The sequence below is a fragment of the Microcaecilia unicolor genome, chromosome 4, assembly GCF_901765095.1.
Source record: "Microcaecilia unicolor chromosome 4, aMicUni1.1, whole genome shotgun sequence".
In the NCBI taxonomy this organism is placed as follows: Eukaryota; Metazoa; Chordata; class Amphibia; order Gymnophiona; family Siphonopidae; genus Microcaecilia; species Microcaecilia unicolor.
The window spans coordinates 177,352,524-177,623,813 of NC_044034.1; the positions used below are offsets into that span (position 1 = coordinate 177,352,524).

A 271,290-nucleotide genomic window follows, 5' to 3' on the forward strand; every position below is an offset into this window, starting at 1 on the left:
TTGTAGTTCCAACCAGGGAGCTTCCTTCCAGCTGAGTTTGGATGACACAAGAGTCTAGGGTGTTTATGTTTCAACTTTTCAGAGTGGAAACCTTGCAGTGGGTAATAGTTCAGTCTGGTGGGGAGAGTTCTAGCCTCCATGGACCTCAAGGAAACATACTTTCATATTCCCAGTGCTCCTTCCCACAGAGGGACATTAGCGATTTATGACCATGTCATTCTGCCTTTCCATGTTACCAAAAACATTTTTCCAAGGTCATGGTGATAGTGGCAGCTTTCCTTCGTGAGGATGGATTGCAGGTTCATCCATACCTCATGACTGGCTGATCTCTATTAAGAGACTCTGCAAATGTCATCCAAGATACCTACCCTTCTTCAGTCCTTAGGATTGGTAATTAACGTTGCCAAGAGTCAGTTGTTTCCAGGACAAATCTTGGCTTAGCAGGGAGTGATGTTCCATATAGGCTTGGGAAGTCCTTTCTTCCTTTTTTCTTCTCAGCATCAGGTGCCAACCCAAGTCAGGTTCTACTTTCCCTACCAGGTCCATGGATATGGGAATAGGTTCAAGTTATGGGCACAAGGGTCTCTTTCTTGGACATTGCCTCATGGGCCTGATTCCATATCAGACCACTTCAGGGGTGCCTTTCTCTGCTTTGGTCCCCATCTCTATAGTTCCCTTCACGCCAACTTAGTCTCACTGGGTGATTTCAACACAGCCTTCCGCTGACATTTCAGAAGTTCACTCTCTCTGGAGGTGGCTATCTGCAGTTTGTAGGCTGCTAGGGTGTGCCGTAGCTGGCTGCAACAGATTTCAGATCCCTTCCAGAAAGCAGACGACAGTTGACCGCCTCCTCACTTGCCAGAGTTCAGGCCGGCTTGACAGTTTTCTTCTATTTGTTTGGGCATCGAATAAGCAGATGTTTTGGTGGTCACAGCCTGTCGTTTAATGTGGTTGCACTGCTGGGTGGCAGATGCAGCTTCTAACAGTGGCTGGTTCAACTCCCTTTTCAGGGCAAGTTATTGTTTGAGGACTTAGTGAAGTTGGCAGAAGATCTGGGTGATTCAGACTCAGCGTCTTCCTGAGGACATGGCTACACGTTCTCTTCGGTCGGGTCAGGCTTGCCCTTATCTTTATAACACTAGGGCTATCATCCGCGGCAACCTAGTCTTCTTCAGCAAACCAGTCCAGGCAGGGTCTCAGAACTCCCAACTTCATCCGTTTGAGATCCTCCTGAAGGGGTGATGGGATGCACAGTCCTGTCTTTTCTGCATACAGTGGTTTCTGCCTTCCATCCCATTCCATCTTTGTCTCTTCCCGCTTCTTGGATGTTCACCATGTACTCCTATACTATTTAGAAGTGACCAGTGAGTTCAGTTAGTCAAATCTTTGCTTCATGCAGTTTGGAAAGCCAAGCCATTTTTAGATTGATAAATGCGGGCATAGCGGTTTTGATGTCAAGGGGAGCAGACCTTTTGTAAAATAGGCATCAGTGTGAAGCTGAAAGGCTGATCTGCATAGGCACCATGCTATTCAAAATCCATTTAGGGGAGCAGCCACTCCCCTTGCACCTCACCTAGCTACGCCTCTGTTTAGTGGGGCAATGTCTGGGGTGACCACTGAGCAGAAGTGACTTCCTACATAGCCTCATGCACTGCTAAAGACTGAAGCAGTCTTCTAGTGCTAGCCGTTTTAAGATTAGCAGATGCAGCGGTGGCAGGATCAGAAGCAGACATATTCAGAACCTGGAGAGCCTTAGGTATATAGGAAGGAGACTCCTCCTTACGAAACACCCACACTGCATGGGATCATCAGATTCCTGACCTCCTGAGCAGAAATGCATCCCAGCATAGCATCATGCTGTCCTCTGGCTGGTCACAAAAAAAGGGATCTGGTTTCGAGAGCCGTGGTGCCTCAGTTTCATCCGATTCCTTCATTTGATTTTGGCTAAAAAAAAAAAAAAAAACCCAAACAGGAAATCTTCCGTTACCCTCTCACAGGAGCAGTTGAGCTTACATGGGTTTTATGCAGGCAGGAGAGGACTTACTGTTATCCTCTTCCTCCTTCCACTGCTTTGGTATCGACAATACTGAAGTTAAGATGGCTGCACTTGACCACATATAGTAAACCTCTGAAGTTCTCTCTAGCTCCACCTGCTGGTAGAGGGACATAACCCACAAATCTCTGGATTGATCTGTTGGGACTAATGGAAAGAAAATTATCAGGTAAGGACTAATTTTACCTTAATTTATCAGGTACCCAAACGCCCAAGGGGAAAGCAAACATACTGCACATTACCCATTTTTTTTTTAGGAGGGGTGTGTTATAGGCAGAGAATGGGCATTCCTGTGTTATCCAGCTAGCATATCAGGATAAGTATGCACTAACTGGATAACACAGGGTTAATGTGGGAGCACTTAGCTCCTCCTGAACAGGAGGCAGTATAAGTGCTCCCATGTTAATTTTTTGCAGGTACCATGCGCTAATGGGAACATTAACACAACTAGCAAAAAAAGAGAAAAAGCTGTTCAAAAGTGCCATGTTAAATCCAGGCTTAGTATGCAGATCTGCACTTTAGTAAAAGGGCCACAAAGTTTTAGATATACACCAGTACCAGAAGAGCAAAAATAATGGCAGTATGTCTGACATTTATGACGTGTTATGACACTGACCAGATTGGTATGCCAATATTTTATAGTGAACTTTGAATACATAAAGGAAATGCAGTTTCTATATCAATGAAATTCTTTGAATGAGGATAACTATCAAAGTTATGATGTAAGGTTTCCTCACAGAGTCTACTGTGCTTCTGTCAAACAGCCACTGCAGTAGACCCATACATCCTAGATCCAACCATACGGCAGAGGAACCAGAAAAAAGTGAAAGACCAGTGGTGAAAGTGAAGTAGAGATGTCCTGCAGTCAGCATTCATAGGGTAGCCAAAACTAGCTAGCAATTTGGAAAATTATTCACATCCCTGGATACCTGTAGTAAAAGGCAGGACATTAGTTTATGAATACTTGTTTTCATATCTATTACAGGAGCCGAAAGACAACGATTTAAAAGTATGGTTGCATTTTTATTTAATAATTAGCAATTCCATGCTCAGCAGAATGACCTACTAGTAAACAATTCCAAGAAAATAGATTATATGCTTATTCTCCCACATTTTTTAAATTGTTCTCTCAGAAATAGGCATTTCAACAATTTAAAAGTTAACAGAAAATTTTTTTTAAAACATTGCATACTGATAAGATTTATCTGTAAGTACATATCAATGGTATCACCACAAAAGATTGCTGAATTGGGGCATTTCAATGCAGACCAGATGAAATAGCAAAAAAACTTTTTTTTTTTTTTTTGCTGAAGACCAACCAAGCTACTGAACTGCCCCCAAATGTCTCGGTATCCCTGGTTCCTCTTTCTTGCAGCTACCTTGCTCATACAGTGGGATGCATAGTCCCTGTATTCTGCTGGGGCATTTTATTCTGAGCATAAAACATTTATAGAATTGGTATACAGTGCACAGCTGTTGTGTGCTTAATAGGTATAGTGTAAAATGTTTACTGTATAAATTAGTGCATACTTTAAAGTAATTCACAAGTCAAAACAAAACCAGTGTAATAAAAGCAAGTGAACTATATGTACACAAATTAAAGCAGCCACCTCTTCCTCTCAAAATATTTTTTTTACATTAGGAGACTGACAAGCAGATGGAAACTGAAAACATTTCTCCATGGTTTTGGGGGGGATACTTCTAGAACAGACTAAATGTAACCATATTTAACTTCAAACAAGTAAGGGGTTTAAAAGCCCAAGTCTTGCCTGCTCTCTCTGCTTCTCTTCTGAATACTGCAGTGAGGTAGAAAGCAGACTTGAGGACCTGAAGATGCCATAGGCCAGAGCCTAATGCAGCTCACCTGTTAGTGGCACTAGGCTACTATTAAAAATGCAGTACAGAAGAAACATTTTTACCTCCCACACCTATTGTTGTAGAAGGGAAGTCGGTGGCCCGACTAGTTTAACAGCAGACTCAGTTCCTGTTTACTTATCAGTTCGTTCTACTGTTTCCTGTAGCCTCGAGTTCCTTAATACATGAAATACTTTTTCCCATAGCCACACACTCCATTTAAAAATTATCTTCAAGTCCAGCTCCAGCATTTATGCTGTATTAATACAATATAGGATCCTGAATGGGGTCAGCACAGCATCATCTCAATTTAAACACTAAGCTCAGGTATAAAAAGGAGGCGGGGATTAAACTTGGTTTCAGCTGCCAAATGAATTTGATTTAGCCATATTTAAATAATCAAATGTATGTGATACCAATCATATTCCTTCATATATTTAAGACTGATACCCTTGAAAAATGAGAAAATTCAGTAATAGTTCTCTCACACTTTAGAAGACAAGCCCAATGTGAGCTGCCCATTATGGCCGATTATAGCTAGCTAGGTCTGTATGGTCTCAGGAGGTGCAATGTGTCCTCTACACAATGCGGGCACTGAAGAATCAAATGTGCTTTTGTGAACAAGATGTTGCAATGACCTAATAAGAGACTAATCACCTGTCTGGCACTGGGAATGGTGAACCATTCAAGAAATCAACCGCTCTCATAAAGGAGTCCGAGTTAGCCCAATTACGATCTTTTTAATAGATTGCATATATAGATGTTTCATCCACACACTTCAATCAACTCTTTAAGAGCAGAACTTCATGTCCAATTTTACATGCTTCAGAGAAGAAAACTAGTTTTATCTCAGTGCGTACAATGCATTTTTGTATCCAAATTTCAACTTGTACATAGAGAGCTTTAAGGAAAAAAAAAAAAAAAAAAAAAAGACACAGAGGGTGTTGCCATTTGTAGCAGCAATGGAATATCATCAACCCTTTTTTTTTTTTTTTTTACATAACCGAATTCAAGTCACAACCAGAGGTGACTGCACCACTAAGTCACCAGGTACAAAACTGCAAATTCATTTTAAATTAACTTGAAATTATTCCCTCCCATTAAATCCCTGTCTTTTTTTGCTTATAAACAGCAATCGGTTTGCTATTTTGTACATAGGCTAGCAGGCTTGTTACAATATAAAAGTGCTAGAACATTTACAGACTTCTCAGTTATCCTGTAGTGCTACAGTCAAGTGTCCAAAAATCTACATATGAACAATCCATTTGATAACAAACATTGAAGTTAAGTTAAGCCATCAGATTACCTTAGCTTATTTACATTAAAATGATGGACACCTAACTGGGCAGAAAAGGGCCAGAAAATGCTAATGCACTGCTACAAGTAAATATATTTAAGTTGGTTTTCTTGTTTGCCCTGTACATGAGACATTTGATAGTCCTGCAGCCCATGCTTTGTCCTTGGAAAAAGAAAAACTGCCTCCATGGCATCCCCCTCTTGGTTTCAGCTTTCCATGGGATGTTAGTTTTGAAGTTTGGAAGTCCAGATCTTATTAATCTTCAAAACAAAACCTCTGTTTGCTGTCCCAGTGCCAGGTTGCATGATCAGTTCCCCCCACATACCAGGCTGTACTGTCCAATCTCAATGTTCTAATTAGGTTAGAGTGACTTTTAGGGGACATGAACCGGTTCTGGTACCACTACTGGGAGGAACACAAGCTCTTCACTACAATCAGTCCACAACAGTAGCAAGAAAGGAAGAGAGAATTCAATTCATTCCTGGGGCAGGGCCTCCAAAATTAAATGAAGTTGGCACAACTGGTGCACTGAATTTGTATCCTCCATGCTTCTCAATCATTTTAGATTCTAGAAGATAAAAATAAAAAAAAGGTTAGACATCCAAGAAAAACATTTAAATGTGCAATCACACATTTATTACACTGTCAATAAACCAGAAATTTTAGGACTCATATTAAAAAGATGAGTTTAGTGGACTACTGTAATGCCCTGTATCACTGGTCAAACCAAAGTCTGCACCAACTCTAATTCAGAATGCTGCAGCACAACTGATAAGAATGCTGCACGTTGCATGGCCACATCACACGCTTCCTGCAAAAACTACACTGGCTATCAGTACCTTATGGGGCCAAATTTAAAACTCAAACTCAGTTCCAGAGGAGCTATACTGAACTCATGATTACCTCTACTTCAGGAAGCAAGCTTCTCTTAGCCTTTAATACATGTGGTGACTATCCACTCACTCTGCATCTGGACTAGCTTGCTGCACACCCTGTAACTTTGACCAGGTCCTCATATCTTATTCAACTGTACATATAATCGCCTTCACTTTAGCCTCACATCTGTTTATGTCTCAACTGCACTTGCCCCCTCGGTTGCCTATTAAGATGTTTCATTGTATTTTACAAACAGCATGGTGCATCATATCTATGTTTAATCATGTTTATTACGGTGTTTCATTTATATTATGCAACATCATGAGTATCATATCTGTATGAATGTTCTTCCATGCTGCCCATTATGGTATAATTCATATTTTGCTGACATTTATTTCCACTTGAGTGGAGGAGTAGCCTTATTAATGCAGCAGACTTTGATCCTGGTGACCTGGGTTTGATTCCCACTGCAGCTCCTTGTGATCTTGGGCAAGTCACTTAACCTAAATAGAACAAAACAGGGTCCACAAATAATCCAAGCAACAAAAATGGGGGTGGAGGGAGACCTGAGCAGCTTTGAACTTTCTCCTTCCACCCCCTTTTTTGTTGCTCCAAGTCACTTAACCTTCCATTGCTCCGGATACAAAAACTTAGATTGTGAGCTCTCTAGGGACAGAGAAAGTATCTATGTACAATGTGTACAGTGATGCATATGTCTAATAGAGCTACAGAAATGATTACTAGTAGTAGATATACTGCCATATGGCCTGTACTAGGCTTCAAAGTGGTTTACAATGTAATAAAAGAAAGGGGGAGAAATGGAGAAGACAAAGGAAAAAAACAAACCAAAGACATACAACTAGTTGCTATCTGGACCAAAAACTTGAACTGATCAGATTTGAGCAATTTCTTAAATGCCGAGAGTTGATTGGTTCCTGATAGTGAAGTGGGACATTGTTCCACAGTTTGGCCAAATAAGTGGGAAGATGGTAGAGATAAGATGAAGTTCTGAGGGGTGACAGCAACTGCAGAGATTGTGATCAGTGGAACAGAGGAACAGGAGAGGAGTGTAGAGGATGAGAAGTTTGAGATAAGCAGGAGCAGAGGGTGAGTGCAATTTGTAAACCAAAGTAAGAAGTTTAAAAGTGACATGTGCAGTAACAAAGCCAGTGTTCAAGCTTAAGCAGAGGGATAACATGGTCAAAATGGTGTGCATTGTAGAGCATCTTGACTGATGTAGATTGAAGAGGGATGCTGGCATGAAGAGAGTGGAGTACAAACACAAAGAGATTTGCAAATCCAAACAGCCTTTATTAATCAGACCAGACACGGTCACTGTGCTTCAGCTAGGCTATGAAGCCTGTGTCATGAGTCAAAATTTTAGGCTAATATAAAAGAATGTTCAGATATATACTGGAAACAAAATAAACCACCAGAGCTGCCAAAAGAATTGGCTCACAATATGGTAAAGTAATAAAAAGGAATAATTACGTGTCATATGGCACTCCACTTTAACCTGCCCCTAGTGCCTTCTGAATACCCCAAACCTGTTTCTGTGATTTCTGAATTCTCCCAACCCATTCCCACTCTCCAGTATCTCTCCTGTAGGCTTCACCCAGCCATCCCCTAAATACTCTCGCCTTCCCAGAGTCACTGCTAGTACAGCCACTTCTGTTAACCAGACTGCACAGGGCAAAGCCCTATTAAAAAAAAGACGTGGCACTGAGACAAGTTAGATGTAGCATCCATAGAACTACAAGGGGTGAAAGAGTAAGAGAAGGGTGGGGGAGGCAGAAGAGTTTAGAGAAGAAAGAGCAAGGAGACTGGAGGACAGACACAGATCAACAAAGGCTTAACAGGGGTGGTGAAGGAGAACAGCATGCACTCTATAGGAGACCATTCAGAGAAAGTGACATACTGATGAGGTTTGTGTGAGTGCAGGATACAGGAGGAGAAAACGAACAGAGAAGGGAGTCATAGAACCCAGGGAGTCCTCTCTACCTCTTCCTCCTATACCACAAAAGTTGACCTTCTTAGTTTAGGACTAGAGAGTTACCAATGTGGTCACTCTTCGGGCTATCTAGACATATACCTATTATAATCTACTTGCCACTCCCCTTTACCTTTCTGTATCACAGAAGCAGCAGTGCAGTGAGTAATACTGGACACTGCACCATAAGAGTGAATTTTGCTCTTTAATTCTCTGAAATTGCTTGAACCAAGAACAATGATAAACCTCTTTATATATTTATTTTACTAGGATTTATTTACTGCCTTTTTGAATGATTTCATTCAAGATGGTGTATAGCAAGAATAAGTAAAACATAAGCAGTAGACAATTACAGCAGTAAAAATATTCAAACAACAATTCAAAGTATGGCATAGTATAATACTTACAATGTCAACACCATACATAAAGCGAAGTTTCTTACCTGAAGCAGGTATTCTCCGAGGACAGCAGGCTGGATATTCTCATGTGTGGGTGACGTCACGTCAGCCCCCCCCCCCCTTCCCCCCCGGAGGATTTTCAGTAAAAATCTGCAAAAGTCTCTTCTGGAGCGTTCCACCGCGCGTGGCGTTCATATTGCGCAAGCGCGCACGTAGTTTCCCGCCAGTCGTGCGGTCACTCTCCTCAGTTGAATCCAATCGTTAAAAAGAAAGACAACTCCAAAGGGGAGGTGGGAGGGTTTGTGAGAATATCCAGCCTGCTGTCCTCAGGGAATACCTGCTTCAGGTAAGAAACTTCTCTTTCTCCGAGGACAAGCAGGCTGATATTCTCACGTGTGGGGTATCCCTAGCCCCCATGCTCACTCAAAACAATAACCATTGGTCGATTGGACCTCGCAACGGCGAGGACATAACAGAGATTGACCTGAAACAAGAAAGCAGCTAACAGAGTGCAGCCTGGAACAGAATAAAAATGGGCCTAGGAGGGTTGGAGTTGGATTCTAAACCCCAAACAGATTCTGCAGCACCGACTGCCCAAACCGACTGTTGCATCGACTGTCCTGCTGAAGGCAGTAGTGAGATGTGAATGTGTGGACTGATGACCATGTCGCAGCCTTGCAAATCTCTTCAATAGTGGCTGACCTCAGATGAGTCACTGACGCAGCCATGGCTCTAACATTATGAGCCGTGACATGGCCCTCCAGAGTCAGCCCAGCTTGGGCATAAGTAAAGGAAATGCAATCTGCTAGCCAATTAGATATGGTGCGCTTCCCGACAGCAACTCCCCTCTTGTTGGGATTAAAAGAAATAAACAACTGGGCGGACTGTCTGTGGGGGCTTATCAGCTCCATGTAAAAGACCAATGCTCTTTTGCAGTCCAAAGTGTGCAGCTTGCTTTCGCCAGGACGGATAAGAGGACGGGGAAAGAATGTTGGCAAGACAATCGACTGGTTCAGATGGAAGTCCGACACCACCTTCGGCAGGAACTTAGGGTGCGTGCGGAGGACTAGTCTGTTATGATGAAATTTAAGATAAGGAGCATGAACCACTAGAGCCTGAAGATCACTGACCCTATGAGCTGAAGTAACAGCCACCAAGAAAATGACCTTCCAGATCAAGTACTTCAGATGGCAGGAATTCAGTGGCTTGAAAGGGGGTTTCATCAGCTGGGTGAGAACGACATTGAGATCCCATGACACTGGAGAAGGCTTGACAGGGGGCTTTGACAAAAGCAAACCTCTCATGAAGTGAACAACTAAAGGCTGTCCAGAGATAGGCTGACCTTCTACACGTTGATGATAAGCACTAATCGCACTAAGGTGAATTCTTACTGAGTTGGTCTTGAGACCAGACTCTGATAAGTGTAGAAGGTATTCAAGCTGTGTTGGACAAGAAAAGGGATCTAGGGCCCTGCTGTCACACCAGATGGCAAACCTCTTCCATTTAAAGGAGTAACACCTTTTAGTGGACTCTTTCCTGGAAGCAAGCAAGACACGGGAGACACCCTCAGAAAGACCCAAGGAGGCGAATTCTAAGCTCCCAACATCCAGGCTGTGAGAGCCAGAGACTGGAGGTTGGGATGTAGAAGCGCCCCCTCGTTCTGAGTAATGAGGGTTGGAAAACACTCCAATCTCCACGGTTCTTTGGAAGATAACTCCAGAAGAAGAGGGAACCAGATCTGACGGGGCCAAAACGGCGCTATCAGAATCATGGTCCCTCGGTCTTGCTTGAGTTTCAACTGAGAAGTGGGCGGGAAACTACGTGTGCGCATGCGCAGTACGAACGCCACGTGCGGTGGAACGCTCCAGAAGAGACTTTTGCATATTTTTTTTTGTTTTTTTTAAATATCTGTTTATTGAATTTCAAAAATGTATAACATCAACTGGCTACAAGCCAACACTAAGCATATTACATCAAAATAGAAACATCAAATCGCTCGATTGTTGTTTACATCTTGTATTCTTCTCCTTTCCTCCCCCCCCTTATCCCATCTCCCTCCCTCCCACCTCAGATATATGTTATCCTGCCTCCTTACAATCCTTTCCACTTTTCATAGTATTCCCATATGTTTTGAAACTTTTGCATCTGCCCCTTTCGCAAAGCTGTCAATTTCGACATTTGGCACAGGTAATGTAATCTACTCTCCACCACCTGCATAGAGGGGGTCTCCTTCTGTTTCCATGCCCTTGCCAACGCCAATTTCGCTGCGCCAAAGACATGGATGACCAACTTATGACAGTGTATGGGGCTCATTCGAAGCCATATATGTAGTAAACAGTTTTCAGCCCGTCTTGGATAGGTGATATCAGTCATGTCCCTCACCCTGCCCAGAACCTCCATCCAATACGCTTGTACCTTTGGGCACTCCCACCAAATATGCCAGAATGTTCCTCTCCATCCACATTCCCTCCAACAATCTGCTGATAATTGCGGGCAAAACTTCTGTAGACGAACCGGGGTATAATACCACCAGTAGAAGATCTTATAACCATTTTCAACTAGTGGCTGGGTAATGGAGCGCTTCAATAAGTGCCTATGGCTGCTTGCCCACCAGTCTTCTACATATTTGGTCTGTAACTCTGTCTCCCAATTTCCGGTATAAAAATCCTATGGGGAGGACAGCAGTAACAGTGCTCTATATAGCTGAGTTATGCCACCTCTTCCCCCTCCCTGTCCCATAGCTCTTTCCAATTGAGTTTCGGCCAACTCCAGTTCATCCCTCGCTCGTCTCAGTATATAATTCCTAAGGCAGTTATAGTAGACCAAGTCTCTCTCTTCCAGTCCATATTCATCTTGCAACTCTTCAAAAGCCCGAATTTTCCCATTGTCCCAAATCTGGCCCAGTTTGTGTAGGCCTCTCTTAGTCCAAATCTGGAATATCTTTTCCTCTCTCCCCAAAGGGAACCCTGGTGCCCCCTGAATAGCCATCTGCAGGAAATAATTTCTGTCTGGGAAAACCCGCTTCCTTAACTGGAGCCAAGTCTATAATATGTGACTAAGACCCACCGGGACCCTCTCTATCATTTCCAATATTTCCCTTCCTGGCTTCCATAATATGTCCCCTATATATCGGGTTCCCATCCAGGCACGTTACCAATGCAACCATTTTTTAGTATTAGCCGGATTCCACTCAGTAAGAACCCTCAGCTGTGCTGCCTGATAGTAGAGGTAAAAATTTGGGACCCCCATGCTGCCTTTGTTTGGTCTTTGATACATCACGCTTCTGCGCACTCTGGGTGGCCGCTTCCTCCAGATATATGCAAATACTTTTTTGCTTAACTGTTGAAAAAATGCCCGGGGGATTGGGATTGAAAGAGCCATAAATAGATACAGCAATTTTGGTAAAAGCATCATTTTTACAGCTTGGATTCTGCCTAGCCATGATATCGTGAGCCCCTCCCATCTGTCCAATTCTCCAAAGAGCTCTCTGACTTTCTTAGGGAAGTTTTCCTGATATATTTGCTCTAGTCTTGGGGTGATCATTACCCCAAGGTATCTAATTGCTTTAGGTGCCCATTTAAATGGGTAGATATTCTGCAATTCCTGGACCACGTTCTGGGGTATATTGAGGTTCAATAGCTCTAACTTGGTTGCATTGATTTTAAAGCCCGATAGCTCCCCATATTGTGATATCACCTCCATAGCCTGCTGTAATGATTGTTTGGGTTGGGCTAATGTCAACAGCACATCATCGGCAAAGAGCATGATCTTATGCTCCCGTCTGCCTCTGATCACTCCCCATATGCTCCCATGGTCTCTAATTTTTTGTGCTAATGGTTCAATGCACAGTGCAAACAACAGGGGCGACACCGCGCACCCCTGTCTCGTCCCCCTACCCAGACCTATCGGTTCTGTGCAGGACCCATTTATTTTTAGTATAGCCAGGGGGTTAGTATAGAGCAAGTGGAACCAGTTCAAAATTCTCCCGTCTAATCCTATCTGTTTCAAAACCTCAAAAAGAAAAGGCCACTCTACCCGATCAAAAGTTTTTTCAGCATCCACCGAGAAAAGCAGTACCGGTTCTGATTAGTCGTTAGCTTGCTGAACTACATGGAGCAGGGATCTTATATTGTCAAACGTCTGTCTGCCCTCTATAAAACCCGCTGGGTCGTCATGATTCACTCTTGGAAGTACCTTTTGTAGTCTTGTTGCCAGAATTTTGGTAAAGATTTTATAATCGATGTTTAAAAGTGATATAGGTCTGTAGGATCCACAGTACAATGGGCCCTTATCCGGCTTCTGTATCAGAACTACTTCAGCCACCCTCCAAGAGTAAGGCATTTCTCCTATAGTGTCAAAGGAGGTGAGCACTTTCAGCAGTAGCGGTGCTAACCATTTGGTAAATAATTTATAGAAACGTGCGGAGAAGCCGTCTGGCCCGGGTGCCTTATTAGTAGGCAAATTTGCAATCGTCTTCTCTACCTCCTCCAGCGATATAGGGGAGGACAGATACTCTACTTCCTCCTCCGAGAGGCCTGGGAGTTTCACCTCCTGCAAATATTGGGCAATGTCCTCCCGCGTCCCCTTCTGTTCCGATTTATATAGGTGAGCATAGTAATCCCTGAATACTTTCTGTACCTCTTCTGTTTGACTCACTAACTAGCCTGTTGCATTATATACCCCCGGGATATAGTTTCTCTGGGTCTGCTTTTTCAATTTATTTGCCAAAAGTCTACTGGCTCTGTTACCAAATTCAAAATATTCTTGTTGCGCTCGCTGTAGCTGCACTGCTCTCTCTGTCATCTGTATATCATTAAGCTGCGCTCTAGATTTCTGTAAGTCTTGCAATTTCTGCGTGTCTGTCGGGTCCGCTTTATGATCTCTCTCACTGGCCTCCAATTTAGTTCTAATTTCATCTTCCTTACCTTTCTGAACCTTAATGAGGTGGGCCTGCAAAGCAATAATTTGACCTCTTAACACCGCTTTCATTCCCTCCCAGACACTTGCCGGATGCGTTTCCCCATTATCATTGATATCAATATATTCCCTTATGTACTTCTCAAGCTCTCCTAGAAGGAGAGCATCACCCTGGTGAAGTAGGAAGTACTCCTGTAGCCAGGACCTGCCCACCAGGGGATGTACTATCCTCTCGCACCGAGGATATGTCTCCAAGTGCTGCCCGGGAGGGAAAGGTTAGGACAGCTGTTGTAGTTAGTGATTCGATCATTAGGCATATAGATAGCTGGGTGGCTGGTGGACGTGAGGATCGCCTGGTGACTTACCTGCCTGGTGTGAAGGTGGCGGACCTCACACATCACCTAGATAGGATTCTAGATAGTGCTGGGGAGGAGTCCGCTGTCTTGGTACATGCGGGTACCAATGACATAGGAAAATGTGGGAGAGAAGTCCTGGAAGCCAAATTTAGGCTCTTAGGTAGAAAGCTCAAATCCAGATCCTCTAGGGTAGCATTTTCTGAAATGCTACCTGTTCCACGCGCAGGGCCCAAGAGACAGGCAGAGCTCCTGAGTCTCAATGCGTGGATGAGACGATGGTGCAGGGAGGAGGGTTTTAGATTTGTTAGGAACTGGGCAACATTCTGGGGAAGGGGGAGCCTATTCCGAAAGGATGGGCTCCACCTTAACCAGGGTGGGACCAGGCTGCTGGCGTCGGCATTTAAAAAAGGAGATAGAGCAGCTTTTAAACTAGAAATGGGGGGGAAGGCCGACAGTCGCTCAAAAGCGCATGGTTCGGGAAAAGGTATCTTGCAAAGATACCTCACAAACAGGGAAGATAGGGTTTCTGGATAGTGAGGTTGCACAACAGACCGTAGGCCAGGTGCCCTTAAATACAACTAAAGATCAGACAAAAGATGGCAAATCAATAGTGTCAGGTACTAAGCATCATGCAAATAGGAACAACAAACATACTCTGAAATGTCTATATGCAAATGCTAGGAGTCTAAGAAATAAGATGGGAGAGTTGGAATATATTGCACTAAATGAAAAATTGGATATAATAGGCATTACTGAGACCTGGTGGAAGGAGGATAACCAGTGGGACACTGTCATACCGGGGTACAATATCGTAGTGATAGGGTGGACCGGACTGGTGGAGGAGTAGCATTGTATATTAATGAGAGCCTTGACTCAGATTACAAATTCAGCAGGACACAAGTCACACCTTTGAATCATTGTGGGTTGAAATTCCATGTATAAAAGGGAAAAAAAATGGTGATAGGAGTGTACTACCGTCCGCCTCGCCAGGACAAGCAGGAAGACGCAGAAATGATAAAAGAAATCAGAGACGCGAACAAAATGGGCAATGTGATAATAATGGGTGACTTCAATTATCCAAATATAGACTGGGTAAATGTAACATCGGGACACGCTACAGAGGTACAATTCCTTGATGAAATCAAGGACAGCTTTATGGAGCAGCTGGTGCAGGAGCCGACGAGAGAAGGAAAAATTCTAGACTTGGTCCTTAGTGGAGCGCATGATCTGGTGAGGGACGTTATGGTACAGGGGCCGCTTGATAACAGTGATCATAATATGATCAATTTTGATATCGACCTTCAAGTAACTGTACACAGAAAGTCAAATACGTTAGCGTTTAACTTTAAAAAAGGAGATTATGATAAAATGAGAAGAACGGTAAAAAAAAAAAAAAACTTAGGGGGGCAACTGAGAGAGTAAAAACTGTACAACAGGTGTGGACGCTGTTCAAAAATACCATCCTGGAGGCCCAGGCCATACATATTCCGCGAATTAGAAAAGAAAGACGGAAGTCCAAAAGACAGCCGGGCCTGGTTGAAAAGTGAGGTGAAGGAAGCCATTAGGGCTAAAAGAAACGCCTTCAGAAAATGGAAGAAGGAACCGTCTGAAAATAACAAGAAGCAGCATAAGGAGTGTCAATGCAAATGCAAGGCGCAGATAAAGAAGGCCAAGAGGGATTACGAAAAAAAGATAGCATTAGAGGCAAAAAAACATAGCAAAATTTTTTTCGGTATATTAAAAGCAGGAAGCCGGCAAAAGGATCAGTTGGGCAGCTGGATGACCGAGGGGTAAAAGGGGCGATCAAGGAAGACAAAGACGTAGCGGAGAGACTGAATGAATTCTTTGCTTCGGTCTTCACCGAGGAAGATTTGGGTGGGATACCGGTGTCGGAAATGGTATTTCAAGCAGACGAGTCGGAGAAACTTACTGACTTCACAGTAAACCTGGAGGACGAAATGGGGCAGTTCAGCAAACTGAAGAGTAGCAAATCTCCTGGACCGGATGGTATTCTTCCTAGAGTACTGATAAAACTGAAAATGAGCTTGCAGAGCTACTGCTAGTGATATGCAACTTATCCTTAAAATCGAGCGTGGTACCGGAAGATTGGAGGGTGGCCAATGTAACACCGATTTTTTAAAAAGGCTCCAGGGGAGATCCAGGAAATTATAGACCGGTGAGTCTGACGTCGGTGCTGGGGAAAATGGTACAGGCTATTATTAAAAACAAAATTACAGAGCACATCCGAGGACATGGATTACTGAGACCGAGTCAGCACGGCTTTTGTGTGGGGAAATCTTGCCTGACCAATTTACTTCAATTCTTTGAAGGAGTAAACAAACATGTGGACAAAGGGGAACCGGTTGATATTGTGTATCTGGATTTCCAAAAGGCATTTGACAAGGTACCTCATGAAAGGCTACAGAGGAAATTGGAGGGTCATGGGTTAGAAGGAAATGTCCTATTGTGGATTAAAAACTGGTTGAAGGATAGGAAACAGAGAGTGGGATTAAATGGGCAGTATTCACAATGGAGAAGGGTAGTTAGTGGGGTTCCTCAGGGGTCTGTGCTAGGACCGCTGCTTTTTAATATATTTATAAATGATTTAGAGATGGGAGTAACTAGCGAAGTAATTAAATTTGCTGATGACACAAAGTTATTCAAAGTTGTTAAATCGCGACAGGATTGTGAAAAATTACAAGAGGACCTTACGAGACTGGGAGACTGGGCGGCTAAATGGCAGATGACGTTTAATGCGAGCAAGTGCAAGGTGATGCATGTGGGAAAAAAGAACCCGAATTATAGCTACGTCATGCAAGGTTCCACGTTAGGAGTTACGGACCAAGAAAGGGATCTGGGTGTCGTCGTCGATAATACACTGAAACCTTCTGCTCAGTGTGCTGCTGCGGCTAGGAAAGCGAATAGAATGTTGGGTATTATTAGGAAAGGTATGGAAACAGGTGCGAGGATGTTATAATGCCGTTGTATCGCTCCATGGTGCGACCGCACCTTGAGTATTGTGTTCAATTCTGGTCGCCGCATCTCAAGAAAGATATAGTAGAATTGGAAAAGGTGCAGAGAAGGGCGACTAAAATGATAGCGGGGATGGGATGACTTCCCTATGAAGAAAGATTAAGGAGGCTAGGGCTATTCAGCTTGGAGAAGAGACAGCTGAGGGGAGACATGATAGAGGTATATAAAATAATGAGTGGAGTGGAACAGGTGGATGCGAAGCGTCTGTTCACGCTTTCCAAAAATACTAGGACTAGGGGGCATGCGATGAAACTACAGTGTAGTAAATTTAAAACAAATCGGAGAAAAAGTTTTCTTCACCCAACGTATAATTAAACTCTGGAATTCGTTGCCGGAGAAAGTGGTGAAGGCGGTTAGCTCAGCAGAGTTTAAAAAGGGGTTGGACGGTTTCCTAAAGGACAAGTCCATAAACCACTACTAAATGGACTTGGGAAAAATCCACAATTCCAGGAATAACCTGTATAGAATGTTTGTACGTTTGGGAAGCTTGCCAGGTGCCCTTGGCCTGGATTGGCCGCTGTCGTGGACAGGATGCTGGGCTCGATGGACCCTTGGTCTTTTCCCAGTATGGCATTACTTATGTAGCTATATTCTGTGGGTCTAAAAACAATGCCTCATTTAGCTTCCAATGTGTTCGCCCTTTGGGTCTCGCTCCCGTCTGCAGAGATAGCACCGCTAAAGAGTGGTCCGACCAGCTGCAAGATATGATGTATACCTCCCCCACTTGGCTCCTCACCATCACATCGCCCAGCCAGTAATCAATTCTCGAGTATGTTTTGTGTGAAGGGGCATAGTGAGTAAAATCTTTTTCGACTCCATGTTTATCCCTCCACAGGTCAGTCAGGCCCCATCTTGCCAGCCAGGACTTAAAAGGCCGCTCTGTCTCCCTGGGCATACCGTGCCATACCTCCCGAGTTGTCTAGATTTGGATCCACTGTCAGGTTCATATCGCCCCCTATCAGTAATTGCCCTTTAACATGCTTTTGCAAAATCCGTTCCAGTTCCTGCATAAATACCTTTTGACCCTCATTGGGTGCATAAACACATATCATAGTATAATACACTTTGTACAGGGAGACCACCAATAGTAGGTATCTGCCCGCTTTATCCTCGATCGTTGTATTAACTTGCCAGGGCATGGACCGGGACAGTGCAATCAAAACTCCCCTCTTTTTTTGAACCTCTGTGGCCGAGGCACACCATATAAACGGGTATTGCTTATGTCTTATTAAGTATTCATGGGCCTTTTTGAGATGAGTCTCTTGGAGAAACATCACATCTGCCTTTTGGCGCAGCATTTCTCTAAATACCTGTTTTCTTTTCTGCGGGGTGTTCAACCCACGCACATTTATAGTCACACAGTTAAGCATTGTAAAGGTATAAAATATAGTCTGTTTCTAGCATCACTATAACATACATTGAGGCACTCCTCCCAACCCTCCAACCCACCTCCCCTGCCCCCCCCTGCATGTTTGATCCCCTCCCCAACCCTTCCCAAACACCAAAGCACCTGCGCCAGAACCTGGACGGTGCGTCAAGGGAGGAATGTGACCCGCTAATACCCATTCATACCTTTTAATTTTTAGTGCCTTTAACAATTAACATTCCAACATTTATGACATTGCTCTATATTTCCCTTCTTCATATTCTAACCAACATTAACCACCAACAGATACAACTTTGTTACTTCCATACCCAGCGCTCCTGGTATCCCTGGTATCCCCGGAACCCAGGTAGTCTCATCCACTCACAAGGGGTCTCACCCCCCGCTGTCACAGAATGATGTCAAGTGAGACGTCCAGCTGACTTCTGGCGCTGAAGGCGTCTGTGACCAACTCTTTGCCACTTTGGGTGGGTCCTGGAGTCTGTTGTCAATGGTGGTCGTTCTGCTGCAGAGGGTGTGGCAATCTGGTACTCCTCCTATAGTATCTTCTGTGCTTATGCCAGCGTTTTGATTAGGTGCTGTTTTCCGTCCTTATAAAATGCCAGCCCAAACGGATATCTCCAACGATAGCGGATCTCCATTTCTCTTAACTTGGCCGTTACCAGTTTTAAATCAGCCCTTCTCTTCAAAGTGGCAGCTGCAAGGTCCTGATATACTTCCACCGAGTTTGCTTGCCTTGCTGCTGCCGTAACTCCTTCTTTCAATTTAAAATCTTGGAAGCAAGCTATTATATCTTTGGGTAAGTTCTTCCTATTGGTCCCCAGGGACCGATGAGCTCTGTCCAATATTATTTTTTCCGGTGAAACCGGCTCCTCCGTGGTCGCTAGCAGAGCACTGGCTATTTGTTGAATCACTTGCTCGCTATTCTGATACGTTGGGGTCTCAGGCAGACCGCGAAAACGAAGATTGTGGCGCCTGCTTCTATTTTCCAGGTCTTCCAACTTTTCAGACAGTATCTGCTGGCCTAATCGCTCATCTGCTATCTGCTGCTCCAGGGAGCCCAGGGACTCCGAGTGTTTGTCAATTCGGCCTTTCCACCTCTTCTACTCGGTGTCCCAGCTCTGCTATCTCGCCTCTCGGATTGGCCCCCAGAGTCGCCAGCTCTGATCTCATTGCCTTTAAATCCGAACGGATTTCTTGAATCCAGGCGCAGAGCTCCGGTAGTCCGGCCACCTCAGCGTCTCCCTGGGCCTGCGTTACAAACATATCTCCTGAGGGCTGCAGTTCCGCCCCGGCCTGTTCCGCCGCATCTTCGAACGCTTCAGCCGCCATGTTTTTTTTTCATCGCGCTTTGCTTATACGCGAACTTAGACAGGTTGGGCGGCACCGTTCACTTTTGCATTGACGTCTCAGACCCGCTCCACTCTGGTTCAGCAACTAACGGGGTTTTTTTTCCATGTATCGCTCTCTGGTAGGACCGGGGAATAGCTATTTTCGCTGTGGGTATTCGGGAGCACGGAGTTTAAGCGACCATGCTCGCTGATGACGTCACTTCCTTTTTTCGACTTTTGCAGATTTTTACTGAAAATCCTCTGGGGGGCCGACGTGACGTCACCCACACATGAGAATATCCAGCCTGCTTGTCCTCGGAGAATAAAACATTTTAATATACAGCATAGGGTGTAAGCAAAGATCTTGTTACAAATCCTTGTGGAAAGAGTTTGTAATTAATCCATTCCCCTCTTCTGTTACTATGAGGAATATGTCTTGGTCTCAAGATAATGGACATTACAGATATTTTCAAAATTATACAACTATCTGTCCAAAATTATTTTTAAAAAGCCCCTAACATACCATGCGCTGCTCTTCTCTGATCTGCTAAGGTTGCTATGTCCTGTAACTGTTTTCCTTGCTCTTCATTCAGACCATGTGTCAGAGCCTGGTACCAAGCTGGATCTCGATTCTGAAGATCTAATGAACAGAACAGCAAATATTACTCCATCATTCCAAAGAATCTCCTCTACACATTGTTCTTAAATGCATCCTCACCCAGGCTCTCTAGTTTGGTATCCCTTGAGTAAAAGCTAGGGTTAAATAACATAGAATCTTGCTAAGTTTTGGGACTCTACCAGGTGCCTGTGACCTAGACTAGCCACTGCTGGAAACAGGATTCTGGACTAGAAGAGCCTGGTCTGATGTGGTAGGGTTTTGTTTTTTTTTAACAATTAAAAGGCAAACTATTACAGAAAAGGAGATAACTTGAAAAATACTTAACTTTAAAGGTATCCTTATCATTGTGTGGGTACTTCCCATCCTGAAGCACTGTTTTTAGGTTTTCATAGAGCTCATCTTGTTGAGCATGTTATATCATTAACAGCATTATACAACTAGTGAGAACTAAACCTTTTTAAGACACTCAATAAGACAAATCTAGAGCTGCAAAAACAAACTGAATTTTCAGAAGGGCTCCAACTGGCAGCCATCCTATGTTGAATTTGTCATAGCAAATTGCGTATTACATGCAAGCACCATCTCCTAGAACACAGATACGTATATGTTTAAATACATTGAATCATTAAAATAAAAAAGTGACAGCTTTTATCAAGTGATCCTTTTTTTTTTTTTTTTTTTTAATGAAGACAATCTATATAAATAATTCTCACCTCCAGCGTTCTGAAGCTCACTCAGCACCACTCACCCTGACTCATACACTCACCCTCAACCACACCCCATCTGGACATAAAACGCACCTCCAACATTCGAATGAAGACTCAAGCCGGAAACTTGACACACTCTGACTCCAATAGAAAAAAAAAAAAATGCTCAAACAACAAATGTATTCACTTGAATAGGAAGGGAGCGAAAAAAGGGAGGGAGAGGGAAACCCCTGCAACTGAGAGGGGGGGGGGGGGAAGCCTGTAACTGTGACACAGACCGGGGGGGGGGAATACCCTGGCAATGGGAGGGAGGGGGGACCCTGGCACATACTTTCATTCTCACACACACACTCGCACCCACTCTCACTCTCTCTGTCACACACACACTCACACATTCACTCTCTCTCACACAGTCACTCTCACACACACTCTCTCAAACATACACACTCCAAGGAGAACCTTGCTAGCGCCCGTTTCACTGCGGTCAGAAACGGGCCTTTTTTACTAGTATTATAGAAACCTTTTCAGTCACAGACAATTTAGGAGCAAAGACATACCAATATCCTGTTTTGCTTACTTTGAAAGAGAATTTTAAATATCTGATATTCATCCACAAGGTTGTCTTCATCATCAATAACTGTAGAGTAGCCCTCCAGAGCTGTCTCTTCAGCATCATCTTCTTCCCAGTCTTGATCGTCCCCATCTTCTCCAGCTTGTTTTGCCAAAATCTCAAGGTACTCTTGTCCATCTTCATCAATGTCATCTTCATCGCTGCCCAGCTCTAAATGAGAAGAACTTGTTACAGGTTGTAACAGTAAGATTGCACCCTATCAAGTACTTGCTCATTTCCTGGAGCTCTTGTCGGAATTTTTTCAAGTGATCACTTGCTACGTACAGACATCACAGTTCCCCATTTAAAATGCCCTCAACCAATGGTTTTAAAATCAATTTCTAGGGGGGGGAGGGGGGTATAGGAGTGGGAAGGGTAATGTTCAATGCATAATAGAGGGACATGTGTATTATTAGATAGAACAATCCTTTGAAGGAGCACATTAAGAGGACCCACCAGTAAATACTGTTGGGATAATACACTGAGTAAAACATGAGTTATAAATATTGGAGTTTCATATAAAAGTTTATTGTTAATAGTTATGCAACTGCACAGTAATTATACATGTACACATTATAAATATAGGAGAAGACAAGAAGGAAGGGATAGGGGAGAAAAGTTTGGAAAACATTGATGATGGTCGTTTCAGGTTTAGTAATGTGTACTAGACTTCGCTGTTATACGATTTATATTGACTGAGATGGAATTGTATACCATGTGACCTCATCAATAAAAAATTGTTGAAACATAAAATCAATTTCTAACTGAATAATAAATCCTTATCATGCTTTTAAAGTGTTTTCAAATGCATTTTGGGGGGGGGGGGGGGGGGGAGAAGTGACATGGGGACTACACTATGTTAATTTATTTAACATTCGGATTTGCATAGCACTGTAAAATGTACACAAAGAAAAGCCAATACAAAGAAATGGAAACTAGGCATCACACAAGCTACACACCTAAAGACATTCATTCTCTGTGCTAAAGAACTTAGTTTAGTCTGACTGAGGAGTAAGCAGTTGGAATAGAGTGCAATCATGGAAATGTTTCAGCAACAAATGTGGCGATGAGGATATATCAAAATGTTCAAGGGGTGGGAGGGGGAGAGTTAGGGCAAATCTGGTAGAATCTAATGAAATGTCTCCTTGAGTGATACTCCAAGCAGGAGTTCAAAAGCCAAGATGAGGGTGACGTGTAAGAAAAGGAGAACATGGAGGAATGAGATGTAAACAGTTAAAAGGGTAAGAGGAGTAATTGTTTATAGCCAGAGATAATACTTCAGCCCAACAAGACAACTAAATAAATCAAACAACCAAACAAATCTAATGTGTAAGTGTACTGGGAAATGTGTAGGGTAAAGAATGTCCGTCAATATTATATACATTTCTTCTCAGGATGCTAAACATTTACACCTTAACACAGTACAGATGCCATTGTCTGACCAAATGTGCAAGATTCACATACAGCAGTAAAACACCTCTGACCCAGAAGTCTCTCCTGCTCAAAATGGTACCAGGATGGGATCTGACAAGTCTTTATTCTCACTACTTTGGATTTTCCCTCTATTTTATATTCTGCTACACTGTGGTTCCCTGCCGCCCCCCCATTAAAAAAAAAGTTGGGTCACCTTTGCAACCATCATATAGACTGGCTCCCTTTGAAAACTTACAACCATGAGCCTTAATGCCAACCATCTAGGTGTCACTCTCATGGAATGGTCACATCTCCTGTAGTGGGGGATGGGGAGGTAGCTATAAATCTGCTTTCATAGCATCCCCAGCCCATGCAGGAAGCAGAGGTCCCAACTGGGGGATTAAACTGGGCACTTTCTGCCCCAGCAGAACTTTGATATATTTAACTTTAGAGTTCAGAATATTGCTGAAATTTTTGGTGCTGCCAATAACCATGCTCCCATCAATCTATTCAAGAGGGTTGAAATAGCCATTTAGATCGGACCCCAAATCCAACCCAGAATATGCTCACCGGTTTCTTCTTCATCTTCGCCTTCATCATCCTCATCGCTGTCATTTTCGTGCTCTGCATGGCAGGCATAGGCTCTTTTTAGTCCATTAAATAAAAGAAGAAAGGCTGGCAAGATCTGAGCTGAAATCTGATTCAACACTTGTGGCCTTTGCTCCAGCTCAATAAGGGCACACAGGCCCAGCACACACATTTTCCTATCATGCAGTCTAGAGCAAAAAAAAAAAAAGATGAAGGGGACAGCCATAGTACATCACCTTTTACAACCACCACCACCACAATCACAGGAAATACAATATTAACTCCTCCTCATGGAAGACTACCACTAGAGTTTGGTCGAACCGAATGCAACCAAACCTGGCTGCTCGGTTTTGGACAAAACTGAAAATGGGCTCCTTCAACACTCCCAGTGATAGCCCTCCTCCAACAACCCCCCACCTCCTCCCCACACACCTGTGGCAGCAGTCCTGGAAGGCATTTTGACTCCGGAGCCAGTCGGGGACACAGTAGGCCCAGGCAGGGACTGCTTTTTTTTTTTTTTGGGGGGGGGGGGGGGGGGGGTATCATGAAGGGAGCTCTTTTTGGTCAGGGGGAGGAGGGAGGGAATGGTAGCTCCACACAATTTCAGTTCCAGCCAAAAATGAACAGGCATTTTCAGCCACAACTGAAACAAGGCTGAACACTGATTTCGGGCCTGTTTTGGCACCAAAACAGAAACTGAAATTCAGTCAGCCTCTACCACGCAGGATTGCCCTACATAAAGTCCACTACAAAGATCTCAGCACTTTAGAACCCTAGGACAGCACAGGGGGAGGAAAAGCAGAATCACTTCTGTCCATCCCAGATTGCACTGTTGGCCATCTTTGGTCCCACAGATAAGACCTGCCTTGGGGACTACATTGATATTGAAAATCATCCATTAAAAGTGGCAGTTTCTGAACTGCCAGGACTTACCCTAAAAAACAGTCTACATCATTGAGCCACTGTGTAATGAAGTGATTGGTAACAGATTCCACATTGTTGGGAAAGCGAAGGTTTTCTAGCGTGTTGACTAATAAGCGAGGGTTGTAGTACAAGGCAGCAATGGCAACCTGCAGGCACATTGTTCTGAGTTCACTGGTTTTCACTTCTCTCGTTAATCTCTCCAATGCAGCCTCCACAAATAAGGGTATGCACTAAGAAATATTAAAATCATAACAGTAAACTAGATTGTATAATAACCCAGCACTTAATATTTCTCTTCTCTTTGCTGGCACTACATTAAAGCTTATGGAGAACAAAATACCAAGGTGTGATTTCTCCGACTAGAGAGATTTCAATTTACACAGACACAGTTTCTTCTGCACTATAACTGCAGAGAGTTCTTTATTTTTAGCCATTGGTTTAATCCAACAACTTGTTTCTGAAAATATCTTCAACTGGTGATTTTCTCTGCCCAGACAGAGAGCCAGCCAAGCAACATTATTCTTTTTGGTAAAGCCCTTTACACTCCCTTCCACTGTTTTCTTTTGAGCATCTATACACACAGATCTCTTTTCACAGATTATTGTGCAACAGAAAAAAGTGCTGCACGAGAATCAATTACAACCAACAGTACCATTTCTGCAGCCCAATGGTTTCTTTAAGGCATATGAGTCCTTTTTACAACAGTAGACACCAGAATTTAAGTCATTTTCATAGGGGTAGTAATGGATCTTATCTGGGGGCAAAAGGTCAAGGCTAGATCACCTCCCCAATCCTTTCTGTATTTAAGTATTATTATTATTAAAATTTGTATGGTCTAAGGTCCTTGGCTGCTAACCTAGCACAATAAGCAAGCAGCAGACCTAACAGTGGCAAAAGATTTTTTTTTTTTTTTTTTTTTTTTTTTTGCAAGGGAGAACATGTGGCTAGAGTCCTGAACTAGGAATCATGGGAATTTCATTTGAGCTGTTTCTGCCCAGACACTTACTATGATCATGGGAAAGTCACTACTGCTTCAAGTACCTATTCCATCCCTTCCTCGGGGGAGCAATTTGCTTTATCTGTAAGGTTATCAATAGAAATCAAACAAAATAAAACATGGAAAAGAAAATAAGATGATACATTTTTTATTGGACATAACTTAATACATTTCTTGATTAGCTTTCAAAGGTTGCCCTTCTTCCTCAGATCGGAAATAAGCAAATGAGGTAGCAGATAGTATATATGAGAGAAACATCATACAGATAGTAAGAAAGTAATGCTTTGATGTTTCTCTTATATATACTATCTGCTACCTCATTTGCTTATTTCCGATCTGAGGAAGAAGGACAACCTTCAAAAGCTAATCAAGAAATGTATTAAGTTATGTCCAATAAAAAAGGTATCTTATTTTCTTTTCCATGTTTTATTTTGTTTGATTTCTATTGATAACCTTTAAGAGTTGACTAACACGGCTACCACACCTCTCTACTTTATCTGTAAGCAATTTGATTACAGAAGTCTGGTTTAGGGTGCCAAATATAAGTCACTATGAAGTACATTTCTGTTTGTTTCACCGTGTTAAAGCACCAACTTGGAGAATGTAATAGGACATCTGTTATTTACTCTACATTTGGAGCTAGACTGTGATTCAAGTAACAAAGAGACCATCCAGTACCAACGGGACCATTATTTAAAAAACAATATGAATACGTTTCAAAAAGAAAAATCTCTTTAAAAACACTGATCACTTACCTGATCGATTCCACGACCTTTACACTGCAGGATAACCACCTCTAACAGTTTGGCAGCATGACATTCTGCATCCTCTCCCGCTGCTCCTGTAAGAACCTGGAGAAAAATACATAAGACAACTTTTCTATCAACTGACTGCATATTTCTGGGAAAGCATCAAGCCCTTGTATGTTCAGCATCATCTCTCAAGTAAGGCAGGTTAAAAGAAGATGCAAATATTGCAAAACCTTCTTCAGTGCTGTGAATACCTCAGTGTCATCAACAGCAACACTTTTTCAGGTGATTAATTCACAGAATCTGCAGAAATCATGAACACACAGATGCTTTCTAGAAATCATTACAGAAAAGTACAGGAAGGCATGCATTTAAAATGCTAGAAAAGCAGAGAGACTAAAATTCCACTTAAAGTATTCAGTCTACCACATTTGTCAGGAAAGCGAGGTTACTAACCTGTAGCAGGTATTCTCCGAGGACAGCAGGCTGATTGTTCTCACAATTGGGTGACGTCTACGGCAGCCCCAGGATCGGAAGATCTTCCTAGCAACAGAAGTTTGCTAGCTCTCGCGTGTCCCGCGCGAATCGCGCATGTGCGACTGTCTTCCCGCCCATAGCGCGAGCGTGCTCCTCAGTCAAGTAGAAAGCAAAGACAAGGGAAGACAACTCCAAAGGGGATGTGGGCGGGTGTGTGAGAACAATCAGCCTGCTGTCCTCAGAGAATACCTGCTACAGGTTAGTAACCTCGCTTTCTACGAGGACAAGCAGGCTGCTTGTTCTCACGATTGGGGTATCCCCAGCCCCCAGGCTCACTCAAAACAACAAACATTGGTCAACTGGGCCTCGCAATGGCGAGGACATAACTGAGACTGTCCTAAACAACTACAACTAAGTGAGAGTGCAGCCTGGAACAGAATAAAAATGGGCCTAGGGGGGTGGAGTTGGATTCTAAACCCTGAACAGATTCTGCAGCACCGACTGCCCGAACCAACTGTCGCATCGGGTATCCTGCTGGAGGCAGTAATGAGATGTGAATGTGTGGACAGATGACCACGTCGCAGCCTTGCAAATCTCTTCAATAGTGGCTGACTTCAAGTCAGCCACTGACGCTGCCATGGCTTTAACACTATGAGCTGTGACATGGCCTTCAAGAGTCAGCCCAGCATGGGCATAAGTGAAGCAAATGCAATCTGCTAGCCAATTCGAGATGGTGCGTTTCCCGACAGCCACTCCCCTTCTATTGGGGTCAAAAGAAACAAACAATTGGGCGGACTGTCTGTGTGAGCTTGTCTGCTCCAGATAGAAGGCCAATGCTCTCTTGCAGTCCAATGTGTGCAACTGACGGTCAGCAGGGCGGGTATGAGGACGGGGAAAGAATGTTGGCAAGAAAACTGACTGGTTCAGATGGAACTCCGACACCACCTTTGGCAAGAACTTAGGGTGAGTGCGAAGGACTACTCTGTTATGATAAAATTTGGTATAAGGAGCATGAGCTACCAAAGCTTGAAGCTCACTGACTGTACGAGCTGAAGTGACTGCCACCAAGAAAATGGCCTTCCAGGTCAAGTACTTCAGATGGCAAGAATTCAGTGGCTCGAAAGGAGGTTTCATCAGCTGGGTGAGAACGACACTGAGATCCCATGACACTGTAGGAGGCTTGATAGGGGCTTTGACAAAAGCAAACCTCTCATGAAGCGAACAACTAAAGGCTGTCCAGAGATAGGCTTACCCTCTACACAATAATGAAAAGCACTAATTGCGCTAAGATGAACTCTTACAGAGTTGGTCTTAAGACCAGCCTCAGACAAGTGCAGAAGGTATTCAAGCAGGGTCTGTGTAGGACAAGAACGAGGATCTTGGGCCTGGCTGTCACACCAGACGGCAAACCTCTTCCATTTGAAAGCATAACACCTCTTTGTGGAATCTTTTCTGGAAGCAAGCAAGACTCGGGAGACACCCTCAGAAAGACCCAAGGAGGCAAAGTCTACCCTCTCAACATCCAGGCCGTGAGATCCAGGGACCGGAGGTTGGGATGCAGAAGCGCCCCCTCGTTCTGAGTGATGAGGGTTGGAAAACACTCCAATCTCCACGGTTCTTCGGAGGACAACTCGAGAAGAAGAGGGAACCAGATCTGGCGCGGCCAGAATGGAGCGATCAGAATCATGGTTCCACGGTCTTGCTTGAGTTTCAGCAAAGTCTTCCCTACCAAGGGTATGGGAGGATACGCATACAGGAGGCCGTTCCCCCAATGTAGGAGAAGAGCATCCGACGCTAGTCTGCCGTGGGCCTGAAGTCTGGAACAGAACTGAGGGACCTTGTGATTGGTCTGGGTGGCAAAAAGATCTACCAAGGGGGTGCCCCACGCTTGGAAAATCTTGCGGACAACTCTCGAGTTGAGGGACCACTCGTGAGGTTGCATTACCCTGTTCAACCTGTCGGCCAGACTGTTGTTTACGCCTGCCAGATACATGGCTTGGAGAAACATGCCATGACGGCGAGCCCAAAGCCACATCCCGACGGCTTCCTGACACAGGGGGCGAGATCTGGTGCCCCCTGCTTGTTGATGTAATACATGGCAACCTGATTGTCTGTCTGAATTTGGATAATTTGGTTGGATAGCCGATCTCTGAAAGCCTTTAGCGCGTTCCAAACCGCTCGCAACTCCAGGAGGTTGATCTGAAAACCTGTCTCCTGGAGGGACCAACATCTCTGGGTGTGAAGCCCATCGACAAGAGCTCCCCACCCCAGGAGAGACGCATCCGTGGTCAGCACTTTTTGTGGCTGGGGAATTTGAAAAGGACGTCTCAAGGTCAAATTGGAGCGAATTGTCCACCAATGTAGGAATCTGAGAAAAACTGTGGACAACTGGATCACGTCTTCCAGATCCCCCGCAGCTTGATACCACTGGGAAGCTAGGGTCCATTGAGCTGATCTCATGTGGAGAAGGGCCATGGGAGTCATGTGAACTGTGGAGGCCATGTGGCCGAGCAATCTCAACATCTGCCGAGCTATGATCCGCTGAGAATTGTCTGTCCTGGCCTCGGGGAGGTAGGCATGAGCAGTCTGGGAGTCCTTTGAATTCTAGTCGTTGAACTGGAAGAAGGTGGGACTTTGGATAATTTATCACAAACCCTAGTAGCTCCAGGAGTTGAATAGTCACCTGCATGGACTGTAGAGCTCCTGCCTCCGAGGTGTTCTTTACCAGCCAATCGTCGAGATAAGGGAACACATGCACTCCCAGTCTGCGTACAGATGCCGCCAGGCATTTCGTGAACACTCTGGGTGCAGAGGCGAGACTAAAGGGTAGCATACAGTACTGAAAATGTCGTGTTCCCAGACGGAATCGAAGATACTGCCTGTGAGCTGGCCGTATCGGGATGCGAGTATAAGCATCCGTTAAGTCCAGAGAGCGTAGTCAATCGTTTTTCTGAATCATGGGAAGAAGGGTGCCCAGGGAAACCATCCTGGACTTTTCTTGGACCAGATATTTGTTCAGGGCCCTTAGGTCTAGGATGGGACGCATCCCCCCTGTTTTCTTTTCCACAAGAAAGTACCTGGAATAGAATCCCAGCCCTTCCTGCCCCGGTGGCACGGCCTCGACCGCACTGGCGCTGAAAAGAGCAGAGAGTTCCTCTGCAAGTACCTGCTTGTGCTGGAAGCTGAAAGACTGAGCTCCCGGAGGGCAATTTGGAGGTGTTGAAATCAAATTGAGGGCGTACCCTAGCCAGACTATTTGAAGAACCCAACGGTCGGAGGTTACGAGAGGCCACCTTTGGTGAAAAAACTTTAACCTCCCCCCGACCGGCAGATCGTCCAGCACAGACACTTTTATATCGGCTGTGCTCGCCCGGAGCCAGTCAAAAGCTCGTCCCTTGCTTTTGCTGGGGAGCTGCAGGGGCCTGAGGAGGCGCATGCTGTTGACGTGAACGAGCACGCTGGGGCTTAGCCTGAGCAGGCTGGCGGGCAGGTGGATTGTACCTACGCTTATTATAAGCGTTAGAAGCATTCCTCCTTCCCCCATAAAAACGTCTACCTGTTGAGGTAGATGCTGAAGGCGTCCGGTGGGAGAGCTTGTCGAATGCGGTGTCCCGCTGGTGGAGCTGTTCTACCACCTGTTCGACCCGCTCACCAAAAATGTTATCCCCCCCGGCAAGGAGCATCCGCAATCCGCTGCTGGACTCTATTCTCCAGGTCAGAGGCACGCAGCCATGAGAGTCTGCGCATCACTATACCTTGAGCAGCGGCCCTGGACGCAACATCAAAAGTGTCGTAAATACCCCTGGACAGGAATTTACGACACGCCTTCAGCTGCCTGACCACCTCCTGAAAAGGCTTGGCTTGCTCCAACAGGAGCTTATCGACCAAGTCCGTCAGCTGCCGCACATTGTTCCGCATGTGGATGCTCGTGTAGAGCTAGTAGAATTGTATCTTGGACAAGAGCATAGCAGAATGGTAGGCCTTCCTCCCAAAAGAGTCCAGAGTCCTAGACTCCCGCCCCGGGGGCGCCGAGGCGTAATCCCTAGTACTCTTGACCTTCTTGAGAGGCAGATCCTCAACTCCAGAGTCATGAGGCAACTGGGTCTTCATCAACTCCGGGTCTCCGGGACTCAATCTTTTTGGGAATCGTGGGATTACTTAACGGTTTCGTCCAGTTCGCCATCAATGTCTGTTTCAGGACATTATGAAGGGGAACTGTGGATGACTCCTTAGGTGGCAAAGCATAGTCCAGGACCTCGAACATCTCAGCCCTGGGCTCATCCTCAGTAACGACTGGGAAGGGAATGGCCGTAGACATTTCCTGGACAAATGACGAGAAAGACAGACTCTGCGGGGGAGAAAGCTTTCTCCCTGGCGAAGGAGTGGGATCAGAAGGAAGACCACAAGACTCTTCGTCAGAGAAATATCTGGGGTCTTCCTCTGCCTCCCACGAGGCCTCACCTTCGGTATCTGACACAAGTTCATGAACTTCAGTCCGAAGCCGAACCCGTCTCGACACCGAGGAACTAGGTCCTCGATGGCGGTGCCAAGAAGAAGACTCCTGTGCCGCTGGCGACAAAGCTTCCTCCAGCAACGTCAACGGGGAGTCAACCTAGGTGGCAGCAGAGGCCGATGCCGCAAGCAGTACCGACGTCGCTGTCCTCACCACGGGCCAACTGCCGCAGGCACCGACGGTACCGGAGCAGATGAACGCAGCAGCCTTTCCAGGATCCCTGGAAGAATGGCCTCGAGGCGCTCATCTAGGGTGGCCGTCGAGCAAGGCAGTGGGGCCAATACCGGCGATGAAGTCAGAACCTGTCTGGGGCGCGGAGGTGGTACCGGGCTGTCCGGAGCAGAGCGCATCGACACCTCCAGTATGGAGGGCGAGCGGTCCTCCCAGTGTCGATGCTTCGCGGGTACCAAATCCCTCGGTGTCCCGGAGCTTTCGGTACTGTGTCGGGAAGGTGACCGATGGCGATGCTTCTTCACCTTCGCTTGAAGCACGCCAGCGGTATCTCCTGGTACCGAAGAGGAAGACGTATAATCCAAACGTCTCCTCTGGGCCGGGTCCGAAGGTGGTCGGTCCCGGGGCGGCCTGCACAGCAGGAGCCCTCGAGGCAGGTGGAGACCCACTCGATGGTTCACTGCTACCAGCTTAGGATCTCTGGACAGCTGTCACCTGCGCTCCAGACGTCGATGTACCCTCCGATGCCGACATCGATACCGGCGATGACCTCGGTACCGCTGGCTCAGTCGACGTCGAAGGACCGGACGAGGCTCCGAACAGAATGTTCCACTGCGCCAATCTCGTCGCCTGGGTCCTCTTCTTGAGTTGGAGGCACAAAGTACAGGCGTTAGGGCGACGACCAGCCCCTAAACACTGAAGACACGAAACGTGCCTATCAGTGAGCGAGATCGTCCGGTTGCACCGCATGCACTTCTTGAAGCCGCTGGCAGGCTTCAAGGACATGGACGGAAAAATCGCGCCGGCGAGGTCAAACGCGATGATGCCGGAAAAAAGACACCAAAAGAGGGAAAAAACCTGTACGGGCGGCGAAAAAGGCCGCTCACGCCAAGAAAGGAAACTTATGGGGAAACTTCTACAAAGTAACGGAAAACAACTTTTTTTTTTTTTTTTAAAGAAACACACGAGGATTGAAGAAACAAGCCGAAAAGGTGAAAAACGCGGCGAAGAACGCAGCGAGGGCCTCTCTGGGGCAGAGAACTAACGATACACGGGCGTTCTGAACCGCGGAAAAAGAGACTGAGGAGCACGCTCGCACTATGGGCGGAAAGACGGTTGCGCATGCGCGATTTGCGCAGGACACGCGAGAGCTAGCAAACTTCTGTTGCTAGGAAGATCTTCCGATCCTGGGGCTGCCATGGACGTCACCCAATCGTGAGAACAAGCAGCCCGCTTGTCCTTGGAAAACAAATGTTTCTCACTAACATACCTTTTTGCACATGCTGTAGATCATTTCCAAATACTTTGTATCTGACAGAAGAGTGTCTGTGTCAACGGTTACGTAATTATGCAAGAGAGGCATCATATCTGCACCAAAGAAATCACAGATCAGTCTGGTCACGTACTCAGCTCTTTTAAAAATAGTTTCATATAAAACTGAAATCAGTTTTTTTCCCCATGCATGTATTTCATTTTATTATAGAAAAATACAATGAAAACAAAAATACACAAAATCCCCCAAGTCCCAACATTACAAAAAGAAAACATACTGTAAATCTCCGTATGTGGCAATATGGTAAGCCAGAAAGAACAACCAACTCCCCCCTCCCCTCCTGAAATCTGGTTTTTACATCATACTTTAACCTTTGTTTTCTACTAAAGGAAAACAGCAGATGCATGTTTTCTTCCAACTAATTCTCTTCTGTAGCAAGGAACAAATACTAAAATTTCAAAAAATATATTCATATTTCTCCCTACCAAGATCAACATGTTGGCATCATTGCATGGGATATCTGTCCCAAGTGTCATTCTGGAGGAGCGACTTTGGGACATATGCTCTGGCACTGCCCAAAGCCAACACAATTTTGGCAACAGATTCTAGTTGCCACTGGAAACTTTGGACCTGTGAGGAATATTATGACCCATTGTTGCTATTTGGATGCTACATCCCAAGTGTTCCAGTGCCTAAATATTTTTTTTTAACTTTATTTATAAATGGTCACAGGGGTACAGCAACATACCACACAAGAAAACAAAAGACATTATGAACACAAATCATCCCCGAATGACCATATAACATTTTACAACACATGAAAGTTAAAACCACAACCCCCCACCATCTACCAAGATAACCAACATGCAAGCCAATAGCATATCAACCATTCAAAAAATTCTACTGCGAATGGCCGATGTTAAAGTGTCCCAGAAGGGTGACAAGCACCCAAGGAAGCGGTCCCCCTTTCGGGAGGCCAAATCCTGAATGCCCTTACGTTCTAAAGCACTTAATCAGATCATGAGGGACCGCCAATGCTGAATCGAGGGGTGGTCTGACTGCAACCATGTATTAAGTATAGTTTTCTTCCCACTATCACTGGCCATCTTAAAAACTGGTCCCCGAGTATGAAAGGAATCAAACAGCAAAGCAGGTGTAGGCCGCCACGTGATCCTCCATACTCGGGACACATAAGTGCATAAAGTAGTCCAAATGTCCAGGACCGGGGGACAAAGCCAAAACATATGGCCCAAACGAGCCCCCGTCCCCGCACACCTCGGACATTCATCATTAGGGCGCAAAGTAGCTTTAAAAGCTCTATGTGTGAAGATAAGTCACATAATAAATTTATATTGTAATTCCCAAAAATCGGTACTCCCCAATATTTTGTAAGAACTTAACAAACAGGTCTGGAGCTGCATGTCCCAGATCGGAAGCCACAACTCCAGAGACCACCTCTGTGCCAGCGGCCCTTACACCACTGATGGCGTGGCTTCCCTCAGCTGGATGTGATAGAACTTAAGCAGGACCAACAATTGGGCTTCCAAGACATAAATTTCCACTAATCGTTCCCATACCCTCAAAGACAAAGAGGCCCAGGGCAGAGATGCAATGCAATGATTTAACCGATAATAAGAAAGAAAATCTTGAGCCATTAACAAACGCATGGCCCGCAGGTCTGAAAATGATTTAAGCAATCTATCCTCCTTTATTAACTGAAAAAGAAAAATAGTGCCCTCTCTTTTCCAGTGACAAAAGACCTCTGAATTCCCTGAAATTGTTAACAATGGAGATACAGGGGAATTTAATTTATAAAACTTACAAATCCACCACCATGACTTCCGCCAACTATAAACAGAGAGGGGTAAAATGGGCATTTGCCCGCAGCATGCCCGGTGGAGCATGTAACCAGTAAGTAAAATAATTAGTCAACACTGCACATTCAGCACGAGGAAAAGAGAAGAATGTCGTTCCCCTAACCAATCTGTCAGGTGGAGCATACAGCTAGCTACCGAAACCCTTTTAATACTGAGAGCCCCAAGGCCACCTTTACACCAAGGTAGATATGTTTGCGCCAGAGGAACCCTGGCACGATGGCCATTACATAAAACTTTCATCAGCACACGATGTAAATTCAACTCGTCCCTATGCAAGAGAAAAAGGGATAGCACCTGAAGCACGTATGTCCACTTAGGTACCAAAATCATATTGTATAATGCAGGGGTAGGCAACTCCGGTCCTCGAGAGCTGCAGGCAGGTCAGGTTTTCAGGATATCCACAATGAATATGCAGGAGATAGATTTGCAAGCACTGCCTCCATGGTATGCAAATCTATCTCCTGCATATTCATTATGGATATCCTGAAAACCTGACCTGCCTGCAGTTCTCGAGGACCGGAGTTGCCTACCCCTGGTATAGTGCAACCCTATCCCATAGTGAAAGTGGAAGACTTTGCCACATCCCCAGAGATGCTCGCGTTGCACTCCATAAAGAGGTACGGTTAGAAGTATAGCTCTGTCTCAACTCCGCTGTGATATAAAAGCCAAGATATTTAATTTGATTATCCTCCCAACAAAGTGGGAACGTACCAACCCAACCCTTCTGAATCTCAGGTTGACTCAGCAGAGCAACTGATTTCAAGAGGTTGAGCCTAAAACCTGAATAGTAGCCAAATTCCCCAATATCATCTAATAAGTGAGACAGGGAATGGGGAGGGTTCGTGAGAGTCAGAAGGATATCATCCGCATAAGCCAATACCTTGATCGAAAGATGAGGAAGGGAAATGTCCAAAATTTTCGGGGTCTTTTGCAATAGTACACAAGAGAGGTTCCAGATTTAACAACAACAACAATGGAGATAGAGGGCATCCTGTCTAGTGCCCCTGCCCACTGAAAAGGCAGGAGACTGCAGACCATTAACTAACGCTCTGGCAGAGGGCTCCGAATAGAACGCAGAAACCGCTTGAAGGAACCACCCCTCCAGTCCCACATAACGAAGTAACAGGTAATCCCAACGAACCTGATCGAAGGCCTTTTCTGCATCCAGGCTAACCAACAACTGTGTTTGAGAGGCCCGACTCTGTGCTATAGCCAAAAGCGCTCTGCGAACATGCAACCCCGGATGACGTCCTTTAACAAAGCCTACCTTGTGGCCGCCCACCAGACTGGGCATATACTTGGACAGCCTATCCGCTAAAATCCTCGCCAACACCTTAATGTCCACATTAAGCAGAGAGATGGGACGAAATGCATCAGGAGAATCAGGATATTTCCCGGGTTTTGGTAGAAGTGTTATAAGAGCTTCATTAGCCTGACATGAAAAAGCTCCCTGAGAGATCGCAGTTTCATAATACTGTATGAGCGGAACACTCACATGATTTACAATCATCTTATAATACTCCGGAGAGAACCCATCCAAACCTAGTGACATGCCTGACGAGAGATATTTAATGGCCAGCTGAACCTCCCGTGCTCGCAAAGGGGCACTTAATTGCGTACTTGCCTCCGGGGATAGCATCAAAAGGCCTGAACCCGCAAGATAATCTGACACCGACAAACCCGTCCGCTGCGGTTCCGCCCAGTAAATTTGGGAGAAATAGTCATAAAAGATTTGCATAATAGCAGTAGGACAAGACTTTCGTGTACAAAAATCGAGCTGTCCTAGTAGGAATAAACGTTCTAGGGGACCATGCTTTCGCCACCCTGGAGAGCAATTTGCCTGCTCGATTACCAAATTTATAGTATTGAAAATGGCGAAAGCATAGACATTTCTTGGTACATTCGTGGATCAATGAGTTCAAAGCAGCCAAGGTAGCCATCTTGGTCTCATAGTTAGTCCTCGATGGTTTTTTTATGTGGGCCTATTTAGCCTGTCGATAACGATGCTCTAACGATAAGATCCCTTGGATCAATCTCTTGTGGCGCGCACTCATGTAGCTAATTATTTCCCCCCTCCCAGAATAGTATAGGTGTATCCTGATGACCACTATTTGTCTCCGAGTATGCAGCTCATTTCTGGGTTAGAAAATCTCAAAAATCCAAGCCTGACAAATAAGGGAATCTCCATGAGCCTGCAGCCCCTACCGATGTGCCCAAGACTAAATCTGTCCAAATTAATGTATGATCAGATACTACCATCAGACCAAATGTTGCTGTGCTGACCCTGGAAAAAAACAGAGGTCGAGACCAAAATGTAATCACTATGGGACCATGTTTGATGTACTCTAGATAGACAGGTATAATCACGTTGTATTGGGTAAAGTAATCGCCAAGGGTCTACTAAATCAAGTACTTTACAAAGATTAAGGTAAACATTTTCCTTTACCTAAAGCACTGCATGCACTGGGGGACGACCGATCTAGGGATGGCTCAAAAACCTGATTAAAGTCTCCCACCATAATCCACACAGCTGTATCATATTTAAGACCCAATTTCACTAGGGCATGGAAAAAACCAGCGTCATAATTATTAGGCCCATAAACAGCACAAATATAGTACTCTTGACCCATTTGAGCCTGCCATGAGTGGGAAAGCGCGGGGTACAAATGTAACAAAAATAAATAAATAAAAATATAGTTTAAACGTATTAGGACATATCTACTCTCAGTGTCTTTCTCCACCACCCTAGATGTACAAGGAAGGACCCGCTTAATAAGTACGGCCCAGTGGCAAATTAGAGCGGCCTCCGCAGCCAGTGCTCTGCACTGAGTGCCGCCTTGTTGATTTATGTAGGCCATTGCTGTCGTGTTGTCCGACAGAACTCTGACAGCCAGTCCCTCCAAGGTTTTGTGAAAGGCCAGAAGCGCCTGAAATATCGCTCTCAGTTCTAAGCGAGTGACGGAACCCCGTTTCCTCAGGTGTCCATAGACCCTGGGCATAGCTTCCCTGGCAATGTGCTCCCCAGCCCTTCAGGCTGGCATCCGTTACCACCAGGCACCAATCGAGAAGCGCTAGCGGCATTCCTCGCCGCAGCATGCTATCTGAGAGCCACCACTCCATACTGAGTCGGGCCGCAGGGAGCCACGTGAGTCTGCGTTGATAATCCTGGGATATCGGAGACCATCGTTGAAGCAGGGCAACCTACAGAGGTCTCACTTCGAAGGTGGCCGTCATTGACCCCAACAGCTGGACAATGTCCCAAGCTCGCAGGCGAGGCATCCTCAGGAGCAGACAGACCTGATTCTGAAGCTTGCACTGCCTTTGGTTGGGTAGATAAACCGCCCTATTAAGGGCCTAGTGGAGGAGTGGCCTAGTGGTTAGGGTGGTGGACTTTGGTTCTGGGGAACTGAGGAACTGAGTTCGATTCCCACTTCAGGCACAGGCAGCTCCTTGTGACTCTGGGCAAGTCACTTAACCCTCCATTGCCCCATGTAAGCCGCATTGAGCCTGCCATGAGTGGGAAAGCGCGGGGTACAAATGTGTAAATAAAAACCCCAAGGCCTTGTCGAACCGGACCCCCAAATATTCTACAGATTGAGAGGGGGTCAGGTGACTTTTGGGTATACTGACGACCCAGCCCAGAGATTGCAATACTGAGACCACTCTGGCTGTGACATGATGACTCTCTTTTGCCGAGTCCGCTCTGATGAGCCAGTCGTCTAGGTACGGGTGAACCCGGATACCCTCTCGCCTGAGAAAGGCAGCTACTACCACCATTACCTTTGAAAAGGTTCAGGGAGCTGTGGCGAGGCCAAAAGGCAAGGTCCGAAACTGGAAATGTTTTCCCAACACTGCAAATTGGAGGAACCGTTGGTGCGGGGGCCAAATAGGTATGTGCAAGTAAGCTTCTTTTAGGTCCAGAGACGTGAGGTACTCTCCTGGCTGTACCGCCGCAATGACGGAGCAAAGGTTTTCCATGTGAAAATGCTGCACGCTCAGAGACTTGCTGACTTCCTTCAAGTCGAGAATGGGCCGAAAAGACCCACCTTTTCGCGGCACCACAAAGTAAATGGAGTAACGACCGCAGCCGTGTTTGGCGGGAGGCACAGAGATCAGAACCCCAAGGTGCAACAAGACTTGTAGGGTCTCCTCTACCGCCGCCCGTTTGACGGCAGTACTGCATCAGGACTCCAAAAACACGTCTCTCACTGGGGCATTGAATTCCAATCGATAACCTTCTCTGATCAGGTCCAGGACCCACTGATCCGAGGTAATCTTGGTCCACTCCTCTAGAAAGAGAGAAAGGCGTCCTCCTACATCTGTAAAGGAGGAGTGGACCGGCGCACCATCATTGAGAGGGTCGCCCTTGAACTCCAGATCTAGCAGTGGCCGCTGCGGATCACTTGTCTGAGAGAAAGGAGCTCCTCTGCTGAAAACGGGCACGTTGAGTAAACCCAGCAGAGCACCCCGGGCAATACCTTCTAGCTTCACGGAAGCGAGGTCTAGAGGAGGAGGGAACCACCTGACCCGTGGAAGAAGGCCGCGGCCTATCCTCAGGTAACCGCAGGGGTTTAGAATTCCCCAGGTCTTTAACAATCCTCTCCAAATAACAGAAGTCCCCGAAAGGGCAACTTCACCAGCCTTGCTTAGAGGCCATGTCAGCTGCCCAATGCCGTAGCCATAGAAGGTGGCGGGCGGACATCGCCACAGACATCTGTTTAGCCGAAGCTCTGACCAGATCATAGAGGGCGTTAGCTAAAAATGACAAGGCCGACTCCATGCGCGGTGCAACCTCAGTGAGGGACTCCGCGCCATCCACGGGCTGTTCCACTGCCTGTTGTAACCAAAAAAGGCAGGCTCGAGCAGCATAAGAACTGCAAACACACACCCTTAAGGCCAGGTCCGAAATCTCAAAGGACTGTTTTAGCGTTGATTAGGCGCCAGTCCTGAATGTCCTTCAGGGCGACCCCTCCCTCTACTGGGAGGGTGGTCTTTTTTTCTCACAGCCGTGACTAAGGCATCCACTTTACGCATCCCAAAACGGGCCAAGTGCTCCTCACTCAGAGGGTAAAGATGCCCCATTGCCCTGGCCACTTTCAAGGGCCCCTCTGGGTCAGCCCATTGAGCAGAAATAAGCTCTTGGATGGAGTCATGCAAAGGAAAGGCTCGAGCAGGCTTCTTAGTACTCGCCATCCTCGGATTACCAGAGGAGGCCTCGCCTTGAACAGGATCATCAATAGAGAGGGGGCCTGTAAGGCATCAGAGATAAGCGCTGGCAGCTCATCGCGGTGGAAAATCCGAACCGCAGTGGTATCATCCAGATCCAGTGGCAAACCAGCACCTTCCTCTGGCTCCTCAGACCACGAAGGCCTGCCAGATCCCTCAGAGTCCCCACAGCCTGACCACGGGGGGGGGGGGGGGGGGGGGGGGGGGGGGGGGGGGGGGGGTGCGCCACTCTCCGACGGGGAATTTATCCATCTATGTTAAGCGTGCATCCAACGCTCAGGGGCATCCACTTCTGACATCTGCCCTGGGCCATCATCAGTCAGAGGGAGACCAGGTAGCAACGCAGTGTCAGACACCTGCGACAGAGCTCTTTTCAGCATGAAGGCTTTACGTAAAATAAGCTCAAACTCAGGGGAGAAAAACTCAGCTTGACCTCCCGTCTCCGAATTAGGAGCTACAGGAAACAGAGCTCCTCTGGTAGCCTTGGCCCGAGGCGCTCCTCTGCTCACAGACTCCTCCGCAACCGCGGGGGTCGAGCCATGCGGCGCTTCCACGATGGCGCCCGCTGTCAACTCCACTGAGGGAAGACTCATCACTCACCATGCTCGTACTGGCTCTACCGTCTATACAGCACGTTTTACAGAGCCCCGCTGCTGATCTGCGCTTGCCACAACAGGAAAAGCGCTTTACTCCCTCAGCAGCCATCGCCGAAAAACAGCGGAATAAAATACAAAATCGGAACGCCGTCCGCGGGCCCTCCCCGAAGGAGCTGAGTACCACTCTTATCTCAAAGGACCGAGTCCACCGAGCTCCGGTCACGCTGCACGTCAATAAAAGCCTCAAAATAGCAGCACATAAAAAGCGAGTTGTTTTTTTTTTTTACGCTGTGAGGAAAGTTGGAGGCGAACAGCTACAGAGGTACTCCGGAGTCAGTAGAGGGTGGGAAAGGCAGGGACAGGGCGAACCTATATGCCTACATCCACAAGGGGGAAGTGGGAAAGGCAGGGAAAGTGCGAACCTATGTGCCTGCATCCACAGTGGGAAAGGCAGAGAAAGGGCGAACCTATGTGCCTGCATCTACAATGGGTAAGGCAGGGAAAGGGCGAATCTATGTGCCTTTAAAGTGGGCACCACCAGCCACAACACCCCAGCTCAACAGGCCAAGCACAGGAGCCTCCCCAGGCAGAAATTTTCAAGGAGCTGAACAAGCTGCATCCTACCCTGCTGGGAGATAGAGAAATACTGAGAGGCAGATGGAGCTAGCCGTTCTAGAGGCACTATGGTTTTCAGTGTTCTCTATCTCCCCCTGCTGGTAGGTGGACACAACTCATTCGTAATGGATTCATCTGCTGATGACAAGGAAAACCGAAATCTTTAAAATCCCCATAAGTAAGAATGCAATACAAATACACTCTATTACACACCCTCATATACATCCATAACAACTAGAAGTTTAAAAACTAGGTTAATGGAGCATCGGTCCTGCTTGAAACTTTTAAAGAGGGAGGCTCCGTTGGTGATTCTTTGCGAGACTCAACATCACCAGTTTGATGATGTAGTGAGCACAATATTGGTACAGATTAAACCGTCCCAAAGACGAGGTGATCTAAGTAGAGCATTACACCAAAGAGAACAGAAACGGATTTTTTTCTTTAATTCCATTGAACCAGAAGGATTGAATGTTCTTGTAGAGTGGTCGGCGTTTTTCTAATTAATCCCTGAGAGATGACTGACTGAATTGATTGAGAAGGGGAATTGGAGCGCATGACAGAACGATGACACAGCTGGTGGATATGACAGACTGGTTGAGGAAACCGGAAAGGGAGGAGTATAATCCCCTTTATTAACGTGGCATCGGTATCCTGGGGTTTGTTACCTGCTTGCTTTTGGGTTTTGGATACAGCAGAGTAAACACAGGATCAAATATTTGGATACATCTGGATACAACTGTAAAACCCCTGATGCAACATTGAAACGGGGGCTCCTTGTTGGGTTGATCAGCTGGTGGTACCGATGAGAACAGAACACTACAGCGTTTGGATTAAGAGCTAAGTGATTTCTGGCGGGAACACCGGGGCCGAGAAGAAGGATGTTCTATACATAAGGATTGTATCAGTAAGACATTTAATCAGTAAAATAATTGATCTATAGAAGTTTTGACACACACGACTGATACTGGAGGAATTGTGCAGAGTTAGAGATTCCATATTCATTATACAGAGAAGTAACCTTAATGATAGTAGATGGAGTTTTTTTCTAAGCCAAATGATGGTGCACCGGGCCTATGCCTTATAGTCCGCAGTGTTGGGCTGGCTGGGTGGCATTACTGAGGTTTTTTTTCTCCATCATTATATGGGAGATAAGTCAGTAACAGTGCGAGTGTTAAATAGCATATGAGTCATTCCGTGTCAAGTGGACCAGGGGTCCCCACCTCACCATCTCAGATTTTGATGAAATTTGGTACATAGTTTCTTTATGATAAAAAACTAAGCTGTGCAAAATTTTAGTTCAAAAGACTAAAAATTGGAGGTTCTAGGGGACCTCAAGTAAAGGGTTGCAAAATGTCGCCTGAGCAAAAATGACATTTTGGGCCAACTTCCAGAAGCTGTAAAACTGGAAGTTTTAGTAGTACAAGGGGGATATTTGGAGAACCTGCACTACTTTTAGGGCTTAATGAACTGGCAAAACCCCATGTTCCTAGTCCTCTTACTTTTTGAATGGTTTAGGCTCAAACTTTGCCAAAAAAACGGCAAAAATCAATTTACAGCGATGTTGAGGCTGCTGTAGTTTCTAAACTAGTTGGCCTTTCAGGTTGATTTTTGGTAGGTGTAGTAAATGCACGGCTGTAATGAGGCATTCCAATTTGCAGCACTTTCCTTCAAGTGGTTGAAAAATTATAAGCGTTCAAAGTTGGTATAAAAAGCATTTTTGCCCATTTTGGGCTATCTTTGATGCCCTTGATCTCCAGTGGGACAGCTTCAATATTCTTTCTTTTAGCACTATTAGAAAGAGCAGATTTCCTTCTATCAGAATATGTAGTTTTCATTTTGGAGTGTCTTCATATAAGGATTGCAAAAATGTCCTCAAATGTTTGCGGGCAGCAGCCTGTGATTTCTTCACTACACCCTTGATACAAGTGTAGTAAAAGTGATTCTTCTTTCAAAAAGCACCAATTTTTTAAAATAAAGAACACATTATGTTATAAAACTGTATTCAAGAAAACTAAAAAACAGGAATGTTTTTTTAGGATGTGGAAGGATGAGGCCAGGTTTCATAACAGGTTTAAAGAAAACTGCAGTTAGGATGACCAACTTGGCCAATTATGATTGGTGGACCCTGTTGCAAGGCGTCTGAGTGTCTGTTGCTGGTGTTTCTTCACCCTTGCTACAGTTTGACCTCTTAGTGAACTGTAGGCATCAAAGTAAGCCTAGCAACAGACACTCAGGAGCCAGGAGGTACCAGAAGCATACAATTGGGCAATGAAACAAACAATTCTGCCTTGCAACAGGGTTCACCAATCATAATTGGCCAAGTCTAACTGGCTAAAGAAGTTTTCTTTAAACATTATGTTATAAAACTGTGTTCAAGTAAACTAAAAAACAGGGTGGAAACCATTGTATACATACTTCTTGTTGAAGAAACTCGCACCTGCACAGACAGGCTCATTTATATTGAATTAAATGCCACAAATGAAGATATTAATCACTTTAGACTGAAGTAAAATTTTACCCATTGAAAACCTGATTGCAAGAATAAATGCGTTTGTTGAACTGATGCTAATGGTCATCAATGGATCCAGAAAGATCAGATGAATTTCCACTTTGCTCAGTTGGCTGTTCAAGTACATCAGAGTGTCATTTACTGACATACAATAAAAATAAAGGTTTGAAATTAATTGAAGAGCTTCTGCCTGATCAACAGAAGTTGTTACAAGAGCGTTCTGGTCAACTTTTCGATGCTGGATCAACTATTTGCCTTCATCATGAATCCTTACTGTTGAAAAAGTTTGAATTTTTGCAAAGAACCTGCTGTAACCCATTTTCCAAAGGTGGTCATAATGCAAAAAGGGGCTTAAGAGTGCTGGATGACACACTAGCAGCCCAGCTAAAGGCCTTAACAAGCAAAATATTTGTGCCGGGTCAGAAACTATGTCCATCTTGTCGAAAAGACGTCAGTAACAGAGCTGCTGATTCTTTATCATCATCAACAACAGCAGATGATGAACACAGTGACATTTCTGGCAAGTTGAACACAAGTTTGACATCTCTTGGTATTTCTCCATTAAAGTTCAAAAAAGTCAGCAAGCGTGATGTACGAGGCTACACCAAGCGCAAAATCAGGCGAGTGCAAAATACTTTGAGTCATCATCTTGCAGTTGCTGGTGGCTTAGACCTAAATGAGTTTGAAACTCAACCTTCTACCAGTCAGAAATGTGACAAATGTTCTGATTATGATGACCTGCTAAACTAGTTGAAAAACAAAGTCCAAGTTTCAGCAAATCATGCAGAAAAACTGCAAATACTAACTTTAGCACCAAACAGCTGGTCTATTGAAAGAACTGCCTCAGAATTCATGGTTTCAACTAGAATGGTTAAAAAAGCAAGAAATCTGAAATCAGTTTGTGGAATTCTGGCAAAACCAGACAAGAAGAAAGGTAAAGTTTTACCAGAAGAAACAGAAAAAAAAATTCTTGGCTTTTTTGAAGATGATGAATTCAGTAGACTGTGCCCAGGGAAAAAAAATTTTGTCTCTGTCAGAACTGGCACTGAAAAAATTCAAATGCAAAAGTGCTTGCTGCTTAACAATCTAAAAGAAATGTATGTTGCATATCATACTCGAAATGGGCCAGAAGTGGGTTTTTCCAAATTTTGTGAGCTAAGGCCAAAATGGTGTGTCACTGTTGGCTCATCTGGTATGCATTCAGTGTGCATCAAAATGTGAAGCTTATGCTTGCTGGAAGCCATCTGCTGAACGAAGATTACAAAGCACTGTGATGGCTAAAACTGTGTGCAATTTGGAATGCAAAGAATGCATGCTTCACAGGTGTGAAATATGTCCAGGTAAAGATGTGCTTGAAAATTACCTGACAGAAGTGTTCAGTGATGATGACCCAGGTGAAACAATCGAGTTTAAGCAGTGGGTTCATACAGATCGCACCACACTGGAGACCAAACAGATGTATGTTGATGATTTTGTATCTGAGCTTGCATTGAAAGTTTCAAACCTGTCAATTCACCATTACATTTCCAAACATCAGACACAATACTTAAAAACTGTTAAAGAAAACCTAAATCCTTGTGAAATTGTTGTTCTCTTGGACTTTGCTGAAAACTACTCCTTTATTGTCCAAGATGCTGTTCAAGGTTTCCACTGGGAAAACAGTCAAGCTACACTGCATCCATTTGTTGTGTACTTCCGTGATGCTTCAAGTGAAATTCAGTGCATAAGTGTTTGCATAATAAGTGACAGCTTGAGGCATGATGCAGTTGCTGTACATGCATTCTTGGAAAAATTAATCGCGTTCTTGAAAAGCAAAATTGGAGAAATAAAATATGTAACATACTTTAGTGATGGCTCAGCTGCACAATACAAGAACTTCAAAAACTTTGCCAACTCGTGCTATCATCAAACAGAATTTGGAATAAGTGCACAGTGGAATTTCTTTGACACAAGCCATGGCAAGTCACCATGTGATGCCATAGGTGGTACAACAAAGCGACTAGCTGCTCAGGCTAGTTTGCAACGACCTAAAAATAGCCAAATTCTCACAGCACAAGGCTTGTTTGAATTTTGTGATCAAAAAATAAATAAAATCAAGTTCATTTTTGTTTCCAAGGATGAAATTGAATCTTCAAGATCTGCACAAGAGGAAAGATTCAGTAAAGCTTCCACAGTTGCTGGAACTCGTGAAAATCACCAGCTTAATCCCATTGACTTGAACCAAATTTCAGTCAGTAGAGTGTCAAATGATTCCTCCTCATTTGTTGTCAAACTTTGTCAGTCAGATGACCCAGTGAGTGTACCTGGCATAAATGTGTCTCAACTTCAGCCTGGGCAGTATGTTGCCTGTGTTTATGACAACAAATGGTGGATTGGCAATGTCTGTGACACATCATTTGAAGAACATGATGCCTTGGTCAACTTTATGCATCCATGCGGGCCTGCACGATCATTTCATTGGCCTAGCAGAAGAGATTCTTGTTGGATTTCTGAACAGCATATTCTAGCAGTTCTTCCAGTACCAGCAACTACAGCACTTGGACGACAGTATACATTTCCAGAAACAGCAGTGAAACTTATCAGTGAAAAATTCTTGTCACTTCAGCACTGAGGTTTTACTTGGGAACCATTAAGTCACCCCCATTAGGCTTGAGAAACTAGGCAAAGACAACCAAATGAGGCTTGGGAACCTCAAGTAAGATGCCCACCTTCAGGCTTGGGAACCTGTGCCAAGTGGCTGGACTTGCCTGGCTAGCGGGCGTGACCTCTTGGCGATGAGGTTGCCACTTCCTATTGAATTGGTAGTGACGTAGCCACCACGGACCAACGCATGCTAAAAGCAACTGAGTGACTTATACAGCAATTAGAAACATCGATGGGCCCTATATCCGTTTCATCTATCATTCAACAATACTGGGCAAAAAACACTTTTTTTGCAATCCTTATATGGAGAGACTCCAAATTGAAAACTACATATTCTGATAGAAGGAAATCTGCTCTTTCTAATGGTGCTAAAAGAAAGAATATTGAAGCTGTCCCACTGGAGATCAAGGGCATCAAAGATAGCCCAAAATGGGCAAAAATGCTTTTTATACCAACTTTGAACGCTTATAAATTTTCAACCACTTGAAGGAAAGTGCTGCAAATTGGAATGCCTCATTACAGCCATGCATTTAGTACACCTACCAAAAATCAACCTGAAAGGCCAACTAGTTTAGAAACTACAGCAGCCTCAACATCGCTGTAAATTGATTTTTGCCGTTTTTTTTGGCAAAGTTTGAGCCTAAACCATTCAAAAGGTAAGAGGACTAGGAACATGGGGTTTTGCCAGTTCATTAAGCCCTAAAAGTAGTGCAGGTTCTCCAAATATCCCCCTTGTACTACTAAAACTTCCAGTTTTACAGCTTCTGGAAGTTGGCCCAAAATGTCATTTTTGCTCAGGCGACATTTTGCAACCCTTTACTTGAGGTCCCCTAGAACCTCCAATTTTTAGTCTTTTGAACTAAAATTTTGCACAGCTTAGTTTTTTATCATAAAGAAACTATGTACCAAATTTCATCAAAATCTGAGATGGTGAGGTGTGGACGACCTTTAAAATTGGTCCACTTGACACGGAATGACTCATATATATACATAGCCAGTGTGAGGCTGTGTTTAGATTTTCAGTTAAAATTTAATGCCAAGAAGTGCAGAGTGATGCATCTGGGGTGTAGAAACTCAAAACAGAGATACCAAATAGGAGGGGAGAGATTAGTAAGCTTGACTCAGGAGAGAGACCTTGGGGTGTTGGTGTCGGAGGATATGAAGGTGAAGAAACAATGTGACAAGGCGACAGCCATGGCCATAAGGATGCTAGGCTGCATAGAGAGGGGTATAACCAGTAGAAGAATGGAGGTGTTGATGCCCCTCTACAAGTCGTTGGTGAGGCCCCACTTGGAGTATTGTGTTCAGTTTTGGAGGCCGTATTTTGCTAAAAGATGTAAAAAGACTGGAAGCGGTGCAAAGAAAAGCTACAAAAATGGTATGGGATTTGCATTGCAAACCGTACAAGGAGATACTTGCCGACCTGAACATGTATACCATGGAGGAAAGGAGAAACAGGGGTGACATGATACAGACGTTCAAATATTTGAAAAGTATTAATCCGCAAACAAACCTGTTCCGGAGACGGGAAGGTCGTAGAACTAGAGGACATGAATTAAGGTTGAAGAGGGGCAGACTCAGGAGTAATGTCAGAAGTATTTTTTTCACGGAGAGGGTGGTAGATACGTGGAATGCCCTCCTGTGGGAGGTGGTGGAGATGAAAACGGTAATGGAATTCAAACACGTATGAGATAAACACAAAGGAATCCTGGTCAGAAGGAATGGGATCTATGGAATCTTAGCGGAGATTGGGTGGCAACGCCAGTATTTGGAGAATAAAACCGGTGCAAGGCAGACTTCTACGGTCTGTGCCCTGATCGTGACTGAATAGATATGGATGGGCTGGAGTGTAAATTTTAAGGGGCTTCAACGTTAGCTTCAGAACTTTCAGTACAGGAACAGTGCTGGGCAGACTTTTATGGTCTGTGCCCTGAGATAGGCAGGAACAAATCAAACTCGGGTATACATATAAAGTATTACATACCATGTAAAATGAGTTTATTTTGTTGGGCAGACTGGATGGGCCCATTCAGGTCTTTATCTGCCGTCATTTACTATGTTACTATGTAAATTTTAAAAAGGGGGCAGGGAAGGAGACATTGCTATGCTTTTACTGTAATCTGCTCTGTACTATCTTTAAAAGGGCAGAATATAAGAACTGAAAAAAATACATACCACTTCAAAGAAGCTTGTTCTTATATATGCTTTTTAAACTATGTCCCATGAGTAAGATGATGATAAACTTTTTTAAATATGTTTATTAAAGTTTTAACCACTTACAAACCATTGATATCATTTATACACTTATTGCAAGTTTTTCAGAAACAACCGATAATAAACTTTTAATGCAATTTATTACACCTCATCCTGCAGTAAATTAAACAGTGGAATAACGCAAGTCAACATGATATATACTATGGACAAACATACCAGTGAAGTAATCAAAGCCATCCTGCTGGAAGACTTCAAACACCAATGGCAGAAGCTGCCACATCTGAGGAGAAACTTGCTGGCAGGTCAGACTATGAGCCAAGGAAAAGATCTCCTCATAGAACTCTGAAACACAAGCAGTTAGGTGTTAGCCCTCTGCCAGTTTTCATAGACACTTTAAACGTCTAGTATACAAGAGTACAAAAGAAAAGGAGCCATACCTAGAACATGCTGCTGTAAAACTGTCCCAATCACCTGCAAACAGATTCCTTCCAGCTGCTGGGTAATCTGTAGATAGAATATTTAAAGTTGTTGGGTATAATAGATGTTACACTGGCAGACAAGTTTCTGCAGAAAAGTGATACCTTTTCAAAAAAGGAGATAGTAAAGACAATATTGGCATTCTCAGTTTTGAGCAGAGGGGAGGATTAAGCAGACTGCTGAACATCCACATATCTCACTACAGTCACAATTTCCTGCTAGACTTGGAGCCAGATGCACTAAACCCCCCGCAAAAAGCTCTTACCTTAGCGATCCTCGTTGCTGCAAACCGATTCTGAGGAAGCCGGGCATGCATGAAGGAAATCGCATGCAAATGAGCTGCTCGCTGTTAGCTCATTTGAATGCGATTTCCTTCTTTGGGGAGGAATCCAGTCCGTCAGCTGAGTATGCACAGATCAGCCAATTGCTAAGCGCAGCTGATTTGTGCATGCTCAGAGCAGCTTTCATACACGCACAGAAGCTGCGTATATGAAAGCCGTATAAAACTTCTTTTTTCCTTGAAAATTGTTCTTGTAAACTGCTGAGCAGGGTTGCCAGGTAGAAATTTTTTTTCCAGCCCAATCCAGGCCAGAAACCAGCCCAAAACCCGCCCAAACACAAACCCCACCCCTGACACCCCCACCCCCGCGTCACCGGCCCCGCCCCCGCCGTCACCGGCCCCGCCTCCCACGTCATCAGCCCCGCCTCCCCATCATCGGCCCCGCCTCCCACGTCATCGGCCCCGCCCAAAACGTCACTAACCCCGCCCAAAAACGTCACTAACCCCGCCCCCCGCGGCCGAAAAAAATCAAAAAGCCGCCCAAAAAGCCGCCCGAAAGCCCAAAAAACCGCCCAAAAAACCGCAACCCGCCGCGGGCAAAAATTTCCCGTGGCGGGTCGCGGAAAACCGCCCAATTGGGCGGTAAAACCGCCCACCTGGCAACACTGCTGCTGAGCAGCATACAGCACTGGGGAACTGTTGTGCTGTAAACAGACGAGGCAGCAAATCACTCCTCCAGTTTATGAGAAGTTCCTCCTGCCAGCCAATCACAGCGAGTTTAGCTAACAGCAGAGAAGCTAAACGCCCTGTGACTGGCTGCTGGAATACGAGGAGGCGGCACCAGCAGGAGAGCTCCACAGTGGGAGGATTTGTAGCATTTGTAGCTCAACTCACTGTGATTGGCTGCTGGAACAAGAGGAGGCGGAACAAGCAGGAGAGCTCCGGAGTGGGGGATTTGTAGCATTTGTAGCTGAGCCGTGCAAAACCTTTTTTTTTTTTTTTTACTGCTGTGTTTGAGGGGTAGCAAGCAGTCCAGGCTCCAAACACTTCACTGCCTTCCCTGCTCCGTCGTGTCTCCTCTCTCCAGTGTCGTCCTCCTCCTGCAAAATGGCAAAGGTGGCTGTGGAACTGTCAGGACCGATAGCTCCAAACCTCACGTTAAGATTTCAGCACTGAAGGTAGGGTTTGCTTCTGTGCATCCAGTTGGAAAATGGCTGTGCTGTGCATTGCCTTGCTAGCACATTTGTATAGTAATTAGCTCATTATAATAGCTTTGCATTCCGTTTTCGTTAGCTACTACCGTGATAGGAAAATAGCTCAGAGAGCCCTTTTGTGCATGCCACGTTTTAACCCTTGCTCGCTAAACCGGCTAGAACTAGTTTAAAAACCATGTTGCTGGCTCGTTAGATTTAGTGTATCTGGCCCTTGGTCATTTGTGCCCACAGAATACTGCAGTATGTTAACAGAACGGATGGGAAGCTTTACCTCCATTAATTTGGACTTTAATTAGCATAGCTATGCTCTATTTCAATTCCAGAGTTAGTTGAAATTGGTCAAGGTAACTTGATTTGTTCAGTCTATGTTTCTCCATATTGTGTCATCATATTAAATACAAATTTATATAGGACTGCTACTTATCCATCACTGGGAACAGAGCAGTGTACAAGAGTGTGTATACATTTCACTACATAAAATAACCAATAGATATATTAAATAGCTTCAATAACACAAGAAAAAAAAATCACTAAATTAAGACAGCTACAAAATAAACAAGCTACATAATCTTTCACAGATACATTAGAAATATAAATAAAACTAAATCAGTGAAATTAAAATATCCTGGTTAATAAGCTTCACATTATATCAGTTGTTCCCAAACCTGATTCCTGGAGGCACTCCAGCCAATCAGGTGTTCAGGATATCCAGAATGAATATTCATGAGAGAGCTTTGCATACACTGTCTCAATTGAATGCAAATCTCTCTCATGAAAACTCATTGTTGGTACCCTGAAAACCTTAATGGCTGGGGTGCCTCCAGGACCAGGTCTGGGGACCACTGCATTATATTATTAAAGAATCTTTTTACTGAAAATAAAGCCATGAATACACATAAAAGAGTATCACTAAAAAAAAAAAAAAGGCCATTAACAATCTACAACTATATCATTACCATCCCTCCACTCATAGCCAACCCCCCAACTAAAGTAACATTAGAAATATCATTGTAGCCCAAGGTCTTGATTCTGATGACTCCAGACCATCAATACAACAAGATCCAAATCTTAACTCCCCACTAACCTACCCACCCCCCATACCCAGAAGTAAACTTCACATTTTAATTGATCTATTAATTTCACGAACAGCCATGTTATTTTCCAGAAGACCAGATAAGGCTGACTTTGAACCTGATATACTAAGAATTAATCAGAACTGGGTCTGCAACCTCCCAAGGATTTTCCCCATATTTCATATCCCCAATAGATTTAGTTCAATCACTTCAGCAATAGCTCTTGGCTGGGGATGACAAACCAGGTCTCCTTATAGGATCCTGCAAATCATGTTGCTAAACCCAACCAGTATGCATCACCACTGTACAATGCCTGAAACGACTTTCCTCCTCTGCCCTCCCCCAAATGGCTGTGAATGGTGTTTCCATAGCAAACCGCAAGCTCAGCCATGACCAACACAAGCAGCAGCATCCTGGTTCAAATAGTGCTTCTATATAAGTCTGTAGTGAGAGCTTAGAGTACTTTGTACAATTAAGCGAATCCGTAGCACTTTTTGTGGCTGAGGAATTTGGAAAGGGCGTCCCAGAGTCAAATTGGACCAAATCATCCACCAATACAGGGATTTGAGAAAACTCGTGGACAGGTGGATCACGTCTTCTAGATCCCCAGCAGCCTGAAACCACTGGGAAGCTAGGGTCCATTGAGCAGATCGCATGTGAAGGCGGGCCATGGGAGTCACATGAACTGTGGGGAGGCCATGTGGCCCAACAATCTCAACATCTGCCAAGCTGAGATCTGCTGGGACGCTCGCACCCTCGAGACGAGGGACAACAAGTTGTTGGCTCTCGTCTCTGGGAGATAAGCAACGAGCCGTCCGAGAATCCAGCAGAGCTCCTATGAATTCTAGTCTCTGTACTGGGAGAAGATGGGACTTTGGGTAATTTATCACAAACCCCAGTAGCTCCAGGAGGCGAATAGTCATCTGCATGGACTGCAGAGCTCCTGCCTCGGATGTGTTCTTCACCAGCCAATCGTCGAGATATGGGAACACGTGCACCCCCAGCCTGCGAAGTGCCGCTGCTACTAGAGCCAAGCACTTTGTGAACACCCTGGGCGCAGAGGCGAGCCCAAAGGGTAGCACACAGTACTGGAAGTGACGTGTGCCCAGCTGAAATCGCAGATACTGTCTGTGAGCTGGCAGTATCGGGATGTGCGTGTAAGCGTCCTTCAAGTCCAGAGAGCATAGCCAATCGTTTTCCTGAATCATGGGGAGAAGGGTGCCCAGGGAAAGCATCCTGAACTTTTCCTTGACCAGATATTTGTTCAGGGCCCTTAGGTCTAGGATGGGACGCATCCCCCCCGTTTTCTTTTCCACAAGGAAGTACCTGGAATAGAATCCCAGCCCTTCTTGCCCGGATGGCACGGGCTCGACCGCATTGGCGCTGAGAAGGGCGGAGAGTTCCTCTGCAAGTACCTGCTTGTGTTGGAAGCTGTAAGCTCCCGGTGGACAATTTGGAGGTTTGGAGGCCAAATTGAGGGTGTATCCTTGCCGGACTATTTGAAGAACCCACTGATCGGAGGTTATGAGAGGCCTTTCAACCTCCCTCCGACCGGCAGATCGCCCGGCACTGACACGTTGATGTCGGCTATGCTCTGCTGGAGCCAGTCAAAAGCTCGTCCCTTGCTTTTGCTGGGGAGCCGAGGGGTCTTGCTGAGGCGCACGCTGCTGACGAGAGCGAGCGCGCTGGGGCTTAGCCTGGGCCGCAGGCTGTCGAGAAGGAGGATTGTACCTACGCTTACCAGAAGAGTAGAGAACAGTCTTCCTTCCCCCATAAAAACGTCTACCTGTGGAGGTAGAAGCTGAAGGCTGCCGGCGGGAGAACTTGTCGAAAGCGGTATCCCGCTGGTGGAGCTGCTCTACCACCTGTTCGACCTTCTCTCCAAAAATATTGTCCACACGGCAAGGCGAGTCCGCAATCCGCTGCTGGATCCTATTCTCCAGGTCGGAGGCACGCAGCCATGAGAGTCTGCGCATCACCACACCTTGAGCAGCGGCCCTGGACGCAACATCAAAGGTGTCATACACCCCTCTGGCCAGGAATTTTCTGCACGCCTTCAGCTGCCTGACCACCTCCTGAAATGGCTTGGCTTGCTCAGGAGGGAGCTTGTCCACCAAGCCCGCCAACTGTCGCACATTATTCCGCATGTGTATGCTCGTGTAGAGCTGGTAAGACTGAATTTTGGCCACGAGCATAGAAGAATGGTAGGCCTTCCTCCCAAAGGAGTCTAAGGTTATAGAGTCTTTGCCCGGGGGCGCCGAAGCATGCTCCCTAGAACTCTTAGCTTTCTTTAGGGCCAAATCCACAACTCCAGAGTCGTGAGGCAACTGAGTGCGCATCAGCTCTGGGTCCCCATGGATCTGGTACTGGGACTCGATGATCTTGGGAATGTGGGGATTACTTAGAGGCTTGGTCCAGTTCGCCAGCAATGTCTTTTTGAGGACATGATGCATGGGTACTGTGGACGCTTCCTTAGGTGGAGAAGGATAGTCCAGGAGCTCAAACATTTCAGCCCTGGGCTCGTCCTCCACAACCACCGGGAAGGGGATGGCCGTAGACATCTCCCGGACAAAGGCCGCAAAAGACAGACTCTCGGGAGGAGAAAGCTGCCTTTCAGGGGAGGGAGTGGGATCAGAAGGAAGGCCATCAGACTCCTCGTCAGAGAAATATCTGATGTTCTCCTCCTCCTCCCACGAGGCCTCACCATCGGTATCAGACACAAGTTCATGAACCTGTGTCTGAAGCCGTGCCCGGCTCGACGCCGTGGAAACACGGCCACGGTGTGAGCGTCGAGAGGTAGACTCCCTCGCCCGCACCGGCGAAGCTCCCTCCGCCGACGGGGAACCTTCCTGGGAGGCGACCGCAAGCGGCACCGATGTCGGAGACCACACCCCGGGCAAGGGGCCAGCCGGCGCCTCACTCGACGGTACCGGAGGCGCAAGCACCCCCGGTACCGGAGGGGAAGGGCGCAACAGCTCTCACAGGATCTCTGGGAGAATGGCCCGGAGACTCTCGTGCAGGGCGGCTGTGGAGAAAGATATGGAAGCCGATGCAGGAGTCAAAGTCAGAGTCTGTTCCGGGTGTGGAGGCTGTTCCGGGCTGTCCAAGGTGGAGCGCATCGACACCTCTGTTCAGGAGGGTTAGCGGTCCTCCCGGTGCCGATGCCTACTGGGTGCCGACTCCCTCGGCAACCCAGAGCTCTCGGTACCGACGCGGGAAGGAGACCGGTGTCGATGCTTCTTTGACTTTTCAAACGAAGCATGTCACCGGAGCTTCCCGGTACCGACGAGGACGACGTAGAATCCAGCCGTCGCTTCCTCGGGGCCGAGGCCGAAGAAGGTCGGTCTCGGTGGGGCTGTACCGCAGGAGCCCTCAGGGTAGGGGGAGACCCACCCGAAGGCTCACCGCCACCAGCAGGGGAATGGACAGCCCTCACCTGGACTCCAGTCGAAGCACCACCGTCCGACGACATCAGCACTAGTGGAGGTCCCGGTACCACCGACGCAGCCTTCCGATGTCTCGGCCCCGACGATGCAGAGGGTCGATGCCTCGATGCAATCGATACAGTCGCGGCCGAGGGCGGAGGTCTTGACGCTGTCGACGTCGACGCACTCGATACTCCCGGTGCCAATGAAGAGCCCGAGAACAAAACGTTCCACTGGGCCAATCTCGCTACCTGAGTCCTTTTCTGTAAAAGGGCGCAAAGACTACAGGCCTGCGGGCAGTGCCCAGCCCCCAGACACTGAAGACACAACGCGTGCCTATCAGTGAGCGAGATTACCTGGGCGCACTTCTTGAAGCCCCTGGGAAACTTCGATGACATGGGCAAAAAAATCACGCCGGCGAAATCAAAACTCGTAATTGCGGTAAGGCACCAAAAAGAGGGGGAGAAAAAAACTCGACCCGAGGCCTCAAAAGGGCCTACCCCGAAAACGAAAGAAAACTTAACGGGGCCAAAAACTAGAAATACGGGAAAGGGAAAAAGACCGAAAGGCCCTTCTACGAAATCCCTTTTTTTTTTTTTTTCAAAAGCGAAAAGTCAAAAGATGCGCGAGGGTCAACTTATGGGGCGCGAACGGTGCAAACACGACCGTACCGAGCGTGGACAAAAAAAGACTGACAAACACGAGCCGGTTTGGGCGGGAAGACGGCCGCGCATGCGCGGTGCGCATGGGCGCGTGAGGACTAGCAAAGGCCTTTGCTAGTGAAGTTCCGATTGGAGGGGCTGCCGTGGACGTCACCCATCAGTGAGAACAAGCAGCCTGCTTGTCCTCGGAGAATAGAGACTGCACCTCCAAAAAGAGGTGGGATAATGTGGGATACAAATGCAATAAATAATATAAACAGGATGGAGTCAGTCCAGAGGGCATTTACTGAAATGGTTTTCATCAAAGCATATGAGCATAGACAAAGATCTCAATATGAATATTTTGGAAGAAAGGAGGAAGAGGGGAGACATACTATAAAACATTAAAATACTTCTGTAGCAATAAATGCACAGGACGCAGACTTTTTTTTTTTCAATTGAATGGAATGAGGGGGCATCGGATTAAGGGGAAAGGGGATGACTCAGGAGTAATCTAAGGAAATACTCCCAGTGGAAAAGTGGAAGAGATGAAGACTAAATTCATATTTAAATTCAAAAAAGCATGGGAAAAGATCTAATGGAGAGAAAGAGAGGAGAGACTAGCAGTTGGTATGAATGGACAGACTGGATTGACCATAAGAATTTTATCTGCTGTCATTTTCTAAGTTTCAAAATCAAAGCCAACTCCTTTACATGACTGTGCATAGCACCTGGCACATTTTTACCATTTTTAATAGAAAATGTTTATAGACATTCTCTACTTCAGTGTTACCTACACTACAGCTTAGAAATGGTGCAGAGAAGGGCGACGAAAATGATAAAGAGGATGGGACGACTTCCCTATGAGAAAAGGCTAAAGTGGCTACGGTTCTTCAGCTTGGAGAAAAGATGGCTGAGGGGAGATATGATAGAGGTCTATAAAATAATGAGTGGAGTGGAATGGGTAGACGTGAAGCGTCTGTTTACGCTTTCCAAAAGTACTAGGACTAGGGGGCATGCGAAGGAGCTACAAAGTAGTAATGACCTATAAGTGCATTCACTCTGCAGCTCCTCAGTACCTCTCCACTCTCATCTCTCCCTACATTCCTCCCCGGGAACTCCGTTCACTGGGTAAATCTCTCTTATCTGCACCCTTCTCCTCCACTGCTAACTCCAGACTCCATTCCTTTTATCTTGCTGCACCATATGCCTGGAATAGACTTCCTGAGCCGGTACGTCAAGCTCCATGTCTGGCCGTCTTCAAATCTATGGTAAAAGCCCACTTTTTTGATGCTGCTTTTAACTCCTAAACCTTATTCACTTGTTCAGAACCCTTATTTTATCATCCTCACTTTAATATTCCCTTATCTCTTGTTTGTCCTGTTTGTCTGTCCTAATTAGATTGTAAGCTCTGTCGAGCAGGGACTGCAAAAGATCAGCAGTGCAGTAGCAGGGGTAGTTTTAAGGCTTGGATGACCATACAAGTCACTAAGGTGAGTGTGTTTGTGGGGAAAGGATAGGAAGACAGAGGCTTCTATGGAAAGGACTTACCTTTTCAAACTTTTTGCTTGGACAACCATCTCTAAGGGACTGTGGGACAATGAGAAGGATTGGCTGAGGGTGTTACCCTAGGAGCCAAGTTCTCAAAATAATTGGGAGTACCAATTTCAACAAAAATCCCCTCTCCCTGGACCCACTAGGAAAAGGTAAAATACGTACTGCACCTGTATGCAATAAGTAAACTGCTTTGGTTGTACTACAGAAAGGTGATTATCAAGACTCTGAAACACAATGAAGATAATTGAACTGAATAAAAGCAACTGGCCTAGTGTCAGGTCATTAACAATCCCTGACTGAGGGAATGAAGAAGTATGGGAGTTATGACTGGGGGGGGGGGGGGGGGGGGGGGGGGGGGGGGGGGAGAGACCACTTCAACCTGGTCACAAGTCCCAGAGTGGCTCTCACACCACAATAGTTTGTCCATATCTGTTCTAATCAATAGAAGTCAACTGCATAACCTTTGGTGAAAGGCAAACTTCAATTTAAAAAAAAAATATATATATATATATATATATTTTTTTTTTTAGAGCAGCATTGGTTGTTAGTTATTGCAATAAATCTGACTTTCTCCAATGCTCCTTCTCAGTGAAAAGGAAAGAAAAGCTCTGCAGAACATAAAGAAACACTAGAACACATATAATTTCCAACACTTAAGGCAGAGATTAAAGCATATTTTAAAAAAATGAGTGCTGGCTAGAGTAGTAGCTGCTTTAATACACATAGATGAGCTGCATTAGAGTACAACATATATGTTAACTGTGAAGGCATGATGAGAAATGGAAAACATGCACGCTGGAAAGCAAACTTTGTATAGACTACAGAGAACAGCTGACCTCTTTATGATCTTCTACTACACTGAGCAGAGTGTCGATGGTATTTAGAATCCCCATGGCTGTCACTGCCTTATCGTCGCTGCCTTCCTCATCAGGCCCAGTCTGGATCACTTGATTGAAAGTCATTGCCTTTACAACGAGAGAAATGAATGTCCATTTGCCATTCACACACTACTATTTGTGTATCTTACGATGTAAGAGACCACCTAAGTAAATGGGACTACTAAAAACAGGTACAATGTAATGGGTTCAGTAAGAGCTGAAAAAGGAATCTTTGGGGCTTTGAAAACTCATACATCAGCGCCTTTGGATAACTGCATTGATTCAATAAATATTACCAGGTGCAAAGGAGGAGCATAAACCACAAACTTTAGTAAACAACACTTGTAAAGTTCTGTCATAGCCCATTTTAAAGTGGAGCTTAGGTTGCACATAAGGGATTGTTCATTATTTAGTACTTGATTTTAAGTATACACAAGCACACAAATTCATTTTATGCTCTTAACTGATGTGACCTGAAAATTCAGGCTCTATCATGTGCTACCTTCACTGTAGTTGGCCAATGGAAAGTACTCATGAAGGGGGAGGGATTACCAAGACCCCAGGTTGAATGAAGGTGACTAAACTGAATATAAGCAATTCAGTGGACTACTGTCAAAGCAATTTAATAACCAAGGATGTTTCACGTACAGGTGCACACAATTTATCCCCAACCACTCCAGGTGTACAGCACTGTGTACCATTTATAAGGAGAATTAGATGTTAACTGCTAATTTGCTTTTCTTCAGTCCCTCCAGACTGGCCCAGAATGTGACTGATGGGTTGTGCACTCCTTCCATCAGGTGGACACTGAGAATTCTGACTCTCATGAGAGCCAATGAGTCAATAAGAGCCCTGGCTAGCTAGAGTGAGATTCAGTATTACCTTTACAAAGTAGGATAGAAAGGAGAAAAGCTTCTGTGCAACTGGAGAACTCAAACAGCCACTGTGTGACACAGGAAAAGACCTGTAGACCTTCACTTTATGGTCAATTGCCTTTTTTGGCTGATTTTGTCTTTTAATCACCACCAAAGTCAAACAAACAAAGCATGTCTTCCCTAAATCACTGGTAAAGGAGGGATCTGGGTCAGTCCAGAGGAAATAAAGGGAAGCAAATTAGCAGGTAAGATCTAATTTCTCCTTCCTTAGTGTCCCTCCATACCGGTGCAGAATGTGACTGATGGGACGTAACAGACCAGTACATTTAAGGGAGGGACCATAATCTGGTTGTAAGAACCGTGGCTCAAAAAAAAAAAAAAAAATTTGCATCCTGACACTGTACATCCAGTGTATGCTTTGTAGCGCTATAGAAATGCTAAACAGTAGTAGTAGCAGTAGTAATGTATCGAAAAAGAATGGAAGGAAGACTATGTGGCAGCCTGACATAAATCCAAAGGAGGAACCAAAGAAAAAATGACACTGCCCGCCCTCTGGTAGAATGGACTTTCAGTCCCTCCGAAACTAGCTTATTGGAAGAAGATAACAAAGCAATCCTCACTTTAAGCCGCCTAGAATGGTGGGTTTATATGATGCAATCCCTTTGTGGGACCCCCTGATTAGAAAAAAATACAATCTGATTGTCTAAACTCCTCAGTAGATTGCAAATAGTGTTTCAGAGTTATCTTGACATTCAGTTTACAAAGGTGGCGCCGGACTTCCAATGCAGAGAAAATCCCAAGACTGGCAAAACTACCGTACGCTTCAAATGAAATCTGGAAAACTTCAAAAAAAGGAGAACGGCAGGAAAATGCTTGCCACACCGAAACACGCGTAGTAGAGGCAATGGCCCGCAAGAACATTGGCCTGAGTGACAACTTATTTAGAGAGCAGGCCCACAAAGGCCCAAAAGGAGGTTTAGTGAGAACTGAGAGAACAAAGTTGAGATCCCAACGACCTAGGAGGATGAATTAAATTCACATCCAGAAGGAAACAGACCAGATATCTAGCGAAATTCCTTCCCTTGGTATGGACATGGAAACAAGAAACACCAGCGCCTTTTAAGAAAGCCATCCTGTTAAAAAAAAAAAAAAATACAAGAAACGGCACTAATGAAGGAGAAATTTGATTTTCAGCACACCTAGACTCGAAAAATGGACCAAGTCTGAATATAGCATTGTGACTATTACTTTAGAAGAAATACCCCCTTAGACAACCGCGCCCTTCCAAGAGCCAAACCATAAGACAAAATAGAGCCAGATCTGGAAGAACCAGTGGTCCCTGAAGAAGAAGGAAGGGAGAATCCAGAAGACTCAACAGAGAAACCACCAGAAGGCGCACAAGAACAGTATACCAAGTCCTGCAAGGTCAATCCAATGCTATCAAGAATAGAAGATTGTTGTGGACCTCGATCTTTTGAATGAGTCTACCTAGAAGAGGCCACAGAGGAAAAGAACTTCGAAAAGCATCTATGCCCCCCACTTGTGATCATTCCTGCAACTGAAGAATCGTGGAACCTTGCAACTCAGATTTTGTGTCATGAGATCCAAGACAGGGAGAGCCCAACAATGGAGAACTGCTTGAAACTGAGTGACCACTCTCCCGGTCTAGACTGTGACGAGTGAGAAATCTGCTGGAACCTTTATTGTCCCCACTACATGAGACGCCAACAGTTCCAAAAGATGCTGTTCTGCCCAGGCTACGAGAAGAGATGGTTCCTGTTGTAAAGGACGACTCGTCGTCCCTCTGTAACAAGAGTGGAGGAGTGGCCTAGTGGTTAGGGTGGTGGACTTTGGTTCTGGGGAACTGAGGAACTGAGTTCGATTCCCACTTCAGGCACAGGCAGCTCCTTGTGACTCTGGGCAAGTCACTTAACCCTCCATTGCCCCATGTAAGCCGCATTGAGCCTGCCATGAGTGGGAAAGCGCGGGGTACAAATGTAAAAAAACAAACAAACCCCAAGGCCTTGTCGAACCGGACCCCCAAATATTCTAGAGATTGAGAGGGGGTCAGCTGACTTTTGGGTATACTGACGACCCAGCCCAGAGACTGCAATACTGAGACCACTCTGGCTGTGACATGATGACTCTCTTTTGCCGAGTCCGCTCTGATGAGCCAGTTGTCTAGGTACGGATGAACCCGGATACCCTCTCGCCTGAGAAAGGCAGCTACTACCACCATTACCTTTGAAAAGGTTCAGGGAGCAGTGGCGAGGCCAAAAGGCAAGGCCCGAAACTGGAAATGTTTTCCCAACACCGCAAATTGGAGGAACCGTTGGTGCGGGGGCCAAATAGGTATGTGCAAGTAAGTAAGCTTCTTTTAGGTCCAGAGACGTGAGGTACTCTCCTGGCTGTACTGCCGCAATGACGGAGCAAAGGTTTTCCATGTGAAAATGCTGCACTCTCAGAGACTTGTTGACTTCCTTCAAGTCGAGAATGGGCCGAAAAGACCCACCTTTTCGCGGCACCACAAAGTAAATGGAGTAACGACCGCAGCCGTGTTTGGCGGGAGGCACAGAGATCAGAACCCCAAGGTGCAACAAGACTTGTAGGGTCTCCTCTACCGCCGCCCGTTTGACGGCAGTACTGCATCGGGACTCCAAAAACACGTCTCTCACTGGGGCATTGAATTCCAATCGATAACCTTCTCTGATCAGGTCCAGGACCCACTGATCCGAGGTAATCTTGGTCCACTCCTCTAGAAAGAGGGAAAGGCGTCCTCCTACAGCTGTAAAGGAGGAGTGGACTGGCGCACCATCATTGAGAGGGTCGCCCTTGAACTCCAGATCTAGCAGCGGCCGCTGCGGATCACTTGTCCGAGCGAAAGGAGCTCCTCTGCTGAAAACAGGCACGTTGAGTAAACCCAGCAGAGCGCCCCGGGCGATACCTTCTAACTTCACGGAAGCGAGGTCTAGAGGAGGAGGGAACCACCTGACCCGTGGAAGAAGGCCGCGGCCTATCCTCAGGTAACCGCAGGGGTTTGGAATTCTCCAGGTCTTTAACAATCCTCTCCAACTCCTCTCCAAATAACAGAAGTCCCCGAAAGGGCAACTTCACCAGCCTTGCTTAGAGGCCATGTCAGCTGCCCAATGCCGTAGCCATAGAAGGCGGCGGGCGGACACCGCCACAGACATCTGTTTAGCTGAAGCTCTGACCAGATCATATAGGGCGTCAGCTAAAACTAACAAGGCCGACTCCATGCGCGGTGCAACCTCAGTGAGGGACTCCGCGCCATCCACGGGCTGTTCCACTGCCTGTTGTAACCAAAAAAGGCAGGCTCGAGCAGCATAAGAACTGCAAACACACACCCTTAAGGCCAGGTCCGAAATCTCAAAGGACTGTTTAGCGTTGATTCCAGGCGCCAGTCCTGAATGTCCTTCAGGGCGACCTCTCCCTCTACTGGGAGGGTGGTCTTTTTTCTCACAGCCGTGACTAAGGCATCCACTTTACGCATCCCAAAACGGGCCAAGTGCTCCTCACTCAGAGGGTAAAGATGCCCCATTGCCCTGGCCACTTTCAAGGGCCCCTCTGGGTCAGCCCATTGAGCAGAAATAAGCTCTTGGATGGAGTCATGCAAAGGAAAGGCTCGAGCAGGCTTCTTAGTACTCGCCATCCTCGGATTACCAGAGGAGGCCTCGCCTGAACCAGGATCATCAATAGAGAGGGGGCCTGTAAGGCATCAGAGATAAGCGCTGGCAGCTCATCGTGGTGGAAAATCCGAACCGCAGTGGTATCATCCAGATCCAGTGGCAAACCAGCACCTTCCTCTGGCTCCACTCTCCGACGGGGAATTTATCCGTCTATGTTAAGCGTGCATCCAACGCTCAGGGGCATCCACTTCTGACATCTGCCCTGGGCCATCATCAGTCAGAGGGAGACCAGGTAGCAACGCAGTGTCAGACACCTCTTTTCAGCATGAAGGTTTTACGAAAAATAAGCTCAAACTCAGGGGAGAAAAACTCAGCCTGCCCTCCCTTCTCCGAATTAGGAGCTACAGGAAACAGAGCTCCTCTGGTAGCCTTGGCCCGAGGCGCCCCTCTGCTCACAGACTCCTCCACAACCGCGGGGGTCGAGCCATGCGGCGCTTCCACGATGGCGCCCGCTGCCAACTCAACTGAGGGAAGACTCATCACTCACCATGCTCGTACTGGCTCTACCGTCTATACAGCACATTTTACAGAGCCCCGCTGCTGATCTGCGCTTGCCACAACAGGAACAGCGCTTTACTCCCTCAGCAGCCATCGCCGAAAAACAGCGGAATAAAATACAAAATCGGAACGCCGTCCGCAGGCCCTCCCCGAAGGAGCTGAGTACCACTCTTACCTCAAAGGACTGAGTCCACCGAGCTCCGGTCACGCTGCACGTCAATAAAAGCCTCAAAATAGCAGCACATAAAAAGCGAGTTTTTTTTTTTTTTTACGCTGTGAGGAAAGTTGGAGGCAAACAGCTACAGAGGTACTCCGGAGTCAGTAGAGGGTGGGAAAGGCAGGGACAGGGCGAACCTATATGCCTACATCCACAAGGGGGAAGTGGGAAAGGCAGGGAAAGTGCGAACCTATGTGCCTGCATCCACAGTGGGAAAGGCAGGGAAAGGGCGAACCTATGTGCCTGCATCTACAATGGGTAAGGCAGGGAAAGGGCGAACCTATGTGCCTTTAAAGTGGGCACCACCAGCCACAACACCCCAGCTCAACGGGCCAAGCACAGGAGCCTCCTCAGGCAGAAACAAACAAACTGACATAGGCCACTGCCTTCGTGTTTTCCAAGAACACTCACAGACTAGGATTCCAGTAGACGTTAGAAAGATTGCAAAACAGAACAAATTGCCCGTGTTTCCAACAGAGTGATTGAACAGCTTGCTTCCATGGGGAACCACAGACCCTGAGGAAGATGCCCCATACAGCAAGTTCCCCAGCCCATGAGACAGGCCTCGGTGTTATCACTATCCACTGAGGAAGATGCAAAGGAACACCCTTGTTTAGAACTGGAGTCTGAACGCACCAATGGAGACTCTTGTCTTCGAAAGATCAGAGAGGCAGTGGATCCGTATGTGGAGACCAGCGGGATATCTGTAGAGGTCTCAGTCTCCTGTGCGCTCTGGCTCAAGACACTACCTCTATCATAGCCGTCATGGAACCTAAAAAATCTGAAGATACTCCCTTGCACAAGATAACGGTTTGCGCAGGAGAGAAAGAATCTGGCCTTGAAGAATGATAATCCTGTCCTATGGAAGAGACTCCCAGCCCTGAAGAGAATCGAAGGAGACTCCAAGATAATGAGGTACTGAGAGGTCTCCAAATGACTCTTAATAAGGTTTACTACCTAACTGAGGGACTGAAGAAACTGGACACCTGAAGATGTACCTTGTAGCCACTTCTGGAGAGACTTTGTGTTGATCAACCAATCATCCAGACAAGGGTGAACTAGAATACCTTCAAACTTGAGAGCTGCATTTACTACTACTATGAACTTGATGAATGGATGAGAAACTGTATCGAAACCAAAAGGTAAAGCTCAAGACTGATAATGTTTGCTCAAGACCACAAAGGAAAGAAGTTGCTGATGAAAGGGACAAACTGGGGTATGAACACAGGCCTCCAATAAGTCTAGAGGTGTTGGAAACTCCCCTGAACACATTGCAACTATGATGGAATGAAGAGTTTCCATAAGAAAAGAGGAGATCCTGAGTGCTCAGATGCCTACTTTGAGAACTAAATTGGCCTAAAGGACCCTTCTTTCTTAGGAACAGCAACGTAAATAAAGTAGCGCCCTGTTCTGGTATCTTCCAGAGGTACTGTGCAAACAGCTTGAAGTGTGAGAGGCCTGTGTAAAGTAGCCCTGACAGCTTCCGCTTTGAGACGTGACTAACCGGGATACTCTAGGAGCGTATCTGGCAGCTTCCCCGCAAACTTGAAAGCCCTTGCTTCTGTCTCCCCCAAACCAGCAGCATGTTGAAAGATAAAGCAGGAATCACTGAAGGTAGCAAAGAGTGGTGAGAAGGGAGGGTTAACTGGATTAGCCATTATAGGAGAGGTCACTTGGCTGGTTTAGACGATGATGGAGGAGAATCTAATGGTCTCTGGTAGTCAGTGACATGCAGAAAGGAAGAATTGAAAATCCACAACAAAGGTAAACAGATAGCAGTTATGGAATTAGTGCTAACTAGGGCCTTGTCCCAGCGCTATAAATTTATGCTTACAGCGTGCCACTTGCATGCGTGTCAAAGGTATCTGTCTGGCATTTTCCAAAAAGAATAGCATCTGAGCTATAGCATGTAATTCTAAGATGTGCCTAAATATGGGAGGAGCATGGGTAGACCATGGACATGGCACTGAGAAACGCCTGTAACTTATAGAATTTATTTAACACATTTATACCCCACATTTTCCTACTTAGTTGCAGGCTCAATACTGTTAGTCGAGCATGCCACTTGGAACATTTAGGGCAAAACTGTTTTATATATGGCATAAAGGAAGGAGAGGAAAAGCCTAATGGCCACTGCAGTGAGCCGAGAACCTGGGGAATTGGGCTAGACCTCCATTGCAGTCCCCTGTGAACCCAGGCAAGGCAAACAACTCTCCACTGCCCCAGAGACAAACTCAGACTGTGATCCCAGTAGGGTCAGAAAAAGTACCTGCATATGAGATGCCAACCGCCTTGATTGTACCCACAGAAAGGAGGCATATCAAATCCATGACCTTTTTGGGTCTTAAGTTTTGGCATATGAGTGTGGGGAACTTAGACATGCCTATATGCCATGCTAGAAATGAGCACCAAACACACCCTAAACAGAGGTACCAAGGTATAGATTTGCTTTTTTTTTTTTTTTTTTTTTTTTTTTTTTTTAAAAGGCAGTCGGCCTGTGTTCTGAGTCTAAGAGACTGACATCAATTTGTATTTAGTGGGAGGGGAAAATAGAATTGGATTTTCCAGAGGATGGAATGACATCTTTTGATTTGTGTATCTTACTGTAATCTCCTGAAATATACCAGCATTATGAATAGACATGGATCTACAGCTACTATAGGCAGAATGAAACTGCTTAAGGAGTAGATATAGAATCTGACTACCGAAGGACCTTCTCCAGGTAAGCAGAGCATCCTGAATCAAAATAATGGATTCAGTGTCCCCAGAAACTGTGACATCCAAATAATGATCATCTTATAGAAGGGGCATAACAGGGTCTGAACCAGACACAGGGTCATCCACCAGGTCCCAGGAAACCCTGGGACGCTTACCCAAAGTTAAAAACCTCTCTGTAGTAGAAGGAAATGGTGCAGAGGGAGCAGGATTAAATAAAAGAAAAAGCTCAGCACAGTAGCCAAACAAATTCAGAAGGAATTCGTTCCTCCGGAAGGTCCTGCTGATGATGAGAAAGCCAACAAGAAAACTCCTAATAACGAGTCTGTGAAAGAAATTGGCCTCTCTGCCTCAGCAATTCATTTCTCTAAAATGGCAGCATTTCCCGCCAAAATTGAAGCCGACCCTATCAGAGTTCCCTCAGCAGTAAAAGGAGAAACCATGGCATTTACAAAGGAAACTGCCAAATCAGCAGAGCGAGAAACTGTCGAAAAGTACAAAACACCAGCCGCCGAATTGACCCTTCTTTACAGACTCTGAAGTACCTCAGTTTCTCTGCTATCGCAGAGACTGGTGAACTTGGTTTAACGCTATACTCTCCCAGCAAGGAAAGACAACCAACTAGCAGCAACCCAATAAAAAGGTATGGCTGAAGGAAGCCAAAATAGAGCTGCTTTGCTTGCCTTTTTTTTTTGTTTTGTTTAGGCAGAATCAGTGTGGCTGTCTCTCCCAGTTCTCAGGACACCCTTCCCACGAAGGGGCTGAGGCAGTGCAAATCAAAACTTCAGTCAACTGAATATAGAAGCACTAAAACAAACATTTGGGAAGAATTTAGAGGGGAAGGACCCAGTGACCTGAGTTTAACACACCAGAGACTTACTGAAAACCCCCACCAGCCTCAGCCTCCAACTTTAAGAGAAACACCTGAGCACAGAATGCATGGAATATAATAATAATAATTTATTTTTTTTAAGTCAAAAGGGAGAAATTAGAAAGAGACTGATGGGCTCACCTCCTTCCACCTGCTGGAGACTGAGAATACTGAATCTCACGCTAGCTAACCAGGGCTCTTATTGGCTCTCACTAGAGTCAGAATTCTCAGCCTCCACTTGCTGGAAGGAGTGCACAATCCATCAGTCACATTCTGGGCCAGTCCGGAGGGATGTTAAGGAAAAAGCTGCTGGATGTTAAGTAGTAGTACTAATAATTTACAGTACCTTTGCTATGTAAAGTGGCACATATCTCTTCAATACTAAATAAAGTTATTTAGAAAATATTGAGCTATAAAGTTTGACCTCCAGATACTAAGCCTGTCTTTTAGACTACAAAGTAGATACACTGTTTACTTTGGAACCCAAACCAATGGCAGAACTGATCTTCAAGAATGTAAGGAGATATTAAATAAGCAAGTGTGCTTGCCTCCCCCCTCCCCCAATGAGATCCTCTGTCTTTTTCTTCCTGTCCCCTCGCCTCTGGAATAATTTACTTCTAAACCTGCGAGCTGAGCAATTCTTTAAGAAAAAACTCAAGACCCATCTTTTTGCTGTGACTTTTAATGTGTGTTAGTTCTGGTGAACTTTTCAGCAGCAAGTTAGCTACAGCTTTTATTTGTAAAATTTTAATTGACTCTGCTTTCCTCGTAGCTTTCTAAAGTTAGTTTTGCGCGTGTCTGTTTTCTGGTGAATCTGGGATCTGTCCTGACACTCAATGGCGTTCTGTTTTCTTTTTATATATTTGTGAAATTTTGTAAATCACTTAGCTATGGGATTTCCCAGGATTTGGCGATTCATGAAATCATTAAGAAACATAAAACAAACACACACTATAGCAATGTTCACCAAATTTTAAGTCGGGACTACTCTGGATCCAAAGTGGCTGAAGGAGAGCCGACTAATATCTCCCACCATGACACTGACCAGTGCGTGCCAATGACATCCCCACCAGTCTGCCTCTCTTTCTCAAATGGCCCATTATCTAGGCTTACGCTACTAGTCTATCAAATCCTCTACTCTCCTCCACCCTGTAACTATGTGCCGCCAGTGTCTTTCCAAAAGCCCCACCATGTCCAATCAGTTTCTCCCTCAACTCTCATCCTGTCCCATCATTCTCTTCAGTTGTCTTTCACCATCCTCCCCTCATAACAAATTAATCCAAATCAAATTCATCAATACAATGAAAAGCAATACAAATCTAACACAATCATTCATCCAAGAGCTTGGATAAACAAAACGTATCTTCTATTTCTTAATACCAATCATGTTCCATTTTGGAAACAAACTGAACTGGAAATCCCATATTTACAATTTCTTCAGTACAAGAGGAAATGCACATTTCCCAAAGCTGACATATTCCAATAATTAAACTTTAAATAACATGCTTTTTACTACCCTGGGCACATTTTCTATCACATTAGTCCCAGCCTGTTTTATACTTTCTTCCCTCTCTGTGTCTGCAAGGGCTCTTTCCATCAATCCCCAAGTCCTCATGTGCCTCCTTCACCCAGTCTCCAAATCACTGTTCTTCCTCTTAATTCCCAGCTTTCACTTAGTATACACTAATCCTCAAACCATTAACATACAGTTCCTCATCTCCCTCCTGTCCTAACACTCGGCTTTGTAAAGAAACACTGTTTTAAGACTGTAAAATGGACTGGATATTTTCCTGTCTTAATTATGCTGATGGTGCATGTTTATGCATAAAGCTGTTACAGAGGACTGAATTCTCTTTCTTTTATTTGGCACACAGATAATAGCAAGTGCCTGTAGTGATGTAACCAGTTTTCATTTTCTGGGCTCTGATTGGCCTGGAGTTTTTAAATTACCAAGCAGTGGTTGGCTGTTGCTTCAGTCTTATCCTGGAAGAAGAGAGAGACAGATCTCTTTGCTAAAGCTCTGTGAACAATTAAGCGAATGCTACATACCTGTAGAAGGTATTCTCCGAGGACAGCAGGCTGATTGTTCTCACTGATGGGTGACGTCCACGGCAGCCCCTCCAATCGGAACACTTTACTAGCAAAGGCCTTTGCTAGTCCTCGCGCGCCGATGCGCACCGCGCATGCGCGGCCGTCTTCCGCCCGAACCGGCTCGTGTTCGTCTGTCCCATATGTAGCAAGATAAAGACAAGGGAAGACACAACTCCAAAGGGGAGGCGGGCGGGTTTGTGAGAACAATCAGCCTGCTGTCCTCGGAGAATACCTTCTACAGGTATGTAGCATTCGCTTTCTCAGAGGACAAGCAGGCTGCTTGTTCTCACTGATGGGGTATCCCTAGCCCCCAGGCTCACTCAAAACAACAAATATGGTCAATCGGGCCTCGCAACGGCGAGGACATAACTGAGATTGACCTAAAAAATTTTCCAACTAACTGAGAGTGTAGCCTGGAACAGAATAAACCATGGGCCTAGGGGGGTGGAGTTGGATCCTAAACCCCGAACAGATTCTGAAGCACTGACTGCCCGAACCGACTGTCGCGTCGGGTATCCTGCTGCAGGCAGTAATGAGATGTGAATGTGTGGACAGATGACCACGTCGCAGCTTTGCAAATCTCTTCAATAGTGGCTGACTTCAAGTGTGCCACCGACGCTGCCATGGCTCTAACATTATGAGCCGTGACATGACCCTCAAGAGCCAGCCCAGCCTGGGCGTAAGTGAAGGAAATGCAATCTGCTAGCCAATTGGATATGGTGCGTTTCCCCAAAGCCACTCCCCTCCTGTTGGGATCAAAAGAAACAAACAATTGGGCGGACTGTCTGTTGGGCTGTGTCCGCTCCAGATAGAAGGCCAATGCTCTTTTGCAGTCCAATGTGTGCAGCTGACGTTCAACAGGGCAGGAATGAGGACGGGGAAAGAATGTTGGCAAGACAATTGACTGGTTCAGATGGAACTCCGACACAACCTTTGAGTGCGGAGGACTACTCTGTTATGATGAAATTTCGTGTAAGGGGCCTGGGCTACCAGGGCCTGAAGCTCACTGACTCTAAGAGCTGAAGTAACTGCCACCAAGAAAATGACCTTCCAGGTCAAGTACTTCAGATGGCAGGAGTTCAGTGGCTCAAAAGGAGGTTTCATCAGCTGGGTGAGAACGACATTGAAATCCCATGACACTGTAGGAGGTTTGACAGGGGGCTTTGACAAAAGCAAACCTCTCATGAAGCGAACAACTAAAGGCTGTCCTGAGATCGGCTTACCTTCCACATGGTAATGGTATGCACTAATTGCGCTAAGGTGAACCCTTACAGAGTTGGTCTTGAGACCAGACTCAGACAAGTGCAGAAGGTATTCAAGCAGGGTCTGTGTAGGACAAGAGCGAGGATCTAGGGCCTTGCTGTCACACCAGACGGCAAACCTCCTCCATAGAAAGAAGTAACTCCTCTTAGTGGAATCTTTCCTGGAAGCAAGCAAGATGCGGGAGACACCCTCTGACAGACCCAAAGAGGCAAAGTCTACGCTCTCAACATCCAGGCCGTGAGAGCCAGAGACTGGAGGTTGGGATGCAGAAGCGCCCCTTCGTCCTGTGTGATGAGGGTCGGAAAACACTCCAATCTCCACGGTTCTTCGGAGGACAACTCCAGAAAAAGAGGGAACCAGATCTGACGCGGCCAAAAGGGAGCAATCAGAATCATGGTGCCCCGGTCTTGCTTGAGTTTCAACAAAGTCTTCCCCACCAGAGGTATGGGAGGATAAGCATACAGCAGACCTTCCCCCCAGTCCAGGAGGAAGGCATCCGATGCCAGTCTGCTGGGGGCCTGAAGTCTGGAACAGAACCCGAGGGACATTGTGGTTGGCTCGAGATGCAAAGAGATCTACCAAGGGGGTGCCCCACACCTGGAAGATCTGGCGCACTACTCGGGAATTGACGGGACCACTCGTGAGGTTGCATAATCCTGGCTCAACCTGTCGGCCAGACTGTTGTTTACGCTGCCAGCTATGTGGCTTGGAGCACATGCCATGACGGCGAGCCCAGAGCCACATGCTGACGGCTTCCTGACAACAGGGCGGCGAGATCCGGTGCCCCCCCTGCTTGTTGATGTAATACATGGCAACCTGGTTGTCCGTCTGAATTTGGATAATTTTGGTGGGGACAGTACGATCTATGAAAGCCCTCAGAGCGTTCCAGACCGCTCGTAACCCTCCAGGAGTTTGATCTGCAGATCGCGTTCCTGGAGGGACCAGCTTCCATGGGTGTGAAGCCCCATCGACATGAGCCCACCCACACCAGGAGAGACGCTATCCGTAGTCAGCACTTTTTGTGGCTGAGGAATTTGGATAAGGGCGTCCAGAGTCAAATTGGACCAAATCATCCACCAATACAGGGATTTGAGAAAACTCGTGGACAGGTGGATCACGTCTTCTAGATCCCAGCAGCCTTGAAACACTGGGAAGCTAGGGTCCATTGAGCAGATCGCATGTGAAGGCGGGCCATGGGAGTCACATGAACTGTGGAGGCCATGTGGCCCAGCAATTTCAACATCTGCCGAGCTGTGATCTGCTGGGACGCTCGCACCCGCGAGACGAGGGACAACAAGTTGTTGGCTCTCGCCTCTGGGAGATAGGCACGAGCCGTCCGAGAGTCCAGCAGAGCTCCTATGAATTCGAGTCTCTGCACTGGGAAAAGATGGGACTTTGGATAATTTATCACAAACCCCAGTAGCTCCAGGAGGCGAATAGTCATCTGCATGGACTGCAGAGCTCCTGCCTCGGATGTGTTCTTTACCAGCCAATCGTCGAGATAGGGGAACACGTGCACTCCCAGCCTGCGAAGTGCCGCTGCTACTACAGCCAAGCACTTCATGAACACTCTGGGCGCAGAGGCGAGCCCAAAGGGTAGCACACAGTACTGGAAGTGACGTGTGCCCAGCTGAAATCGCAGATACTTTCTGTGAGCTGGCAGTATCGGGATGTGTGTGTAGGCGTCCTTCAAGTCCAGAGAGCATAGCCAGTCGTTTTCCTGAATCATGGGAAGAAGGGTGCCCAGGGAAAGCATCCTGAACTTTTCCTTGACCAGATATTTGTTCAGGGCCCATAGGTCTAGGATGGGACGCATCCCCCCTGTTTTCTTTTCCACAAAGAAGTACCTGGAATAGAATCCCAGCCCTTCTTGCCCGGATGGCACGGGCTCGACCGCATTGGCGCTGAGAAGGGCGGAGAGTTCCTCTGCAAGTACCTGCTTGTGCTGGAAGCTGTAGGATTGAGCTCCCGGTGGGCAATTTGGAGGTTTGGAAACCAAATTGAGGGTGTATCTTTTCCGGACTATTTGGAGAACCCACTGATCGGAGGTTATGAGAGGCCACCTTTGGTGAAAAACTTTCAACCTCCCCCCGACCGGCAGGTCGCCCGGCACTGACACGTTGATGTCGGCTATGCTCTGCTGGAGCCAGTCAAAAGCTCGCTCCCTGCTTTTGCTGGGGAGCCGTGGGGCCTTGCTGAGGCGCACGCGGCTGACGAGAGCGAGCGCGCTGGGGCTTAGCCTGGGCCGCAGGCTGTCGAGAAAGAGGATTGTACCTACGCTTACCAGAAGAGTAGGGAACAGTCTTCCTTCCCCCATAAAAACGTCTACCTGTAGAGGTAGAAGCTGAAGGCTGCCGGCGGGAGAACTTGTCGAAAGCGGTATCCCGCTGGTGGAGCTGCTCTACCACCTGTTCGACTTTCTCCCCAAAAATATTGTCCGCTCGGCAAGGAGAGTCCGCAATCCGCTGCTGGATCCTATTCTCCAGGTCAGAGGCACGCAGCCATGAGAGTCTGCGCATCACCACACCTTGAGCAGCGGCCCTGGACGCAACATCAAAGGTATCATATACCCCTCTGGCCAGGAATTTTCTGCACGCCTTCAGCTGCCTGACCACCTTCTGAAATGGCTTGGCTTGCTCAGGAGGGAGCTTGTCCACCAAGCCCGCCAACTGTCGCACATTGTTCCGCATGTGTATGCTCGTGTAGAGCTGGTAAGACTGGATTTTGGCCACGAGCATAGAAGAATGGTAGGCCTTCCTCCCAAAGGAGTCTAAGGTTCTACAGTCTTTGCCCGGGGGCGCCGAAGCATGCTCCCTGGAACTCTTAGCCTTCTTTAGGGCCAGATCCACAACTCCAGAGTCGTGAGGCAACTGAGTGCGCATCAGCTCTGGGTCCCCATGGATCCCGGTACTGGGACTCGATCTTCTTGGGAATGTGGGGATTACTTAGAGGCTTGGTCCAGTTCGCCAGCAATGTCTTTTTGAGGACATGATGCATGGTTACTGTGGACGCTCCTTAGGTGGAGAAGGATAGTCCAGGAGCTCAAAATTTTCAGCCCTGGGCTCGTACTCACAACCACCGGGAAGGGGATGGCCGTAGACATCTCCCGGACAAAGGTCCGCAAAAGACAGACTCTCGGGAGGAGAAGCGTGCCTTTCAGGGGAGGGAGTGGGATCAGAAGGAAGGCCCTCAGATCCTCGTCAGAGAAATATCTGATGTTCTCCTCCTCCTCCCTACGAGGCCTCCACCATCGGTATCAGACACAAGTTCGATGAACCTGTGTCTGAATGTCCGTGCCCGGTCGACTCCGTGGAAACACGGCCACGGTGTGAGCGTCGAGAGGTGGACTCCCTCGACAGCACCGGAGAAAGCTCCCTCCGCCGACGGGGAACCTTCCTGGGAGTCAAGGCCGCAGTCGGACCGCAAGCGGCACCCGACGTCGGAGACCTCACCCCGGGCAAGGGGCCAGGCCGGCGCCTCACTCGACGGTACGGTGGCGCAAGCACCCCCGGTACCGGAGGGGAAGGGCGTCAACAGCTCTCCCAGGATCTCTGGACGAATGGCCGGAGGACTCTCGTGCCAGGGCGGCTGTGGAGAAAAGACATAGAAAGCCGATGCAGGAGTCGAGGTCAGAGTCTGTCCGGGCGTGGAGGCTGTTCCGGGCTGTCCAAGGTGGACCGCGCATCGACACCTCCTGAACAGAGGGTGAGCGGTCACCCGGTGCCGATGCCTACTGGGTGCCGACCTCCCCTCCGGCGACCCAGAGCCTCTCGGTACCGATGCGGAAGGAGACCAGTGTCGATGCTTCTTTGACCTTTTTTCAAACGAAGCATGTCACCGGAACTTCCCGGGTACCGACGAGGAGGACGTAGAATCCAAACCGTCGCTTCCTCGGGTCCGAGGCCTAAGAAGGTCGGTTTCGGGGGGGGGGCTGTACCGCAGGAGCCCTCAGGGTAGGGGGAGACCCACCCGAAGGCTCACCGCCACCAGCAGGGGAATGGACAGCCCTCACCTGCACTCCGGTCGAAGCACCACCGTCCGACGACATCAGCACTAGTGGAGGTCCCGGTACCACCGACGCCGCCCTCCGATGTCTCGGTACCGACGATGCAGAGGGTCGATGCCTCGATGCAGTCGATACAGTCGATGCCGAGGTCGAAGGTCTTGACGCTGTCGACGTCGATGCACTCGATACCCCCGGTGCTGTTGCCGACGAAGAGCCCGAGAACAACACGTTCCACTGGGCCAATCTCGCTACCCTGAGTCCTTTTCTGTAAAAGGGCGCAAAGACTACATGCCTGCGGGGCGGTGCCAGCCCCAGACCACTGAAGACACGACGCGTATTGCCTCTCAGTGAGTGAGATTACCCGGGCGCACTGGGGTGCACTTCTTGAAGCCGCTAGATAGAATTCGATGACATGGGCGGAAAAAATCACCGCCCGGCGAAATCAAAAATCGTAAATGGCGGTAAAGGCACCAAAAAGAGGGAGAGAAAAACTCGACCCGAGGCCTCAAAAGGGCCCTTCCCCGAAAACGAAAAGAAACTTAGCGGGGTAAAAACTGGAATACGGGAAGGGGAAAAAGACGAAAGGTCTTTCTCCAAAATCCCTTTTTTTTTTTTTAAAGCAAAAAGCTCAAAGACGCGCGAGGGTCAACTTAAGGGGTCTGCGAACGGCGCAAACACGACCGTCCCGAGCGCGGACAAAAGAAGACTGACAAAACACCGAGCCGGTTCGGCCGGGAAGACGGCCGCGCATGCGCGGTGCGCATGAGCGCGCGAGGACTAGCAAAGGCCTTTGCTAGTAAAGTGTTCCGATTGGAGGGGCTGCCGTGGACGTCACCCATCAGTGAGAACAAGCAGCCTGCTTGTACTCGGAGAATATGTCCTGATCTTCCGAGGTACTGTTTAGCTAGTATGCAAATGTTTTGTTAGTATCATAATTTACCTATTTTTCAGTTACTTGTTACTGTTTGCTATTGGCACATTTTTGTCCACTGTTCAATATTTTTAAAAGAATAAACACAATTGTTTGTTCGTTCTGCCTGTCTGGACTGATAAAGAATTCCAGTAGTTTGTGTGTTGGGTCTGTGAGTGCTTTCTGGGAACTGTGAGACCACTGGGAGTGTGGCTCCAGTAACCTAGAAATCAGTGGTTATGATCTGAGAGTGGGAGAATCACCCAGAGGCGGTTATGACCCAGTCGGTGGGAGGAGGGTTCTAGTGTAGAGCACAAGCGGCAGGTGCAAGCAGATCTGAGCTGTGCTGGGGATAGACCCTCTAAGTGGCCGCGGGGTAACCCCAGGTGGGCGGCTAGGTGTTTTGTGACAGGCTCTATTTCTCTTCTTTCAGTTCAAGCCCTGCTTTCCATACTTACAAACTTCCATCTCTCCAAATACAGCTCCGATGCAGCAAGGGAGACAGGCTGTGGGTGAGTTGAGGGTAGGCCAGGACAGAATACACTACTCTTGAAATGCATACGTCAGGTGCAGTGGGCCAGTGTCCAGTCCAACTTTTCAGCTCACTCATGGGGTCTGTTTCTTAGCATATAGGAGCATTTGACCCTGATTCACACTCACCCCCCCCCCCCCCCCCCCCCCAATACAGTGCACATTCACATTTACGCTAACTTCAGAACAGGTCTAAATGTGTGTACAATGGCATTTGCACACCACTGGGGCTGCTTACTTTAGTAAAGGCACATAGGCACTTTTGGACTAATCATCTTGTTGTAAAAGTCAGGCCCTGTTGCGTCCTTTGACAGTTAGTTCAGAGCTCCCCCTACTTCTTTCAGCTCTTCCTTCTCCAGCCCTAGAATCACATGCTGTGAGGGAATAGGGCCCATGTGTTATCCCACTGCATAGGAGTAGACTAATGGTTAGAATAGAGGGGCTGGAAATCAGAAGATCACAGTTCAAATTCCACTTCTGCCATCCACTGTAACATTGGGGTGGTTGTACTATCGCCCACTGCCCAAGCTATTCACTTTTTGCAGCTCTTTGTACCTATACGTACTTAGTGTCTTGGTTAGAAGACACTATATGAATGCCAAATTATTATTAATAGGGTCTCAGAAAAGGCAGAGGTGGAGGGGATTAAGGAGGTCCAGGAACTGTGTGTCAGCGAGGGATAAAATCTATAGATATTTCATCCTTATTCCCAAAAAGAAAAAGCTTCTTAGAACTTTGAGAGAGACCTTGGGAGAGTGATACAAGGGTCTAGACCATAGTAACATAGTAAATGACAGCCCATAAAGACCTGTATGGTCCATCCAGTCTGCCCAACAAGATAAACTCATTTTACATGGTATGTGATATAGCAAAGAATACCTGTAGCAGGTATTCTCCGAGGACAGCAGGCTGATTGTTCTCACACATGGGTCGACGTCTACGTTGGCCCAGGATCGCAAGCCCCGCCAGCAAAAATCTCAAAAATCTTCCACAGTCCCCCAGCAGAGCTACTCAATTCCAGTCCTCAAGGTCCAAAGGCAGGCCATGTTTTCAGGATATCCACAATAGATATATATGAGAGAGATTTGCATACCAAAGAAGCAGTGCATGCAAATCTAATATGCATATTCATTGTGGATATGGATATCCTGAAAACCTGGCCTGCCTGTGGACCTCAAGGACTAGAACTGAGTAGCCCTGATTTAGACCCTTGTATTATGCTCACAAGGTCACAAAGGTGTATCCTGGGAATGAAGCCAGGTGCTTTGTCTCCTTTCCCAGCATCAACTGCAAAAGGTGAAGGATGGCTCATAACATGCATCACCACAAGAACAGACTGTATCACCTCAGTTTATTATGTTGCAAAAGGCTAATATATAAACCAGATAGGGTTCTGTAGAAAGGCAAGTTATGTCCGAGAATTTGGAGGCTGGCCAGTGGTAGGGTATGTCCAGAGACAGCACTAGACCAGTACTATGATCCCATGTTCATCTCTGGCCACAAGTTTAGTGTGAGCTGTATGGTCTGAATGCAAAACACAAGCAGACTGTACTGCTAGACACAGATTAATGCTGTGCACACTGTGTTGCAGCCATTTCCAAAAGAGCAACGTTGTAGATAATATTTTTTGAACTCCCTGCTAAGTTTTAGGGACAGCTCACAGACAAAAGTCAACTTACCAAATGCTGGGTCATTTCCACTGCAATTGGGGTAACTTCCTCGCTGTACTCACAGATCATCTTCTGAATCACATTGGTAAGATCATCGTTCTCCGTCTCTCTTATAATCTGAAGAAGTGCCTGCATCACAGGCCTAATGAATGGTGTAATGAACTCCTTAGCTGAAGAAGGAAAAAAAAAAAAGAACATTCTTTGTAAGTGGTAGAAAAAGCAGGTTCAAGATCAATGTACATATCTTTTCTCTTTAAAAACAAATCAAAGTGAAAGCAATCAATTAGCCAGCCAAGAAATATGCTCAGACTGCAAAATTCAAACAAAAATGATTTAAAAAAACCCAACCAAAACCTAACATCCAGCAGAATTAAGACACCTTTGGTTGGGCATGGCCAAGGAGCCCTCTTGACTATCAGCTCATTGTTAAGGGCACTGTAAGGTACAATCCCATCAAAACAGTCTACTTTAAAAGATGGATTACATTTCAAAACAAATGTGTAGCAAATAAAGACACTGAATAAAACCTTACCTCACTCCCCAGAGAGCATTTTCAGTATGTTACTAAGGGCTACAGCTGTCATGTGTTTCTGTGTAGTGTATCCCTCATGCTCTGCTTAAATAGCATCTGATTTTGGACCTGAAACAGCATAGCCTTATGACATACTGAATCACACATACCATTCTCCTGATTGCTGATCAGAACCTGGAGAGCTATGGCAGCTTCAACTTTCACAGGCATCTCCTGATCATCAATTAGACATCTTCTGGTCAGCTCCAGGGCAGTCTGCAGGTTCTGATCATTCTTAAACTTTATTTCACAGAAATAATGAAGGACCCAGCAGGCCTGCAAAAGCAAGAAATATACCTATTTTTAAGGCCTAGTTTGGTTACCACAGTAAATTAGAAATCATACATAGTACCAAAGGGGTGCATAAATCTTCACAAAAACATTCCGGACAACCAGCAAACATTAGAAAAATATTTTAAACACACTGACAAATTTCCATAACATTTATTAGGGCTGATTGGCTGATTTTCGATTAAAATTTTGAATTGCTATTAACCACAAGATTAAAAGATGCTTGCCGGTAACTTATTTATGCCCAACGTCCATCTTGTCTACCCTCCCCTCTGCCCCCTCCCCTGGTCTAACGTATCTACCTCTCTTTGACTGAATGACCAGAGAGTTGTATTGAGGGAGAGCGCTAGATGTGGTGTATTCTGATTTTAGAAAAACCTCTGACACGGTTCCACATAGACAACTAATAAATAAACTGAATGCCCTCAGTATGGCCCTAAAATGACTGACTAGGTTAGGAACTAGTGTGAGTGGAAAGTAGAGAGGGCAGAGGTAAATGGAGTTCATTCTGAGGAAAAGGATGTTACCTGTGGTGTGCTACAAGGTTCGGTTCTTGGGCCAGTTCTTTTTAACATTTTTGTAAGCAATATTGCTGAAGGGCTATCTGATAACATTTGCCTCTTTGCAGATGACACCAAAATCTACAATAGGGTAGACACCCCTGATGGTGTGGATAACATGAGGAAGGACTTAGCAAAGCTAAAGGAATGGTCTGGAATTTGGAGCTTAGATTTAATGATAAAAAATGCAGGCTTATGCATTTGAGCTGCAAAAAAATCTGAGGAAACAGTACAGTATAGGGGGTGAAGAACTTTTGTGCACAAAAGAGGAGCGGGACTTGGGTGTGATCACCTGTGATGACCTTAAGGTGGAGATCTCAATATGTATACTTTGGAAGAAAGGCTGGAGGGGGAGATATGATAGACACATTTAAATACCTATGCGGCATAAATACACAGGAGGCGAGTCTTTCAACTGAAAGGAAGCAATGGAACAAGGGGGAACACGATGAAGGTGAAAGGGGATTCAGAATTAGCCTAAGGAAATATTTCTTCACGGAAAGGGTGGTGAATTTGTGGGATGGCCTCCTAGTGGAAGTGGTAGAGATTAAAACAGTATCTGAATTCAAGAGAGCTTGGGACAAGTACATAGGATCTCTAAGAGAGTGATAGGGATAACTGATAATATGGATGAGCAGACTGGATAGCCCATATGGTCTTTATCTGCCTACATTTTCCTATGTTTATGTTTCTCCCCCTGTCCACCTGGGTGTAATATCTTGCCCCTCACCTCCCTCCACCCCCCCAGTCCAAACACTGCTCTATGGTCCCCCGCCCCCTCAGGTACAATACTGCTCTGCTCCCTGCCCCCCCCCCATTCCAACATCACTCCCTCTCTTCCCCTGTACCTTCCAAGTTCCTTCAAAAGCAGCGCAACGCCGCCTATATGCTGCCAGCCTGTCTTCTCTGGAGGCTCCCTCTGACCCATCCTGCCCCCCCCCCCCCTCCCGGATGTAATTTCCCGTTTCCTCAAGAGGTGGGACAGGTCAGAGGGAGGCTCCTGAGCAGGCAGCGTATAGACTTTGTTGTGTTGCTAAGGAACTTGGAAAGTACGGGGGAGCCATCAAGGGGTATGCAGGATGGGTGATTAAAGCATTTATTAGTTGTGATTAAAAAAGAATTAATCATGGCATTAACCCGCGATTAATGTGCAGCCCTATTCTTTATGCAATTTTTCCAGTCACTCTGTTTTAATCTGCTGTAATTGTTATACATAAAATGACAAGTAGTGGGACGTCAGGAAAATCCAGACAGTGGGCACAGCCTCTAACATTCAACTCCTAGAGCATGTATTTGGCCTACTGGTTAGAATGAAGGGCTGGGAACCAGGACACCTGAATTTAAATCTTGCCTTCTGCCACATGTTGTGACCAAGATTCATTTTGATTTGTTTAAACAAATATATGTTTACATTATTTATTTATTTATTTGTATCATTTGTATCTCACATTTTCCCACCCATTAGAAGGCTCAATGTGGATTACAAAATAGCATAAAGGTGAATGTCAAGTCCGGTAGGGGTAAACAAATATAGATTGAAATAGGGGTCAGGTAAGGTTAGGCTATAAGGTACAATAAAGGTGAATGATAATAAGGAATATATAATGTCCAATACGATTTAAGGTTATGTTGTGTTGCAGAGTTGAAGCATTTAAGTAGGGTCTCTGCAGAATGAACTATATGTAGTTTCTTATAAAAGGGCACTATATCAAAAAATAATAACAGCTTCATTAACTACAAGTGGCCTTTATAGTCCCGCTACCAAAAATTGGAGAAAATTAAACTTATAACAAATATTAGCCAGGGTTAAGACAGCACTAGACCGGTACTATGATCTCATCTCAGCTGAGGTTTATTGTGAGCTGTATGGTCAGAATGCAAAACCCGAGTGGCCGTACTGCCAGGACAGATCACTACTGTGCCACACACCTCTTTTGCCATTTAACACCAGATTCATCATCTAGGAAGTAAGTCACTTAAAACCACTACTTCAAATCAGAACATGAGCTCAAAGAGGATTCTTCCACTTTTGACTTGGGATATCAATTAAGTATGAATCTGAACACAAAGGAACAGGATCACTTGTAAGAACAGGAGCCTTAGCAGAAATTGGAAAAAGCACAAGTGCTGGGATACCCAATATTTATCACACAGTCCAACCTGAATGTCAAGAGCTGGAGAAGAAATAGGAATGGACAGAGGAAGGTGAGAGCAAAGAAAAACCAAGTGGAGAAAAAATAAGGGAAAAGGAGTTATATCATAAGGGGAAAACAATTTTGTTGTAAGAAACTGTGTTAAATCTATTTCTAGTCCTGAGTACAAGCCTCTTGTCTTACCCGTGCTCTCATGTAGCCAAGCTCACTGCTGAAGAGTGGGAACACATGATTTTGCAGCATATACTCCATCTGATCTTTGTAGATTTTTTTCTGTTAGGGTATTAAGATATTTAGGTCAGTTCAAAAAGCAACACTCAAAGAACCAAACCTAAACTAAAATTTACAAAAATAAAAAGATTTTTTTGGGGGGGGGTGGAGGGGGGGAGGGACAATCACAAATACTGGCAGGGAAGCCTTCTCTCCTCTTTGTATTGATCACTGCTGGATTTAGTATAATATGCATTATACAGTAAAGGTAAATAAATGCTAATACATTTCATGGATTGTCCTTTCAGCATAACTGTAAAGCAATGTACAATACAAAAAAAAATTAACTTAAGTATACACAAATGTGGCAATACTATAAATTGGCACTTCAGTTTAGACACCCTAATGCCTTGCATTTAGCACCAATTCTTTAATGGCATCTTGGTGCTAAGATTACATGTATAGAATACTAGCATATGTCAGCATTGGTGCACCCATGTTTAGGCACACCCTTTTGTGCCATGTTAATTGACAGGCATAAGCTGGTGTGTCTAAATGTGCAAGTGATACACCTAATTTATAATCTATAAACTTTGCACATACCTTGGCAACATACCCATGGCCTGCTCACACATACAACCCCTCTTTGCAGTTAAGTGCTATGGCACTTAGTAGATACCTTATTGAATAGCACTAGTGCACATAGGCACCTGTCAATTAATGGTGTGTACCTCTAGTACCTCAAAGTGTCAGTTTATGGAATTGCCCAAGAATATAAACAGGAAGGACAAGAAAGAAAACTCCAGCAAAAGAGAAAGTAACTAGCAGATCACCAGCCTCCCAACCCCAAAGAGCAAATCTTAGATGACAGTGTAATTTGAAATGGCCCCTAAATTAAAAATCCAAGTTTTAGGAGAAAAGCGATGCTACATACCTGTAGAATGTATCTCCGAGGACAGCAGGCTGATTGTTCTCACTGATGGGTGACGTCCACGGCAGCCCTCCAATCGGACACTTTACTAAGCATAGGCCTTGTGCTAGTCCTCGCGCAGCTCATGCGCACCGCGCATGACGCGGCCGTCTTCCCACCCGAACCGGCTCGTGTTCGTCAGTCCCCATAAGTAGAAAACAAAGCAAGGAAGACACAACTCCAAAGGGGAGGCGGGCGGGTTTGTGAGAACAATCAGCCTTGCTGTCCTCGGAGAATACCTTCTACAGGTATGTAGCATTCACTTTCTCCGAGGACAAGCAGGCTGCTTGTTCTCACTGATGGGGTATCCTAGCCCCCAGGCTCACTCAAACCAACAACCATGGTCAATTGGCCTCGCAACGGCGAGGACATAACTGAGATTGACCCTAAAAATTTACCAACTAACTGAGAGTGCAGCCTGGAACAGAACAAACAGGGCCATCGGGGGGTGGAGTTGGATCCTAAAGCCCAAACAGGTTCTGAAGAACTGACTGCCCGAAACCGACTGTCGCGTCGGGTATCCTGCTGCAGGCAGTAATGAGATGTGAATGTGTGGACAGATGACCACGTCGCAGCTTTGCAAATTTCTTCAATAGAGGCTGACTTCAAGTGGGCTACCGACGCTGCCATGGTCTAACATTATGAGCCGTGACATGACCCTCAAGAGCCAGCCCAGCCTGGGCGTAAGTGAAGGAAATGCAATCTGCTAGCCAATTGGATATGGTGCGTTTCCCCACAGCCACTCCCCTCCTATTGGGAATCAAAAGAAACAAACAATTGGGCGGACTGTCTGTTGGGCTGTGTCCGCTCCAGGTAGAAGGCCAATGCTTCTCTTGCAGTCCAATGTGTGCAGCTGACGTTCAGCAGGGCAGGAATGAGGACGGGGAAAGAATGTTGGCAAGACAATTGACTGGTTCAGATGGAACTCCGACACAACCTTTGGCAAGAACTTAGGGTGAATGCGGAGGACTATTCTGTTATGATGAAATTTGGTGTAAGGGGCCTGGGCTACCAGGGCCTGAAGCTCACTGACTCTACGAGCTGAAGTAACTGCCACCAAGAAAATGACCTTCCAGGTCAAGTACTTCAGATGGCAGGAATTCAGTGGCTCAAAAGGAGGTTTCATCAGCTGGGTGAGAACGACATTGAGATCCCATGACACTGTAGGAAGCTTGACAGGGGTCTTTGACAAAAGCAAACCTCTCATGAAGCGAACAACTAAAGGCTGTCCTGAGATCGGCTTACCTTCCACACGGTAATGGTATGCACTGATTGCACTAAGGTGAACCCTTACAGAGTTGGTCTTGAGACCAGACTCAGACAAGTGCAGAAGGTATTCAAGCAGGGTCTGTGTAGGACAAGAGCGAGGATCTAGGGCCTTGCTGTCACACCAGACGGCCAAACCTCCTCCAAAGAAAGAAGTCACTCCTCTTAGTGGAATCTTTCCTGGAAGCAAGCAAGATACGGGAGACACCCTCTGACAGACCCAAAGAGGCACCAAGTCTACGCTCTCAACATCCAGGCCCTTGAGAGCCAGGGACCGGAGGTGGGATGCAGAGTAGCGCCCTTCGTCCTGTGTGATAAGGGTCGGAAAACACTCCAATCTCCACGGTTCTTCGGAGGGACAACTCCAGAAGAAGAGGGGAACCAGATCAGACGCGGCCAAAAAGGAGCAATCAGATCATGGTGCCTCGGTCTTGCTTGAGTTTCAACAAAGTCTTCCCCACCAGAGGTATGGGAGGATAAGCATCCAGCAGACCTTCCCCCCAATCCAGGAGGAAGGGCATCGATCGCCCAGTCTGCCGTGGGCCTGAAGCCTGGAACCAGAACTGAGGGACTTGTGGTTGGCTCGAGATGCGAAGAGATCTACCAGGGGGGTGCCCCACACCTGGAAGATCTGTCGCACTACACGGGAATTGAGCATAATCCTGCTCAACCTGTCGGCCAGACTGTTTACGCCTGCCAGATATGTGGCTTGGAGCACCATGCCGTGACGGCGAGCCCAGAGCCACATGCTGACGGCTTCCTGACACAGGGGGCGAGATCCGGTGCCCCCCTGCTTGTTGACGTAGTACATGGCAACCTGGTTGTCTGTCTGAATTTGGATAATTTGGTGGGACAGCTGATCTCTGAAAGCCTTCAGAGCGTTCCAGATCGCTCGCAACTCCAGAAGATTGATCTGCAGATCGCGTTCCTGGAGGGACCAGCTTCCTTGGGTGTGAAGCCCATCGACATGAGCTCCCCATCCCAGGAGAGACGCATCCGTGGTCAGCACTTTTTGTGGCTGAGGAATTTGGAAAGGACGTCCCAGAGTCAGATTGGACCAAATCGTCCACCAATACAGGGATTTGAGAAAACTCGTGGACAGGTGGATCACGTCTTCTAGATCCCCAGCAGGCCTGAAACACTGGGGAAGTAGGGTCCATTGGGCATGATCTCATGTGAAGGCGGGCCATGGAGTCACATGAACGTGAATGGCCATGTGGCACCAGCAATCTCAACATCTGCCGAGCTGTGATCTGCTGGGACCGCTAGCACCCGCGAGACGAGGGACAACAAGTTGTTGGCTCTCGCCTCTGGGAGATAGGCGCAGAGCCGTCCCGAGAATCCAGCAGAAGCTCCTATGAATTCGAGTTTCTGCACTGGGAGAGATGGACTTTGGATAATTTATCACAAACCCCAGTAGCTCAGGAGGCGAAAGTAATCTGAATGGACTGCAGGGCTCCGCCTCGGAGTGGTTCTTCACCCAGCCAATCGTCGAGATATGGGAACACGTGCCACCCAGCCTGCGACAGTGCCGCTGCTATACAGCCAAGCACTTTGTGAACACCCTGGGCGCAGAGGCGAGCCCAAAGGTAGCACACAGTACTGGACTCAGTGACGTGTGCCCAGCTGAAATCGCAGATACTGCCTGTGAGCTGGCAGTATCGGGATGTGTGTGTAGGCATCCTTCAAGTCCAGAGAGCATAGCCAATCGTTTTCCTGAATCATAGGAAGAAGGGTGCCCAGGGAAAGCATCCTGAACTTTTTTTTTGACCAGATATTTGTTCAGGGCCCTTAGGTCTAGGATGGGACGCATCCCCCCTGTTTTCTTTTCCACAAGGAAGTACCTGGAATAGAATCCCAGCCCTTCCTGCCCGGATGGCACGGGCTCGACCGCATTGGCGCTGAGAAGGGCGGAGAGTTCCTCTGCAAGTACCTGCTTGTGCTGGAAGCTGTAAGACTGAGCTCCCGGCGGACAATTTGGAGGTTTTGAGGCCAAATTGAGGGTGTATCCTTGCCGGACTATTTGAAGAACCCACTGATCGGAGGTTATGAGAGGCCACCTTTGGTGAAAAGCTTTCAACCTCCCTCCGACTGGCAGGTCGCCCGACACTGACACTTGGATGTCGGCTATGCTCTGCTGGAGCCAGTCAAAAGCTCGTCCCTTACTTTTGCTGGGGAGCCGAGCGGCCTTGCTGAGGCGCACGCTGCTGACGAGAGCGAGCGCGCTGGGGCTTAGCCTGGGCCGCAAGCTGTCGAGAAGGAGGATTGTACCTACGCTTACCAGAAGAGTAGGGAACAGTCTTCCTTCCCCCAAAAAATCTTCTACCTGTAGAGGTAGGGCGGGAGAACTTGTCGAAAGCGGTGTCCCGCTGGTGGAGCTGCTCTACCACCTGTTCGACTTTCTCCCCAAAAATATTATCCGCACGGCAAGGCGAGTCCGCAATCCGCTGCTGGATTCTATTCTCCAGGTCGGAGGCACGCAGCCATGAGAGCCTGCGCATCACCACACCTTGAGCAGCGACCCTGGACGCAACATCAAAGGTGTCATACACCCCCTCTGGCCAGGAATTTTCTGCACGCCTTCAGCTGCCTGACCACCTCCTGAAAAGGCTTGGCTTGCTCAGGGGGAAGCGCATCAACCAAGCCCGCCAACTGCCGCACATTGTTCCGCATGTGTATGCTCGTGTAGAGCTGGTAGGACTGAATTTTGGTCACGAGTATAGAGGAATGGTAGGCCTTCCTCCCAAAGGAGTCTAAGGTTCTAGAGTCTTTGCCCGGGGGCGCCGAAGCATGCTCTCTAGAACTCTTAGCCTTCTTTAGGGCCAGATCCACAACTCCAGAATCATGTGGCAACTGAGTGCGCATCAGCTCTGGGTCCCCATGGATCCGGTACTGGGACTCGATCTTCTTGGGAATGTGGGGATTACTTAGAGGCTTGGTCCAGTTCGCCAGCAATGTCTTTTTTAGGACATGGTGCATGGGTACAGTGGACGCTTCCTTAGGTGGAGAAGGATAGTCCAGGAGCTCAAACATTTCAGCCCTGGGCTCGTCCTCCACAACCACCGGGAAGGGGATGGCCGTAGACATCTCCCGGACAAAGGAAGCAAAAGACTCTCGGGAAGAGAAAGCTGTCTCTCAGGAGAGGGAGTGGGATCGGAAGGAAGACCTTCAGACTCCTCGTCAGAGAAATATCTGGGGTCTTCTTCCTCTTCCCACGAGGCCTCACCCTCGGTGTCAGACACAAGTTCAAGGAACCTGTGTCTGCAACCTCGCCCGACTCGACTCTGTGGAGCCACGTCCACGATGGGGGCGTCGAGAGGTAGACTCCCTCGCCCGCATCGGCGAAGCTCCCTCCGCCGACGTAGTCAGGGAGCCTTCCTGGGAGGCGACGGCAGCCGGTACCGCACGCGGCACCGACGCCGGAGACCTCACCTCGGGCGATGGACCAGCCGGCGCCACGCTCGACGGTACCGGAGGCGCAAGCACCGCCGGTACCAGAGGGGTAGGGCGCAACAGCTCTCCCAGAATCTCTGGGAGAACGGCCCGGAGGCTCTCGTTCAGAGCGGCTGCAGAGAAAGGCATGGATGTCGATGCAGGCGTCGACGTCAGAACCTGTTCCGGGCGTGGAGGCTGTTCCGGGCTGTCCAGAGCGGAGCGCATCGACACCTCCTGGACAGAGGGTGAGCGGTCCTCTCGGTGCCGATGCCTACTGGGTGCCGACTCCCTCGGCGACCCAGAGCTCTCGGTGCCGACACGGGAAGGAGACCGATGACGATGCTTCTTCGATTTCTTGGAACGAAGCATGTCACCGGAGCTTCCCGGCACCGACGAGGAGGACGTAGAATCCAACCGTCGCTTCCTCGGGGCCGAGGCCGAAGGAGGTCGGTCTCGGGGGGGGCTGTACCGCAGGAGCCCTCAGGGTAGGGGGAGACCCACCCGAAGGCTCACCGCCACCAGCAGGGGAATGGACAGCCCTCACCTGCACTCCAGACGAAGCACCACCGTCCGACGACATCAGCCGACGAGGTCCCGATACCACCGACGTCGATGCAGCTGTCCGATGTCGAGGGCCGATGCCTCGATGCACTGGCGGCCGAGGAAGAAGTTCTGGACGCTGAAGACGTCGATGCACTCGATACCCCCGGTGCCGATGTCGACGAAGAGCCTGAGAACAAAACGTTCCACTGGGCCAATCTCACTACCTGAGTCCGCTTTTGCAAAAGGGAACACAGACTACAGGCCTGTGGGCGGTGCCCAGCCCCCAAGCACTGAAGACACGACGCATGCCTGTCAGTGAGCGAGATGACCCGGGCGCACTGGGTGCACTTCTTGAAGCCGCTGTGAGACTTCGATGTCATGGGCGGAAAAATCACGCCGGCGAGATCAAAAGTCGAAATGGCGGAAAAGGCACCCGAAAAACAAGGGGAAGAAAACTTCGACCCGAGGCCTAAAAGCGGCCTACCCCGACGACGAAAGAAAACTTACCGGGGCGAAAAAGCTGGAAATAGCGGGGGGAACAGAGACCGAAGAGTCTCTTTCCACACACAGAATGGGTTGTTTTTTTTTTTTTTTTTTTTTGAAACAACACGAAGAACGCGCGAGGTCGACTTTGCGGGGCACGACACAGCGAAAACACGACCGTACCGAGCGCGGACAAAAGAAGACTGACGAACACGAGCCGGTTCGTGCGGGAAGACGGCCGCGCATGCGCGGTGCGCATGAGCGCGCGAGGACTAGCAAAGGCCTTTGCTAGTAAAGTGTTCCGATTGGAGGGGCTGCCGTGGACGTCACCCATCAGTGAGAACAAGCAGCCTGCTTTTCCTCGGAGAATTTGGTTGTACCTAGTTTTCTTTCCTCGAGTCTTACCAAACCAGCAGAAGTGTGGGCTGTCTCTCTCTACCAGCAGATGGAGACAGAGAACAAAAAATTGTGGCTTTTACCCTACAAGGGCATCATGCAGTCTGCTTCTCCTCAATATTTCTCAAACAAAGCTTATAGACCACAGCTTCCCAGACAGGATCATGAAAAACCCATGTTTAAGGTTATGGCCTGGACAGGTACTCCTATAGGGCGTCACTGCCTTGTGCTGCCCAGTGATCATGGCTGCAAAAAGATTGGTGAGAGCTGCAGTAGACCTTCCCCAATTTCTTCAAAACAGGTGGGAAAGGGAAGAATCTCCTACTGGAGAAATGAACTTAGAACTGGGATACTCCCAAACAATAATCTGAACTTTGAGGGAGATTAATGAAAACTACCACACACTATCAAAATTAACTTTAGTTTTTAGAATATTAAAGTCAGGTGGGATTCAGAACTGATCTGGCAAGACTCGAGGAAAAGAAAATTAGTAAATATAACCTGGATGGAAGAACATACAGTGTTTTCTATTTCTATTTGCTGATAAAGGGGCATAACCTATATGTTTGGAGGGCGATAAGGAAGACTGGATTTCAACTTTAAATCTTAGGTTTGTAGACTAAGTTCCTTTGATAAGTTTGGTCAAAAGACTGAGGAGCTAAACAAGCAAAAGAAATCCTACATGTTAACTCTAGTCTAATGCCAGTAGAGGAGCACAAGTTTAGGCAGTTACACTGAGAGGACCTAAGCAACCAAACCAGGGAATAAAGAATGAGAAAGAAAGTCTTCACAATTAGAAAGAATTGCTGGTCAAGGTAGCACCATATTTAAAAAAAAAAATAGTTAAAAGTATGACTATTGAGAATGTAGGATTTTATATTTTCCTTCATCATTCCTATCATCTGTTTTCAGACCCTTCCCATCTGTCTTACAGTTTACCCACTTTTGCCTGTTTTTTCATGTCCAGTCTTATTACCAATTCACAATAACCACCACAAAGTGAATGCCAATACAAAAAGGGTAACAGTGAAAGAACCAATAGGATGCACAGATGCGATTTAACTTTTATTTTTTTGTTGTTGGGGAAGAGCAGTAGTCCTCTATGGACAAGGGCTGTTCAATCCCCCTTCAAAGTGGAATGTACTAGAGTTTGTTTTCATTTCTGTGCTAACAGCAGCATGTGCAATGGCAGCATTCATCTCCTCCTGTTCCTTTGGGTTTTCAATTCAAGTGGAGCCAGGGCCCTCTCCCCTCAATTTTATATCCCATCTAATCTCACTCTCAATTACAAATGACAATCCTTGGACAGAGGCTAAGGGCCAGGACTCCTTTCAGAACTGTACAATCACTAGCACTACATCCGGTCAACTCTCACCCCTCAATGCTATCTCCACAGCTCCCCGTGCCAAAATCTAACCCAGGAATCAAACAAGTCCTTCTTATAACACAGCTCAGCACTGCCACTGCCAGTAAGGCAAACATGCTGAGTGCAAACATTAAGCTTGCACCACTAACATGCTAACAAATTGCTGAAAGAACTATTTACCGGGACTCAATTTGAAGTTTTAAGTTTAACTTATGTTACTTTCTGACAGACATCACATTACTGTTTGCGTTTATACAGTTATAGTCTTAATTTATAGTCAGTTATTCTAATTAGGATAACAGGGGAGAAGTCTCCTTACAGAGTTTTAAGGTAAAATTATGTATCATACCTGATAATTTTCTTTCCATTAATCATAGCTGATCAATCCATAGACTGGTGGGTTGTGTCCATCTACCAGCAGGTGGAGATAGAGAGCAATCCTTTTGCCTCCCTATATGTGGTCATGTGCTGCCGGAAACTCCTCAGTATGTCGATATCCAAGCTCCATCCGCAGGACTCAGCACTTAGAGAATTACACCCACAAAGGGACACTCTGCCCAGCTCACCACCGCCGAAACGGGGGAGGGGAATTAACCCAGCTCATCCACACACAAGTGGGGGAGGGGAATTCGTCCAGCTCATCCCCGTGGAGCGGGGGAGGGACACCACCCCGCCGATGCGGGGGGATCTGGCTTATCCTGCAACCGCAACCGCGGGAGGAGCTGACTGACCCTAACACCGCCAAAGCGGGAGGGGTTCAAAGCTGCCCTACAGCCACACGAAGCGGGAGGGAGTGCCGGCAGAATTTATGTCTCAATCCAGCCCCGTAAAACGGAGGGGAGAGGAATGCAGCAGCTCACTGTAACACAAACTCGTCTCAACTCTTGAATAATCCAATTGAAAAAACTTGAACACGAAGTCCTCCTGAACAGGAACTGAAGACTAAACTTGAACCTGAAATGCAACCAGAATATAAACAGTACAGATATCTGGGAGGGGCTATGGATTGATCAGCTATGATTAATGGAAAGAAAATTATCAGGTATGATACATAATTTTACCTTCCATATCATCATGCTGATCAATCCATAGACTGGTGGGATGTACCAAAGCAGTACTCACCCAGAGCGGGACATTGAAATCCCTGACCGCAACACTGAAGCTCCAAACCGGGCCTCCGCCCGAGCAGCCACAGTCAAGCGGTAATGCCTGGAGAAGGTATGGGCCGATGCCCAAGTTGCTGCCTTGCATATCTCTTCCAAGGAGACGGACCCGGCCTCTGCCATCGAGGCCGCCTGAGCTCTAGTGGAGTGAGCCTTCAGCTGGATAGGCGGCACCTTCCCCGCGGCCACATAAGCCGCTGCAATGGCTTCCTTGACCCATCTTACCACTGTAGGCTTAGCAGCCTGCAGACCCTTACGAGGACCTGCAAACAGGACAAACAGATGATCCGACTTCCGGAAATCATTGGTCACTTCCAAGTATCTGATGATGACTCGTCTCACATCCAGATATTTGAGAGCAGAGTATTCCTCTGGGTAGTCCTCCCTACGAAAGGAAGGGAGACAGAGCTGCTGATTCACATGGAAGCGAGAAACAATCTTGGGCAGGAAGGAAGGCACTGTGCGAATAGTCACTCCTGCCTCAGTGAACTGCAGAAAAGGCTCTCGACATGAGAGTGCCTGGAGCTCGGAAACTCTTCTGGCTGAAGTGATAGCCACCAAAAAGACTGCTTTCAACGTCAGGTCTTTCAGAGATGCCCTCGACAAGGGTTCAAAAGGCGGCTTCTGCAAGGCTCTTAGCACCAGGTTGAGATTCCACGCAGGCACCACTGAGTGCAGAGGAGGGCGCAGGTGATTAACTCCCTTGAGAAAACGTACCACATCTGGCTGCGAAGCAGGGAAGCACCCTTCAGGCGGCCCCTGAAGCAAGCCAGAGCCGCTACCTGGACTTTAAGGGAACTGAGCGACAGGCCTTTCTCCAGACCTTCTTGCAGGAACGCCAACACTGAAGAAATTGGAGCAGTGAAGGGAGAAAGTGAGCCTGCTTCACACCACGCTGCAAAAGTACGCCAAACCCTGGCGTAAGCAGTAGAAGTAGAGCGCTTCCTCGCTCTCAGCATAGTGGCGATGACCTTGTCTGAGAAGCCCTTCTTCCTCAGACGCTGCCGCTCAATAGCCAGGCCGTAAGACCAAAGGGGGAGGGATCCTCCATCACCACGGGACCCTGATGCAACAGGCCCTGCTCCACTGGCAGCCGCAGTGGTCCGTCCACTGAGAGCCTGATCAAGTCTGCATACCAGGGACGTCTGGGCCAGTCCGGACCCACCAGGATTATCCGGCCCGGATGCTTTGCCACCCGGTCTAGTACCCTGCCCAACATGGGCCAGGGCGGGAACACATAGAGAAGCTCCTGTGTCGGCCACTGTTGGAGAAGAGCATCTACTCCCAGAGATCGAGGGTCCCGTCCTCTGCTGAAAAAGCGCGGCACTTGGCAATTGGCCGATGACGCCATCAGATCTAGGCTCGGCTGGCCCCAGCGCTTCGTGATGTCCAAGAACGCCTGAGCCGATAACTGCCACTCTCCGGGATCCAAGGTATGGCGACTGAGAAAGTCCGCCTTGACATTCATGACTCCGGCAATGTGGGCCGCTGACAGCTGTTCCAGGTTCGCTTCCGCCCACTGGCATAGATTCATGGCCTCCTTGGCTAGAGGGGCGCTCTTGGTACCTCCCTGGCGGTTGACATAGGCCACAGCCGTGGCATTGTCCGACAGGACCCGTACTGGCTTCAACGCCAGTACCGGGAGGAACTCCAAAAGTGCCAACCGAATGGCTCTGAGTTCCAGGAGGTTGATAGACCACTTTGCCTCTGCAGGAAACCAGAGCCCCTGCGCTGTCCTTCCCAAGCAGTGGGCTCCCCAGCCCGTCAAAGAGGTGTCCGTCGTGACGACAATCCACTCCGGGGTCACAAGAGGCATCCCTGCAGACAACTTGTCTGTCTTCAGCCACCAGCTCAGCGCCTTGCGCACTGCTGGGTCCAAGGGAAGGCGCACAGCATAATCCTCCGACACCGGAGTCCAGCGCTGCAGCAGACAGTGTTGTAGTGGTCTCATATGAGCCCTGGCCCAGGGCACTACTTCCATCGTGGCCGTCATAGAGCCCAACAGCTGCACATAGTCCCAAGCCCGAAGCGAAGAGGCTACTAGGAACTGGTCCACCTGAGCCTGAAGTTTGACAATCCGATTGTCCGGCAGGAACACTCTGCCCACTTGGGTGTCGAATCGAACTCCCAGATACTCCAGGGACTGAGTCGGCCGCAGCTGGCTTTTCTCCCAGTTGATGATCCATCCCAGGGAGCTCAAAAGAGCAACTACCCGGTCCACAGCTTTGCCGCACTCTGCATAAGAGGGGGCTCGGATCAACCAGTCGTCCAGATAAGGATGGACTTGTATACCTTCCTTTCGTAGGAAGGCCGCGATGACCACCATTACTTTGGAAAAGGTCCGCGGAGCAGTAGCCAACCCGAATGGGAGGGCTCTGAACTGGAAGTGTCGTCCCAGGACTGCAAAACGCAGGAAGCGTTGATGAGGAGGCCAGATGGGAATATGCAGGTACGCTTCCTTGATGTCCAAGGAAGCCAAGAACTCTCCTGCCTTCACTGCCGCTATAACAGAGCGGAGAGTCTCCATGCGAAAGTGCCGCACTTTCAAGGCCCGATTGACCCCTTTGAGGTCGAGGATAGGCCGGACAGAACCTCCTTTCTTTGGTACCACAAAGTAAATGGAGTAACGTCCCTTGCCAAGCTGACTTTCTGGCACAGGAATGACCGCGCCCAGGCGGATCAGATTGTCCAAGGTCTGCTGCACTGCCACAGCTTTGACCGGAGACTTGCAGGGAGAGAGTACAAACCCGTCTTTTAAGGGTCGGCAGAACTCTAGCTTGTAGCCGTCTCTGATGACTTCCAGCACCCACGCGTCTGAAGTTATTGTGGTCCACTCGCCCAGAAACGAGGACAGCCGTCCTCCAATCTGCACTGGGGCGTGGACCAAGGCCCCGTCATTGGGTACGAGACCCTGGGGGAGGACCGGAGGAAGCACCTCCGGGACGGCGGTCTCTGCGAAAGGAATGCTGCTTGGGGGAGAAATTCCTCTTGAAGGAAGAGGGGGCAGAGGAACCCGACTTGCCCGAGCGGTACCGACGGGCTTCCTGCAACCGTCCTCTGGAGGTACCGGGACGAGTACTAGCCCGAGCCCTGACCTCTGGTAATTTCTTGCCCTTAGACGTGCCGAGATCGGTCACGATTTTGTCCAGCTCGACCCCAAAGAGCAGCTTGCCTTTAAAAGGCAATCTAGCCAGGCGGGATTTAGAGGCGTGGTCAGCAGACCAATGTTTCAGCCAAAGCCACCGCCGCGCAGAGATTGTCTGAGCCATGCCTTTAGCTGAGGCCCTCAAGACATCATACAGCAAGTCTGCCAAATAGGCTAAGCCCGATTCCAGGGCCGGCCAATCAGCCCTCAAGGAATGATCCGAGGGGGAAGCCCGCTGCACCATAGTCAGGCACGCCCTGGCCACATAGGAGCCGCAAACTGAGGCCTGCAAACTTAAAGCAGCCGCCTCAAAGGACGACCTTAAGGCCGCCTCCAATCTTCTGTCTTGGGCGTCCTTTAGGGCCGTGCCACCTTCCACCGGCAACGCCGTTTCTTAGTCACCGCAGTGATTAAAGAATCCACGGTAGGCCACAGATAGGCCTCACGTTCACTCACAGCCAAAGGATAGAGGCGGGACATAGCCCTAGCCACTTTAAGGCTCGCTTCCGGGACATCCCATTGAGCCGAAATTAAGGTGTGCATGGCATCATGCACGTGGAAGGTTCTAGGCGGGCGCTTCGTCCCCAGCATAATGGCAGAGCCAACAGGGGCTGAGGGAGAGACGTCCTACGGAGAGGAAATCTTCAAAGTGTCCATGGCCTGTAACAACAGGTTGGGCAAATCCTCTGGGCTAAAAAGCCGCGCTGCAGAGGGGTCATCCGCTCCATCCGAGCGGGGATCCGTCTCCTCCAAGGAATCCGCAAAGGACCGTTGGGAGACCTCAGACACGCTGCCCTCATCTACATCGGAGGAGACAAAGTCCTCCAAGGCCTGGGAATCAACCCGAGGGCATTTACCTCTGGGAACCTCAACCTCTTTACCAGACGAGGGAGCAGGGGCAGCGTTTTGCATGAGGAAAACCTGATGCAGCAGCAAAACAAACTCGGGGGAGAAACCCCCCAGACTGTGCACTTCCGCAGCCTGGGCAACAGCCCTAGACGCACCCTCAACCGGCGCTCGCAAGAGCGGGGGAGAGACATGCTGCGCATCCAAAATGGCGTCCGGCACAACACTCTGCGAAGGAGCCGCGCGGGAAGAACGGCGCTTAACTTTAGCCGCTTTTGTGCCGTCGCCCAAATTAAGGGCGTTCATGGCATTAATGTCTCCTACCTCAAGGGCGGGCCCACGAAGAAGCCGTCCGAGCCGCGTGGCCGGCCAAGATGGCGGAGGCGAGGAGCGGGGGATGGGCGTTTATGGCGGGAAAACCCGCCACGCCGGAGGAAGGACCGGGACATTCATCGGTCACGAAACTGTCACCCAACAAGGGCGAATCAGGCTGTAAGACCCCCACATCCCCTCTAGAAGCGCTCAAGCGATCCGGGGAGCGACCCTTTGCGCCCTCGCCCTCCGACGCCATATGCCACGAGGAGAAGAATCGGGGAACCCCCTGCCCGCTATAAAAAGGTAAAAATTACCTGCTGTCCGCTCCGAGCTGTAACGAACTGGTGTCCCAGTGAGTAGCTGCAATGAACGTTTAAATAAACGTCGAAATAACGCCTTTAAGGACGTTCAAAAATTTTTTTTTTTAACGGAGCCAGCGGGAGGGGGGAGAAAAGGAGGGACCTGGCACCACCAGGTTTGCACTTGCTCAAAAGAGCCCTCAACCCCAGGCACTCAACAAAACCTAAAAATTAGGCTTGGAGGCCTAGCCAGAGCTGCTGCTGTGTGTGACCACCACCTGCTGAGATAGAGAACATACTGAGGAGTTTCCGGCAGCACATGACCACATATAGGGAGGCAAAAGTTTGCTCTCTATCTCCACCTGCTGGTAGATGGACACAACCCACCAGTCTATGGATTGATCAGCTTGATGATATGGAAATGTCTGTTTCTTGGAGAAACTGGTCCAGGAACCAACAAGAGGGGGTGCTATTTTAGATCTAGTCCTTGGTGGAGTGCAGTGCATAGTACGAGAGGTAACGGTGTTGGATTAACTGAGAAACAGTGATAATAACATGATCAAGTCTGAGCTACTATCTGGAATGAAGCCACAAAGGAAATCTACTATATTAGCATTTAATTTTTGAAAGAGTGACCAGGATAAAATGAGGAAAATGTTTAAAAAGGTAAAAGGATCGGTTGCAAAGTTTGGGACATTAAATCAGGGATGGTTGTTGTTTATAAATACCATCTTGGAAGCCCAGATCAGATGTATTCCACGTATTTACAAAGGTGGAAAAAGGAGAAAACGAAAGCCAGAATAGTTAATAAGATGAAGTGGAAGAGGCTATTAAAGCCAAAAGAATGTTGCTCAAAGAATGGAAAAAGGACCAAAATGAAGAAAATAAGAAGAAACATAAGCACTGTCAAGCTAGATGCAAAGCATTGATAAAGGCGGCTAAAAGAGAACGTGTAGAGAAACTTGCCACAGAGGAAGGCTAAAAGAGAATATGCCGAGAAACTTGCCGCAGAGGCAAAAACTAACAGTAACAATTTTGAGATGTCACTAAATATCTCCAACAGTCCAGTTCCCGCTATTGCTGGCTTTTACCCATTTAGGTTGCAGTTTACAGTGGCAGGGAAATCCAGATGGGTCTCTACTGTGGTGTAGGCTTGGAAAGTATTCCTACAGCTTGGTTGTAAAGATCTACCAGCTGCTGTGCTTGCGGGGACTGCCTCAGAGACAAACAACAGAGGAATAGATGGGTCACAGTAGGCTCTGGTAGACTAAGATCTGTGACACAAGCTTTGCCCCTGTCAAATTCTTTTGCAGCGTTGCATCATTATGATGCTGAAAAAAAGAAGTACTGTGGTGGAACCAGAGGCAATGAAAGCAGCACAACCCAAGAAACATCCCCCCCAAAAAATGACAGAATGTTGAAAAGCAGAAAATTCTTACTGCTTGGAGACTCCATTATCAGAGGCATTAACTTAGGAACACACTTCAGGGGTTCCAATCTAGTGAAACGTCTTCCAGGATCTTCAGCTACAAGATGAACAGACCAAGTACTGAAAGTGATTCGAGAAGAGAGCGAAGCTTCAAACACTGATGTTGTAATTCACCTAGGAACAAATGACCTGGCCAACAATAGCAAGTTTATAGCACAGAGAGCATTCCAGAAGCTAAGGGAGGGACTGAAATCTTTGGTTTGGACTGTGGCTTTTTCTGAAGTAATTCCTACGTGGGAAAGGGGAGAGGAAAAACTATGCAAAACAGTGGAATTCAATACGTGGCTTGGGTCTTGGTGTAAAGAAGAAGGTTTTAAATACATAGGAGCATGGGGTAATACGTGGAAAATTAACAGGCTCTACTGTAATGAAGGGCTACATCTTTCTGCGATGGGAAAAAGGATCCTTGAAGAGAAATTCAGACAGTATGTTTCTAGACATTTAAACTAGAGGGTGGGGGTGACAAATGGAAACAAGGGATTTCAGAAAGTCACTCCAGAATAAACATAATGGCAGAGGGAAAGATCATCTAAATATAGAAAACCACCTAAACTCACTAAGCACATGGAAAGCTATGAGCACAAATGCTCAGGGCAGTTTTAAATATTTATGGATCCAGATACCCAGTGAGATCTCCCAGTTGTTTGCTCTGAATTATGTCCCCTTGTTTCAGCGGCTCTGTAGAGACCTGGCAAGTTGGCGAGGCAGATGGCTGTCTTGGTAGGGACGGATCACGGTTGTTAGAATGAATATCTTGCCCAGGTTATTGTTTTTGTTTCAGACTTTACCAACTTTGGTTCCCAAGTTTGAGTTAAGGAGGTTGCAATAGGATATCTTGAGTTTCCTTTGGGGCAGTAGTGCACCGTGATTAAATAGAAAAGTGATGTGGTGGACAGGGAGTGCCCAATTTAGATTAGTACTATTGGGCAGCTCAGTTGACGCTCATCTCCGCCTGGAATCAGGAGCACTTATGGATCAAGTTTATGTACAGGATTATACTTTGAAATCAGTTTTGTGGGCCTCTCTCCGCTCCAGGGTCTACAGCCAGTTAACTGATAACTCATTGTCCGCCATTTGTTAACAATGTGGGGATCCCTCAGGCTCCGATTTCAGAAGTCCAGAGTATCTTCTTCATATGCCCATATTAGTGTGGACCCAGGGTTTTCAGCGGGAATTAGGCACCTCGTCTGCACACGATAGGCAATCCAGGGGTTGGTCCGCTTCAGGGATCTTCTGGATGTGGGTGAATTGCATTCCTTTGGGGAGCTTAAAGAGCAGTATACCTTATCAGAGTCAGATATTTTCTTTTATTTACAGGTTAAGCACTAATATTCCAACAGAGGTGGTTGACAGATCTGGATGATTATGAATTTGAAAATCGGGGGGGTCTGTGGGAAAGATGCGGGGAACTATTTCCATTCTTTATAAGTTTATAAGGGGTACTGACTTCCAGAAGTATGCTTACATGTCTCAATGGGACATGATCTGAATGCTGAATTACTGCGATTGTGAACGGAAAGTAATAATTTTGGAGGTAAAGAAAGCCTCACTGTGTGTGCTTTTGAAGGAAAATGCTTATAAAATTCTTACACGTTGGTACTACACGCCTATGTGACTACATGCCATGTTTCTCCCAATACCCCACAATTGTTGGCGCTGTAGAGATGGGATTGGAACCTTTATGCACATTTGGTGGTCTGTGAGCGGAATAAAGCCCTTCTGGGTTTCTCAGATCGCTGCTTTTTTCTCATAAACCACAATGGTGTTTGTTGGGACTGGGTAACAGACGTGGTTTAAAGTGGCAGTGTTGTCTTCAGAGAATGTGTTTGACAGCTGCAAAAAGTGTTATTGCAAGTCATTGGAAACAATGACCTACTGAATTTGATTGGATTTTGAAATTATCATTGATTGGAGAAATGGAACAACTCGCAGATAAGAGATTGGGCCAGTATGACCAGGCTTCTGATCTTTGGACTCATTTTGTTACTTTAACCCAGAATTCTTAAAGATTCTGAGGGGATGCGATTAGGGAGGGGGTGGTTAGGGGTGTCTAGTTGGAGGATGGGGTATTTAGCACCTTGGATTGCATGTTTGTTACGATTACAAGTGTACTTTGTGTGGCTTGAGGGTTTTCAATGATAATTTGTACTGGATGCATTATGTTCAAATTCCTTGTTTTTTCAATAAAATTTAATGTTAAAAAAAATAGTGGAAACTATTATAAACATGGTTTAATTGGACAGAGCCAGTATGGTTTCAGCCAAGGGAAGTCTTGTCTCATCAATCTGCTTCATTTCTCTGAAGACGTGAATAAACATGTAGATAAAGGTGAGCCAGTTGATGTAGTGTATCTAGATTTTCAGAAAGCTTTTGACAAAGTTCCTCGTGAGAGACTCCTGAGAAAATTAGAGTCATGGGATAGGAGGCAATGTTCTGTTGTGGATTAGGAATTGGTTATTGGATGGGAAACAGAGGGTAGGGTCAAATGGTCATTTCTATCAATGGAGGAGGGTGAAGAGGAGTGCCGCAGGGATCTAAACTGGAACCAGTGCTATTTAACATATTTATAAATGATCTGGAAAGCAGAACAACAAGTGAGGTATATACATTTGCAGAAGACCTTAAGAAATTAGAAGACTGGACATCCAAATGACAGATGAAATTTAATGTGGACAAATAAAAAGTGATGCACATTGGGAAGAATCATCCAAATCATAGTTATCTGATGCTAGGGTCGGCACTCAAGAAAAAGATCTAGGTGTTGTTGTAGACAATATACTGAAATCTTTTGTACAGTCTGCGGTGGCGGCGGCCAAAAAAAGCAAACAGGATGCCAGGAATTATTAGGAAAGGGATGGTAAATAAGGACCAAAATACTATAATGCCTCTGTATCGTACCATGGTGCGACCTCATCTCAAGTACTGTGTTCAGTTTTGCTCACCTTATCTCAAAAATGATATAGCGGAATTAGAAAAGGTTCAAAGAAGAGCAACCAAAATAATAGAGGGGATGGAACTCCTCTCATATAAGGAAAGGCTAAAGAGGTTAGGGCTCTTCAGCCTGGAAGAGATAAATGAGGGGGATATGATTAAGGTCTATAAAATACGGAACGGTGAAGAACAAGTAGAAGTGAATCGAATTTTTATTCTTTCAAAAAGTACGACTAGGGGACAACTCAATTAAGTTACAAGGAAACACCTTTAAAACAAATAGGAGGAAATATTTTTTCACACAACAAATAGTTAAGCTCTGGAACACACTGCCGGAGGATGTGTTAATAGCAGTTAACATATCTCAGTTTACTTCCAAAATATTTTACTGATGACACTGCAAAGAAAGGATACATCAAACACTAGAAATAGACACAAAGTCAAATATCCGAATATATGCAGTAAAGTCAGTGGGTAAAAAGTCAGTCATCAAACTTTTCTTAATTCCCCCACACACTTCCCCATCTCTACCCATAATCCTTCCAACCCTCTATGCCCCTATGTTAACAATTTATGTGTAAAAGTATACATATTCAAACAACTACAGCAGATACTGTTCAACAGAGTAAAGCAGGCTTCAAACAAATCAATATTCAGTGTTTAAAAAAAGGTTTGGACACGTTCTTGGAGGAAAAGTCCATAGTCTGCTATTAAGACATACATGGGGAAGCCACAGTTTGCCCTGGGATTGGTAGCATGAATGCTGCCACTATTTGGGTTTCTGCCAGGCACTGTGACCTGGATTGGCCACTGTTGGCAACAGGATACTGGGCTAGATGGACCATTCGTCTGACCCAGTATGGCTTTTCTTATGTTATGCCTTTTATATTCCACTAATTCTCGTCAATGATTCTAAGCAGATTTCAAACAACTAGATTATATATCGAGGAACTTACAGATTATACCAAGATAAAGACATAGTAATAGCAAACCTAATGTTGTCCTAATAAAAAATATTTTCAAAACAAGACAGTTTTGATAGCTTTTTTTTTTTTTAAATAGTATAGCTAGATAAGAATCTTATCTCACAACGTAGAGTAGACCATGCACTAGCGCAGCTTAGCGAAAAACATTTTCACAGATGAAATACCTCCAGGATTTGGAAAGGATAAAACCATAGAATTGTGTGTTAGGTGATATCAGTTGACTGCTGGCCTACAGATAAATTGAATCATAAACTTCCACAATGTGCTATGAAGGAACTTAAATATAAGACAGTAAAGTTTGTAGATTACTAATACTGAGCTACAGCAATCTGACAAAAACTTTGCTCTGTGTCCTCTTACCTTCAAGAGTATTTCAGCCAAAGAACCAATCATATGTAGTGCTCCATCCTTTTTACGTGGATCTGCATTGGGCTCAGTGAGGTTCTGATAGCAGAAGCCATGGTCTTTTGGAGGACCTGAATTTGGGAGTTATGCACAGTGCTTGTAATATTTCAGCAACTGCCTATTTTCAACTAGCAACTTTAAAAGGTAGCAAGTATATAAATATATTTTCTCTTACACAAATCAAGTGCTTTGAGTCCAGTTAGCAATTATGCCAACACTAGAATTCAAAGAATCCTATATTGCCCAATAATATTATGCATTGGCATCTACTCTCCATGAAGTATAACACAGCAATACCAGAAACCACTACCATATAAAAATGTAGAAAGCCACTTAACATGCACAACCAGCACCACTGTACTTCTAAAAGATAAAGTCAGAGTCCACAAAATATATATATTTTACTGGTATATCATCAGGTCCTAATTGAAATGCCTCACCTCTTTCCTCTTACTGCACGCTGTAAACAGCAAAGTCTGGGCAGCAGTGGTCGGAGAAATGAAATCTTCAAACACATCTATTCAACAAATGTAATTAGGAAATACATCAAGAGACATGATAAGTGTGCTCTGCCAAAAGGAATACACATGAAAATACAAGCCCATTTATCTACGGGTAACAGAATGCACACAGCTCAAGCAGCTCAGTATCAAATCTCACCAAACTTCATGCGGATGTATTCATATGGATCCTCCTGCCAAAGCTCTTCATCGGAGTCTGTGTAGCACATAAGTGGAAAAACAACATCTTGGATAATGCCCTACAATAAAACACGGAAATGGCCACCTGTAAGTTTGGTTTACAAACATACCAGGGCTTACTTGGTCAAACCAAACATACAAAGCATTTAAAACTAATCTCTAGTGTCAACATGAACTAACTGCAGATGTCTGTTACCAGGTCAACATCATTTGATGGCCTGAAAATAAATAAATCTATATATATTCATATCTATATACTACTAATATATTTATTTGGGCAACAGAATCATGAAATAATCCAACATATCAACACGACAAGAGTCTCTTAAACATTACTGCATAAAGAGCACATCTTTTACACTGGATGAGGAGAGCACCTTAATTCAAAAGATAAGTTAAAATAAAAATAAAATAAATATTTGAAAGATGTTTATTGCAAGATAAAGGAGGCTTTTTCTGAGCCAATGATAAAGAAACTCCTAGCTCTAAGACATTCTGTGTTGGGAGTTCTTTGAGGCTTTTTTACCTCCTTTTTTTTTTTTTTTTTTGCTGAATATATATACACCCATGCTTTAACTACAGACACTACCAGAATGGTTTTGACCTTGGAAAGTGGTTGCTCTCTTCTATCTCAATACTGAACTTACCTAATATCTCCCTACATCTAGAAACCCTTTAGACAAAGTCACATATGCTCTTTTCCCCACTAAGCCCTAGACCCCTTGTCATCTACTCTCTCTCCAAAAGTTTAAATTCAGGAATGTTTTCCTTCTACTCTCTCTTACAAAACAGATTTGAAAGATTCTGAAAAGAAATATTTAATGCTACACTGGTGAACTTATTTTGAATGAAGCCCGGCATAATAAAGGTATGTATTTTAAAGTTTGGTTTTGAGACTATCCACAATGAATCTTTCCATCTCTTTGGTTTAGGGACCCAGTGATTTTGAATAGTGTGGTTAATCTGAAGACCAGACTTGCTTGTGGCTTGCTGCTTACAACTAATCATTTCTATAGCTAAACTACACAAACATACGCTATAAACAAATGGATCAATATTCAAGCGAATAAATGGCAGGAGGTTCTCCTGCCATTTACACTGAATATTGTTGGCTAGCCAAAAATATTCAGAGTCTCTTAACCAGACAGTGCTGCCAAATAATGGGCACTCACCAGCCACATCCCAAATGGACAGGTTAGGGAGGAAGAGGCATTACAGAGGAAAGATCTGGAAGTTTCACGATTGCCAGCACCCACATAGCTAACCAGGCGTGTAGAACAGCATAAAAAGCAGTCCTAACTTTGCCCAATTAGCTATATGGGTGCCGGCACTAAATAATGTTTGGCACCTGCATAACATTCAGGTACCAACCTGCAACTGTACTGTGTCCTGCCCTCTCTCCATTCCACTCTGGCAAGCTCCAACCCCCTCCCAACCTCCACCCTTCCCCACCAGCACAAGGACTAACTCTCTCCCCACTCCCCCCCCCCCCACACCTTATTCTCTGGTGGTCTAGTGGCGTGATGGGGCACAAATGAACCCTACTTGCTCCTGCTCCTAGAGGCTATGTAGTAGAAATGGCTGCTGTGGTAGTCCCGTGGTACTAGTAGTACCAAACTACAATTTTACCTATAGACTATGCAACATTATGCTTTCTACACTGAACACTTCATTCAAGCTATCAGAAATACAATTCTTTTGAAGCATGAGACTTTTTACTTGGATATGAGGCTTCAGGCTTTTCCAGGTGACGGCATGGGACACTCCTTGATTAATGTAGTTCAAAGTCTGCTGCAAGACACGAGGAGCCATGTACTGTTTCTCTTTGTACTGATACAGCACCTTCAGCAACACCTACAAGAGAAATGTTAATGAGTGGGACTTCAATACACAGAGCAGTCACTTTAGCCATAACTACTGACCTGATATGCATCACTATATGACTTCATCATAGGTACAAATAAAATGTACATAGCATGAGGTGTACATATAAAATGGATACCAAAAGGAAATGGCAACTGACCTGAAATAAGCATGAAGACTGACCTGGTGACTTAGTGGCCACAATTTTTTAGATGGCTAAATCCCTCTGAGAAAAACTCTGTGGTAGATTTTCAACTTCAAAGTCTCCCAAATAATAAAACAAGCTGGAAAGTGCATGTTCTGAACACTGTATAAAGAAACATTGTAGCAACCTGCCTGCTTGCATGCTGTTTCTCACCTCTAACACAAAACAGGGGCATGCCGAGAGCCACTGAGACTGTCTCCTGACCAGCATGTCAGCCACTTCCTCCCTATGCCAGTAGCAATGGCAGGGCTTTTGCTGGTCTTCCCTACTACCCTGTGGCCTCACCTGTGCAGTGCACCACTGCACATGCATAAAGCACACAAATACCAATACACTGAATACAGATGGACAGCTAGTCACACACTGGACTTGTTGTGAAACTTGCCTACACAGGAGAGATGTTTTGGGGGTAAATTTATTTAATTATATCTGTTCTTGGTCCTCTGGACCCTTACCCCACAGTATGCTGAATAATCTTTTCCCAAAGGAAACAAAGCCAAGAACAGTGATTTTGACTAAAATTAATTTCATTTTGAAAATATACATATCACCAGGCCTGTTCACTCTCTTTTACTTTCAAGGCAATCCAAGATTCTGGCCAGGAGAGCAGTGCTTTTATATATTCTAGTATAAAAGAGTCAATAACGTATCTTCATGGGTATAACCCGCACCCATGTATATTCAACAGAAAAGAAGGAACCAAGTAAAAAGGGTTTTGTATAGCCTGCACACAGTCAGTTTTTTAAGCTGACATGACTATGCCAGGAGTTTGGGTGTAGGCAGCTGAGGCACGCCAACAGTGCTAGGCTGGAGAAAAAGCAAGGCCAGCTGACATGAAGGAAAGGTTTACCCGTAAATTTACCAATTGTCTCAGTGGAGGAGTGGCCTAGTGGTTAGGGTGGTGGACTTTGGTCCTGAGGAACTGAGGAACTGAGTTTGATTGCCACAGGCAGCTCCTTGTGACTCTGGACAAGTCACTTAACCCTCCATTGCCCCATGTAAACCACATTGAGCCTGCCATGAGTGGGAAAGCGCGGGGTACAAATGTAACAAAAAAAAAAATTTACAATGCCTAAAAAAAAGTTGCATACAGCTGACTTCAAATTATCGGCAGTAGGATAAGTGAAAGAACATGAAAATCGTGAAGCTGGGTCTATGTTTTAAGTTGATGAGGTCTATCCACGAGTGGCGCATTGCTGAGGAAAAACTGAAAGAAATCCACCCTAGAAAGCATGCACAACGTGGAAAAACTGCCAAATGGCCCAATTTGGAGGCAAATCTGAAACAGTAGATACTTACGCAATGAGATTGCTGGAGATTTGTTTCCACCATCTGTATAAAACAGAAGGCTAAAGCATCAAGCATTGACATGAAGATCCCCGATTTTTATGGTGGAGTGAACTGGGTGTACAAGTTTACACATTGGAATGACTTATATGTTCAAGATAGAACAGTGGGTTAAAAGCTACCAGACGACTGGGAAGAAAAAAATGGGCAATTTCATTAATTTTGTGCAAGAACAACGCAAGAAAAAAGGAAAATTAGGTTCTTACCTTGATAATTTTCTTTCCTTTAGTCACAGCAGATGAATCCATTAACTGATGGGTTGTATCTGCCTACCAGCAGGTGGAGATAGAAAACACTGAAAGCACATGGTGTTCCAGGACGCCCAAACCCCTCTGCCTTCAGTATATGAAATTTCCAAAGCAGAGTGAATAAAAAAAAGGCAATATAACAAACTTTCCTCACAGAGAACAAACGCCCCAGAACCGAGCCAATAACCAAACAAAGCAGGGACATTATCAACCTCCTGCAATAAAAACAGAATGTAGAAACTCTGATAGCTTGTCTTCAAGTACTCCTGATGAGGTACAATGTCTGTATGCAACATCTGTACAAAAACTAAAGTCAGTCAGGGAGGGATCATGGATTCATCTGCTGTGACTAAAGGAAAGAAAATTATCAAGGTAAGCACCTAATTTTCCCTTCCTTGTCATCAACAGCACATGCATCCATTAACTGATGGGATGTACCAAAGCACTCCCTAAAGTAGGGTGGGAACAGGCAACTCCGCGAGCAAGCACTTGCACTCTAAAATGCGCATCCTCACACGCTGACACATCCAGCCTGTAAAGCGGCACGAAAGAGAGCTGAGAAGCCCAGGTAGCAGCACGACGGATCTCCTGAAGAGAAAAAACACCCGTTTCAGGCCACGAAGAGGACATTGCCCTCGTAGAGTGCGCTTTAAACGCTTCAGGCGGCGACCGCCCTGAAAGCAGATAAGCCGAAAAAATGAGTTCCTTAAGTCATCGGGCTATAATGGCCTTAGACGCCGGAAAACCACGTCGGGGACCTGCCAACAGAACATATAAATGATCAGAATTCCTAAACTCATTTGACATCTGCAGATACTGCCACAGAGCCCTGCGGACATCCAAAAGGCGCAATTGCCCAAAGGAATCCAGAAACTCCTCCTTAGAGAACGAAGGAAGAAAGATGGGCTGGTTGAGGTGAAAAGCTGAAACCACCTTAGGCAGAAAAGGCACCGTACAAACAGTTACCCCAGATTCCGAGAACTGCAGAAAAGGATCCCGACAAGAAAGAGCCTGAAGCTCAGACACTCTTCTAGCCGATGTCATTGCCACTAAAAAAAACTGTATGAGAGTCACATCCTTCTCAGAAGCCTGTTTAAGAGGCTCAAATGGAGATCATTGGAGAGCCTTCAACACGAGCCCCAGGTTCCAAGCCGGACAAGGCGACCGCAAAGGAGGACGAAGACGAAGAGCCCCTCTGAGAAAACGGAGAATATCCGGATGAGCAGCAAGGGACAATCTGGAGACTTTCCCCCGGAAGCAGGCCAACGCAGGGAATTGTAGACCAGGCCCTTTTGTAGCCCATCCTGCAAAAAGTCCAGCAAGAGCAAGGCTGTCACCAGAGTCGGCGAGATAGACTTCGGCATACACCACGCCTCAAAAGTGTGCCAGATCCGAGCATGTCGCAGAGGTAGACCGCGTGCGAGCCTGCAAGAGCGTGGCAATAACCTTATTAGAATAGCCCTTGTCCCTCAATTGCACCCTCTCAACAGCCAGGCCATAAGACCAAAGCGGCAAGGATCTTCCATAGTCACCGGACCCTGAACAGGTTCGGAACCCGAGGCAAAGGAAGAGGCGCGTCCACCAGCATCTGCCGGAGATCCATGTACCACGGACGCCTTGGCCAATCTGGGGCGATGAGAATCATCAATCCTCGGTGCAGATGAATCCGAAGTAGAACTCGCCCTATCAAGGGCCAAGGAGGGAACACATACAGGAGGCCCGAGGGCCAAGGTTGAGCCAGAGCATCCAACCAGCCGAGTGAGGATCTCTCCTTCTGCTGAAAAAGCAAGGGACTTTGGCGTTTACGCTTGACGCCATGAGACCCAAGCCTGGAGTCCCCCATTTGGCACAAATCTGAAGAAAAACTTAGTCTGCCAGTTTCCATTCCGCCGGGTTGATTTGATGTCTGCTGAGGAAATCGGCTTGCACGTTGCTCTGACTGGCTATGTGAGCCGCGGACAGCAGCTCTAGGTGGCGCTCGGCTCAGTCGCAGATCTGAGACGCCTCCACAGCCAGGGCCCTGCACTGAATGCCGCCCTGGCGATTGATGTATGCCACTGCTGTCATGTTGTCTGACAGAACTCGGAGAGGAAGACCCTTCAGCTTCCTGTGGAAGGCCAGAAGAGCCTGAAATATCGCGCTCAGTTCCAAGCGATTGATGGACCATCTCGCTTCCGCGATGTACCATGGACCCTGAGCATAGCATCCCCGGCAATGAGCTCCCCAGCTCGAAAAGCTGACATCCGTTATCACCAGAGACCAAAAGGGAAGAGCCAGTGGCACCCCCTACCGCAGCCTGCTGTCGGAAAGCCACCAATCCATACTGCACTAGGCCACAGGAAGCCACAGTAGTCTGCGTTGGTATTCCTGGGAAATCAGAGACCAAAGAAGCAGAGCAAGATGCAGCGGTCTCATGTGAGCTCTCGCCCAGGAAACCACCTCTATGGTAGCTGTAATCAATCCCAGGAGCTGAACAAAGTTCCAAGCTCGAGGGCGAGGCATCTGCAAGAGCAGGCGGATTTGATTCTGAAGCTTGAGCCGCCTGCTGTCGGGAAGAAAAATGAACCCCGAAGCCATGTCGAACCGGACCCCAAATACTCGAAAGACAGAGAGGAGGTCAGGTGATTTTGGGGCATATTGACTACCCAGCCCAGAGTCTGAAGAACTGTAACAACTCTGGCTGTGGCAAGTCGACTCTCGTCTGCCGAATCCGCTCTGATGAGCTCATCGTCGAGGTAAGGGTGAACTGATACCCTCTCGCCTGAGAAAGGCAGCCACTACCACCATGACCTTGGAAAAAGTCTGAGGGGCAGTCGCCAGGCCGAAAGGCAAGGCGCAAAACTGGAAATGTTGGCTCAATACCGCAAACCGGAGAAACCGCTGATGCAGTGGCCAGATGAGAATATGCAAGTACGCTACTTTGAGGTCCAGAGACGTGAGAAACTCTCCTGGCTGTACCGCCGCAATGATGGAGCGCAGGGTTTCCACACGGAAGTGTCGTACTCCTAAGACCTCGTTGACTCTGCGTAAGTCGAGGATAGGTCTGAATGACCCGCCTATTCGAGGCACCACAAAAGAGATGGAGTAGCGACCTTAGCCGTGTTTGGCAGGAGAAACCGGAACCACCCCTCCGAGCTTCAGCAACACCTGCAAGGTCTCGTATACTGAGGAGTGGAATGGCCTAGTGGTTAGGGTGGTGGACTTTGGTCCTGGGGAACTGAGTTCAATTCCCACTTCAGGCACAGGCAGCTCCTTGTGACTCTGGGTAAGTCACTTAACCCTCCATTGCCCATGTAAGCCGCATTGAGCCTGCCATGAGTGGGAAAAGCGCAGGATACAAATGTAATACTGCCGCCCGCTTGACGGTAGCCACATCGGGACTCCAAAAACGCGTCTCCTACTGGGACGGCAAATTCTAGCCGGTAACCTTCTCTGATAAGGTCTAGGACCCACTGATCCAAAGTAATCTTGGTCCACTCCTCGAAAAAGAGGGAGAAACGACCCCCTACTGCGGGAACCGACAAGTGGACCAGCGCCCCATCATTGTGGAGGACGCCCCTGAACTCCTGGAAGTAGCCAGGACGCCGCCGCGTGTCATCCTCAGTTTAATAAAAAGCAACTAGAGAACTGTAACAACTCCAAAGGGGAGGTGGGTGGGTTTGTGAGAACAATCAGCCTGCTATCCTTGGAGAATACCTGCTACAGGTTTGTATCTTCACTTTCTCCAAGGAAAAGCAGGCGGCTTGTTCTCATGATTGGGGTATCCCTAGCCCCCAGGCTCACTCAAAACAATGAACATTGGTCAATTGGGCTTCGCAACGGGGAGGACATAACAGAGATTGACCTGAAAAGAAACACAACTAAATGAGAGTGCAGCCTAGAACAGAAATGGGCCTAGGAGGGTGGAGTTGGATTCTAAACCCCGAACAGATTCTGCAGCACCGACTGCCCAAACCAACTGTCGCATCGGGTACCCTGCTGAAGGCAGTAGTGAGATATGAATGTGTGGACTGATGACCACGTTGCAGCCTTGCAAATCTCTTCAATAGAGGCTGACTTCAAGTGAGCCATTGACGCAGCCATGGCTCTAACATTGTGAGCCGTGACATGGCCCACTAAAGTCAGCCCAGTTTGGGTATAAGTGAAGGAAATGCAATCTGCTAGCCAACTGGAGATGGTGAGTTTTCCAATGGCGACTCCCCTCCTGTTGAAAACAAAAGAAACAACTGGGCGGACTGTCTATAGGGCTTTGTCCGCTCCACGTAAAAGGCCAATGCTCTCTTACAGTCCAAGGTGTGCAACTTGTCCTCACCAGGGCGGGTATGTGGACGAGGAAAAAATGTTGGCAAGACAACTGATTGGTTCAGATGGAACTCCGACACCACTTTCGGAAAGAACTTAGGGTGAGTGCGGAGAACTACTCTGTTATGATGAAACTTGATGTAAGGAATTTTCATCAGCTGGGTGAGAACGAAGTTGAGATCCCATGACACTGGTGGAGGTTTGACAGGGGGCTTTGACGAAAGCAAACCTCTCATGAAACAAACTACTAAAGGCTGTCCATAGATAGGCTGACCCTCTACACGTTGATGGTAAGCACTGATTGCACTGAGGTGAACTCCTACAGAGTTGGTCTTGAGACCAGACTGATAAGCGAAGAAGGTAATCAAGCAGGGTCTGTGTAGGACAAGAAAAAGGATCTAGGACCCTGCTGTCACACCAGACGGCAAACCCTCTCCATTTGAAAGAATAACACTTTTTCGTGGAATCTTTCCTGGAAGCAAGCAAGACTCGGGAGACACCCTCTGAAAGACCTAAGGAGGCAATTTCTAAGCTCTCAACATCCAGGCCGTGAGAGCCAGAGACTGGAGGTTGGGATGTAGAAGCGACCCCTCGTTCTGGGTGATGAGGGTCGGAAAACACTCCAATCTCCACGGTTCTTCGGAGGACAACTACAGAAGAAGCAGGAACCAGATCTGACGAGGCCAGAAGACAGCAATCAGGATCGTTGTTCCGCGGTCTTGCTTGAGTTTCAGCAAAGTCTTTCCTACTAGAGGTATTGGAGGATACGCATACAGAAGGCCTGTTACTCAATTAAGGAGAAAGGCGTCTGACGCTAGTCTATCATGGGCCTGAAATCTGGAACAGAATTGAAGGACTTTGTGATTGATCTAAGTGGCAAAAAGATCCACCGAGGGGGTGCCCCACGCTTAGAAGATCTTGCAGACTATGCCCATGTTCAGAGACCACTCGTGAGGTTGCATTATCCTGCTCAACCTGTTGGCCAGACTGTTGTTTACGCCTGCCAGATACGTGACTTGGAGAAACATGCCGTGACGGCGCACCCAAAACCACATCCAGACGGCTTCCTGACACAGAGGGCGAGATCCGGTGCCCCCCTGCTTGTTGATGTAATACATAGCAACATGATTGTCTGTCTGAATCAGAATGATTTGGTTGGACAACCAATCTCTGAAAGCCTTGAGAGCGTTCCAGATCGCTCGTAATTCCAGGAGGTTGATCTAAAGACCCTTTTCCTGAAAGGACCAAGCTCCATGAGTGTGAAGTCCATCTACATGAGCTTCCCACCCCAGGAGGGATGAATCCGTCGTCAACACTTTTTGTGGCTGAGGAATTTGGAATGGACGTTCCCAAGGTCAAATTGGATCAAATGGTCCACCACTGAAGGGAACTGCAAAAGTCGGTGGAGAGATGGATCACATCCTCTAGATTCCACAGCCTGGCACCACAGGGAAGCTAGGGTCCACTGAGCTGATCGCATATGTAGGCGTGCCCAGGAGCTTAGCTACAGGTGGCACCCAATTTCAGCTCAGGCCCGCCCACCCAGCTGATCTCTCCAGACTGGCAGCAGCGGCGAACTGGCGGGCAGCGGCACTAAAAGCATAACGCAGCGAACAAAGCTCTTTGATTCTGTCCTTCGCTTTCCGTTTCCTGCTCTCTCAGCGTCCCACCTTCCTTTGATGTCATTTCTTTTCGGGCGGGCAGGACGCTGAGAGGGCAGGAAACGGAAAGCGAAGGACGGAATCGAAGAGCTTCGTTTGCTGCTTTATGCTTTTAGTGCCGCTGCCCGCCAGCTCGCTGCTGCGACTACAGAAGGAAGCCATTGATTTAAAATCTCTGTTTCTACTCCCCTGCGCAGCCATCGCCATTAACTTAAAGCACAGCAAGCAAACCAGTGAGCTTCTGTGCTGCCTGCATCCACATTGTCTTCTTTATTCAGCAGAGGGTGGTGAGCAGAGGGAAGGATGGGACTGGGAGGGGTAGTGAGCTGAGGGAAGGAGCAGAAGATGGATGGGACTGGGAGGGTTGGTGAGAAGAGGGAAGGATGGGTCTGGGAGGGGTGGTGAGCAGAAGGAAGGAGCAGGAGATAGATGGGACTGGGAGGGGTGGTAAGTACAGAGTATGGGGAATGGGGGACTAATGAAGTGGGTGAAAGATGGGGGAGGAATTTAGGAGACTGGGTAAGGGAGAGACAGAGGGGGGAATGGGAGTGCTGGAGAGGGAATGAGAGGGAGATGGTCAAAGGGGAGAGAGGAGCATCGATGGACATGGATGGGAGGACAAGGACCAGGGAGAGGAGAAATTGCTGGACATGGAGGGGAGGGCAGGGGAGAGAGGAGAATTTCTGGATATGGATGGATGGAGGAGGGCAGGGAAGAGAGGAGAATTGCTGGATATGGATGGATGGATAGATGGATGGAGGGCAGGGGAGTTGCTGGACATGGGTGGATAGAGGGGAGGGCAGGGGAGAGGAGAGTTGCTGGACATAGGTGGATGGAGGGGAGGGTAGAAGAGAGTTGCTGGACATGGATGGAGGGAAGGGCAGTGGAGAGAGGATGGTTGCTGGACATGGATGGATGGAGGGGAGGGCAGGGAGAAAATTGTTGGACATGGATGGAGGGGAAGGAAGGGAAGACAGGAAGGAGATGCACATGGATGGAGGGGAGAAAGAAGAAATTCTGGACATGGATGGAGGGGAGGGAAGACAGAGGAAGGAGATGCACATGGATGGAGGGAAAGGGAGAGAGAAGAAATGCTGACATGGATGGAGGGGAGGGAAGAGAGAGGAAGGATATATGAGGGAAAAGGAAGAGAGGAGAAAAACAGCTCATGGATGGAGAAAATAGGCAGAAGCTGGATCCACTGGACAGTCAAGTCTGCGGAGGACCCAGCTTTTACTTACGGATGTAGAGCAAGAAATGAAGAAGAAAGGAGGAAAGTAAAAAAATAAATGGAAAGGAAGCTCTGGAAACGGAGTTAAGAGGACAGATAGCAGCAGAATCAGATACTGGGTCAGCATGATCAGAAAAACAAAGTCACCAGACAACAAAGGTAGAAAAAAATCATTTTATTTTCATTATAGTGTTTGGAATATGTCCACTTTGAGAATCAGGTGCTCAACATTAAAAGTTTATATTTGTTTATTTACTTATTTATGGCATATTATCCCACATTAAACATGAATTAGATTGGAACCTGGGATCATTTAATTTTTTTTTCCTGGAGAGAATAATGCATTGACCCCCCCCCCCCCCCCCCCCCAGGCTCTCTCCTCGGCTATAGCCAGCTCTGCAATTTTGAGGGGGGGGGGGGCGCAGAGGTGGACCGGGGAGAGAGCCTGTTGTTAAACATTTACCAGCAAACCACTGTCTAGTGCCCACCCATCTAACCTGTTGGCCCACCCAAAAATTGACTTCTGGCTACGCCACTGGGCGTGCCACAGGAGTTACATGAACTGTAGAGGCCATGTGTCCTAAGAGTCTCAACATCTGCCGAGCTGTGATCTGTTGAGATGCTAGAGCCATGGACACGAGGGCCAGGAGATTGTCTGCCCTTGCCTGGGGAAGGTAAGCTTGAGATGTCCGTGTGCCAAACAGAGCTCCAATGAACTCCAATTTTTGAACCGGGACGAGATGGGACTTGGGATAATTGATCACGAACCCCAGTAGCTCTAGCACAAGAATAGTCATCCGCATGGACTGTAGAGCGTCTGCCTCCGAGGTGTTCTTCACCAGCCAATCATTGAAATAAGGGAACACATGCACTCCCAGTCTGCGTAGCAATGCTGCAACAAAAGCCAAGCACTTTGTGAAAACCCTGGGTGCAAGTGCCTCCAATTTTGTGTCCGTGATTTGTGCCCATGTACCTCCACTCTCCTTGGTTGTTTTTATTTCTCCAACTTTTCAGTCTCGCTCAGTTCCCAACACAAGCTGTGTTTCGCTCAATATTAGCATCCTCAGGAGAACTGTTAACGACTAAAGCATAAAAACTTAGTGTTACTGTTACTACCTCTGTATTTCGCACCTTCTTCTAATCCCATATATTATCGATTCTTACTTTCCTTTTACCTATCAAATCATGTATTTAATTTATCATACTGTCTGTATAGCGTACCTGCTGTGGAACATCACCACCATTCAAGACTTTCATGCTTTTGAAAAAACGCTCGCCCCTGCACATTGATCTTATAGTCCAATAGTCCAATATCTTGACATCATTTCCTGCTAATCAATTAACCATTCCACCTCACGATTCAAACCATGAGGTGTCACAGTGTTCCACTGGAAGATCAGTCTCTGCTCTTTTCGTTTCAATATTTTTGTCACATCCCCTCCCATAGGATAATTTTATTTGTGTCCATATTACATACTCTAAATCATCAAGTCCGTGTCTCATCTCCTCCCAGTGATCAACTAACGGGGCATCCTTCTTTTTTATTTGGAGGTTGCTAATGTGCTCAGCGATTCTTTGCTTTATTTTCCTGGTTGTGTACCCAATATAACATTTTCTACATGGGCATGTGATCCCATATACTATATGGGATGAATTACAGTCCGTTGCTGTTAGAATCCAGTATGGTTTACCTGTTTTTGGATTAGGTACTGACGTTGTCTTCCACATGTATTTGCAGTACAACACATCCAGAGCACGGTTTGTGTCCTCCTTCACCAGGCTTCATAGGGTCTGGTATACTGTCCATTCGTTGTTTTAACATCTCCCCCATGTTCTTAGATCTTGTAAAGGCAAATAATGGATTTTCTTTAAAATTGAGCAGAGATAGTATTGACTAATGTTTTCTAATGATGTTTTTTATTAACCCCGTTTGGGCCGAGTAAGGCAGCACACACATGAATTTATTCCAAGTTCTTTCTCTTCTTGCAGGTTGTAATAACCACTGCTAATGTGCGCTTGCCGCTCTTTTGTATGCTTTCCTAATAGTTCTTGTTGGGTATCCTCTTTGTCTAAAATGTCTGGACATTTCTTCTGCTTCTAATTTGAAGTCTGATTCTATACTGCATAACTTTCTGATGCATAGAAATTGTCCCGTAGGAATGCCAGTCTGTGTGTTAGTATCTGTCAGTCTGCAAAATACTGTAGTGGTGAAACCATTATCATTGTGTGTAATGGCTATATCTAGATAATTAATGGATTTTCCTCCCACTGTTGTTTCAAATCTGATATATTGATCACAATTATTAATGTATTCTAAAAATTCCTTTAGCTGTTCTGAATCCCCTGTCCATGCTAAAAAAACATCACCAATAAATCTCTTCCAGATTTTAATGTGGGGGCCAAATCTACATCCTTGTATGAATCAATTTTCAAATTCTGCCATATATAGGCATGCTATTGTGGGTGCAACTGTTGCTCCCATTGCTATTCCATGAGTTTGTATGTAACATTGTTCCCAAATGAAAAGTTGGAGAAATAAAAACAACTGAGTGGAGGTACATGGGCACAAATCACGGACACAAAATCGGAGGCACTTGCAACTCTGTGGCGAAAATCATATCACAAGTCAATCAACAGAAGACCTGCCCTAAGATAAGTGAATTGATTATTATATGGGAGTATACATCACAACATATAATAAAAAAGTGATACTTGAACGTACAAAGATCAAATACCCAGATAAGGAGGTAGGGAGTGCGCTGGTGCAGTGATGTTTGATTGAGCATATTTTTTATAAGACAAGTCACGCGGAGGAATATGCAAAGACTGAGCACCAACATCAAAATTTAGACACATTAGAAGTTTCACAGCAAAGTGTAAAAAAAAAAAAAAAGGCAAAATACAGTTTCTTTATATTAAATTTTAACTGCCAGACCCTCGACCATTCTTCCATTGATGAGCCAGATGTTACCCTGGCATCAATATATGCTCCTAATGATCCCCAGAAGGCTTTTTATGCTCATGTGCGAGATTCTCTCCATTTATTCAGGGCTCTTTGATCATAGGAGAGGACTTTAACGCTGTATTAGATCCGGCTCGCAACCTAACAAGGGGCTCCCCTACTGTTGACACCAAGTTATCTTCAGCTCTGCGCTCCCCTATATGCTCTTTGGGATCTTTGGATATATGGCGCCTTTCTCATCTGCGAGATCGACACTATACCTATTACTCTCCTATGCATGATTCCTACTCACGCATTGACTTGTTGAGAGAGGGCCGGATGCTGGTATTGGTAACGTAACTATATCAGATCATGCAACAAAATGGGTCTCCTTGCCTTCCATTAGGGAGGAGGTAAAGGATAGGCAATGGACTTTAAAACATAAACCTGCTGCAGGAAGCTGAAGACGTGGGGGGGTTATAGGAAAGTACTAAAATAATATTTGGAAAACAATATTGACTCAGGTCCCCCTTTAAATATAGTTTGGGATGCTATGAAGGCAGTGTCTCTGGGATACTTCTTGCAAGTTGCTAGTAAGTAAGCACAGTTCCAAAGGGCGCAGCTAGCAAGCTGTTTGGATAAAATTCAGTGCTTGGAGTCTAGTCATAAGGATAGAGGTTCACCCAAGGCACTGCAGGAATTATGAGGTCTGAGGCTCCAACAGGATTCCCTTTATTCTGAACAATTTAGCTTGTTGCATGTGAGGTGTAAGATAGGTTCTTATGAATTCACCAACAAAGGGGGCGTATCCTTGCCCTCTGGTTGCGTAAACAAAACGTTGATCGCACAATTGTGCGTTTCAGAGATAGTAAGGGTGGATTGTTGACTAAGTGAATGATACATACCTGTAGCAGATATTCTCAGAGGACAGCATGTGATTGTTCTCACGAGTGGGTGACGTCCACGGCAGCCCCCTCCAACAGGAAAAACTTCTCACGGGAGGCCCCGCGCGCGGGGCATGCCCACCGCGCATGCGCGGCTGTCTTCCCGCCCGTGCGCAACCGCTTCCACTCGGTTAAGTAAAAAGCAAAAGAAATAAGGATAAGAAAAAACAACTCCAAAGGGGAGGAGGGAGGGAAGGTGAGAACAATCAGCCTGCTGTCCTCAGAGAATACCTGCTACAGGTATGTATCATTTGCTTTCTCCGGGGACAAGCAGGCAGCTTGTTCTCATGACTGGGGTATCCCTAGCTCCCAGGCTCACTCAAAACAGTACAGCCTAAACAGAATAATAATGGGCCTAGGGAGGTGGAGTTGGATTCAAACCCTGAACAGATTCTGCAGCACCGCCTGCCCGAACCGACTGTCGCATCGGGTATTCTGCTGGAGGCAGTAATGAGATGTGAATGTGTGGATAGATGACCACGTTGCAGTCTTGCAAATCTCTTCAATAGTGGCTGACTTCAAGTCGGCCACTGACGCTGCCATGGCTATAACACTATGAGCCGTGACATGACCCTCAAGAGACAGCCTAGCCTGGACACAAGGAAATGCAATCTGCTAGCCAATTGGAAATGGTGCGTTTCCCGACAGCGACCCCCTTCCTGTTGGGGTCAAAAGAAACAAACAATTGGGTGGACTGTCTGTGTGGGCTTGTCTGCTCCAGGTAGAAGGCCAATGCTCTCTTGCAGTCCAATGTGTGCAACTGACGTTCAGCAGGGCGGGTATGCGGATGGGGAAAGAATGTTGGCAAGACAATTGACTGGTTCAGATGGAACTCTGACACCACCTTTGGCAGGAACTCAGGGTGAGTGTGGAGGACTACTCTGTTATGATGAAATTTGGTATAGGGAGCATGGGCTACCAAGGCTTGAAGCTCACTGACTCTCCGAGCTGAAGTAACTGCCACCAAGAAAATGACCTTCCCAGTCAAATACTTCAGATGGCAAGAAGCCAGTGGCTCAAAAGGAGGTTTCATCAGCTGGATGAGGACGACGCTGAGATCCCATGACACTGTTGGAGGCTTGACAGGGGGCTTTGACAAAAGCAAACCTCTCATGAACCGAACTACCAAAGGCTGTCCACGATACACGATAATGGTAAGCACTAATCGCACTAAGATGGTTCCTTACTAAGTTGGTCTTGAGGCCAGACTCCGGTAAGTGTAGAAGGTATTCAAGCAGGGTCTGTGCAGGACAACAGCGAGGTTCTAGGGCCTTGCTGTCACACCAGACGACAAACCTCCTCCACTTGAAAAAGTAACTCTTCTTAGTAGAATCTTTTCTGGAAGCAAGCAAGACTCGGGAGACAGCCTCAGGCAGACCTAAGGCAGCGAAATCTACACCCTCAACATCCAGGCTGTGAGAGCCAGAGACTGGAGGTTGGGATGCAGAAGCGCCCCCTAGTTCTGCGTGATGAGGGTTAGGAAACACTCCAATCTCCACGGTTCTTCGGACGACAACTCCAGAAGAAGAGGGAACCAGATCTGAAGGGGCCAGAAGGGCGCCTTGAGTTTCAGCAAAGTCCTCCCCACCAAAGGTATGGGAGGATACGCGTACAGGAGTCCGCTCCCCCAATGCAGGAGGAAGGCTTGTGACTGGTCTGTGTGGCGAAAAGATCCACCGAGGGGGTGCCCCGCTCCCGGAAGATCTTGCTTACCACACGTGAATTGAGCGACCATTCGTGCGGCTGCATGAGTCTGCTCAGTCTGTCGGCCAGACAGTTGTTTACGCCGGCCAGGTACGTGGCTTGGAGAAGCATGCCATGCTGGTGAGCCCAGCGCCACAACCCGACGGCTTCCTGACACAGGGGGCGAGATCCAGTGCCCCCCTGCTTCTTGATGTAGTACATCGCAACCTGGTTGTCTGTCCGAATTTGGATAATTTGGAAGGACAGCCGGTCTCTGAAAGCCTTGAGCGCGTTCCAGACCACTCTCAATTCCAGGAGGTTGATCTGAATAACAGATTCCTGGAGGGACCACAGTCCTTAAGTGTGAAGCCCATCGACATGGGCTCCCCACCCTTGGAGAGATGCATCCGTCGTCAGCACCTTTTGTGGCTGAGGAATTTGGAATGGGCGTCCCAAGATCAAATTGGAGTGAATCGTCCACCAGCGGAGTGAAGTGTGAAAGCTGGTGGGTAGGCGGATTGCATCTTCTAGATTCCCCGTAGCCTGGTACCACTGGGAAGCTAGGGTCCATTGAGCTGGCCTCATGTGAAGACGTGCCATGGGAGTCACATGGACTGTAGAGGCCATATGGCCCAGGCGTCTCAACATCTGCCGAGCTGTGATCTGCTGGGACGCTTTGGCCCGGGAGGCGAGGGATAGAAGTGTCTGCGCCCTCGCCTTGGCAAGATAGGCATGAGCCGTCTGTGAATTCAGCAGGGCTCCAATGAATTCGAGTGACTGGACTGGGCGTAGGTGGGACTTTGGGTAATTTATCACAAACCCCAATAGCTCCATTAGTTGAATAGTCCTCTGCATGGACTGTAGAGCTCCTGCCTCCGAGGTGCTCTTCACCAGCCAATCATCGAGGTAAGGGAACGCATGCACCCCCAGCTTGCGTAACGCCGCCGCCACCACTAGGCACTTCGTGAACACCCGTGGCGCGGAGGTGAGCCCAAAGGGCAGCACACAATAATGGAAATGCTGTGTCCCCAGACGGAATCGCAGATACTGCCTGTGAGCAGGCAGTATCGGGATGTGGGTATAAGCATCCTTTAAATCCAGGGAGCATAGCCAATCGTCTTTCTGAATCATGGGGAGAAGGGTGCCCAAGAAAAGCATCCTGAACTTTTCTCGGACCAGATATTTGTCAGGCCTCTCAGGTCTAGGATGGGACGCATCCCCCCTGTTTTCTTTTCCACAAGGAAGTACCTGGAATAGAATCCCAGCCCTTCTTGCCCTGGTGGTATGGGCTCGACCCGCATTGGTGCTGAGAAGGGCGGAGAGTTCCTCTGCAAGTACCTGCCTGTGGTGGGAGCTGAAGGACTGAGCTCCCAGCAGGCAATTTGGCGGAATGGAAGTCAAATTGAGGGCGTACCCGCATCGCACTATTTGGAGAACCCACTGGTCGGAGGTTATGAGAGGCCACCTTTGGTGAAAAAATCTTAACCTCCCCCCCCCCCCCCCCCCCCCCCGACCGGTAGATCGTCCGGCACGGGCACTTGTATGGCGGCTATTCTCCTGTGGATCCAGTCAAAAGCCCGTGCCTTGCTTTTGCTGGGGAGCCGCAGGGGCCTACTTGGTCGCACGCTGTTGACACAAACGAGCGCGCTGGGGCGGAGCCTGGGCAGGCTGTCGGGAAGGAGTATTGTGCCTACGCTTGGTGTAAGCGTAAGAAGCAGTTTTCTTTCTCCCGAAAAATCGCCTACCTGAAGAGGCAGGTGCTGAAGGCACCCGGTTGGAGAGGTTGTCGAGGTCGGTTTCCCGCTGGTGAAGCTGTTCGACCAACTGCTCGACCTTCTCACCAAAAATATTATCCCCCCGGCAAGGGACATCCGCCAGCCACTGCTGGGTCCAATTGTCCAGGTCAGAGGTGCGCAGCCATGAGAGTCTGCGCATCACTATACTTTGGGCAGCAGCTCTGGATGCAACATCACAAGCAGGGCTGTGGAGTCGGAGTCGTGGAGTCGGAGTCAGCAGCAATTTTGGGTACATTGAGTCGGAGATGGGAGTCAGCAAAAATGTACCGACTCCGACTCCTCATACATTTGAATAAAGTACTTCTCTGCTGTGAATAAAGCTTAGTACCTTGTTGTTTCACTAGTGTGAAGTCCAGCTGAACTATTTTGCTGCTCAGTCTCCCTTTGCATTTACTGACCTGCTGTAGAGCACCTCCTCTCTGACCCCACAGTGAACTTAAGCTCCAAGAGAAGATCATTCAGCACACACAGATAAGGCAGCAGAAAGACACCACCCAACTTCCTCTCTCTCTACAAGAAGAGCTTTATATTTTAGTGGAAGTGGCACACCATTCACAATGGCAAAAAGAATGTCAGGAAACATGACAAAGTCTGCTGTTTATGAACACTTTACAATATCAACAGATGGGAAACATTATGTATGTCAATGTATTATAGAAGACTAGTAAAAAAGGCCCGTTTCTGACACAAATGAAACGGGCGCTAGCAAGGTTTTCCTCGGAGTGTGTGTGTTTGGGAGAGTGTATGTGAGAGTGAGTGTTTGAGAGTCAGAGTGAAAGTGTGAGTCCAATCCATGCTCCTCTGTCACCTGGCCCCTCCATTCATCCCTATCCAGCAATTCCGCTGTCTCCCTGAGGCCTGCCCTGCAATCCATATGCATCCATGGCCATCTGTCCCCTCCATTCATCCCTATCCAGCAATTCCCCTCTCCCTGAGTCCTGCCCTTCCAATCCATGCCCATCCATGCTCCTTTGTCACCTGGCCCCTCCATTTTTCCCTATCCAGCATTTCCCCTCTCTGCCTGAGGCCTGCCCTGCAATCCATATCCATCCATGGCCATCTGTCCCCTCCATTCATCCCTATCCAGCAATTCCCCTCTCCCTGAGTCCTGCCCTTCCAATCCATGCTCCTCTTTCACCTGGCCCCTCCATTCATCCCTATCCAGCAATTCCCCTCTCTGCCTGAGGCCTGCCCTGCAATCCATATGCATCCATGCCCATCTGTGCCCTCCATTCATCCCTATCCAGCAATTCCCCTCTCCCTGAGTCCTGCCCTTCCAATCCATGCCCATCCATGCTCATCTGTCACCTGGCCCCTCCATTTTTCCCTATCCAGCATTTCCCCTCTCTGCCTGAGGCCTGCCCTGCAATCCATATGCATCCATGCCCATCTGTCCCCTCCATTCATCCCTATTCAGCAATTCCCGTCTCCCTGAGTCCTGCCCTTCCAATCCATGACCATCCATGCTCATCTGTCACCTGGCCCCTCCATTTTTCCCTATCCAGCAATTGCCCTGTCTCCCTGAGGCCTGTCCTGCAATCCATATCCATCCATGCCCATCTGTCCCCTCTATTCATCCCTATCCAGCAATTTCCCTCTCTCCCTGAGTCCTGCCCTCCCAATCCATGCCCATCCATGCTCCTCTGTCCCCTGCCCCCTCCATTCATCCCTTTCCAGCAATTGCCCTCTCTCCCTGAGCCCTGCCCTCCCAATCCATGCCCATCCATGCTCCTCTGTCCCCTGCCGCCTCCATTCATCCTTTTCCAGCAAGTCCCCTCCCTTCCATGACCCCCCCTTGCATCCATGCTCCTCTCTCTCCCATGTCCCACTCCCAGCCTGGGCCGCCCTCTTCTCCCCCCCCCCCCTTCGCATCCATGGTGTCGTTTCTCCCCTGCCCTCCCGCTCCCATTGTTTTTCTTTTGTGGCCACCCTCTTCGCTCCCCCCAACATGTTTTTTTTTTTTTTCTTGTTTTTAAATGTACCTCCGTGGCGGTTCCGGCAGCGAAGCGTCAGGGAAGGAGGCGGTGCTCCCGACGTCTAGGTTTCCCTTCGCTGTGTTCCGCCTTCTTTTGACGTCATCCTTGACATCAGAAGAAGGCGGAACACAGCGAAGGGAAGGCTAGACGTTGAGAGCGCCGCCTCCTTCCCTGACGCTTCGCTGCCGAGCGTTGCGATTGGTTGAGTGTCATTGCTCCGCCCTCGACGTCATCACGTTTGACGCGTGGGCGGGGCAGACACAATGCGATCTCACCCCCTTCACTTTTGGCTAACAGAGGCTTCATTCGAACGTTGGAGGTGCGTTTTATATAGAGAGATGATGATGATGGTGAAGAAGCATGTGATGCAAAAATTAGCAGTTTCAGTGGTTATGAAAAAAATGCACCTACAAGAGCATCAAATTTAAAAAGACACTTGCAGCGTTTCCATCCTAAAGTGTTAGAAGCTGGACCACACTAGTGAAACAACTAGGTACTAAGCTTTATTCACAGCAGAGAAGTACTTTATTCAAATGTATGAGAAGTTGGAGTCGGTACATTTTTTGCAGACTCCAACTCCGACTCAGTGTACCCAAAATTGCTGCCGACTCCGACTCCACAGCCCTGCTTTTTCCTAAGAAGGTCCCAGGATTAACTCCAACTCAGGCCACTCTGGTACAGCACATTGCTCTGCTTGAATAGTGTTTGACTGGACTGTGATGGACCCTACTTGAACATGAGTTTTGTTATACCTCCTTGCTCAGTTGAGAGAAGGGTAGGGGGATTGGGAGGGGGAAGGGAGAAGGGGTCAACTTTTCTGTATTATAAAATGTTCTTTAAAGTTCTGAAGTTTCATTTAGCTACCCTGTTTCCCCGAAAGTAAGACATCCCCCCAAAATAAGACCTAGTAGAGGTTTTCCTGAATTGGTAGATATAAGGCCTCTCCCGAAAGTAAGACCTAGCAAATTTTTGTTTGAAAGCAGGACAACCGAGAGCCAGACAAGGCCGCCCCCCCCCCCCCACCCGAGGTCGCCGGGCCCCCCCTCCACCCACCCTCCATCGCTCCCAGAACTAACCTTAAATGCCTCCCAGTCCTTTCACATTCGCAGCAAGCAGCAGCAGGGCAGACCTCTCCTTCCTTCCGTGCCCCGCCCTCACGGACGTTACGTCAGGCGAGGGTGGGACACGGAAGGAAGGAGTGGCCTGCCCTGCTGCTGCAAAGGTGAAAGAAGGGTTTAAGGTTAGTTCCGGGAGCGACGGAGGGCGGGCGGGCGGGCCAACCCCGATCCAATCCCGATGTTTCCCCGAAAAATAAGAAAGCCCCTGAAAATAAGACCTAGCACATTTTGGGGGGCAAAAATTAATATAAGACTGAGGCATATTTTCAAAGCACTTTGGGAGGCTAAGTTCCATAGGTTTCTATGGAACTTTGGGAGGCTAAGTGCTTTGAAAATATGCCTCGACAGTGTCTTATTTTCGGGGAAACACGGTATTACCCATATTACCTGATAATTTTCTTTCCATTAATCATAGCAGATCAATCCATAGACTGGTGGGCTGTGTCCATCTACCAGTAGGTGGATATAGAGAGCAATCTTTTGCCTCCCTATATGTGGTCATGTGCTGCCGGAAACTCCTCAGTATGTTCTCTATTTCAGCAGGTGTGTGGTCGCACAGCAGCAGCTCTGGCTAGGTCTCCAAGCCTAATTGTTTAGGTTTTGTTGAGTACCTGGGGTTGAGGGTTCTTCGTGAGCAAGTGCAAACCTGGTGGTGCCAGGTCCCTCCTTTTCTCCCCCCTCCCACTGGCTCCGTTAAAAAAAAAAAAGCAAATTTTTTTTTAAACGTTCAAAAAGGACGTCCATTTGCAGCTGCTCACTGGAACAAGTCGTCGCAGCTCGGAGCAAGAAGCAGGTAATTTTTACCTTTTCCTAGCGGGCAGGGGGTTCCCCGAACGGTCTCCACGTGGCTATGGCCTCGGATGGCAAAGGCACGAAAAGACGCTGCGCCTAGCGGGGAAGCGGGGGGCTCGAAGGTAGAGTCGCCTTTTTTGGGCTCTCTATCTCCACCTGCTGGTAGATAGACACAACCCACCAGTCTATGGATTGATCTGCTTCTTTTTCATTATTATACACTTGTGTATGTAAAGATATGGCAACGGTGTCAGAGGCAAACTGTATCTTTCCTTTCATGCTTGAACTGTTAATAAAGACTTCTTACAAAAAACAAAAAAAAAAATTGTTGTACTGCCAGAAAGACTTTCCATTCAATTAAAAGACCAACAATCTTCAGCATAAAGCATATGAAGCCAGTCAAAGATCTGGACATGTACATTATGGAGGAAATAAAGCTCTGGAATGAGAAGTCAAAGGATAATTGATCAGGAGTACATCTAAGGAATTTCTTCAAAGAAAGGAGCCTCCCAGTGGAGGCAGAGGAGACAAAAACAGTGTCTGAATTCAAGATAACACGGGACCAGAACAGAGGATCTCTGAGGGAACAAAGGATTGTACATCTGGGCAGTCAGTATGGATGGGTAGATTAACTACGCTGTATGATTCTTTTATGTTTCTATGGTAAACTTACTATATAAATTAGCAGGCAGCTTACTACATAACAATAAAGAACAATGGGCACTTTTAATATGACATCCAAGTCAGACTTTGGATGTTTTGCACTAAATGTCCCACATCCGAATAGCAAATGTAACCATTCCATCTATCTTTTTTTTTTTTTTTCATAAATACCATTTGGAACAAGGTTTTGTGCTTTGCGCATTATCTGTTTAGGCCATTTTCAGGAAAACAAACACACACGAGTTAAAAACAAACAAAATCAAGCTGTTGGGATGAAGGAGGGGCCAGCATTTTTAGCAAACTGATCCCCCAGATATCCCAAAAGGGCAATGGGCACCTTAGGGGGCACTGCTGTGGACTTCATATAAATGCTCCAAGGTACATACCTCACTGTTGTGCCCTATAATGTCTGCAGAGCCCTTCAAAACTCACTACCCCCAATTGTACCCAACTATATGTGGGTACAGTGGATTTCTGGTGAGTTTTGGAGGGTTCCGTTTCCTTCACAAGTGTAACAGGTAGGGGGAGGTATAGGCCTGGGTCCACCTGTCTACAGAGTACTGCACTCACCACTACACTACTTCAGGGACCTGCATGCTGCTCTAATGGACCTGGCTATAACATCTGAGGCTGTCATAGAGGATGGTGAGTACTATTTTTATTCACTTTTTTTTTTTTTTTTTGGGGGGGGGGGGGGGGGGGGGATCATCCCCGATTCCTTCCAGTGATCATCTGGTCATTGAGAGTACCTGTTGTTTTGTCTTATTCATTAGAAAAACAGGTCTAGAACAAAGCATTGAAGTTTTCATCCTAGTCGTTTTGGTTTTGTTCCATTATGTCTGCAAAATGTCTAAGTGTTACCAATGCCCTAATCCTGCCTTCAAAACACCCCCGACATGCACCCTTTGTGATCTAGACGAATTGCATAGACAGACTGTCTTCTGCTCCAACTAGTTCCAGCATGTTCCAGTCCGTGTGTTCCAGAGTGTCCTAGCCCTGCTGCTCCACTGTCTTCTGCTCCAACTAGTTCCAGGCCATCTGTACCAGCTTGTTCCAGCCTGTGCCGCCCGCTCCACTATTCTGTTCCAGACTATCTACTCCAGCTTGCTGTTCATCCGTCCATCTGTTCCTGCTTGTTCCCGTCTGTCTGTTCCAGCTTGCTCCATCTGTTCCAGTCTGTTCCAGCTTGTTCCCGTCTGCCTGTTCCACCTTGTTCCAGTCCGCCTGATCCAGTCTGCTCCAGCCTGTTCCAGTCCGCCTGTTCCAGCTCTTCCCTACTTCTTCCAGCAATCTGCTCCAGCTTGTTCCAATCCGCCTGATCCAGCTTTTCCCTACTTGTTCCAGCAATCTGCTCCAGCTCCCACCGCATCCACCCCTGCCTACATGCATGCCTGCCTGCTTGCATGCCTACCAGCAACCTACCTGCATGCTGTCAGTCCATCAATTTGCTTGCTGATCAACAACCAACTTGCCTGTTTGCCAGACCATCAACTTGACTATTTATCAACCCATCAACTACCGGCCTACCACCTAGCCTGCTCAACTACCTAACTGCCCCGCCTGCCCTCAAGCCTGCACAACTACCTGCCGACCCACCTGCCTACCAGCTCTCCTATCACCCGCCTCCCTGACCATGGCCCCTTTACACATTCTCTTCATCGCCCTGTCCCTTCCTAATCTCTTCTCCCTCCCCCTTCCGCTGTCCACCGCAGGTACTCATTGCCCATCCATGTCCTCTCCCATCCTACTCACTACTGCTCTACCCTACCCACCCCCACCCCTGACCAGCTCACCATCTCTCCTATCCCCCCCCCTCCTAGCTCTCAACCTTCAACACTTCCTTCCTGCCATTAGCCCATCCTCATTCCTACTAAGCCCATCCCGTCTTCGTCACCTTCGTCGCCCTACCTCCCCCACCCTCCTCCGCTCTCTCTTGCTCCTTCTCCTACTATCCGCCGGTGACATCAATCCCAATCCAGGCCCCCCTCACATGCCCTCGTATTATCCATGCAAACGCTTCCGAGATATCTCCAATCTCATTTCTATTCCCCTTCTTCCCCCCTCTTCCCTCCCCTTCTCATGCGCCCTGTGGAATGCCCACTCCGTGTGCAACAAACTTCCCTTCACCCACAATCTCTTCATCTCCCGCTCCCTTCATCTGCTCGCCCTAACCGAAACCTGTCTCAGCCCCAATGACTCGGCCTCAGTCGCGGCCCTATGCCACGGAGGTTATCTTTTCTCCCACACTCCCCGCCCAATTGGCCGTGGAGGAGGTGTCGGGTTACTACTCTCATCCACCTGTAGTTTTCAACCCCTCCTCCTACCACAATCTCACTGCTTCTCATCCTTTGAAGTTCACTCCATCCATCTATTCTACCCGCTACCACTCAGAGTTGCAGTCATTTACCGCCCCCCTGAGAAATCTCTCTCTTCCTTCCTTACTGACTTCGATGCCTGGCTTTCTGTTTTTCTTGATCCCTCATCTCCGTCCCTCATTCTCGGAGACTTTAACATACACGCTGATGACCCATCCAACTCTCATACTTCTCAGTTCCTCACTCTAACATCCTCCTTCGGCCTCCAGCTGTGCTCCACCACCCCTACTCACCGGGATGGCCATTGTCTTGACCTTGTCCTCTCCTTTTCCAACTCAACTTCCAATTTCCACACCTCAGTTCTTCCTCTCTCTGATCATCACATGATCACCTTCACACTCCTTCACCCCCCCCTCAGCCCCGCCCAACATTAACCACTACTTCCAGGAATCTCCAGGCCATTGACCCTCCCACCTTATCCTCTAGTATTCCTAATCTCCTCCCCTCCATCATGTCCTCCGAGTCTGTCGACGAAGCGGTCTCCGCTTACAATGCCACTCTCTCCTCTGCTCTGGACACCCTCGCACCATCCATCTCCCGTCCCACAAGACGTACTAATCCCCAGCCCTGGTTGACCCCTTGCATCCGTTACCTTCGCTCCTGCACCAGATCTGCTGAACGTCTCTGGAGGAAATCTCGCACCTATTCAGACTTCCTTCATTACAAATTCATGCTATCCTCCTTCCAGTCCTCCCTATTCCTTGCCAAACAGGACTACTACACCCAATTGACCAATTCCCTCAGCTCCAACCCTCGTCGTCTCTTCGCCACCCTTAACTCCCTCCTCAAAGTACCCTCCGCTCCCACTCCCCCCTCACTCTGTCCTCACTCACTGGCTGACTACTTCCACGACAAAGTGCAAAAGATCAACCTTGAATTCACTACCAAGCCACCTCCTCCTCTTCTCTCTTCAACCCTCTCTATCAACCAACCAACTCCTTCTCCTCCTTCCCTGATATCTCCGAAGAGGAAACTGCCCGCCATCTTTCCTCCTCGAAATGCACCACTTGTTCCTCTGATCCCATCCCCACCAACTTACTTAACACCATCTCTCATACTGTCACCCCCTCCATCTGTCATATCCTCAACCTATCTCTATCCACTGCAACTGTCCCTGACACCTTCAAGCACGCCGTAGTCACACCTCTCCTCAAAAAACCATCACTTGACCCTACCTGTCCCTCCAACTACCGCCCCATCTCCCTCCTACCCTTCCTCTCCAAACTACTTGAGCGCGCCGTTCACAGCCGCTGCCTCGATTTCCTCTCCTCTCAGGCCATCCTCGATCCACTTCAATCCGGTTTTCGCCCTCTACACTCGACAGAAACAGCACTCTCTAAAGTCTGTAATGACCTGTTCCTTGCCAAGTCCAGAGGCCACTACTCCATCCTTATCCTCCTTGATCTATCCGCTGCGTTTGACACTGTCAATCACGATTTACTTCTTGCCACACTGTCCTCATTTGGGTTCCAGGGCTCTGTCCTCTCCTGGTTCTCCTCCTATCTCTCCCATCGTACCTTCAGAGTACACTCTCACGGTTCTTCCTCCACCCCCATCCCGCTCTCTGTAGGAGTTCCCCAGGGATCTGTCCTTGGACCCCTTCTTTTTTCAATCTACACCTCTACCCTGGGCTCACTGTTCTCATCTCATGGTTTCCACTATCATCTTTATGCTGATGACACCCAGTTGTATCTCTCCACACCAGACATCACCGTGGAGACCCAGACCAAGGTATCGGCCCTGCTTGTCTGACATTGCTGCATGGATGTCCAACCGCCACCTGAAACTGAACATGTCCAAGACCGAGCTTATAGTCTTTCCACCAAAGCCCACCTCTCCTCTTCCTCCTCTCTCGATCTCAGTTGATAACACCTTCATCCTCCCCGTCTCATCTGCCCGCAACCTTGGAGTCATCTTCGACTCCTTCCTCTCATTCTCTGCGCATATCCAGCAGACAGCCAAGACCTGTCGCTTCTTCCTCTTTAACATCAGCAAAATTCGCCCTTTCCTCTCTGAACACACCACCCGAACTCCCATCCACGCCTTCATTACCTCTCGCCTTGACTACTGCAACCTTCTCCTCACTGGCCTCCCACTTAGCCATCTATCCCCACTTCAATCCATCCAGAACTCTGCGGCTCGTCTTATATTCCGCCTGAACCGATACACTCATATTAACCCCCTTCTCAGGACGCTTCACTGGCTTCCGATCAGATACCGCATTCAGTTCAAGCTTCTCCTTCTCACCTACAAATGCACTCAGTCTGCAGCCCCTCATTACCTCTCCACCCTCATCTCCCCTTACGTTCCCGCCCAAAACCTCCGCTCACAGGACAAATCCCTCCTCTCAGCACCCTTCTCCACCATCGCCAACTCCAGGCTCCGCCCATTCTGCCTCGCCTCACCCTATGCATGGAATCAACTTCCTGTGGCCCTACGCCAAGCCCCCTCCCTACCCATCTTCAAATCCTTGCTCAAAGCCCACCTCTTCAATGTTGCCTTCGGCACCTAACCTTAGACTGCCACTACTTGATTGTCTGTACATTTGTCCATTAGATTGTAAGCTCTTCGAGCAGGGACTGTCCTTCTATGTTATATTGTACAGCGCTGCGTAACCCTAGTAGCGCTTTAGAAATGTCAAATAGTAGTAGTAGTAGTAGTAGTAGTAGTAGACATCTACAAAACATGTTTCGAAAATACAGATTTGGACATTTTGAGAAGAAATTTGTACAAATGCTGCTATCATCACACTTGTTGGACTTTTTTCTCTTTTGAAAACGAGCCTCACAGAAGATTAATATACAAACATGTTCACCATCACTTCTATTTTGTAGCAAACAACCTACTTGTAGAGGCTTTGAACAGCTAAAATGTGAATCAATTAACACACTTGTTATATTGTACATATTTTGATGTGTGAGGCACATTACCTGCATTTTTCACCTTTCAGTACACTTGCCTCATGTAATTTAAGTGTCTTTGCTTAATCAAAGGCTGGCCTCTGATGTTTTCCCTCTTTGTTTCAAAGTCACCCTGCAGCTACCAACACCATGTCCTCTCCTGCCTCAGAATAGCACCCTTCTGATGAGGAAAACCAAACTTCAGGAATCCAACATGGCAAAATACAGCACTCTGCCCAGTCATGGACTATTCCCAAATGACCTGTTTGGTGAAATTCGAAAACTGATGCAAGTAGAAAAACAGCTCACTTTGATAAGGGTGAAGGAATGGTATACGATACAATAGGTAGGTACACAGCCCCATTACAAAAGGGGGAGGGGGAGAAGGGAGCATGATTCTTGCACAAGCATGGTCCCCATTCTCTTTTTCTTTTTCATGCTGCAAGACATCAACCAGGAACCTTGCAAAACCACATACTGCAATAACCTCTAAAAGATCAGTCCAAAAGAAAAATATATTGCTGCTGCTTGAGGGTTCTTACCTGCTGAACGCCAACAGCAAATGCCTTGAGGAACACTTCAGCAAATTCATTGTACTCCTTTGAAACATTACCCGGGCTTCCATATCTGCAAAAAAAAAAAATTTAAAAAAGGTCAGAATTCTCAGCACCTTCTGAAAAGTGTCCGAGTGTCAAGGTATGCGCTTGCAGTTTTTAAGCCAGTGTAGAAATGTGGAAAGTGGAGGTGTGGGAAAGTGCTCACCTTTCAAAAAGCCTCGCCAGTATATGCAGTGCCCACTTCTTGCATTTCCACCATGGCAATTCAGGCCTGTCATCTTCATCAACTTGAAGAGTTTCCTTTAACAGGAAACCAAATGTTTTCAAATGGTTCTTTAAAGAATGACTGGCAAATGTTTAATCATTAGAGGTGTGCACTTCACTTTTTTTCTTTTGTTTGTTTTGGTAATTTTGTTTCTTTTTTTTATTTGAGATAAGTTTACCTAACAAAACTAACTATAAAACAAAACAGAAAAAAGTGGAAAATGAATATGGTGTTAGGTCTAGGGATCCCAGCTGCCCAATTATCCTTAATGATACCTGCATACAGTTCACCCCCTTCCAGGGTACGTATGCATAACGGAAAGAAGATAAAGTAAATTGGCAAATTATATAAAAGTGGAAATTATCTCTAAGACAGCTTAAACCCCCAAATTATCCTTCCATCAATTTTTTCCAGTCCTCCTGGAATTATTTCCACTGTAGTGCAGAACCTCCCTCTTACACATGAACTCAAACATTCATATCTTCCAGTGCAGAAAATCAGTCACAGTCAAGTGAAACAGAATCTAGATTTCTTTCCTGTAATGTTAACAGTACTTACCGCAGGAACATCTCTGTCCACAACAGTTTTCAAAATTTCAATCCAGTCAGTCAGATTCTGCTGATTTATAAGCTCCAGCGGCAAAGTGTACTATCAAAACAAAATTATTTCATTTCAGCTTCCTCTTGCTGTGCCTCAGCTTCTCTCCACATTCCCAAGTGGCTTCATTTTAAATGTGTCTATCAACAAAGTGGCAGCAAAAGGGTGCTTACAAGGGTACTAAAAGGGCCCTTTTAAAAGGGAAAATTGGGTTCTTACCATGATAATTTTCTTTCCTTTAGTCATAGCAGATGAAGCCATTACGTATGGGTTGTGTCCATCAACCAGCAGGGGGAGATAGAGAGCACTCAATTTTTCACAGTGCCTCATGGCCAGCTAGCTCCACTGCCTCTTCAGTATTCCAAAGCAGTATGGCAAACCGCAATGGGAATAACATGAACTTTCCTCACAGCGAACGATGGCCCCTTAACAAGGGCATAAACTCCAAAAAAGGAGGGAATTAACTCATCCTCCTGGAGGGAATAAACTCGTCCTCCACTTTGTATAAACGGAGGGCATACTTGCATCCTCCTGGAGGGAATAAACTCATCCTCCCAAAACATGAACTGGAGGGAATGAACTCATCCTCCTATAACTGTAACAAGAATCCTGAAGACTGTTTTCCGACTCCACAAGGAAGGAATATAACTTCAGGAAACAAGAACAGCACCTAAAATCTGAATCAGTGCAATACAGACAATCAAACAGGGAGGGCTCATGGCTTCAACTGCTATGATTAAAGGAAAGATAATTATCATGGTAAGAACCTAATTTTCCCTTCCTTGTCATCAAGCAGATGAAGCCATTACGTATGGGATGTAACAAAGCAATCCCTAAATAGGGTGGGAACAAGCCACACCACGCGCTAGCACCTGTGCTCCAAAAGGCGCATCCCTCCTGGCAGCCACATCCAGCCTGTAATGTCGGGCGAAAGAGAGCTTAGAAGCCCATTTTGCAGCACTACAAATCTCATGAAGAGATAGTGCTCCAGTTTCCGCCCAGGAAGAGGAAATCGCTCTTGTGGAAAGTGCCTTAAAGGCTTCAGGCGAGAGAACCACCCAGAAGTGGAGGGGGTGACATGGGGCACTTCATCGTTCAAGGTTTCCGCGTTTGCGGACAACATATTAGTACATCTAACACACCCCGCTCGATCGTTGAGAGCTCTGTTGGAATTGTTTCAGGAGTACGGCGATTTTGCAGGGCTCAAAATCAATTATTCTAAATCTTTGGCATTGACAGCTCACACAAGTGTGAAGACAGAGTGGGGAGCTGGATTCCCGCTCAAGTGGGCTTCGGATTTTCTTCCTTATTTAGGAGTGAGGGTCTCTATGAGAACGTCCATGTTATACCAACTAAATTTCAATCATCTGTTAGATAAGCTAAAGAGTCGATTGAGCTTGTGGGGGACATTACCGCTTACGTTACATGGGCGGATACATCTGTTTCGAATGGCTGAATTCCCGAGGTGGCTATACACATTCCAGGTACTACCCCTGTGGCTTCGGCGTAAAGACCTAGGTCAGCTCTATAGATACCTGAGGAGGTTTGTATGGAAAGATGCTAAACCGAAACTTCCTTTGAACTTACTCATGGGCTCATGGAGGGAGGGAGGTATGGGACTTCCTAATATCCGCAGATACAACCAAGCTTGTCTGCTGTGCCACTTAGGGGACTGGCTAATGGGGAGGCAGGATTATACACCACGGGATATGGAATATGAGTTTTTTAAACCGTTTCATCCACATTACCTATTGCATTGCGAGAGGAGAGCAATTCCGATATACATGCGAAATAGTGTGCTATTGGGCCCCCTGCGGGAGGTTTGGAGGGACTTGAATAGGATATGGGGCTTGGAGGCAGATGTATCAGACCTACTGCCATTGCAGGACAACCCACAATTTGCCCCAGGGTCTGAAAATAAAATATTTCGCAAATGGGCGGATTTGGGAATCACGAGGCTTGAGCACGTTCTGGATATAAGGGGGAAGATCCTTTCATTAGGAGCAGGTATTTGTATGAATCACCTATTCGCATATCATCAATTACATAAGTACATAAGTAGTGCCATACTGGGAAAGACCAAAGGTCCATCTAGCCCAGCATCCTGTCACCGACAGTGGCCAATCCAGGTCAAGGGCACCTGGCACGCTCCCCAAACGTAAAAACATTCCAGACAAGTTATACCTAAAAATGCGGAATTTTTCCAAGTCCATTTAATAGCGGTCTATGGACTTGTCCTTTAGGAATCTATCTAACCCCTTTTTAAACTCCGTCAAGCTAACCGCCCGTACCACGTTCTCTGGCAACGAATTCCAGAGTCTAATTACACGTTGGGTGAAGAAACATTTTCTCCGATTCGTTTTAAATTTACCACACTGTAGCTTCAACTCACTATGTACGGTCTCTGAACCAAAGTAAGCTGGAAAGTGGACATGGGCGTAGAATTAGGGCCTTTTTTGGGATAGTCCCCGGAGATAGGTTGTCGGTATCGGGCCTGCAGAAAGCTAAAGGGGTGCAGGAGGGACAGAGAAATACGGAGGCTATTCGCCACAGATGGGGAGTAGATTTGGGACAACCGAACTTGCAATTAGATTTCCCTAAACTGATAGCACGTATTCCCCAGTTGACGGTTAATGCAGGTCTTCGGGAGTGTCAGTACCGTATAAAATACAGGGCGTATATGGCCAAAAGTCAATTATTCAAATTTGGGGGGGGTTGTAGATCCGCTTTGTGCGAAATGTGAGCAGGGGGAGGGTACGCTAGTGCATTCCCTGTGGACCTGCCATAAGATTCAGGCATTTTGGAGGCAGATATTTCTCTATCTAGAGTTTCTGGTGAAGCTACGGATTCCGCTCTCACCACAGGGGGTGTTATTGGATAAGTATGAAGTATTCCGACTTCATGGTAAAGGGACCCAGCAGCTCATTCGCAAGGCCAGTCTGGTTGGGAAGAAACTTATAATGGGCGCTTGGACGAGTGGGTCCCCACCAGATTACTGGCATTGGAGGAACAAATTACATGAACTACTATTGTTGGAACGCAGGGGAGTTGGGACTTCCCTTAGAAGGCGAAAAGCATTTTTGGCGGTGTGGGAACCCTATATACAATCCTTGTCACATAAAGCTCGCAGTTTAATATTTAACAAGCTCTGATAGGAAGAGATGTGGTTTTTTTGTTTTTTTTTTTGTTGGTCGGTGAACAGTCAGGAAGAATAAAGACACAGAAAATGGGAAATTGCAGTAATAGGGAGGGTTTGGACAGGGTCATGGGGGGGGGGTTAATAGACAATTACTTAATTAGGGTGGAGTGTCATCAGAGTTCAGGCACTCTGCTAGAGCAGGGACTTTTAAATACCGCTGTGATAGTTGAAAGTTCCACTATTTATGTTTGTGACGCAACATTGCAATATAGTTTTATGTTAGAAGGTCATAAATGGATTTCAATACAATGTGAAAAGCAGTTTATGAGGGATTTGGGGGGGGGGGGGGAGGGGGGAGGAGAATGCTGGGAGAAATGTTTAATGGTAGATTGTTCTATTCCACGAGAGTCGCACACACATTTGTACTGGATATCTTATCTCCATTTGTTACTTGGAAATGTTCTTTCTGAAGTATCATCAATAAAACTGTTGGAGACTTTGGGGGGGGGGGGGGGGGGGGGGGGGGAGGAAGGAAGGGAAGGAAAATGTAAAATGTTCTTGGAGAGCAAAGTTAATTGTTCTATTTCTCTGTGTTAGCTTGCAAAATGGAAGTTGCCTCTTCAATAAAATATATTTAAACATAAAGGCTTCAGGCGAAGCCCGGCCAGACAGCAGATATGCTGAAAAGATAGCTTCTTTGAGCCAACGGGCAATAGTGGCTTTAAACGCTGAAGACCTTCTGCGAGGACCTGCAAACAGCACAAAAAGATGATCAGAGGTCCTGAAAGAATTTGTAATTAGCAGAACTGCAACAGAGTCCTGCGCACATCCAAAAGGTACAACTGCCCAAATGAATCTGGAAACTCCTCCTCAACAAAGGAGGAAAGAAAAACAGGCTGGTTTAGGTGAAACGCTGAAACCACCTTAGGCATGAAGGAAGGCACGGTCCGAACCGTGACCCCTGACTCTGAGAATTGCAGAAAAGGGTCTCTACAGGACAGCGCCTGGAGCTCTGACACCCGTCTCGCCGAGGTAATGGCCACTAAAAAGACGGCCTTCAGTGTCAAATCTTTCTCTGAAGCATGCCGAAGCAGTTCAAAGGGAGCCCCCTGAAGGGCCTTCAATACTAACCCCAGGTTCCAAGCTGGACAAGGTGCCCGCACGGGAGGACGGAGCCGAAGCACCCCTCTAAGAAACCGTGCCACATCTGGATGAGCAGCTAAGGACACGCCTTCAACCTTGCCACGCAGGGAGGCCAATGCTGCCACTTGCACCCGCAGGGAATTATAGGCCAAGCCTTTGTGTACACCATCCTGCAAAAAGTCCAGAATCGGCGAGACAGGAGCCCGCAACGGAGAAAGCGCTCTTGAAACACACCAGACTTCAAACTGGTGCCAAATCCTGGCATAAGCCACGGAAGTGGAGCGCTTACAGGCCTGCAGGAGAGTGGAAATTACCTTATTTGAGTAGCCTTTATCTCTCAATTGCGCCCTCTCAATCGCCATGCCATAAGACCAAAGCGGCAGGCGTCCTTCATGGCCACCGGACCCTGTGACACCAGGTGCAGAACCAGAGGTAACGGAAAGGGAGCCTCCAACAGCATCTGTCGGAGGTCCGCATACCAAGGCCTCCTGGGCCAATCCGGGGCGATGAGCACCACTTCTCCTGGATGCAACCGAATCCGCAGGAGCACTCGCCCTATCAAGGGCCAGGGAGAGAAGACATACAGCAAGCCCAGGGGCCAGGGTTGAGCCAAGGCATCCAACCCAGCAGAGCGAGGATCCCTCCGTCTGCTGAAGAAGCACGGGACTTTGGCATTGGAACTGGTCGCCATAAGATCCATCACTGGCTTGCCCCATTTGGCACATATCTGCAGGAATACATCGTCTGCTAGTTCCCACTCCGCTGGATCGATCTGATGCCTGCTTAGTCGGCTTGCACGTTGCTCTGACCTGCAATGTGAGCTGCTGACAGGGACTGTAGATGCAGCTCGGCCCAGTGGCAAATTTGTTCAGCCTGCGCGGCTAGAGCTCTGCACTGAGTGCCGCCTTGTCGATTTATGTAGGCCACTGCTGTCGTGTTGTCCGACATCACTCGGACAGCCAATCCTTCCAGGGTCACTTGAAAGGCCAGAAGAGCCAGAAACACCGCTTTCAACTCCAGGCGGTTGATAGACCACTCCGACTCATCGGGCGTCCACAGACCCTGGGCATGCTTCCCCTGGCAATGTGCGCCCCAGCCTTTCAGGCTGGCATCTGTCACCACTAGGCACCAATCGGGGAGAGCCAGCGGCATTCCCCGCCGCAACATGCTGTCCGAGAGCCACCACTCCATACTGAGGCGGGCCGCAGGGAGCCAAGAAAGTCTGCACTGATAATCCTGAGATACTGGAGACCATCGTTGAAATAGAGAATACTGTAGAGGTCTCAGGTGCGCTCTCGCCCATGGCACCACTTCCAAGGTGGCCGTCATCGATCCCAACAGCTGGACAATGTCCCAAGCTCGCAGGCGGGGCATCCTCAGGAGCAGACAGACCTGATTCTGAAGCTTGCACCGCCTTTGCTCAGGAAGAAACACATAGCCCGAGGCTGTGTCAAACCTGGCCCCCAAATATTCTAGAGATTGCGAGGGGGTCAGGTAACTTTTGGCCATATTGACAACCCAGCCCAGAGATTGAAGGACTGAAACCACTCTGGCTGTAGCTAGATGACTCTTTTTCTGAGACTGCTCTGATGAGCCAGTCGTCTAGGTATGGGTGAACCCGGATACCCTCTCACCTGAGAAAAGCAGCTACTACCACCATTACCTTGGGGAAGGTTCGGGGAGCTGTGGCGAGGCCAAAAGGCAAGGCCCAAAACTGGAAATGTTTTCCCAACACCGCAAACCGCAGAAACTTCTGGTGCGGGGGCCAAATTGGTATGTGCAAGTTTCTTTCATGTCCAGAGACGTGAGAAACTCTCCTGGCTGTACCGCCGCAATGACGGAGTGCAGGGATTCCATGTGAAAATGCCGAACTCTTAAGGACTTGTTTAGCTCTTTTTCCAGGATCGGGCGAAAAGTGGAGTAGCGGCCTAGACCTTGTTCAGCGGGAGGCACCGGGGTCACAGCCCCTATCCGGCACAGACTGTGCAAAGTCTCCTCTACCGCCGCCCGTTTGGCGGCAGAACCGCATCGGGACTCCACAAACACGTCTCTCACCGGGGCATCGAATTCTATTCGGTATCCGTCTCTGATCAGGTCCAAGACCCACTGATCTGCGGAGATTTCGGCCCACTCCTCGAAAAAGAGGGAAAGTCTTCCTCCGATGACAGGAAACGAGGAGGGGGCTGGCGCACCATCATTGGGAGGGTCGCCCCTGAACTCCAGGCCTTGAACCGGCAGCTGCGGAACGTTTGTCCGGGCGAAAGGAGTTTCTCTGCTGAAAGCGGGCACGCGAAGTGAACCCAGCAGCATGCCCCGGCCGGTACCCTCTAGCTTCACGGAAGCGAGGTCTGTAAGAGGAGCGGACCGCCTGACCCTTAGAGGAAGGCTTCTACCTATCTTCGGGCAAGCGCTGAGGTTTGGAATCCCCCAGGCCTTAAACAATGTTTTCCAGCTCCTCACCAAACAGGAGAAAGCCTTGAAAGGGCAACTTCACCAACCTTTGCTTAGAAGCCATGTCCGCCGCCCAATGTCGTAGCCAAAGAGTGCGGCGAGCCGCCACTGCTACAGCCATTTGTTTAGCCGAAGCTCTGACCATATCATAAAGGGCATCAGCCAAAAAGGACAAGGCCGACTCCATCCGCAGAGCCACTTCAGATAAGGTCTCCGCTCCATCACCGGGCTGTTCCACTGCCTGCTGTAACCAAGCCAGGCAGGCTCTAGCAGCATAACAACTGCATGCAGACGCCCGTACAGTGAGACCTGCCAAATCAAAGGACCGCTTCAGCTGAATCAAGCCTGCGGTCTTGAATATCCTTCAGGGCAACACCTCCTTCAACAGGGAGGGTAGTTTCTCTTTGTCACAGCCGTGACCAGGGCATCCACTTTAGGCATTGCAAAGCGAGCCAAATGTTCCTCACTCAGAGGGTATAATTGCCCCATAGCCCTGGCAACCTTCAAAGGTCCCTCGGGGTCAGCCCATTGAGCCGAAATAAGCTCCTGGATGGAGTCATGCAAAGGAAAGGCTCGAGCAGGCTTTCTGGTACTAGCCATCCTTGGATTAACAGAGGAGGCTGTGCCACTCCCAGGATCTTCAATCGCGAGGGCTTGCAAGGCATCTGAAATAAGCGCTGGCAGCTCCTCGCGGTGGAAAATCCTCACCGCAGATGGATCATCAAGCTCCTGTGGCAATTCTGCACCCGACTCTGGCTCCTCAGCCCAAAAGGGTTTTGCCAGACCCCTCAGAATCCTCATAGCCCGACCGGAGGGGGGGGGGGGGGGGGGGGGGAGGGTGTTCGCCACACTCAGAAGGGGAATTAGCCCTTCTGCGTTTATCAGGAGGATAAGAAACAGGCAAAGCCAACTCCAAAAGGCCATGATCCACAGGGGGGGGGGCAGGCAGAGGGTCCAAAGAACCCTGTGGAAGGTAAAATTGTGTCTTACCTGATAATTTTCTTTCCATTAGTCCCTCAGATCAATCCAGAGACTTGTGGGTTATGCCCCTCCTCTAGCAGGTTAGATAGAGAGAACTCAGAAGTTTGCTACAATAGAGCATGTGCAGCCAGCCTCACTTCAGTATAACGATACCAAAGCAGTAAGAACCATAGAACACTCTCCTGTCTATGCAAAAGCAGCATAAACTTGGAAGAAATTCTCCGAGCTGCTATAACTTAGAAATGTAAATATAAACACACCCTAACAGCCTTACCCATCCATAGACAAAGGAACGTGAACAGAACCGACTGAAGTATACTGAATCCGATCAGAGATTACGAAAGCGAATTCCATGAGGAGCTCTGGATTGATCTGAGGGACTAATGGAAAGAAAATTATCAGGTAAGACATAATTTTACCTTCCATAGCGTCCCCAGATCAATCCAGAGAATTGTGGGATGTACCAAAGCAATCCTCATCAAGGGTGGGACTGGCCTACTCCGGCCGCCAACACAGAAGTCCCAACAAGCGCCTCTCGACACGCAGCAACATCAAGGCGGCAATGCATAACAAAGGAATGCCAAGACGACCAAGACGCCGCTTAACAAATGTCCTCCAACGACACCAGACGACACTCCGCAAAAGAAGAGGCCTGAACCCTCTTGGAGAGTGCCCGAATGCGAATAGGGAAAAAATCCCCCAACAACAGGTAAGCCAACGCAATAGCCTCCCTAAGCTACCCATCGACCGTGGCCTTAGAGGTCATGTTTGCTTTCTTATGACCTGCGAACAGCACAAAAAGATGATCTGCTTTCGAAACGAATTAGTCGCCTCCATATAACACATCAGAGGTCCCCTAACGTCTAAACCCCGTAGAGCTCAAAAACTGTGAGGGAAATCCTCGTGCTTGAAGGATGGATGGCAACACCACTCCCTGGTTAATGTGAAAATGCGTGACTACTTTAGAAACCAAGGACGGCACCCTTCGAATTGTCACTCCTGCCTCCGAAAAAATGGAGAAAGGGGCTCTGCACGAAAGGGCCTGAAGCTCAGACACCTGCCTGGCTGAAGCCATTGCCACCAGAAACACAGTCTTCAACTTGAAAACATTCAAGACCTTTACTCAGGGGCTCGAAAGGAGACCGCCGAAACGCCCTAAGGACCAGGTTCAAATTCTAATCTGGCACCACCAGAACCCAAGGAGGTCTGAGATGCCCTACACCGCTAAGAAAACGAACGAACTCCGGAAGAGACACTAAGGAGTGGCTCCCCGAACGACCCCTCCAGGAAGCCAATGCCGCTAACTGACCCTTTAAAGTACTTAGCGACAGTTCCTTAACTATCACTTCCTGCAAAAAAGCCAGAACGGACCCAAGAGGGTCTGATTGAGGGGAAATGCCTGCCAAGGAACCCCAAGCCACAAACGACCTTCCACACTCCATCATACGCAATAGAAGTGGAACATTTGCGCGCCTGTAACATGGTCCCAAAAAACGCCTCCAGCTATCCTGGACACCTCAGACGCAACCGTACAAAGGCGAGGCCATAAGCCCAAATGGAGCGTGATCTTTCATGACTACCAGCCCCTGAAGGATAAGACCCGGCCAGTGAGACAGGTGGAACGGCTCGTTGATCAGGAGGCGAATCAAGCCCGCATACCAAGGACATCTGGGCCAGTCCGGCACAATTAAGTATTACCGGACCTGGAAGACGAGAGATTTCCCCACTACTTGACCGACCATCGGCTACGGAGGAAAGACATATAGAAGCTCCAACGGCCATGGCTGAAGAATAGCGTCCATTCCTTTGGACTCAAACTCTCTGCCTCTTGACTGTTGTTGCTCACAGCTGTATTAGTAGTAACAGTGGGATTTGAACCGTCTACCTCTGCATTACAAGACCATGTTACCACTTGGTCACAGCTGCACTTTGCTGAAGAACCGGGTCACCTTGGGATTGTAGAATCAAGCCATGAAATCCACCACCGGAGTTCGCCAGCGATCTGAAATCTGGCTGACAGCCGGCGGAGAGAGCTCCCACTACCCGGCATCCAAGCGACTGCGACTGAAAAAGTTGGCCTGTACACTTAGCACTCCCGCTATGTGAGCCGCCGACAACTGAACTCGACGCTTCTCTGCCCCAAGAGACAGCACGGACGCCTCTTCTGCCAGCAGAGCACTTCGAGTTCTGCCCTGCCGAATGACGTACGCTACCGCCGTCGCATTGTCGCAGAGAACTTGGACTGGTTGAACTCTCAACAACATCTCGAAAGCTAGGAGAGCCAACTGAAACGCCCGAAGTTCCATGAAATTGCACTGCAACCAACTCCCCTGAGCTGAGTGGCCGAGAACCACACGCCACTCCGACGCGGCGAGAGGCATGCCTCGAGTCAGTATCTGACCTGAGCCAACACCGCAGAGCAAAAGAAGCTCGCGGTGTCCAGGGAAAACGAATCGAAGAACCTTGGAAAGGAAAGACCAACGGCTGAGTAGATACCATTGCAAAGGCCGCATGCGGCTCCGGGCCCAAAGAACGACCCCTGAACATAGTCCAACGCTGTTGGAGCCTTCAGACGAATGAGGGAAGAAACCTGGCACAGCTTCGCCCGTTGCTGTTCCGGAAGAAAAACTCCGCCCTGACGGGTATCAGTTGTACTACCAGGTACACCAGAGACAGATGGTGTAGCAGCATATGTCTGTAGTACCATTGCATGCTACAAAAAGCAAGCTACAGTGGGTCGTGAAGCCGCACCCCTAGAGCTCAGTGCTTACTCTCAGCTGATTGCAACCACTATTAAGCTATCTCTACACTGAAGTAGCTCCTGGGCCACTCCTCATGAAATTTAGGTACCCCATAAGAAACAATTAGAGGTACCGGGAACGCTGCAGTACCAGGTAGCTGAGGCTAATATGTAAAAGTGTGGCCAGTATCAGTATGCTAAGAAAGAGAGAAAAGCAAAATTTAAAACTGAAGAGTTCTGAAAACTGTTCCAGTCATATAAGAACTACTTGGCCAAGCAAGCCATAAGAGATAATGAAATAAAACATGCCCCACTGGAAATCTAGCTGAGCCCACAGTATCTAATAGGATGGAAAAACCAGCCTTGAACCTATAACCTTCAGGCTGAAAGGCCAGCAGCCCTCCTCAATAAAACTAGATTGATATAACCAATACCCACAAAGCAAATGCCACCAGGGGAGCCCAGAGGGTGCAGGGTTACCAAGGAAACCAAGAGAAACCTGAGAGGCCTGCACTAGCCTCAAAATGTAACATTTCACACAGAAACATCTAGTGAACAGCCTTAAGCCTGACTACTAAAACACTGTACTGCCATGTCTGAGAAAGAAGAAGAGTGGAAGAGTGAAAATCTAGGGTAGGATCCCTAATCCTGATCCCTTCCATTAAAGATGTACACACCCCCTGAACCTCCTCAAGGAGGGTCCAGAAATAGTCTTACTGTAACTCACCTCGAGAAGCACAGGCATCTCTACCAGGAGACTTTCAGATAGGCAGTACTTTCCAAGCAGCAGCATAAGGCTCTCACTGTCACAGCACAGCTGCAGGGGACTAAAGGGTCACCTACCTCGCCCCTGGAAAGCTGAGGAAGACTCAAAGCTGTGGAAAACCAATATGCAGAAACTGGAGTGCTCCACACTAGGTTCCCAATCACATTCCTGAAAGATCTACATATAAAACTGCCTGAATTGCAAGCACATCAGAACCCAGGGGAGCACTGGGGCCTCAGCAATGCCATGTGGAGTGGCAATAAAGATAGAGCTATACTAGATTGTAAGCTCTTGAGCAGGGACTGTCTGTTTATGACACATTGAGCCTGCAAATAGGTGGGAAAATGTAGGATACAAATGCAATAAATAAATAAATGTCAGGTGTTAAATACATAAAATAAATATCAGGTGTTCAGCGCTGCAAGTGTTTGGTAGCGCATACAAATGCTAATAATCAAGCGTGCACATACACCCAAGAACAGAATAGCCTCATGAACCTAACAGGCTTCCGCCGGCTCCTAGTGCCCGACCAAATGGAAGAGCTAACCGCAGAGAATATAAAATAAGAACTTACAATGCCTGTATAAAGAACGGAATCAGTTCTTCCCTTTAAAGAGCCTGGTCGAGGTGAGGTCAACTCCCTCACCCGCGGGCAACTCCCTCTGTTCAAGGTGCCCTGAAAAGGATTCCCCTGACCCTGGGACACCCTCCGAATCCATATGTCGTCCCAGGGTTATTATGGAGGGAAGTGACTTGCTCACGGACAGAAGGAGCAGCAGATGGAAATGAACCCAGACAGCCAGGTTCAAAGCCTGCTGCACTGACCATTATGCTACTCCTCCACTCTACCGGCCCCTTAAACCCAACCGGGCCGTCTTAGGCGGCTTCTGTATGAACTCGGAGCCCGAGGCAGTAGAGCCTCGAAAATGGCCGCCTCCTGCCCCTCTCCCTCAGAGCGCAATAAAAACGCTTTGAGCAAAAGAGTAAAAACTCCGGGGAAAATGCCCCCATAATAGCCTTTTCCGGGAGAGAAATCGAGGCTTCTCTGTCGGAGGGAGCCCCAGCAGATCCCCCCCGCCGCATCCTGAGACCGCGGCGCTAGCGAGAAAATGGCGCCGGCGGATCAACCGGTCCAGTCACAGACTTTCCCGCCAAGCGAGAAACGATCCGTTTTGGAGCCGTAGTGCCCAACACGCAATCCCCTGATCCGCACTATGACTCACTACCGTCGCGGAACAAAACTCACAGGGAAGCGACGTGCCACCGTGCCCCGCAGCGCGAGCTGTGCTTAACGGACTCCAACGGAACGGACATAGCCCCAAAAGCCTTACCTTCTCCGCAGTCCCAGCCCTGCTCACGTTCCAATTAAGCTGAACGGAGAATTGTTCCAAGCGCCAAGCAAGCCAAAATGAGACTGGACTGGAGAATAGTTCCGTCTGGTTCTTTTTTTTTTTTTTTTTAAGAGACAGGAGAGGAATACAGCCAAAATCTTCAACATAATTTAAGTAGGCTGACAGGGGGAGAAGGGTAGGGACCTGGCACCACCAGGTGTATCCCAGAATGTGCTCCAGCACCTCAACCCCAGAGAAAGCTCAACACACCCGAAGGAACGGGATAGGAGCCTCAGGCCACAGAGCTGCACTTTATGCTCCGTTCTACCTGCTAGATAGAGAGAATACTGAAGTGACAAGTGAGGCTGGCTGCACATGCTCTAGCAAACTTCTGAGTTCTCTCTATCTAACCTGCTAGAGGAGGGGCATAACCCACAAGTCTCTGGATTGATCTGGGGAAGCTATGGAAGAGCTCTTTTAAGCAGGTACGCCCTATGCAGCATTAAAACAAAATCAGGGGAGAAAACCGCTCCCTGACCGGCCGGATCCTGCCCAGGGCTATCAGCTCTATTATTAGCCTCACTCAGAGGACCCCCCCCCCCCCCCCCCGGGATTCAGGGCTCTCCGTCGCAACGGAGGCCGCGCCATGTGGAAAATCCAAAATGGCGTCCGCTGCCAGCTCAGAGCGCAAAAGATCGCCGCTCGCCATGCTCGGGCCAGGTCTATCGTCTGTACAGCACAAATTACACAGCCCCGCTGATGATTTGCGCTTGCCACATTTAGAACAGCGCTTTACAGTCTCCGCAGCCATCGCCGAAAACGGCGGTAAAATTCAAAAATGGCGGTTCGCGCCCCACCCTGGAGGAGTCAGAAAACACTCTTACCTCACTAGACCGAGTACCACAGCTCCGGTCCTGCAGAAGAATCTCAAGGAAAAAACCTCTTTTCTTTTTTTTTTTTTTTAACGCTGTGAGGAAAGCAGAGGCAAAAGAGGTAAATAAAACACTCCGGAGGATCAGATAAGTGGGAAAGTCAGGGAAAGGCGAACCAATGTGCCTGCATCCACTGAGTGGGAAAGGACAGGGAAAAGCAAGCTAATACGTCCACATCCACGGGGGCATGGGTAAGGCAGGGAAAGGGCTGACCTATGTGCCTTCAAAGTGAAGCTGCTATAGCCTCTAACACCCCGGCTAACAACTGGCAAGCCAGGAGCCACCCCCAGGCAGATTTGTGATGGAGCTCGAAGAAGCTGCAGCCACCCTGCTTGGGGAGATAGAGAATACTGAAGAGGCAGTGGAGCTAGCTGGCCATGAGGCACTGTGAAAAATTGAGTGCTCTCTATTCTCCCCCTGCTGGTTGATGGACACAACCCATACGTAATGGCTTCATCTGCTTGATGACAAGGAATGATGGTTTACTTCCTTTTAAAATCCCAGAGCTGGCTGGTTTACATTCAGTTAGGGAAAAGTGGTGGCTTGGTAACAATGTACTTAGCAAATAATGAGTAAATTTTCAATTTCAGTTCTGCTCTCTGCATTAATCCATCTACTGACACATGCAAACTGGACATCAATGAGGCCTGGGAAATAGGGCAAAGATCTAAAGATGAAAAGCTTTTTCTTCTTGCTGCTCACTTTGGTCTCCTATTGCAACAGGAAGAGACCATCCCAGAAAGTTTACAGAAAGGGAGTGGTCTATGAAAATGCATAATATTAAGAAATTCAACTGATGCTCATTTCCAAATGATTTCTTTTCCCTCTAAAGATAAATCTGACCCTCACTGGGAGCTTCTACCTGCAGCTTACTACTGAGCACACAGCCTAGGCTCAACACACTTAAAACCCACAGAACACTATCAATAACAATTTGTTTAAATTAATTGACACCCCCCACACACACACTACCTGGACAAGAGCATAGAAGATTTTGAAGATCTGCTTCTGGATAAGGACAGACTGATCTGAAGGGTCAGAAAGCAGCTGAATGAAACGATCCTTCAGCATTGGCAAGAAATGCTGCATTGCTGCTACCAATGGACTGCGCTCTTCTGGTTTCTTGTACCTTTGAGAAAGGTGGATAGAAGATTTCACAGGAATTTATTCTTCTTTTACAAATATATTATATGTGCTGCTAAACAAGTATGGTAAAAAATATATATAAAAATTATTTCCTGTTATAAATATACAATCCACCTAATGTTCTACAATGCTAAAAAGCCATGATATTCAAACCCTTTTTTCAAGTGCTCAAAGGAGGAATAAAGCTAACCAGGCATAATCCAACTAACCCCCCCTCCCCCCCAAAGTGCCTAGGACTGACAGGGGAACCTGGGAAAGGAACACCCAAAAAAGGTGTACAGACTATAAGGGGCCAGGAAAGATGGGGACCCGAGCCCCTTCAGGCAAGGTTCCCACATTTATTTGTAAGTAACAGGAAATTTCAACCTCACCTCATGGGAGCTATAATTCTGGACCACAGATCTTCAAAATTAACACAGTGATAGGGTACAGCAGCAAAAGCAATGGGGTGCTACAATGGTTTTTAGAACAAAATCCTACAATAAGCTTTCTATAATAAATGAATGCATTAGCTGTCAGTCCACTTGCTATGGAGAAGGGATCACTCTTTCTGTAGCAATGTACTACACGTACAGCATCTCCCTAGCTATTTCGGTGCAAATTTGTGCAGCTGAAAGGGATTAGTACCAAATACCAAATGATGTCCCCTAATCCCTGCATTTTCTGGGACAAGATCTGCTTTCTGTAACTCCTTAAAATCTTCTATATGTTTTTATGGGTATTTAATAAAATCCACAAACTTACTCATAGTTTTTTACCAGCTGATAGAGGCAAAGGAGAATCCCCAGCCAACAAGCACTGTTATCAGACTGTAGATAAAATCCAATTTTTTCCACGACTGCAGTCCAACGGTTGGGGTAATCATGCTTGATGATGTGATGAATGCAAGTTGTAAGCTGTACTCTAGTAGGGTGACAATTGTATTTTAAATCATTAAATGATTGTTTTGTAAGGAAAAAGGAACATTTCAATTATTTTGTATGGACTTTTCGGTGACTGCTGAAAAAAAAGAAAAAGCTCTATGAATTCTACAATTGGATATCCACACAGATGGCACTCAGCAGTCCATACAGTCATTTAGAACATTAACCCAGCATTTCAAAGCCAAACAGTGAGCTGGTCTTCATTAGTTTTCAGCATTATGAACTTTTACAGAGGTAAAACATTTTATGAGAAAAGGTTTTCTTTGATAACCAGCAGAGGCTATAAGTAAAGATGGAACACATAGGTAGGTAAAAGAGTAAGAGGAGTTAGAAAATAAAGTGACTAATTTAAAGTAAGTTGTACATGTGGCATATGTACTTTTGGCACCAGGTCTCCTAAACTCTGATTTCATATGGGGCCTCATCAGTAAGTCAGTGCTCTATGCTTAAGCTGGTACAAGAAGAATTTTCTTCAAAATACATTTTTTTTTCACGTCGGGAAAAAAAAAAAAGTTACACACTTATTTTCTGTTTTAGATTTTATACACCATCTTTCTACCCCAAAAAGGGGGCCTACAAGGTCAGTAAAATACATTGCAATATCTCACTGCTTCTCAACCACAATCCTTGGGAAATGCCTAGCCAGTCAGATTTTTAGGATATCCACAATGAATATGCATGACATAAATTTGCTTGCAAATATCATGCATATTCATGTGGATATCTTGAAAACCTTACGGTCTGGGTGTGTCCCAATAACTGGGTTGAGAACCGCTACTATATATTTTAAAACAAATACAAACAAAACCAAAATTAGAAATCCTTAATCCCTACATGCATATTTTGAATGTTCAAAAGTACATCTATGTTTTTACTAAGATCAAGTTATCTATATAAATTAGCAGGTGTAAATGTATGTGGGTTCTTTTTTTTTTTTTTTTTTCAAGAAAAGCCTATACTTTTCACCAGTGCAGTTATTTATTTTTGGATGTAATCAATACAAAGGTTAGGCACAGACAAAAAACAAACAGAACACAGCCCCACAATAATACTAACCAACCACTACTTCCTAAATAAAGCAAAAAGAAAAAGCCCATACCCAATGACCCAGCTCTGACGCTCTCACTTGCTGTCATAATATACCAAAAATATGCATTTTTAAACATAAAATGACTTGTACAGGTTGGATATATACCTGATTAGGTCAGGGGACTGAATGATTGCTTCCACAATGTTCTCTCTGATACAGTGACGATCCTCTTCAGGGATTGTATATGATGGGATCTCACCAGATGTTTCTCGTTCTGACCAATACTGGGTTACCATATTCTTCAAGTAAATAACACCTGAATGATAAAAAACAGGATGTTACCAAATGCCTGTATAAGGTATTCAAAAGTAAGGTTTATTCAAACCGAATTTGCATCTTGCCCACTATGCAAAATTTGCATACAAATACGTACAAACATAAGAATGTGAAAAATGTTTTTCATTATCACTATATTTACTTTTCAAAACCTCTATTTTAACTTATTTCTTTTTACTTTTAGATATGATAAAAACTGAAATATGTTTGTCACATTTTTTCCAGTTGGCAAGCTTCAAAGTTTGAAGACAACTGCTGTTATGTCCTTTTTCACACTTCTCTCTGCAAACACATTTTAATGATTTTAGATCTTTTCCATTCCAAAATGGCTGGGATTGAAAAACAGATTTTCTGCTCAATGGTGCATCTTAATTTCCACTAATGCAGATCCTTGATCACCAACTCTTGCCATAGACAAAAGCTCCTCACATAGATTCCACTCCTCCACCGCACTCAGTTTGAGCTCACCGTGCTTCTATGGCAGAGTCTACGTCAGAGAGTTTTGTATATTACCTCTCCCCAGGAGAAACAGATAACAGATCCAAGTTTCCCAGAACCACAGTCACAGCTTTAAAAGGACAATACTTTTAAATCAATTCCCAAAGTTAATGAAATTCTCTCTCCTCGGGGTTCCCAACTTCGTTTATATTTTTGCACTCACACTAACAGACTCATCATCAGACCACTGAGAAACTATCTGCTATCATCTATAATACTGATTCCATAACATGATCAGTAAAAAATAAATAATCACCTGGGCTGTGCTGCTCAAGTTACTAATTTGTTTATAGCAGTGTTCTAATGTAAGCTCCTGGAAACCTTTGAGATGGCCCTCATCATCATTCTGGCTTTTTTTCTGCTATGCTCTGCCTCTCTACTAAAGCTCACAGCAGAAAGAGGGAAGTGGATGGGAGAAGAGCCACAAGGACAAGCCATTTCTCAGTAGACAAAAAATAAATTTGGAAATGCCTCCCCCTCCTTGAGGATACACTCAATGAAAAGTCTGAAGGAAGGCTGGTGGGGTGGATGTCACTGACACACTGATCATCAGTGTTGAGGATTCACATGGGAAGATATCAAAAAATTATGTCTTACCTGATAATTTTCTCTCTTTTAGTCATAGCAGATGAATGTGCGAGTTGAATTGTGACCATCTACCAGCAGGAGATAGAGAGCGCTGAACTGAAGTGTCTTACAGAACGCGAAGCTCCCTGGTCAGTCAGCATTTCTCATAACAAGTAAAAGGAAACAGAGTTACAATATTTCTCCTTCCTCAGAAGGTAAAATGTGAAACCCAGATCTGCAAACCCTCAAACTGATCCCAACAGGCAAGCCAAATGGAAAAACACCGCAAATAGGTCCAACCTAGTTAAATAACCAATAGAAACCTCCGGAAGAAACCAGGATGGGCTTCTGGATTAGTCTCCCAAGACTAAAGGAAAGAAAATTATCAGGTAAGACATAATTTTTCATTCCTTAGCATCAGCAGCAGATGAATCCAGAGACATGTGGGATATAGCAAGTAGGGTGGGGACTTGAAGCTCCTTCAGATAGCTCGATACTCAAAAAGATGCATCTGACTGAGCGGAGATAACGCAACAGTAGTGACTGCAGAAGATAGACAAATGAGAGGAAAGATGGAACTCAACGGAATAAAAGACGTGACTGTGTGCACTATCACCTCTTCAGGAGACAACCTGAGGACCTCAACAGGACAAAGCCTGGAGCATCACACCCCTGCCTGTGTGTGTACCAGGATTGCTGAGAAAATCAGGCAGCCGCAGACAAAAGTACGCGATGTCCTAAAGTGAGGGCGAGCCAGACTCAACTGGAAAGAACGGTTGAAGATGTCCCCAAGCAGACGCCGAGACTGTTCTTCCAGTAAGTCCATCTAAACCTTACCAAATGTCAGTTCATCCCACAACGAGCACTGAACCAGCTGCCGATGGTTGAAGCTGCATCTGCTGCCCAGTGGCACCACCACAGAAATGATGGGCTGTGACTGCCAACGACCACCACCTGGCCAAACCCTGAACCCAGCTAGACAAAAATGTCAAAATGCCAGCCCTGTTGCCACATCTGGCAATGCAGCCACAGGCTGACTGTTGGATTCCAAACTCCGTGACACAGAGCAAAGGCACAACACAGCAACATACATGCTGCTGACAGACATTCATCCACAGAAACAGAGCCCCTCTGAATCGTCCGAGAGAGGCTGTGCTGAATCCATCAGCTGAGGCTGAGTTTGGCATGGAGGAGCCAAGACAGAAGAAAACAAATGGCTGAGAAGGGACCACTGAAGTGGACAGAGATGAAAACCGGCTCATGGAAGAACACCCAAAGAGAGAGGCCACTGAACCCAACCTATTCTGCGACCTTGGGACGTGCAAGGGAAGTAGAACCTGATACGGGTGCGAAGCCTTGCTGCGGAGCAACACGAAGCAAAGCCTTCCCACGCGCATGGGAAATAAAATACACAGATCTCCACCATGGACCTTTGTATCGGTCCATGGTGTGATAGCACCTCAAATATTGTGTTCAATTCTGGTCACCGCATCTCAAAAAAATTAGAAAAGGTACAGAGAAGGGCGACAAAACTGATAAAGGGTATGGGATGACTTCACTATGAGGAAAGGCTAAACTGGCTAGGGCTCTTCAGCTTGGAGAAAAGGTGGCTGAGGGGAGATATTTAGAGGTCTATAAAATAATGAGCGGAGTGGAACGGGTAGACATGAATCGTTTGTTTACTCTTTCCACAAGTACTAGTACTAGGGGGTATGCGATGAAGCTACAAAGTAGTAAATTTAAAACGAATTGGAGAAAATGTTTCTTCACTCAATGTGTAATTAAACTCTGGAATTCACTGTCAGAGAATGTGGTAAAGACGGTTAGCTCAGTAGGGTTTAAAAAAGGTTTGGGCAGAGTCCATAGACCATTATTAAACTGACTTATTTCTGGGATAAGCAACATAAAATATATTGAACTTTTTTGGGATCTTGCCAAGTATTTGTGACCTGGATTGGCCACTGTTGGAAACAGGATGGTGGGCTTGATGGACCTTTGGTCTGTCCCAGTGTGGCAATACTTACGTACTAAGAATTGCAGTAAAAGCAACCGACACTTGGGGAGGAGAACTAAACGCATGACCCGAAGAAGAGAGCCTACTGGTATGAAACTGGAAGACTCCAGAAACAGGAAACGTTGCAAACCAGCCACTTGGTGAAGTATGGAGAACCTAAAACAAAACCATCCATGCGAAGGACAGGTGTCACTTGATGATGTAGAAAGTCCGAACTGCATGGAAAAAAGTGACAATGCGCACCAAGGAGTGCAAAGCACAGAAATCCCCTGTAGGGGTTCAAACAGTAATATGAAACTCCCCCCGCTGGACTGAAAGCAGTAGAAACAGCAATGGTCCCATTGGAAAAGGTGAATCGGTAACCTTCTGTCACCTCCTAAGGCCCAAATTCAGAGGGAAGGAAACCCCTTTCCTTGGGCCCACAACTCAAAAGAGACGACTGCCCATTCCCCAAACGTATCTGGGAACAGTCTCTAACGTATCCAAATGAAAAGCACTTGCCAGGTGACTGGTATTGCTTGACATTTGGGCCGGAGCTTGCATGGCGATTCTAAGAAACAAACTGCCAGGGAATGGGAGAAACTGCAGTCTCCAACCTGCGGAATGAGAGCCAAGACCCATAGGCCTGAGGAAATTAGATCTACTCTCCATGGAACTTGGCAGGATGTCCTGACAACAAGAAACTGGAGGAGTGAACCAATCCCTCCTGTCGACATGAAAGAAGGAATGTCTTGTCAAAGCAGGCTGACAGAAGATAAGCCTGTTCCATAGCTTTAGGCCTCACAAAACTTAAGAAGAGACTGAGAGAAAGGAACAGAATCGCCAGGCTGGTCCCCCAGCAACCTCCGAGACTGGGATCTCCTTAGGTCTCCAACCAACCGCCCTAGACCTTCTTCTATGAAAAAGGTACCTCTAAAACGTAGCTTGTAAAATGAGACTAGAAGCCCCAACAGCTGCCCAAAGCTAATGCAGATCCAACTGCCTGCTGAGAGTGGCAAACAATGGTTGATGTAGCTGTGCACAGGAACTGGCAGGCATGTTGCATATGAGAGCCAACAAGTATGACTGGAAAGAGCCAGAAGGTGAAAGAGAAGGTGTCTGTCTATACTACCATGCACTCTGGAGCCTCACGCTCACTCTCGGCCATGTGCAATAACCAGTATGGCAGTACTCTACAATGAAAGAGCTCTGCAAAAGAACTAGATGCCCAAGACAACGAAAAAGGTGCAAAAGGCAAGAGACGCCTCTAGAGACACTGCAATCTACAGCAAGTGGTGCTGGCCAGATAGTGGTGTCTGAAGCTGGTTTGCAAGAGCCCTGTCCAGTGTTGGTGGACTAGATCAGAGAATAGAGCCACTGTGGAACAGCAACACAGCTAACCTGTAACACTGCAGTGTAGTGTTAGCTAACCCAGCCTCCGTAAGAACTGTTTGGCAAGGGAAACCCCATGGGAGAGTGAAGACCCAGGTGCATTAAATTAGAGCAGAGTGCCACAGCTTCCAATAGAACGGATGCCCTAGCTTAGAACCGGAGACCTTCAGGCTGCCAGCCAGCCACTGCCCAGAAAAAAAAACTATTCTGCATCCAAAAGCACCGTAAGCACAGAATCCAGAGAAATTCTTCGCATGGCAGCACTGTGGTGCTTATGATGTCACAGTCACCACGGACACTAGGATAACCAGTGGAACAGTGCACCAGTCTTAGAGGGAAAAAAAAACAACAACAAAAAAAGACCTGGTAAAATGGATCACAGCAACCTGGAGCCAACGGTTCTAAACAGGAGACTATATTTAACTAGCTATTTACAACTTATATGCCGCTTTATCAAGAGACTGTTTGGCGGAGTACACTAAAAACAGACAATCATTAAATACACAAAACCGTTATGGCATCTGTGGGTTTTTTTTAAACTGCCCTCTAAGAAAGGCAAAAACCAAGGGAGCCCGAAGTTCCCAAAAGGAAAAGTACCGCAAAATATGGAAACCTAAATAGGCCCCAACAGGGCACTGTACAAACATGGCACACTTCACTGCTGGCTCCAAAACCAGGGGTAGCGGGCACCAAACCCTACAACTAGAAGGAAAAGCTGAACTCCTCATCAGCAACGTGGCCTGTGGTGACCACTGTGCCCCAACAAAGACACCCTAGGCAACTTAGCTGTCCCAGGCTAGGCATGGACACGAGTGAAAACTGTAATGGAACCACTGACCTAAGGTGGTCACTTGTAGCGTCATATACCTAGGAAAGTACTTAAGCACTCGCCTAGCACACACCAACTGAGGAATCGCCAAGGAGAGGCCACAGTAGGAGCTGCGCGCAATCACCAACCACCCAATAAAATCCCTTGAGAGAAAGAGGTGGGAGGGATGAAGGGGAGGGATGAAGGGCAGGGAAGGGATGAAGGGCAGGGGCAGGGGCAGGGGCAGGGGCGGGGACCCCCCCCCCCCCCCCCCAATCAGGTCCACCAAACCTGACTCCGCACCGAGGGAAATCGCCAAAAGGAGAGGCTGACATCAACTCGATAGTCACCCCATCCGAAGTAAATAGGCATCATCAGGTAGCTGACACTGGTTTTTTTTGTAAGAAACAGTGCATAGAAGCCAAATAAACATGGGAGAAACAGAGCAGACAACTCTCCCCCTCCCCCCGTAGGAACCACGGAACAGCAGCAGTGAAGGAGAGAAGCACAGGAGGGACAGGTGAGGTAACTGCCAGCATTGCCATCCCCAGCTGGTGCACACCAAGATGGCCTCTAAAACCTTGTCAGCACCATTAGGGTGACCTTCCCGAACTCCATGTGTGCAGGAAAAGAGCAAGGAGGCAGCTGCTCTGTAGGCTACAGAGAGCCCACACTGTCACTACAGCCAAGACCCAGCGCTGCTCACTGCTTCCCCCCAGCATGGAAACACCTTCCTACGTGACTGCGAGAAACTGCTGAGAAATAAAGGAAAACATAACTAACCCCCAAGGTGCCCTTTGGGAGATCTGCCTGCTGTCCCAGGTGCATTGGAGGCACATAGCTATCCTTTCTCCTCTCCCAGTCCCGATACTGGGAGCACCAGTATCTCTCCAGGAGTCATTGGGAGCCAATATAGAATGCCCACACACTTTTTTTTTTTTTAACATAAGAAACCCGAGGAAGAACGGAGAGGTCAGCAGAGTGGGGGAGAGACCTGGGGTGACCAGGTGTACCTTCCAAAGGCAGCACGTTCAGCCAAACACCTCCAAGCTCTACTGAATTGAGAGACCCAGAACAGGAGCTGCTAACAGATGAGATCAGGAGCTTGTGAGAGACCGTCCATCTACCTGATGGAGATGGAGAATCCTGACTGACCAGGGAGCTTCCCAACCTATAAGACACTTCAGTTCAGTGCTCCCTATACCAACCTGCTGGTATTCATCTGCTGCTGAGGCTAAGGAATTGGTGGCTCTCCTTCAGTTCATTTGGACTCAAAGTGGCCCCCACTTAAAAATCAGGGAATACCACTTGTCTATAGGATTCCTCAACTTGAGGACAGCAAATATTTAGTGTCCAGGGTTTGTTTTTCATGCTACTCTTCAGTTTCCCACTGAAACATAAAATTGGCAAGCACTCTTACCCTGTCATCCCTACCCTTGTATGAACAGTAGTTTAAACAACTTGTGACAACCAGGAATTCCATACAATTCAGTGTCAGTGGAGATCATTCCACTATCACTGCTTTGTGTGTGTGTACCAACAAGGCTAAGCACAAATGGGCACTAAAATAAAGGGAAGCATAACAGAATACTGTGGTTTGTTAGCAAGCTACTCATGCATACAGACCTATCTAGCCCCACTCCCAAAATGATAGGAGGCTCACTGAACAGCAGCTAAAAATATTATAACCAAACCTTGCAGCTCAAAGTGCAGTGCATAAATGCAGTTGGCATTTGACAACTTATATCACAAAGAAACCGATGTGCAGGATTTCCCTATATACCCAGGCTGGCTAAACATTTCAAACCAAATTCAAGTAACTTTGCACTGTATTCCATCCCTCCAAAAACTTAATTCTAAGTACACTTGCCTGCCTGTCTCACTGGTAAATCCAGCTGCTCCGACATAGTGATCTGAAGAAGAGTCGACACAAAGTTCACAGACTTATGAGCCTGCAAAAGAATAAAAAATTAAAAATCAAAATGGCAAAATATGGAAAAAAAATAGCAGCATTGAAAATAACTTTCCCTGATATGTATATATGAAGTCTCTCGTGGGCTGCAAATATATAAATCCCAAATTCTAAAAAATCCTACACACCCAATGGATCTCTTTACTCAACCCTCAAATCTCTTTCACACAGCTATCCATGCTTTGCCTAGTCCAGGAGAGGCTGCCAAGTAAGTGGTACCACCACATAACTGGTCAGCCCAAATTGAAGACCAGCAAATAACTACCTAACCTTCTAAGGAAGTAAGTGAATAAATGGTCCTCTAGCCACAAAATGAACAATACTTCAGGACTTCTACAAAAGCTGCTTGTGCCAGCTGTCTTCCAATCACAAAATCCTACTGGCTTACAAATTTGTCATTTGCCTTCCGAAATGACTATTTCACGGCATAAAATGCCTTGAGAAAGACCACATTTACAATGGCTTAACATACAATAATTGTGTTATTAAATTGGGGCCTAAATAACCAAGAGAAAATGATTTAGAACTGTCTATTAAAATATCAATGCAAAAAGGAAGTCAAGTGATCATTAATAAGAAGACAGCTGGGTTGAATAGTAGTAAGCAGATGTACCTTTATGTACAGAGGTTGAATAAACTGGGTCAAATGATTTTCATATATAGAAATGTTCCCAAATGTGTTTAAATTTCATGTTACAACTGAAGTAGTACAGCAGGAACATATGAAAGGAATAAGATGCTCCATGACAAAAAGGAAACCATTTGAACTGGCCCTTAGGCTGGCTCAGCAGCTGATTTATTAGAAAAGCATGCTTAAGTAAATGAAAGTGCAGTGAAGCAAAGTCCTTTTAACTGTTCAATTCCATTTCAGAAGAACAGCAACTTCTGAGGAGGGCCAGAATTCTCATTCTGTTGCACAACGTCAGTAAAGGTTACCACAGATCAGCTTGGCAGCATTTTAGCAGAACCAATTCATTTAGCAGCACAAAGCACTCTGGGGCCCATGCAGAACGCCATACTGTAGAGCGGTGTGCCGATGGCTTAGTGTAGGGGCTTCTAACATGAAATTACCTCCAAATTACTGCCACATTAAAATGTGTGTGCCATCAGTTACACTCTAGCAGTAATCCATAGCTCACTGCCAAAAATGTCCCCTTTGTTGTCCTGCCTGTGTGAGAGCGATGACTGGCTCATACACTGACAGGAAGAGGGGCAATTACAACCCCACAATGCCGGATATGCACCACAAATCCATGGTAGTCTAGCGTCTCCATTCATTCTCCCTCCTTGCCATTGAAAAAAAAAACTCCCTTTTTTCCTATTCATATTTCCATGCTTTTTAACATATCTATAAGTGATCTGAAAATGGAAACAAAGTAATTAAAATTACAAAACTATTCCAAGTTATTAAATTGCATGTGGACTGTGAGAAACTGCAGAAGGACCTTAGATATGAAGGCTGAGAATTAAAATGGCAGATGAAAATTAATGAAACGGAAAATAATCCAAATCATAGCTATATGATGCCAAGTTCCACAACTGGAGTCACCACCCAAGAAAACGTTCAAAGTGTCATCAAAAATGCTGACATTTTCTCTCGGTGTGCAGCAGCAGCCAAAATCAATATATCAAGATCAAGAAATATATAGATATATATTAGCAACAACAGAAATCTTACATACCGTCTCTCTGCCTTGAGCTCTGTACAGTTTACACGTTTAAAAACCACCAAATCAGTGGGAATAACAATCACAAACTCTAGATAACAAGGTCATAAGTACATAGGTATTGCCATACTGGGACAGACCAAAGGTCCATCGAGCCCAGCATCCTGTTTCCAACAGTGGCCAATCCAGGTCATAAGTACCTGTCAAGATCCCAAAACAGTACAATACATTTTATGCTGCTAATCCTAGAAATATGCAATGGATTTTCCCCATGTACAGTTTAATAATGGGTTATGGACTTTTCTTTTAGGAAGTTATCTAAACCTTTTTCAACCCTGCTAAGCTAACTGCTTTTACTTCATTCTCTGTCAACGAATTCCAGAGTTTAATTATACATTAGTACATAAGTATTGCCACACTGGGACAGACCAAAGGTCCATCAAGCACAGCATCCTGTTTCCAAAGGTGGTCAAATCCAGGTCACAAATACCTGGCAACATCACAAAAAAGTTAAATACACTTTATGCTGCTTAACCCAGAAATAGCAGTGGATTTTCCTCAAGTCAATTTAATAATGGTCTATGGACTTTCCTTTAGGAAGCCATCCAGACCTTTTTTAAACCCCGCTATGCTAACCACCTTTACCACATTCTCTGGCAATGAATTCCAAAGTTAAATTATACATTGAGTGAAGAAATATTTTCTCTGATTCGTTATAAAATATTTCTTAAACAGTCATGTTTTCAAACGTTTCAAAATGTAAAATTATTTTGTTCACACCTTAGAGGTATCAGCAAATAATTTCATAACAATGGAAAAACTGAAGCAGGATACTAGTGTAGATGACCTCTGGTCTTACCCAGTATGGCAATTCTTATGTCCTTGTGTGTGGGATAGGTCTTGGAGGGGGGGGGGGGGGGGGGATTCATAAAGGGAAGCACACTAGACTACCAGGGATATGCAGATTCAGTCTTTTTCTTTCATTTTTCTACCCTTGCTACTTATCAACCTTTCTATTGCAAATGGCATTTCCCTTTACCCTGATCTTGACTGCTGAGTGAACTGCTCTGCTGTGCTTTATGAAGATTCAGTATATGAAGACTAATAAACCATAAACCATGTGTTTATGCCAGAGATAGTTGGGGGGGGGGGGGGGGAGCTAGACAGATTTTTTTTTTAATGATGGGGCAGGGGGGCCCCTAGACTATCAAAGATTTTGTTTTTATATCAGGGACGTGGTGGGTTGCAGTGCAGGTAATTACCAGGGCAACTAACCCTTCTTTCTACTCCACCTCAGACCTAGTAATGCATGTGTGCTATGTCAAAAACTTCTCTGCACTGCAGCAGTTTAACTAATAGCACCCTTAAAATACAAGTAAATATCTGCAAAGAACCTTTATACATTGCACACTCAGTAACACACTCACAAATGACTCATTAACCACACTTCTGCCTGTGATATCTTTCTGATCTGGCTCCTTTTGTTCTGGAAACAACTAGGGCTGTAAAGTTCCCTGGCTTCAAAAAAATATATTTTTTTTTTTACACTTTGTATGGTAATAAAATCTAACCACAAAGTAAACTAATCCAAAGAACTAACATCTGATAGAGTCAATGAAATGAAGTGGAATGAGTACATCTAAAATACCAACATATTTACAAACCTGGAAGAGTAATTCAGGTCACACTTCATTGTATTCCAAGTCCCTCTCACCCTTTCTTCAGGAATTTGCCATCTGCAGGCTTTACTCTCTCTCCTACTGAGAGGGCCCCACTTTGCAACCACCATACACAAACAGGAAATTATTTCCTCTTGTTACTTTGCAGTCACAGGTAGCATCACTTGCAAGCATCTGTTAGCCTGCACAACAAAGACTATCAACCAGAAACCACAGTCAGCTCTGGACCTGAAACCACAGAAGTCACACATCCAAAAGGGAACCTAGTCTTTTTTTTTTTTTTTGTGGCTGGTTTTTAAAGACCCCCCCCCCAAAGCAGAAGTAAAATCTGTGCTGGAACAGTAGAGGCCTTGCAGGGAAGAAATACATTAGGATGCCATCAAACATAGAACAAGTCTGTTTGGATAGTAAAACAGGATCATTAACTATAACCACACAGTCTATTTAAAAATTAATTCCCTCCTAACCGAATCACATGTTCTGTTGAAGGACTACTGCTTGTACAATATGTTAATATCAACCATCTCTCTGAAAGCTTTTATTTACGCTTAACACTCAAGTCAAATCATACTGGTTTTGCCAGTTGGACAGGATGTGAAGCAAGAAGCACTGATATGCCAGTCTCTGTCAAATTACAGTGTAGGAAACGTGCTCCACATGAGATTTAACAGGTTATGATCACTACTACTACTACTATTTAGCATTTCTATAGCGCTACAAAGCGTACGCAGCGCTGCACAAACATAGAAGAAAGACAGTCCCTGCTCAAAGAGCTTACAATCTAGTAGACAAAAAATAAAGCAAACAAATCAATTAATGTGTAGAGGAAAGAGGAGAGGAGGGTAGGTGGCGGCGAGAGGAAAGAGGAGAGGAGGATAGGTGGAGGCGAGTGGATACAAGTGGTTACGAGTCAAAAGCAAAGAGGTGGGCTTTCAATCTAGATTTAAAGATGGTCAAGGATGGGGCAAGACGTAGGGGCTCAGGAAGTTTATTCCAGGCATAGGGCGCAGCAAGACAGAAGGAGCAAAGTCTGGAGTTGGCAGTAGCGGAGAAGGGAACAGATAAGGAGGATTTATCCAGGGAACGGAGTGCACGGGAAGGGGTGTAGGGAAGGACAAGTGTGGAGAGATACTGGGGAGCAGCAGAGTGAGTACATTTATAGGTTAGTAGAAGAAGTTTGAACAGGATGCGAAAACGGATAGGGAGCCAGTGAAGCGACTTGAGGAGAGGGGTAGTATGAGTAAAGCGACCCTGGCGGAAGACGAGACAGGCAGCAGAGTTTTGAACCGACTGGAGAGGGGAGAGGTGACTAATTGGGAGGCCAGCAAGAAGCAGATTGCAGTAGTCCAAACGAGAGGTGACAAGGGTGTGGATGAGGGTTTTGGTAGAGTGCTCAGAAAGAAAGGGGCGGATTTTACGGATGTTGTAAAGAAAGAAACGACAAGTCTTGGCGGTCTGCTGGATATGAGCAGAGAAGGAGAAAGAAAAGTCCAAGATAACCCCAAGGTTTCGAGCTGAGGAGACAGGGAGAATGAGAGCCATCAACAAATAGAAAACGGGGGGAGTGGGGAGGTGGGTTTGGGGGGGAAAATGAGAAGCTCCTCACCAAACAGGAGAAGGCCTTGAAAGTGCAACTTCACCAACCTTTGCTTAGAGGCCATGTCCGACAAGGCCGACTCCATCCGCGTAGCCACTTCAGATAAGGTCTCTGATCCAACACCGGGCTGTTCCACTGCCTGCTGTAACCAAGCCAGGCAGGCTCTAGCAGCATAACAACTGTATGCAGACGCCCAAACAGTGACACCTGCCAAATCAAAGGACCGCTTCAGAGCTGAATCAAGCCTGCGGTCTTGAATATCCTTCAGGGCAACACCTCCTTCAACAGGGAGGGTAGTTCTCTTTGTCACAGCCGTGACCAGGGCATCCACTTTAGGCATTGCAAAGCGAGCCAAATGTTCCTCACTCAGAGGGTATAATTGCCCCATAGCCCTGGCAACCTTCAAAGGTCCCTCGGGGTCAGCCCATTGAGCCGAAATAAGCTCTTGGATGGAGTCATGCAAAGGAAAGGCTCGAGCAGGCTTTCTGGTACTAGCCATCCTTGGATTAACAGAGGAGGCTGTGCCACTCCCAGGATCTTCAATCGCGAGGGCTTGCAAGGCATCTGAAATAAGCGCTGGCAGCTCCTCGCGGTGGAAAATCCTCACCGCAGACGGATCATCAAGCTCCTGTGGCAATTCTGCACCCGACTCTGGCTCCTCAGCCCAAGAAGTTCTGCCAGATCCCTCAGAATCCTCATAGCCCGACCATGGGGGGGAAAAGGGGGGGCGCCACACTCAGAAGGGGAATTAGCCCTTCTGCGTTTATCAGGAGGATAAGAAACTGGCAAAGCCAACTCCAAAAGGCCAGGATCCACTGGGGGCAGGCAGAGGTTCCGAAGATCCCTGTGGAAGAGCTCTTTTAAGCATGTACGCCCTATGCAGCATTAAAACAAAATCAGGGGAGAAAACCGCTCCCTGACCGTCCGGATCCTGCCCAGGGCTATCAGCTCTATTATTAGCTTTACTAAGAGGACTCCCCCCCCCCCCCCCCCCCCCCCCAGATTCAGGGCTCTCCATCGCAACGGAGGCCGCGCCATGTGGAAAATCCAAAATGCCAGCTCAGAGCGCAACAGATCACCGCTCACCATGCTCGGGCTGGCTCTACCGTCTGTACAGCACCAATTACACAGCCCCGCTGCTGATTTGCGCTTGCCACATTTAGAACAGCGCTTTACAGACTCCGCAGCCATCGCCGAAAACAGCGGTAAAATTCAAAAATGGCGGTATGTGCGGATGGCATAGCTGCATGTGGGAGACTCCTAAAAACATCCACACTGGACCATCAATACTCACCAGAAACTATTACAAAATTAATCAAATTTATTTTAACTCACAACTATTTCCACTTCAACAATATCTATCTATCTACAAATAATGGGCACTGCGATGGGCACCAGGACAGCACCCTAATATGCCAACCTTTTTATGGCTGAGCTGGAAGAGACATTTCTGAATACATACCAGACCAAACCTCTAAAATACTACCGGTACATCGATGACATTTTTATGATTTGGACGGAGGGGGAAGAAACTCAAACAATTTTACTATTCCTTTAATACATACCATCCTACAATCAGATTCAAAATTGACTACTCCCCAGAAAAAGTCAATTTTTTGGACACCACGGTCTCAATCAGTGATGGCTGTATACAAACATCTATATACAAGAAACCCACAGACAGATGCAGCTACCTCCACAACTCCAGCTTCCACCCTTCACAAACAAAAAAGATCCATTATTTTCAGCCAAGCCACAAGATACCACAGTATCTGCTCTGACCCAGGGGATAGAGACAGACACCTTAAAATCCTGACCACATCCTTCAAACAGAAAGGCTACAACCCCAAAATAATATAAGTACATAAGTACATAAGTAGTGCCATACTGGGAAAGACCAAAGGTCCATCTAGCCCAGCATCCTGTCACCGACAGTGGCCAATCCAGGTCAAGGGCACCTGGCACGCTCCCCAAACGTAAAAACATTCCAGACAAGTTATACCTAAAAATGCGGAATTTTTCCAAGTCCATTTAATAGCGGTCTATGGACTTGTCCTTTAGGAATCTATCTAACCCCTTTTTAAACTCTGTCAAGCTAACCGCCCGTACCACGTTCTCCGGCAACGAATTCCAGAGTCTAATTACACGTTGGGTGAAGAAAAATTTTCTCCGATTCGTTTTAAATTTACCACACTGTAGCTTCAACTCATGCCCTCTAGTCCTAGTATTTTTGGATAGCGTGAACAGTCGCTTCACATCCACCCGATCCATTCCACTCATTATTTTATACACTTCTATCATATCTCCCCTCAGCCGTCTCTTCTCCAAGCTGAAAAGCCCTAGCCTTCTCAGCCTCTCTTCATAGGAAAGTCGTCCCATCCCCACTATCATTTTCGTCGCCCTTCGCTGTACCTTTTCCAATTCTACTATATCTTTTTTGAGATACGGAGACCAGTACTGAACACAATACTCCAGGTGCGGTCGCACCATGGAGCGATACAACGGCATTATAACATCCGCACACCTGGACTCCATACCCTTCCTAATAACACCCAACATTCTATTCGCTTTCCTAGCCGCAGCAGCACACTGAGCAGAAGGTTTCAGCGTATCATCGACGACGACACCCAGATCCCTTTCTTGATCCGTAACTCCTAACGCGGAACCTTGCAAGACGTAGCTATAATTCGGGTTCCTCTTACCCACATGCATCACTTTGCACTTGTCAACATTGAACTTCATCTGCCACTTGCACGCCCATTCTCCCAGTCTCGCAAGGTCCTCCTGTAATCGTTCACATTCCTCCTGCGACTTGACGACCCTGAATAATTTTGTGTCATCAGCGAATTTAATTACCTCACTAGTTATTCCCATCTCTAGGTCATTTATAAATACATTAAAAAGCAACGGACCCAGCACAGACCCCTGCGGGACCCCACTAACTACCCTCCTCCACTGAGAATACTGGCCACGAAATCCTACTCTCTGCTTCCTATCTTTCAACCAGTTCTTAATCCATAATAATACCCTACCTCCGATTCCATGGCTCTGCAATTTCTTCAGGAGTCTTTCGTGCGGCACTTTGTCAAATGCCTTCTGAAAATCCAGATATACAATATCAACTGGCTCCCCATTGTCCACGTTTGCTTACCCCCTCAAAAAAATGCATTAGATTGGTGAGGCAAGACTTCCCTTCACTAAATCCGTGCTGACTTTGTCTCATCAGTCCATGTTTTTGTATATGCTCTGCAATTTTATTCTTAATAATAGCCTCCACCATCTTGCCCGGCACCGACGTCAGACTCACCGGTCTATAATTTCCCGGATCTCCTCTGGAACCCTTCTTAAAAATCGGAGTAACATTGGCTACCCTCCAGTCTTCCGGTACTACACTCGATTTTAAGGACAGATTGCATATTTCTAACAGTAGCTCCGCAAGTTCATTTTTTAGTTCTATTAATACTCTGAGATGAATACCATCAGGTCCCGGTGATTTACTACTCTTCAGCTTGCTGAACTGACCCATTACATCCTCCAAGGTTACAGAGAATTTGTTTAGTTTCTCCGACTCCCCCGCTTCAAATATTCTTTCCGGCACCGGTGTCCCCCCCAAATCCTCCTCGGTGAAGACCGAAGCAAAGAATTCATTTAATTTCTCCGCTACGGCTTTGTCCTCCTTGATCGCCCCTTTAACACCATTTTCGTCCAGCGGCCCAACCGACTCTTTGGCCGGTTTCCTGCTTTTAATGTATCTCAGCAAAAGACATGGCTCAAGCTGGAAATGGGGCATATCTTAAATGGAAATGGGGGGAGTGGGGGGGAGGGGTTGGGGAAAATACCAAGGTATCTGGTGGTGGCTGAACAGGCTGAAGTTTTGGGGAAGAGTATATAGAGAATGTTTAATTTTGTAACTTTGAATGTTAAGGATCTCAATTCACCAATGAAGCGCAAGCGAATGTTTAAAGATATGGTGAGGTTAAAGAATGATGTAATCATGTTGCAAGAAACACACTTGAAAAAATGTCATGAGAAACTAGTATCCCATAGGCGATATCAGGTGGTAATACATTCAACAGGTATAAATAACAAAAACAAAAAGGGGGTGTACTCATGGCCTTCTCAGACGCATTGCCCTGGAAAATCCTTAAAACTGTAGCAGATAAGGCAGGAAGGTTCCTGTTGGTAATAGCCTCATTATATAATGTTCAATACACTTTTGTAACAGTATATGCCCCCAATGAAGGGCAGGGCATATTCCTGGGCGAAATAGAGCAACTGCTACAACAGAATGTACAAGGTCCATTGATAATGGGAGGAGATTTTAATTTGACGATATATCCCCCTTTAGACAATTCAGCGGGACAAGTGGGATATGCTAAGAGGGATAGAGCGATTTTGGAAGGATTCATGGCTAGGTGGGGCCTCATTGATTTACCCATACCAAGGAAAAGGACTATACATATTATTCTCCAACACACAATACATACTCTAGGATAGACTTCTGGTTGGGGGATGGGGTAGTGGCTAAGGCTCTGCAGAAAATACAAATTGAACCACGCACATGGTCGGACCACGCTCCGGTATTAATGAGGTTAAGGGTAGGAAGGGAAGCAGGTGGGCCGCGATATTGGCGTTTAGATGAGGCAATGTTTAACGATCTGGAAAATATTGGGAAGATAGAGCAATATATAAAAGAATACCTTGAATTTAACGATGTGGGGGAGGTCCATCCAGTGAGCCTGTGGGAGGGCTTAAAGGTAGTGCTGAGGGGGCAGTTAATTGCACTCTGGGCCCATTTGGGTAAGAAAAAGGATGCTCAGGAACTGAAAGTGAGGGAAAATAAAAGGCAAGCAGAGCGGCAACATAAAGCAGACCCCACGGATAGGAGAGCCCTGGAGGAGCTTCATAAGCATAGATTACAGCTCAATGAGTTACAGATGGTGGAGGTGGCCACTCAGTTACAGCAAGTGCAACAGGAATATTATGAGTTTGGGGAAAAAGCGAGCAGGTTGCTAGCCAACAAACTTAAAAAGCAAGCCCATCGTAATTTTATCACTAGTCTTTTAACCCCGCAAGGCCGGATAGTCACCCAAACAGGGGGATTTCAAGCAACCTTTCATGAATTCTATTCAAACCTCTATACGTCGGAAGTGGAATCTGGCCCCGTAAATATAGAGGAGTATGTACAAGGGGGTAGATGTCCCCAGGCTGTCACAGGGGGAAAGGGAAATATTATCGGCACCAATAATGTTGGAAGAGATCAAAGAAGCTATCAGGGATCTTCCGCAGGCCAAGGCGCTGGGTCCAGACAAGTTCCCTGCTAGAGTGTATAAGTTATATGTATCTATATTGGTGTCGTTATTACTAAGGCTTTTTAAATCATTCGATCAGGCGCAAGAATTGTCTTACTCATGGCGACTGGCAGCTATAACACTACTGCTTAAACCTGGGAAGACTATAAAATTTTCACAAAACTTTTAGCAAAAAGGTTGCAAATAGTATTGCCTAAGCTAATCCATGAGGATCAGGCGGGGTTCATAGCAGGGCACCAGGCCTTTGATAACACCAGGTGTTTGTTGCATGTGATACAACAGGTGAGGGATGAACAGGAGCTGGCTGTATTGCTATCAGTCGATGACGAAAAAGCGTTTGATTGAGTGGAATGGCCGTTCCTGTTTGCTTTGGTGAGAAGATTAGGGATAGGGGGATGCTATCTGAAACGGCTACAACTACTATACCAGGCCCCACTAGCGGTCTTAAAAATCAATTGTACGTATTCTGAGTCAATAAAGCTCCAAAGGGGAACTAGACAGGAATGTGCAGTCTCACCTTTACTGTTTGCCCTGTCTATTGAACCCCTGGCCTGTACCATTCGGGCAGATTCAGGAGTCAGAGGAGTGGTTAGAGGAAAGAGGGAGCATAAGCTGATGCTGTTCGCTGATGATATCCTGTTGAGACTGACGAATCCCGAGCCTTCTGTGAGGAGAGCTGTAGAATTAATGAGGCAATATGGGGAAAGGTCTGGATTTAAGGTAAACATCAATAAGACAGAGCTACTCAATATCACGGGCCCTCATGATCAAAAGCAAACTCCAGCACTAGAGGCTGTTAACGCCATACTAGCGCCGGAGTTTGCTGCTGACCCATGATCAGAGCCCTCGAGCACGTGAAACAACGCACTCGCGGGCTCTTAGCGCAAGTAGCATGCAAATGCATGCTAAACAGGGCTCTCAGCGCAAGTAGCTTGCAAATGCATGCTAATCAGCACTTAACGCATTCATCCCCAATGATCAGAGTCCAGCGCGCCAAAGATTGGGTCGCTGGCTGCGACAAAATCTACGCCAGCTCCGAGCTGGCATTAGAGTTTGCGCCGATCATTGGGGAGGAATGGTGAGCCCTGTCCAGCATGCAGTTGCATGCTGGCAGGCCCCCGTTCCCCCCCAAAGCAAACGCGAACAGGGGGCTGGAGGTCCGGTGGACCTCCGGTCCCCCCCCCCGACGATCTCACCCCCCCCCCCATATGTTCAGGGAGGGCCTCCAGCCCCCCCCCAAACCCCCAGAAAACGTCAAGTGGCCGCCGCCGCCGGCCAAACCCTCTCCCACCCAGCGAGCGATGGGGGGGGGGGCTGGAGGTCCACCCCAACTCCCCCCCCCCACGTTGTCTTACCAATCCCTGGTGGTCCAGCGTGAGTAGGAGTTGTGACAACCCCCCTCCCTTCCCCCCTACCCTCTCCCACCCTCCCACCCAGCGAGCGAAGCCACCCCAACTCCCCCCCCCCCAGCGTATACCAATCCCTGGTGGTCTAGCATGAGTAGAAGTAGTGACAACCCCCCTCCCGGCCCCCCTACCTTTAACTGGAGGAGGGACGCAGCCTGCCTCCCTCCTCTTCCAGTGGACGACATTGCAAAATGACGGCGCCCAGCCCCACCCATTGCATCCTGGGATACGCTGGGCGGGGCTACAAACCATGTAAGGGAATCGCTCCCTTACATGGTCTGTAGCCCCGCCCCATGCATCCCAGCATGCAATGGGCGGAGCTGGGTGCCGCCATTTTGCGGTGTCATCCACTGGAAGAGGAGGGAGGCAGGCTGCGTCCCTCCTCCAACTAAAGGTAGGGGGGACCGGGAGGGGGGTTGTCACTACTTCTACTCACGCTAGACCACCAGGGATTGGTACGACAACACGGGGGGGGGGGGGGGAGGGAGTTGGGGTGGACCTCCAGCCCCCACCCCGGGTCGCTCGCTGGGTGGGAGAGGGTTCCACTTGATATTTTCTGGAGGTTCGGGGGGCTGGAGACCCACCGGATCTCCAGCCCTCCCTGAACTTGGAGGGGGGGGGGGGGGTGAGATCGTCGGGGGGACCAGAGGTCCACCGGACCTCCAGCCCCCGTTTTGCCTTGCTCAGGGCAGGGGTAGTCAGGGCTTGGTGGTCCCATGGACCTCCAGCCCCTGTGTTTGACAGGTTTGGGCTTTTGACAGCCCAGACCTGTCAAACAAATGCAGGAGAATTGTGCTGAGCGCATGCTCAGGTACAATTCTCCTGCACTTCTACCCCTTGATCAGAGATAATTGCGCTGCTTAAATTTGCATGCATTATCTCTGATCATCGATGCAGAAAACCCAGCGCTGTTCCAGAGCTATTTTTAGAGCGCTGTTTGGAACAGCACGGGCTTTGGATCATGAGGGCCATGGTGCCTAGGCAGGGGTTACCACAGATTAGAGCAGCGTTCCCTTTTGTGTGGGCAACTAAATCTATTAAATATTTGGGGGTACAGATAACTCCGAAAGTGGAGGAGCTCTTTGAGGCACATTTTCCAACAAAGATAGCGGAGTTATTAGCAGAGCTTGATAGATGGGAGGGACTGAATATTTCGTGGATGGGGCGCATTAATGCAGTCAAAATGATGATGCTTCCTAAATTGCTGTATCTTTTTATGGCACTCCCCATCCCAATTCCTCAGAGCTTCTTTGCTCGCCTCAATCGAAAGGCATTTGCTTTTATCTGGAGGAAGCGTCCACCGCGGGTGAGGCATGCCATAATGCTCCAACCTCAGGCGACCGGGGGGGGGGGGGGGGGGGGGGGGGGGGGGGGGGGGGGGGGGAATGGGAGTTCCAAACTTCTTTCTATATTATCAAGCGACCCAATTGAGAATATTGGCAGATTGGCATCCTACAATTAACAAAAAATGTCTACACTGGGAAAGGGCCTTGCTGGGGCTGCGTGCGATGGGGGATATACTGTGGGTACCGGGGAAGGACCTGAGGGACATAGGGCGAAGGGTGCCAATAGGAGTAAGCACCTGGTATCAAATAAGGAAGCGATGGTTCCCAGAGCGAAAGTATTTTCTTCAGACAGCTATATGCAGGGCCCCGGGCTTTCCACTAGGGGACACCGAGTTGGTATATAGGCACTGGGCCCGAGCGGGGTTACACACATTGGGCCAGCTATGGGACAATGATAGGGTAATTGGATTTGCAGGAGGAGTATGGGTTGTCAGCTACAGATCAAGTGTTTTACTGCTGTGTGCGTAATTATATTCACTCCCGGGCACAGGAGGAATTGGGTCTGGGGGAAACTTCTTTGGAAATAGCATTGAGAAAGGGCGGTGGCAGAGGGAGTGTCTCGCCTTTACCTGGCACTGCTACAGCAAACAGACCCCCAGGTATATTATATAAATAGATGGGAGACGGCCTTGCAATGCTCATTCTCAAAGGAGACTTAGAAGAGAGGCTACCGGTACCTGTTTAAACCATCCATGGCACAGGACACGATTGAGAATGGATTTAAAATATACTACTGGTGGTATTATACACCAGATAGGCTGCAGCGCATATACCCAGAGTTATCGGCAGAGTGCTGGCGGGCATGTGGAGCCAGAGGGTCATTCATGCATATCTGGTGGGAATGCTCAAGGATACAAGATTATTGGAGGACTGTGACTATGCTGATCAGTAAGGTTCTTCAGACGCCCTTTCCATGTAGAGCGGAAAACTGTCTTTTACATTTTAAGCCGGCGTCAATTGAAGCAGTCCAGCATAAGTTGGCTATCCAATATCTGGTGGCAGCAAAAATAGCTATAGCCAGAGCCTGGAAACAGCAGCAGCCGCCTGAGCTACAGAGAGTACTTCAAAAAGTGGACTTTATTTACCAAATGTCAAAATTGACTGCAGTAAAGAGAGGTCGAATGGGAGCGTTTAACAAAGTTTGGCAACCATATGAACAAATTCAAGAACAGAGATCAGCACCACCATGATACGGGGAGGGAGGGCAGCGGTGGAAGGAATACAGTTGGGGGTTGTATTAGCCTAGAGCATGGAATCTTAGTACTATTGTTAGACACTATGAGGGGTATCACCCCAATGTTGTATACTGTAAGCTGTGGAGACTCAATAAAAGTTTTTGGGAAAAAAAAAAAAACAGCCCCGACAGCGTCCACTCTGAGACACGGATGACGGAGACTCCAGGAGAGTAACTGGCAACTTCTTCGCAAACTCAAGGGAAAATTAGGTTCTTACCTTGATAATTTTCTTTCCTTTAGTCATAGCAGATGCAGCCATTACAGATGGGTTGTGTCCATCAACCAGCAGAGAGAGATAGAGAGCACACTTTTTTCAGTGCCTCATACCAGCTTGCTCCACTGCCTCTCGTCAGTATTTGAAGCTTCCAAAGCAGTATGGCAAACCGCAATGGGAATAACATAAGCTTTCCTCACAGCGAACGATGGCCCTACAACAAAGCGAATGCTACATACCTGTAGAAGGTATTCTCCGAGGACAGCAGGCTGATTGTTCTCACTGATGGGTGACGTCCACGGCAGCCCCTGCAATCGGAATCTTCACTAGCAAAAGCCTTTGCTAGCGCATGCGCGGCCGTCTTCCCGCCCGAAACCAGCTCGTGCCGGCCAGTCTCATATGTAGCAAGACAAAGAGTAGGGAAGACACAACTCCAAAGGGGAGGCGGGCGGGTTTGTGAGAACAATCAGCCTGCTGTCCTCGGAGAATACCTTCTACAGGTATGTAGCATTCGCTTTCTCCGAGGACAAGCAGGCTGCTTGTTCTCACTGATGGGGTATCCCTAACCCCCAGGCTCACTCAAAACAACAACCATGGTCAATTGGACCTCGCAACGGCGAGGACATAACTGAGATTGACCTAAAAAATTTACCAACTAACTGAGAGTGCAGCCTGGAACAGAACAAACATGGGCCTAGGGGGGTGGAGTTGGATTCTAAACCCCGAACAGATTCTGAAGCACTGACTGCCCGAACCGACTGTCGCGTCGGGTATCCTGCTGCAGGCAGTAATGAGATGTGAATGTGTGGACAGAAGACCACGTCGCAGCTTTACAAATCTCTTCAATAGTGGCTGACTTCAAGTGGGCTACCGACGCTGCCATGGCTCTAACATTATGAGCCGTGACATGATCCTCAAGAGCCAGCCCAGCCTGGGCGTAAGTGAAGGAAATGCAATCTGCTAGCCAATTGGATATGGTGCGTTTTCCTACAGCCACTCCCCTCCTGTTGGGATCAAAAGAAACAAACAATTGGGCGGACTGTCTGTTGGGCTATGTCCGCTCCAGATAGAAGGCCAATGCTCTCTTGCAGTCCAATGTGTGCAGCTGACGTTCAGCAGGGCAGGAATGAGGACGGGGAAAGAATGTTGGCAAGACAATTGACTGGTTCAGATGGAACTCCGACACAACCTTTGGCAAGAACTTAGGGTGAGTGCGGAGGACTACTCTGTTATGATGAAATTTGGTGTAAGGGGCCTGGGCTACCAGGGCCTGAAGCTCACTGACTCTACGAGCTGAAGTAACTGCCACCAAGAAAATGACCTTCCAGGTCAAGTACTTCAGATGGCAGGAATTCAGTGGCTCAAAAGGAGGTTTCATCAGCTGGGTGAGAACGACATTGAGATCCCATGACACTGTAGGAGGCTTGACGGGGGGCTTTGACAAAAGCAAACCTCTCATGAAGCGAACAACTAAAGGCTGTCCTGAGATCGGCTTACCTTCCACACGGTAATGGTATGCACTGATTGCACTAAGGTGAACCCTTACAGAGTTGGTCTTGAGACCAGACTCAGACAAGTGCAGAAGGTATTCAAGCAGGGTCTGTGTAGGACAAGAGCGAGGATCTAGGGCCTTGCTGTCACACCAGACGGCAAACCTCCTCCACAGAAAGAAGTAACTCCTCTTAGTGGAATCTTTCCTGGAAGCAAGCAAGATGCGGGAGACACCCTCTGACAGACCCAAAGAGGCAAAGTCTACGCTCTCAACATCCAGGCCGTGAGAGCCAGGGACCGGAGGTTGGGATGCAGAAGCGCCCCTTCGTCCTGCGTGATGAGGGTCGGAAAACACTCCAATCTCCACGGTTCTTCGGAGGACAACTCCAGAAGAAGAGGGAACCAGATCTGACGCGGCCAAAAAGGAGCAATCAGAATCATGGTGCCTCGGTCTTGCCTGAGTTTCAACAAAGTCTTCCACCAGAGGTATGGGAGGATAAGCATACAGCAGGCCCTCCCCCCAATCCAGGAGGAAGGCATCCGATGCCAGTCTGCCATGGGCCTGAAGCCTGGAACAGAACTGAGGGACTTTGTGGTTGGCTCGAGATGCGAAGAGGTCTACCAAGGGGGTGCCCCACACCTGGAAGATCTGTCGCACTACACGGGAATTGAGCGACCACTCGTGAGGTTGCATAATCCTGCTCAACCTGTCGGCCAGACTGTTGTTTACGCCTGCCAGATATGTGGCTTGGAGCACCATGCCGTGACGGCGAGCCCAGAGCCACATGCTGACGGCTTCCTGACACAGGGGGCGAGATCCGGTGCCCCCCTGCTTGTTGACGTAGTACATGGCAACCTGGTTGTCTGTCTGAATTTGGATAATTTGGTGGGACAGCCGATCTCTGAAAGCCTTCAGAGCGTTCCAGATCGCTCGCAACTCCAGAAGGTTGATCTGCAGATCGCGTTCCTGGAGGGACCAGCTTCCTTGGGTGTGAAGCCCGTCGACATGAGCTCCCCATCCCAGGAGAGACGCATCCGTGGTCAGTACTTTCTGTGGCTGAGGAATTTGGAAAGGACGTCCCAGAGTCAAATTTGACCAAATCGTCCACCAATACAGGGATTTGAGAAAACTCGTGGACAGGTGGATCACGTCTTCTAGATCCCCAGCAGCCTGAAACCACTGGGAAGCTAGGGTCCATTGGGCAGATCTCATGTGAAGGCGGGCCATGGGAGTCACATGAACTGTGGAGGCCATGTGGCCCAGCAATCTCAACATCTGCCGAGCTGTGATCTGCTGTGACGCTCGCACCCGCGAGACGAGGGACAACAAGTTGTTGGCTCTCGCCTCTGGGAGATAGGCGCGAGCCGTCCGAGAATCCAGCAGAGCTCCTATGAATTCGAGTTTCTGCACTGGGAGAAGATGGGACTTTGGATAATTTATCACAAACCCCAGTAGCTCCAGGAGGCGAATAGTCATCTGCATGGACTGCAGGGCTCCTGCCTCGGATGTGTTCTTCACCAGCCAATCGTCGAGATATGGGAACACGTGCACCCCCAGCCTGCGAAGTGCCGCTGCTACTAGAGCCAAGCACTTTGTGAACACCCTGGGCGCAGAGGCGAGCCCAAAGGGTAGCACACAGTACTGGAAGTGACGTGTGCCCAGCTGAAATCGCAGATACTGCCTGTGAGCTGGCAGTATCGGGATGTGTGTGTAGGCATCCTTCAAGTCCAGAGAGCATAGCCAATCGTTTTCCTGAATCATGGGAAGAAGGGTGCCCAGGGAAAGCATCCTGAACTTTTCTTTGACCAGATATTTGTTCAGGGCCCTTAGGTCTAGGATGGGACGCATCCCCCCTGTTTTCTTTTCCACAAGGAAGTACCTGGAATAGAATCCCAGCCCTTCCTGCCCGGATAGCACGGGCTCGACCGCATTGGCGCTGAGAAGGGCGGAGAGTTCCTCTGCAAGTACCTGCTTGTGCTGGAAGCTGTAAGATTGAGCTCCCGGTGGACAATTTGGAGGTTTTGAGGCCAAATTGAGGGTGTATCCTTGCCGGACTATTTGAAGAACCCACTGATCGGAGGTTATGAGAGGCCACCTTTGGTGAAAAGCTTTCAACCTCCCTCCGACTGGCAGGTCGCCCGGCACTGACACTTGGATGTCGGCTATGCTCTGCTGGAGCCAGTCAAAAGCTCGTCCCTTGCTTTTGCTGGGGAGCCGAGGGGCCTTGCTGAGGCGCACGCTGCTGACGAGAGCGAGCGCGCTGGGGCTTAGCCTGGGCCGTAGGCTGTCGAGAAGGAGGATTGTACCTACGCTTACCAGAAGAGTAGGGAACAGTCTTCCTTCCCCCAAAAAATCTTCTACCTGTAGAGGTAGAGGCTGAAGGCTGCCGGCAGGAGAACTTGTCGAATGCGGTGTCCCGCTGGTGGAGCTGCTCTACCACCTGTTCGACTTTCTCTCCAAAAATATTATCCGCACGGCAAGGCGATTCCGCAATCCGCTGCTGGATTCTATTCTCCAGGTCGGAGGCACGCAGCCATGAGAGTCTGCGCATCACCACACCTTGAGCAGCAGCCCTGGACGCAACATCAAAGGTGTCATACACCCCTCTGGCCAGGAATTTTCTGCACGCCTTCAGCTGCCTGACCACCTCCTGAAAAGGCTTGGCTTGCTCAGGGGGGAGCGCATCCACCAAGCCCGCCAACTGCCGCACATTGTTCCGCATATGTATGCTCGTGTAGAGCTGGTACGACTGAATTTTGGCCACGAGCATAGAAGAATGGTAGGCCTTCCTCCCAAAGGAGTCCAAGGTTCTAGAGTCCTTGCCCGGGGGCGCCGAAGCATGCTCCCTAGAACTCTTGGCCTTCTTTAGGGCCAAAGCCACAACTCCAGAGTCGTGAGGCAACTGAGTGCGCATCAGCTCTGGGTCCCCATGGATCCGGTACTGGGACTCAATCTTCTTGTGAATGTGGGGGTTAGTTAAAGGCTTGGTCCAGTTCGCCAGCAATGCCTTTTTTAGGACATGGTGCATGGGTACTGTGGACGCTTCCTTAGGTGGAGAAGGATAGTCCAGGAGCTCAAACATTTCAGCCCTGGGCTCGTCCTCCACAACCACCGGGAAGGGGATGGCCGTAGACATCTCCCGGACAAAGGAAGCGAAAGACAGACTCTCGGGAGGAGAAAGCTGTCTTTCAGGAGAGGGAGTGGGATCAGAAGGAAGACCCTCAGACTCCTCGTCAGAGAAATATCTGATGTCTTCCTCTTCTTCCCACGAGGCCTCACCCTCGGTGTCAGACACAAGTTCACGAACCTGTGTCTGCAACCGTGCCCGGCTCGACTCCGTGGAACCACGGCCACGGTGGGAGCGTCGAGAGGTAGACTCCCTCGCCCGCACCGGCGAAGCTCCCTCCGCCAACGTAGTCGGGGAGCCTTTCTGGGAGGCGACCGCAGTCGGTACCGCACACGGCACCGACGCCGGAGACCTCACCCCGGGCGATGGACCAGCCGGCGCCTCGCTCGACGGTACCGGTGGCGCAAGCACCCCCGGTACCGGAGGGGTAGGGTGCAACAGCTCTCGCTCAGAGCGGCTGCAGAAAAAGGCATGGAGGTCGATGCAGGCGTCGATGGCAGAGTCTGTTCCGGAAGTGGAGGCTGTTCCGGGCTGTCCAGAGTGGAGCGCATCGACACCTCTTGGACAGAGGGTGAGCGGTCCTCTCGGTGCCGATGCCTGCTGGGTGCCGACTCCCTCGGCGACCCAGAGCTCTCGGTGCCGACACGGGAAGGGGACCGGTGTCGATGCTTCTTCGATTTTTTGGAGCGAAGCATGTCACCGGCGCTTCCCGGCACCGACGAGGAGGACGTAGAATCCAACCGTCTCTTCCTCGGGGCCGAGACCGAAGAGGGTCGGTCTCGGGGGGGCTGTACCGCAGGAGCCCTCAGAGTAGGGGGAGACCCACCCGAAGGCTCACCGCCACCAGCAGGGGAATGGACAGCCCTCACCTGAACTCCAGACGAAGCACCACCGTCCGACGACATCAGCAGACGAGGTCCCGGTACCACCGACGTCGATACAGTCATCCGATGTCTCAGCGCCGATGCAGAGGGTCGATGCCTCGATACACTCGATGCACTGGCAGCCGAGGATGAAGGTCTGGACGCTGGAGACGTCGATGCACTCGATACCCCCGGTGCCGATGCCGACGAAGAGCCCGAGAACAAAATGTTCCACTGGGCTAACCTCGCTACCTGAGTCCGCTTTTGTAAAAGGGAACACAGACTACAGGCCTGAGGGCGGTGCCCAGCCCCCAGACACTGAAGACACGACGCATGCCTGTCAGTGAGCGAGATTACCCGGGCGCACTGGGTGCACTTCTTGAAGCCGCTGGAAGGCTTCGATGTCATGGGCGGAAAAATCACGCCGGCGAGATCAAAACTCGAAATGGCGAAAATTGGCACCACAAAAATAGGGAGAAGAAAATTTCGACCGAGGCCTAACTAAGGCCTACCCCGACGACGAAAGAAAACTTACCGGGGCGAAAAGCTCAAAATACGGGAAGGGAAAAACCAAAAAGTATCTTCCCGAAACTTCTCAACTTTCTCTGAAGAAACGAGTCGAAAACGACGCGCGAGGTCAACTTTCCGGGGCACGAACGGCGAAACACAACCGTACCGAGCGCGGACAAAAGAAGACTGGCCGGCACGAGCCGGTTTCGGGCGGGAAGACGGTCGCGCATGTGCGGTGCGCGAGGGCTAGCAAAGGCTTTTGCTAGTGAAGATTCCGATTGGAGGGGCTGCCGTGGACGTCACCCATCAGTGAGAACAAGCAGCCTGCTTGTCCTCGGAGAAAGGGCATTAACTCAGAATGGAGGGAATGAAACATCCTCCCGGAGGGCATAAACTCATCCTCCACTGAGACATAACTGGAGGGAATAAACTCATCCTCCAAAACATGAAACTGGAGGGAATTAAATCATCCTCCTTTAATTGAACAAGAATCCTGAAGATTGTTTTCCGACTTTCTCCCAAGGACGGAATCTCCAGGAAACACGAACAGAACCTAAAATAGATTTACAGCAGCTCTAGCATCAGACAGGGAGGGATCATGGCTGCATCTGCTATGACTAAAGGAAAGAAAATTATCATGGTAAGAACCTAATTTTCCCTTCCTTGTCATCAAGCAGATGCAGCCATTACAGATGGGATGTATCAAAGCAATCCCTAGATAGGGTGGGAACAAGCCACACCACACGCCAGCACTTGCGCTCCAAAATGTGCGTCCCTCCTGGCAGCCACATCCAGCCTGTAATGTCGGGCAAAAGAGAGCTTAGAAGCCCATGTTGCTGCACTACAAATCTCATGAAGAGATAGTGCTCCAGTTTCCACCCAGGAAGAGGAAATCGCTCTTGTGGAAAGTGCCTTAAAGGCTTCAGGCGAAACCCGGCCAGACAGCAGATATGCTGAAAAGATAGCTTCTTTGAGCCAACGGGCAATAGTGGCTTTAGACGCTGAAGACCCTCTGCGAGGACCTGATAGCAAAACAAACAGATGATCAGAGGTCCTGAAAGAGTTAGTAACTCGCAGATACTGCAGCAGAGTCCTGCGCACGTCCAACAGGTGCAATTGCCCAAAAGATTCTGGAAACTCCTCCTCGACAAAGGAGGGCAAGAAAATACGTTGGTTTAGGTGAAACGCTGAAACCACCATAGGCAAGAAGGAAGGCACGGTCCGAACCGTGACCCCGGACTCTGAAAACTGCCGAAAAGGATCTCTACAGTGCAGCGCCTGGAGCTCTGACACCCGTGTCGCCGAAGTAATGGCCACTAACAAGACGGCCTTCAGTGTCAAAACTTTCTCTGAAGCACACCGAAGCGGTTCAAAGGGAGCACCATGAAGGGCCTTCAGCACTAGCCCCAAGTTCCAATATGGACAAGGTGCACGCACGGGAGGACGGAGCCGAAGCATCCCTCTAAGAAACCGTGCCACATCCGGATGAGCAGCTAAAGACACGCCTTCAACCTTGCCACGCAGGGAGGCCAACGCTGCCACTTGCACCCGCAAGAAATTATAGGCCAAGCCTTTTTGTACACCACCCTGCAAAAAGTCCAGAATCGGCGAGACAGGAGCCCGCAGGGGTGTGATCTCTCTGGAAGCACACCAGACTTCAAACTGGCGCCAAATCCTGGCATAAGCCACGGAAGTGGAACGCTTGCGGGCTTGCAGGAGAGTGGTAATTACTTTATTGGAATAGCCTCTGCCTCTCAATTGAGCCCTCTCAATCGCCAGGCCATAAGACCAAATCGGCCGGCGTCCTCCATGGTCACCGGACCCTGTGACAACAGGTGCGAAACCAGAGGTAACTGAAGGGGATCCTCTACGAGCACCTGTCGGAGGTCCACATACCAAGGTCTCCTGGGCCAATCCGGGGCGACGAGAACCACTTCTCCTGGATGCAGCCGAATCTGCAGGAGCACTCGCCCTATCAAGGGCCACGGAGGGAACACATACAGTAGGCCCGGAGGCCAGGGTTGAGCCAAGGCATCCAACCCCGCCGCGCGAGGATCTCTCCGTCTGCTGAAGAAGCACGGGACTTTGGCATTGGAGCTTGTCGCCATTAGATCCATCACTGGCTTGCCCCACTTGGCACATATCTGCAGGAACACTTCATCTGCAAGTTCCCACTCCGCTGGATCGATCTGATGCCTGCTTAGATAATCGGCTTGCACGTTGCTCTGACCTGCAATGTGAGCTGCCGACAGAAACTGTAGATGCAGCTCGGCCCAGTGGCAAATTTGTTCGGCCTGCGCAGCTAGAGCTCTGCACTGAGTGCCGCCTTGTCAATTTATGTAGGCCACTGCTGTCGTGTTGTCCGACATCACTCTGACAGCCAATCCTTCCAGGGTCACTTGAAAGGCCAGAAGCACCTGAAACACCGCTTTCAACTCTAGGCGGTTGATGGACCACTCAGACTCTTCGGGTGTCCATAGACCCTGGGCATGCTTCCCCTTGCAATGTGCGCCCCAGCCTTTCAGACTGGCATCTGTCACCACTAGGCACCAATCGAGGAGCGCCAGCGGCATTCCTCGCCGCAGCATGCTGTCTGAGAGCCACCACTCCATACTGAGTCGGGCCGCATGGAGCCAAGAGAGTCTGCATTGGTAATCCTGAGATACTGGAGACCATCTTTGGAGTAGAGCATACTGTAGAGGTCTCAGGTGCGCTCTCGCCCAGGGCACCAGTTCCATGGTGGCCGTCATCGATCCAAGCAGCTGGACAATGTCCCAAGCTCGCGGGCGGTATCCTCAGGAGCAGACGGACCCGATTCTGAAGCTTGCACTTCCTTTGCTCGGGTAGGTACACATACCCCGAGGCTGTGTCGAACCTGGCCCCCAAATATTCTAGAGACTGCGAGGGGGTCAGGTGACTTTTGGCCAAATTGACAACCCAGCCCAGAGACTGAAGTACTGAGACCACTCTGCTGTTACATGCTGACTCTCTGCAGCAGAGTTTGCTCGAATGAGCCAGTCGTCCAGGTACGGGTGAACCCGAATACCCTCTCGCCTTAGAAAGGCAGCTACCACCACCATAACCTTCGAAAAGGTGCGGGAGGCTGTGGCGAGGCCAAAAGGCAAGGCCTGGAACTGGAAATACTTTCCCATCACCGCAAACCTCAGAAACTTCTGGTGCGGGGGCCAAATTGGAATGTGCAAGTAAGCTTCTTTCAGGTCCAGAGACATGAGAAACTCTCCTGGCTGTACCACCGCAATGACGGAGCGCAGGGTTTCCATGTGAAAATGCCGCACTCTCAGGGACTTGTTTAATTCTTTTAAGTCCAGAATAGGGCGAAAAGACCCTCCTTTTCGCGAAACCACAAAGTAGATGGAGTAGCGGCCGCAGCCGTGTTTGGCGGGAGGTACCGGGGACACGGCCCCTATCTGAATCAGACCTTGTAAAGCCTCCTCTACCGCCGCCGGTTTGGCGGCAGAACCGCATCGGGACTCCACAAACACGTCTCATACAGGGGCGTCGAATTCTATTCTGTAACCGTCTCTGATCAGGTCCAAGACCCACTGATCTGAGGAAATGTTGGCCCACTCCTCGGCAAAGAGGGAAAGACGTCCTCCGATGACAGGACTCGAGGAAAGGGCCGACGCACCACCATTGAGAGGGTCGCCCCTGAACTCCAGGCCTTGAGGCAGTGGCTGTGGAACGTTTGTCTGAGCGAAAGGAGTTCCCCTCTGCTGAAAACGGGCACGAGAAGTGAACCCAGCAGAACGCCCAGGGCGGTACCTTCGAGCTTCACGGAAGCGAGGTCTGTAAGAGGAGTGGATCGCTGCACCCTTAGAGGAAGGCCGAGGCCTATCTTCGGGCAAGTGCTGGGGTTTAGCCTCACCCAGGCCCTTCACAATTTTCTCCAACTCCTCACCAAACAGGAGAAGGCCTTGAAAGGGCAACTTCACCAACCTTTGCTTAGAGGCCATGTCCGCCGCCCAATGCTGTAGCCAAAGAAGACAGCGAGCCGCCACTGCTACTGTCATGTGTTTAGCCGAAGCTCTGACAATATCATAAAGGGCGTCAGCAAGAAAGGACAAGGCCGACTCCATCCGCGGAGCCACATCTGAAAAGGGCTCCGCTCCATCACCGGGCTGTTCCACTGCCTGTTGCAACCAAGCCGGGCAGGCTCTAGCAGCATAACAACTGCACGTAGACGCCCGAATAGTGAGACCTGCAATTTCAAATGACCGTTTAAGTGCTGATTCCAGTCTACGGTCTTGAATATCCTTCAGGGCAACACCTCCTTCAACAGGGAGGGTAGTTCTCTTTGTCACAGCTGTGACTAGGGCATCCACTTTAGGCATAGCAAAGCGAGCCATATGCTCCTCACTCAGAGGGTATAATTGCCCCATAGCCCTGGAAACTTCAAAGGTCCCTCGGGGTCAGCCCATTGAGCCAAAATAAGCTCTTGGATGGAGTCATGCAAAGGACAGGCTCGAGCAGGCTTTTTGGTACTAGCCATCCTAGGATTCACAGAGGAGGCTGTGCCACTGGCAGGGTCCTCAATAGAGATAGCCTGCAGGGCATCAGAAATAAGCGCTGGCAGCTCATCACGGTGGAAAATCCTCACCGTGGAGGGATCGTCCAGATCCTGAGTCACTTCTGCACCAGACTCTGGCTCCTCAGACCATGAAGGCCTGCCAGAGTCCTCCGAATCCTCGCAGCCCGACCATGGGTGGGGGGAAAAGGAGGTGCAGCACTCTCTGAAGGGGAATGAGCCCTTCTGCGCTTCATATTCTGCCAATTATCAGGGAATAACGCCTGAGAGGGCATACCCAGGCTAGAATCCACCGGGGGGGCATTAGAAGAGGCCCGTGCCGGGCTTTGTGGGAGAGCTCTTTTAAGCATGTATGCTTTATGCATTAATAAGACAAAATCAGGGGAGAAAAACTCACCCTGGGCACCCGGATCTCTGCCGGGGCTAGTAGCTCCCATATCAGCCTCACTCCGAGGCCTCCCCCCGGGTTCAGGACTCTCCGTCTCAGCGGAGGTCGCACCATGTGGTAAATTCAAAATGGCACCCGCTGCCAGCTCAGAGCGCGAAGAATCGTCGCTCGCCATGCTCGGGCCGGCTCTAACGTCTGTATAGCAAGATTTATGAAGCCCTGCTGCTGATCTGCGCTTGCCACACTTGGAACTGCGCTTTACTGTCTCCGCAGCCATCGCCAAAAACGGCGGTAAAATTCAAAATGGCGGTTCACGCCAAAATCGCCCTGATCGCGGGCCCACGCCGGAGGAGTCAGAAAACACTCTTACCTCACTGGACCGAGTATCACAGCTCCGGTCCCACAGAAAAAGGCAAGGAAAACCCTCTGTTCCAGCGTCTAAGCGCCAAAGCGCGACGCGACTTTTTTTTTTTTTTTAACGCTGTGAGGAAACAGATGTAAATAGAACTCCGGAAGCTCAGGTGAGTGGGAAAGGCAGGGAAAGGTCGAACCTATGTGCCTGCATCCACTGTTGGTGGGGAAGGACAGGGAAAGCTAAGCAATGTGTCCACATCCACGGAGGTATGGGTAAGGCAGGGAAAGGGCGAACCTATGTGCCTTTAAGCTGCTATAGCCTCCAACACCCCTGCTAACAACTGGCAAAAGCACAGGAGCAACCTCCAGGCAGATTTTAGATGGAGCTCGAAGAAGCTGCAGCCACTCTGCTAGGGGAGATAGAGAATACTGAAGAGAGGCAGTGGAGCAAGCTGGTATGAGGCACTGAAAAAAGTGTGCTCTCTATCTCCCTCTGCTGGTTGATGGACACAACCCATCTGTAATGGCTGCATCTGCTTGATGACAAGGAAATGCACTTTGCTTCTGTCTTCTCCAAACCAGCAGAGCTGACAAAACTGGAAACACTAAAGACAGCAAAGACTAGTAAGAAGGGAGTGTCAACAGGATTAAGCAATACAGGAGAGAGATCTTGACTGGTTTATATGAAGACTATGGAGAATCCAAAGGGCTTTGAAAGTCAGTGACATGCAGGAAGGAAGAAGAATTGCAAATCATAAGAAAAGGGGAAGAACTGTGAAATCAGCTATGGAAATACTGCTAACTATGGCCTTGCCCAGCGCTATAGACTTATGCCTAGAGCGTGCAACATGCAATCCTAAGAAAGGTGCTTCAATTGACATTTTCCAAAAGAAAAAAGAAAATATGCCAAATATATGGGAGGAGCACAGGGAGACCATGGACATGGCCTGAGAATGGCAAAGACAAACCAAACTCGGGAATCCATAAAAAGTTATATAGGGGAAAGGGAAATGGGACTTAATATACCGCCTTTCTGTGGTTTTTTGCAACTACATCCAAAAGTGTTTACATATATACAGCTACTCACTTGTACCTGGGACAATGGAGGGTTAAATGACTTACCCAGAGTCACAAGGCGAGCAGTGGGAATCAAACTCAGCTCTCCAAGATCAAAAACCACCGCACTAACCACTAGGCTACTCCTCCACTTCATGGAATACATGGTATAAAGAGCGGAGAGGAAAAATAAAAACCCCAACGGGCAGTGCAGCTAGCTGAAAACCCAGGGAACTGGGGTAGACCCCCACTGTAAAAACCCCTGCACCCAGAGAAAAAGAGATTTTTTTTTAACCTAAGAACTGGTACAAGAGCGGGTTAGTCTATCGTAAACGTGCCATTCTGCCATGTTGAGCACCAACTCACCCTAAACTGAAGCATCAAGGCACAGAATTGCCCCTTTTTGTGGCATTCTATGTTCTGAGTCCGAGAGACTGAATTTCCAGAACAGCCATGCATGAACAGCTAGAAGATATGGAAAGTGCCTACGGAAGGAACTTCTCCCGGCAGCCAACCATTCTGAATCAAAACCATGGACTCAGCATTCCCAGAAAATTCTTTGATCTGCAAACAATTATCATGTCATAGAAAAGACCTTACAGGGCCTTTAGCAAGATAACAGGGTGTAAATCAGACACAGGGTCACCCACCAGATTCGAGCACAGAGATAAGAATAAAAAAAACCCTCAGTGAAAATAAAGTAGAGGGAGCAGGGATAATATAGCTAGTACACATGTAGAGCACTGCCCACATCCCGTAACGCTAAAGAAATAATTAGTAATATGGAATTCATCCCTCCAGACGGTGCTACTGGAGAAAATAAGGGCTGAGAAGAAAAAAACTTTGAACAATACAACCGTGAAAGACACCAGCCACTCTGTCTCGGAAGGACCTTCTGTAAAAATGGCGGTGTTTCCCGCCGACACTGAAAACCGCAGCTGTCAAAGCTTTCCCAGTGGCAAGAGGATAAACGAGTGGCATTTCAAAGAGAACCGCCAAACTGGCAAAGCGAGAAGTCTTCCAAGACTAGAAAGAAATGTTACTGCCTCTCCCAAATTCAGAGACTCTTCCCCCGAAGAGTCTGAACCGTTGCAGGACCCACATAGTGAGCCAGCCAAGAGCAGGGACCGCAACCAGCACCGCAGGTGAACGAGGGAGACAAGATGGCGGCAGTTCCCGCCGAAATCAGAGCCGCCGACGGAGCTGAGCCTGCCGCTACAGAATTAGCCGAAATGGACCCCCCCCCCCCCCACCCCGCCGCCGCTGCTGAGAACGAAGACGACGTCCCTACCCCTTCCGCCGAAGAAGCTTCCACAGCGGTGCAGAATTTACAACACCCCGCCGGTGACAGACTAAACAGCGGTGGAGTTACTCAGCCATCACTATTAAATTATTTCTATTTCTTTAAAGCGGTACACACAGTCCAGCACAGCAGAGGCAAAACGCAGGGAAAATCAAAATGGGAGCTGTAATGCCTGAAACTGCAAGGAAACAAAACGATTAGAGCTCTGACCTTAGGATTTTTTTTTTTTTTAACTTGAAGCTGCCTCTCCCTCCAACGCTCTTCCCCTGAAGAGTCTGAGGAAGCTGATGATGTACAGAATAGACTAACTGTACAGAAAAATTAACAGCTATAATTATTAAAAAAATTTTCATTATTTACTTTCAATGCAGAATCAGTAAGGCTGTCTCTCCTGACTTACAGGACACCCTTCTGAGAAGGGGCTGAAGCAGTGCCAATTAAACTTCAGTCCCTAAATCAAACATATGGGGACTTTTTAAACAAAGCTCAGAAACAATATCAGGGAGGACAAGGGGGGAGGGACCCGGCCACCCGAGTTTAGCACCCCCGAGGCACTAAAAAGTCCCCCGAGACGTTTGCCTCCACATAACAGGCTTTCTGCATGTCAGAAATAAAAGGGTGAACAGAGAATAAAGCCAATAAGAGAAAATATAGAAAAAATACAGGAAATACAAAAAAAATAGAGAAGTACAAGAATGAGACTGAAGGGCTCACCACCTTCCACCTGCTGGAGACAGATTACTGGATCTTTCTCTGGTTGGCAAGGGCTCTTATTGGCTCTCTCTAGAGTCACAGTTTTTTTTTTTTTTCAGTCTCCACCTACTGGAGGACGTGCACAACCCATCAGTCCCCCGGTCCAGAGGGACGCTAAGGAAAGAACAGACATACAATCAAACATATAAACGGCGAGTGACCGTACTCACTCGCAAATGCGCAGTAGAGACTTCCCTCTCTGCCCCGCCCCCGCATCAATACGTGATGACGGGGGCGAGACAGAGAGGAAAGTCTCTACTGGCATGCTGCAGACGTCGGAACCGCTCCCTCCATCTGGCCCGAGCACTGTGAACTTACATCAGCAAAGCTGCCGTCGGGCTTCCTTCTCTGCCTTTGTCCCGCCCTCGCCAACGTTACGTCACACGAGGACGGGACACAGGCAGAGAAGGAAGCCCGCCCTGACAGCAGCTTTGCTGATGTGCTTGCTGCTGCGTGCTGAATGATGTAAGTTTACAGTGCTGCTCGGGCCGGGTGGAGGAGCAGCGGCGGCGACTCCGGGGGAGGCGGGGTGGCGCGGCGCCAACCTCGGGGGGTGGGCTCGGACCCCCCCCATTCCAAAAGTAGCCCATTTTCACGGGCTCAACGGCTAGTAAAGTATTATTGTAAGAATGATTGAGCTGAACAGTGACAAAGGCCACAGAAAACAGTGCTGAACCTTAGAATATATAAACACAGCATTTCAGCTTAAGAACTGGTGAAATATCCAGGTCATTAAACCAGAAATGCTTATACACACTGACAAAGGCGTACAGTAGAACATGACAGAAAACACAGGGGACTATATTAAGAAAGGAAAGCTTGTGCAGACTAAGGCCAAACATTACCAGATTCTATATAGCGCCTAGAGATCCACGCCAAAATCTAGGCATATTCTATAACAACATGCATAACAACTGGCTTAACAAGCTAATCAGCATTGATAACAGCACTTAAGCAATAATGGCCACTAATTGGCAATAATTAGAATTTACGAGCACAACTCGCTAAGCATATTCTGTAATGAACTATGCCTAAATTCTAATGCGTGCAGTTCAAAAGGGGCGTGGCTAGTGTTCCCAAATCTAAATGCGTAGTTATATAATACGGCCTACTGTGAGTAAATCTACATGCCACGTTTTTGTTGATATAAATAGAGGAGCATAGTTTTATGCACTGGGATATCAACTAAATATCTCTCTATATAAAACGCACCTCCAACGTTCTATGAAGCCTCCACAAGTCCAAACGTTCTAACTGCATGGAGGTGAAACCACAATTCACCCATGAGTGTTGGCCCTGCCCTCGCGTCAAACGTCATGATATCAAGGGCGGAGCTAAGGCACTCAACCAATCGTATCGCTCGGCCCTCGACGTCATCACTTTTGTGACGAGGGCGGGGCAAACATCGATGAAAACCACTACACCCGCTCACCCATGCTCCCCACACCCAAAGACAACACCCCTCACCCCTAAAACCCCCCAAATTCCAAACACTAACACCCTCCACCCCCTCCCCAAAAGTTGCAACCGCTCCCCCCCAGGGCAAAACACACACTGCTCCACCATCCACTCCCCCCCCACACAGGTCGTCGCCACCGCAAAAAATACAAAAAGGAAGTGCCGCTCACCCACATCCACGCCCCCCCCCAGTCACCATCCCAAGTTGACAACACTACCACCCGCCACCCCCCCCCACGTTGCCAACACTCCCCCCTCCACCCACCCCCCCCAACTCACAACACACAGTGCTCCACCCTCCACCCCCTCCCCAGAGTCGCAACACCCGCCGCTCAACCCTCCACAGAATACAAAAAAAAAAAAAAAAGGCAGCGCCGCTCACCAACACCCACGCCCTGCCAAAGTCACCAACCCTCACCCCTACACCCCGCCAAGTTGCCAACACTACCACCCTCCACCCCCCACACATGTTGCCACCGCTTACCCCTCCACCCACCCCACCCCCACCCCGAGGTCACAACACCCAGTGCAACACCCTACAACCCCTCTCTCTTTCCACTCCCCAACACAGCCGTCATTTGCCATACAATGAAACACAAAGTAAATCGCCACAGGACCCCTCCCCCCATCCCACAGTCCGCCTCACCCACCCTCCCGCCACCCTCCCTCTCCTCTCCGAACCCAGCCATGCTGCAGGACGCCAACGAACTACACTGTAAGCAAGGAAGCCCACTGGTTAATCTCTGTTTCCTCTCCCCAACACAGCTGTCATTCACATACACTCAAACCAAGCACACATAGGAGCTGCACATCCACATTGTCGTTTTTTTTGGACTTCTTACAACTGAAACACGTCTAAAACTGTTTCTAATGGAAAAACTACGTCAAACCAGGTAAAGGACAAAAGGTTTATGGGGTGGGGACCCTGAAACTATGAGGGAGGGTGGGCGGGACCCAGACAGTGGAAGGGACCCTGGAACTGGGAGGGAGGAAGGAGGGGCCCCTGGCACACACTCTGATTCTCACACACACACTCTCTCTCTCATGCACACACTCGCACCCAGTCTCACTCTCTCAATATCACACGCACATTCACTCTCTCTCTCTCTCTCTCTCTCTCACACACAGTCACTCTCAGAAACATACACACTCCGACGAAAACCTTGCTAGCGCCCGTTTCATTACTGTCAGAAACGGGCCTTTTACACTAGTATTCTATATACAGCACCTAAATCTAGGGACCGCTTATAGAATATGCTTAGGCTACATGTAGATATACACAGCTTTAAAAACAGTGAATAAAGTTTGTGTAAAACAAAGATGTTTACTAGTACTACTAGACGTACTAAACATATCTTTTTTTTGTTATAGATTAAAAGTGTAATAGCTAAAGGGAACCAGTTATTCATAAATCTACAGGATATCTCTGGCCCTTAGCATATTTTCTTATGTTACCAAATGTCAATGATCTTGTGACTAGAGGGATATACTACTGTGTCCTAGACAAATTTACTAAATGTATACATAAGCGCTGACTCCGTGGGTGCTCGAGCACCCCCAATATTTTCCCGGCCATCAGTCATCCGAAGTTCCGGTTCCAACGTCCCCAGCCCAACTTACCCACCCTCTTCTCCCTTAACAGCCCTCCTTGCTTTCCTGCCACCCAGCCAGTGCTTAAAACTCATTTTACCTAAGTCGTGACCGCAAAAGAAGCAGAGTAGAGCAGGCTCGCCTTCAGCCTTCCCCTTCTCTCTCAACATCCCGCCCTTGCGGAAACAGGAAATGAGGGCGAGACACTGAGAGAGAAGGGGAAGGCTGAAGGCGAGCCTGCTCTACTCTGCTTCTTTTGCAGTCACAACTTCAGTCAGGTAAAATGAGTTTTAAGCGCTGGCTGGGCGGCAGGAAGGCAAGGAGGGATGTTGAGAGAGAAGAGGCCGGGCAGGGGGGTTGGAACTGGAACTCGGGGGGCAGGTGGGGTTTGGGGCGGCACTGGACATGGAGGGGAGGGCAGAGGAGAATCGCTAGACATGGAGGGAAGAGAGAAGAAATCGCTAGACATGGATGGGGGGAGAGGGCAGGGGAGAGAGGAGAGTTGCTGGACATGGATGCAGGAGAGAGCAGGGGAGAGAGGAGAGTTGCTGGACATGGATGCAGGAGAGGGCAGGGGAGAGAGGAGAGTTGCTGGACATGGATGCAGGAGAGGGCAGGGGAGAGAGAAGAGTTGCTGGACATGGATGCAGGGGAGGGCAGGGGAGAGAGGAGAGTTGCTGGACATGAATGCAGGGGAGGGCAGGAGAAATGCTGGACATGGAATACAGGAAGGAGATGCACATGAATGGAGGGGAGAGAGGAGAAATGCTGGACATGGATGGAGGGCAGGGAAGACAGGAGGAGATGGACATGGATGGAGGGGAGGAAAAACAGAGGAAGAAGATGCATATGGATGGAGGGAAGAGAGGAGAAATGGTGGACATGGATGGAGGGGAGAGAAGAGAGGAAGTGAGATGAACATGGATGGTGGGGCAAAGAGAGAGGAAAATGGTGGACATGGATGGAGGAGAGGGAAGAGAGAGAGGAAGGAGATGCATATGGATGGAGGGGAGTGAAGAAAGAGGAAGGAGATGCATACTGAGAGATGAGGGAAAGGGAAAAGAGGAGAAAAACTACACATGGATGGAGAAAATAGATGCTGGATGGAAAGAGGGAAGAGAGGGGGCAGACGCTGGATGGAAAGGGGAGAGAGAGGGGCTACACGCTGGATGGAAAGGGGGGAGAGTTAAGATTGAGGAAAGAAGAAACAAGAAACTGGGACCAACACAATTAGAAACAGTAAACAGCCAGACCACAAAGGTAGGAAAAAATGAATTTTATTTTTACTTTAGGATAAAGTAGTGTGGTGGTAGCTGTGTTAATAAATACATAAAACGGAAGTAAGGTGATACCTTTATTGGACTAATTTTAATACATTTTTTACTAATGTTTGGAGACCAAACCCTCCTTTCTCGTGTCAGAGCAGAATACCAATATAATGTCCTGACCTGAGGAAAGAGGTTTCGGCCTTTGAAAGCTAATTGAAAATTGTATTTAGTCCAATAAAAATGATATATTTTCCATTTTTTGCTTTGTGTTTGTTAACCTATAGTATAGTGATTGAAAAATGTCAGTTTTTGAAATTTGCATAGTACAGGGGGACTGAGGGGCGGGACTGTTCAGGGAAGAAGTCCTGGTGCAGGTTGCAGGCAGCCTATGAGTGGCGCTGCCACTGCCCAGGTGAAGACTGCAGCAGACAGGATTTTAAGGTTGGGGGGGGGGAGAGAATGCACTGCCTGAAAAAAAAAATTCAGCACTCCCAATCATTTTGAAAAGTTGGCTCCTATGAGTGTATATTGTAACCCTCATAGCACAGCATGAAGTGAGAAAGAAAACTGTTCTGCAATATCACACGTATGTAACACATTTAGAACTATATATACGGTACAGAAAGTTAGGCGCTAGAAGATCTGTGTGAAGCATGTATTCTATAAAAAGAGTGCCTGACATTTATACAATACTAACACAGTGCAAAGGCCACGCCTAACTTTGGGCATTGAACATATGCCTGGTTCTATCAGGCACAAGTCAAGTGCCCAAAGTTAGACACAGACCGGCATTATTCTATACCATGGTGCTTAACTTTAGGAGAGTGCCATGACCTGCCTATGCCCCTCCCATGGCCACACCCACTTTGGGTTGCACATGGAAAAAGTTATACACCATATTATAGAACAGCATGCAACTTCAATTAAGTGCCTAACTGGTGCTTGTTATTGCCCATTAATCAAGTTGTGCTTGGATCTGTTCACAAATTCCAGTGCCCAACTTTGGACAACCTGTATAGAATCCGGCACATTGCACAGAAAACAGTAATACCAAAGAAAATAAAACCAGATGCAGGCAGCATGGGGGTGCATGATGCAGTAGTGCAGCTTTCAGCTTTGCCAGTTCCCTGCCCCCTCTAACGTTACTTCCTGTTCTGGGGCAGGGGACCGGCGGAGCCAACAGCCGTATGACGGCTTCGTGCACCCCCCAGGTGAGGATGATGCGCTTCGTCGGAGGGTGATGCACCAGGGGAGGGGTGTGTAGTGACGACCCACCCAGGGTGGCAGATGACCTAGGTACGCCACTGAATCAGAACATTAGACAGACAATCAAGACATGCAAAAATGGAGAAAAAGGCCTAGGCACGTTATTCAGTACTGTTCAACCAAATGGAAAAAAACAGTTAGTGAAATTTGCTAAAGATATCAAACTGCTTCACCCTGCAAGATCTGTAGTCAGAATGTCAAAGCAATTCATTTGGCACACATAAAACTATTACACAAACAACACTATTCAGACAATCTTGAATGATTCACCAAATAAAATCTCTTTAGTACTGTCTCATCAGCAAAATAGTGTTTCAGTTTCTTATAATACTGCTGTACTTAAGTACTGTAAAAAAAAAAAAAACTGAACCTGGACATAAAGTTTTCTAGATTTATTCTGTAAATGTACAACTTGCTGAATAACAGATCATGCCCATATTGTTTTATATATCAAGCTAAACATAATTAAGCCAGTATCCCATGTAAACAGAACATACATAAGATAATGAACCTCAAGATATTTTAAGCCCATTGTTTCACAGACTACTATCTTCAAAATTTTGCAAAAAAACATAAGATGCAAGGATGAATTCTAGAAAAAGAATAGATGATTTAATAAAACATAAAAGGGGCATGTAACCCATGCATCTTTTCTAAACATAAAGAACAAAAATAAACTTACTTGCTTAAAACGAGAAAAGGGCATTAGAGGTCGGAGTTCAAGTAAAACGTGCAATAAAAGCCAGCTGTACGTTAAGTGCTCACCCATTTATATTTTATTTATTTTAATTCATTTGTATCCCACATTATCCCACCTATTTGCAGGCTCAATGTGGCTTATCCATGTAGATCTAAATAAATTAGGACTAGAAATCAGAATATTTTACGACTCCCTTAATAAAGGCATATGAGCCATTCCAGCTCTCTCTCATCATAAGTTTAAGCTGTCATTCATGAACGGGTAGTTCTTTATAGATAAACTTTTGTAGTGTTAATTAAAGGCACGTAAAATTACAAAGTCATAACCATCAGGAGTCTCCGCTTAGACGTAATAAAGAGATCGCTTCACCGGCACCTTCAGAGTGACTCATCCCAGGCTCATCCGGACAAAGTGAAAACAGAGGAGGATGCGGGAAACACGATGAAGCCTCAGAGATTTGCACCGGCTACTACGTGGTCCTTCCCGCTAAGAGGGTCTCGCGGCCCGAAAAGCAGGCACAGTACACACCAGAGTCCAATCTTCCCCTCCATCCCCCCTCCGAACCTGAGACGGGGCATTACAGCGCTGAAATACAGCAGCGGCCTATGACAGACGGGATACTACTTTCGGCCCATTCAACACTACCAATTTCTCCTCTTTGCGATTCACAGGCGCTAAAGGGCCCTATAAAATAATCCCTTTTGGTGCGGTGCGGCCTGTTTCCGCCTGCCAGCCGCCGGCATTCTCCATGCTGCCTCCAGCACAGGCCCCGGCCACTTCTGCCTTTACCTCGTTCAGCTGCCGTTCGGCGGCCTCGCGCAAAGCTGGGTCCATGGTGCCCCGCAGAGCCTCGATGATTGTGTTCGGGTCCATGTCTGGCGTGAGGTCCCGGTACCGCTAGGACTGTATATGCCGCTAGAGAGAAGCGCTGCTCGCTGCGCACATGGACCCGCTGCTCCACAGCAACCGGCGCGAAAGGAAGAGAAGCACCAAAGGCCCCGGATAGACCCCCTCAGGTTTCTGGGAGGACACAGCAGCACTTCCGTTCCTACCGCGGATGTTCACGGGATTTGTGGTTCTTTTTCCCCACAACCAGTTGCGCTCAAGATTAGATTGAGAACAGGAGCGGCATGACGTCAAGAACTGAAGCCAATTAGGATAATCTCCCTTCCCCTCTCCTCCGCGCAGCCGTCATCCCTGTTCACTCAAAAAAGTAAGTAAACCTATGAGCTATTCTACCCACGTTGTTGTATGGGTGTTAGCATTTTTCTTTATTTCACTTATATTTTCAAACATGCGAGCTTGTGCAGCGTATGGATGGTTTCATCGATTAGAGTAGTAATTAGTTCTAAATTGTAAATCATTGTGTCATTTGGAGGGACTGGTTATAGCCTTATAGGGACTCTATTTGTTCAGAGATGTCAGTTTTCTGGCCCTTTACTAGGTGAAAATACATGTTATGAGAATCAGATGCTTAACAATAAGACTTACTATTTATAAGTACAATTAAAAAAAAATCACATTAATTAGGTTGAAACCCGGGCGCATTTAAACATATTTTTTTCCTGTGCCTAAACCTAAGGAAAAATATGGTGTGGGAACTTGCTGCTTTTGTTTTGTGGAATACAGTAGTATATTATACAAATGCACTTGTCTTTTTTTATTATTACTATTTCACAGGGGGTATTGAATAATGAGGGAAGGGCTTCATGTTCTGTCCAGAGTCAGTCTAAAGGCCCTGTTTACTAAGTCATGCTAGAGATGCGTTAGCATTATTAGCATGCGCTAAGCATGTAGGCACCCATAATAGACCTATGGGTGTCTACACAGTTAGTGTGTGCTAATTTTTAACATGCGCTAAAAATGCTAATGCACCTTAGTGAACAGGGCCCTAAATGTGCCAATGCTGTCCAGTTCAACACACTATTTGCACCAAGTTCATACAAACTTAACTATGTTCAGTGGAAAATAAATCTGTTGGCTTAGGCTGCTTGCTATGTGAATATTCCATCACTGTTTTATTATTGCTACCAAGTATTACATATTAAGGGCTTTTGCTTTAAACTTTAATTCTTTTATCCAGTCCTTACATGCATGTGGTTTTGCTTTTTAAACCCAAAGGTTAATCCTAAGGGTGGTTGAATAATTAGGTATAAACTGTGTTGTTTCTGGCTTTACTTCTTTTGGACTGTTTTGGGTCCTACTGATCTGTACATCTACTGTCTAGAATTTTGGAAAATTAAAAAAATAATTAAGTTTTGGATGTACTCTGTAGAAGTTGTTTATGGATGCCTGTTCTGGTGAGTGAACGTGATAATGTTTGGATATCTGTGTATACTTATGGCTATGATTTCTGACATGCAGCATCATTAAAGGACAGACTTTTAAAAGCCCAGTTGGATATATATGCTAATCTCAACTTTGTTAAACATTTCAGACATATCCATCTATTTGCTCCCATGATATTACTGAATTTTATTATTCTGGCTCGCTGTATTTCTAAATGTAAGACACATTGAACCTGAGTTTGCTTGGGATAATATGGGATATAAATGTAAGAAAAAAAAATTTATCGTCCACCTTTTAAGACACTGCCTATCCAGCTGGATGGTGAAGGCACAAAGAAAGCAAGTTTGGTCTAATGAAGACTAATTCAAAATAACCTATTCCTTAGCTGGGCTCTAGTATTACCACATTGAAAATGCGACCATATCATGCCTTTGTGGTTATGTTCCACTAATAGGTTAAACGATTAACTAGCTTTCTTGAAAGGGTTTTATAACCTTTGAATTCATGACTAAGAACAAAAAAACATATATTTATTTATTAAATATCACAATTCCTCATGTACAGCCACAAAGCAACCTTTTAGGGTGGATAGTGATCGCACTGAGTTCCTTTTATTATTGGCCAGATAGAAGAGATAAGTGTTTTCAGTTTTGGCACAGTATAAGTCATCACAAGAACAAAATATAAGAAAACTAATGGATTGCATTAGGGGCTTATAGCCCATTTAGTTATGTTTAAACAAAAAAGATCTGCATTAAACTAAATATTTACTTTTGTTTTGACTTATAAACCCACTTGACCCTGAAACATGCTCAAAACAGAATAATCCACTTGTGTATTTAAAATGTAAACTTCTACAAAACAGATGAAGTGAAGATGTGATTCCATGTGCCCCAATAAAAGGAGAGTTTAATTTGTCTTTAATTTAATTTCAATATATTCCATCTTTATAACACCAGGCTTCCCACAGCAGATTACAACAACAGTAAAGATGAACCCATCAGGAAACAGGATATCGTCACTGAAATTTGGCCATCTATTGTATAGAACAGTGTAGAACTTTTAGCACAAAATACAGGGTTTATAACTGCTGTTTCTACAAGCTACAATAATTTTTATTTAATGATATTTATATCTACATATGGGAAGCTTTCAAATAAATTAAAAAGCTGTCAAGTAAAAAAAAATATTTTGTCCTCCACCTTTTAAGGCACTGCCAATTGGAACAGCTTTTGACTTTTTACAGATGGACCACGCGTGGGTAGTCCGTTATTTCTAATAATCTTTTGCTATTGTTTTCAATAGCATTTGCAATTGTTTTCGGTGAGCAAAAATGCTGGCAATCTCTGACTACTGGCTTCAGCCTATATAATGGGCTAGATAGGCTATATTGTCTCCTGTTCTCAATCTAACCTCCTTGGTTTTGCTTGTAGCCTCCTACTATAAGAATATCATAATAACATAAGAATAGCCATACTGGGTCAGACCAATAGTCCATCTAACCCAGTATCCTGCTTCCAACTATGGCCAATCCAGGTCACAAGTACCTGGCAGAAACCCAATTAGTATCAACATTACATGCTACCAATCCTGGGGAAAGCAGTGTCTTCCCCCATGTCCATCTCAAAAAAAAAAAAAAAAAGACTATGGACTTTTCCTCACTGATTTTGGTTTGCAGTAGTTGGCGCATGCCCGGCATAGGAGCCAAGCACCCCCAATGTTGAGCAAACGCCTTCACTGTGTCCAATGAGGGACAATGTGTTTTAAGTTTAGCACCCCTGATTTTATTTTTAAAAGTTCGCTCCTAAGGCCACAGATTAGAAGAACCTTCTAAATACCAAATTGCTGAATCAACTAGTTTGATGACGAGGGTGGTTAAGAATGACTATAAGAAAACAAATCTAAGTAGTGTTCTTACTGATGTATGTATGCGACTATATGGGATATTTGAGATAGAACTAGGTTAGAAGGTTCTTCTAAATCCCAAATTGCTGAATTGATTAGCTTGATAATTAGGGTGATTAAGGATGACTATACTACTACTACTTAACATTTCTAGAGCGCTACTAGGGTTACGCAGCACTGTACAGTTTAACAAAGAAGGGCAGTCCCTGCTCAAAGGAGCTTACAATGGAGGAGTGGCCTAGTGGTTAGGGTGGTGGACTTTGGTCCTGAGGAACTGAGTTCGATTCCCACTTCAGGCACAGGCAGCTCTTTGTGACTCTGGGCAAGTCACTTAACCCTCCATTGCCCCATGTAAGCCGCATTGAGCCTGCCATGAGTGGGAAAGCGCAGGGTACAAATGTAACAAAAATACAAATAAAATCTAAAGGACGAAATGTCAAGTATAAAAAAAATCTAAGTTGTGTTCTTACTGATGTATGTATGTGACTCTGTGGACATTTGAGATAGGGACCTGAAGACAGATCTGGTCAATAATTTAGGAAATATTACTAAGATCCAATTGTAGGATAGTACCTCAAAGTAACGAGCACAGAAGTCAATCAAGACATGAACAAATCTTAAGACATTAAAGGAAACCTGCTCGCATGCAAATATGACAAAGTTGAGTGTTTGGAAGGGAGATGGGCAGAAAGGCAACAGGTTAATTGCCTTGAAGCCCAATACCACACTACACCAGGCAGTAACTGTTTGTACAGCGCTGCGTATGCCTGTAGCGCTATAGAAATGCTAAATAGTAGTAGTAGTAGTAGTAACTGGGCTTCCATATGTCTTAACACCAGCCCTAGCAAACTCTGCTAACTTGTTAACCGTGTCTAAAAGCAGCTTACAGTATTATTAGAATCCAGGCACAAAAAATCCCTTCCCAATGAGCTTTCAACTAAGGGGATAACTTTTTTAAAGATTTTTACCCATGAAAAAAAGCCGTTATAAAATTCCATATTGGTATACTTCTGTGCATGTTCCCAAGGGTGTAATTTGGGCAGAGTAGGAGTGGAGTTGCAATGCATGTGCATTTATTTATTTAATTTATACTTCACATTATCCTAATAGATCATTTTCAATACGGCTAACAACTTATTGCGATTAACAGTACAAAATGTGGTGCAGGATAGTATACATTAAATAGTAATAAAATAAATGAGGATTGAGTAATTACAATATGTAATATGGAAATGAATGCTATACACAAAAAGGTAACAATTTATAGTCATCCATGTATAATAACAATTAGAATGGAACTGATAAATTTAATAATTGTACAATTAGGGGTTTAAATTAATTAAGATCATCTGTAAGAAATTGCATAGAGAGGCTTTAAGTGTTATGACCTGGTGAATGTGAACCCTTGTGCCCCGACTGAGCACGGCGAAGATGAAGTGACACCGCACTCGATCAGGCAGCCAGACAACCCCTAGCTTCACCTGGGGAGCGACCACCGTTCCCTGGGAGTTGAGCCCCCAGGTGCAGGCGGCCACCAGGACTTCTGGAACCGGCGGGGTTGCACAACCGCTGACCAGGCAGGCAGACACAGTCCAGGAGCAAAGAGTCAGTGAAGCAGCAAAACAGAGAGCAATCCTAAAGTCTGGGCAGGCAGCAACACAACGTGTGGTCAGTAAACAATCCAAGGTCAGGAACACAGGAAAACACTGGAACAGATGAAGACCACAACCTCTAAGCGAACAGAAGCCGAAGCATGGAAGGACTGGAAACAGGGCTTTAAATAGAGCAGGAATTAGGCTCAACCATGAGCAGCTGTTCCAAGATGGCTGCCCCCATCAGCAGAGGTGCCTACATCCAAATATGGGCTTCCTTCCTGACCTCGTTACTCCAAGATGGCTGCCCCCTCCTGAGCTAGCCAAGATGGCTGCTGTCCATGATCCAACCCGGATGACGGCTGCTAGGTTAGGAAACAGAAACCAACCCATCCTGGAGAAGTGTAGCAGAGCGTAACATTAAGGAATTTCCGGACTATCAAATAATTAGGTTCCCATCTTATGAATTTCGGGAGGGAATTCCACCATTTGGTACAGAGGTAAGAGAATCCTAATGTCATGGATTCAAGGATAGTGAACCCTTGGGCTGCTGCTGGTAAACGGCAGCAGCAGGTGAACCACCCAACCAAGGATTGAAGCTGAAAACAGACAGGACTGGTACAAGCAGGGCTGGAACTGAAGCTGAAAGGACTGGAACAAGACAGGCAGGACTGGAACAAGCAGGCCTGGAACTGAAGCTGAAGACAGGCAGGACTTGAACAAGCAGGATTACAAACCAGAGACAAAGCAAAAGCAGGCTGGAAGTGCAACAAACACAGACAGACGAGAACTCATCTGAAGACCTCCATTGCAAAGGCAAGGCATGAAAGTTCCTAGGTGCTTTATAAAGGACTTTACTGATGATGTCGCAACTAAGAATGAGGCTTGGCAGGGCCGCCGAGAGACTGGGCCGGGCCCGGGGCAAGGCCGCCCCGCCCCCCCCCCAAGGTCACCGCCGCCGCTCCCCCCTCTACCCCCCCAAGGTCGCCACCGCTTCCCCCCCCCTGAGATCACTGCAGCCACTGCTCCCCTCTCCACCCCCTTCGAGGTCGCTGCCACCGCTCCCCCCCTCCGTCCGCCACCGGGCCGGGCCCCCTGCATTGAAATTGCAGTCTCACCTCCATGAAAGCAGCGTTGGCCCTCCTTCCCTCCTTGTGTCCTGCTCTCGCAGAAGTTACATCAGATGAGGACGGGACACAGGGAGGGAAGGAGGGCCAAAGGGAGGCGTTCTGCTGCCTGCACCGCTGCTTTCACGGAGGTGAGACTGCGATTTCAATACAGGGAGCAGACAGTTGACGACAGAGGGCGGGTGGGACTGTGGCGCTGGGCCCCCCCCCCCCATGGAGGCCCGGGCCCAGGGAATTTTGTCCCCCTGCCCCCCCTCTCGGCAGCTATGAGGCTTGGCTACAGGAACACCAGGGTAAGACTGGATTTGCTCTCTGAAACACAACCGGGAAATAGGGAAAAAGCAGTCCACAGCAGCCACAGGGCCTGGTCACTGGAAGGAGGAGTGAGCGTAGACATGGGGCACGGCCACAACCATGACACCTGACATGTAGATTGACTTGTAGATCATATTTTTGTAACTGAGATAGTGGAGAGTTAGATAATATTTTGAACCAGAGAGAGTGTTGCGAAGGGGGAGATCAATTAAAGGTTGCATATAATCAGGGGTTAAACATATAGGGCCCTGTTTACTAAGCCATGCTGTAGGCACTCTATAATTTTTAGTGCGTGCTAATGCTAGACGTACTCACAGGAATAGGAGTAACCTAGTGGTTAGTGCAGCAGACTTTGATCCTAGGGAATTAGGTTTGATAGATTCCCACTGCAGCTCCTTGTGACTCTAGGCAAGTCACTTAACCCTCCATTGTCCCAGGTACAAATACGTGCCTGTATATACACTATGTAAACCGCTTTGAATGAAGTTGGAAAAACCACAGAAAGGCAGTATATCAAGTCCCATTCCCTTCCCATCCCTTTCTTTTAGATGTTTTTCTGTATTGAAAATTAGCCCCATAGAGGAGCATTTTCAAAATCTGAATAGGAAAGAAGGTCATTTTCAAAAAAGAAAAACATCTATCTTTTTTTTTCGAAAATACTGTTTTGAACAAGGGTTTGTGATTTGTACAGTTTTTGTTTTGGTCCATTTTCGAAATAAAAAAAAAAAGTGTAGGAGGAGCCAGCATTTTTAGTAGACTGGTCCCCCAGATATCTCAGAAAAGCAATAGGGCACCCTTGAGGGCACTGCAGTGGACTTCATAAAATGCTCCCAGGTACACATCACACCATTGCTCCCTTATCTTTTCTGCTGACCTCCCCAAAACCCACTACCCCCAACTGTACACCATTACCATAGCCCTTACGGGTGAAGGGGGATGCTGCTTTATGCCACTTTTTAGATGTTTTTCTCTTTAAAAATTAGCCCCCTAGTCACCTATGATGCCTTTATAAAATACGTGCCTTTAGAATACTAGTGGAGCCCAGTATCAGCACACCTAACATTTCAGATGCCTGCACTTAAACCAGTCATATGGGCGGGACAACATGACACAAAAACGGAAGAAGTAGGGATGAACTGATAGGCTTCAACCATGGATAAAATAGTCAGGAGTCGAAGGAGCAATCAAGATTATATTTATTATATCCAGAGGTTAGTTATGATAAAACAGACTCAACATGTGTTTTGGCAAATTAATGCCCGACTCAGGAGTCATTATTTATATATGCATAACAAAAAGACAAAACTATATATTAAAATTGATATGTCTCAACTATTTTTTTTATAAAATAAATGCATAACAAAGACAAACTTGTAGGTACATTTGCAGTCTGTGCAACCCAGGAGAAGTTCAACAAGTCATGTATCTCCAGAATATATAACCATAACAGTCCACTCTCCCATAAACACAACTAGAGCGCCCTCTCCTGAGTGGAGCCCTACTTGATTTTAACAACCCAAGATAAACCCCTATCCTAGGTAGTCCCCCCCCCCCCAAAAAAAAAAGCAGCAACCCAATGCTGCCCCTATCTAAATCCCCTCCCCCCAAAACACTAAACCCGCTACATACAGATTCTACTACTGTCCACAACCTACTACTACTACTACTCATCATTTCTATAGCGCTACCGGACGTACGCAGCGCTTCACACTTGAACATGGAGAGACAGTCCCTGCTTAATAGAGCTTACAATCTAATTACGACAGACAGACAGGACAAGTAAGGGATAGGGGACAGTTGAAGGTTTAGGAGTTAAAAGCAGCATCGAAGAGGTGGGTTTTTAGCCTAGATTTGAAGATGGCCAGAGATGAGGCTTGGCGTACCGGCTCAGGAAGTTTATTCCAGGCATACGCAGTGCTTTTTTTGTAGAAAAAAAGGTGCTGGTACTCATTATGGGCGGAGTCACCACATATGGCTCCACCCCTATGATAGCCACACCCATACTAGCCACACCCCTTATACCAGCCATGGCGCATATAAACAGACATCATTGAAAATATACTGGTATAGTAGAAAAACAATAACTTGTGATTTTTTTTCATTATAAATCATTTCTGTAAGATGTTACAGCTCCAGTATACCCAGTGCAAAATAAGACAGCAGATGTAAATTCTCAAATTGGACAAATTCCAAACACTAAAATGAAAATAAAATGATTTTTTCTACCTTTGTGGTCTGGTGACTGTTTTCTATCCATACTGGTCCAAGTGTCTGATTCTGCTGCTCTCTATCTGTTCTCTTAACTCAGTTTCCAGGACTTCCTTTCCATTTATTTCTTTACTTTCCTCCTTTATTCTTCCATGTACAGCATTTCGCCTCTCTCCCCGCCAACCCCTCCATCCATCCATGTCCAGCAATTCTCTGTTCCCTCCCCTCCCAGCCATGTCCAGCAATTCTTCGTTCCCTGCCCTCCCCTCCTAGCCGTCCAGCAATTCTCCATTCCCTGCCCTCCCCTCCCAGCAATGTCCACCACCAATTCTCCGTTCCCTCCCCTCTCAGCAATGTCCACCACCAATTCTCCGTTCCCTGCCCTCCCCTCCCCTCAATGTCCACCACCAATTCTCCGTTCCCTCCCCTCCCCTCCCAGCATTGTCCACCACCAATTCTCCATTCCCTCCCCTCCCCTCCCAGCCATGTCAGCAATTCTCTGTTCCCTGCCCTCCCCTCCCCTCCTAGCCATGTCCAGCAATTCTCCATTCCCTGCCCTCCCCTCCCAGCAATGTCCACCACCAATTCTCCGTTCCCTGCCCTCCCCTCCCAGCAATGTCCACCACCAATTCTCCATTCCCTCCACTCCCCTCCCAGCAATGTCCACCACCAATTCTCCGTTCCCTCCCCTCCCCTCCCAGCAATGTCCACCACCAATTCTCCATTCCCTCCCCTCCCAGCAATGTCCACCACCAATTCTCTGTTCCCTCCCCTCCCCTCCCAGCAATGTCCAGCAATTCTCTGTTCCCTCCCCTCCCAGCCATGTCCAGCAATTCTCCGTTCCCTGCCCTCCCCTCCCCTCCCAGCAAAGTCCACCACCAATTCTCCGTTCCCTCCCCTCCCCGCAATGTCCAGCAATTCTCTGTTCCCTCCCCTCCCAGCCATGTCCAGCAATTCTCCGTTCCCTCCCCTCCCCTCCCAGCAATGTCCACCACCAATTCTCCGTCCCCTCCCCTCCCAGCCATGTCCAGCAATTCTCCGTTCCCTGCCCTCCCCTCCTAGCCATGTCCAGCAATTCTCCGTTCCCTGCCCTCCCCTCCCCTCCCAGCAATGTCCACCACCAATTCTCCGTTCCTTCCCCTCCCCTCCCCTACCAGCAATTCTCTGTTCCCTCCCCTCCCAGCCAGTCCAGCAATTCTCCATTCCCTCCCCTCCCAGCAATGTCCACCACCAATTCTCCGTTCCCTGTCCTCTCCTCTCCCATGTCCAGCAATTCTTGGACCTTTTTTTTGCCCCCCTCCCCCCCCCCGGGTGACATTCCCGGCGAGTCCTGACCTTACTTTTTTTTTTTTTAAGACTCAGAATGCGCGAACGATGCAGCCGGCAGCGATTGAAAGAGGCTGTCTGGCGTCTGCGTCGGAGCTTCCCTCACCCTCTGCGAGTCCTGCCTATGCGGAAACAGGAAGTTGTAACAATGAAGACGGGACTCGCAGAGGGTGAGGGAAGCTCCGACGCAGACGCCAGACAGCCTCTTTCAATCGCTGCTGGCTGCATCGTTCGAGCGTTCTGAGTCTTAAAAAAAAAAAAGTAAGTGCAGGACTCGCCCGGAGTGTTGCGGGGGGGGGGGGGGGGGGCAAAAAAGGTGCCAGTACACCGTACCGTTGCGTACCGGCACAAAAAAAGCACTAGGCATATGGTGCAGCAAGATAGAAGGAACGGAGTCTGGAGTTAGCGGTGGAGGAGAAGGGTGCAGATAGGAGAGATTTGCCCAGTGAGCGGAGTTCCCGGGGAGGAGTGTAGGGAGAGATGAGAGTGGAGAGGTACTGAGGAGCTGCAGAGTGAATGCATTTGTAAGTTAGTAAGAGGAGTTTGAACTGAATGCGGAAACGGATAGAGAGCCAATGAAGTGACTTGAGGAGAGGGCTAATATGAGCATAACGACACTGGCCTGACCATTACCTTTCTTAAGGCTCTCCTATTCTTCTGGGAGCTAAACTAGAACACGAATAAAATATCATCATCCAATCCCAACCCCCTCCCTACTCAAGGGGTGTGCCCTCCTTATAATCAAAACAATCCAGAATGCTCACAGTCCATTAAGAACAAGACTCCTGCCCCGTTGAGACAGTGTGTCCAAATAGGTAGCCCAAATTTTAAAAAAAAATGGGTTTTGCGTTTGTAGGAACCCCTGGACTTCTTTGCCTCCCAGGACATCAGCTGGTGCACAAGGTTACGCCAATGCCAATATTCAGGTGTGTTCTCTGAGGCCCACGACCGCAATACACATTTCCTCGTCAGCAGACACAATTTGCGAAACAGTAAGGTGCCCTCTGCCGATGACTCCCTAAAAGACCCCGGGCCATCAAGCACCATTTGAAGTGGTGTCCCTGCAATTCTCCATGAGAACAAGATAGATAAGTATTTCACCACTTGTCGCCAGAAACATCGAACTACCCCGCAGGACCAAAAAACATGAAAAAAAAGGTATTATCTAACAATTTGCACCTTGGGCAAAGAGGAGACCTGGTGCCCCCGGCCTTAAAAAATTGAACCTGAGCAAAATAAGCTCTGTGTATTACTCGAAAAGCACACTCTCGATAGCTAACACTGCTGACAAGGCTCGGGATGCCTTTGATGTACTCCAATATATCACAAGAAGCCAAATTCACCCTCAAATCCCACTTCCACCTAGCTCTAATCTGTTCTAAACCCTCAAACCTCCAATAGTGCCACAACGTTTTGTGGATGCCCGATACAGTGGGAGCGCCATTTGAGAGCTCCTCAAAAAATGATCTATTTTTAGCACCTAATTTGAGATGCAGGGACTCCCCATCTAATGATCTGAGGTAATGTTGTAGTTGGCAGTATGCAAACAGGTCTCCCCATTGTGTAGCCTCTGGGTTCCTCAACTGGTCCATTTGGCGTAGCCCTCCATCTGCCCCCAGCACCGCTTCTAAACAGTCCACCCCCAATTCCTCCCATTATCTAAACCTGGCAAAAAGGCTGGATTGCCCCTAATAGTCAAAAGCTCTGTAACCTTTGGGTTCCCTCCCAGCCAAGTTCCCAGTAATCACCAGGCCTCTCTCAAAGGACCCAAGAGAACACTACATTTCAAATGACCAGGAATTAGGGATCTGTCTACCTGCAATAGAGAAATTATCTTGAATGGGGCAAAAAAAGGCTACCTCCAAAGCCAGGGGCGTGTAATGGCTTGAGGAAAATAACCAGTCTCGGACATGTCTTAGAAGGCAAGCGAAATTATAAAGTTTGAAATTGGGTAGGCCCAACCCCCCCCCCCCCGAGCCCATCCCCCCAGCAAAAATTGACATCTCACCTTTGCTTTTTTCTTCATCCAACAGAAACCAGTGACTAATTGATAAAATCGTCTAATATATTTTCTCAACAGCCGCAACGGCAGGGTCTGCAACAGGTATAACCATCTAGGGAGTATCACCATTCTAACCAGACATATATGCCCAATCAACGGTACAGGCAGTACCTGCCATTTCTCCAGTTGCTGTTCAGTCTGGGCCAACATTTGTTTAATATTAAGACGATAGAAATCTCCCACCTTTGGTGTGAGGAGAACTCCCAAGTACCTAAATGAGTGTTCCGCCCATCTGAGGGGAAACCTCCCCTGCCAAGATAGAGTGACCTCCGGTGGGGAGGCCAAAGCTTCAGATTTATCTAAGTTCAAACGAAAACCAGCAAAATCACCAAACTCCGCAAAAACCTCTAACAAAGCTCGCAATTAATCTCGAGGGTCCATAAGCATTACCAGGAGATCATCAGCAAATGCAGCCAATTTAAAACTGTCCCTCCCTATCTTAACCCCATTGCCCACCTATTTGCAGGCTCAATGTGGCTTACATAGTTTTGTTAACATTGTCATTGCAGGGTGGCAGTTACATTTAATATTGTGCAGAGGTTAAATAAGGGTAGAAAGAGGAAGGAAAGGAGTGATTAAGGTAGTTATATTAGGTGAGCTATCTTGACTGAGTGGGTTGTCGGGTGAATTAGTGTGGCTATTAGTTCTAATTGTATGCCTTGTTGAAGAGATATGTCTTCAGAGATTTGCGAAAGATATTTGTTTCGTTGATTGTTCACAGGTCTGTAGGCAATGGCAATAAAGGGCATCCTTGATGAGTCCCACGGCTGATCTCAAATTCATCTGATGCCTGACCGTTTACCATAACCCTAGCTCATGGAGAAGTGTACAGGGTCCTGACCGCCGCCATAAACCAACCCTCAACACCATAGGCCTTCATAGCTGCAAACAAGAAATCCCACGGAACACGATCAAAAGCCTTCTCGGCATCAAAACTAACAATTAAAGAAGGCTCCTGAGATTTACCCACACGTTCCAAAGAGGCCAGTATACGAATCCCACCTGTGCGTCATGAGTGAGCTTTGGCAAGATCCGGCCCATTCTATTAGCCAAGATTTTTGCAAAAAGTTTTACTTCAGTATTCAAAAGGGAAATGGATCTATATGACTGGTAAAGTTGAATCACGGTTTGGTTTTGGGAGCACAATAATCTGGTCTAAGTTCAGCTGGCCTGGTAGCGCACACGCTTCAACCCAAGCATTGAACACCTGCATTAAAGATGGAACAATAGCCCCTCCCAAGATCTTGTAGAATTTGGCTCGGAAGCCATCCAGCCCCAGGGCCTTACCTAGTTGACTGCGACCTATCGCCCAACTAATTTCGTCAGGGTTGATAGAAGCATTCAAAACATCTTGTTCTGCTTGAGTCAACCTTGGAATCTCCAGTCCATCCGGGTATAGATTACCCGGAAGACTGTCCGACTCCCCAGCTCTGTATACATTTTGATAAAAGGTCTTAAAAGTATCCCGGATTCCTACATCAGTATGAAGCATTTTCCCAGAGTGATCTCTTATGGAGACAATAATTCTAGATGCCTGCTTCCGCGCTATCAGCTTAGCCAACAACGTGCCCCCTTTATTGCCGTATTTATATAACTGATATTTATAAAAGGTCTGTGATTTAACTGCTCTCTCATGTAGTAAGGTATTAAGGGCAATCTGTACTGATAGTAGCTCCTGTTTCGTGCTGGCACTCGATTGTTCGCCGAACCGCCTTCTAAGAAAACCCACTTGTTTCTCCAGTCTCAGTATTTCCCTAACCCCTAGCTTTCTTGAAGTGGCTGGAGTAGTTTATAATCTCTCCTCTAAACACTGCTTTCGCTGCCTCTCAAAAGAGAATGGCGTCTGGCATTGTCCCCTCATTAAAATGCTTATATTCTGTCCAACATGCTATTAAACTTTCCCAAAATTTCTCATCACGGTAAAGAAATCCAGGAAAGGACCGCGACCTAGACGTGTCCCTCGAACCCCCCGGGTGCCAGAGCAACCAAACCGTGGCATGATCTGAAATTACCTAGGGGCCAATCTGAGCGTCCCCTATTTCCGCAAAAAGTGAACGAGAAACCAGCAGATAGTCTATTCGGGATTAAATGCTGTGCATCCTCGACAAGTGTGTATAATCTTTGTTTCCCGGGTGTAAAACACGCCACACATTTAGAAGGTCCAAAAGGGGAGCAAAAATTCGGTAGGCCTCTTGCTGGCCAAGGCTTTGTCATGGGGGGCAGGTGGGATTTATCGAGCTGAGGGTCCCAAGTCATATTAAAGTCCCCCCCCCCACAATCAAGGGCACAGAAGTCTCACCCACCAAAATTTCTACTAGTCGCTTATAACAAGTATTGTCCAGTTGATTGGGGGCGTAAATACTACCCAATAGAGCTCCCTGCCTGGCTATTATTTATTTGTTACATTTGTATCCCACATTTTCCCACCTATTTGAAGGCTCAATGTGGCTTACATGGTACTGTATCGGCTTTTGCCAATTCCGGTATAAACAAATACAAGGTGACATTGTGGTAGAATAAGGTTCATGTGTGATAGACACATTGGGAGATCTTAGAGAGGAAGAGTTAAGTGGCCTTACAAAAAATAAAAGGGCCCTTGGTATCTTTGACACTGTTACTTAATTGAGTTTTCAAACCCTTCCTAATAAGGATGGCCAAACCCCCTTTCTTGCCCACTGCAGGAGCGGCTACATACTCCCCCACCCACCATTTTCACTAATTTGTCATGTTCTACATCAGAAAGATGTGTTTCTTGCAAAAAAAGCTATGTCCGTATGAATGCGCTGTAGGTATTGCAAAATCTTTGATCGCTTTATGGGAGAATAAATACCTCCCACATTCCAAGTGACTATCTTGACCATATTAAGGGATGTGATGACGCCCAATCTGCCAAATGAAACATTTATTAACAGAGAGAGGCCCTCCCAGCCCGCAGCCTCTCCCCAACATGCACCCAGCTCCCCCAAATAAAACACACAAAGACATCCTCAGCGTGGAGGAAGTGACGTCACGCTACCGAATGGAGCAGTGAAAACGGAGTTCCCGTCGACCAGCACTAAAAAAGCAATTAATTAGAGCTCCTGACCCCGCAATTCGGCTGAAAAGCATAGCTACTGGCAGGTGAAAAAGAGCGAAATCAAAAGATGTCTCAAGCGAAAGCAAAACTGCCGGATTTAGCAGCGTTCTCCTATCAGCAGCAGAAAGGAAGAGCGGAACAAAATGGCGCTCATAGCACGAGAGGGGACCATGAAAACGCGGAGCGAGCATGCGATGAACCTTCAATTGAAAGAATGGAGATAGAACCAGAGATCTGGGCGAAGCTCTGCTCATGGTTTCAAGAGATTAAAACGGACCTCAAAGAAGTGCGAAGAGACTTTGCCCAGCTGAGCGCGGAATTACGAGGGGAAATCACTGAGCTGGGAAATCGAGTGATGGAGGTCGAAAATGGCCAAGAAGAGCAAGGAGAGGCGATGAAAGCTATGGAGCAGCAATTGGAGGAGAGGAAAAATGAATCCAGGTACCTCTTGGACAAAGTTGAGGACTTAGAGAATAGGAGCAGACGCTCCAATATAAGAGTCCGTGGGGTGCCTGAGACGCCTGAATTTAGCAACTGTGAATAGGTGGTACGATCCATAGCAGCGCAATTATTATCTACTGAGACTGAGTGCTATGATAAAACTACAATTAGCCTTGAACGTGCCCATAGGGCACTGGGTATGCAAAAACAGAACCAGCCGAAAGATATAGTGGCATGTTTCACAGAGTTTAAAGTGAAAGAAGAAGTGATGAAGAAGGCAAGAGGGGCGGGCCCTATAACTTGGGAGAGCTACCCGATTGAATTGTACCACGACATCTCAGCCTTAACCCTTAAACGAAGGGGAGAGCTCCGTCCTTTGACGGCGCAGTTGAGAGAGGAAGGAGTCCCATATAAATGGCAGTATCCATTCACCTTAACCTTTTTTCAAGAGGGAAAGCAGAGGAGAGTGGCATCACTGGAAGACACGCAGGAATACCTGAAGCGAAGGTAGAATGCAGAAGACCCTCCTCAAGATGAGCAAGGAGCGGTAGTTCGCCCCTCAAAACCTAAATGGCAAAGGGTCTCGCAAGGCCGCGGACGCCTCCGACGACAAATCTCCGGCAAGCAAGTACATTCGCAAGCGGGAAAATGATGCTACCAACAGACTGATCTGAAAGAATTTGTGTGATTGATCACTGGAGCAGGTCGGCGATGAACTGAATCAACATGTGGGGAAGGAGAAGTAACCAGAGCTGGCTGAGAGACGGGGGAAGACGTTGCTCCTCTCAGCTAGAGGCATGTATCCAGAGATGATTGGGACATGTCTTTCGTGTGAAAGGGAGGGAAGGGGGGGAGGGAAGGGAGGGGGGCAAAATGGGAGTATCTGGTGGTTGCTGACTAGGCTAGGTCATGGGGGAAAGCATTGTATACCATGTTTCATTGTGTGACCTGGAATGTTAAGGGCCTCAACTCGCCAATTAAACGTAAGCGTATGTTCTCAGAGATGTTAAAAATGAAAGGTGATGTAATTATGTTACAAGAGACGCATTTAAAAAAATGTCATGAGAAATTGATAGCTCACAAGAGATATCCAGTAATACAACACTCTGCTAACAGACAACATCATAAAATAGTACTGTGGTTCGCATCCCCTTGAGTACCACCCCCTACTAACATACCCTCTCGTATCCCTACCCTCCCTCTATCTGTGCCCTCTTACCCCCCTCCCCCCTAATTCCAGACAGTACAGGTCACACTCAACTCCCCCCCCCCCACATCCCTTTAACAACAAGCAGTTACAGATCCAGAATGAAGAACCCTTGAACTTGCCTACCCTTACAAACCCACCCAGTCTCCTCTGGCGTATTCGCAAAACCCCTTAAACCAGACACCAGCCATATGTTCATTCATATCACACAGGTAAATAAATATATAGGGGGGGAAACCCTTATATCCGCATTCTCTCCCCCAACACCCTCCTTCCTATTGCAGCAAGCGCAATCTAACAAGACAGGCACAAAGTACCCCCTTTCAATAATGAAGTTGCTCCTTAGTCATACACACCCAGCTCCTGTAGCCCCACCAACCCTCAAAATCCTCCAGCCCAGCTCCCTCCAAAAGACTTAACAGAGTTAAATTGTCGGGGGGGGGGGGGCATACAGCTCCCACCCATTAATGTGACAGTCCATGGTACAGTAGTGTGGCAAGCTCTATTTATCTACAAAACAAAAGGCAAGTCCAAGTCTGTATGCAGGCCACTTGAATAGCTTCTCAGGCCTTGTTTTGCCCCTGACCCAAATGGGGCGGGAACTCCTAGGCTCTAGTTTGTTGCATGTTATCAAAGCTATCCCCAACCTCGTTTATAGCTCACACGTTCATAACCTAATTCACTCACACAATATAGCAAAAAAAAAAACACTTTCCTTCACACCTGCCTGGGTTGAGTTACATTACAACCCTCAAACTCTGCTCTGTATAAGCAGCATATCCAATGCTGTTAGTATATCTATAGGCAAAATTAATCCACAGCTCCTCTCGAATCACTCGGCCTCGTGCTCTCCATGGGGACTCGTGGAGCTCAACCGATTCATAAACGCCTATGCTTCTTCCACTGATGTATAGGTGTTTGTAGTAGCCTGGTAAGTAATCCTCAGTTTAGCCAGATAAAGGAGCGCAAACTTGATCTTGCAGGACACCAGTTGTGAACAAATGGGTAAGAAGCTCTGTCTCTGTGCCGCCACCACCGCCAGAGCTCCAAAAAAGTTCTCAGGTCTCTGTCACCCAACTCCTCCGGTAAGCCCACAAATCGTGCGCCGGGATCTATTCTCCGGGTCCTCTAGTTTCTCACTGTATGAGTCCAGCAACTTTTGTAATTTAGCTTGCCCCTCCCCTCCTCCACAGTAGTAACTCGGTCTTCCAAATCCTTTGTGTGCTGATGAAAACCCGCCAAGTCCTGACGTAATTGTTCTACTTTGTTTTGGAGTCGCTCCAACTTGGGATCCAAGGAGCTTAATTTTTTCTCCAAGATCGCCTCCATGGCACTAGTCACCGGTTACAATCTCCACTGCCCATGCTGATCTCACCGAAGAATTTGCGGGGCTAGCTAGAACCGACATCTTGTCTTCGAGCAGCTGATTTTTTTTTCTTTTACTTTTCTCACGGATTTTGCTGCCATTTTTATCAGTTGACCTCTCAATTACAGGTCTCAAGCTGTGCCACTAGTTCGCCGGTATTAGACCAGGGTAAATCGTCAATTTTGGAAGGGTTTTCACACGGGATTTGTTAAGAGGTGGTGGGAGCAGAGCAGTTAATGACCGCTCCCGTTCATAGTGTCACGTGACCGAAAATTGTTAATATTAAGTAAAAATCATAAATTTAAAAAGATGAATATATAAAAAAAATCTGAACCTAGTGGCTAAACATATATTTGAAAATACACGCTAAAAGACTTTCTACAACTAATAGTTACATACACAAAAACCCCAAACAAACAAAAAAATCTATATAGATAGTATAATGATAAGAACAAATAAAAGTATATTAAAAGGTTCATATCAAAATTTCCAGACACATTCTGAGAAGTTCTGAGAGAAGAGCACATTTCTCTGGTAAGTGAACACTATTTTGCTTTGTGCTTTGGGAACTTAAAGATTGGGGTTTAAAGGAGGAATTGTAGGTTAGTGATAGGCAGAATAAAAATATACAAAAATAAACTTTTATCAACTAATCTCCATAGTCTTTTCCCCTTAGTTTTAAAACTTGAACTTTGTACCACAGCATTAACAGATAGCCTCTAGCAGGCACTGCAGGATCTAGTTTAGTCTGGTGAAGTAGGAAGTACTCCTGTAGCCAGGACCTGCCCACCAGGGGATGTATTATCCTCTCGCCTGAGGATGTCTCCAAATGCTGCCCAGGAGGGAAGGGTTAGGAAAACTGTTGTAGTTGGTGATTTGATCATTAGGCATATAGATAGCTGGGTGGCTGGTGGACGTGAGGATTGCCTGGTGACTTGCCTGCCTGGTGCGAAGGTGGCGGACCTCATGCGTCACCTAGATAGGATTTTAGATAGTGCTGGAGACCATCCAGCTGTCTTGGTACATGTGGGTACCAATGACATAGGAAAATGTGGGAGAGAGGTTCTGGAAGCCAAATTTAAGCTGTTAGGTAGAATGCTCAAATCCAGAACCCCTAGGGTAGCGTTTTCTGAAGTGCTACCCATTCCACATGCAGGGCCAGAGTCTCAATGCGTGGATGAGACAATGGTGCAGGGAGGAGGGTTTTAGATTTGTTAGGAACTGGGCAACATTCTGGGGAAGGGAGAGCCTATTCCGAAAGGATGGGCTCCACCTTAACCAGGGTGGGACCAAGCTGCTTGCATCAGCATTTAAAAAGGAGATAGAACAGCTTTTAAACTAGAAACTGGAGGAAGGGGTGAGAAGATTAGGACGGGGGGGGGGGAGGGAGAGGGCGGGGGGTTGGGTAGGGGGGTTCTACAAAGGTGGAAAGGGTTCTTGTTAATGGGAAGGATCATTTTTGTAACCACTAGAAATTTGATTTTCCATTTTGGTATAATTGATAATTGGTGATTTTTTGTTACTTCCTCCATAAAAGTGTTGGGAATTATAATTTGATGACATCATGTAATTATAGGAACACTCCAGATGTATTTTGTGGATGCACTTTTGCTACCGCCAGATGGTTGTATAATGTTACTGTATTGTTTTGTCATCAATAAAAATCGTTGAAATATAAACTAGAAACTGAAGGAAGGCCGAAAGTCATTCAAAAGCGTATGGTTCGGGATAAGGTATCCTTCAAAGATATTACCAAAATAGGGAAGATGGGGTATCCCAATAGTGAGGTTGCAAAAGAGACCATAGTAGATCAGGTGTCCTTAAATAAAAATAAAAATCAGACAAAAGATTGCAAATGAATACTGTCAAGTACTGAGTATGATGTAAATAGGAACAACAAACATACTTTGAAATGTCTATATGCGAATGCCAGGAGCCTAAGAAATAAGATGGGAGAGTTAGAATATATTGCACTAAATTAAAAATTAGATATAACAGGTATCTCTGAGACCTGGTGGAGGAGGATAACCAGTAGGACAATGACATACTGGGGTACAAATTATATCATACTGATAGGGTGGATCAAATTGGTGGAGGGGTAGCACTGTATGTTAAGGAGAGCCTTGAATCAAATAGCTTGAAAATTCTGCAGGGAACAAAACACATCTTGGAATCAGTATGGATTGAAATTCCATGTGTGAAGGGGAAAAGGATAGTGATAGAAGTGTACTACCGTCCGCCTGGCCAGGATGAACAGATGGATGCAGAAATGTTAAAGGAAATTAGGGATGCAAACAAACTGGGCAAACACAATAATAATGGGTGATTTCAATTATCACGATATTGACTGGGTAAATGTAACATCAGGGCATGCTAGGGAGGTTAAATTCCTTGACAAAATCAAGGATTGCTTTATGGAGCAGCTGGTACAGGAGCCGACAAGAGAAGGAAAAATTCTAGACCTAGTCCTTAGTGGATTGCATGATCTGGTGCAGGAGGTAATTGTGCTGGGGCTGCTTGATAACAGTGATCATAATATGATCGGATTTCATATTAGCTTTGAAGTAGAAATACATAGGAAATCAAATACGTTAGCATTTAACTTTAAAAAAGGAGACTATAATAAAATGAGAAGAACGGTGAAAAAAAACTTAGAGGAGCGGCTGCAAGGGTCAAAAATTTACATCAGGCGTGGATGCTGTTCAAAAACACCATCCTGGAAGCCCAGGCCAAATATATTCCATGTATTAAAAAAGGAGTACGGAAGACCAAACGACAGCCGGAATGGTTAAAAAGTGAGGTGAAGGAAGCTATCAGAGCTAAATAAAAATCCTTCAGAAAATGGTAGGAACACACTGAAAATAATAAGAAAGATCATAAGGAATGTAAAGAAAAATGCAAAGCACTGATAAGGAAGGCTAAGAGGGACTTTGAAAAAAAAAAAAAAAAGATCGCATTGGAGGCAAAAACACATAGTAAAAATGTTTTTAGGTATATTAAAAGCAGGAAGCTGGCAAAAGAATTGGTTGGACCGCTAGATGACCGAGGGGTAAAAGGGGCGATCAGGGAAGACAGAGCCATAGCGGAGAGATTAATGAATTCTTTGCTTTGGTATTCACCGAGGAAGATTTGGGAGAGATACCAGTGCCAGAAATGGTATTCAAAGCTGCGAGTCGGAGAAACTGAATGAATTCTACATAAACCTGGAGGATATAATGGGGCATGTAATGGGGCAGTTCTACAAATTGAAGAGTGGCAAATCTCCTGGACCAGATGGTATTCATCCCAGAGTACTGAAAGAACTGAAAAATGAACTTGCGGAGCTATTGTTAGTAATATGTAATTTATCCTTAAAATCGAGCGTGGTACCAGAAGATTGGAGGGTGGCCAACGTAATGCCGATTTTTAAAAAAGGTGCCAGAGGAGATCTGGGAAATTATAGACCGGTGAGCCTGACATCGGTGCTGGGCAAAATGGTAGAGACTATTATAAAAAAATAAAATGACAGAGCATATTCAAAAGCATGGATTAATGAGACAAAGCCAACATGGATTTAGTGAAGGGAAATTTTGCCTCGTCAATCTATTACATTTCTTTGAAGGGATGAACAAACATTTATTTATTTGTTACATTTGTATCCCACATTTTCCCACCTTTTTGCAGGCTCAATGTGGCTTACATATTACCATTATTGGCGTTTGCTGGTTCCAGTCTGAACAAATATAAGGTATGAATGATTATAAGGTGATATTATGGTAGATAAGGTACATGTATGGTAGGTACAATTGTGGATAACATGTGGATAAAGGTGAGTCGGTTCATATTGTGTATCTGGATTTTCAGAAGGCATTTGACAAAGTACCTCCAGAGGAAATTGAAGAGTCATGGGATAGGAGGTACTGTGAAATGGTCAATATTCTCAATGGAGAAGGGTAGTTAGCGGGGTTCCCCAGGGGTCTGTGCTGGGACCGCTGCTTTTTAACATATTTATAAATGACCTAGAAGTGGGAGTAACTAGTGAGGTAATTAAATTTGCTGACGACACAAAGTTATTCAAAGTCATTAAATCGCAGGAGGATTGTGAAAAATTATAAGAGGACCTTACGAGACTGGGCGTCTAAATGGCAGATGACGTTTAATGTGAGCAAGTGCAAAGTGATTCATGTGGGAAAGAGGAACCCGAATTATAGCTTCATCATGCAAGGTTCCACGTTAGCATTCACTAACCAAGAAAGGGATCTAGGTGTCATCATTGATGATACATTTGAATGCTCTGCTCAGTGTGCTAATGCGGCTAAGAAAGCAAATAGAATGTTAGGTATTATTAGGAAAGGAAAGGAAAACAAAAATGAGGACGTTATAATGCCTTTGTATCACTCCATGGTGCAACCGTACCTCGAATATAGTGTTCAATTCTGGTCGCCGCATCTCAAAAAAGATATAGTGGAATTAGAAAAGGACAGAGAAGGGCAACGAAAATGATAAAGGGGATGGGACAACTTCCCTATGAGGAAAGACTAAACTGGCTAGGGCTCTTCAGCTTGGAGAAAAGGTGGCTGAGGGGAGATATTTAGAGGTCTATAAAATAATGAGTGGAGTTGAATGAGTAGACGTGAAGCGTCTGTTTACGCTTTCCAAAAATACTAGGACTGGGGGGCATGCGATGAAGCTACAAAGTAGTAAATTTAAAACGAATCGGAGAACATTTTTTTTCACTCAACATGTAATTAAACTCTGGAATTCATTGCGAGAGAATGTGGTAAAGGCGTTTAGCTTAGCAGAGTTTAAAAAAGGTTTGGACTGCTTCCTAAAGGAAAAGTCCATAGACCATTATTAAATTGGACTTGGGGAAAATCCACTATTTATGTGGATAAGTATAAAATGTTTTGTACTTTTTTGGGAGGTTGCCAGGTATTTGTGACCTGGACTGGCCACTCTTGGAAACAGGATACTGGGCTTGATTGACCTTTGGTCTGTCCCAGTATGGCAATTCTTATGTACTTATACAGTAACAATGACTACTAATGAATATATAATAAGTGTATCTTATTGAGTATATAAATAAAAGTTATGATGAATAATTAAAATTGATCGTTTGTTTAGATGTATATAACACCACAAATGTGAGAACTAACTATCTGAAACCAGTGGAGGCTTGCGCACAAGCTTATGTATAAAATGCCAGTTCTACTAGAAAAGCTATAAACAAATGTTATGACCGGTAGTAGTGAGCCCCTGTGCCCCGACTGAGCACGGCAGAGATGGAGTGACGCCGCAATCGGTCAGGCAGCCAGACAACCCCTAGCTTCACCTAGGAAGCGACCACCAAGAGTTGAGCTCCCAGCTTCAGGTGGCCACCAGGACTTCTGGAACCAGCGGGGTTGCACAGTCGCTGACCAGGATGGCAGGAAACAGACACAGTTCAGAACCAGTACTCCGACAGGCAAAGAATAGTCAAAATCAGTCCAGGGTCAAGGCAGGCAGCAAACAAGCATAATCCGAGAAAGCTAGCCAAGGTTCGGTGCACAGGTAACCAGGAACAGAAGAGTAGTCAGAACAGCAACTCCTCAGAACAATTGAGGCCAAAGCAATGAAGGCCTGGAGGCAGTGCTTTAAATAGTGCAGCAATCTGAGCAAACCAAACTCAGGTGAATCCAACATGGCTGCCCCCATAGGAGATCCTCCCAAGCCCAAATATGGAGTTCCTTCCTGTTCTCGTTTATACAAGATGGCTGCCCCCTCCTGAGCTAGCCAAGATGGCTGCTGCCCTTGCTACAAGCCAGATGACGGCTGCCAGACTTAGGAAACTGAAACAGACCCTCCTAAGACTGAATCTTGTCCCTTTTGGACGGAGCTGAGGAATGACTTAGCCTGAAGGAGCGTCAAACAGGTGAGGGACGTAACAACAAAAAACTACTGGAAAATGTTTTATTGAATATCCAATATACAAATCAGTGAACACACCACACTCTAAATCACTTGGAAATAACCCAGAATCATCAGAAGGAGGAAAAAGCCTCAGTGAGCCAAGACTTAATTCAGTCCATCAGTGGCTTCAATATAATCTTAGGCTAAAAAAAAAAAACAAAAAAACCCCTCCTATGGATAGAATTACTTTTTAATGATAATTTTCAATCAATGTTATCAAAAGCACTTAGCTCCAAATCGAATAAGTTTCAAACTTTGTATGTTTCTGCCCAAAGACTCCAGCAGCTTTCTTGATCTTGGTGATCTTGGGCAAGTCACTTAACCTTTAATTGCCCCAGAAACTTTGAATGGGCTGTGTTGGCATTGGAGGAGGAGCCTAGTGGTTAGTGCAGTAGACATTGATCCTGGGGAACTGAGTTTGATTCCCGCTGCAGCTCCTTGTGACCTTAGACACGTCACTTCACCCTTCATTGCCCCAGGAACTTTGAGTAGGCTGTGCTGGCACTGGAAGAGTAGCTTAGTGGTTAGAGCAGCAGACTTTGATCCTAGGGAACTGGGTTTGATTCCCACTGCAGCTCCTTGTGACTCTGGGCAAGTCACTTAACCCTCCATTGCCCCAGGCACAAATAGGTAGCTGTATGTACTATGCAAATCACTATGCTATACTATACATATACTATGTAAACCACTATGCTGGGCTTGATGGACCTTTGGTCTTCCCAGTATGGCAATACTTATGTACTTATGAGGCGTAGCCTAGTGGTTAGTGCAGCGGACTTTGATCCAGGGGAACTGCAGCTCCTTCTTGTGATCTTGGGCAAGTCACTTCACCCTTCATTGCCCCAGGAACTTTGAATAGGCTGTCCTGGCTCTGGAAGAGTAGCTTAGTGGTTAGTGCAGCAGACTTTGATTCTAGGGAACTGGGCTTGATTCCCACTGCAGCTCCTTGTGACTCTGGGCAAGTCACTTAACTCTCCATTGCCCTAGGCACAAATAGGTAGCTGTATAAACTATTGTTTTAATTTGCCTGCTTTATAGACCTCTTTCTGACTCTTTCCCACGGGGGACTAAAGGTACTTATTTCATATATCGGGTTCTGTATAGTTTCTCTAATCTCCATTGTCACCCAATCATAAGGGGGTGGCATTAGGAGCTGTAATTGAAAACTAATTCCCATAACTACTGCTTTCTGTCCAACACTGAGTGTCACTTGTATGTGATCTACCTTGTAGGCTAAATGTTAGGTAATGAGAAGATGGAATCAATACAAATAGAGACAGAGATAGGTTTAGATAGATAGTTACATTTTATTTCTTACCCAAAGACAAGTCTTCAAGTTGATACAAATACAGACATCAGACCAGGGGCGTATCTGCGTGGGGCCTCAGGGGCCTGGGCCCCCGCAGATTTTGCCCTGGCCCCCCCTACCGCCATCAACCCTCCCCCGTGCCCGTTCTTACTTTTGCTGGCGGGGGACCCCAACCCCCGCCAGCCGAGGTCTGCTTCCACCTGCCGCTGCCTTCAAAACTTCTTCTTCAGCCGGCGGGGGACCCCAAACCCCCGCCAGCCGCCCCGCGCTGTTTAAAATTCATCTTCGGCCTCCGTGGCCGTGCTGCTGGGATAGGCGGCGCTGTTGAAATCCACTTCGGAGTCTGACGTCGCAGCACGTACAACGTACAACGACGTCAGACTCCGAAGTGGATTTCAACAGCGCCGCCTATCCCAGCAGCACGGCCACGGAGGCCGAAGATGAATTTTAAACAGCGCGGGGCGGCTGGCGGGGGTTTGGGGTCCCCCGCCGGCTGAAGAAGAAGGTTTGAAGGCAGCGGCAGGTGGAAGCAGACCTCGGCTGGCGGGGGTTGGGGTCCCCCGCCAGCAAAAGTAAGAACGGCAGCGGGGGAGGGTTGGCGGCGGGAGGGGGGTGGAGAGACTAAGTCATTGGTGGCGGTGGGGGCTCGGCGGCGGGGGGGGGCGGCGGGGGGGGGGGGCGCTAAAATGTGCCCCCTCCCTCTGGCTCTGGCCCCCCCTACCGCCGGAGTCCAGATACGCCCCTGCATCAGACAGATTCTGGGTTAATCTGCACAGCGCCCTGCCGTCTGAGAGAAGCGTTGGGGAGGACTCCGAAACTAAAGCAAAATCTCCCCTCTTTTATACACAAACCTCTCCATAGAAGTACATGGTGAGATACCTTGCTCCTAATTTTTGAGATGATACTTTCCCATGCGTTCTTATCAGCATGTTTTGGGAACCAGTTGTTTTGTTTTTTCTCATCGTGCGGTTTGAGATAACAGTTTCACATCTCCCTGTTGCAATACTTTTCACACCATCTTATGAACTCTGTATCATCTTATACAAAAACTATAAGCCCCATTTTATTCATCTGATCCATCATTCTTTCATTACAGGTGCTGTATTTGATTTAAAAATTGTACCAATTTGTGGCAGGACTCATTGTTCAGACCTGCTTTTTGCAGATTCTCAAATATTAAATCATTTACTTGTTGTTTGGCCTACTCAGTACTTTTTCAGTTGTTTTAGGCTGCATAGCTTTGGCCATCACTATTCCAGTGGTAGCCTTAAAGCCAGGCCATATATTAACACTATGTAAACCACTTTGAATGTAGTTGCAAAAATCACAGAAAGGTGGTATATCAAATCCCATTCCCTTTCTAACACACTGCAGCCATCTGAGAAGTTTAAAATCTCTGCTTCAGGGATTTGCATGACTCTTTAAACACAAAACAAATAAAAAATTCCCATTGAAGAGCACAAATATATTCTAAAAAAAACCCACTATTAGGCTATTTCCTTTACTTATTAATTAGACTCAACAAAGATATAGGTAATATCCAGTGGCGTTCCTAGAGGGGCTGGCACCCGGGGCGGATCGCCGATGCGCCCCGCCCCCCGGGTGCAGCGCCCCCCCCCCCCCCCCCCCCCCCCGATGCAGCATGGAATCCCCCCCGGCAAAAGGACCCCCCCCCCCCCCCGTGAAGGACCCCGCCCCCGCCGGGTGCACGCCGCCGGGGGGGTGCCGCACGCGCCTGTCCTCCGTTGTTCCATGCTTCTTCTCTGCCCCGGAACAGGAAGTAACGCCAAGAAAAGTAGCAAGGAACTCACCAACTACCGGCCAATAGCATCAATCCCGTTGTTTGTGAAATTGATGGAGAGCATGGTGAATAAGCAACTCAATGAGTACCTGGAAAAGTTCCACATCTTCCATTAATCGCAGTCAGGCTTCCGCCCTCTCCATAGTACAGAAACGGTGCTCGTCACGCTATTCTCAAACTTCAGGTGGGAGATAGCTGTCAGGAAAAGCATTCTATTGTTGCAATTTGACATGTCAAGTGCCTTCGACATGGTGAACCACACTATTCTACTGCAGCTCCTTGATTATTTCGGGACCAGTGGCAATGTACTGAATTGGTTGAAGGGCTTCCTGACCACCAGAACCTACCGAGTCATCTCCGGAGGAAGTTTATCACCTTCTTGGCCAGCTGTGTGTGGTGTACCACAGGGTTCGCCGCTTTCTCCTACACTGTTTAACTTAATGCTAATTCCTCTAGCCACAGCTCTTTCTAAACTTGGTCTCCACCTGTTCATTTATGTGGATGACATCACCATCTACGTTCCTTTCAAAAAAAAGACTTAGCTGAAATAGCTGCCAATATCAGCATTGGGTTACAAACTGTACGTGCTTGGGCGAACTCCTTTAAATTGAAGCTCAACACAGAGAAAACTCATTGCCTTCTACTCACATCACTTTACAACAAATACAATCCTGCCACCTTAACTGCACCTGGGCTTGACCTGCCAATCTCTGCGTTTCTGAAAATTCTAGGAGTAATACTTGACAGAAATCTAACTCTGGTAGATCACACTAATGCAGCCGTAAAAAAAGCATTCTTCTCTCTTTGGAAACTGAAACGTATAAAACCTTTTTTCCCTAGAGAAGTATTTTGCAATTTAGTGCGGTCTCTTGTTTTGAGTCATTGTGATTACTGCAATGGTATCTATTCAGGGTGCATGGAACTACTTCTTAAAAAATTGCAGACTGCTCAAAATACCGCTGCAAGATTGATCTATGGTAAATCGAAGTTCGTCAGCTCCAGACCATTATGAGAAAAACTGCACTGGCTACCTGTCAAGGAACATATAACATTCAAAATTTGTGCCCTGGTGCACAAAATCCTTAACGGCGAAGCTCCAGCTTATATGGATAATCTTATCCTCTTGCAACCAAGGAACTTGAGCAAATCTTCCTGATCCTACTTACATCTCCACTACCCCTCGTGCAATGGCCTCAAGTATAAAACCAGCCACGCATCTACCTTTCTCTACATCAGTGCACGTTTGTGGAATGGTCTACCCAACTCTATAAAGGCTACCTCCGAACAACAGGCTTTCAGAATCTCCCTGAAGACCACTTTATTCAGGAAAGCTTACACTGCAGCTCTGCACTGCCTTAATGTTTTCTGACCCATTACTGTTATGTGACCATACTGCATTCCTTACCTCCTTCTCACTTCTCTCCCTCTGTCTCTCCCCACTGACTACCTCACCCTTAATGTGTCTGTTTGTCTATTACTTGATTGATGTGTCTTTTTATACTGCTGTTAACCTTTTGAACTAATGTAAGCCACATTGAGCCTGCCCATGGGCGGGAAAGTGTGGGATATAAATGCCAAAATAAATAAATACATAAATAGTGCTTAACTGTCTTTTGTTAAAATTAATAAAAATTGGGGTAATCTGTAAAGCATTAGACAGCTCATGGAACCAAGCTGCCAATTATGTTCTTAACCACTTAAACTCTCTATTGGCATTCAGTCAAGAATGAAGTTCTAGTATGAAAGATTAATGTACAGTACTTTTATTGCTCTGCAACCACAGAAACTATGGTCAGTTCTTGGAGTGTCGGCTATCTAATTTCTATTGTATTTTGGGCTCAGCAGTTTCCTCCTCTTTCTTTGAGTTTCCACTGTGTTCAGAACAGGCCAATATTAACCTATGGTCTGGAATTTGGCAGCTAAGATTTAATGCTAAAGAATGCAGGGTTAAGCATTTGGTCTGCAAAAAGGGAACAGTACAGTTTAGATGGTGAAGAACTTTTGTGCATGAAAGAGGAGTGGGACTTGGACGTGATCAAATGTGATGATCTTAAAGTGGCCACACAGGTAGAAAAGGCGACAGCAAAAGTTAGAAGGAAAGGTATGGTGAATAAGACTGAAAATACTATCATTTGTATCACTCCATGGTGCATCTGCACCTCGAGTATTGCGTTCAGTTCTGGTTGCCTTATCTCAAAAAAGATATAGCAGAATTAGAAAAGGTTCAAATAAGAGTGACCAAAATGATAAAGGGGATGGAAATCCTCTCGTATGAGGAAAGGCTACAAAAGTTAGGGCTCTTCAGATTGGAAAAGAGACAGATCAGGGGAGATATGATTGAGGTCTACAAAATCCTGAGTGGTGTAGAACGAGTAGAAGTAAATTGATTTTTTACTTGTTCCAAATGTACAAAAACTAGGGGACACTTGAGGAAGTTACATGGAAATACTTTTAAAATAAATAGAAGGAAATAGTTTTTCACTCAACGAATAGTTAAGCTCTGGAACTCTTTGCTGGAGGATGTGGTAACAGCGGTTAGTGTATCTGGGTTAAAAAAAATTTGTAGTTTGGAATGTTGCCACAATTTGGGTTTCTGCCAGGTACTTGTGATCTGGCTCAGCCACTGTTTAGGATACTGGGCTAGATGGACTATTGGTCTGACCCAGTATGGCTACTCTTATGTTCTTATGATTGGGTGCATAGAGGGGAAAGGGAAATGGGACTTGATATACCGCCTTTCTGAGGTTTTTGCAACTACATTCAAAGCGGTTTACATACGTTCAGGTACTTATTTTGTACCAGGGGCAATGGAGGGTTAAGTGACTTGCCCAGAGTCACAAGGAGCTTCAGTGGAAATCGCACTCAGTTCCCCAGGATCAAAGTCCACTGCACTAACCACTAGGCTACTCCTCCACAGGAATGGCCAGTAGGAAAAAGGAGAAGATGATGCACCTGTATAAGACTCTGGTGAGACCTAATTTCGAGTATTGTGTACAATTCTGGAGACTGTACTTTCAAAAAGATATAGACAGGATGGAGTCGATCCAGAGGGCAGCTGCTAAAAGGGTCAGTGGTCTTTGTCATAAAGCATATGGGGGCAGACTTAAACAGGGCTTTTTATGTGCTGGTACAGAGGGGCATAATCGAACGGGGATGACCATCTCTGAGGACATCCCCACGAATAGGCGAGGCATCCCGTATTATCGAAACAAGATGGGCATCCAACTTTCCTTTTGATAATACGGTTGGGGACACCCAAATCTCAACATTTAGGTCGACCTTAGAGATGGTCGACCTTAGAAATGGGCAACCTCGGTTTTTGCCGATAATGGAAACCGAGGACACCCATCTCAAAAACAATCAAATCCAAGGCATTTGGTCATGGGGGGAGTCAGCATTCGTAGTGCACTGGTCCCCTTCACATGCCAGGACACCAACCGAGCACCCTAGGGGGCACTGCAGTGGACTTCACAAATTACTCCCAGGTGCATAGCTCCCTTACCTTCAGTGCTGAGCCCCCAAACCCCACTCCCCACAACTGTACACCACAACTACTACTACTATTTAACATTTCTAGAGCGCTACAAAGTGTACGCAGCGCTGTACAAACACAGAAGAAAGACAGTCCCTGCTCAAAGAGCTTACAATCTAATAGACAAAAAGTAAAGCATTTAAATTTAAAATATTTAAGCAGTCAAGCACAAGAGAACAGTCACAGAAGGACAGAAGATGTTGAAGGGTGGTCAGTGTGATTAGGTGTAACTCTGGTTGGAGTAGTGGGAGAAGGTGATAGAAGAATAGAAATGGGTGAGGTAAAGTAATGAGTGGGTTGATAGGGAGGTTATATAAGACATGTCACTCTAGGGGTGGGTGGGATTAAGTCTAAAGCAGGAGAAGGTATTCTCTGCAGCCTATCTGTGAGATGGAAAATGCTCTCTGAAGCTGCTGCTATAAGTTGTTAGTTTTCTCTCCCTGAAAGAGATCCAAGCCACACCCACGAAGTTCAAACTGTCAGTGGGGAGGGTGAGGGGAGGAAATGGCAGTGCTTGATGAAAAAGAGAGCTCAGCAGTGTTGCCAGGTGGGCGGTTTTACCGCCCAATTGGGCGGTTTTCCGCGACCCGCCGCGGGAAATTTTTTGCCCGCGGCGGGTTGCGGTTTTTTGGGCGGTTTTTTAAGCTTCCGGGCGGCTTTTTGGGCGGCTTTTTGATTTTTTTTCGGCCGCGGGGGGCGGGGTTAGTGACGTTTTTGGGCGGGGTTAGTGACGTTTTGGGCGGGGCCGATGACGTGGGAGGCGGGGCCGATGACGTGGGAGGCGGGGCCGATGACGGGGAGGCGGGGCTGATGACGGGGAGGCGGGCCCAATGACGTGGGAGGCGGGGCTGATGACGGGGAGGCGGGCCTGATGACGTGGGAGGTGGGGCCGGTGACGGCGGGGGCGGGGCCGGTGACGCGGGGGTGGGGGTGTCAGGGGCGGGGTTTGTGTTTGGGCGGGTTTTGGGCTGGTTTCTGGCCCGGATTGGGCTGGAAAAAAAAATTCTACCTGGCAACCCTGGAGCTCAGTTTGATAGGAGATATACTATAGGATGTCATTCTGAGGCCAGGCTAAGTCTAAAGCAGGAGAAGGTATTCTCTGCAGCCTATCTGTGAGATGGAAAATGCTCTTAGGGATGAAGGGGGGCACCTACATGTGGGTACAGTGGGTTTCAGGTAAGTTTTGGAGGGCTCACATTTACCACCACAAGTTTAAAAGTTTAAAAGGTGGGGGGGGGGGGATGGGCCTGGGTCCGCCTGCCTGAAGTGCACTGCACCCACTAAAAACTGCTCCAGGGACCTGCATACTGCTGTGATGGAGCTGGGTATGACATTTGAGTCTGGCATAGAGGCTGGCAAAAAAAATGTATTTTAATTTTTCTTTTGGGTGGGAGGGGGTTGGTGGCCACTGGGGGAGTAAGGGGAGGTCATCCCTGATTCCCTCCGGTGGTCATCTGGTCAATTTGGGCACCTTTTCGAGGCTTGGTCATGAAAAAAAAGGAACCAAGTCGGCCAAATGCTCGTCAGGGACGCCCTTCTTTTTTCCATTATTGGCCGAGGACGCCCATCTCTTAACCACGCCCCCATCCCGCCTTCACTATGCTGCCGACACGTCCCCGTGAACTTTGGTCGTCCCCGCGACAGAAAGTAGTTCAGGACGCCCAAAATCGGCTTTCGATTATGCCGATTTGGGCGACCCTGAGAGAAGGACGACCATCTCCCAATTTGTGTCGAAAGATGGTCGCCCTTCTCTTTTGATTATGCCCCTGACAGTGTACCTGCACCTTTTTTCCCTTATTCATCTCCCCGATCACCTGCCTCTCTCCCACAGCCACCGCTGCTTTTCTCAACGAGCAGCAGCAGCACCGCGGGTACAGCAAGGGTAGAAGGCTGAGGCGCAGGGCTGCATGGTACACGCTGTGTTGGCTCTGCCAATCCCCTGTCCTGGAACAGGAAGTTGATGTCAGAAGGGCAGGGGATTGGCAGAGCTGACAGCGTGCATCTGAGCACTGTGGTTTTGCGCCTTTTACTCTTTGATTTGCCCAGCGACGCTGTTGCTCGTTGGAAAAAGAAGCAGCGGCCCTAGGAGAGTTGCTGGATGGAGAGGAGGAATACTGGATTGGGAGAGAGGGGTCACGGGGATAAATGCTGGATGGGGAGAGAGGGGTCAAGGGAAGAAATACTGGATGGGGAGAGGGGGCATGGGGAGAAATGCTGGATGGAAGTGGGGAGAAGAGCGAGGGGGAAATGCTGGTTGGGAGTGGGGAGTAGAGGGGGACAAATTCTGGATGGATATGTGGAGGAGAGATAGGTGAAATCCTGGATGGGAGTGGGGAGGAGAGAGAGGGGGCAAATGCTGGATGGATATGGGGAGGAGAAATGGGGCAAGCTGTAGGTAGACACAGTCAAAAGAGGAAAGAACTAAATATGGATAAAGGCAGAAAATAAAATCGAAGAAAGCTGAAAGGAAAAGGAGGAGAGAAAAATGGCAAACAGGAAATCCTGGCAACAGAGTTAAGAGAAGACGAAGAAAATAGAAACCAGAGACTGGGACGAACACAAATGAAAAGAAGTACTTGGCCAGACAACAACTGTAGAAAAACTGAATTTTATTTTTATTTTAAGATAAAGTAGTGTGGTAGCTGTGCTAATTTTTTTGTTGTTGTTGTTGTAGTTGTTAATGTAGTGAATGAAATACTTGAAATTTACGTCTTCTACTTTTGTAGCACGGGAAAAATATTTTTGTTTTTCTGGTGTTATCCTGCATGCCAGGGTCAGGTTTTTGGGGGCTTCAGCTGCGTTTGTCTATGTATTTTATTAGTTTATGGTCAGTTCTTTTGTTGGGCCTAGGGACTTGTGTATTATTTTCAATTATGCCTTTTTATATGCTACTGTGGAGGTGGAGCCATAGATAGTGACCCAAAACGTTAGAATGGTCGAGGATCTGGCAGTTAAAATGTAATAAGACAAAAGATAATCCTGGGTTTAAGAAATAGTTTGGTTCCCAGTTAGTATACTACAAAATGTTACAGAAACCAAAAAAGGTTAAGTAAACTGTTTAAAAACCAACTTCAAAACAAAATTTATTATATTATGACAATTTTCAAATTGTGCTCTGTTTTTTTGGGGTTTTACTGCAACTCGAAGGCTCGAGATATGTACAATCACCTATAACACCATCATAGCACACCCTACCTCCACACCCCACTATCTAATCAGAGAACACCTAGAACAGTCTCTGCATACGATTTCAAAAATAGATGAAATAATATCAACTTAGCTTTGTATAAATTATAGCTGGTGCGGTGTTATTTGATATTGACTGAGCTCTGTTTGTTTCATGCTCATTTTTTTGTTTTGTTTTGCAAGTTATAAATATTGTTTATTATCTTTTGTTTTCATCGTTTTTAGATTAGTTCCCCTGAAGACGCCAATATATTGGTGAAACATGGTCCATGTCGGGAACCATGACTATTGAACAATGGATATTTATTTGTACACATTGAAGCAAAAAAGTTTCACTCCGGCATCCTATTGAACATTGAATAACACCGCACCAGCTATAATTTATACAAAGCTAAGTTGATATTATTTCATCTATTTTTGAAATCATATGCAGAGAATGTTGTAGGTGTTCTCTGATTAGATAGTGGTGTGGAGGTAGGGTGTACTATGATGGTGTTATAGGTGATTTTACATATCTCGAGCCTTCGAGTTGCAGTAAAACACCAAAAAAACTGAGCACAATTTGAAAATTTTCATAATATAACAAATTTTGTTTTGAAGTTGGTTTTTAAACAGTTTACTTAACCTTTTTTGGTTTCTGTAACATTTTGTAGTGTACTAACTGGGAACCAAACTATTTCTTAAACCCAGGATTATCTTTTGTCTTATTACATTTAACTGCCAGATCCTCGACCATTCTTCTAACGTTTTGGGTCACTATACTGGATAGGAGGGGAGAGATTAGTAAGCTTGAGTCAGGAGAGAGACCTTGGGGTGTTGAGGTCTGAGGATCTAAAGGTGAAGAAACAATGCGACAAGGCGACAGCCCTGGCCAGAAAGATGCTAGGCTGCATAGAGAGGGGTATAACTAGCAGAAGAAAGGTGTTCATGCCCCTCTACAAGTCATTGGTGAGGCCCCACTTAGATTATTGTGTTCAGTTTTGGAAGCCTTATCTTGCTAAAGATGTAAAAAGACTGGAAGCGGTGCAAAGAAAAGCTACAAAAATAGTATGGGATTTGCAATGCAAACTTTACAAGGAGAGACTTGCTGACCTGAACATGTATACCTTGGAGGAAAGGAGAAACAGGGGTGATATGATACAGACATTCAAATATTTGAAAGGTGTTAATCCGCAAACGAACCTTTTCCGGAGATGGAAAGGAGGTAGAACTAGAGGACATAAATTGAGGTTGAAGGGGGCAGACTCAGGAGTAATGTCAGGAAGTATTTTTTCACGGAAAGGGTGGTGGATACGTGGAATGCCCTCCTGTAGAAGGAGGTGGAGTTGAAAATGGTAATGGAATTCAAACATGTGTGGGATAAACACAAATGAATCCTGTTTAGAAGGAATGGATCCACGGAATCTTAGTGATTAGGAGGCGATGCCGGTAATTGGGAAGTAAAGCCAGTGCTGGACAGACTTCTATGGTCTGTGCCCTGATCGTGACTGGATATGGATGGGCTGGAGTATAAATTTGAAGGGGTTTCGACGTTAGCTTCAGAACTTAGTACAAGAACAGTGCTGGGCAGACTTTTACGGTCTGTGCCCTGAGAATGGCAAGGACAAATCAAACTTGGGTATAAAGTATCACATACCATGTAAAATGAATTTATCTTTTTGGGCAGACTGGATGGACCATACAGGTCTTTATCTGCCAACAATTATATATTTTTCTTAATGGGAGAGGTTTGTTTCTTCGTATTTATAGACTTTTTTGTCAATCCTCAACATAATTCTTTCATGCATTGATGCTTCATTATTTGACAAATTAGATTCTGTAAAACCCATTTTGTGTTGAGTGTGCCATATGGCTATTTCTATCTTGCTTGTTTATACATTGATCTCTTGCAGTGTTGTTCTGAAACTATTGCAGAAGTCTTTTGTGCTTTTACTCTTTTTTTTTTTTTTTTATTCTTTCCAACCCAATGGAAGTTGGAAAGAATTATACAGAAGGGGATGAAAACATCTGTTTGTCTGCATGTCTGGGGCAAAATAACTCTATGAAAGTTTAATGGAATGGAATGAAACTTAACATGAGGGGAAAAAAAACCCAGTGAAAAGACACATTGGGCTATAAAATATGCCAAATTGGGTTTCAGATAAATTACCCCTGCCCCCCCCCCAAAAAAAAAAATATATATGGCCCAATGCATCTCTATGAGAACAGTTGTTCTAGGGCTGCAGCAGCGGCACTCATAAGCTGCCTGTATCCTGCATTGGGGCTTTCTGAACCATCCCTCTCTTCAGAAAACAGGAATTTTTGACAGAATAGGCAGGATGGTTCAGAGAGAAGCCCCGGAGCAGGCCGCAGGCAGCCTATGAGTGTAGCTGCTGCTGCCTGGGAGAAGACTGAAGATGATTTTAAAGCACGGGGGGGGGGGGGGGGTGTTTGCAGTGGAGGGAGGGAATTGTGAGAGCTTTGTGGGGCAGAGATTGGAAGGGAGAGATGTATTGAGAGGGAGAATGGATACTTGCCTACCCCCAGAGCCCCTATTCTGGGGGGGCCTCTATACCTCTACTCCCTGGAGCTCAGCAGGCTTGATGCTCCACCTTCACAGTTTCCTTTTCCCAAAGCCCTGCCTTTTCCCAAAACCTCACTCCTTCTGAAACTAAAGGCCCAACCCATCCCATCTACTGTCAATATCCCAACTTACCCCAAGGGATCTTGGAACAATAGAGGCAGGGGCAATCCTCACTCGCTTAGCAATTGTCTCGTGGTACCACCAATAGAGGTCAGATGCCTTATTTGGCAACCTAACAGTGGTAGTACCAGGAGAGTGGGTTGGACCTTTACTGTCAGAAGGGATGAGGTTTCAGGAAGGAGGGCTTGTAAAAATATTTAGGCTAGGGTGTGGGGGCACTGGGTCTACTGCACCACCAGGGAGTGCAAATCCCCCTGGGGAGGGGGTCCAGGAGAACCTCCATTTTGGGCCAGAGGGTCCTTTAATTTTTAAATACTGTTGTGCAAGGGAGGGGGGCATGAGGGGGGGCACATTTATTTTTTAGGTTTGTGAATATAGTTAAAGCTCTGTTATTTTTCTAACAACAACAGGCCCATGAAGCTGTTACCACGTGCACATCTTCACATATTTTATTTTTAATTAAATAAACTGTTTGCAAAATTCTGCATCATGACAGATTAATGTAAAATTTATATAAACTTTCACCCAAACTGTATTTCCTGCAAAAGTATACTGTCACAAACTGTATTTTTGGAAAGTGACTTTGCAAAAGTCTAACATGAAGTATAAGTCACATCACACTTTGGTACATAGAGCCCTTTGCGTATTAAGTTCATTTTAATGTTTGTTCAGTGTATTGTAAAAAAAGTCAATAACAAACAAGTGTCAGGCTCATGTTGCTATATGCAAATATTAATATGAGTGCCTAGAAAAGGTCTACACAAGTCACATTGGAAGAAGGTGAAAGGTTCAACTGCTTTCTACTTAAATTCAAATGCTGAATGTCTGTTATTATATTTCATTTTGCAATAACACAGCTCAGACAGGTGCAGACAATCTAAATGTACCTGACAAAATACTCTTAAATCACAGCTGCAAAAGTGTTCTTACAGCTGTGAGATTTGTTATAAAGAATAGGTTTATTAAAAAAAAGTTTAAAAATAAAAAAAGGGAAAAGATTTTTTTTTGTTTTGCTTCCCGTTCACATTAATTGATTTGATTTGCTTACTTTATTTATTTTTGTCTATTAGATTGTAAGCTCTTTGAGCAGGGACTGTCTTTCTTCTATGTTTGTGCAGCGCTGCGTATGCCTTGTAGCGCTATAGAAATGCTAAATAGTAGTAGTAGTAGTAGTACATCAGTGTTCATGTATAATCATTCCAAGATCTTGAAATTGTCCATCAGAGCAAAGTGTATGAAAATGAAAATTAATATTTTAATTATCAAGGTAGAAACAGCCAGTTGAGTGTGTGCTGTTGTTCATGTGATCAGAACAACAAAATTCCTGTCCTTCACACACACACACACACACACACGGGATAAGAAACCAGAAATGCAGTTGTGATTTATTTTTCTTGTTCTGATGTAATGGCAGGGGTACACAAAGGAAAACAATTGTGGCAGGTTACTAAAAATGCCTACTATTCTATAAACTGCCCGGCAATGCTGACACATCTTTGCATATTCTAGTATATTTCTCCCCTAATTCTATAAATTGTATGCAAAGTTCTAATAGAATAGTACTATTTTAGGTATATTTTCAAAGCACTTAGACTTACAAAGCTATGTGGAAAGCCATAATCGAACGGGGCTGGCCATCTATAAAGGCGGCCATCTCTAATGCCAGCCCCGTCAAGCAGCGTAACCGACTGTATTATCGAAACAAGATGGCCGGCCATCTTTTGTTTCAATAATACGATTGGGGCCAGCCAAATCTCTTAGAGATCTCTGGCGTTACAGACGGCCACCATTGGTTTTCGCCAATAATGGAAACTAATGGCGGCCATCTCAAACCCGGCCAAACCCAAGGCATTTGGTCTTGGGAGGAGCCAGCATTTGTAGTGCACTGGTCCCCCTCACATGCCAGGACACCAACAGGGCACCCTAGGGGGCACTGCAGTGGACTTCACAAAATGATCCTAGGTACATAACTCCCTTACATTGTGTGCTGAGCCCCCCCAAATCCCCCCCAAAACCCACTTCCCGCAACTGTACACCACTACTACTACTACTTAACATTTCTAAAGCGCTACTAGGGTTATGCAGCGCTGTACAATTTCAAAAAGAAGGACAGTCCCTGCTCAAAGGAGCTTACAATCTAAAGGACAAAAAATGTGCAATCAATCAATTTGGGGCAGTCTAGATTTCTTGAATAGGGGTATAATGGTTAGGTGCTGAAAGCGACATTGAAGAGGTGGGCTTTGAGTAAGGATTTGAAGATGGGCAAGGAGGGGGCTTGGCGTATGGGCTCAGGAAGTTTATTCCAAGCACAGGGTGAGGCGAGGCAGAAAGGGCGGAGCCTGGAGTTGGCAGTGGTGGAGAAGGGTACTGAGAGGAGGGATTTGTCCTGTAAGTGGAGGTTTCGGGTAGGGGCGTAAGGGGAGATGAGGGTAGAGAGGTAATGAGGGGCTGCAGATTGAGTGCATTTGTAGGTTAGCAAGAGAAGCTTGAACTGTATGCGGTACCTGATCGGAAGCCAGTGAAGTGACTTGAGGAGAGGGGTGATATGAGCATATCGGTCCAGGCGGAAGATAAGACGCGCAGCAGAGTTCTGAATGGATTGAAGGGGGGATAGATGGTTAAGTGGGAGGCCAGTGAGGAGTAGGTTGCAGTAGCCCTTAGGGATGAAGGGGGGCACCTGCATGTGGGTACAGTGGGTTTTGTTTTGTTTTTTGGAGGGCTCCCATTTACCACCACAAGTGTAACAGGTAGGGGGGGATGGGGCTTGGTCCGCCTGCCTGAAGTGCATTGTACCCAATAAAAACTGCTCCAGGGACCTGCATACTGCTGTGATGGAGCTGGGTATGACATTTGAGGCTGGCAAAAAAAAGTTTTTTTTTGGGGTGGGGGGGGGTTGGTGAGCACTGGGGGAGTAAGAGGAGGTGATCCCCCATTCCCTCCGGTGGTCATCTGGTCAGTTGGGGCAATCTTTTGAGGCTTGGTCGTGAACAAAAAGGGACCAAGTAAAGTCGGCCAAATGCTCATCAGGGCCGGCTTTCTTTTTTCCATTATCGGCCGAAGCCAGCCATCTCTTAACCATGCCCTCGCCCCACCTTCAGTACACTGTCGACATGCCCCCTTGCACTTTCGCCGGAAAGCAGTTGAAGCCGGCCAGAATTGGCTTTCGATTATACAGATTTGGCTGGCTTTAGGAGAAGGTCGGTATAGGCGGTCAGTGGCCCAACTGTTTAGGGAGGCTAAAGGGGGCAGGGTTAGGGGTGGGGCCAGGGGTGAAGCTTAAATACATAATTGTCTGATAACACGCAAAAAAAATAAATAAAAATAAAAGTCACAATTAATACCTTTTATTAAATTTAGATATTAGATATGTATCATATGTCAAAGAATAAAGTGGTTGCTCAAAGCATATTCTAACCACAATTGCTCAACTGCAAAACACTATGCACAACTTTGTCGAAAAACACACTCAGAACCTTACTGTACCATAAATATTACACTGGGCAGACCTAATACACCAATATACCACCCATACGGAAAATGCAGACTGTCAACAATATGAAACAAGGGATCATATCATCACAATTCTCATGTAGAGCCACAAAACACCCTAACTCATGTTTAATTTGGGATAAAATGCCATAAATAAGTAAATAAATATAAACTTTTAATGTTGAGCACCTGATTCTCAAAGTGGACATATTCCAAACACTATAATGAAAATAAAATGATCTTTTCTACCTTTGTTGTCTGGTGACTTTTTCTGATCATGCTGGCCCAGTATCCGTTCTGCTGCTATCTGTCCTCAGTGCAGGTCAGGAAGTCATCCTCGTTAAATATCTCCCTGGCAACCCGGGACACCTCCAGCCAACCCCCCCTGCTTTCCCAGCAGTAAGGTAAACAAACCATAAACCAATTTCTACAACTGCTAGAGGGCTTTCACTGCAGCTCCTGCTGTGAGGATGGAGGTAAATCAACAATTTAATCCCCTCAGAGCAGCTGGACTCCACAGCTGATCCATTCTGCTGTAGCAGGGGGGAGGCTTAGCCTCTCCAAGCCTCTTATACCGGGCGCCTATGAAGGTCGGCCATCTCCCAATTTGTGTCGGAAGATGGCCGGCCTTCTCGTTTGAAAATAAGCAGGATAGTGACATATGGAACTTTGTAGTACTTTGAAAATGAGCCCTTTTATGTGATAACTTAATCACTTAGTTGGCCCTTAATTAGCACCTAATTGGCCATAACTATCAATAATTGGCCTTAACTAGCAGTTATGCGTGTTAGTTATTACCTTTTTCTATAAAATACGCGTGCAAATTGTCAAGCATGTAACCACACAGGGGACATTCAACGTGCAGGTGGCATGGGCATGTCATGGGTGTTACGACTATTCTAGCGTGCCCTTTAGAAAAGGGAGAGGCATGGCCAACAAACCTTTTCTGGAGATGGGAAGGCGGTAGAACTAAAGGACATGAATTGAGGTTGAAGGGGGGGCAGACTCAGGAGTAATATCAGGAAGTATTTTTTCACGGAAAGGGTGGTGGATACATGGAATGCCCTCCTGTGGGAGGTGGTAGAAATGAAAACAATAATGGAATTCAAACATGTGTGGGATAAACACAAAGGAATCCTATTTAGAAGGAATGGATCTACAGAATCTTAGCTGTCACGTATGTGAATGTTTCTTTGTCTGTGCTCACCTCGCCGTCTGGTGGCCAGAACCGGTGGCTGCTATGGACTGTCACCCGTTCCAGACTTCAGCTCAGTCCAGTCCGGATCTTCCGGGCTGCCAGACTTGCTTCTCTTGTTTGTGCCTGAACAGACCCGTAGCTGCCTTGTGATTCCTGCAGCTGAACTTCAGCAGCTGATGGGCTTTATTAATCATCTGGAAACGTCTGTGTTTGCCTTTGCATCATCTAAGGTCCCTGGTTTGTTGATGCTTTGTTGCACTTATGCCTAGTCTGGTTTCTTGTTTGAGTTTCTTGTCCAGTTCTAGTTAGTCTATGTGTAAGTTAGCTTAGGTTAACTGCTTATTTCCCTAGTCTTGTTTCTGGTCTGTATTCCTTGTCTAGTTTCTGTTTGTCTGTGTTCTTGCTTAGTGGCTGCTCTGCAGCTTTCAGTCCTGTCTCTTGTCTGTCAGTGTTTTTCAGTGGCTGCTTGGCAGCTTTCAGTTCCTGTCCTCTAGCTTGTCCATTTCCTGCTTTGTGTAGTATTGTCTGTCTGTGAGTCCTAGCCCAGTTTCCTGCCTTGCTGCCCATGTATATTCCTTTCCCCTCTGACCCTTAGTCTCTGTTCAGCCTAGTTGGTATTCAGTTCCTGCCCTGTCCGGTAAGTCCTGCCGGCCGCCTGCACCCAGGGGCTCAACTCCCGAGGAACGGCGGTCAAGTGCAGGTGAAGTCTAGCTGTTCCTGTCAGAGTTCTGCCTTGTCTCTGGTGTGGGGTGGTTTTGCCTGCCACTGCTGCTCCACGGCAGTGGCCCAAGTGCTCACGAACCTAGTTTCTGCCTTGAAAACGTGACATTAGCGGAGATTGGGTGGCAACACTGGTAATTGGGAAGCAAAACCAGTGCTGAGCAGACTTCTATGGTCTGCGCCGTGATCATGACTGAATAGATATGAATGGTCTGGAATGGAAATTGTAAGGGGCTTCAACATTAGCTTCAGAACTTTTAGTACAAGAAAAGTGCTGGGCAGACTTCTATGGTCTGTACCCGAGAATGGCAAGGTCAAATCAAACTAGGGTATGCATACAAAGTATCACATACCATTTATGCATGGAACTAAGCATGTGCAGAAGTGCCGGCATCGGAAGCTGGAGAATCCTGCTAGCTTCCTCATTGCTTTAGCCATAGGGGCACAGCTCCAGAAGAGAATATCTTCTGCTGACAAAGTCATCCCTGCCAGCAAAGGTATAATTCGGGGGTGGGGGTAGGAGAACTGACAGGAAATATTTGCCCCCCCCCCCCAGCCAACCCTGAGCCCCCCTCCAAAAACAATTTTGAGTTCTGGCTACATTCCTGCTATGTAGAATTGCCCCCCTTAATGTCTAGCGTGGAAAAACAGACATAGTGTTTAGAGCAGTAGGCTGAGAAGACGGGGTTCAAATCCCATTGACACTCCTTGTGATTTGGGGCAAGTCATTAACCCTCCATATCTTCAGGGAATCCTCAGGGACAAAGTTAGATTATAAGATCTCTAAGGGCAGGGAAATGGCTACTGTATCTAAATGTAAGTTGCATTGAACTACTACTGGAAAAGTGTGACATAATTAAGAAACAAAAAGTAATGCAGGTCAAATCAAATTGTTCTTTGTGTTTACCAAATACAAAAACTAAATACAAGAGAATACATACTCTGCTAGCAATTCCTCTCCTCAAGCAATGGGGCACAAAGCTTCGTTACACTGCTGAGTCTGTTTTTTTTTTTTCTCATTCTTTCTTGCATATTTTCACCACTGCAGAAAGTGTGGGGGTTTTTTTTCATGGTTGTTTTGTGAAAATATATTTTAGGCACAGCAGTCTATTTTGGTTAGTACCATCTGCTGATTTGCATAAGAGTCAGGAATGGGAAGGCGAGTTAGCACAACATGAATACAGAGTTTTTCACTGCTTTTGTCCCCTTATATTCTATATTCAATGTCTTTCTATAGAGATGAATGAAGAAATTAATTTATATATAGTGTGAAAAGAAGCAGCTCCCTTATTTTATGGACTAAGGGCTAGATGCACTAATCAATCGTTAGAGCCCTTCCCTTACCGATTCCCTTAGCGAATCGGTAAGGAATGGGCATGCATCAAGGATTAGGAATGCAAATGAGCTGCTTGTTGTAGCTCACTTGCATTCTCTATTCCATTGTTAAACAGTCAGCCAATCGGCCGGTGGAGCATGCGCAGAGCAGCCAAGCGTTATGCTGGCTGCTCTGCGCATGCCAAGGACGTCCTTTATGCACGTCCTTCACTATAAAAAAACTCCCTCTAAAAAGACGTTCTTTTTATAGGCTACAAGCTAATGTACAGTTCAGAGGCAAGAGAATAAAAACTAACCTGACGATACAGAGGAGCCTTCCAGCCCAGAAAATCGGGACCTTAGAGGACACAAATCAAAACTTTTTGGACATCCCTCCCTCCAGGTCTCTCTCAGCCAATCACAGCGCATTTAGCTGATACTGGTAACAGCTAAACACGCTGGGATTGGCTGAGAGAGACCTGGAGCTGATCAGTGATGCTATTACTTACTTGTCCTGGAGTGCTGTATTTTGTTATGCTGTTTTGATAAATGTTCAGTAAAGACTTCATACAACTTAAAAAAGTGGAAAAAAAATCCAAATGCTTGTCTTTTTTTTTTAAACAAAACTATTATTTGAACCCGCCGGTGCTCTAACCACTTGACTACAACTCTACTTGCTTGGATGTCCCTCCCTTACTTCCAGGTCTCTCAGCCAAAAAGGACGTTTTTATTATTGGGGGGGGGGGAGGGGGAGAGGCTGCCCAAAATGGACTTTTTTTTAAAGTGAAGCTTTATTTTAAAAAAATCAAACAGGTTCCGATGCTGCAAGCTCTTTTTTGGCCATCATTCAACCCTGGAATAATAAAAACGTCCTTTTTGGCCGTGCTTCACTCAGCTGAGAGACCTGGAAGTCTCTGAGCCAATCACAGCGCGTTTAGCTCAATTTACCTCTGCTGTTTGGGGTTCTGGAAAGACAAATATCTTAGGTTCTTACATATTTTAAACAGGGAATAGTCGGGAGATAGAGGGGTACAAAAAATATTTAGAACAACTCTAAAGACAAAATTTGGGTCATTCAGGAGTTGTAGCCAACATATGCTCCATTAACACCCTTCTAAACCCCTGTGGAGGTATTTCCTGTAGCCTAGGGATGAAATACCTCAGTCTACAACCACCAATGAGTGAATATCATACTGGACCGAAAAAGGTGCAGACTGCATAATGTCATTCACATAAAATCAGCACTAGTTCAATTTCTAAAAGGCTTGCACCAATTCCCATGCCTAACTTTAGGCGCCAGACTTACGCCTGCTGAAACCTGGTGTAAATGCTGGTGCCCAAGTTAGCACACAGAGGAAAATAATTTTGGCAGGTTATTAAAAATGCAAATGCCCTACTATTTCTATAATCTGCCCAGCAATGCTGTGTATTCTAGTATATTTCTCCTCTAATGAGGCCATATGCTATAATTCTGCTTGCAACTTTTCGGAACACCCCCCTTTTTTTTTTTGCCAAACCTTACAGAATAGTGCAGTTAGATGCACCTGCAAATTTTTGTGAATAACAATTAATATCAATAATTGGTTGTTAGCACTCAATTATTGTTAATTGGCTCATTAATCAATGTCATGAACCGGAGGTGGTGAGCCCTTGGTGTTCTGAGTCAAAGACCCAGGGTCCCAGCCAGTGGAGCAGGAGCAACAGAAAACAGCCTATCCCAAGATGGGCTTCTGCTGAGCTGAGACTGGAACAACTGGAGTACATACAGCAGCCTATCCCAAGATGGGCTTTGGCTGAGACAGGAAGCAAAAGGAAGCCTGGCACAGCAGGAGCCAACAACTTACAAGCAAAAGAGAAGAAAGTTGCGAAGGCAGGGAGAAGCTGGGGCAGCTGATTTAAATCTCCCTTCCTAGCTTGACATCATCTGGCAGCACCCTGCCTGGCAACAGCGAAGGGCACGCCTGGACCTCGCATGCCCGATAAGACCTCTACCACCAATGGAGCCCAGGACAATTATTTTATTTATTTATTACATTTGTACCCCGCTCTTTCCCACATACAGCAGGTCCAGTGTGGCTTACATAGTAAAAGAAAGCATCTTACATGGTAAAGAATACAGTAAAAACAAGGAAATGTAGGAACAGTATTATAAATTGTGATGATCATAACTACTTACATTATGAAAGGCATGTGGCCCTCTACTGCCACGAGGACCAAAGGCGCTGGAGTCAAGTCTAGGGTGACCACAGCTGGACCGCGGACCCCCATGGCGTGGTACGTACAGTGGACATGTGGCTGGTCCGTAGTCCCTCTGCAGCACAGTAAGGGCCCCGTTTACCGAGCCGTGCTAGAGGCGTGTTAGTGCTTTTAGTATGCGCTAACCATTAGCGCACGCTGTGTAGGCGCCCACAATATTCCTATGGGTGCTCACACAGCACGCCCTAATTTTCTCCACGCGCTAAAACTGCTAGTGAACCTTAGTAAACAGAACTATAAGTGCAGAGGCAGTGACATTCAATTAACTTGCGCATGGACCTTGGGAACACAATTGAGGAGATCACATATAGAATCTGGGGGATAATAGCTGCAAATAAACAGAGTTATAAAACAACTTTGTGTAGAAGTCTTATCTGGAAATAAATTCATCCACTTCTTTTTTTCTTTTGGTGCACTGACAGCCAAAATATGGAAGCAACAATGAGAAAAGTCACTGTTTCGCCAACTAATGCTAAAGCAGCAAATTCCACTGTGGAGAAAAAAACATATCACTTAATTCAACCAAAATCAGACCAGTTCCCTTTAAAATGATGTTACTCAGTTCGAACTATGCAGCACAATATCTTTACAGTCTTATATGTTCTCCCAAATAGCATATGTTCTTCCAAATAGCATTTGTTAGCATGCTCAAAATCCTCCAAGAATTGACATCTGAATATATATAAGATGCCAAAATCTGTCACATGACTTTGAGGTTCCAATTAACTAAATTCATTTTTTAAAAAATATGTCAGAAATCACATTCATTAAGGGGTCCTTTTACCAAGCCATGCTAAAAAGTGGCTGGTGCTGTGCCTACTTTTTGCATGGCAGTAAAATGGCCACCTTCCTATATTTTTTTGTAATGGCCACATGATAATTTTTCTATTAGTTTGTAACCATTATCGCGGGAACCTTTACCACCACCCATTTAGGAGGTGGTAAGGGCTTCCGTGCTACTTTTGTGCTAATTGGGTAGTATGCGGTAATGTACCAGATACCATTTGCTCAGACAACGGAACCCACGAGGGAAGGGTTGATGCTAGATCTAGTGCTCACGAATGAGGGTAGTGTTTCCAATATCTGGGTGGGTGCCCACCTATGTAATAGTGATCATCACACCATATGGTTTGAAATAAGGGCGAAGGCGGAGTGCGGACGCACAAAACTCAAAGTACTGGATTTCAGACATACTGATTTTGATAAAATGGGGGAATACCTGTTGGCAGGGAAGGCGCAGGAGATGTGGAAAAACAGTGGTCCAAGATAAAGGCTGCTCTAAATATGGCGATTGATCTTTTTGTGAGGAAAGTAAACAAAAACAAGAGAAGCAGGAAGCCTATATGGTTCTCCAAACAAGTAGCTGAAAAAATAAGAGCAAAAGAGGCTTTGTTCAAGAAATACAAAAGAAGGCAACGAGAGGATCACGGAAAAGATTATTGGATTAAACTCAAAGAAGCGTAGAGGGAAATATGGTTAGCGAAAGCGCGAGTGGAAGAAAAAATGTCTAAAGATGTAAAGAGAGGTGACAAGTCCTTTTTCAGATATATTTATTTATTTGTTACATTTGTATCCCACATTTTCCCCACCTATTTTTAGGCTCAATGTGGCTTACATAGTACCATAGAGACCTTTGCAGGCTCCGGTGTGAACAAATACAGGGTGATGTTGTGGTAAGATCAATCACGTGGCACAGCCACATTAGGGAATCGGAGAACGGAAGAGTTGTGTTATGTCCATTATGTGCTTTAGTTTGGTTGTGTTGCAGAGATTAAGCATTTAAGTTGGATCGGTAGGGTATGCCTTTTTAAACAGATTGGTTTTTAATGATTTCTGGAAGTTTAGGTGGTCGTACGTCGTTTTCAAGGCTTTTGGTAATGCGTTCCACAGTTGTGTGCTTATGTAGGAAAAACTAGATGCTTAGTTGTTTTGTATTTAAGTTCTTTGCAGCTTGGGTAGTGCAGAATTAGATAAGATCGTGTTGATTTGGATGTATTTTTAATTGGTAAGTCGATCATGTCTGTCATGTAACTCGGAGCTTCTCCGTAGATCATTTTGTGAACCAGGGTGCAGATTTTGAAGGCGATGCGTTCTTTGATTGGGAGCCAGTGTAGTTTTTCTCGGAGAGGTTTTGCGTTTTCAAATCGCATTTTACCAGATATAAGCCTAGCTGCTGTGTTTTGTTCTTTACATCCCGCATAAATTCCATTGCAGTAATCTAAGTGGCTTAGTGGTATCAGGTTGCAAAATGTTTCCCTCAGGAAGAATTGCTTCACGTGTTTGAGTTTCCACATTGAGTGGAACATTTTCTTTGTTGTGGATGCCACTTGGCTCTCTAGTGTTAAGTTACGGTCCATTGTAACGCCGAGCATTTTCAAGCTGTCTGAGATAGGAAGGGTGTGATCTGGGGTGTTGATACTTGTGGGGATGTCCGCGCTGTGTTGGGATGAGAGGATGAGACAATGAGTTTTTTCTTTATTGAGTTTTAGTTGAAATGCATTTGCCCATGAATCCATGATGTTCAGGCCGAGCTTGATTTTGTTGGTGATTTCTGTCAGTTTGGTTTTGCAAGGAATGTATATTGTGACATCGTCTGCATATATGAAAGGGTTAAGGCCATGGTTAGATAGGGACTTGGCAAGTGGGGTCATCATTAAGTTGAATAGGATCGGTGATAGCGGTGATCCTTGCGGTATTCCACAGTCTGCTTTCCACAGTGATGATATGTTTCCACCAATCCCAAACTTATCTAGTAATCTTATTAATATATTATGGTTTACCATGTTGAATGCACTAGACATGTCGAATTGGAGGAGAAGGATGTTTTTGCCTGTTGTTATTTCCTGCTTGACTTTGGCTAGAAGAGTAATACTGTTTCCGTGCTGTGGAGGGGGTGAAAGCCTGACTGTGATTCGTGTAATATTGAGAATTTGTTTATGTAATCTGTAAGTTGTTTGGTTACCATGCTTTCCATCAGTTTGACCACCAACGGGATAGATGCTACTGGACAGTAGTTAGTGATTTAGTTTGTTTTTTTTCTTGGTATCTTTTGGTATTGGGGTGAGTAGGATATTGCCATTTTCCTTAGGGAAGAGGCCTTGCTGAAGCATGTAATTTAGGTGAGATGTGAGGTCTGCTATGAAGCGGTCAGGGGCAGATTTCATTAGGTAGCTGGGACAGGTATCTAGTTTACAGTGAGTGTTGGAAAAACTACTAATCGCCTGGGTAACTGTTTACGGTAAGGAGGGCGAAGTTTAACCAGGTCCGATCTGCCGGGTATTCTCCAATGGTTGGGTCCAATTCATTAAGGAAGTTTTCAATGTCAGTGTTGTTCTGTGGTAGCATGTTTTTTTTTTTTGTTTTGTTACATTTGTACCCCGCGCTTTCCCACTCATGGCAGGCTCAATGCGGCTTACATGGGGCAATGGAGGGTTAAGTGACTTGCCCAGAGTCACAAGGAGCTGCCTGTGCCTGAAGTGGGAATCGAACTCACTTCCTCAGTTCCCCAGGACCAAAGTCCATCACCCTAACCACTAGGCCACTCTAGGTTTACAATTTTTTCATTGAAGTACTTCGCAAGTTTATCTGCAGATGGGATGTCTGTATTCGTGGTAGTGACCAAGTTGGTGTCTAGGAGTTTGTTCACGAGTTGGTATAATTTCTTCATGTCTTTGTAATCTGTCCCTATTTTGGTTTTATAGTATGATCTTTTGGCCTGTCTTATTGCGTATTTGTATTTTCTTTGTATTTGTTTCCATGTGTTGAGTGTATGTTCATCTTTTGTTTTATTCCATGCTCGTTTGAGTTTCCTGGTTTGTGTTTTTAACTTTTTCAGTTCATCGTTGAACCATGGTGTCGAGTTATGCTTGCGTGGGGTTCTTGTTCGTAAGGGTGCAATTTCATCTAGTATGCTTTTGCATCTTTTGTCCCATTCTATTAGGTAGTATATGGAGTCTGTTTGTGTTGCCCATTCATTACTGTATATTAGTTGCCAGAATGTTTTCGTGTCTACTTGACCTCTTGTGCTGTAGGATGTGTGTTCTAGTATTCGTTGTATACCCTTCTTCCGTCAATGTAGGGATAAGTTTAGTTTGTAGTGGTCGGTCCATTGGGTGTCTCTGTCCATTTCGTATTTGTTATTGTTAGGTTCTGGTCTGTTGAGAGTTTGTGTGAGATGAGATCAAGTGTGTGCCCTTTGACGTGGGTTGCTTGCATTTGTGGCCATTTGAGATCGCGTAAACAGAGAAATTCCTTACATTCTTGTGCATTGAGTTTGGGTCTTCTAAGTGAAGGTTGATGTCTCCTAGTACTAGTGTATTGGATTTGGTTACACATGTGTTTGAAATGAAGTCCTTAAAGTTGGTCTGGCCTTCGTTCCAATTACCTGGAGGTCTGTAAAACAAGACACAATTCAAATAATCGCGTAGGGTTTTGTTGTGGATTCTGATTGAGGCAATTTCAAGTTGAGGTGTTATGAACTCGGCAGTGGTTTCGGTGGTAAAGTGGGACCAATAGATTAGTGCTATGCCTCCGCCTCTCTTTTCTTTTCTGGTCCAGTGTGTGATTTTGTATCCTGGAGGGCATAGGTCTAGGATTATAGGGTTCTTTTGGTCATGGATCCAAGTTTCCGTGAGGAAGAGTAGGTCGAGATTTTCTGATATGATCCAGTCTGTTAGTATTGCTGTTTTATTTACAACGGATCTGGCGTTGACGTAGCCCACTTGGATTGTTTGGAATAGGTCTTCTGTGTTTGATGTTAAGTGGACTTTTGTTAGTTGTCGTTTCTTTGTTGAGGTGAGTTTGTTTGGGCCCTTCTTTCTCTTCTGTTGGGGTTGTTCGCATGTAAGTGTTCTTCCTTTGTTTAGGTTGTTATCAGTTTGGTGAGATGTGGTGTATTTGATCAATTTATGATGATTGTGTAGTATGGGTATGATGTTTTTTTCTACAAGTGGGGTGGTTAGTGTTAAGTGGATCAGTGTTAAGGAGTAGATTATTAGGAGTAGTTTGAGGGTATTCATTATGGTATATATTTCCTGTGGTTATTACTAAGACTGTGTTGCCCCAATCTGCTCTCCTCACAAGCCTGCCTTCTCCAGTTGATCAAATGCAGTGCAAAAGTCTCCGTCTCAGGCATGCCCATCCTGCTGAAGGTGTCATCAGTTCACTAGCAATTATTCAGTTTTTACTTTGGTACTGTCAGGCCTTTCAAGCCCTGTCAGTTGTAAAGTCTCAATATCTTGAAATATAATAGGCACTTTACTCACGGTCTGGTGATCGGACGCATTGCCCAGGGCACAGAGACTCCGCAACCTTGGGAGCTGTGACTATGTTGGAGGTAGACACCAGAGGGGGGGGGCAGCAGCCTCAGGCTGCCGCTACTGCTTTGCTCTGAGCCCCTCAAAGCCTGTCTCCGGGGCCTCCGCCATGTTGCCCCTTCTCCTCTTGTCGCTGCTGCTGCGCTCTGGACTCGGTGCTGTTGACTGAGCCCTCGGCGACCTCGGCAGTTCCCTCCGAGAGCGTCCTCATGCCTTCATAACTCCTATGCTCCTAGGGCAGCTCCACTGGACAGTGCTCCCCTTTCCTGCTACCGTCTGAGGAACCAGTGGGCGGGCGGGCGAGGAGGCAGAGCCGGGCGCACGACTACTTCCACACAGCCCATGTGGTCCCCCTTGGGAGAGGCTCAATTGTCTCTCCTTGGTCTGGGTGGGAGGGTGGGTGTGGAGGCAGAGTCGGGCATGCGGTCGCTGTCCTGCGAGCCTCATGCGGTCCCCCGTGGGGAGAGGTTCAGATGCCTCTCCCTTCTCCGAGGGCGACAGCGGTGCCGTTCGCCAGACCTGGAATTGGGATGAGGTGTTTAGAGTTCATAAGGCGTTGGTGCGGGCCGAGCTCCATTCTGCAGCATTGATTGAGTACTACCATGTGCAGCGCATTCCACAAGGCCTGCGGATGACGAAGGAGCCGAGATTTCTTGGCAATGATCAGTACGTTGCCAGATGGAACTCGGTCATCACGCAGTGTTCTCTGGACCTCATGCTGTTGACTATAGATGCATTACAGGATGAAATACAGGGGCATTGAGAAGAGTTAACGAGTAAACAGAATGCCATGAGGAGTGTACAGGATAAACCTACCTTTGAGAAAAATCTAGGGGAACATACTTTGAAAATTGAACAATACACTAAAGAACAGAGGGCCATCAAGGTAGCCAAGTTTCGACGGGACGAATATAATTATACTAAGGGATACATTTATAGTTGGATGGACAAAAAATGACATGTACGTAAAGGTAAAATGAGAGGCAGGAGAGTAAATTTTAAGCTGTCCTCCAGTGAGTTATCTGGTGATGAGGAAAGATCAAAAAAATACAACAGACGAGGGACTGAGAATACACAAAAAATATATGAACAAAGTAATGTGTTGCCTGATTCTTTTTTAAGGCTTCCAGATCAGACACAAGGTGTACCCAACGAACCCAAAGAAACAGGCAAAGTAAGCAAAGCAAAGAAAGTGTCCAAGAAATAAATAATATCATTAATATCTCGAATGACACATTGTCCGCAGTACAAGAGGAGGTTTTGGCCAAGGGCCTGTCGTTCGTACCTTCTAGATATGACGCGTTTGAAACCAGGCGGGGACTATATAGATTTTTTAGAGAGCTTAGATTGCGGTTGCATTTCGGTAGCCCTGCATGAGATGATGAGGATAAACTTAGATTGCCTCGGATGGGGCATAGATCTAGATGGGTACCTCCGGGAGCGGTGGACCCTTCCATCATTGCTTATCAAAAGTTGGTCCTTGCTGATGTATGCAGGTTAGAATCTGAGTGGAGGCAACAACATGTCCAATGTACAGAGACAAAGTATTGAAGAATTAGCAAACAATGATCGCATTATCATTCAAAGGGCATATAAGCAGTGGCGTAGCCACAGGTGGGCCTGGGTGGGCCAGGACCCACCCACTTAGGGCTCAGGCCCATTCAACAGTAGCACATGGTAATGAAAATGCCGCTCTCCACAATACTGGCACCTTCGCATGCTCAGTTTTCAGCGCATGCCTGCTGCAGACTACCAAGGTGGAGACTGGAGAGAAGCATTTTCCCACCAGCTGAGATATTTTTTTGATGTGGGGGTGGGGGAGAGAACATTTGGTGCCCACCCACTTCTTGCCTAGGCCCACCCAAAATCTGATGTCTGGCTACGCCCCTGCATATAAGTACATAAGTAATGCCACACTGGGAAAAGACCAAGGGTCCATCGAGCCCAGCATCCTGTCCACGACAGCGGCCAATCCAGGCCAAGGGCACCTGGCAAGCTTCCCAAACATACAAACATTCTATACATGTTATTCCTGGAATTGTGGATTTTTCCCACGTCCATTTAGTAGTGGTTTATGGACTTGTCCTTTAGAGAACCGTCTAACCCCTTTTTAAACTCTGCCAAGCTAACCGCCTTCATCACGTTCTCCGGCAATGAATTCCAGAGTTTAATTATGCGTTGGGTGAAGAAACATTTTCTCCGATTTGTTTTAAATTTACTACACTGTAGTTTCATCGCATGCCCCCTAGTCCTAGTATTTTTGGAAAGCGTGAACAGACGCATCACATCCACCTGTTCCACTCCACTCATATTTTATATGCCTCTATCATGTCTCCCCTCAGCCGCCTCTTCTCCAAGCTGAAAAGCCCTAGCCTCTTTAGTCTTTCTTCATAGGGAAGTCGTCCCATCCCCGCTATCATTTTAGTTGCCCTTTGCTGCACCTTTTCCAATTCTACTATATCTTTCTTGAGATGCGGCGACCAGAATTGAACAAGGGCGGATCCACAGTGATTATGGACAGGAACAAGTATATGCAGGAGGGCTTCGGGCAATTGCAGCAAAGCCAATATTATAAGCAGATTGATCACGATCCTACAAGTTCGTTACAACGGGAAATTGAGACATGTGTGAGTAGGGCTGTTGTGGATGATATTTTGACAAAACAAGAGCAGCGATATCTGTGCCATCCATGCCCTAAGGTCCCCTACATCTACTTTGTTCCTAAAGTCCACAACTCACTTTCTATCCACCTGGACGCCCCATAGTATCCACCAGAGATTCGATCATAGAACCGTTGTCTAAATACATGGACTTGCTGTTGAACCCATTAGTAAAAAAAGCAGAGTCCTACATACGAGACTCTATTCAGTTTATACAGCTTTTGGAGGATATGAAGCCTCAGTTGGGAGATGATTTTTATATTATAGGGCTTGATGTTACTGCTCTCTACACTAATATTCCCCAGGATAAGGCCATACAGTTGGCCTGTAGTTATTTTGCTGAGATACGTATTCCTGATCCTAAAATTAAGGTCTTAAAAAAGCTCATGACGTTTGTTATCTGACGTAATTATTTTGAGTTTTGTAATCAGTTTTAGAAGCAAACCCAAGGGGTAGCAATGGGGGCGACTATAGCGCCCTCATTGGCATGCCTCTATTTGACCCAATTTGAAAGGGACCATGTGTACACTTCTCCTTTATATAAGTATGTGGTCATGTGGAAAAGATACATTGACGATGTGATTTTATTTTGGCGGGGTCCTTTGAGTGAGTTGCAGTCTTTCATGGAGGCATTAAATTCAGCAGATTCTCTTATAAAATTTACTTTGAGAATAGATCAAGTGGAGATCGACTTTTTAGATATTAAAATCATTAGATCTATAGAAGGCAAGTTCACTACCACCATTTTTCGTAAGCCCACTGACAGGAACACCCTACTGCATTATCAGAGTTTCCATCATGGTACTCTGAAGAGGGGTGTTCCTGTCAGTCAATTTTTGCGGCTTCGTCGCTTATGCTCCTCCACAGCTGAATTTAAGAAACAAGGGAGATGATGGCTAGATTTGTAGCCCATGGTTACCCCATGGGAGTCCTTAGAGGCGTATTTAAAAGGGCCCTATATGCCCACCGCCAGTGGTTATTTTTACCTGGGCAACAAACCCCTCGAAATACTATGGCATGTGTCATTCCTTTTTCTCAAAGAGCTCCTGGTATAGCCTCCATTATACATAAGTATTGGCACTTTCTTGCAGTTCATCCCGAATTTAGCGAACACCCAAAAGTGGCATACAGACGTCAATCTAACATAGGCGAGCTATTAAAAAGAATTAGCAGAGATACCGGCAATGGCAGGCACTCCCCATGTGGGAGATGCGTGTATTGCCAGTATGCCTGTGACACTAGCATGGTCATCATTCCCCGTACTAATAAACGGTTTCAACTAAGACAAAATATTTCATGTACCAGTGAATGGGTAATATACTGCATCATATGCCCATGTGGCTTGTATTACATTGGCCACACGAAAAGACCATTGAAAAACAGGCTAGCTGAGCATATCAGCAACTTGCGTCATAATAAATTGGAAACCCCATTGGTAGCCCATTGAAGGGAATGTAATCACTCTATTGATCAGCTTCGTAGTGTTTACTGGTGCAGGTTCCTCCCCTTATTAGAGGGGGAGACATCAGTGCCCGTTTATTGGTTATTGAACAACGATATATATTTATATTGGGAACGGTGGCCCCATACGGCCTCAATCAAGAGGTCGAATGGGTGTAATGCTGTGTGTCTTTAAATTTTAGTAGGCGTGGGGTTAAATGCCGGATATTTAAACCAGGAAGTATATGCCCTAGAAGTGAATTTTAGTGATGCGGTCTTTGACACTCACTTGTGTGAGCGTTCTTCCGGCAAGCAGTTGCTTATGAGCAAGTTAGTAAGTAGCATTTAAAGTGATTAATGATGGGTATACATAGAGTATATATAAAAACTAGAGTATATATAAAAACATGGTTCATGTCAAAGGTGATAGTATTATTACAATGTTATAGATGAAACGTGGTTCCTCCTGAGGAAGAGTATTGAAATGCGGTCCAGCATTGGGGAACCGGCTTGAATAGAAGTACATCAGTCCTGAAGGTGGTTTAAGCACCTCTCTTCCATGACCTGCAGCTGACTATAAAGGACGGTATTGGGCACAGCACTACTCACATTTGCAGCAGTATCTAATTTGTGCGTTGATGACATTCCAACTGACAACTGATTGGCGTGGTGATATACGTCATGCTTTTTGATGTTTGTTTTATGGACTAGCTGCATTGGACAGTGATCTACAGCGTACATAATATTAATTAAGATATACATCAGTTCACTTCGTGGACATTAGTGACCCATAACAAGTACAGTGTTGGGTTTTCATGCTTATTATGTATTTCAGCGGATGTAAGATGATTATTTATATTTAAGTCAACGAAGTAGGTGTTATGGTCGAGTGGTGGATGAATGATGATGAATGAATGTTTTTATGGATTATTTGTGTCAAGGGTTTTGTAAGGCACATAAATGTAATAAAAGGAGTTTTTGTAAAAATGGACAGCGGGAGTCTTATTGTGATAGGTTATAACTGTGTGACTCCGTTTTTTCAGTATTATCCCCTATTAGTAAGTTAGTTAAAATTTAATGCCAAGAAGTGTAGAGTGATGCACTTGGGGTGCAGAAACCCAAAAGAGAGATACCGGATAAGAGTGGAGAGATTAGTAAGCTCAGCTCAGGAGAGAGACTTTGGAATGTTGGTGTCTGAGGATCTAAAGGTGAAGAAACAATGCAACAAGGCGACGGCCGTGGCCAGAAGGATGCTAAGCTGCATAGAGAGGGGCATAACCAGCAGAAGAAAGAGGTGTTGATGCCCTCTACAAGTCATTGGTGAGGCCCCACTTGGAGTACTGTGTTAAGTTTTGGAGGACATATCTTGCTAAAGATGTAAAAAGACTGGAAGCAGTGCAAATAAAAGCTACAAATATGGTATGGGATTTGTGTTGCAAACCGTGAGGAGAGACTTGCTGACCTGAACATGTATACCTTAGAGGAAAGGAGAAACAGGGGTGACATGATACAGACGTTCAGATATTTGAAAGATATTAATCCGCAAATGAACCTTTTCCGAAGACGGGAAGGCGGTAGAACTAGAGGACATGAATTGAGGTTGAAGGGGGGCAGACTCAGAACGAATGTCAGCAAGTATTTTTTCATGGAGAGGGTGGTGGATATGTGGAATGCCCTCCTGTGGGAGGTGGTGGAGATTAAAACGGTAATGCAATTCAAACATGCGTGGGATAAACACAAAGGAATCCTGTTTAGAAGGAATGGTTCCATGGAATCTTAGCGGAGATTGGGTGGCGACGCCGGTAATTGGGAAACAAAATGGGAGCTGGGCAGATTTCTACGGTCTATGCCCTGATTGTGATTGAATAGATAGGGATGGGCTGGAGAGTAAATTTTAAGGGGCTTCGTCGTTAGCTTCAGAACTTAGTACATGAACAGTACTGGGCAGACTTCTACGGTCTGTGCCCTGAGAAAGGCAAGGACAAATCAAACTTGGGTATACACATAAAGTATCACATACCATGTAAATGAGTTTATCTTGTTGGTCAGATTGGATGGATCGTACAGGTCTTTATCTGCTGTCATTTACTATATTACTATCAGGCTCATTTTCAAAAGAAATAGACGTCCAAAAAGTGATATGTCAGCATTTGGATGTTATCTCACAGAAATGTCCAAACCAGTATTATCAAAACCTCTTTTTGGACATCTTTCTCTGAAGTCCGTCAGGATGACGTTCGACGTCCAAGACTAAAACTTAGATGTTTTGAGCTAGACCTGTTTTTATTACAAACAGCTGCAGTGGGAATTGAACCCACTTCCCGAGGATCAAAGTCTGCTGCACTAACCACTAGGCTACTCCTCTACGCCATATAAGAGGTGCCCCAAATGACAGATGACCACTGGAGGGACTTGGGGATCACCTCCCCTTACTCCCGCAAATCACAACACATTTTTCCAAAGGAAAAGATAGACTTTTTTTTTTGTAGAAAATGACCTTTCCTGTTCTGATTTTGGACGTTTTACAAAAAAAACATCCAAATTCATACTTAGATGTCTTATCCAAAAATGCCTTTTGTGTATTTGACTTGCCCAAAGTCTCAAGGAGCAGCAGTGGGAACTGAACCCATGTTGCCAGGATCAAAGCCTGCTGCACTAACCATTAAGCCACTCCTCCTGTGTTTTGGATGGCTTGAATTTGAACGTTTTTTGTTCGAAAAAGGACCAAAAAAAAAGGATATCCAAATCACAGGACGTCCTTGGTATTTTCGAAATGAAAGATGGACGTCCACCTTTTTTCGAAAATGACCTTCTCCCCGGCCTCTGAATTTGGAAGTCTTTGTAAAACATCCAAATTCCGACTTAGACGTTTCTTTCGAAAATGCCCAAGTCATTTACTATATTAGCACTACCCGATTAGCACAGGCACGCCTCCAGCGCTGGAAAATAAAAAGTATTTTCCAGCATGGTATTAGCACACGCTAAGCAGAAAACTACCGCGGGATGCTCTTTTAGCGTGCAGTAGGCCCGCATTAGGGCTACAGTACCTTAATAAAAGGGTCCCTAAATGATTTTATAAAAAGTTCCTTTACACAACGCTTAAAAAAAAACAACCCAAAAAACTTTTATCTAGTGATTAAATTTAAAAAATTCATGTTTATTTTAGCCTGACATCTTTTTAAAATACATACAAATATAGGATGAATAACCTGACCTTCTGGCATTAGAACAAAAGGATGTAGCAGGCTGAGCCACCAGCAGAAGCTCTTTTATTATCATTCAAACAATTGCTTATACTGAAAAAATCCAAATGATCATTTAGGGGTACTTTTACTAAGGTGTGGTAAAAAGGCCTTAATGCGCCCCTACATAAGTCTTTCCCAAAGAGTAAGGGCATTTTTCCCGCAGACGTAAAAACCCTGATTTTCAATTTTTTTCCATTAATGGCCATGCACTAATGTTGCCATTTTTAAATATTACAGAGAGCAGTGAGGGCTCCCGCATTATACATGTACTAACCAGTTACTGCACAGTAACCTAGATGTGCTAATTGGTTTGTGCAGGAATGCCCACTTTCTGCCTCTGACATGCCCACTAAAAAAAACCCCAAAACAAAACATTATTTAGCTCATGGTTAGTACACGCACGTTCAAAAACTAGCACGTGATGCTGTAGAGTCCCACAGTAGTTCATTTTTTGCTGTGTTAGGCCATAATGCAGCATTGTGAAAGGGCCCCTTAGTGATAAAATACTTCTGTCCATTTTAAATAAGACCTCTTGATTAAGGGCTCTGTTTACAAAGGTGCACTAGCATTTTTAGTGCACGCTAACCATGTAGACACATAAGTACATAAGCACCGCCATACTAGGAAAGACCAAGGGTCCATCAAACCCAGCATCCTGTCAACGACAGCAGCCAATCCAGGCTTAAAAAACCCGGCAACCCCCTCCCCCCCCCCCCCAAAAAAAAAATAATGTTCAATGGATTTTTCCCTCAGGAATCTGTCCAAACCCGTCTGTCTGTATCATGGACATTTGGTTCGACCAACGCTCAAAAGTGAAATAGGTTCTCTTGGATGAACTATTCATATGACCCCTGATGTAGGCTATATGCCGAAACACGGACGTCGGGTCCTTTTACAGTTGCATCAATAAAGTGTTTTCTCCATAAACATCTCCAGAGGTGGATACGTCCTTGTATCAGCCTCTACTTCTTCTTGTTTGAAAGCATTGTCAGAACCAGTCTCCTTCATAGTTGTAGTGAGAAGTAAATTTCTATAGCTATTTAAAGCCCACATGAAAGATTCTTTAATAATATCTGTAGGGGATCCATGTTGTGGAAACCCCAACAATTTGTTCTAAGTTCCAAATTCACAAGTAAAAGAACAAATTATTTTCAATCTCAAAAATTGAGAATAAGTAAATTTTTTTCATCAAAAAAGGATGACAGTCCATTAAGAATGTAATGTTGTTCTCATAACTGTTGAGCCATTTCAAATAAAAAGGGAAAATTAGGTTCTTACCTTGCTAATTTTCTTTCCTTTAGTCACAGCAGATGAATCCATTAACTGATGGGTTGTATCCGCCTACCAGCAGGTGGAGATAGAGAACACTGAAAGCACATGGTGTTCCTGGACGCCCAACTCCCTCTGCCTTCAGTATATGAAATTTCCAAAGCAGAGTGAATAAAAAAGGCAATATAACATAAACTTTCCTCACAGAGAACAAACGCCCCAGAACGGGGCAATAACCAAACAAAGGAGGGACGTTATCAACCTCCTGCAATAAAAACAGCATGTAGAAACTCTGATAGCTTGTCTTCAAGTACTCCTGATGAGGCACAATGTCTGTATGTAACATCTGTACAAAAACTAAAATCAGTCAGGAGGGATCATGGATTCATCTGCTGTGACTAATGGAAAGGAAATTATCAAGGTAAGAACCTAATTTTCCCTTCCTTGTCATCAACAGCACATGAATCCATTAACTGATGGGATGTACTACTACTACTACTACTATTTAGCATTTCTATAGCGCTACAAGGCATACGCAGCGCTGCACAAACATAGAAGAAAGACAGTCCCTGCTCAAAAAGCTTACAATCTAATAGACAAAAAATAAAGTAAGCAAATCAAATCAATTATTGTGTACAGGAAGGAGGAGGGTAGGTGGAGGCAGGTGGTTACAAGTGATTACGAGTCAAAAGCAATGTTAAAGAGGTGGGCTTTCAGTCTAGATTTAAAGGTGGCCAAGGAAGGGGCAAGACTTAGGGGCTCAGGAAGTTTATTCCAGGCGTAGGGTGCAGCGAGACAGAAGGCGCGAAGTCTGGAGTTGGCAGTAGTGGAGAAGGGAACAGATAAGAAGGATTTATCCATGGAGCAGAGTGCACGGGAAGGGGTGTAGGGAAGGATGAGTGTGGAGAGATACTGGGGAGCAGCAGAGTGAGTACATTTATAGGTTAGTAGAAGAAGTTTGAACAGGATGTGAAAACGGATAGGGAGCCAGTGAAGCGACTTGAGGAGAGGGGTAGTATGAGTAAAGCGACCCTGGCGGAAGACGAGCCGGGCAGCAGAGTTTTGAACCGATTGGAGAGGGGAGAGGTGACTAAGTGGGAGGCCAGCAAGAAGCAGATTGCAGTAGTCTAAATGAGAGGTGACAAGGGTGTGGATGAGGGTTTTGGTAGAGTGCTCGGAAAGAAAGGGGCGGATTTTACGGATGTTGTAAAGAAAGAAATGACAGGTCTTGGCGGTCTGCTGGATGTGAGCAGAGAAGGAGAGAGAAGAGTCAAAGATGACCCCAAGGTTTCGAGCTGAGGAGACAGGGAGAATGAGAGAGCCATCAACAAGAATAGAAAACGGGGGGAGTGGGGAGGTGGGTTTGGGGGGAAAAATGAGAAGTTTGGTTTTGGTCATGTTTAATTTCAGGTGGCGTTGAGACATCCAGATAGCAATGTCAGACAAGCACGCTGAAACTTTGGTTTGGATGCAAGGTGAGATATCAGGGGTAGAAAGGTAGATTTGGGAGTCATCAGCATAGAGATGGTAGGAAAAGCCATGGGATGAGATTAATGAACCAAGGGAAGAAGTGTAGATAGAAAAGAGGAGGGGACCAAGAACAGAACCCTGAGGTATGCCGACAGGCAGAGGGATAGAAGTAGAAGAGGATCCACCAGAGTGAACACTAAAGGTGCGGAGGGAGAGGTAGGAAGAGAACCAGGAAAGGACAGAGCCCTGGAATCCAAGTGAGGACAGGATATCGAGGAGTATGCTGTGATCGACAGTGTCAAAAGCAGCAGAAAGATCAAGAAGAATGAGGATGGAATAGAGACCTCTGGATTTAGCCAGTAATAGGTCATTGGAGACTTTAGTAAGAGCAGTTTCGGTTGAGTGGAGAAGGCGAAAACCAGATTGTAGTGGGTCAAGAATAGCATGTGAGGAGAGAAAATCAAGGCAGCGGCGGTGAACAGCACGCTCAAGTAATTTGGAGAGAAAAGGGAGGAGGGAGATGGGTCGGTAATTAGAGGGACAAGTAGGGTCGAGTGAAGGCTTCTTAAGGAGAGGTGTGACCACAGCATGTTTAAAGGCAGTAGTATGTACAAAAGCACTCCCTAAGTAGGGTGGGAACAGGCAACTCTGCGAGCAAGCACTTGCGCTCCAAAATGCGCATCCTACTGCGCTGCCACATCCAGCCTGTAATGCCGCATGAAAGAGAGCTGAGAAGCCCAGGTAGCCGCATGACAGATCTTCTGAAGAGAAAAAACACCCGTTTCAGGCCACGAAGAGGACATTGCCCTCGTAGAGTGCGCTTTAAACGCTTCAGGCGGCGACCGCCCTGAAAGCAGTAAGCCAAAAAAATGAGTTCCTTAAGCCATCGGGCTATAGTGGTCTTAGAATCCGGAAACCCTGCCAACAGAACAAATAAATGATCAGAATTCGTAAACTCATTTGACATCTGCAGATACTGCCACAGAGCCCTGCGGACATCCAAAAGGTGCAATTGTCCAAAGGAGTCTGGAAACTCCTCCTTAGAGAAGGAAAGAAGAAAGTTGGGCTGGTTGAGGTGAAAAGCTGAAACCACCTTAGGCAGAAAAGAAGGCACCGTACAAACAGTTACCCCAGATTCCGAGAACTGTAGAAAAGGATCCCGACAGGGAAGAGCCTGAAGCTCAGACATTCTTCTAGCCGACGTCATTGACACTAAAAACACTGTCTTGAGAGTCATATTCTTCTCAGAAGCCCGTTTCAGAGGCTCAAACGGAGATCGCTGGAGTGCCTTCAACACGAGCCCCAGGTTCCAAGCTGGACAAGGTGACCGCAAAGGAGGACGGAGACGAAGCACCCCTCTGAGGAAACGGAAAATATCCGGATGAGCAGCAAGGGACAATCTGGAGACTTTCCCCCGGAAGCAGGCCAACGCTGCCACTTGAACTCGAAGGGAATTGTAGGCCAGGCCCTTTTGTAGCCCATCCTGCAAAAAGTCCAGCAAGAGCAAGACTGTCGCCAGAGTCAGCGAGATAGACTTCGGCATACACCACGCCTCAAAAGTGCGCCAGATCCGAGCATGTCGCAGAGGTAGACCGCGTGTGAGCCTGCAAGAGCATGGCAATAACCTTATTAGAATAGCCCTTGTCCCTCAATTGCACCCTCTCAAGAGCCAGGCTGTAAGACCAAAGTGGCAAGGATCTTCCATAGTCACCGGACCCTGAACTAACAGGTTCGGAACCTGAGGCAAAGGAAGAGGCGCGTCCACCAGCATCCGCCGGAGATCCGCGTACCACGGACGCCTTGGCCAATCCGGGGCGATGAGAATCACCAATCCTCGGTGAAGACGAATCCGAAGAAGAACTCGCCCTATCAAGGGCCAAGGAGGGAACACATACAGGAGGCCCGAGGGCCAAGATTGAGCCAGAGCATCCAACCCTGCCGAGCGAGGATCTCTCCTTCTTCTGAAAAAGCGAGGGACTTTGGTGTTTGCACTGGACGCCATGAGATCCAAGCCTGGAGTCCTGCATTTGGCACAAATCTGAAGAAAAACTTTGTCTGCAAGTTCCCATTCCACCGGGTCGATTTGATGTCTGCTGAGGAAATCGGCTTGCACGTTGCTCCGACCGGCTATGTGAGCCACGGACAGCAGCACTAGGTGGCCCAGTCGCAGATCTGAGATGCCTCCGCAGCCAGGGCCCTGCATTGAGTGCCACCCTGGCGACTGATGTAGGCCACTGCTGTCATGTTGTCCGACAAAACTCGGACAGCAAGACCCTTCAGCTTTCTGTGGAAGGCCAGAAGAGCCTGAAATATCGCTCTCAGTTCCAAGCAATTGATGGACCATCTCGCTTCCGCGGTGGACCATAGACTCTGAGCATAGCATCCCCGGCAATGAGCTCCCCAGCCCGAAAGGCTGGCATCCGTTATCACCAGACACCAAAAAGGAAGAGCCAGTGGCATCCCCTGCCGCAGCATGCTGTCGGAAAGCCACCAATCCATACTGCGCTGGGCTGCAGGAAGCCACCATGGTCTGCGTTGGTATTCCTGGGAAATCGGAGACCATTGCTGAAACAGAGCAAGCTGCAGCGGTCTCATGTGAGCTCTCGCCCAGGGAACCACCTGTATGGTGGCCATCATCAATCTCAGGAGCTGAACAAAGTCCCAAGCTCAAGGGCAAGGCATCCGCAGGAGCAGGCGGACTGATTCTGAAGCTTGAGCCACCTGCTGTCAGGAAGAAAAACGAACCCGGAGCCATGTCGAACCAGACCCCCAAATACTCGAGAGACTGAGAGGGGGGTCAGGTGACTTTTGGGCATATTGACTACCCAGCCCAGAGTCTGAAGAACTGTAACAACTCTGGCTGTGGCAAGTCAACTCTCGTCTGCCGAATCCGCTCTGATGAGCCAGTCGTCGAGATAAGGGTGAACTCTGATACCCTCTCGCCTGAGAAAGGCAGCCACTACCACCATGACCTTGGAAAAAGTCCGAGGGGCAGTCGCCAGGCTGAACGGCAAGGCGCAAAACTGGAAATGTTGGCTCAATACCGCAAAACAGAGAAACTGCTGATGTGGCGGCCAGATGGGAATATGCATGTACGCTTCCTTGAGGTCCAGAGACATGAGAAACTCTCCTGGCTGTACCGCCGCAATAACGGAGTGCAGGGTTTCCATGCGGAAGTGTAGCACTCCTAAGGCCTCGTTGACGCTGCGTAAGTCGAGGATAGGTCTGAACGACCCGCCTTTTCGAGGCACCACAAAATAGATGGAGTTGCGACCGCAGCCATGTTCGGCGGGAGGAACCGGAACCACCGCTCTGAGCTTCAGCAACACCTGCAAGATCTCATATACTGCCGCCCACTTGATGGCAGTGCTGCATCGGGACTCCAAAAATGCGTCTCCTATTGGGACGGCAAATTCTAGCCGGTAACCTTCTCTGATCAGGTCTAGGACCCACTGATCCAAAATAATCTTGGTCCACTCCTCGAAAAAGAGGGAGAGACGACCCCCTACTGCAGGAATTGACGAGTGAACCAGCGCCCCATCATTGTGGAGGACATCCCTGAACTCCTGGAAGTAGCTCGGACGCCGCCGTGTGTTTGTCCGAACAAAAGTAGTTCCTCTGCTGGAAACGGGTACGTTGACCAAACCCTGCAGAGCGCCCCGGACGATACCTGCGAGCTTCGCGAAAACGTGGCCTGGAAGAGGAGGGAAAAGAAGGACTTTTGGAAGAAGGCCTCGGCCTATCCTCAGGCAACCGTTTAAGTCCCAATGGTTGCCTGAGGATAGGCCGAGGCCTTCTTCCAAAAGTCCTTCTAGGTCCTTAACAATCTTCTCCAAATCCTCCCCAAATAAAAGAAGGCCCCGAAAGGGTAACCTCACCAGCCTTTGTTTAGAGGCCATGTCAGCCGCCCAATGCCGGAGCCACAGAAGGCGACAGGCAGCAACCGCCACAGACATCTGCTCAGCCGAAGCTCTGACCAGTTCATAAAGGGCATCAGCCAAAAATGACAGGGCAGACTCCATACGCGGGCCGACCTCAGTGAGGGAACCCGTTCCATCGGCGGGCTGCTCAACCGCCTGCTGCAACCAGAAAGGCAGGCCTGGGCTGCATAGGAACTGCAAATAGCCGCCCGTAAGGAAAGGCCTGAGATATCAAAGGACCGCTTCAGCGCGGATTCCAGCTGCCGGTCCTGCATATCTTTCAAAGCGACCCCTCCCTCCACTGGGAGAGTAGTCTTTTTAATCACAGTCGTGACTAAAGCATCCACTTTAGGCATCCCAAAGAGGGTCAATTGACTTTCCCTCAGTGGGTAAAGGTGACACATAGCCCTGGCCACCTTCAAGGGACCCTCAGTGTCAGACCATTGAGCTGAAATAAGCTCTTGGATGGAAGCATGCATGGGAAAAGCCCAAGAAGGTTTCTTAGTGCTAGCCATCCTAGGATTAATAGAAGAGGCAGCGCCCTCGTCAGGATCTTCAATACAAAGGGCCTGTAAGGCATCAGAAATGAGAGTTAACAGCTCGTCGTGGTAGAAAATCCAAACTTCTTTAGGGTCATCCAACTCCTGTGGCAAGCAGCCACCCTCATCTGGATCATCAGTCCGTGAGGGCCTACCAGACCCCTCAGACTCCCCGAAACTAGACCACGGGGGAGAACAGAGTGAAGAGTCCCCCTCAGATGGGGTATTCACTCGTCTACGCTTAGTGTCAGCCAAAAGCTTGGGGAAAGAAATAAAGTCTCCAGCAGACGCTGGGCTTTCAAGAACCGGCGGCAACCCAGACTGACAGGAATTGTCAGGAGCCTCAGGCAGTGCTCTTTTTAACATAAAAGCCTTATGCATCAGCAGCACAAATTCAGGGGAGAAAAACTCACCCTGTACATCCGCCCCCACATTGGGGGAAGCGGAGGCAAAAGCTTCTCTAGAAACCTCTAAACGAGGCGTCCCCCTGCACTCAGACCCCTCCACAACCGCAATGGTCGAGTCACGCGGCGCCTCCAAGATGGCGGCCGCTGCCAACTCTGACGGGCGGGAAGACTCACCGCCCGCCATGCATGTGCCAGCATTAGCATCTAGGCAGCATGTGCTACAAAGCCCCGCTGCTGATTTGCGTTTCCCACAGTGGGAGCAGCGCTTAACCCCTTCAGCAGGCATTAAATACAGAAAACAAAATGGCGCATTCACGCCAAAACTTACCCCGCACAGAGCGCTGTCAGTGAGAACCTCCCCGGAGGAGCTGTGCACCACTCTCACCTCAGGAGACCGAGTCAAACGAGCTGCAGTCAAGCTGCACCGAACCAGGAGCTCAGGAGAAAGCCTCTCTCTGTTTTCTTTTCTTTTTTTTTTTTTTTTACTGTGAGGAAAGTTAGAGGCAGGCAGCCACAGAGGAACTCCGGGAGGAGGGGGAATGGGGTAAGGCAGGGACAGGGAAAACCAAGTATGCCTTTAAAGTGGGCACCACCAGCCACAACACCCCCTGCTCTACTGACAAAGCACAGGAACCACCCCAGGCAGAAATCCAGGACCGGAGGCTGGAATCCACCCTGCTGGGAGATAGAGATATACTGAAGGAAGAGGGAGTTGGGCATCCAGGAACACCATGTGCTTTCAGTGGTCTCTATTTCTACCTGCTGGTAGGCAGATACAACCCATCAGTTAATGGATTCATCTGCTGTTGATGACAAGGAATAGCTCATTCTCATTCCCAACTATAAGACAAAAATATTTTCTATATATCTATGCCACATTTATCTGTTCAAGAAAGGTGAATTCTAAATCCATTGTTTCTCAAATGCAGCAATACAGAGATTGGCAAAAGTGGCATCCTTTGCAGTACCAGAAATGTTAATACCATTGGCCATCGAATAGACAAAAATTATTTCAAAGTTAATCAAGCTAATTGTATTTAAAAAATAGATGGAACCAAATGTGGCCTAGAATAAGATTCCAAAATTTGTTGTATGATAGTCAGAGCAAAGCATCCAAATATGCAATGACATAGCTTCCCAACATCTTTCTCAAGATGCTATTGATGAGGTCCTAGAAGACATTGGAGGTGTTGCACAATCCAAAAGGTATCACTAGTTATTTGTAGTGTCTGTCCTGACTGTTGAAAGCAGTCATCCACTTATCCCCTCTCTAATTCAAATAGGGAGAGTAGATGGCATGGATGGTAGACTGGATAGACCATATGGTCTTTATCTGCCTAAATTTTTCTATGCTTGTGAATCAGATTGTAAACCCTTGGAGGTCCAATTTTGCATAAATCTTAGCATCTTTCACCTGAACAACTTGGAAATCAAGGGAAGGTGGTAGTAGTTCCTGAATGTAATTTTAAGACCCCCAGTAATAGATGGCATAAAACTCCATCTTTCTTAGCAACAAAGAAGAATTCTGCCCCAGTTGGCAATGTGGATAGCCTAATAAACCCCTTTTGGATAATGTCTTGGATATATTCCTTAGCCTTCAGGCTCTGACAAGGGATACATCTTGCCCCTGGAAAGCATAGTGCTTGTAGGTCAATGGGCCTATGTGGAGTAGGGAGTGACAAAATGACTTCTAGTGGGCAGTACGATATCAAACACAGTCTTTATTAAGCAAGCAGCAACAACGGACCTAACATGGGACCATGTTTCGATGTTTCGGCAGATAAAAACGCCTGTCTCAGGGTTCAAAAACACTGTAAAGTACCAGTGCAACAACAATGGTGAAATAAACCTAAGGCAACTGTTGCTTATACAGACTTTATGATGCTAATTATAATACAGATCATGTTGATAACAAGACTTTCTCAGCGAACAGATGAAAACAAACAAAACACAAAGTCTCCAGAGTCCAGAAAGACCCACACCATGGTTGATTGCCCCCTTCTTGTGGACAGTTACAAATAGAGTGGAGGAGTGGCCTAGTGGTTAGAGTGGTGGACTTTGGTCCTGGGGAACTGGGTTCAATTTCCACTGCAGGCACAGGCAGCTCCTTGTGACTCTGGGCAAGTCACTTAACCCTCCACTGCCCCAGGTACAAATAAGTACCTAAGCCGCATTGAGCCTGCCATGAGTGGGAAAGCGTGAGGTACAAAAAAAAAATAAGGAAGCCCTGCATGTGTCAGTAGAGGGAGTAAACTTTGTTTCTGCCTAGGTGGGTTTCCATAACCCCATTAAGGCATGGGTGTGGATTAGATGTCCTTCACTACAACAATACAAAGACACAGAGCTTGGTGATGTAGTCTCTCCTCAAGGTATGAACTGGTGGCATCAATTTGAATGGGCTCTTCTGAGGATGTAGTTGATGAAGATTTAATAGGAGATGGGGCTGCAAGAATTACCCAGGTGGGTTTGTAAGATCTATCATTCTATGCCCTCCATTCCCTTTGGTAGTAATTGATAAGGATGGCTACATAAATTAGTCTATCCAGCATGGTAGGAAGGCCCAATACATGAGATAAGCCCACCCTTATAGCTTCCTAAGCCAGTCATGTCATCCTTAAACTGCATCACATCACAGCAGACTCTCAAGAACTGTAATAAACTTTGTCTATCCTTAATTTGTGTGAAAAGCCTGGCTGAAATGTAAACCACATTTAGCATTCCAACTCTGGTCACTCAGTTAAAAAAAAACCAAAACAGATTTGTCTGACAAGATTTACCTTTGGTGAAACCATGCTGCCAGCTAACACCTCAACTGTGTTGTAACATCAAAGAATTGTATTACCTTGGTCTTCACTCCCAGTTCTTGAGAGTGGCCAATGGGTCAGCTTTTCAGGATATTTTGAATGAATATGTATCAGAAATTTGTATGCAGATCTCTCCTACATATTCATCAGGGATATCCTGAAACCTTAACTATTTATCGTTGGCGCTTAATAACTGGGTATTATGAACTCCCCTTCCCCCCGCTTTGAACTACAGCAGTGGTTATCAATCCATTCCTTATGACACTCCCAGCCACTTGTCTTTTCAGGATTGCCACAATGAATGGGCATGGATATATGCATATACTGGAGGCAGTGTATGCAAACCTCTCTGATGCATATTGTGCATATCTTAAATACCAGACTGGCTGGGTGTTCCCTGAAAACTAGGCTGAGAACCGTTGAACTAAGATGAAAAAGGCCCCACAGGAAAAAAAAAGCTTATTCAAAATGTCCCTTCTACAAATAGAAAAGTGACCAAGAAAAGCCTAGCACATTAACTAGCAATATACAAATATAACTGAAATATCCCTTTTTAAAGATGTTAGGTAGAGCACTTGAGATATGAAAACAAACCTGAGTTCTTATGCTGTAGAAGCTGGATTTCCTTATAGAAATACATTGGGCCAAATTGTTGAGGAATTACTTCTCTAAAATACCTGGTCTTTCTGGCCCATTCTGAACTCAGATGGGGCAATTCTATAAATTGGCACCTCCTTTTTGTTTCCCTGATGCAGCATGGGGAGCACCAGTTCTATAACAGCAACAGGATGCCTTGATGCCATTATAGCTCAACCGTGCGCCCCCAAGAGAACTTAAAGACACTTGAATTTGTTATCATGAGTTGCGATCAGTTCAGCGATGACTTTGTCACAGGCATCATTTTTCTGCGGCAGTCATTCCATTTTTGGCACTTCAGTGGAACCCGGACTTCCCACCAGATGATACTGATTCTGACTCTTTTCATCATTTGAGCATGAAGGGCATTCAATTCTTATTTCATGTGTTGACTGAGAAAGGCAAGCTTAGACCATTCTTGGAGTTGCAAGAACATCAGCTTCCACCTTCAGACCACTTTGCATATTTGCAATTGCAGCGTTATGTTCAGAGTTTGCCTTGGGAGCAGCTATGTGAGGATGTATAGGACACACTGTCCACCGCCTGCACCTTGGGATCACAGCTTACTGTTCCTCTATCTTATCATCATAAATTCCCCTCTTGGAACTACTCCAGATATTGCTTATGCTCGGCTCACAAAGTTATGGACTGAGGACTTGGCTACTGAGTTAGATGAACATTGTTGGCATAATTATTTACTTGTTATCAACAACATCATTTCTAATATGCAACTGTCAGAATTGTAAGTTTCTTTTGTGCATTTATGTTCTCCCTAGGCATGCTTTCCAGGCTGGGGTAGCATCTTTGGTGCAACTTTGGGCCATATGTTCTGGTTCTGCCTGGGAGTTCTTACTTTTTAGAAGACAATAACTGACTTTGAGGGGCATAATTGAAAGGGACGCCCAAGTTTTGTTGAGGATATCCTCGCAAAACGTCCCGATGGAGGGGCGGGGAAACCCGTATTATCGAAACAAGATGGACGTCCATCTTGTTTCGATAATACGGTCGGGGATGCCCAAATCTTGAAATTTTGGTCACCCTTAGAGATGGTCATCCCTAGACTTGGACGTTTCTGATTTTCGGCGATAATGGAAACCAAGGATGCCCATCTCAGAAACAACCAAATGCAAGCCCTTTGGTCGTGGGAGGAGCCAGCATTTGTAGTGCACTGGTCCCCCTCACATGCCAGGACACCAACCGGGCACCCTAGGGGCACCCAGGGGGCACTGCTGTGGACTTCATAAAATGCTCCCAGGAACATAGCTCCCTTACCTTGTCTGCTGAGCCCCCCAACCTCCCCCTAAAACCCACTACCCATAACTGTACACCACTACCATAGCCCTTATGGGTGAAGGGGGGCACCTAGATGTGGGTACAGTGGGTTTCTGGTGGGTTTTGGAGGGCTCGCTGTTTCCTCCACAAACGTAACAGGTAGGGAGGGGGAAGGGCCTGGGTCCGCCTGCCTGAAGTGCACTGCACCTACTAAAACTGCTCAAGGGACCTGCATACTGCTGTGATGGAGCTGACATCTGAGGCTGGCAAAAAATATTTTGAAAGATGTTGTTTGAGGGTGGAAGGGAGTTAGTGACCACTGGGGGAGTAAAGGGAGGTCATCTCCGATTCTCTCCAGTGATCATCTGGTCATTTCAGCCACCTTTTTGTGCCTTAGTTGTAAGAAAAACAGGACCAGGTAAAGTCGTCCAAGTGCTCGTCAGGGATGCCCTTTTTTTCCCATTATGGGTCGAGGACGTCCATGTGTTGGGCACGCCTAAGTCCCGCCTTCACTACGCCTCCAATACGCCCCTTGAACTTTGGCAGTCCCTGTGACGGAAAGCAGTTGGGGACGTCCAAAATCGGCTTTCGATTATACCGATTTTGATGACCCTGTGAGAAGGACGCCCATCTTCCGATTTGTGTAGAAAGATGGGTGGCCTTCTCTTTCGAAAATGAGCCTGCATGTTTCCTTCATTTGGCAATGAACTTTGCACTGTTTTCCAGAGATTCTGTTTGGCAAATATGATCTTGGGCAGCTCCTGCCATCTGGTCTCCTACAATTGTCAGCTCAAGCAGTTTTGATAGCCTGGCGAATGATCCTCATCTTTCGTTATCTTTGGAATTTCTATCATAGTCTTTATGGCACTAGCATATGATCCTTCTCTTATAGATGCAGCAATTGGACATTACTTCACTTAAAGGCTATTGCTTCTAGAATATTTGGGAGCATTTCTGCCATACTCTTAACTCCTAGAGCATGTAGTAGAGTGCTCAATTTATCCACTTAAATGGTTTTGTATAGTATGTGGGTTGCATTCCCATTGTTCCAGATGGGTTGGGGGGGGGGGAAGATTGGGGTTAGTGGGGTAGTGCAAGGTTTGGTTTGCATTTTTGCAATTTTAGTGGATTTGTTAGGTTTTATTTATTTATATATTTAAATATGCTGATTTGACTGTTCGACTATTGTGTTTTTCAATAAAAGATGAATTAAATATGCCATGGAGGCTATCTCTTCTCCCACACTCCCCGCCCAGCTGGCCGCGGTGGAGGCATTGGGCTACTACTCTTGCCCTCCTGTAGTTTCCAACCCCTCCTCCTACCACAATCTCACTGCTTCTCATCCTTTGAAGCCCACGCCATCTGTCTATTCTACCCGTTGCCACTCAGAGTGGCAGTCATTTACCGCCCCCCTGATAAATCTCTCTCTTCCTTCCTCACTGACTTTGATGCCTGGCTTTCTGTTTTTCTTGATCCCTCATCTCCGTCCCTCATTCTCGGAGACTTTAACATACATGCTGATGACCCTTCCGACTTTCACGCTTCTCAGTTCCTCACTCTAACATCCTCCTTCAACCTCCAGCTGTGCTCCACCACCCCTACCCACAAAAATGGCCATTGTCTTGACCTCGTCCTCTCCTCTTCTGGCTCACCTTCCAATTTCCACGCCTCAGCTCTTCCTCTCTCTGATCATCACCTGATCACCTTCACACTTCTTCACCCCCCCCCTCAGCCCCGCCCAACATTAACCACTACTTCCAGAAATCTCCAGGCTATTGACCCTCCCACCTTATCCTCTAGTATTTCTGGTCTCCTCCCCTCCATCATGTCCTCCGAGTCTGTCGACAAGGCTATCTTCGCTTACAATGCCACTCTCTCCTCCGCTCTGGACACCCTCGCACCATCCATCCCCCGTCCCTCAAGGCGTACTAATCCCCAGCCCTGGTTGACCCCTTGCATCCGTCACCTTTGTTCCTGCGCCCGATCTGCTGAACGCCTCTGGAGGAAAACTCGCGCCTATTCAGATTTCCTTCCTTACAAATTCATGCTATCCTCCTTCCAGTCCTCCCTATTCCTTGCCAAACAGGACTACTACACCCAATTGACCAACTCTCTCAGCTCCAACCCTCGTCGTCTCTTCGCCACCCTTAACTCCCTCCTCAAAGTACCCTCCACTCCCACCCCCCTCACTCTCTCCTCAATCATTGGCTGACTACTTCAGCGACAAAGTGCAAAAGATCAACCTTGAGTTCACTACCAAGCCACCTCCTCCTCTTCACCCTTCAACCCTCCCCCTCAACCAACCAACCCTGGCCTCTTTCTCCTCCTTTCCTGATATCACCGAGGAGGAAACCGCCCACCTTCTTTCCTCCTCGAAATGCACCACTTGTTCCTCTGATCCCATCCCCACCAACTTACTTAACACCATCTCTCATATTGTCACCCCCTCCATCTGTCATAGCCTCAACCTCTCTCTCTCCACTGCAACCGTCCCTGACACCTTCAAGCACGCCGTGGTCACACCTCTCCTCAAAAAACCATCACTTGACCCTACCTGTCCCTCCAACTACCGCCCCATTTCCCTCCTACCCTTCCTCTCCAAAATACTTGAGCGCGCCGTTCACAGCCGCTGCCTTGATTTTCTCTCCTCTCAGGCCATCCTCGATCCGCTTCAATCTGGTTTTCGCCCTCTACACTCGACAGAAACAGCACTCTCTAAAGTCTGTAATGACCTGTTCCTTGCCAAATCCAGAGGCCACTACTCCATCCTCATCCTCCTCGATCTATCCGCCACTTTTGACACTGTCAATCATGATTTACTTCTTGCCACACTGTCCTCATTTGGGTTCCAGGGCTCCGTCCTCTCCTGGTTCTCCTCCTATCTCTCCCACCGCACCTTCAGAGTACACTCTCATGGATCTTCCTCCATCCCCATCCCGGTCTCTGTTGGAGTTCCCCAGGGATCTGTCCTTGGACCCCTTCTTTTTTCAATCTACACCTCTTCCCTGGGCTCTCTGATCTCATCTCATGGTTTCCAGTATCATCTTTATGCTGATGACTCCCAGCTGTATCACTCCACACCAGACATCACCGCGGAGACCCAGGCCAAAGTATCGGCCTGTTTATCTGACATTGCTGCATGCATGGATGTCCAACCGCCACCTGAAACTGAACATGGCCAAGACCGAGCTTATCGTCTTTCCACCCAAACCCACTTCTCCTCTTCCACCGCTCTCGATTTCAGTTGATAACACCCTCATCCTCCCCGTCTCATCCGCCCGCAACCTCGGAGTCATCGTCGACTCCTCCCTCTCCTTCTCTGCGCACATCCAACAGACAGCTAAGACCTGTTGCTTCTTCCTCTTTAACATCAGCAAAATTCGCCCTTTCCTCTCTGAGCACACCACCCGAACTCTCATCCATGCTCTCATTACCTCTCGCCTTGACTACTGCAACCTACTCCTCACTGGCCTCCCACTTATCCATCTATCCTCCCTTCAATCAGTTCAGAACTCTGCTGCACGTCTTATATTCCGCCTGAACCGATATACTCATATCACCCCTCTCCTCAGGTCACTTCACTGGCTTCCGATCAGATACCGCATACAGTTCAAGCTTCTCCTTCTCACCTACAAATGCACTCAGTCTGCAGCCCCTCACTACCTCTCTACCCTCATCTCCCCTTACGTTCCCGCCCGAAACCTCCGCTCACAGGACAAATCCCTCCTCTCAGTACCCTTCTCCACCACTGCCAACTCCAGGCTCCGCCCATTCTGCCTCGCCTCACCCTATGCCTGGAATAAACTTCCTGAGCCCTTACGCCAAGCCCCCTCCCTACCCATCTTCAAATCCTTGCTCAAAGCCCACCTCTTCAATGTTGCCTTTGGCACCTAACCTTTATACCTTTCAGGAAATCTTGACTGCCCCAATTTGACTGCCCCTTCTTGATTGACTGTACACTTGTCCTTTAGATTGTAAGCTCTTTGAGCAGGGACTGTCCTTCTATGTTAAACTGTACAGCGCTGCGTAACCCTAGTAGCGCTTTAGAAATGTTAAATAGTAGTAGTAGTAAATATATAATACTAGCACAAATCCTGTATTGGTGTGCCAAAAAGGCACACTTGCTTATACTAGCTCACTGGCAAGTGTAAGTGGGCATCCTTAAATACGCCACTCAACAAGCACATCATACAGTATTCCATAAGAAACGTTTGATGCTTGACATACCCACATCTTACCCATGCTCCTTTCCTATGTACACCCCCTTCCCAACTGAATGCTATGCCACTTATGTGCAAGCTTACAGTATAATGCTTAGGTCAAGTGCACATAAATAGCACATATTACAGCATTTATGCATGAAAAATGTATATAAATGCAGGTGGGCCTTTTACAGAATTGTCCTGAATGTCTTTTCTTTGGTTTTACCCCCAAGCCAAATTTGATTGTGTTCCATTACATCCTTTGAATTTTTGGTGCATGACTTTTAGCCCACAAATAAACAAACAGTCTTGAACCTTTAAATAGAATTTCTTTTCTACATCTATTAGGGCAGAAATAAATTTTTAAAAGTCATCTTTATTAGTATAGTAGCAGGGTGGAAAGAACACCATAGGGTGGAGGAGTAGTCTAGTGGTTATTGCAGCAGACCTTGATCCTGGAGAACTGGGTCCACTCCTTGTGACTCTGGGTCAGTCACTTAACCTCTACTGCCCCAGGCACAAATAAGTAAGTACCTTTACATATTATGTAAACAGCTTTGAATGTAGCTGCAAAAACCACAGAAAGGCCGTACATCAAGTCCCCATTCCCATTTGGCTATAAACGATTCCAGTTTTAAATCTATCCTAGCAAAAATCTGGCAAAAGGTAAAAAATGGATACAGCGGGATCCTCGGGATCTTCCCGGATTCGATCAGAAAACTTTTAAAAGTTCATTTTTTTGGGGCAGTCGTTTAGATATGGACATTTTACATCTATCCTCTGAAATTATTTTTGTTTTCTCTGTTGATGGTATTTAACGCTGGAGATTATAGTTTATTCTCCCTGACCCTCCTATTTGCGCACAATCTCGTCCACCTTAAAAGGGGCGAGCCCCCGTCCTGACGTAAATTTGACTGGTTCCTCTCCACCACAAGAAGGTAACGTCACGTCACAGGGGGCGTGACTTACGCTTCTTTGTTTTGACGGCTGCCTGCTGCTTATAGTATGCAGCGATCACCAGTCATAACCCCATCGCTGCGTTTCTCTATTCCTCTCTTTCTGGGTTCTCCTTGTCCCTTTGTTGTGCACTATGAAAGAGGTTTAATAGACTGGAGTGGAAGTGAGTCTATCTAGTCCACTGTAAGCAAGGAAGCCATTTGGTTAATCTCTGTTTCCACTCCCCCGCGCTGTCATTGCCATACATTCAATACAAAGCAAGGAAACAAATGAGTTGCTGGATCCACATTGTTGGTCCAACTGTAACAAGTCTAAAGCAGTTTCAGTTGGATAGGCAGGCCTTACAAGGTGGAGGCGAAAATACATAACTGAATATCATTAAAAAAGCTTCCAGGATTATTGTAGCTGGTAGAATCAACAATTTAAAACTCTGTAGTTTGTAGTCATTTTTCTTCACTGTCCTGTACAATACAGATGACCAGATTTCAGTGAGGATATCTTGTTTCCTGATGGGTTCATCTTAACTGTTGTTGCAATCTGCATTATAAAGATGATGGAATATATTGAAATTAAATGGAAGTAGAATTAAACTTTCTTTTCATTGGGGCACATGGAATCACATGATCATCTTTTTTGTAGAAGTTTACCTTTTAGTTACACAAATGGATTATTCTGTTTTTGAACATGTTTCAGGGTCAAGTGGTTTTATAAGTCAAAATAATTTTTTTTTCCTGCAGCTCTATTTTTTTTTTTACTTAACTATATGGGCTATAAGCCAGCCCCTAATGCAGTCCTTCGGTTTTCTTATATTTTGTTCTTATGGTGATTTGTACTATGCCAAAACTGAAAACTATCTTCTTGAGGTTAAATGAAGGGACACGGCATAAGCTTATCTTGTTCACAGGAGACAGTATGACAATAAAGTTGAAGACTGTTCCCCCTGAAGCACCTATCTCTGTTTCTCAAAAACAACAGCAAAGTAGATTTGCATTATCTCTTGATAGGGGATGGGTCAGGAGGGGTGGGAGGAGGAGAAGATCTAAGAGGAGCTGTGGGGGCTGGTGGAATTTTTAAGGGTCTGTGGGGGGTAGGGTTATTTTCAAAATGTATTTGTCAGTGCTCCAGAAGCTGCTTTGTTATTTCCAATGCTGTATTGTGCTTTTTATTTTAGCCTAGATGCCTGTTTTTTGTTTTATTTATGATGACAATAAAGATAGTTCTCTTTAAAAATACTTGCAAATGTTTATGCCTATGGGTGTGAAATATTGTTTTCTATGACAGAAATCTCATGTATCTGAAAAATTCCAATATGATCATATGACAAACTTTGAAGTCAGTAAAACAGCATTAAAAATTATTGCACCTGGTAGAAACAGCAGAAACTCTCTTTTGCATATTTTGCTCATTTTTACACACTGTTGTATACAATGCAGTAATTGGATCCATCTCAGTTTCTTACCCCAAGGGCTGTATACACTTAGATCCAGCAGTAAAGTATTTTTCATCTGAAGGGTTGCATACAGCAGGATCCTGCATCATTTCAAATGTGAAGGGTGCAATTCAGCAGGATCCTGCATTAATTAACATGTGAAGTGTTCAATACAACAGGATCCGGCATTAACATGTGAAGTGTTCAATACAGCAGGATCCTGCATAAAGTAACATGTGAAGTGTTCAATACAGCAGGATCCTGCTGTATTTTAGATCAGAAGGGCCAAATACATCAGGATCCTGGTGTATTTTCGATCAGAAGGGCCAAATACTGCAGGATCCTGTGTATTTGGCCCTTCTGATGGAGAATACATCAGGATCCGGATGTATTTGGCCCTTCTGATCTAAATACATCAGGATCCTGAAGTATTGGCCCTTCTGATTGAAAATACATCAGGATCCTGGTGTATTTTCCATCAGAAGGGCCAAATACACCAGGATCCTGCAGTATTTGGCCCTTCTGATCGAAAATACAGCAGGATCCTGCAGTATTTGGCCCTTCTGATCGAAAATAGACCAGGATCCTGATGTATTTGGTCCTTCTGATCAAAACAGACCAGGATCCTGCAGTATTTGGCCCTTCTGATCGAAAATACACCAGGATCCTGCTGTATTTTCGATCAGAAGGCTCAAATAAATGCAAATCTACTTTGCTATTGTTTGTGACAAACGGAGATGGCTGCTGTAGGGGGACCGGCTTCAACTTTATAGTCATACTGTCTCCTGTGGACCAGATAAGCTTATCCCATGTCCCCTCATTTATCCTCAAGGAGATAAGAGTTTTCAGTTTTGGCACAGTATAAGACATCACAAGAATAAAATTTAAGAAAACCACTGGACTGCATTTGGGGCTTATAGCCCATTTAGTTATGTTTTAACAAAAGAGATCTGCATGAAACAAAATATTTTTATTTGGAGTTATAAAACCACTTGCCCCTGAAACATGTTCCAAAACAGAATAATCCATTTGTGTATCTAAAAGGCAAACTTCTACAAAACAGATGAAAATGTGATTTCATGTGCCTCAATGAAAGGAGAGTTTAATTCTACTTCCATTTAATTTCAATATATTCCATCGTCTTTAGAAACACCAGGCTTCCCAAGGCAGATTACAACCAGTTAAGATGAACCCATCAGGAAACAGAATATTCTCACTGAAATCTGGCCACCTGAATTGTATAGAAGCACACTGATGAAAAATGAGCACAAACTACAGAATTTATAATTGCTGTTTCTACTAGCTACAATAATTTTTGAAGTTGTTTTAGTGATATTCAATTTTGTCTTTTCTCCTCCACCTTGTAAGGCACTGCCTATCCAACAAAAACAGTGTTAGACAGTACTTGGACCGACAATAAAGAACAACAACGTGGATGCAGCAGCTCACAGGTTTGCTTGCTGCCTTGCTGTGTTTTGAGTGAACGGCAATGACGGCTGCGCGGGGAGTGCAAACTGAGATTAATCAAATGTCTTCCTTACTTACAGTGGACTAGATAGGCTCACTTCCACGGAAAGAGGGGAATACAGAATCGCAGCGCTGGGTTATGGCTGGTGATTGCTGCATACTGTTACAGTCTGTAAGCAGTAGCGGCCGTCAAAACAAAGACGTGCTCCAGTCTTAAGACTGTACTTGGATCCGGAAGATCCCAGGGATCCCGCAGCTCTGGCTTTTACACCGTCCCTGTAGATAACGCTGAGGATTATTCTCCCGGGATCCTCCTATTTCCTTACCAATCTTGGCCTCCTTAAAAGTTGCAATCCTCCGTGCGACGGTAACATAGCGGATCGGGCATTTTCAAGCTTAAAATAAGGTTTAATGAGAGAAGGAGCGCTTCTTTGTTTTCACTGCCGCTACTGCTTACAGTATGCAGCGATTACCAGCCATAACCAGCGCTGCACAAATCTTTTAGAAGGTTAAACAAAGAGGTGCAATAGACTGGAGTGGAAGTGAGCCTATCTAGTCCACTGTAAGCAAGGAAGCCAATTTGGTTAATCTCTGTTTCCACTCCCCCACGCGGCCGTCATTGCCATTCACTCAAAACAAAGCAAGCCAACCTATGAGCTGCTGCAAGGAGGTTTAATAGACAAGAGTGGAAGTGAGCCTATCTAGTCCACTGTAAGCAAGGAAGCCAATTTGGTTAATCTCTGTTTCCACCCCAGCGCGGCCATCATTGCCATACAGTCTTAAGGTCGTACTTGGATCCTGGGGATCCCGCAGATCTGGCTTTTACACCGACAAATTTGATTTTTATAGCTAGAAACCTCGGGAACACAAAACTACATAAGAAGCCCTTGGATTTACATTGGATGTCTAAAGGTCACTTGCCCCATTTAATACTAAAAGCACATCTTAACAGTCCTCCAATGAGAGACCCGTGAATGGAGCCAGATAAAAGATGAGGCAATCCCACCTTTTCAATTCTATTGTTTTTCAACATCTTCCATGCTGGTAAGAAGATGTTCCACTCAATGTGGAAATTAAAAAGAGTAAGACCTTTCTTCCCAAGGACCGTCTTCCGAAACCTGGTACAATCAATGGTGCTCAGCCATCTAGACTATTGCAACGCACACTACGCTGGCTGTAAAGAGCAAATAATCAAGAAACTTCAGACAGCCCAGAACACCGCAGCCAGACTCATATTCGGTAAATCAAAATATAAAAGCGTTAAACCCCTACGAGAAAAGCTACACTGGCTCCCACTTAAAGAGCGCATCACGTTCAAAATATGTTCCCTAGTTCACAAAATCATCCACGGAGAAGCCCCAGCCTACATGTCAGACCTGATAGACCTACCACCCAGGAATGCTAAAAGATCATCCCGCACATTCCTTAATCTTCATTTCCCCAGCTGCAAAGGTCTAAAATACAAACTAACGCATGCGTCAAACTTTTCCTACCTGAGTACACAGTTATGGAAAGCACTGCCGCGCAACTTAAAAATGATCTACGAACTAACT

The 271,290-nt window shown here is 46.6% G+C and overlaps 1 protein-coding gene and 1 non-coding gene across 2 annotated transcripts; both read right to left on the reverse strand.

Annotated features, from left to right (window-relative positions):
- Positions 1 to 3,055: 3,055 nt before the first annotated feature.
- On the reverse strand, positions 3,056 to 191,381 carry IPO7 (importin 7). Its single transcript, XM_030201007.1, is given in 26 exon segments — positions 3,056 to 5,772; positions 20,013 to 20,129; positions 21,393 to 21,596; positions 23,409 to 23,614; positions 24,360 to 24,580; positions 26,103 to 26,198; positions 32,528 to 32,625; positions 48,427 to 48,552; positions 48,648 to 48,714; positions 57,714 to 57,842; positions 77,119 to 77,279; positions 77,791 to 77,956; positions 80,868 to 80,957; positions 100,888 to 100,988; positions 100,991 to 101,003; positions 101,373 to 101,449; positions 101,593 to 101,692; positions 103,353 to 103,487; positions 130,221 to 130,305; positions 130,441 to 130,535; positions 131,059 to 131,148; positions 145,553 to 145,709; positions 146,471 to 146,629; positions 147,845 to 147,995; positions 155,144 to 155,225; positions 191,165 to 191,381. Coding segments are annotated over 26 exon segments (3,108 nt in total). The 5' UTR covers positions 191,249 to 191,381; the 3' UTR covers positions 3,056 to 5,674.
- On the reverse strand, positions 76,848 to 77,028 carry LOC115469809. The gene has a single exon (XR_003942073.1). It is a non-coding gene; the product is annotated as a small nucleolar RNA SNORA23 (small nucleolar RNA).
- Positions 191,382 to 271,290: the final 79,909 nt, after the last annotated feature.